This window comes from Chiloscyllium plagiosum, unplaced genomic scaffold (assembly GCF_037043375.1).
Source record: "Chiloscyllium plagiosum isolate Xiang-an unplaced genomic scaffold, Cpla_swu_hap1 HiC_scaffold_2, whole genome shotgun sequence".
NCBI lineage: Eukaryota > Metazoa > Chordata > Chondrichthyes > Orectolobiformes > Hemiscylliidae > Chiloscyllium > Chiloscyllium plagiosum.
In genome coordinates, this window is record NW_028270140.1 from 95,952,171 (window position 1) to 96,240,528 (window position 288,358).

The following is a 288,358-nucleotide window of genomic DNA, read 5'->3' on the forward strand; positions in this document are numbered from 1 at the left end:
GATAGTATATAGTGTTTCCTTTTTTGACTTCTATACGGTGAAATTTTGTTTATTTTAAACCAAAGAATATTGTAGCATCATTCTTGAAGTAAATAACAGATTTCTTCTAATAAAATTAATGGTCCCAATTGGGATCATAACATTGCAAGAAAACATATCTGGGTAATCCAAGATGGAGGATGGGAAAAATTTCTGGCTGTACCAGCTGCTCCTTTTCTTTGAGGTATTTTAGGTGTTGGAGGTGATTTCCTTAAATTCCAGGAGCAGCAATTACTGTGTTATATGCTGTTTCATTGTATTGGAAGTTTGGAAAAAAAAAGTCAAAACAACAGCAGTTTAAAAGGGAGAAGAACAGACAAAGGAAGCACATGGTGAGGACAGTGCAGGAGAGAGAGAGAGAGAAAACCTGCACAGTTACCGCCTTGCTGTTTGAATTCGTGTATCGCTGGACATCGGAGTGCATCTGGGAAAATTAACAAACAGTGAAATTCACAACGAACCTTGGAAGAACAGTTGGGCGAAGTTCACAGCACAGAATCAGATAAGTTAATTGTTGTTTTAAATCTGTCCAATAGAAAGGCTGCAGTAGCGGGTACAGTGGATTCTATGTTTTTGGAGATTAATCTCTTGATTAAACTTAAAATATAAGCCATAGCTATTAATTTAACCTGGGGCAGTGTTTGTAGAGGAATAAGACGGTGGTATTTTCTGGGTCTGTAGATTGTGAAGGAGCAAAAGTGGTCTTTGCAGTGATATGTACTTCTTGTCAGATGTGGGAGTTTAAAGAGAGTTTAAGGGTTACTGCGAATTATATCTGCCATAAATGCTGTTGGATGCAAATCTTATCAGATCGAGTGGATCGGTTGGAGAGACAGATAGAAGCGATGAGGAATGTGCAACAGCTACAGTATGTAATGAATGGCAGTTATAGAAAGGGGGGAAAGTCTCAGATACAGATGCATAGACAGGTTAACTCCAGGAAGGATAAAAGAGGTAGGCAGCTAGAGCAGGAGTCTTTTGTGGATATACCCATTTCAAACAGCTATGCTGTTTTGAAAAATGTAGGGGATTCGCAGGGGAACGTAGCACGAACAGCCAAGTTTCTGGTATTGAGACTGGCTATAATACAATGAGGGGTACTTCGGCTTCCAAGAGATCAATTGCATTAGGGGATTCTGTAGTCCGAGGTACAGACAGACGTTTCTGTGGCCAGCAGAGAAAAAGCAGAATGGTGTGTTGTTTCCCTGGTGCCAGGATCAAGGATGTCTCAGAGAGGGTGCAGAATGTTCTCACATGGGAGAGGGGCCAGCAGGAGGTCATTGTCCACATTGGAACCAACGACATTGGAAGGGAAAAAGTTGAGACTCTGAAGGGAGATTACAGAGAGTTAGGTAGAATTTTAAAAAGGAAGCCCTCAAGGGTAGTAATATCTGGATTACTCCCAGTGCTAGAGCTAGTGAGGGCAGGAATAGAAGGATAGAGCAGATGAATGCTTGGCTGAGGAGCTGGTGTATGGGAGAAGGAATCACATTTTTGGATCATTGGAATCTTTTTTGGGGTAGAAGTCACCTGTACAAGAAGGATGGATTGCACCTAAATTGGAAGGTGATTAATATACTGGCAGGGAAATTTGCTAGAACAGCTTGGGAGGATTTAAACTAATAAGGGGGGGCAGGGGGGCGGGGGGGGCGGACCCAGTGTACAACTGAGAACAGAAGTGAGTCAAACAGTCAGGGCAGGCAGGGACAAAGTAGGACTAATAAATTAAACTGCATTTATTTCAATGCAAGGGGCCTAACAGGGAAGGCAGATGAACTCAGGGCATGGTTAGGAACATGGGACTGGGATATCATAGCAATTACGGAAACATGGCTCAGGGATGGGCAGGACTGGCAGCTGAATGTTCCAGGATACAAATGCTACAGGAAGGATAGAAAGGGAGGCAAAAGAGGAGGGGGTGTGGCATTTTTGATAAGGGATAGCATTACAACTGTGCTGAGGGAGGATATTCCCGGAAATACATCCAGGGAAGTTATTTGGGTGGAACTGAGAAATAAGAAAGGGATGATCACCTTATTGGAATTGTATTATAGACCCCCTAATAGTCAGAGGGAAATTGAGAAACAAACTTGTAAGGAGATCTCAGCTATCTGTAAGAATAATAGGGTGGTTATGGTAGGGGATTTTAACTTTCCAAACATCAACTGGGACTGCCATAGTGTTAAAGGTTTAGATGGAGAGGAATTTCTTAAGTGTGTACAAGACAATTTTCTGATTCAGTATGTGGATGTACCTACTAGAGAAGGTGCAAACCTTGACCTACTCTTGGGAAATAAGTCAGGGCAGGTGACTGAGGTACCAGTGGGGGAGCACTTTGGGGCCAGTGACCATAATTCTATTTGTTTTAAAATAGTGATAGAAAAGGATAGACCAGATCTAAAAGTTGAAGTTCTAAATTGGAGAAAGGACAATTTTGACGGTATTAGGCAAGAACTTTCAAAACTGATTGGAGGCAGATGTTCGCAGGTAAAGGGACGGCTGGAAAATGGGAAGCCTTCAGAAATAAGATGACAAGAATCCAGAGAAAGTATATTCCTGTCAGGGTGAAAGGGAAGGCTGGTAACTATAGGGAATGCTGGATGACTAAAGAAATTGAGGATTTGGTTAAGCAAAAGAAGGAGGCATATGTCAGGTATAGACAGGATAGATCGAGTGAATCCTTAGAAGAGTATAAAGGAAGTAGGAGTATATTTAAGAGAGAAATCAGGAGGGCAAAAAGGGGACATGAGATAGTTTTGGCAAATAGAATTAAGAAGAATCCAAAGGGTTTTTACAAATATATTAAGGACTAAAGGGTAACTAGGGAGAGAATAGGGCCCCTCAAAGATCAGCAAGGTGGCCTTTGTGTGGAGCCACAGAAAATGGGCGAGATACTAAATGAATATTTTGCATCAGTATTTACTGCGGAAAAGGATATGGAAGATAAAGACTGTCGGGAAATAGATGGTGACATCTTGCAAAATGTCCAGATTACAGAGGAGGAAGTGCTGGATGTCTTGAAACGGTTAAAGGTGGATAAATCCCCAGGACCTGATCAGGTGTACCCGAGAACTCTGTGGGAAGCTAGAGAAATGATTGCTGGGCCTCTTGCTGAGATATTTGTATCATCGATAGTCACAGGTGAGGTGCCGGAAGACTGGAGGTTGGCAAAGGTGGTCCACTGTTTAAGAAAGGTGGTAAAGACAAGTCAGGGAACTATAGACCAGTGAGCCTGACCTCGGTGGTAGGCATGTTGTTGGAGGGAATCCTGAGGGACAGGATTTACATGTATTTGGAAAGGCAAGGACTGATTCGGGTTAGTCAACATGGCTTTGTGTGTGGGAAATCATGTCTCACAAACTTGATTGAGTTTTTTGATGAAGTAACAAAGAAGATTGATGAGGGCAGACCAGTAGATGTGATCTATATGGACTTCATAAGGCGTTCGACAAGGCTCCCCATGGGAGACTGAATAGATCTCATGGAATACAGGGAGAACTAGCCATTTGGATACAGAACTAGCTCAAAGGTAGATGACAGAGGGTGGTGGTGAAGGGTTGTTTTTCAGACTGGAGGCCTGTGACCAGTGGAGTGCCACAAGGATCGGTGCTGGGCTCTCTACGTTTTGTCATTTACACAAATGATTTGGATGTGAGCATAAGAGGTACAGCTAGTAAGTTTGCAGATGACACCAAAATTGGAGGTGTAGTGGACAGCGAAGAGGTCTACCTCAGATTACAACAGGATCTTGACCAGACGGGCCAATGGGCTGAGGAGTGGCAGATGGAGTTTAATTCAGATAAATGCGAGGTACTGCATTTTGGAAAAGCAAATCTTAGCAGGACTTATACACTTAATGGTAAGGAACTAGGGAGTGTTGCTGAACAAAGAGACCTTGGAGTGCAGGTTCATAGCTCCTTGAAAGTAGAGTCGCAGGTAGATAGGATAGTGAAGAAGGCGTTTGGTATGCTTTCCTTTATTGGTCAGAGTATTGAGTACAGGAGTTGGGAGGTCATGTTGCGGCTGTGCAGGACATTGGTTAGGCCACTGTTGGAATATTGCATGCAATTCTGGTCTCCTTCCTATCGGAAAGACGTTGTGAAACTTGAAAGGGTTCAGAAAAGATTTACAAGGATGTTGTCAGGGTTGGAGGATCTGTGCTACAGGGAGAGGCTGAACAGGCTGGGGCTGATTTCCCTGGACCCTCGGAGGCTGAGGGGTGACCTTATAGAGGTTTACAAAATTATGAGGGGCATGGATAGGATAAATAGGCAAAGTCTTTTCCCTGGGGTTGGGGAGACCAGAACTAGAGGGCATAGGTTTAGGGTGAGAGGGGAAAGATATAAAAGATACCTAAGGAGCAACTTTTTCATGCAGAGGGTGGTACGTGTATGGAATGAGCTGCCAGAGGAAGTGGTGGAGGCTGGTACAATTGCAACATTTAAGAGGCATTTAGATGGGTATATGAATAGGAAGGGTTTGGAGGGATATGGGCCGGGTGCTGGCAGGTGGGACTAGATTGGATTGGGATATCTGGTCGGCATGGACGGGTTGGACCAAAGGGTCTGTTTCCATGCTGTACATCTCTATGACTCTATGACTGTATAAGTATTGTGACTTCAAGAGGATGTCAAAGGTTTAGTATTGCACAAGTGACTTACCTTCAACTTAAGAAAAAAACATTCAATTTAGGAAAACAATCATGATCTCAATGCCAATTGCCTTCCTGCCCCACATAGCCTTGATGTTCTTGGAGGTCAAAAATCTGTAAAACTCAGTCTTGACTATATTCATGAACCCACACTACACGTTCCTTGCTACAATTGTCCAGGAGTTTGATGAACCCACTCCTGGAGCATCTTATGCAGCTTTATTGTCCATATTTAAGAAAGAGTGTACTTGCCTTGGAGGCAGCAGAATGAAAGTTCACTTGATTTGTCTCTGGGAAAAGAGGGCTGTCCCATCATGAAACTTCAGGTAAGTTGAGTCTACACATTTTACAAAAACAAGTTATCATTTCAAATAATTAGCCATGACTGTATTGAAAAACTGGGAAGGCTCAACAGACAGTTTGGTTTACTCCTGACTACCATTCATTTTGATCATGGCTGATCATCCATCTCAATAGCTTGGTCCTGTTCATCCCCCATATCCTTTGATCTCTTCAACTCAAAGTGCTACACCCAACTTTTTCTTGAAATCATTCAATGTTTTGGCCTCGACTGCTTTCTATGAGCATGAATTCCACAGACTCATCACTCTCTGGGTGAAGAAATTTCTGTCATCTCAGTCCTAAATGGTCTACCCTGTATTTTTAGACGTGTGTCTGGATTCTCCTACATCTACCCTGTCTAGTCCTGTTAAAATTCTATAGGCTTTGATGAGATTCCCTCCTCATTCTTCTAAACTCCAGTGATTGTAATCTTAACTAATTCAACCTCCCCTCATCTATCAGTCCTGCAATCCTAGGAATCAGTCTGGTAAACCTCACTGCATTCCATCTATAGCAAGAACTTCCTTCCTCAGATAAGGAGACCAAAACTGCATACAGTACTCCAGGAATGGTCTCACCAAGGCTATATGTTATTGCAACAAGACATCTCTGCTGTTGTACTCAAATCCTTTCACTTATGAAGTTCAATATATCATTTGTCTTCTTGACTGCCTGCTACTATCTCATTCATCTCCCTGAAACAATGTCCTATAGGTTCCTCTATCAGTTATGCTATTCAGTAATTTTTATAATGGATTTCTTCATTGCCTCCAATTTAAGTGTATCCTTCTTCAAATAGAGGGCTAAACTCTATGCAGTACACTGGATGAAGTCTCAACAAGGCCCTGTACAGTTTTAGCAAAACTTCCCTACTTTTATACTCTATCCTCCTTGCAATGAGATGTGTAAATATATGAACATATGAATTAGGAGAAGTCAGTCTTTCAGTCCTTCAGACCTTCTCCATCATTCAATAAGCTCACATGATCTCTTTGTGTTTTGAACTTCACATTCTTAACTATCCTGTTAACCACTGATTCCTTTGCCTAACAAAGATCTATCTACCTCTACCTTAAATATATTCACTCACCTTCCCTTCTGAGCTCTCTGAAGAAAATGAATCCTCCTCAACTCTGTCGCAAAAGGATGACACTTAGTTTCAAAACAATCTCCTGGTTCTGAACTCATCGACAAGAATATGCATCCTATCCATGTCCACCTTGTCAGGGCCAGTCAGGATCTTATTAACTTCAATCAAATCATCTCTCACTTTTCTAAACACCAATAAAAACAAGCCCAGCTGTCCAAACTTTCCTCATAAGATAATCCGCTCATTCAAAGATATCAATCTGATAAATCTTCCCTGAACCACCTCCAATGCATTTGCATCTTTACTTAAGTAAAGAGGTAATTAATTGCGGTATAGAGCCAGGGGTCATAGTTAAATGATACGGGGTAGCTTTTTAGAACTGAGATTAGGAGGAATTTCTCACCCAGAGAGTAGTGAGCCTGTGAAATTTACTGCCAACCTAAAGCAGTTGAGGTCAAAACACAAAATATTTTTGAGGAGGAGATAGATATAGTTCTTACGACTAAAGGATGAAAGGGTATGGGGTGAAAGTGGAAGCAGGATACCAGGTAAATCATTTTGAACGTAGGGGCAAGGTCAAAGAGTCAAATGGCCTCCTCCTGTACCTATTTCTATTAGTCTATGTTTCCACCATCAGTGGATTCCTCTGCATCTTGGAATTCTACAGTCGTTCTCAATTTATTCTTCCTACCAAAGTGAACAACTTCACATTTTTCCATATTCTACTCCATCTGCCAAATTTTTGCCCATACACTTAATCCATCTGTACCCATTTATTCATTAAATCATCTTCACAACATATCTTCCTACTATCTTTGTGTCAACTGCAAATTTAGGCACCATACGGACGGCACGGTGGCACAGTGGTTAGCACTGCTGCCTCACAGCGCCAGAGATCCGGGTTCAATTCCCAACTCAGGCGACTGACTGTGTGGAGTTTGCACGTTCTCCCCGTGTCTGTGTGGGTTTCCTCCGGGTGCTCCGGTTTCTTCCCACAGTCCAAAGATGTGCAGGTCAGGTGAATTGGCCATGCTAAATTGCCCGTAGTGTTAGGTAAGGGGTAAATGTAGGGGTATTGGCGGGTCGGTGTGGACTTGTTGGACCGAAGGGCCTGTTTCCACACTGTCAGTAATCTAATCATACCTTCGACCCTCTCTTCTAAGGCATTGATATGAATTGTTTACTTTTTCCTACGTTGCGTTACTGTTTGAGGGTCTGTAAATTACTCCCACAAGTGATTTATTTCTCCTGCTATTCCTCATCTCCATCTAAGCCAATTCCACATCCTCATCTCCTGAATCAAAGTCATGTCTAACTATTGCACAACACAACCTTTGCTTAACAATGCTAATCTTTACCAAGCTTCTTGAATCTTATACACCTTTCAATATTCAGATCCAAGCCTTATTATCTTGCAGTCACATTTCTACAATGGCTATCAGATCAAATGTATTCACTTCAATGTACACTATTCATTCATTTATTTTATGAATGCTATGTATATTCAGAAACAGAGCCTTTAGTTTTGTGTTTATCTGTTATATTTGTCGAAACTAGTTTTGACTGTTGGTATATTCTTTCTGTTTGGCCCTTGCTGCCTTACTTCGTTGTTCATTTTCCTCATAATTAGTTTGTTCTCCTGCCTCAGCTCCATCTCTTGATTTGTTAGTTACCCAAGTTTGCCTCCTCACCACTCTTGCTAAGATTAAAGCTCTCTTTACTTCTCCAAATATATAGTTTGCAAGAACACCAGTCCCAGCAAAGTTCAGGTGAACACCATCTCAATGATATAAATCTAACTTTCCCTAGTCCCAGTACTAGTGCCTAAAGAATCATAATCCACTATTCCCACAGCCGTCCTTAAGCCACACATTCATTTCTGTAATCATATTAATCCTTTTCCAATTTGCACGTGGCTCAGGCAGTATCAAAGGCCAAGATTCCCAGTCACCTTTCTAATTACTTGCTGTAACTGTAGGCTCTCTTCTCTCTGAATCACAGGCAAGAATACACAGATAACTTCAAGTCTGCAGCACTTTACAGTCTGGTCATTTAAATAACATTGTTTTCTGTTCTTCCGACCAAAGTGGGTAACTTCACATTTACCCACATTCATCTATATCTGCCAAATTTCTGCCCTAATCACTTATTCGATCTTTAACCTACTTATGTCTTTTTTCAGATGCTTTGGGAGTGTTTTTCCCATTGGAGGCAGGAATTAAGTTGCTGATTCAATTCCAGATCACAAATCCACCTCGGTGTCCAGCGTATATAGAGTGGGCGGGGATGTTCCTGTTGACCCAAAATACAGGTTTGTTACTTTAGTGACCATGTTTCACATTGTATTGGTAGCTGTGGTTGCTATCCATACATGGTCTTAAAAAAACTGAAAGGACCTTCATATTCAAAGTGGCCATGGCAAATGCAGAGTTGAGACCTATTCTTAGAGTTGGGGAACGGTTCATTCATAAAATTTTATTACCTCTCTGTAATTTTGTTTTAGTTCAAAACTTCAAAATGTTTGCATTACAACAAACTGTTTCAGTGCTGCCATCCCTGTACCACAAAGCTGCAAGTGTCCAGGTTCAGGGTATACCTAACAGTTGTCCTGCTGAATGAACATTTTAAGAGGTCAGAAGGCAAGCTCTGAACAAACTCTGAAGTGACATCAATCCACCAATGAATTAGGTGAATGATTTTGCATTTGTGCATCCTATCCCATTCAGTCCCACCCCACTCCCCCCATTCCACATCCTCAAGAAAGACGTAAGAGTTGGAACTGACCCAAATGCGACCAGCTGTGCTGCCTCCATTCCAAAAATAAAAGCAATTTATTGCAGATGTTGAAAATCTGAGATAAAAAAGAGCAAACGCTGGAGAAACCCAGCAGGTCTGACAGCATCTTGGAAAGAAAAACAGAGTGAATGTTTTGAGGCTGCCAGGACTCTTCTTCGTACTGACTGAAGCTGGAAAATGGTGGTTTTATGCCTTCAATTGTCAGAAGCAGATAATGAGGCTGACCAAAGAAAAAAATAAAGGGAGTGCTAATGGTGATGTAAAAGCAATAGAGATGTAAGTATTAGTTCTGAGAGGAGAAAATAGATCAGCTTTATGAAGAATAAGGCCAACAAGGCACAGCTCACGAGGTGGAGTTGGAAGGTGGGGGGGGTGTGTGTGGAGGTTGGATGTAATCAAAAAGAACAACAGAGGTCATACTCTGAAGTTGTTAAACTCATTGTTGAAAGTTGAAGCTGTAAGGTGCCTCAGTGGAAAGTGAGGTGTTGTTCCTCTACCTAGCACTGAACCTCACTGGAGCACTACAGTCATAGAGTTATAGAGATGTACAGCATGGAAACAGACCTTTCGTTCCAACTCTTCCATGCCAACCAGATATCCCAATCTAATCTAATCCCATTTGCCAGTACTTGGCCCATAACTGTCTAAACCCTTCCTATTCATATATACATCCAGATGCAATTGTACCAGCCTCCACCACTTCCTCTAGCAGCTCATTCCATACACGCACCACCCTCTGTGTGAAAACGTTGCCCCTTAAATCCCTTTTAGATCTTTCCCTTCTCACCAGAAACCAATGCCCTCTTGTTCTGAACTTCCCCACCCCAAGGAAAGACTTTGTCTATTTACCCGCTCCATAACCCTCATGATTTTATAAACTTCTATGAAGTCACCCCTCAGCCTCAGATGCTCCAAGGAAAAGCCCCAGCCTATTCAGCCTCTCCCAATAGCTCAAATCCTCCAACCCTGACAACATCCTTGTAAATCTTTTCTGAACCTTTTCAAGTTTCACAACATCCTTCTGATAGGAAGGAGACCAGATTGCATACAACATTCCAAAATTGGCATAACTACCATCCTGTACAACTGCAACATGACCTCCAAACTCTGTTATTCAATACTTTGGCCAATAAACGAAAGCATACCAAACGCCTTCTTCACTATCCTATCTACCTGCAACTCCACTTTCAAGGAGCTATGAACCTGCACTCCAAGGTCTCCTTGTTTAGTAACACTCCTTAGGACCTTACCATTAAGTGTATAAGTCCTGCTAAGACTTAATTTCCAAAAATGCAGCACCTCACATTTATGTAAATTAAACTCCATCTGCCACTCCTCAGCTCAATGGCCCATCTGACCAAGATCCCATTGTACCTATGTTAGGACCAGGATGGAACTGTCAGAGTGGGAGGAAAATGGTGTGTTAAAATAGCGGGCAACTGGAAGGCCAACGTGGTTCTTACAGAAACAGCAGACAATACATTCCTGATTGAGATGGGAAAATTTAGCACTTTGTGTCTGGTCTAACTTTGTATTATCAACATAATTAGATACAATGCACTCTGTCCCTTCATCCAAGGCACTGATATAATATAAATAGCTGAGGTTCCATTTTTGAATGTGGTAGGGCACCATTAACTATAGTTTACCAACATGAAAATGATCCATTTATGCTAAATGTCCATTTCCTGTTTGTTTGCAAGCCAATTTGGGAGGCACCTCCTCATGGTATTATCACTGGAACAACTAATTCAGAGACCCAGCTGTTGGAGACCTAGGTCATAGAGATCCACAGCATGGAAACAGACCCGTCGGTCCAACCCCTCCATGCCGACCAGATATCCCAACCCAATCTAGTATCACCTGCCAGCACCCGGCCCATATCCCTCCAAACCCTTCCTATTCATATACCCATCCAAATGCCTCTTAAATGTTGCAATTGTACCAGGCTCCACCACATCCTCTGGCAGCTCATTCCATACACGTACCACCCTCTGCGTGAAATGGTTGCCCCTTAGGTCTCTTTTATATTTTTCCCCTCTCACCCTAAACCAATGCCCTCTAGTTCTGGATTCCCCCACCCCAGGGAAAAGACTTTGCCTATTTATCTTATCCATGCCCCTCATAATTTTGTAAACCTCTATGAGGTCACCCCTCAGCCTCTGAAGCTCCAGGGAAAACAGACCCAGCCTGTTCAGCCTCTCCCTATAGCTCAAATTCTCCAACCCTGGCAACATCCTTGTAAATCTTTTCCGAACCCTTTCAAGTTTCACAACATCTTTCTGATAGGAATGAGACCACAATTGCACGCAATTTTCCAACAGTGGCCTAACCATTGTCCTGTACAATCGCAACATGACGTCCCAACTCCTGTACTCAATACTCTGACCAATAAAGGAAAGCATGTCAAACGCCTTCTTCACTATCCTATCGACCTGCGACTCCACTTTCAAGGAGCTATGAACCTGCACTCCAAGGTCTCTTTGTTCAGCAACACTCCCTTGGACCTTACCATTAAGATTCTGAAGGGAGATTACAGAGAGTTAGGCAGAAATTTAAAAAGAAGGTCCTCAAGGTTAGTAATATCTGGATTACTCCCAGTGCTATGAGCTAGTGAGGGCAGGAATAGGAGGATTGAGCAGGTGAATGCATGGCTGAGGAGCTGGTGTATGGGAGAAGGATACACATTTTTGGATTATTGGAATCTCTTTTGGGGTAGAAGTGACCTGTACAAGAAGGACGGATTGCACCTAAATTGGAAGGGTACTAATATAATGGCAGGGAAATTTGCTAGAACTGCTTGGGAGGATTTAAATGAGAAAGTTGGGGGTGGGACCCAGGGAGAGGTGAGGAAAGACTGGTACAGTTGAGAACAGAAGTGAGTCAAACAGTCAGGGTGGGTAGGGACAAGGTAGGACTAATAAATTAAACTGCATTTATTTCAATGCAAGGGGCCTAACAGGGAAGGCAGATGAACTCAGGGCATGGTTAGGAACATGGGACTGGGATATCATAGCAATTACAGAAACATGGCTCAGGGATGGGCAGGACTGGCAGCTTAATGATCCAGAATACAAATGCAACAGGAAGGATAGAAAGGGAGGCAAGAGAGGAGGGGGAGAGGCATTTTTGATAAGGGACAGCATTACAGCTGTGCTGAGAGAGGATATTCCCGGAAATACATCCAGGGAAGTTATTTGGGTGGAACTGAGAAATAAGAAAGGGATTATCACCTTACTGGGATTATATTATAGACCTCCTAATAGTCAGAGGGAAATTGAGAAACAAACTTGTAAGGAGATCTCAGCTATCTGTATGAATAGTAGGGGATTTTAACTTTCCAAACATCGACTGACACTGCCATAGTGTTAAGGGTTTAGATGGAGAGGAATTTGTTAAGTGCATACAAGACAATTTTCTGATTCAGTATGTGGATGTATCTACTAGAGAAGGTGCAAAACTTGACCTACTCTTGGGAAATAAGGCGGGTCAGGTGACTGAGCTGTCAGTGGGGGAGCACTTTGGGACCAGCGACCATAATTCTATTTGTTTTCGAATAATGATGGAAAAGAATAAACCAGATCTAAAAGTTGAAGTTCTAAATTGGAGAAAGGACAATTTTGACGGTATTAGGCAAGAACTTTCGAAAGCTGATTGGAGGCAGAAGTTCGCAGGTAAAGGGACAGCTGGAAAATGGGAAGCCTTCAGAAATGAGAAAACAAGAATCCAGAGAAAGTATATTCCTGTCAGGGTGAAAGGGAAGGCTGGTAACTACAGGGAATGCTGGATGACTAAAGAAATTGAGGGTTTGGTTAAGAAAAAGAAGGAAGCATATGTCAGGTATAGACAGGATAGATCGAGTGAATCCTTAGAAGAGTATAAAGGAAGTAGGAGTATATTTAAGAGAGAAATCAGGAGGGCAAAAAGGGGACATGAGATAGTTTTGGCAAATAGAATTAAGGAGAATCCAAAGGGTTTTTACAAATATATTAAGGACAAAAGGGTAACTAGGGAGAGAATAGGGCCCCTCAAAGATCAGCAAGGCGGCCTTTGTGTGGAGCCACAGAAAATGGGCAAGATACTAAATGAATATTTTGCATCAGTATTTACTGCGGAAAAGAATATGGAAGATAAAGACTGTTGGGAAATGGTGACATCTTGCAAAATGTCCAAATTACAGAGGAGGAAATGCTTGATGTTTTGAAATGGTTAAAGGTAGATAAATCCCCAGGACCTGATCAGTGTACCCGGGAACTCTGTGGGAAGCTAGAGAAGTGATTGCTGGGTCTCTTGCTGAGATATTTGTATCATTGATAGTTACAGGTGAGGTGCCGGAAGACTGGAGGTTGGCTAATGTGGTGCCACTGTTTAAGAAGGGCAGTATGGTCAAGTCAGGGAACTATAGACTAGAGAGCCTGATGTTGGTGGCGGGCATGTTGTTGGAGGGAATCCTGAGGGACAGGATGTACATGTATTTGGAAAGGCAAGGACTGATTCAGGATAGTCAACATGGCTTTGTGCATGGGAAATCATGTCTCACAAACTTGATTGAGCTTTTTGATGAAGTAACAAAGAGGATTGATGAGGGCAGAGCAGTAGATGTGATCTATATGGACTTCAGTAAGGCATTTGACAAGGTTCCCTATGGGAGACTGATTAGCAAGGTTACATCTCATGGTATATAGGGAGAACTAGTCATTTGGATACAGAACTGGCACAAAGGTAGAAGATAGAGGTTGGTGGTGGAGGGTTGTTTTTCAGACTGGTGGCCTGTGACCAGTGGAGTGCCACAAGGATCGGTGCTGGGTCCGCTACTTTTTGTCATTTATATAAATGATTTGGATGCGAGCATAAGAGGTACAGTTAGTAAGTTTGCAGATGACACCAAAATTGGAGGTGTAGTGGACAGCGAAGAGGGTTACCTCAGATTACAACAGGATCTGGACCAGATAGGCCAATGGGCTGAGAAGTGGCAGATGGAGTTTAATTCAGAAAAATGTGAGGTGCTGCATTTTGGGAAAGCAAATCTTAGCATGACTTAAAGTCCTACCATGACAGATGGTGGAATTTGAATTCAATTTAAAACTGGAAATAAGATTCCAGAGATGACCATGAAACTGTTATTGACTGTCAAAAAAAACCCATCTGGTTCACTCATACCCTTTTTGAAAGAAGCTCTGTCCACCTTACCTAGTCTGGCCTATATGTGACTCCAGACCCACAACACTGTTGTTGGCTATTAATGTGATAAGTAATAAATTCTAGCCAAGCCAGCAGCACCCACCTCTCATAAATGACACAATGTAGATCTTTTAACCCTCTTGCTTTATCACCCTTCTCATTTCTTATCTTGTGTATATTAGATGAAATCCAAATAAACTACAGCTACTGATTCCCCTTTAGCCACCTAGATTGCTACATCCTAAAAGAACTCTAATAAATTTCTCAAAAACTTTTACTGTCAAAAGCCTACCTATTATCTACAGGGCACAAGATAGGAGTGATGGAATATTCATTCTTTGTATCTGTGCCTGACTTCTGATTAAAATAAACGAACTTAATATTGACCCCCAACTGTGTATTATGCAGGTCATGTTAATAAAAGCACAAAAAACCCTACAGGCCTGAACAAATGTACAGATAGAAAGCCAACAGTTAGGCTTCAAAGGTGCGGATTTTATTTGTAGAACCTACTGAGATAGAAATTTTGCTGTGATCTCATTTAAACTACAATGTTTAATGAATCAAGTAAAAACATTTGACTCAAGAGACCACCATGTCAAGCTTTAGAAGAATTCACTTTTGCTTCTTGCTTTGTTCAATGAATGATGAGATCTGCTTAAGGTATGGAAGTGACAGCCTTTTGTATTTATCTGAGCAGCTTTTTAGGACAGACGACAGAGTTTGAAGAACATGTCATTTCACTGGCATTTCCTGTTGCTTGGAGACAAGGGGGATGGGCAGGAGCAGGGTGGGGTTGGGGGGTTGGGGTGGGAATCAATAGTGCTCTCTGCTGTCACTCCTGGCTCATATAATCATGCCTTTGTTGTACACTGAACCATTGTAATAAATATATGTGAAAGTTGTGTTCCACTGCATTATTATGTCTCCGCAGGACTGTCGGGGTTACAGATATTGCTCACCACACACACACACACACACACACACACACACATACCTCTCCATACTTTATGTAGATGGTTGTTTCTGCAGACAAAAAAACTTGCTCTCAACCTGGAACTGAAATCATATTAGGCTCTCTTTGAGTAGTTTTATTTTAAAGGTTAAACTCAGTGACTGAGCCTCCAACTATGGCTATATTGAAGAATTCTGCTTTTACTCCTTTCAAGGAATGAAAAGCAAGGTTGCTAGCACAGCTGAGTCTGCTAGCTGCAGAAAATAACATACTTACTCTTCTTCACCGTAATGTGTATTGGACCATTAACTTGCAGGCTAATGAGTGAATGTAACCTATTCTATCTGACACTAATGGGGACCAACTTTCTTAGGAATGATGTCCTCTATTTGAATGTGTAGCTGAATTGATGCAATTTCTATTGCTATGGTAGTAGTGATAAAAGGAGAAGAGAGATTGATTCACTACAAATTAATTTTGGACAAAAAGAGTCAGTTCATGATGAGGTACACCTGTAGTAGCATGAAAAATCTGCTAATTTAACTGAGAGAAATACATATCTTAACCAAGGAAATATACAGAGTGATATGTGATTTAAAAAAAAGGAAAATGGGTGAGGGGACAGCAGCAGGCCATGATTTTCAACCGACACTAATCCAGTTTTGTCTTTGAAACAGCCGCAGAACATTTGTTCACAGAAATGGATTACAATGCTTCAGTATACAACAAGGGCATGATTATGAGAGCATGGGTGACATCACCCTTGTCTCCAGGCAACATTTCATGAGATGGATGTCAGTAACTAAATCACACTTATTCTCATCCTTAGTTGCTTTTGGGATTGTGATGGTGAGCCACCTTCCTGAGCTGCCACAGTCCATTCAGTGTAGCCACATCTACAGTACTGTTAATAAAGTGGTTCCAGGATTTTGACCCAGTGACAATGCAAAATTGGTGATATTTTTCCAAGTGAGGATGGTGAATTGTTAGGAATGGAACAAGTCCCAATACAATTGTTGGCCTTGTCTTCATTTAGGTGTTAGAGGTCATGAGCTTGGAAGATGCTGTCAAATGAGTCTTCCTAAAATACTACTGTGCATGTTATAGATGAAAAACATTTCTGCCATTGTGTAACAGTGGTGAAGGGAGTGAAAGTTGAAGATGGTGGATGGAATGCGAATCAAGTAGACTAATTTATCCTGGATATAACATTGTTACTTTTCTAATATATTCACCTTTGCACATTCGTGACTTCTACCTTAAGGCAACTTCCAATTCCTTTCAGGAATTGCAGACACATTGCTGCGTTATTAAGATATTTGCAAGTCTAACAGTACTTAAGCTCAGAGTAGTGACGCTCTTGTTAGATTTAACATTTTATCCCAAAGGTCAAGAACATCAACAATGCAAAGTTAGGCAACTTCAAAGGAAAACATTATAGATTTAGAAATAAGAGCTGTAGCTGGACTAAGTAAGATGGAAAATGAGTAAATTTAAAAATCATTTTTTAAAAAAATGTAAGCATGCATATCCTTATCAGAAAATGAAATAGAAAAATTAAGATTACAGCGGTTAAGGAAGGAGGTCAAATGCAACCTAAAGAATAAACAACATTGATTGAAGATATATCAGAAACCAAAAGACACTGGTGGTTGGAATCATACAGGACTTAGTTCAGAGAAAATATCAGAAAAAAGCAACTGGGAAACTCCACAGGGATGTAACAAAGATGGAGACAACTCTTGAATTTTTTTTTAAAGAAGGAACCAGATGTCAGAAAGGAAATAAAAATTTTAACCCTCAAACAACTGTAAATTCCAATGGATTAGAAACTACTCAAGCTTAAAATTATTCACTTTTCAATAATAAACTTTCATTTATTGCAGTTGGGCCAGCAGTCGAGAATTTTAAGAGTTTTAAATATTTCCTGCTGATTTCACCTGCCCAGGTCTTGTCTGCTGGTTCTCCAATTTTACTCAGTGTAGGTTCTGAAGGTTCTTTGGACTTGAAATATTAACACTATTTTTCTCCCCCCCAGATGCTGCCAGACCTGCTGAGTTTTTCCTGCACTTTCAGTCTCTATTTTGTACTTGGTTTGATGTAATATTCCACAATGATATTCTCATTTTTAGGTGACATTTTAATTTCAAAAAACCATTTTTATTGATATTCTTGAATTTGTTTATTCTCACTATCCACTGTGAATAAGGCTGACAGCTTCAAAATTGCATATGTTTCTTTGAAAATCAGTCTTGAAGTTCATTTGCAAACAGTTAAAAGTTAGAACTTTGGTACAGGTGTCTTTTGATTCCTATGTATCTTATAGAGTTATAGAAATGTACAGCATGGAAACAGACCCTTCGGTCCAATCCCTCCATGCCGACCAGATATCCCAACCCAATCTAGTCACACCTGCCAGCACCTGGCCCATATCCCTCCAAACCCTTCCTATTCATATACCCATCCAAGTGCCTCTTAAATGTTGCAATTGTACCAGCCTCCACAACTTCCTCTGGCAGCTCATTCCATACACGTACCACACTTGGCGTGAAAAAGTTGCCCCTTTGGTCTCTTTTATATCCTTCCCCTCTCACCCTAAACCAATGCCCTCTAGTTCTGGACCCCCCACCCCAGGGAAAAGGCTTTGTCTATTTATCCTATCCATGCCCCTCATAATTTTGTAAGACTCTAAAAGGTCACCCCTCAGTCTCCAACACTCCAGGGAAAATAGCCCCAGCCTGTTCAGCCTCTCCCTATAGCTCAAATCCTCCAACCCTGGCAACATCCTTGCAAATCTTTTCTGAACCCTTACAAGTTTCACAACATCTTTCTGATAGGAAGGAGACCAGAATTGCACACAATATTCCAACGGTGGCCTAACCAATGTCCTGTATAGCCACAACATGACCTCCCAACTCCTGTACTCAATATCTTAGATCAATGTTGTTCACTGTTTAGGTTGTACTTAACCTCCTTGCTTAACCACTATAATCTTAATTTTTATGTTTCATTTTCTGACAAGGATATACACTTCTCTCCACTTTCAAAAAAAATGCTTCATTCAAAATCTTTGGAATAACTGCTTCACAGGCAACGGATATATTCGGTTTTTCAAAGAGTGTGAACGGGACTGAACAGACCTGAGTTTGAGTCCTTGGAATGTAAACTTTGCTTTTAAGTCCCTTCAGGTCCATTCGGAGCTTTCAAAAATTCCTACAGCTTTTAGAAATGTTTGTTTTTGGGATGTGAAGAAGAAGGATACCTAACCTATGCTCTTCTGAGAACTACATTGTCGCTCAAAACAGCTTTTCACTTTCCTCAGAGAGTTTTATCTTGAAATGCCAGTTATTTTACTGTCGTCCTCCACAGATAGATTAGAATTATTTAAGTTGCACTGCAACCCAATTTAGATCTTACCTTTGCTACTTCATGTTGGACCACAGCCTTATAAACTCTGAAGGCTCTTTGTTGCTTCATTGGAATAATTCTTTGTGTATGAACAAAGACAGTGCTACTCGACCATTTAAACACTGAAAGACTACATAGGGTGATTAGTCAGATTTTTGCTTTAGAATTGTTGTTGGATGAAGTTGACTGCCTCCTCCCTTTGTTTCACCACCTCCTTTCCCTCCTCTTCTTCTCCTCTTCCCTCCTCTTCTTCACCTCCATTCATCTCCCTTTCCTTCCTGTTGATTTGATCACCATTCAGTGGCTGAATGGAATGCCAATCGACAGGACAACTTTGTTGCCAACCTAGAGGGCAACACCTTCACCCTCTGTCTGCATGTGTCTCCTCCAGGTACTCCGGTTTCCTCCCACAATCCAAAGATAGACACGTTAACCAGATTGGTAATGCTAAATTGCCCTGTAGTGGAAGTGTAGGGTAGATGGATTAGCCATAATACATGTGGAGTTTCAGGAATGTGGTAAATCTGGGTGGGATGCCCTTTGGAGCCTTGGTGCAGACTCAATGGGCTGAATCGTCTCCTTCTGCACTATACAGTTATCTGTCCTGGGTAGTACTGGGCTTTTTCAGCACATCTGATTTGTATTCATGCAGGCAAGTAGAGAGTAGTCCATCACAATCAAATAAAAAGATTCACAAAAAAATGATTTTGAGTTAATGTAACCATCATATAAAATGCTTGGATAGTCTATATTGAATTATTATTTTAATATTCTGGTTAATGCAACCCCTGACACCATAGAATAGTTCAAACTTGAATTCCTGAACCAATTGAATACAGCACAGTGTGAGTCACTGTTTAGGAGGAAAGGGAAGGAAAGAAGTTTTTGGAAACATTATTTTGATGCAGGAACTTAAAAAAATAGTTTTTTCACAGTATTTTTTATGCTTTTCCCCAAACGGTGGAGTGTTCAATTGTTATTGTGCTGTCTGCAACTTTTTTACTGTTAAGACATTGAAGAGGCGTTTCCTTACAGGAAGCAGGGTGAAAATCAGAAAGCAAAGTTCCACACTTACTCATCACCACCTGTAGTGTGACACTAAAAGGGGTCAGGTAGCAAACTGTCTGCCTGCCCTCTCAGCTGGGGAATGAGGAACAGCAAAAGGAGATCAAAAGAAAGGGAAGGGCCCATAACTCAGAAAACAAACCCATAATTTATTAAATGGGTTTGTAGTATTTATCCAGCTGTGGTCAGCAGCCCAATTGTTCCCTAAGAGCGATCTGCTGAAGACCTGAAGAGATTTCAAATCTCCAACAATCTATTCGGGGATCATAAGAAAAATGTTTTAATAATTTCATTTAAAACTTGTTCCAGCCTAGCTTGAAATTCACCATTAGATTTTGCTTTGTTTTATTTTTCATAGAAACATAGAAATTAGAAGCAGGACTAGGCCAATCAGCCCTTCAAGACTATTCTTCCACTCATTATGATCATGTCCAGTCATCCAACTCACCAGCCTATCATTGTTTTTCCCCCATATCCTTTGACACCTTTAGTTCTAAAAGTTCCATCCAACAACGTTTTGATATCACACAATGCTTTGACCGTGACTTATTTCTACGGTGGCAAGTTCCACAGGCGACCCACTCGCTAATGAAGAAATTTTCCCTCATCTCAGACCTACATGATTTATCCCAAATCCTTACATTGTGACCCATGGTTCTGGACTTACTCACCTTTTGGAACATTCTTCCAGCCTATCGCAATTCCAACGCCCCTTCCCCAAGTCCCTCCTCCCTACCGTTTATCTTAGCCTGCTGGACACACTTACCTCATTCCTGAAGAAGGGCTTATGCCCGAAACGTCGATTCTCCTGTTCCTTGGATGCTGCCTGACCTGCTGCGCTTTTCCAGCAACACATTTTCAGCTCTGATCTCCAGCATCTGCAGTCCTCACTTTCTCCTCGAACATTCTTCCAGCACCTACCCTGTTTGGTCCTGTTGGAATTCTAGAGGTTTCTATGAAATGCCCCCCCCCACCCCCATTTTTCTGAACTCCAGTCAAAATAACCCTATTCGATTCAACCTCTCATCATACGTCAGTCCCACCATCGCGGGAAAACTCTGATAAACCTTTGCTGCACTCATTTCATATCAAGACCATATTCTTCAGATAAAGAGACCAAATCTGCACACTCCAGGTGAGGTTTCATCCAGGCCTCGCTCAATTGCAAAAAATAAACTGGGATTAAAAGTCTAATGATGACCATGAAACTGTTGCCAATTGTCGGAAAAACCCATCTGACTGACTAATATCCTTTAGGGAAGAAAATTTGCCAAAATTTATCTGGTCTGATCTGCATGTGATTCCAGGCCCACAATGCGTTTGACTCTCAACTGCCCTGTAAGCAATTAGGAATGGGCAATAAATACTGGCCTAGCCAGTGACACCGGCATCCCATGAATGAAAAAAAATCAAGACATAGCCATAGAGTCATTCACATGGAGACAGACCCTTGGGTCCAACTCATCCACGCCAACCAGACATCTAAATCTGACTTAGTCCCATCTGCCAGCATTTGGCCCACATCCCTTTAAACCCTTCCTATTCATGTACCCATCCAGATGCCTTTTAAATGCTGTCATTGTACCAGCCCACACCACCTCCTCTAGCAGGTCATTCTATATACGCACCACCCTTTGCGTGAAAAAGTTACCCCGCAGGTTATATTTACATCTTTCCCCTCTCATCTTAAACCTATGCCCTCTGGTTTTGGACTACCTTGGGAAACAAAAAGGTTGGGTATTCAATCTTTCCGTGCCCCTCATGATTTTATAAACCTCTATAAGGTCACCCCTCAGCATCCAACATCCTTGCTCCTGTTCTTCTTGACTGCCTGCTGCACCCGCATGTATACCCTCAGCGTCTCGTAAAAGAGGGCACCGAGATCTCGTTGCACATTCCCCCCTCTCTTGATTTATAGTCTTTCAGATAATAATATGCCTTCATTTTTTTTTCTACCAACATGGATAACCTCACATATATCTGCAATACACTGCATCTGCCATGCATTTGCCAACCCATTCAGTTTTTCCAAACCACACTGAAGAACTTTTGCATCCTCCTCACAGCTCAACCTTCCACCCAGCTTTGTGTCATCAACAAATAGTTCCCTCATCCAAATCACTAATATACTGTGTATTGTGAATAGCTGGGATCCCAATACTAATCCTTGCAGTGCCAGATGAGTCACTGCTTGCCATTCCGAAAAATATCTGTGGATTCCCACTTTATGCTTCCTGTCTGCCATCTAAGTTTCGAGGCTGAGAATTGATTACCAAACCCATCATAACCTATGTTAAATTTTAGTTTCATTGAAATCAATGCAATGGATTTTGCTGGTGGGTTGGTGACCAGTTGCTATGTAGTACCAGGATTGTTGAGAGAAAGTAGATGCTGGAGAGTCAGAGTTAAAAAGTGTGGCACTGAAAAGCACAGCTGGTCAGGCAGCATCTGAGGAACTTGAGAATCGATATCTCGGGCATAAGCCCTTAATCCGGAATGTGGGGCGGGGACAAAGGAGCCTGAGATATAAGTAGGAGGGTGGGGCTAGGGATGGGGACAAGGTAGCTGGGAAAGTTATAGGTTGATGCAGGTGGGAGTGATAGTGTTAGATCAGAGGGGAGGGGGAGCAGATAGGTGGGAAGGAAGATGGACAGGTAGGACAGTTCAAGAGGGCAGTGCTGAGCTGAAGGGTTGGACCTGGGATGAGGGAGGGAAGGGCAGATTTGGAAGGTGGTGAATTTGATGTTGATGTTGTGTGGCGAAAATTCTCAAGACGGAAGATGAGGTATTCTTTTTCCAGTTGTCATGTGGCTTGGATTTGGCAGCGGAGGAGGCCCAGGACTTGCATGTCCTTGGCAGTGTGGAAGGAGGAGTTGAAGTGATCAGCCACAGGGCGGTGGGGTTGTTTGGTGCGTTTGTCCCAGAGATGTTTCCTGAAATGTTCAGCAAGTTTCAAACCACCCAATGACTGGAGGAAGAACACCTCACTTTCTGCCTTGGGATCCTCCAATCACACGGCATCAGTATCGACTTCACAAAATTATGTTTCTGTTTTCTCTTTGTTTTTGCTGTAACATTCTGATGAACTGGTGTTGGTGATTTAGGAATAGTCAATGGCATGAAAAAATTATCCAAAGTTAGCCTAGTGTATTGTAGCAACCCCTCCCCCCAACCCCGCTTCTAACTAAAGCTCGTTGTATTCTGAGCACTGGTAAGGTTTTCCTATGTGTACATGTGTTCTAGCATCTTCCTTGAGGCATTTTCAAAGTGACAGTTTCTGTTAAGAACAAATGACAGTTCATGTCATGGAACACAAGGTATTAGTAAAGCATCATCCATGCTTTCTATAATCATAGTTGACTTATTTAAATTAAGGTGAATTTCAAATTGCTTGGATTTAGTTGTGGCAATAACACTGAAATTGTTAGCTATCATCAACATTACTCCACGGAAGCTACCAGCAACTTCACAAGTCCACACATATTCAAAATGAGAAAACCAGAAATCAAGAAGCTGGTTAAATAAAAGTACTGTGGAAGCTGGCGATCTGAAATAAAGAAGAGTCATGAAGAAGAGTCATGTTGGATTTGAAGTATGAGGCAGGGACCCGGGTTCAATTCCCGCCTCGGGCAACTGTCTGCGTGGAGTTTGCACATTCTCCACATTCTGCATGGGTTTCCTCCGGGTGCTCCGGTTTCACCCCATGGTCCAAACATTTGCAGGTTAGGTGAACTGGCCATGTTAAATTGCCCATAGTGTTAGGTGCATTAGTCAGGGGTAAATGTAGGGGAATGGGTCTGGGTGGGTTACTCTTCAGAGCGTTAGTGTGGACTTGTTGGGCCGAAGGGCCTGTTTCCACACTGTAGGGAATCTAATCTAATCTAATCTAATCTATTATCGCTGTTTCACTGTCCACAAATGCTGCCGGACTTGCTGTGTTTCTTCAGCACTTTCTGTTTTTAACTTGTCTCAAGAAGTTGCAATTATTGATTTTGATTGTCCTGCATGGATGATATTGTTTGTGTCTCCTTGTGAAAAGAATCCACTTATTTTTACAATAGTGTTTTTTTCTATGCATTTATTATTATTTTAGTCTTTATATTAATACAACAATTATAATTTATTTCTCTATTTAAAAAGTTGTATTAAAAGTTTAGGGACTTGGCTTTAATTTCTCGGTGTAATGCAAGCAAGAATACCTCAAAATGACTCACTGCTTGATGGTATCAGAGCAGCTTTGCCAAGTGAACCCTGTGACTCAGCCCTAGGTTTTAAATGCCATTGGTAAAGGAGAATTCCCCACCATGGAGATCACTAGAACTTTGTGGGCAGTCTAATTGCAGGTCAGTTGTGAGCTTAGTTTTGTCACTGCTGACCACAAAATTAAGTCGGTTATTTTAAAAAGAATTGTCCATGTTCATGATATATAACTTACTATGACAGAGGATCAGTCAACCTTTGAGAAATCACGATTCTCTTATAGAACTGAAATAATATTCTATTATTCCATTTTGATCTCCTTTAAGTCCCATTTTACTTGCTACAGGGTATTTTGATTGTATTCAGGCAGAAACCAAAAAAAAATGAACTCACATTATTTGTTTTATCCAGTTATAAGCGAAAACAAAGGAAGGCTGTTTAACAGACCAAACAATGCTATAAAAGAGGTTGCATTTGTCAACAGAATTATTCTGACAACTTGCCACAGTAAAGAACTGAAGTATTCCCATGTGAAATTTATGAGGCAAGACAAAAGTCATGAGCTGGTCTCTCCAACTCAGTGTTTACTGAGAAATAAGTGCCAATAACTACTCACTTGTTTTCTATAATGAGGGTTGCATTGCATCGTGACAGGATAAGACAAATTTTGATTGATTAAATTTTAATAGAATAATACAAAAATTTACTTTTGTTTTGGGGAATCCATTTCTTGATTCTGTTTACAATTTGAGCCATTTTTATAAATTTAATTATTGATTTTCTTACAAAGGATTTTCTACAATGTCCTAATGAAACTCTTTTGACTTAAGACCATGAAGAGTGGAGGGAGGACAATATTTTAGGTGAAGGTGGGGGTGAAATCCTGGAAAACGTCTAAGTCTAACCGGCTGACTTCCACATTTGATTGCAATGTGTTAAGCTGCATCTACAAGACTCCTCTTTAAAATTACACTTTAAACCTATTCAGCTAATCAGAGATTTGCCAACATAGGTTTTGCAATCTAACTCTGGATCCATTGGTTTCCCAGGGATTTTATTAACAATTGCAGAGGGTAAAGACAAGGCTGGGAAATATGTCAAAAAGTAATCAGTATTCACAAGTAATCAGCTTGTATGAAAGGGATTGTTCACAATTCTTGGTGCTGAGAGGTTACTTTACACACTTTTGAGGTGTTATTTACACTTTGAATTTTTGGAACTCTGATATAAATTTGGAGCTCAGTCTGATCAGAAATAGTGCTATTTATACTGCTTCATATTAGACTTCAAATGACTCTCAATCTGACTATCAGCATCGGCAGGAACAGCAGGAGCATCCAAACATGGAATCACCTGGAGGTTTCTTTTCATGGGAAACTGAGGGGTGACCTTATAGAGATTTATAAAATCATGAAGGGGATTGATAAGGTGAATAACAATTGTCTTTTCCCCAGGATAGGGAAGTCCAAAATAAGTGGGCATAAGTTTAAGGTGAGAGGGGAACTGAGGAGCATCATTTTCACAAAGAGGGTGTTGTATGTATGGAACGAGGTGCCAGAGGAAATGGTAGAAGCAGGTAGAGTTACAATATTTAAAAGGCATTTGGACAGGTTTAGGTAAGGGTTAGAGGTATATGGACCAAACACAGGAAATTGGGATTAGTTCAGTTTAGGAAACCTGGTTAACATGGATGTGTTGGTCTGAAGGGCCTGTTTCCATTCTGTATGGCTCTATGACTCTATGACCTATAAATCTGCTGTAAAGATGAGTTCAATAAAGAGGTGAATTTCACATCAACCTTACCTGGCACACATGATTTGTTGACTGAGGATGAGCTTCTTTAACATACTTGAATATCGGTAATTCAGGACGCTGGAGGTGGTGACAGACTGTTGTAGACTGCTGGAACATGATGTTCCACATGCTAGGCCTGAGAACCAGGATTAATCAATGGCTGTCGAAGTCATTGATGCTTCAACATTTCTGCCTCTCAATTCTTCCAGACTACATTCAGAAGCATTTGCAAGATCTCTGATTTGGAAGTACACAAATGGCTAATGATTTGGCTAAAACAGAGTGCTAATAGCTAGTTTGCCAGGACAGACAATCATATACAGAGGAACCTTGATTATCCAGTATTCGACTATCCAAGTATAGGATTATCCGGCAAGATCGCAAGGTCCCGATGCTCGGCTAAACTATGTTATCCAGCATTTGATTATCCTGAATTTGATTAACCAAATGAAATACTGCCAGCCCATGTCCTTCAGATAATCGAGGTTCCTCTGTAAGCTTTTCCTGACCTTAAGAATGCCAGATAGAATGAGTTGGTGTTCACTTGATGGCCCCACAGTTATTGGGTGTTATTGATCGCATACGTGTGGCAGTAAAGATACCCAGAAATCACCCAGGGGTGATTGTCAATTGTAAAGGCTCCAATTCTATCAATGTTCAGCTGGCATGCAACACCGAAAGAATGTTTATGAGTATGCACAGGTATGCACAGGATTCCCAAGCAGCTTCAATGCAGTTTTTGCTTTGTAGTAGACCACCCATCCTGGGTTCCTGGGAGCTCTGGGACCAGTTATTGGCTGGCTACTTGGAGACATTAAAACCCAGCTAATATCACCTCTCAGGAACTCAAGGAATGACTTCCAAGAGGGTTACCATCATTGCCTACCACCACTAAATGTGTCATCAAACATGCAGTCGGACTCTTAAAGGGGAGCTTCAGGTGCTTAGACAAATGTAGAGTCACCCTTCAATATGCATCAGGCAAGGCATCGAGAATGTAATGTGATGAGAACCAAATATTCTATCATGCTAGATGTTGAAAAGGGGTTCTAGAATATGTTTAACACTTCTCATACCTTGGCAGCCACCTCTCTCATTGATGACAAAATCTAATGCTGGATCAACAATACTAATTTTGGTGTTTGACAACAAAACATCTGCAAGTCGACACAAAGCAGTAGTCATCAAGTCACTCTTAAAAAGTAGTAAGACCTACATAGACAAAGAGGCATGGATGTACCTCAAAATAATTTTGTGATTTTTCAAATATTTTATGCTGTATTCATGAGATGTGGCAGTCAAAACCATGGCCAATATTTATTACCCATCACTGATTGCTGTTAAGATGGTGATATTGAATGCCCTTCTTAAACTCATGAAGTCCTTATCACCTTCATACATCCATTGTGCTGTGGGTCAGGGAGTCCCAGGATTTTGACTCAATGACAGTGAAGGAATAGCAATACATTTCCAAGGCAGAATGTATATTAGCTGAAGGGGAGTTTGCAGATAGTGGGGCACCCATGAGTCCAAGGTTCCATTCATTCTTCAGTGAAAAACAAAAACAAAAATGGACTTAACTATCATATATTGACGAACTGTTTTTTTCACCATTATGTTTCAGTTTTAACTCTGCATGTGATTAAATCAAAACTATTGGCACCATTATTGAGCACCTTGCTGCACAATAATTTTCTTTGCTTCAATCAGAACTATTTTGAGGATGAAACACCAATTTTCCTACAAATGGTTTTTACAGTCTCCTACTTTTTGTATATATGAAAAACACATTTGCCAAACTTTCAGTTTAGATGATGTGAGCATTTTTATTGACTCAGTAATTCACAAACAAAATGTAAGCTTGCTTCAGGTCCTCTTCCTTCCTTTAATCTCTTTTGTCACATTGGAGCTTTCTGACATGTGATAAATGTTCCTGGAAAGCTGGTTGATGAAGTACAGTTGCACCAAGCAGAACACTAAACTGAAAAAGAAAATTATCATTTAAAGTACAAATGCTCCTTTCATTAAATGCACATCACACTCATTGCATTCCAATGAAGTTCGATACTGATGAGACGTGTTTTACTCTGTTTGTAAAATGCTTTTTTTACACTGCTAATGTAAACTATTTTCTTCTCAACATAAACATTGTCAAATCAAAGAGTCAAATGTAAGTCTGTTGAACTCACACTTCTCAGTGCAGATGGGGGATTAGTAAAACATCATTAACATTCCAGACACTTGTTTATTTGACTACAGAATGGCGATTAAGTTCAAGTACAAGAGCTGGTCATTATCTGTAATGGCTGGACGTGTAAATGGTGTATCTAATTTCATCGTGGGAATTTGATACCAGCAAATCAAATCACTAGTTCTAAGGAAAACAGAAGACTGCTAAAGCAGCATTACAAAACAGCTAAAACAAAGAGCAAGGAATGTTCTTGACGTGAATGCAGAAACCCTTTTGGGAAAGAGGGAGTTTTATTCTACTTTTGTTTTGTTTTACACATACATGCTATTCATGCAAATTTCTATTAAATCTTTCATCTCTCAGTGCTATCGCCAGACTTCCTCAGAAACCTGAGTCACCTTTAAGTGCTCAACCATTTACCATAACATCTTCTCTCAATGCATGAACTCTAGGGTAATGGAATTTCCTCAGGATTTTCATCAGCATAGCTACACCTCTTGACCTTTATCAAGTCTGCTTTGTTCCTCAGTAGAAAGTACAAATCACTTGCAGTGTGAAAGTTGCGCCTTGTTAAAATTCAATTTGATCTAAATCCATTTAATGTACTTAGTATGTTTCACTGTATAATTTCTGATACATTTCCAGTACACTTAGAGCCCAGAGATTAAGTTACGAGAATGTGTGGAGAGTTATTTCAAACAGAATTTAATTTAAATGTATATTTTTCCAATTAAATGGACAAAATTGTATAATTATTACAGATGCTGTAGTGAGAGAAAACTCCTAGGATGTTACAACTGGTGCAAACCATCTCTTGGGACTTGTATGTCAAGGGAAAACTAAAGTCTGGCTCATTTTGTGGAACACATAATAAAAATAAATCAAGCTTATACGTGCAGACATCTGCTTTCAGTTCTACACTTTGAAAGCATACTTATGACCTGATGACATCACAAATCTCACCCATAGTGGAGGTACTCATTGGGGCAAGTGGGCTATAATAAATTAATAAAGAACAAAACAGATTTGTTTGCATTCGCAAGGAAGCAGAGAATCAAAGGAGTATCATTTTGTTAGAATGTGCTAACACCCATGTTCAGCACTGATTTTAGAATCTCTACGCCTCCAAAAATGAATGAACAGATATAATTGGAAATGTTAAAAACAGTGCCAATCTTTATAATGATGGACAACATTCCTTCATGCAGGTGAATGGTTCAGCACATTCAGCAATGAGATGGGATAAACTACTGAGTACTGATGGGTAAGTAGGAAAAATAATGAAAGGCTGAAACAAGGCTTTTGATAGGAGAGAGAAACCTGTGAGGTAGAGTAGAGATTGTGGGCTGACCTTCACATGAGATCAGGGTTACCAGAGCCTCCCTGAAGACAGGTTAAACAGCCCATAGCAATAACATGCTCAGTAAAGCCTTAACAAAGTGAGGATCAAATTTCAGTCACCAAATGGAAGCACGTGCAATGCTGAGGGCTGCTGAGCTCTCATATTGGCTGGTGGCTCTAGGAGTTCCAACAGCAGCAGAAATTGAACAGCAAGAAGGCATGCAAAGATCAAGGCTGGACCCTCAATTCAATTAAATCTGGGGCTTTTTGGACAGGGAAGTATTGGGTAGCTCAGGGAGAAGGGTGAGACAAGGTTGGCGCATCAGATTTTCGTAGCCAGACAAACATCCTGAGTGATACTCCAATATTCCAACCCGCCTGCTCCTACCAACTGTAATATGGCACAGGCAGTGTAATGTTTGCATCAGTTGGCTTGTTAACAAACTCAGTTGCTGCTTACTTATGTGCTAAAGGTGCCAGTTTTGGCATTCTCCTGCCTAATGTACCCCTAATGTATGTTATGGAGACCTAGCCGGAATGGCTAGAAAAGCAGTCAGCTAGCCACCTGACATAATTTATGTATTGCTCTGCCTGGCTAGGGACCATAGAATCTAGCCGACAGTTACAACTGTTAGGACATAATGGCTGAAGGATCAGCCACCGATGGTAAAATAGAGTGAGTGAGGAATAGGCAGTAAACAGGTGCTGGTGAGGAGAAGGATATATGCAGGTAATTCAACAAGATGCTCTGACAGTAAGAGGTAAAGTGACAAAAGCATTTGTAAACAATTGAACGTGAATTGCTGTGGGATAGAGTCATTGGGAGCTTGACAAGGGCAGATTATTGAAAATATACCATCTGCTTTACATAAGAGCACTAGTATCATAGCATGGAACTATTTAGACGTTATGGAGGCATTGGAGAGCAGCTGAGGAAGGAGATGCCCTCAATTTAAAAGCTCATCTGAAAAATGGCAGTTCAGATTGCTAATGTACTGAAAGGTCTGCTTAGACGATGTCTAACACTGTGGAGTGGAACTTGGATACATGACTTTCTTGAGTGGATGAAAAGGTGGATTTGAAAACAAGTGCAGGGAACCAGTAGTGATCTTCAGGTCTGGAGAGTGTGACATGATCACATGATTCTCTGACTCAGAGGAAAGAAGTTACCAGCTGTGCACAGAGGACAGTTAGGGATAGTTTGATTTTGAACCAGACACTGAAGAAAAACACCATCTGATCGACTGAGCAAAGAGCAATTGGTGGAAACGAAAATAAAAGTATTTGAGAGTCATAAGGTTTATAACTATTCAGCTGGAGTAAATTGTGGGCAGTTAGATCCATAGCATATAATACTGGAATAAGGACCTTGTGGTAGTGTTCCTACAGGAGACTTGGGTGCAAGTCTCACCTACTCCAAAGGTGTAATAACATTTCTGAGCCAGTTGATTAGAAGTATCTTTACAGTAATACTGGTTCTGCTCTGAAGGCAATGTTAGTGTTAAAGTTGTGTGAAGTTAATCTCATCAGCAAACATCTTAAGACAGGTCATGTTAGTAGGAATGGTTTCACTGAAGAATAACATATACAGAAAAAAAAGGTGGCTGGATCATGAGATTTATGACAAATTACAGAAGACATGATAAGAGAGTTGAAGTGACTGTTTCAGAAAGGTTGGAATGGAAAGATGAGAAAGGGAGCATTACAATGCTCCCTGCAGAAGAACAACGAAGCAGAATTGAATTGTCAATGTTCCTGAAAGTGTGAGAAAATCCAAAAAGAGTGAACAAGGTTAAAGATCCAACAACACTATGTTATAATCCAACAGGCTGTTGCACTATAACCTGGTGTTGTGTAATTTTTAACCTTGTCTATCCTAGTCCAACACCATTACCTCCAAGTCAGTAAGAATGAGATGAACTGTGGTAGCATTCTTTTAATAAGAGTAATTCTCATTCTATTGGAATGTCTGAGACCAGTTTGAAAGAGAGAAGTAATGAGATATAGGCACAGAGTTCATAGTAGGAGTTTGGCAAATTGGAACAGGTCAGAGACTGTGTTTTCTGTTGAGGAACTCACCTCTTGACCCTCCTTCAAAATCTCTAGACCACCTACAAGGCACAAGGCAGGAATATGCTGGCATTCTCTCCACTTGCTTAGATAGATGCAGCTACAAACATTGAAACAGGTAAACACTAGCCAGCATTGACCAGCCACTACTTCCACCAGCAGACACTTCCTCCACCAGTGGGACAATGGTTTAGCTAGTGAGGTCACATAATATATGAGTGGTGATTAGCCCACAGCGTTCATGTGGTGAATTTTGCAGGACTAAGAAGCTGGAAGGAGATAGAGCAACCATCCAGGAGCCAAATATCTACCACACATCAGTTGAGAAATTTTATATTTTGAACTCAATCCCATCATCTCTCTCATTAATAAATATTGTAAGTAGTTGAGTCCTCAGTACAGATCCCTTCAGGATGTCACCAGTCACAGCTTACCTGTCCATTTTCCCTATTTCTAGCTTCTCAGGCAATCTATGATACATAAAATCAGTGAATTATTATTGTCATTGTCATGGTCAGAGAGATCTACAGCACAGAAAAAAAGCCTTTTGGCCCATCGACTCTGAGCCAATAAAAAATAACCACTTAAATATTCTAATCCCATTTTCCAGCACCTCGCCCATAGCTTTGTATGTTTTCGCATTTGAAGTGTACATCAAATACTTGTTAAACATTATGAGGGTTTCCACCTCTACCATCCTTACTGACAGCGAGTTCCAGATTCCCACCAGTCTCTGGGTGAAAACAAATTCCTCATATCCCTTGAAGGTAATCCTATCTGACCCATACACAACATGTCCCACACTCCAGATCATTTCTCTTCGGTCTGCAATGTCTTTTTCTCTTCTGGGGATTACCAATTCCTCATTTAGAAGTCAAGATTGAATTCTGCCTCCAGCACCCTCTCAGGCAGAGAGTGTGTAAAAATGTTTTTTCTTTATTTTATCTCAGATTTTTAAAACAATTTTCCTTAAATTAATGTCCTTTTGTTCCGTCAGCAGGAATAGTTTTTTTTTCTAGTTACCCTCTCTTCTCTATCTATTCTATCCAAATGTCTCATAATTTTAAACTCCTCAATAAGTCTCCTCACAACCTTCTCTTCTCTAAAGAGATCAAAGGCAAGTTCTTAAATCTCTACATAATTTATGTTGCTCATACTTGATTCATAATTGCAAATATTTTCTGCACTCTCTGTAAAGATGTCACATTTTCCCAAGTGACCATTAATTTTGTCTCTCATTATCACTTCATAGTTTGTCAACTATCAAAATTAAACTGACCTGGTCTGATATTGGTGGGTTTAGTCTAACTCCTTTTGCTGAACTAAGGTGCACAAGGGAGGCAATATGTCAATCTGGATTCACATCTGCAACCTCAACAATATCTATCTGTTCTCTTATCAAATCCCATGTCACTACTGATTTCCCAAAGATTATTCAGCCCTGTCTAGTTGAAATACTTGTCTTTGGCTGTGTTCACCAAATTAACTATCATACTCAGCAGTAATTAAGATTGAATAGCAGCTGGACAGCACGAGACATGTAGGAAATTTCTGCACTACTTGTCTGGTTTTCGATGATTGACTTGCAGTCACCCATTTCTATTTGCTTGCTCACCTTTAATTGAACTAATCATTTGTCCTCAACTCCACGAGGTTCAATTTTAGATACATTTTAGTTTTGTAGAGTCATAGCATCATACAGCATGGAAACAAACCCTTCAGTCTAACTCATCCATGCCAACTAAACTGGTCCAACTTACCTGTGGTAAAAACAATGACTGCAGATGCTGGAAACCAGAGTCTAGCTTAGAATGGTGCTGGAAAAGCACTGCAGTTCAGGCAGCATCCGAGGAGCAGTAAAATCAATGTTTCGGGCAAAAGCCCTTCATCAGGAATACAGACAGAGAGCCTGAAGAGTGGAGAGATTTTACTGATCCTTGGATGCTGCCTGAACTGCTGTGCTTTTCCAGCACCATTCTAATCTAGATTATGGTTTCCAGCATCTGCAGTCATTGTTTTTACCGAGTTGATTTTAACCCTACTGCGAATCCTCTTGCAAGGATGCCTGCCTTGAAGAAGTTTTTCTCCTCTCTCTACAAGAATCTCAGGGAGTCCCTCTCCCACTACAACTCCTAACTTACCTGTGCCTGGCCCAAATCATTCTAAACCTTTCCTATTCATGTACCTGCTTAAATGTCTTTTAAATGTTGCAACTGTACCTGTATCTATCACTTCGTCTGGCAGTTCATCCCACACACAAACTCCCTCCTGTGTGAAAAAGTTGCCCCTCAGGTCCCTTCTGAATCTTTCCTCTCTTCCCTGTAAAAATATAATCCCTTATTTTGAACTCCACCACACTAGGGGGAAAAAAACTTTGCTTTTCACCTTATCCATGGCCCTCATGACTTTATAAACTTCTATAAGGTCACCCCTCAACTTCCTATGCTCCAGTTAAAAAAAAGGCCCAGCTTATCCAACTTCTCCTTATAATTCAAACCCTCCATTCCCAGGAATATCCTGGTAACCACTTTCTATACTCTCTCCAATTTAATAATATTCTTCCTATAGCAGGGCAACCAGAACTGTACACAGTACTCCAAAAGAAGCTTCACCAATGCCCTGTACAACCGCAACATGACATCTCAACTTCTATACTTAATTGTCTGAACAACGAAGGCAAGTATGTTAAATGCCTTCTCAACCACCTGCAATGCAACTTTCAAAGAACTATGTATCTGAACTCTTAAGTTTTTTCATGAAGGCTTTCATCAAATATCCTGGAAAACATCCATAAAAATACTGTTATCAAAATAAAATTGAATAATTTAAAGAGCGCGATATGACCATTTAAGTAATCTGCTTAATGATAAACCCATGTGACCTTTTTTATGGGGACAGCTGCTCAAATCTACACTTATTAAAAGTTAGATGCAAATTCTAAAGCCTCAACTCAAAGGGAGAGCAACTGCTTTGGCTGCACACACAATCTCAGAAGAAACCTCACAACAGATCTTGCCATTCTAAGGAGAAGAAAAGGACCTTTTTTGGATTTATCATCAAGCAAAATACTAATGAAAACAGATCCTCCATTCAAAGAAGTAATGTTTATACAAAGCTAAAGACTAGGATTTGCCAGAGGCTCTCATATTCCTGGAAATCTGTAAGATTATGCTCAGAAGATTGAATGAGGGGACCAGATTTCAAAGTGCATTTGATGCTTGACCCTGGTGCGGCAGGAAGTAGAGATCCTAGTAAATCCAGAAGGAACTTAGGATTTTATACACAGGCTATATTTCTATTGAGAGTGATGTGTAATGAGACATGGCATGAGATTTCAATTGGGTTAAAAGATAATGGGGAATAGCATTTTTGGTGTTTAATGTGTTAGTTTGCGACTGAATAATGTTCATTCCCATATTGACTGTAGCTTGTTTGTAAAAGTAAAAGTTTTAAAATGTGGAATTACATGATTTGGTTCTTGATGTCACTACGAAATTCAAACTTTTTTGTCTAAGTTATCACATTCCATGGTGACTGGAACAATACCCTTATCCACTATGTTAAAAATATCACAACACCAGGTTATAGTCCCAACAGGTTTATTTGGAAGCACTAGCTTTCGGTACGCTGTTCCACCTGATGAAGGAGCAGCACTCCGAAAGCTAGTGCTTCCAAATAAACCTGTTGGACTATAATCTGGCATTGTGTGATTTTTAATTTTAACCATCCCAGTCCAACGCTGGCATCTACAAGTCATGGCGACCACTTTATCCACTATGTTAGCCACCAACATTCAATCACGTCTCTCAGCAATGACCTACCCTTTAAAAATATTTACTGGATCTCTCTGACCAGCTACAAATTTTCAAGGGGGGTATTCAGTTATTCTATTCTTTGTTGCAAACTCTAGTAATTTTATGACAATAGATGTTAAGGTTAACTGGTTCATGATTTCCTAGATTCACATTTCATCTTAAACAACAATTTTCCAATCTACACAACAGTTCCCGAATTGAGAGAACTTTGAATGATCATGATTAGGACGTTTTCAATTTTCTTAATTTAAAACACTAGGATAGAAGCCATTCAGTGAGTACCATCTATAAGATGCAGTGTAGCAATTCACCAAGGCTTTCAAACCTGTGCCCTCTGCCATGTTGAAGGACAAGAGATGCAGATGCACGGGAAAGATTTCTCCTCCAAATCACATCTTTGCCTGACATGGAACAATAAGCCATTCTTTTAGTGTCACTGGGGCATACTCCAGAACAGCTCTCCTAACTCAGCTAAGGGTGTCCCTGTACCCAAGGACTGCAGCTGCTGAAGGAGCTGGCCTTCTTAAAGGAAATAAGAGATGGGTAATTAATGCTGGCTGAGCCAGTGACACCCACATCCTGTGAATGAATAAAATAAGAATGCTGCTCGGTAGAGATTTGACACTCACAACTACCATTATTTCATTTGTTTCTGTTAATTTGCTTTCACAAATTATGAGTTCATTCCTGAGTCAATATTAATTTCCTTGCAATGTTCTTGATGTAAATTTCAATGCAGTGTAATTATTTCACATTTCCTTATCCTTAATTATATCATCATAGTCAGTTTTTAAGGAGCTGTTAATCAGCTCTGTTTTATCCAAAAGTGTTTCTGCTAATTTTCACATCTCCTTTTACAGCTCTTATTGTCACATTTTGCTGTTTCATGTATCTCTCCCATTGACTAGAATCTAACTTTTTTGCAGACTTGAGATAAGATTGACTGCCCTTACCACCAAGGCAATGTTTGACTGAGTGTAGGGAGCAGATGGGAATGTGAAATTTGAAACATAAACATCAGATAAAGTTGAGAAACTTTTCAGCCATGACTGGATGACAGAGCAGACTTGATGGACTGAATGGCCTAATTTCTGCTCCTGTGATTTATGGTCTTGTGATCTTGTAAAATTTTATTGAAAGGCAGAGCAGGCTTCAAGGGTTGAATGGTCTACTTCTACTCCTATTTCACGTGTTCGTACGGCATCAATGGGCTTTAGCAAAGGTAAAGTCAATGGGAATCAGACAGAAATCTCTCCCACTGGTTACAATCATATTAGAAAATGGTGTTGTTGCTGGAGGTCAGTCATCCCAGCTCAAGAAAGTTACTTCAGCCGTTCCAGTGTTACACTGGAAGTTCATTGATCAAAGATCCTTCCTCCATCATAAGGTAAGAGGTGGAAATGTTCACTGATGATTGCAGAATATTTGGCTCTATTCATGATTCCTCAGGTACTGAAACAGTCCAAGTCCAAATACAGCAAGATCTGGACAACATTTGTGCTAAGCACATGGCAAGTAATGTTTGCACCATATAAGTGGCAAGCAATGCCCATTTCAAATGAGTGACAACCTAGCCATCACTCCTTGACTTTCAATGGTATTAACATCACTGAATCCACCACTGTCAACATCCTGGGGATTACCGTCAGAACTGAACTGGACCAGCAACTGCAGAATTATGAAATGTAGGGGGATCCAGATGTTCTAATACATGCATCACAAATGTTAATATGCAAGTGATTAAAATTGCTAATGCAATACATTTCATTGCTTGTGTAACAAGAGGAAATGAATGTAAAAGTAAGATATACTTCAGTAAGATATACTTCATATATACTTCAGTACTGGGCTAATGGTCGGATACTTGGTAGTGTGGATGAGCAGAGGGATCTTGGTGTCCATGTACACAGATCTTTGAAAGTTGCCATCCAGGTAAATAGTGCGGTGAAGAAGGCATATGGCGTACTGGCTTTTATTGGTAGAGGAATTGAGTTCCGGAGTACTGAGGTCATGTTGCAGTTGTATAAGACTCTGGTGCGGCCGCATCTGGCGTATTGTGTGCAGTTTTGGTCGCCATACTATAGGAAGGATGTGGAGGCACTGGAACGGGAGAAGAGGAGGTTTACCAGGATGTTGCCTGGTATGGTAGAAGATCGTATGAGGAAAGGCTGAGGCACTTGGGGTTGTTTTCATTGGAGAAAAGAAGGTTTAGGGGTGACTTGATAGAGGTGTACAAGATGATTAGGGGTTTAGATAGGGTCGACAGTGAGAATCTTTTTCCATGTATGGAGTCAGCTATTACAAGGGGGCATAGCTTTAAATTAAGGGGGGGTAGGTATAGGACAGATGTTAAGGGTAGGTTCTTTACTCAGCGAGTCGTGAGTTCATGGAATGCCCTGCCAGTAGCAGTGGTGGACTCTCCCTCATTATGGGCATTTAAGCGGGCATTGGATAGGCATATGGAGGATAGTGGGCTAGTGTAGGTTAGGTGGGCTTCGATCGGCGCAACATCGAGGGCCGAAGGGCCTGTACTGCGCTGTATTCTTCTATGTTCTATGTTCTATGAAACATAGATGAGACCACATTTTGAATACTGTGCGTAGTTCTGGGCTCCTCAGTTCAGTTTGGGTGTGAATTTGTTGGAGGCGATTCAGAGCATATTTACTAGATTGATATTTGGAATGAGCAAGTTGTCTTATGAGGAAGATTGGACAGGCTGGGTTTGACTTCACTGAAGTTTGAAAGAGTCATTAAGTTGAGTGTTTGAAGTTTATCAAATTTTGAATGGTTTTGACAAGGGGGCATAGAAAGAAAGTTTCCTCTTGTGGGTGAGTCCAAAATTAGGATACATCTGTTTTAAAATTAGGACAGATATGAGGAGGGGCTTTTTTTCTGAGAGGGTTATATGAATTTGGAACTCCGTCTCAAAATGTGGTGGAGGTAGGGGCATTAAATATTTTAAGACAGAACTAAATACATTCTTGTTAGACAAGGGATCAAAGGTTAACAGGACTAGATGGGAATGTGGAATTCAGAAGACAAACAGATTAACCCTGATCTTATCAAATGATGGAGCAGGCTTGAAGGGCAAAATGGCCAACTTCTGCTTTTAGTTCAGATGCTCATATGTCACTTAGCTCTTTATTCTTCCCTGACTGCTCCTTAAGGTGAGTATAGCTTTGTCCCTTGCCTCTAAGGCATATAAACTGATTCAGTATTCTGCTAATTTTTTTTTTCACATTTTCTACTGATTGTCTGTAACTTGACCCATTAACAGATATACCCAGTTTACTGTTTCTGTCAGATCATTTTGAAGTCACCCTTAATTAAATGTACAATCTGGGATCTTAGCAACGTTATTGCAATTCTCTCTTTCAAACGCATCATTGAACTCAGTCACATTATGGTTGTAATTTGATAAATGTTGAAGCACTATTCAGTTACTAATTAATTTTGTCTTATTGCTGATTATCTAATCTAATATGGCAAAACCCTCTTGTTTCTAGGACAGATTGCTGCAAGAAACTATCTTGAAAACACTCAACAAATATACCTTTTCTGATGCAAGCTTGTCTGTTTATCTCATTCTATATAGAATTTAAAATGCCCCATTAAATCATTTTACCTTCACTACATGCTTGGCTAACGTTTTCACATTCAACCATTTCACAGCTACCAGAGCCTAATATGTAACTCCCACTGGAGTCTTAAATTCTTCCCTATTTCTTAATTCTACCCATAAACTGTCCACTGCCTACTTTCCTCTTATAGCCTGTCTCATCTCTGAAGTGATTTCATCTTCAATCACGTATGCTAATGCACCTCCTCCACCAGAATCCCTATATTTCTTGAAGACATTATAACTGGCACATTCAGTTCCCCTACCTGACTATTTTACAGCCATTCTGGATTAATCAACTATTGCTTCCTAGCTTGGCTGCAATATTTGTTACACACTACCCTCATAACTCTTTGTTTATTTGCAGTATCATTGCAGTGTGCTGTAATTGCTAATTCATCCATGCCACTAAGCACTCCTTGCATATACAACAACCATGACTGACTTGCTCATTTAAATCTGTTGCTTTACAGTGATAGTTATATCTTCTCTGAACTTTAGTAGCCAACTTATTCCTGACTTTCAATCACATTTTCTGAGCAGTTACCATTAGCTTTGTTTTTGCGTTGACAGATCACCAGTCTTGCTTCCTCCCTAATATAATTCAAAAGTTGAATGCAATGTGTAATGCAAAGGTTATCAGTACACATTTGGTCTATTCACCAAAATGTTTTTTTTTAATGTCATTAATCCATTTCCCAAAAATACTGCACACTTCACTGTGATAGTAACAAACTTTTCTAAACAGTTAGATCAGTCATGCAGCTCATTAGTTGCTTTAGAAGCATTAAAGGATCATTAATACAGGTACAAGTATAAAAGAATCATTGTTCATTTCTCAATGTAGCTAATAAAGTCACATTTTCAGGAAGTGCATGTTTGGAAAGTACGGTTTCCCACTATTTTATTATCAGGTCATAAATTAAGTTAAAAAATAAGCATTTGTTTTTTTTTAAAAGAGAAAGGAAATCGAGCCCTATTGTTTCTCAAAATAGACATTAGTGTTAATGATCTCTGTTATGCTGGCCTCAGTTAAAGACCTTGGCTGTGATTATAAACGAATATCAACTTAGCCCAATTAGAGGTTCTATTTAGTTTACAACATGAGTTTTGAACTTTTACCCATCAGTCACACGGACAGCAAATAAATATGTGCATTTCTTACATATTACGCTATGTTTCATTGTTATTGTAACAGGACTGCTTAAAAGAAACTTTAAATCATGCTGTGAATCAGAGTTGAATACTATGCATAGAATCTGATCGTGGTACTGTTATATCTTCTGGTTCCCACAAGTCTGAAACAAACGCACGCAACAAAAAAAAAGTAAGATTCAACCCTAAGTCTGAGTTCCATTGAGTCTTTTGTTGGTTTGCTGCCAGGAGTTTTCTCAAGTTCTCTCACCCTATCTTAGCAAACTCACCCCAGCATCTCTCACAACCGACTCAACCCCATCTTAGCACATGCTGCTCCCACAAAAACTCACCACTCAGAGGATATCTCAGAATTCACTGGCATCCCTTATGCCCTGGTCATCTTTAAAAGTTGATTGTGGAAAGGACAATTCACTGTCAGTCTGCAGCTAGTCGGCACAGTTACAAAAATCGACCCCAGAGGTGGCAGACCGGGGGCATGATTGGTGCTCTCCTGTCTGGAGTGGTACTTGGGGGTCCTGCAGGATGGAGAGGTGCAGAGGTGGGACTTCCTCTTCCCCCAGGACCAGAAGTGGAAGCCACAACAATGGGCCAAACCAGTCTGCTCTGAGATTGCCATCAGGTTAAAGCAGTCTCAGCCTTCTAGAGGAATGCCCAACACTGTGAGAAGAAGGTCAATGGCCTGCTCCATTCTGCCAGAGTATGGTCCACTATCTTCTCTCCTTTTTCTCACATTTAGTCTATCTCTGCTTCTGTAGCCACCTTCCAACAAGGCTCATGCTCTAACACCCTCGCTGTTATCTGCAAGGTCTTCCCATCACAACCTCACTTACCCCAGCCTCTAATCACAATCTACCATGCCCTCTATGATATCTACTCACTCACTTGGAAACCTCCCCAGATACACCAATAACAATAGCCCTGCACCCACTTTCAGCTCCCATAAAACCTGCCACTCAGAGGAAACCTCAGAGGAAAACAGCCCACAACAAGAAAGAACTGGCCATTATTCAGCTCTTTACCCCTTACAAGGTGAGGATCCTATCTCTGGCCACCCTGAGCACAGCATGGACTGATGACTGGGCCTGTCATTGACTTAGTATGCCAGGATATCCCTGATCGATGGCTATCCCTTTTGATCTACTGCTGAAAACAATGATAAGACTCCAGGCTTTGTCATGGGAGTATTAATGTTAATAATTTTAGTTAAAAATCACACAACACCAGGTTATAGTGCAACAGATTTATTTGGAAGCACTAGCTTTCAGAGTGCTGCTCCTTGTGCCCACAACCACATGATGAAGGAGCAGCACTCGGAAAGCTAGTGCTTCCAAATAAATCTGTTGCACTATAACCTGGTGTTCTGTGATTTTTAACTTTGTACACCCCAGTCCAACACCGGTGTCTCCACATCACTGATTATGGTGTGAGCTGGGCTATTAGCAATGTGTTTAACAAGCAATAATGACCATCAATTGGCACCTGGCCACTGCCTAACAAGAATCTCATCACACGACATATGAAAAGCATAAAAGATGGAACAAGGTGATCTCCACATCAAGATGGGCCTCGCCACACCAGTTGCCCTATTCTGCAAAACATCTCACCAGATCCCATGTTACTCAGATCCCTTATCAGATTCCCCCCACAGACTCAAAAATGCTAAAGCTACACTGAAAACTTTTACACAGTACACAAATCCAGAACAACTGAGACACCAGATATACATCATGACATCAATAAGTTACATTTTTTTACAAGTAATAATTACAATATAATAAGTATTCATATGAGTTGAGATTTATTGTAAATCCATAAGATATAAGAGCAAAATTAGGCCATCCAGTCCAACAAATCTGTTTTGCCATTCAATCATGGCTGAAATATTCCTCTATCCCATCTCCTACCTTCTCCCTGTCTGTCTCTCTCTCTGTCTTAAATGCACTCAGTGATTTGACCTCCACAGCTTTCTATGGCAATATGTTTCACAGATTCACCACCCTCTGGCTGAAGAAATTCTTCTTTATCACAGTTCTAAAGGACTATCCCTTCTCTCTGAGGCTGTGCCTTCGGGTCCTAGTCTCTCCTACTAGTGCCATCTTTCTCAAGTCCACACTATCCAGGCCTCTCAGTATTCTTTAAGTTTCAGTGAGATCCCTCATATCCTTATGGCATATATGCAGACCTCTATTTGCATCACTGTCTCCAATTAGCCTACTGCTTAAGTTACTCATGTAAGACTTACAGATAGCAGCTCTTAGGAAATTGCAAATGTGCAGTTAATAACTTCACACCAATTTTCTGACATAAATGTCTCTGTGAGCCCAGCTTCCTGCTGGGAGCTGGGAATAGTAAAAACACGTCAATAATTTCATTGTAAGGAATTTCAAGAAGAAGCTCATCAATCACTTTTCACATAAGGATAGTGAGGATACGTCTGACCATGTTGTGTAGTTTAGGAATTTAAAGAATATATTTACTTAAAAGTGAAACTTAAGCCTGAATACTTTCTGCCCTCATATTACATTCTAAAATTCTGTGTGCTATTTCTAGTTAGTGCATTTGTTTAAAATTAGGAAACAAAAGAATGGATAGTGAACACAGAAGTTATGGGCTTTTAATCTTCATGAACCAGAAATTACACCCTAGAAAATAGTTTTCTATACACCACACATTGACATAATGACAAAGCTGAAGTGTCTATGACAGCAAAGCTCTGGAAATAATGCTGTTGCAAACTAATGAACATTGATTCATTGTTTACACCAGACAATGGTGTAATAAAGTGATTTTTCTGATGTTTCAGCAAGGGATTGGATAGTTACCTCTTCCTTCGCTTTGTACAATTGGGTATCATGACATGAAGTCAAAAAAAATTAAAGTCACAGTGTCTCAGTGGTTAGCACTGCTGCCTCACAGCACCAGGGATCCAAGTTTGATTCCCACCTTGGGTGACTGTCTGTGTGGAGTTTGCACATTCTACCCACGTCTGCATGGGTTTCCTCCCACAATTCAAAGATGTGCAGGTTAGGTGAATTGGCCATGCTAAATTACCCATCGTGTTCAGGGATATGTAGGCTAGGTGTATTAGTCAGGAGTAAATATAGGGTAGGGGAATGGTTCTGGGTGGGTTACTCTTCAGAGGATCGGTGTGGACTTTTTGGGTTGAAGGACCTGTTTTCACACTGTAGGGCTTCTATGATTCTGTAAATTGGAAGCCAACCTGCCTTCCAAAAATGAGCAATTTGCTAATCATGACATTTAAAGATAACATTGAACAGAATTTTAGAGGGCCCATGCAATTTTATGGGATGCATTTGGATCAAATAGAAGGAGTCAGGTATTGTGAGTCTTGGTGGGTAAATATGGATGGCACATGCGTGTAATATCCAAGATGAAGAGGGAGGCACTCACTCAGAGATGATAGATGCAGCAGCTGCCTGGTGCTTGAGGGGAAGATGCTTTAAATTTTCAAAATAAAAACTGAAAGAACTGCAGATGCTGTAAATCAGAAACAAAAGCAGAGGTTGCTGTAAAAGCTCAGCAGGTCTGGCAGCATCTGTGAAGTGAGATCAGAGTTAATGTTTTGGATCTGGTGACCTTTGTTCAGAACTGATGGTAGCTCAGAAAATAGTTTATTTGCAGAAAATAGAGAGGGGGAGAGGGGGTAAGGAATAAATAGTAGGTGGGGATAAAGCACAAAGACAGAAAAGACAGTTGGAAAGACAAAGGAGTGGGTAACAATCTGGCTAGGAGAGTGAATACTTGGTAATCTTGCTTTTGCATAGTCTGCCATTACACATGACCTAGTGTTAGTCACTAACAGTCTTCATTAACATCTATTCACCCTCCTAGCCAGATTATTATCCACTCCTCTGTCTTTCTAACTCTCTGGACCTGAAATGTTAACTCTGATTTCTCTTTACAGATACTTTCCAGCAATTTTAGTTTTGTATTGAATTTTCAAGTTTGGGGAAACTTTCTAAGGTGACACATTGCAAAGAAACCTCTACTGTATACAGGAATTATAGCTCAGGAGGCCTATAGCCACTGAGAATTTTTAAAAGAGAAGGATAAAATAAGGAAGTCGGAATTTATTGTTTATATCATAAAAGTTATCTAGTTGGGTTTGGAGGGATATGGGCTGGGTGCCGGCAGGTAGGACTAGATTGAGTTGGGATATCTGGTCGGCATGGATGGGTTGGACCGAAGAGTCTGTTTCCATGCTGTACATCTCTATGACTCTATGACTCTATATATCAGTGGCATTTAGTGGAGATAGCAGCGCAATCAGACTAGTAATTCAGAGGCCTGGGTTAATTCTCCTGATGAAGGGCTTTTGCCCAAAACGATTTTCCTGCGCCTCAGATGCTGCCTGACCTCCTGTGCTTTTCCAGCACCACTCTAATCTAGACGCTAATCTCCAGTCCTCACTTTCGCTTGGGATAACTCTGTGTGGCACTAGAAAAGCACAGGCAGTTTCCAAGGAGCAGGAGAGTTGACATTTCGAGCATAAGCTCTTCCTCAGGAATGTTGTGGGGGGTGGTTCCCAAGGGGGCTGGGCGATAAATGGGAGGGGGCTGGGGCTGAAGGGAAGGTATCACCATGGATATCACCATCACCATCACCACCCACTTTCAGCTACCTATCGCATTCCTAGCTACCTTCCCCCTAGCCCCAGCCCTCTCCCACTTATCTCTCAGTCCCCTTGGCAACCTGACTTCCCCCACTTCCCCCACATTCCTGATGAAGAGCTTATGCTCGAAATGTCGACTCTCCTGCTCCTTGGATGCTGCCTGACCTGCTGTGCCTTTCCAGTGCCACACTTTTTAACTCTGATCTCCAGCATCTGCAATCCTCACTTTCTCCTAATTCTCTAATGATATGAGTTCAAATTACAGCTGGTGGAACTTAAATTCAGTTAAAAACTATGGAATTGAAAGCTAGTCATCAAATATCATTTAAAAAAATTCTGATTCACCCAAGTCCTTTAGGGAAGGAAATCTGACCTGGTCCTTACCTGGTCTGGCCTACATTTGACTCCTGATTCACAGCATTGTGGGTCATCTCTTAAATGCGAGAAAGTGAGGGCTGCAGATGCTGGAGATCAGAGCTGAAAATGTGTTGCTGGAAAAGCGCAGCAGGTCAGGCAGCATCCAAGGAACAGGAGAGTCGACGTTTCGGGCATAAGCCCTTCTTCATTCCTGAAGAAGGGCTTATGCCCGAAACGTCGATTCTCCTGTTCCTTGGATGCTGCCTGACCTGCTGCGCTTTTCCATCTCTTAAATGCCATCAGTTCAAGGGCAGTTCAAGACAAGCAACAGATATTGATCTTTCCATTGAAGCCCATATTCCAAAGAAGAATACATTTTTAAAATTGTGTATTTTTTTTAAAAAAGTATAGTGTTGTTGAAAGGCACAAAGTTGCAGACACCAATATCTAAAACTCAATCCTGCAGGAAGAGTGCACAAGCAGAGGAAACTTTCAGCATCTGTGCTGGACCCAACTCTCTCAGGAGACAGATCTGTGCAAGATGATAGCAGGGGTGTTATGTGAAAATTGTGACTGCCACCTATCCCAGTTGCTCTGTAGATGACAAAGCCGAGAACATTTATGACTTGGTATATACCGGAAGCAGCAGGAGATCTGTGCAGCAGCTCACAGGTGCAGGCACATTGCTGCATCAAGTTGGTAATTACTTTTGAACAGAGTGGGTGACTCCATTACCTTCATTACAGTGAACTTGAGAGATGTAGAGGGTTTTGAGCTATAATATATAGTGTTATAGGCTTCAGACACATGGCTAACAAGGCTCAAATGGACCAGCCAGGTATAAATATTGGGCAAGAGGTTTTACTTTCTGAATGTACAACTTGCATTTGAGCACCACCAAATGATGTACTCAAAAGGAAATTACGAAGTCTTAGTAGTACAGTATGAACGTAAAGTTACCATAGTCCCACTCTCCCATTCGACAGAAATGACTGGTGGTGACTTAACCTGAGGGTCACCTTGCCTCAGGAAAGGGGCAAATTTGAGAAGGCAGGATTGTCATGACAAACCCAGCTGGTACAGGAATTGAACCCACACTTGTTAGGGTTACCTCTGTAACTAAATCAGCTGTCCAGCCAGCTGAGCTAACCGACCCCGGTACCGTGTATGTCTGGCGCAGTACTCCCTGATTATTGTAGTCTGCTGCACCCTTCATTAAAAACCCTGGCAGAAGAGGATTTAATTGAATAATCTGCATCTTCAGATGATGAATGTTGACTTGTGGGTCAGTGGGGAAAGGGTGCCAGGGAAACAGGGCTCTTTCACGCTGAGACATTGCTCTTGAAGCTATGTAGGCCTGTCAACACCAAGATCAGCGCTTCCAACCCATATTCAGATGCTGGAGAAGACGGAGTCGATGAAGTGTGGCGCTGGAAAAAGCACAGCAGGTCAGGCAGCATCTGAGGACCAAGAGAGTTGATGTTTCAGACATAACCCTTCATCAGGACTTTTTTCAGTGCCACTCTTTATCGACTCTCATCTCAGAGGGGCTGGAGGTCAGTGTGGGTCGGTGACCTGGAGGAGCTGATTTTATTCCTACCTTTCATATTCCAGGTCTAGCAGAGATTGCAGCTGCCACAAGATGTTCTCTCAAGATATTCAGGCTCTCTCTCTTCATGTTCCTTTTCTCAGAGCTGACAGGTGCCCGATGCTGCCCCTCAGAGTATCAGCAGTATTACTGGCTGCCTTCTTAATTTCATGTCAGAGCCTCCTTATGGTTCAATGCCCTGACCCCACCATTGCAAGATATCTTACTTTGGCCACTGATTTGCCAGCAATCCCAATGGTCAACTGCTCATTGCTAGCTAGCACTTAGCTCACAGAAACAGGCAGAAATGATTATTCTGCTCCCTTTCACTTCCAGCCATGTGATACTGTTACAATTTGGAAAATAAAACTCCTTTCCTTCAATAAACTGCTACTATGTCATTTGTCGCCTTTAGCTTATGCATGAAGTGGTAGAGTGAATACAATAGTGATATGCAAGAACAAAAACATTTTGGCCGTTTGAGTACTGGGATTCTATATGTAAAATTGAATGTGATAAATTTGGGAATTTGGCAAATTAATTTGAATTATCAACTCAAGCTACTTTATTTCCAGTGCTCAGGGCAATTTTTTTTTATTAGTTCACAACTATCAGATGTGAAAATATCCACGATCATTTTATTCAGATCCACAAACAGCTTACAATGAAAGAAAATTCCATCACATTGTTCAAGTTTGTCCTGACACATGTCCCAGAAGCAAAGGATCAGAATAGACAGATAGAGAAACTGTGTTTTCAAACACAACACACGACTTTGTTTCCACATGACTTTATACTTTGCTTTCAGTATAAAGGACATGGTCAATGAGTTTGCAGGTATTATGTAGGAATGATTTACAGAAAGCCAGTTAAGTAGTCTGGTGAGAGCTGGGTATTTAAAACCTTGATTACAGCATAAATCCAGTTGGACCATTCACTGTGAAGCCATTCATATATGACTCAAATTGAGCAATTTCATATCTTCCAGTTGACATTTTGTTATGCTTTTGAATTGTTGGTAAGCTTTCTTTTAATTCCACATCTGTCAGTTGAAACTTGAGAGCTTTAGACATATCCTCTGAATGTTGGTATTTCTTCAGTTATACATACAAATTTACAAAATACAAACTGCAGTAGGCACTGCCTTCACCTCCATCCAAGGCACCAAAGGATCATTCCACATCCAACAGAAATTTACCTATACCTCTACCAATTGTCATCTACTGTATCCGTTGCACCCGGTGTGGTCTCCTCTACATCGGGGAGTCAGGACGCCTTCTTACAGATCACTTCAGAGAACATCTCTGGGACACTCGCACCGAACAACCCCACCACCCCATGGCTAAAAGTTTCAACTCCTCCTCCCACTTTGTCAAGGACATGCAGGTCATGGGCCTCCTCCATCACCAAACCCTGTCCACCCAATACCTAGAGGAAGAACGCTTCGTATTCCACTTTGGGACCCTGCAACCAGATGGGATCAATGTGGATTTCAACAGTTTCCTCATTTCCCCTCACCCACATTATCCCAGTCCCAAGCCTCCAACTTGATACCGCCCACCTGAACTGTCCATCAACTTTCCCATCTATCCGCTCCACCCTCCTCTCCCACCTATCACCTTCTCCCTCACCTTCATCCACCTATCACATTCTCAGCTACCTTCTCCACACAACCCCACCTCCCTCCCATTTATCTCCCAGCCCCCTGGCCCACAAGTCTCATTCCTGATGAAGGGCTTATGCCTGAAATGTCAATTCTCCTGCTCCTCGGATGCTGCCTGACCTCTGTGCTTTTCCAGCACAACACTCTCGACTCTGATCTCCAGCATCTGCAGTCCTCACTTTCTACTACTCGACCCAGTGACGTTTGCTCCACTTTTCAATAAGTTCTCTGTTGATCTGATTACCCAGCATTCCCACCTGTTCGAAACAAGCTTTCACCCCCTCATTTATCAAAAATCTATCCAAAGATTTTGCTTCCACCACCTCTTAAGGGAGAAAATTCCAAAGACTCATGGACCTCTGAGAAAATAATTCTCCTTGGTTCATGGTTAGCACTGCTGCCTCACAGTGACAGGGACCCGGGTTTGACTCCAGCTTCCAGTGACTGTGTGGAGTTTGTACAAGCTTTCTGTATCAGTGTGGGTTTCTTCCAGGTGCTTCAGTTTTCTTCCACAGTCCAAAGATGTGCGAGTTAGGTAGATTGGCCATGGTAAGTTTCCCACAGTATCCAGAGATGTGCAGGCTAGGTGGAGTAGCCATGGGAAATGCAAGGCTACAGGGATTGGGTAGGAGGGTACTCTTGAGTGAGATGCTGTTTGCAGGGTTGGGGTGGACTCAAGGGCCAAATGGCCTGCTACCCACTGTAGGGATTCTATGATTCTCTGTCTTAAATTGGCAACCCCTTGTTTTCAACAGTGAGCTCTAATTCTAGATTCTCCCACAAGGATAAAAATCCTTTCCGCATGCATTCTGTCAAAATGCTTCAGGATTTTATCTATTTCAATCGAGTCACCTCTTACTCTTCTAAACTTCAGTGGTTAAAAACCTAACATGTCCAACCTTTCCTTATAAGTCAAAAGCCTATTCCAGGTATTATTCTAATAAACCTCTGGACTACTTCCAATGCATTACATTCTTCCTTAAATATGGAGGCTAATATTGCACATATTCCTCCAGATTCATTCTCAATGATGCCTTGTAGAACTGAGGCATAATCTCCATATTATAATATGTTCTATTTCCCTACCATAAACAATAATTTTCTATTTATTTGTTATAACTGCCTAATAACATTTTATGATTTATGTACTGGATTCCTCTGCATCTCAGATCACTTCAAACTCTCAACATTTAGATAATCTGCTTCTATTTTATTCTTCTGTCAAAATGGACTATTTCATATATTCCCATATTCAACCCATTTTGCCAGACCTTGCCCATTCATTCAACTTACATTATGTCCAATTGTGGTCTCCTTATTGCCTGTTCAGAACCGACTTTGCTATTTGTCATTATTATTATTAGAAAATTTAGCGGCCATACCTTTGGTTCCTTCATTTAAGTCATTTATATAAATTGTAAAATGCTGAGGCTGCAGCACTGATCCCTGTGGCACAGTACTCATTACATCCTGCCAACTAGAAAATGAACCATTTAAGCCTGCACTCAGTTTCCTGTTGGCTTACCAATCTTCTGACAGTACCAATGTGTTTGCCCCCACAACATAAGCTTTTATTCTGCAATAACCTTTGATGTGGGATCTTATCAGATGGCTTTCTAGAAATCTAACAAAACATATTCGCTCGTTCCCTTTATCCACAGCATATGTTACTTCCTCAAGGAACTTTAATTAATTGGTTAAACATGATTTCCCCTTTACAAACTCATGTTGACTCTCCCTGATTACCTTGAACTTTTTAGTGCCCTTCCATAATGAATTTAATACTGGCTTCGAACATCTTTCCCATGACAGATGTTAAGCCACTTGCCTTGTATTTTTCTGCTTTCTGCCCCCCCCCCCCACTCTATTTTTGAAGAAGGGACTTACATTTGCTAATTTCCAATCTAAAAGAACCTTTCCCAAATATAGAGACTTTCAGAAAATTAAAACCAACACATCAACTATCTCATTGGTAACTTCTTTTAAGGTCCATGTAATGTCATGTAATTAATCCTTTCAGTTACAGATAGTTCTTCCATAATGCAATGGTTCTATTCTTGTGCAATCACACATTATAGGAAAATCACGCTTTAGAAACAGCGCTTAAAGTGTTTGCGATGTAATCGCATTACAGCCAACACACGTTTTAAAAGTTTGTGCTTTAGAAACAATATTTCCAAATCATCAATCATGTTACAGCGAATTTGTGTTAACGAAACATGCATTATAGCAGAATGATCTGTAGAAACTATCTTGACCTCTGCAACCAATGGAGTATCACCATTTGCAAGTTATCCTCTAAGACACCCACCATCCTGAGTTGGAAATATATTGTAATTCTTTTACTTTCACTGGGTTAGAAACTCGAATCACAAAAACACTGTGGGTGTACCTGGAGCATATCAACTGCTGTGGATCAGGAAGGCAGCTCGCCAGCACCTTCCCTGAGGCGCAATGACTGCTGGCCTAACCAGCGGTGCTCACTGCCTATGAATGAATATAAATAAATCAATGTATCTCAGTGCATTTTGACTGAAGAGAGATGCTGGTTGATCTTATATATTATTCGAGGTAATGTAGAACCAGTCTCCACATTTGCTATCACTCTTGCTTTCTGGCCTGATTCAGCAAACAATTCCACTAAAAAATGTACTCAATTAAAATTCATGACCAAGCTCCATTTTGCATGCTGTAATCACATTTTCTCAGGTTTTGTTTTTCTATCACTATGTGTTTTTTTTTTAATGCAGCATTTGCTTGAAATAGGAATGCATTTGTGAGTAAAATATTTCAATTTATAACCCTTTTAAAATTAGTTGAAGTGGAGAGATTCTTTACTCCCCCTCAGCATGAACACTGAGCAGCTGTTGATGTCAAAATTCTGGTTACAAATTTCTTAAAATGATTTGGTTGCTTTGTTAACATTCTCAAGTGCTATTAGGAGACATTTCTTTCTTTTTGATGTTCAATGGCCTGCAGCAGGAGATAGTACAAATGTAGTATCTGCTCCTTTGTGTTCTGTCCTTCTGGTCAGCCCATGTTCATTTATCTTGTCATAGCTCTGAACAGTAAGTGAGGGAACTAGAGACTGAAAGAGAACTGCCTTCTGAAGTGATCCAGGTCATTTTTCAGTGCGAGGGTGGGCAGGAGGGAGATGGGCTCTATTTGTGCTGACTGAACTCCAGATGGTTTCTATTCTTCTAATGTGCAAGCATTATTTCTAACACATTTTCACCAAACACCTCATTGAAAGTCAGCATGAAATGTTGTTGATAATACCGTCTCATATTCAGTTAATTGAATGATACTTCATCTCAAGGGAAGTAATATTCAAAAGGGAGGAAGTTAAATGCCAGTTGCACAGCACCTTGGTCAGACTCCATCTGGAGTACGCTTCCAGTAGCCAGCACAATATCTTAGCAAGGAGATAGTGACCTTGTTGGGAGCACAGAATGATACCAACAATTGGCAGGTTAAACTTTGAAGACCAGTTGCATAGATATATCTAGTAACTTGTAAGTAAGAAGGTTTAGAGGTGAGGTAATCAACGTATTAAAAATGATGAAACGATTTTGAAATAATGCCTCAGAGGCCGGTATCCCAACACCAAATCACCCTTTATTTATACGTGGAGAAGCCTTGACACTGATATAGCTCCCACAGAGCCAGCTCTCAGATGAACAGAACCTCTGACACTCCTGTTTATTCCTGTCAGCCAGGGTTCCCTGATTGGACCAGATTGACAGCCCCAATCAGGGAACGCCTGTTCTATGAGGTCCATCTGACTGACCTCATCACAATCACTACAGATTTCAAAGCATAGATGTAAGGAAATCATTTCTTCTGGTGGAGGAATGATGAATGATAAGTCAGATGGAAGGAGTAAGGGTGAACTTGAATGTCCAGCAAGAAACACTGTTGCTCCTCCTGAACAACACAATCTCCTGTAAAGGATTACCTGAGCAAGCCATCCTCATTTCTCCCTTGTTAAATCTGAAGCACACAACCTCCAGATAATACTCATTTATTTTTATTATTCTTGCACAGCATGTGTGAGATTGTTAGACCATTTCATACAGCAGTTAAGAAACACCCCCAGTGCTGTGGATCTGGAGCTACATGTAGGCCAGACCAGGTAAGGATGGTGGATTTCCTTTCCCTAAAGGACATTAGTGAACCTGATGGGGTTAGATGACAATCAAAGTTAATTACCTGGTTACCATTTGGATAGCTTTTTCATTACAGAACCTTTTCTATATCGAATTCAAATTTTGCAATATAGTGAATTTGAATTCATATCCCCAGAATGTTAGCCTGGGGTTCCCAGCAATTAGTCCAGTGACCAATATACCAAGTAACTTTCTGGAATATTTATCAACTATAACCTGACTAACAGGGCTGTGGCCAGGGTTACATCCGTGCCCAATGACACCGGCCTGAGACTCAACTGTGCTTGAGTAACGAGCCAGGCAGTTGTACCTGGGTCAGGGACATTGTCCAGGAGCCAGTCAGGAGCAAAAATGAGACACACTATTTCGATTCTTGTCCCTGTTGACTAGCCTCCATTAAAACAGGAAATGAACAGCTTGAATAAAGATGAACATAGTTACATTTTACTCAACACCAGCCCCTCTGTTTCATGTGTTAAAACTAGCCACACACGAAAAGTATGAAATTGTGCATAACTATCCATTGGACACAATGCACAAGTTACCAAATATTTTTGGAGTTAATTACACATGAGCTAATTTGATCTAAGCATGCAGTGTACCACATTTACCACATTTCATAGCTCATATTTCATATTTCGCCTTTACCACATTTCATAGTTCATTAACTGTTGGTTAAGTATTTCAGGAAAGAGGCAAACATTCCAAGTACCCAGATATCCATGTTTTTCTGTTTGGACTTCCACAGTCAGCTAACTTCAGGTCATCACAAGGATATGGTGATCTTGAGGAATATCTTGAAGTATCATCACAGGATCAAGAACATTTTCATCAGTTTGAAGCAATGAACAAAGAAAAGCCAACAGGTTTGCCCCATTGAAGTCAGACCAACAATGCAGCACTGGCCATCAAGAAAGAATAAAACAGGGTCTCAAAACTTCAAAGGAAACACTAAATTCAAAACATTCCAAGTGAACACCATTACACATGACCCTATCTTAACTTGCCATTTTTAATTCATTAGTCAAATTTTTGTCATCTTAAAGCTTAATTTTGTTTTTCATATTGTACCATGTTTCCTTCCCAAAAAACTGTATATCACCAAGACCTTTGTATCTAAATTCTATAGTCTACAAAGCATCATACAACACTTGCTTCTGTCTGCCACTTTAATCTGTTAGCTTTATGATCCTAAAACTTTCAACTCAAATCAAAGTCCTACAGCCATACCACATCCAGGCCTGAATGGTGGTAAATAGTTGCACATCTAATCAGAGAGGAAGACCCTCAAAAATGGAGGAGCTCAAACATAAATGTAAAAGACAAGACTGAAGCATTTGCAACCACCTTCAGCTAGAAATGCTGAGTAGGTGATGCAACACAGATTCCTCCTGATGACCCTAACATCAGACACCATTCTCCAGCCAACTTGATTCACTTCATGTTATATTAAGAAATAGCTAAGTGTACTGGATCATGGAAAAGCTTTGGGCCATGACAATATCCTGGCAATAGTACTGAAGATGAATGCTACAGAAGTAGTATCATCCAGCGCAGTTACAACTCTGATATCGCTCCAATAGCATGCAAGTGTGCCCCAAGGTGTCCTGCCCACAAAAAGCAGAGCAAATTCAACCCAGCCAAATGCAACCAGATCAAATATTGGTAGGTAGAAGATATTGCCAACAGAGCTCCAAAACAGCACTTAGTCAGCAACATCCACTCTCCAATGTTCGGTTTGGGTTCTGCTAGGATAACCCAGCACCTGAACTCTTAATAGCCTGAATCATACCATATGTAGAATCCCCACAGTTTAGAAACAGGCCATTTGGCCCAAAAACAAGCCCACACTAACCCTCTAAAGAGTATCCCATCCAGACCCATCCCCATACTCTGTTCTTGTAACCCTGCATTTCCCCTGCCTAACTCACCTAACCTGACACATCCCAGAACACTATGGGTAACTTAGCATGACCAATCCACCTACCTTGCACATCTTTGGACTGTGAGAGGAAACCTATGCAGAAACTCATACAGGCATAGGGAGGATGTGTAAACTTCACCCAGACAGTCACCCAGGTCCCTGGCACTGTCAGACAGTGGTGCTAACCAGTGAGCCACTTTGCCATCAATATGCAAAGTTAAAAATCACACAACACCAGGTTATAGTCCAACAGGTTTATTTGGAAGAACTATAAACCTGTTGGACCATAACCTGGTCTTTCATGATTTTTAACTTTGTTCACCCTAGTCCAACACCAGTACCTCCAAATCATGACCCATATACAAAGAGCTGGAGTCCAGAGTTGAAGAGAGAGTGGCATGAAGGCAACATTTGACCTCCAGAATTCTCTTTTTGCCTCCTAATCCTTTTGCCTTTCTCTTTTCATTCAATTGATTCCTTAGAGTTTGACATATTGGCCATACATAATGTCATCTCCCACAATTTTCGCTATTCTCAATGCTTGTTGTCTTCTGTTCAGTCCTTGTAACGCAGCTTGAAAAATTATTAAACACTACAACAAAATGTTATATAGCATCTCATTTACATCAGACTGTTGGAAAAAGTACAGATATCAACGTCATATAGGGTTTTAACATTCATTTTTGGAAATGAACAGGAACTGGCAGCTTCATTGATGCTACTTACTACAAATTGCTGATTTGCTGCTCCATAATGCTTCCTGAATATCTCACTGTCATGAGTTGGTGATGAGTTGGTGATGAGATGTTTCCACATTAATGGGTGATGTTATGAGCTGTACAAATTTCACATGCAAGCAGATTTTCTATGAAATCATTTTTGGGAAACAAAGCGTGTCAACAAATTCTGCAAACTGAAAACTTTTTTTTCATTCTAGAGACCTTTGTTAATTGAGAAATGTTGGGTTTTAGCTGATTTTACTTCATTTCTATGATTTATACTTAGAATAAACACTGAAGAAAACAAAATAAAAAAGCATTTAGTAGCATGGGCTCATATAGCTCAGGGTGCTTGGCTTTCTGGTCTGATGTCAAAAGGAGAGTTATTTTTTCTGTGAATCACTCATCTTTTCAAGATTGTTTAGTTTGTATCATTCCATTTTGATGAGGAATATAAAATGGCCTAATCTTATTGTAATGCTCAGGAAACTAAATATGATCCTTCAAAAGCAACATTGATACCAGGCCTCATTACTGTAACATATTCTATGGGTATGCAAAGGAAACAGATAGAAAATGGACTACAAAGAGAGGAATTAAATATAGCAGTAGATATAAAAAGAATTAATAAAGAAAAACAACTGAATTAAAAAGGAGCATATCTAAAGTGGATGTGACAACAAGAGAACACTGATAAGAAAAAGAATGAAACCAAAAATACATGAAGAATGAATTAAGATTTATCTTTTGAAATGTAAATTAGTAAGGGTAGGTGGTAAGTCTGCAAGGTTGCGTAGATAAAACTGAAACATGTCTGGAAGACTGAAATGAGAAGTTTGAAGAATATTTGGATTGGATCAAGGAATTTCAACGAGGCCTGGAAACAGAGACACAGAGAATCAGATTAGGAAATAGAAGTTGAATTAATACAGACCTGGACAAGATGAGTGATGAAACTACTTGACTTGGTTAATCACACTTGTAACTGTAATTACGTCTTGTACGATATGCAGCACCTTATTTCCCTGTTGGATCTGACTCTGTGCTCCTGACTAATATTGACATTTTTGCATAAACAAAGCAAAGGAAGAAATAAAGTGCAGCAGATTAAAGCCCAGAAGGTAATCAAGGAAAGAAGTATCTTGTTCCTAACCAGACTCTACAAATAACTGATCTTGGACCCCAAGTTCATAAACTTAAAGAAAAATTAATGATTTATTAATAAGAATGAAACTTTAGCAGAACAAAGATAAACCACAAGGCAATCTAATTAATACCTATAATCTAAGCCCAATCTTCTTTGATCATAAACCCCTACAAGCACACTGGACGCCAGGAGATAAATTAAAGGAAAGGAATCGTAATTTGTCAGTTCAATAACTGTTTCAATGATGAATACTAGGCATTCATGAAATCCTTGAATGACGTATTGCATTGCAGACATGGAGGTCTGTACATCTTGCTTGAATTCTAAAGTCACTGGTCAATGCAGCCTCTATAGACCTCTGGAAATTTCTTACAGATTAGGGTTGTTTTCTCAGAACATTCAACAAATTGATAACTCCAGAAACATTAGATCGAGCAAAACCAAGAAGAAAATAGTCCTGAAGCTTCCTTGATGAAAATTGTTTCCTGCACAAAACCCAGTCCGAGCCAGTTCACTCTTTGATTTTTAAATTTCATTTTTTTTCAACACTGTCTGTGGTTGGCTGGCCAGCACTTGTCCTTCCTTAATAGACCAATTTAACAACCAGCATTTGCAAATCCTTAAGAATAGCACCATCTTAATGCTGAAATATCTACAGTGTCCTTTGAGCAGTAATGAACCTATATTATCTTTCCATGCCAGGTCTCAACAACAAACATCCATCTTTTGTTCTCTCCTTTCTTAAAAAGGAAGTTAAAAAATTGTGAAACAGAAACCACTGAACTGCCTAATCAGCTTATTCTTCCATCCATGATAGTCTTTTGTTTTATATCTATCTGTATGTGTGTATATCGGGTGTGTTTATAAGGGATCAGAGTTTTAATTAGTGGAGTTACATGCTAACAGTTCATAATTGTTGACTGTATCTGGAGCCTATTGATCTACAATCAATTGTAATTCTTGTTAACAACAGAAATGTAGCCTAGGTTTTCTGTTAATCTGTATCTGAATTGGTGAACTCTGTACTTTTAAGTCAACAGGAATCAGGAGAAAAACTCTGTTGGTTTGTGGCATACCTAGCACCAAGGAGATGATTGTTGTTGTTGTTGGAGATCAATAGTCATAGCCCAAGATATTGCTGCAGGGGATCATCAAACTAGTGTCCCAGGCATGCATCTTCAGCTGCTTCATCAATACCTTCCCTCCAATACATAATGAGAAGGTGGGATTTTTGTTGATTAATATTCAGTTTTCAGTACCATTTGCAATAAGTCAGATACTGAAACAATCTATACACATACACAGTAAGACTTGATCAATAAATAGATTTGAACTGATAAGTAGAAAATCAAATTTACATCAGTCTAGTACCTAACAGTGAACATTAAAAGAAGATTGCTAGATTCTCCATTTTTTGGGATGATCAATGTCATAACCATTGCTGAATTTCCCATCCTCAGCATTCTATGGTGTTATCATTGTTCAGACAATTACCTACAACAGCTATGTGAATATTATGGCTACAGGAGTAGTAAGTGGCTGTGAATTCTGCAGTGACTAACTCACCACTTGACTCCCTGAAATCTGTTCACTTTCTATTAGAGAAAGTCAAGAGTATGGTGGAATAATTCTCATTTTTGATGCTCTTGGCTTGATTTTTCCAATGTACTCCTTCTATACACTCCACTATTTAGAACTCTTTATCTCCTAAAATACATAAATTCCCCATAGATATTGACCTACATTGTTTGCTCAAACTATCAATGCCTCGACTTTAAAGTTCTAATTTGTTTCAAATACCTTCACTGGATTGTTCCTCTCTAATGATTTAAATTTTTCCAATTCTACAATCTCTGAGATATCTGTGCTGTTTAAATTCTGGTCTTTTGAGCATACTTAATTTTATTTACTCCACTGTTGTGGATAAATCTGCTGCAGCAAACACTCTCAGCAATTCCCTCCCATATCCTCCATTCTTTTCCTTTTAGAAACACGCAAAGCCTATTTAATCTCATGCCACTACAAATAGCTCATCACCATTTCTTTGATGACTAATGATTCTGAAAAGTGTGTTGGGATGTTTTACTAGCTTAAAGGCACCATGTAATTGTGATTATTATTGTTTGTGTTCACCTCTGTTAAAATGGTTGAAGAAAATTCAGATGAATAAAAAGAGCTTCACAAATCATGTCCCAAGCATAACATTCGTTATCATTATATTAAACGCACTAATGTTTGTTGCACAGGAACACAGACACTCTATTCAGAATGTTTATATCCTATCATTTATCTTGTAAACACATAGCGTTTACACTCATATTCTAAATGTTCTTCCAAAGCTAATTTTAATCATTAATGATTGTCAATAGAATCAATAAGTAACTTCTGTTGAGAGTCATACAACAAAGAGACAGAATGAAAACAAAGCTCTTCTTAAAACTATTTCACAAATTGATCTCATGAATTTTGTATGTGCTACCTCAATTCAGCTAATGGATGACTAATGGTCTTGACAACAATTTACTCACCGCCTGCAATATAACAAAAGGACACAAGGATCTTAACAAGATCATTATCAAACAAACGGATCAGAGAATACCAACAAACATATGAATAAGAATTGTAGACCCATAATGCCAGAAGGGAGGGACTCAATTTAAAGTCACAGCTTACAGCAATTGGAAAGGAGAAATAAACTGGCAGAGCAAACCAGCAAACCAATCGTTTCTGCCAAAACATTCACTGGTCTGCCGCTACCCAGCTGTTCAGCTGCCAGGGAGCCAATTACATTTTCTGCCTGACAAGACAACCTTTGTCATGAATAACCGGTCACTAATCCACAGACTCCAATCAGCTACTTGTTGCTAGCCAAACCTCCAGTCCTTGGTTCCTCCAGGCTGGTTTTCCACTATTGCCTGAACAAACAGCTATCTGGACAGTACGTACAATAAGTGTGAGGTTACTTGTCTTTAAAAAGTGTAGTAATTCTTCAATAATCATTACTGTTAAAACTGTTCTTTTCCCTTTTCAGTCCAAAATTAAAAATAACACCACTCTAATCTTACAAGATCTTACAAGTTTAAAAAGGCAGAGTGTCTTGTAGTAAAAGGAAGATCGCGAATATACAGTTTAGAAGACCTTTGAGTACTTGAGGTGCTAGGTTTAGCTTGAGACCACAGTTGACAATACGCATCCTTGCAGTAGCAAAATTTGTAGATTAATTTGAGTTCTCAGTGAATGAATGCTTCTCCAACTTGTTTCACATCTTGTATTGTCTACTGAGAGAAAAAAAACTGGGAGAGAGTCTTCCAGTTGTACTATTGCCAATCTATTTTTTTTCTTGCTCTCTCTGCTTAAGAAGAGCTGCCAAAATATAGTTTATTTGTGTATTCCAATGTCTGGCCTCTTTTTTTTCTAAACTATATAATCTATAGACAGCACTTGCATTCCTATATATGACTCTCAGAAAGATGTAAATCAAATAAAAATACAAATTTGTGTGTCTTTTTTTGTCATTTTGGTGACATGTAAATTGTAGTTATGGTTGAGTTTTTCAATTTTTTTCACAGAGATCACCTCAAATTGATCCAGTGATCACCATATGTTTTTCATTTTCATGGAAACACTATTCCTGTTTTGCTACTGAAGCATAAAGTATCAAGTACTCTGTTTACTTCAATGGGATTTCCATAGCAATTTCAGCAAAGATAAAGTAATGATATGACAGCAGCTCTAAGGATAATTTCTTTGTATTAGGCTACAGATAATTGTAACAATTCAGATTAGCTGATTTTAACACATGGGATCCATCACACACCCTAGCTAGGATACTTAAGGCATGACAGTATTTCAACCAGGTCAGGCAGCATCTGAGGAGCAGGAAAATCGATGTTTTGGGCAAAAGCCTGATGAAGGACTTTTGCCCGAAACGTCGATTTACCTGCTCCTCGGATGCTGCATGATCTGCTGTGCTTTTCCAGCACCACTCTGATCTAAACTCTGGTTTCCAGCATCTGCAGTCCTCACTTTTGCCTAGTATTTCAACCAAGCAGCTGATTAGAATGAGAGTGGTGAGCTGTCGGTTCCTGTCATGAAACCAGTGACACTTTGCTGTTGTTCCGGATCCAGTCTGGGTCACTTGCCCTACCAGAAGAGAAACCCTTGGAATTAGGGAGGAGAATGGAAGGATAGGTAGTAGTATTGCGTTGTGCACCTCATTTTCATTGGTGACTACTTGTATCGCAGCAAGCAATGGATCACTGAAAGATTCCATTATTACAAAAGACTGAATATGAAAATGGACACCTGATAGTGCACTAATGATGTTAAACATGAAACAGTATGAAATATATTTTATCTCAGATCATTTGAATTTGTTCATCTAACTTCATTAGTGAAGAAGTATTTACAGGAATAAGAAAATTAAGTGTTATTGGAACATTTGATCTCCTAACCAAATTTAAATGTAATGCAAATAATTTCAAGGTTAGTGGATGTTGTAAAATTATTGAAGATTTTAAACTCATTTAAAACAACATTTATGTTCATCCATTGTATGTTATAGTGGTCCGGATATATTTCATTTTCTTAATTGTTAAAACTGTTAAATTTATCTACAGTAGCTGCTGGATGTGTTAAACCATGATTCACAACAATACAGTTTGATAATTGCAAATTTATACATATTTATATATGACTATCTTCTTAAAAATACGATTGATCATTCTTAGAGATTGCATTGTATGAAAAGAATCAAGATTCTTTTTCAAAGTACTGCTGTCATTTCCGTTGTCATATTTTCTATCTCAATAGTCACAAAACATTGTCATTAAGATCCTTTAACCTCTTAATTTTATTGGCAGTTTGTTCTTTTGAATACTTTTCTTTTAAAGAAGCTTGTGAAGATAGTACAGCTTAAAGCATTGGGCCTTGATATTATACTTTTATGGCGCTTTGTTGGGAAGATTCTTCAGCCCATTATAACCACAGATACAACTAAAAGAGCAGACTTGAAATTAAGGGATTCCAAATTAACCACCTATACTGCCACAGACAATTTTGTAGTGCCCATATTTTCACGCTACAGATTCTTCTCCCAAAGTACATTCACATTCTACATGCTTCTAAGGAAAGGCCTTATTTAACAAAATATAAAATTGCTTTAGAAACAGTTCAGAGAAGGTTAACTCAACTTATTACTGGGTTGAGGGACTAAGTAGACTGCAGTTGAATAAGGTATATAAAAATTCTGAGGGGAGGTAAATAGAAATAAATTTTTCTCCTTAGTAAAAGGAATTAGAATCAGCAGGCGTAGATTTAAGGTAAGGCACATGATTATTAAACTTCTTGTGACACAATATTGTTTCTGTCAGTCTCCAATCTATTAGAATTAGAGTCATACAGCACAGAAATAGACCCTTTGGTCCAAACATCCATGCCAACCAGATATTCAAACTAGTCCCATTTGCCACTATTTGGCCCACATCCCTCTAAACTCTTCCTCTGTAATGGTAACATCCTTCAACACTTTCTCTGGCAGATCATTCCATACAGGCATCACCCTCAGGTCCCTTTTAAGTCTTTCTCTCACCTTAAACCTGTACCCTCTAGTTTTGGACTTCCTTACCCTGGGGAAAAGACCTTGACCATTCACCCAACCCATGCCCATAAGGTCACCCCTCAGCCTCCTTTGCTCCAGAGAAAATAGCCCCAGCCTATTCAGCCTCTTCCTATAGCTCAAACCTTTCAACCCTGGCAACTTCCTTGTAAATCTTTTCTGCACACTTTCAAATTCAACAACATCTTTCCTAGAATAGCAAGAGCAGAATTGAACGCAGCATTCTAAAAGTGGCCTCACCATGTCCTGTATAGCCACAACATGACCTCCCAACTCCTCTACTCGATGTACTGACCAATAAAGGCAAGCATACCTAACATGTTCTTCACCACCCTGTCTACCTGCGATTCCACTTTCAAGGATCTATGAATGTGCATCCCAAGGTCTCTTTGGTTGACAACACTCCCAGGACCTTACCATTAAGTACTAAGTCCTGCCCTGATTTGTCTTGCCAAAATGCAACGCCTCACATTTATCTAAATTTTGTATCTAAGTGGTCAGCTCTCCCTGAATTCCATGAGATCTCACCTTGCTAACCAGTCTACCATGTGGAACCTTTTTGAATGGTTTGCTAAAATCCATTTAGACAACGTTCACTGCTCTGCCTTCTTCAATCTTCTTTTTCGCTTCTTCAAAAAACAGAATCAAGTTTGTGAGGCATGACTTCCCAAGTACAAAGTCATGTTGTCAATCATAATTAGTCCTTGCTTTTCCAAATACATGTAAATTCTGTCCCTCAGACTTCCTTCCAACAACTTAACCACGACTGATACCAGGCTCACTCGTCTATAGTTCCCTGGCCTTTCCTTACCACCTTTCTTAAATAATAGCATCACATTAGCCACCCTCCAGTCTTCCAGCACCTCACCTGTGGCTACTAATGATACAAATATATCAGCAAGGGGCCCAGCAATCACTTCCTTAGTTTCCCACAAAGTTCTGGGATATACCTGATTAAGTCCTGAGGATTTATCCATCTTTATACATTTTAAGGCGTCCAGCACCTCCTCCTCTGTAATTTGGACACTTTTCAAAATATCACTATTTATTTCTCCAAGTTCTCTAGTTTTCATCTTTTTCTCCACAGTAAATACTGATGTGAAATACTTATTTGATATTTCCCCCATCTCCTGCAGTTCCACACACACACACACAATGCCTTGTTGATCTTTAAAAGGTCTTATTCTCTCCCTACTTACTCTTTGTCAGCAAGGTATTTGCAGAATCTCTTTGGATTTTTCTTACCCCTATTTGCCAAAGCTATCTCATGTTCCATTTTTGCCCTCCTGATTTCACTCTTGAATATAATTGTACTGCCTTTATACTCCTTTAGGAATTCACTCAGTCTCAGCTGTCTATACCTGCCATATGCCTCCTTTTTCCTGACCACAGCCTGAATCTCTCTAGTTATTCAGCATTTCCTACAACTACCAGCCTTGCCCTTCATACGAACAGGAATATTTTGTCTCTGGATTCTTGTTATCTAATTTTTGAAGATTTCCCACTTTCTAACCATCCTCTTACCCATGAATTGTTTTTTGCATTCAACTTTTAAAAGCTCTTGTCTAATATCGTCAAAATTAGCCTTACTCCAATTTAAAACTTTAACTTTTAGATCTAGTCTATCCTTTTCCACAATTATTTTAAATCAAGTGAAATTATGATCACTAGCCCCAAAGTACTCCCCCACTGACACCTCAGTTATTTGCCCTGCCTTATTTCCCAAAAGAAGGTCAAGTTTTTATCCCTCTCTGGCAAGTACATCTACATACTGAATAAGAAAATTTCCTTGTACACATTTAACAGATTCCTCTCTATCAAAGCCCTTAACACTCATGGCAGTCCCAGTTTCAATTTGGAAAGTTAAAATTCCCTACCATTACAGATAACTAAGATCTCCTTATAAATGTACTTCTCAACACCCACTAACTCATGGGGGGCCTATAGCACACTCCCAATAAGGTTTTAGACGGGATACCCCAAATTGTCAAGCTGCCAGGTAAGGAGGTATGAATTGGCACTCACACTTTATATAGTCACCCCAGCAATCCAAATCTTTTGATAATGGTCACAGTTCAGCTTTTCAGGGTTTGCAATGTAATCAAAATATAGAGCTGAAGAAACTATCAGGTGCCCAACGACTTCAACATAAAAAGGGAAAGAGATAGTCTGACAGCCATACAATCACTTTGGAGGTTTTTCTTTCTACTTAAGCACCCCTAGGTTAGTGTAACCAAAAACCAAGTCCAGAAGGTGTTGTTAGGCAACTATCAGCACAGGGACCCCCATAGTTTCTTCCAACACTAGGATTTCACCAATTAAGATCAATAAACACCACCTCTTAGCTTCCTGGAAGTTTTCCATAACTATCTTCCAAAATCATATCACTTTCTAAAAGAAGCAGGTGGATCACAGTTCACATTAAATTATTGATCACATTTTCAAGAAACCACATGGGTTTCCTTAAATCCTTAGTAAAAACACTTTTTAAAATCCTCAATGTGTCCAAATAGTTCAATATCTTAGACTTCTCAACAAAGCCCTTAAATATTGATATATATTCCCAATGATAGAGGACTCTCACAACCTTCCACACCAAAGTCTGCCATGCTGGGATGACAAAGCTTGCTGTGTTGTGTAATTCCCACCTTTTCAGGTGAAACTGACTTCTAATATGACTTCCAGTATTGGTTCCAGCCAAAATAACCTTACCTGTTAAGACACATAATGAGCTTGAAATCACAATGTTGCATTCTTTATTAAGATATACAGCCAATCGGTGGAACACATAGTGCTGATTATATGCTGTAATCATTTAAATGACTGAGAAACATGAGGCTTGTATGCTGCTTACATCAGAAGCAATGGGCATAGGTCAATCGTGAATTGTGATCCCTACACACATTTTCTGACACGACTGAATTTTGTTTTCATTGTCTACAGACGTTCATTCAGTTTCCTGGTGGAAGGTAGAACAGATGTGACGGAACTTGAGAAACTAGGAGAATGGAACAGAATCCTTGCAATAAGCAGGGCATGAGGAAGTGTAGTCAGGTAACTGTGGGAGTTAATGGGCTTGTAATAGATATTGATAGACAAACCATCATCAAAAATGGAAACAGAGAGGTCAACGAAGAGAAGAAAAAAGTCAGCAATGGACCTGGATAAGGTGAAAGAAGGATGGAAGTTGAAGCGAAACTTATCAGTTTTTCCAATTCTGGTGAGCAGGGAGCAACACTGATAATATCATGAATGTATCAGATAATGAGTTGCTGGTCGGGCCCTGAATAGCTGGAACATGAAATGATCCACATACCCCAGTAAAAGACAAGCAGAACTGGGACTCATGTGGGTACTCATAGTCACACCTTTTAAAGGTGGAGAAAGTGAAATGATTTAAAAGAGAATTTCTTCAAAGTAATAATGAACTCAAACAAGTGAAGGAAGGTGATGGTGGATGGGGAGTGTTCAAACCTTGTTTCAGGGAAATAGCAGAGAGCATTCAGTCCACTCTGATGAGGGAGTGGATGCACAAAGGGATTGCATGTCTGTGGTGAAGAATAGTTGGTTTGGGCTAGGAAACAGGAACCGACCTAAAGAATCAGAAGAAACACAAATATCGGTGGGAAGAGACTGGACAAGGGAAGAAAACCTTGTCAGATATAAAGAAAAATGTTGAGCAGGGCAGGAATAAGCTAAAACAATGGGTTTCCCACAACAGTCCTGATTGTGCATTTTGGGAAGAGAAAAGAAATGTGCTGTGCAGATTTGAGGGAGTATAGGTGGGAGGTTGTAAAGACTATGTTTTCTCTAATTTTACTGCAGCAAGGATCTCCAGGGTCTGTGTATAACTGCTGCTTTTGGAACTTGTCACCAGTGTGTCTGCACACTAATCAGTACTTATGGACACATTGAAACGCTGTGTGGTCATGAAACCTAGAGGGAACACGATGTGGAGGGCATTAGTTCAATAAGAGTCCTGGAAACCACTTTATGGTGTTCAGTGGTGGGGTCTTGATCCAGTGGGATATAGAAATACGTCTCGAAAAGTTAATACAATGATCTGGTCCAAGGATAGTCATTCTGCTTCATTTTCAGCAGGCTCTCCCTAAAGTCAGAGGGGTCTTACATAAAACAACGAGTGAGACTCTCTGGAGACATTAGGTTCACATTGTCTCAGCTTCAATCTGCATGGAGTAAATTCAATGTGGTGTCAAAGCTGGTTTGCAATATGCTCAATGCTTTGATTCAAATATTTAGAGAGTAAGGGCCATCTCTTCTCCCTGTTCTCTGAACACTTAAGAATTTTACTTCAGAGAGAGAGTACTGCACACGATTAAATACATCTGTACATTGCTCTCCCTTAAGTAAACCAGTTGGACAGGAGTCAAGTAAACACTAGTATATTGGCTGAAACCTGAACTGTAGCTGTTACTCTTAGACTGGCCGTAGAGGTATATATCCAACGAACATGTGGGTATACAGTCAGACAAACTTTATCTGCATATTTTTTTAAACATGAATAAGGATATTCCAGGTATCTAATTTCCTTGTGAGGTGCACTCATTATGTTTATGCAAAATTACTTCACCTGCCACTGTAATGCAGATGTTAATCTGTTTAGTTCAAACCAGTTAATAGCTATACTAAAATTGAGGATAAAAGAGCTTTGGAGGAATGAACTACATGTGTTGCTAGAGTAAATGCAAGATTGATGAGCAACAAAGGCTTGCACAAGGTATTACTCCCATGTTTATTTCTGACTGTTTTTCAAAAGTTGTTGGGTTACTTTACACTGTGAGGAGCAGGACTTGTAAAACAGCCTGTAAAGGACAACAGGAATTCAACAGAGAATAGAAAAATATTAAAGCCATAGCAGCAGCAGCAGATGGTATTTTGTACTTGACATGATTTGGTTCAAAACATTTCCTTTTCAAATTTTACTTTGATTTTTCATCATTTTTTTCAAATACCTTAATAAAATTCTACAAAACTTCAACAGCAACAGTTGTGAGTAATTAAAATTTGAATATTTATTTTGCAATAAAATGTGGCATGATCATCATAGAATAGTATCAGTGAATTGCTGATCAACGTTGCTGTAAAATATTGTCCTGTTCTGATGAAAGTATTCATTTTACTAATGCATATTTAAAAGAGGATTTATTATATTTTCCAAACATTATGAAATGGCATTTAAATTGATGTTTTGGGCAAATACTGTTGCAAAAAATTTTCTGCTTGACAGGTTACCACTACATTAATGACTATAGCTATTCTTCAGTTACATTAGTGATGAATTCCACAGAGTTATAACTGCATCATCAATATTCATGGCTGCAGTGTTTAAGTATGCAAACTATTTGAATATTAACATTATTAATATCAGGTCGTAATCCATAATATAAGGACAATCCTTAAGATTGAATGAGAAAAAGATCAAGATTTTATACCCAAATTATTACTGTTATCATTAGTCACTCATTTTAAAAGCCAAAGAGAGGCAATGAATTTTTATTACCTTCAATATCCTTTGTTTACTTTTGCCTTTTTGATTCATTTATTTGAACACATTTATTAAAACAGCTGATGTAATTTCATGTTTTTAGAAGTTAAATATTTTTAATCCACTAAATTGCTGCTGGAGGCCTAATGAGGTCATTGTGCACTTTAACTGATGGCAATTTGCCTTCGACTTTATACATTGGTGAAAACAGAATTCCGTGGTTTTGTCTCCATAAAGTTATTGCAAAGGCAAGTTTCCCAACTGGTCAACATTGTTTTGTAGCACTTTACTTAGTATAAGCATTTGTTGCCAGCATGATGCACGTCATGGTTTTCTACATGTTCGCCCTCATAACAAGCCATAAAATGTCAAGTTCATGTTGAGTTAGCTATCTGGAAGTTATGAATAGTGAATTATGTACACTAATATCATTTCTCAGAATTGCATAGAAAACTTGTGTTTTATGTTGATTTAGATTACTACTATATCACACACATAGTTCACTAGCTGATTGGCTAACTGGTAACAGATTTACTACCAAATAATGGAACATACAGAAAGTGCGATGGAGATGTTTTATGATAAGACATCACATGTCATGACTCCCAACAAACGAGATAGTGAGAAACTCAATAAGGAAACCAGAATGTGTAACTAGCAGATTCAGCTTGCCCAAATGATTTCCCAGTTGGAAACCATGCATGAACATCTCAGGGCACGCATGACAGCCTCTGGCCACATGCACACTGACACTCATGGATAGTGGCAACTGAAGTGTGGCAACTACTAAGAACACTCGTGATAGACCCCCAAACCACTTACAGGACATGTCTGAACTGCAATGCCACATCACAGACTGCACCAGCAATGGTCATTGCATATTGCTCCAAGGATACTTTGCACTCAGGAACATGCACCTAGCTCATGGATTGGACCAGGCTAAATTTTCAGGTTCTTCACTTGCTGTAATAGTGTGCACTTAGCCTGAACCTACCAGGATGCTCAGCATCCAGTCCTTGTATTGTGTTGCATCATCCTTTTGTGTTTGGCCTCTCAGCCAGTGATACCAGGCTCTTAGTGTTTCTGGCTTGCTGTGCTGTTTAGCACAGCCACAAAGTCAGAAAGCTATTCATAGATGTCACTAAGCCTCAGTCAATACTAGGGTCTGCCTTTATCAGGAGACCTGGCACAGGAAGACAAGGGCAGCATCTGATAACTATCCATGGTCTGCTTAGATGATCATAATAAGGGAAGAGGAGCCAAATGATGGTGAGTACTCACCTGTCTTGACTCATTACGCCCCATTGAGAGTTGTTTTCCTACTGAAATGAGAGAGACATAGGTATTATGGGGCAAGAAAGCCTGCTTTGCCATTCAATAGGATTATGGCTGATCTGACTTTCCTCACATCCATCTTCCTGCCCTTTCCACATAACCCTTGGTCCCCTTACTGTTTGAGAAGTTGCTTTTGGTGTGGGTGGGGAGGTGACCCAACTGAGTCAGTAGGCAGAGCAGAGGCCATGCAATGTTGGCGGTGTTGGGTTTTGGGATGACTGAGAACATGTGGATAGGATTCTGCAGGCAGTAGTGAGAGTGGTGGAGTATGATCCTTGGTAGATGATAGGTATAGCAGCCGAGATGAGTGTAAGATACCAGACAAAGAATGGTGGCACAGAATCATGGTGGTGCGGAGAAAGGCAGGCATGGTCTGATATTGTGGCCTCTTCTCCTGGGGATCCTGGGAGAGGAGGAAGTCTTTCATTGGCACCAGCCCATCCAGCAAACCTCTGGGATCAAATTGGGGTGCACTGCTTTCTCCCATCTGCCATATCTGGCACATATGTCAGAAACTATGCAAGACAAATCCAGACTGACAGTGCTTGTCCAGGGCCACAACACGCTTTTAAAGGTGACGCAGCAGAGGTAATGCCAGTATTTCACCAGGTACCTGGTGAATGGTGAGTCGATCAGGAAGAACTTGTGGTAAGATGGCTGGAAAGTGGACATGAGAGGCAGCAATAGAAGCATGGTGGGTAATTAACAAAGCAAATTTGGTTAGATTTAGATAGGGTTAAATTTGGTTAGAAAACATAGTAGGTCTCAGGGCAAAAAGCCTCCAAGAAACTCAATGCAACTCAGACTTAATAAAAAAAATGAAAAATTTAGCCCTAAGTTCTTCACTAATTTGCATTCATACTGTTTTCCTTTCCTTATCAGTTTCTCAGTCCTCTTTTATTATATCCTAAATTGTTCCTAATCCTCTAGGCCTCACAATATTTCTGGCATTCTTATAAACCATTTATTTTGATCTAATGCAACATTGAACTTATTTTATTAACCATGGTTGAATCACATTTCCCTGTGGGTGTTTGTGGTTCAGAAGAATATGTGTCTGTGATAGATCTTGCAGTATTTCTTTAAATACTTGTCATTGCCTGTCTATCATCAAACTTTTTGTACATTTTTCCAGCCCTCCATGGTCAATTTGCCTCTCACACATTCAAAATTTCTTTTGTTTAGGTTTAAGTGCCTGGTTTCAAAATGAATATGTTACATTCAGGCTTAATGTGAAATTCAATCATCTTATGGTCACTATTTTCCCAAAGGCTCCTTTACAGCAAATGTATTAATTAGCCATTCTCATTGCATAAGACTCAATCCAGAATAACTACTTCCTTAAGTTAGGTCCTCAACATACATACATCAGGAATTTATCAAGTGCTGACTTGGTTAAACTAGTCTATGTGTAAATTGAAGCTACCCATTATTTCTGTATCACTGATGTTACATCCACCTCTAGTTTCCTGATTTATAACATGCCCTACAATTCTGTGATTTATAAACAACTCTCACCAATGTTTGCTTCCCCCTGCTCTTTCTTACCCTACTTAAACAGGCAATGCCCAATTCATTGATCTAAGAATTTCTCTTAATAATATATCAATCTTATCCCTTATTAGAAGTCCAAAACCATCTCCTTTTCCTTTTTGCCTTACCATCCGAAATATGGAATATTCTTGGATATTGAGTTTCCAATCTGGGTCACCCTGTAGCAACCTTCATAATAGCAATCAAATCATACCATTTACCTTGATTTTCCATTCATACCGTCAACATTTTAATAAATGCTGTTCACATACAGATAATGTGTCTTTAATTCAGCCCTTTTAACACTATTCTGCATGTTGACCCTATTTGATGATTGCCAATAAATTGTCTGTCTCCTAATTTTGCTTGCTAATCTTCTACTTCCATTTATTAGATTTGCTACCTTGAATTGAGATTCCTTCTTACATTCGCATCCCACTGCGAAACCAGTTTAATTATTCCCCAACAGCACTAGCAAATCTTCCTATGAGGATGTCAGTCCAAGTCCTGCAGAGATGCAGCTTATCCATCTTGTACAGGTCCCACCTGCCCCACAAATGGTCTCAGTGCCTCAGATATAAGATGCCCACCCTTCTTTATCAGCTTTCCAGCGTGCATTCAATCACTCAATTCTCCTATTTCTATGCTCACTGAAACATGCAATTGACTGGGAGTAACTCAAAAGACTGCTGCTTTAGCAGTCTTGCTTTTCAAACCCCTTCCTTGCTCCCTGAGATCTGCTTTCAGGGCCTCATCCCTCTTCCTATCTTGGATATTGGTCACATGGACCACAATCTCTGATTGTTCTGATTTAAATGGAAACTTGCCCAGTTGAATTTTCTGGGCAATTCTTTCAGAGAGTGCTGGGATTGGAATTTCAAATGTTTCCCATGCAGAACTCTTATCTATCTAGCATAACAATTGTCTGACCAAGTGACAAGTCGCCATTATTTCTTTAAATAACCAAATTTCAAACAAAATGTTACTGGAATGTCAATCACAACCAGGTGCACTGTTTTGCACTCTTTTAAACTGCAAATAAAAAAAGGTGTTGCAATGTAATATTTCTATTATCTTTGCCTTTGCTGGCTTATGTCTTTTGGTTATTTGTTTTCTGGCCTTATTGCTTCAGAGGTTACTGTTTCAAGACTTGTTGCTTTTGTCTGTAGGTTGCACGAATGTCTGCAAACAATGTGTAGCTGATTTTGGGAAGATAATATCAGCTGACGTCTGAACACAGGTAAGGTGCTTATAATGTCAAGAACAATTTCTCCTTGTGTTTTTCTTTTTTTTTGCATTTCAGTTTGGAATGTTGAAGTTGTCTTTTCACCAAACATTACAAGTCCAGGTTTTGAAATCAAATCAGTTGTGGTCTGCCACTTTTTCTTTAAACAGCTCTATCCTCCAGTCTTGGTTGTTAAAGTGTAACTCAACTCTGAATTCAGATAGGCGATAAATAACTACTGTGTGGAAATAAAGATTTCTTGCAACTGCCACTTTGGTACCAACTTGCAGTCAGCAACTTCGACTCTCCACTAGTGACCATCACTGTCGCCAAGATGTGACCAATTGATGCCAGATTTTTAGGTTTCTCCATGTTAGCCCATACAACATATACCACAAAGAGTGAGGTTTATATCAAGCCAGATATCTGGAAATTTATGAACAATAAACTATGTATATTAATAAGGTATCTCAGACTTATATGTACAATCTGGATTGTGACAGACCTGCAAGGCATGTGGTACTTCAGGGAACTATCACTGTGCCACAAGACCCCTAATATAATCTGGGGGCTTTGAAGCTTACTTAGGTTTCTATTATTTTACACACACTGCTGACTGGTTAACTAACCTACTAGCCAGCTCGCTGCTTGTTAAGAGACTAACATAATGTACAGAGAGTAAGAGGAATATTCTCACATAAGGTTGTCATGTATCATGATATTATCTTGTTGTGTTAAAGCCAAGCCTTTCAGAGATTGGACAATAATATAACTGATGGAACTTCTTTTTAGCATATATTAAAATCAAGTGCAATGGATTCCTAAATAATCGATTAAATCATATATAGAAAATTTAATTCAAAGTTTGAGTTTTGAAATCAAAACCTGAAATCTAAAATTAATTCAAGATGCCTTTCCTTGGCAAACCAATAACAACCAAAATGGCCTCTGGCCAGGTCTTGCAGTTCAATGAATAAGGATTTGAGAATAGCTTGATGTTCAGGCCTACCCCTACCACTTTAATTCTGTGAAGCATTATTAGAGTGTTTGAGGGAAGAACTCTGTGAGGCTGAGGTATTTATTGGCAGAAATGTGATATCTAAAAGCATAAAATTAATGATATTGTTGATATAATTTTGCTGCAAGCCCCATTTCAATGTTAACTGGTCCAAATTAGTATTGGCAGTAATCTTGGAAAAATCTACATAGCCCCTCAAATTTCTTAATATTGGCAATGGAAATGAACAGGCTGGTCCTACTCAGTCTGAAGTCATGTGGGAAAACAGAAGTTAAGAAAATTTCAACATAAAGACATAAACAAGAAAATTTGGGCTGATGCTGTTCTTGAAATCTTTAACTTCTTGCTATAATTCTTTGGCCAATTTTAACATTGCTAATTTTGTGATGTTCAGCATTTATGGCAAATACTTGGAGAGTTATTTTGACCACCACTTGGCCTGTAATCCAGTGGATCAGGTTGTCTTCCTTCTTGCCGAACTCAGCTGACTTTCATTCTACTGATTTCAACACCAGGTCTGAGGTTCACTTGACCACACTGCCAAATTAAGAATAATTCCATCATCAGTTCCACAGGAATCAAGGTATTCACTCTGCTAGGTGACTACCAGGTGAAGTGGTTAATGATGATCCTTCGTGTTATCAAGTGGAATAAAAAATAACAAAATCTTAACAACTTGAAAGGATATGTATTGTATTTACTTTTACACATTGACGTTACCAAACAAAATACCAGAACATAATAATGGGAAAGAGTGCAGATTTTGCAGCCAACTTTTTTGACGTCAGGTTTCATGTCAGATATGTGTGAAAATTATTTCCTTTGAATAAGCAAACGATAAACAAGTGCTGGTGCCTCTGGGAAAGTGGAATGTGGAAACTTCCTTCGAGTGTAGCCAGCTGCAGCTTGTGCCAGTTGCTTCCTTTGTCGACAACAGGGCAGCCTGGTTATTTTCATACACGGCGTCATGAGCTTTTATTTCAAAAGTTAAAGCACATCTGAGCATTACAACTAAGCTATATACAACTGGAGGGGTTGTTTTACCCAAATGTGCACTTCCGCCAAGAGCAGTAAAATTGTTGCAAAGCCAAAACCCACCACTAACTTGTGTACACAGACAGAATATCAGGCATGTGCTTATCTTCTCCAAATATGTAGCAAACCGTTAGCTAATTCGATTGGAAATTTTGACTAGTTCTGCGATCTAAATATAATTTAATCTAAAAAGTCTCCGTTGTAGTATAATTGGTTTGTATTTTCCCACACTACTACAAAAGCTACTACAGACCTTGCTAATGCCACACTGGCAGAATATTTTAACTCTCTGAATACTTGCTGTAATATGCAGTGCAAAAAAACTTCAAATTGAAATAACTCCTGATGTTAAGTAGATAAATGGCTCATAAGGCATAATACAAAGTAAAAAAATCCAGGAAGGTTTAAGTTTGATTCTAGTTCAGAAATGAATTTCCTGATCTTGGGAAAACAGCTGTGGGAACAGAGGATTTGTTCATCAATCTGTTCAGATATGCTGTGACACTCCTCTGGAACAGATGGGACTCAAACCCTGGCCTCCTAGCTCAGAGGTGTTGGGTAATACTATTGTGCTGCAAGAGCCCTACGCTGCAGCTAGAGGGAAGGCGATGGTTAAGTGGTATTATTGCTGGACTGCTAATCCCAAGACCCAGGTAGCATTCTGGGAAATCAGGTTTGAATCCTGCCATGGCAGATGGGGGAGTTTGAATTCAATTAAGAATCTTAATTTAAGAGTATGATGAGCTGATTGTCAGAAAAACTCATCTGGTTCACTAACATCCTTTAGGGTCTGACCTCCATGTGACTCCAAACCCACAGCATTTGCCCTTTGGGCAATTTAACAGATTGGCAATAAATGCTGGCCTAGCCAGCCATACCTTCATCCCATGAATGAATTTTCTTTAAAGTTAGCAGCTTTAGGTCCACTCCAATATCAGCTTTAAATCAAAATAGTCAGCAGCTCTGGATTAAGAATAAGTACTCTGCCTGCCTCGAGATAATGGTACAGATGCCCAGTCCTCCAGTCTAGCAGCAGTTGCATATTAATATTAGGAAATAGCAGGCACATGTATTTGCCTTCGCATAAAATTTAAAAGATCAGTCAACATTTTGAAAATCTTGAGGAAATTCAGTAAATTTATGGATATTAGACCTGATTTCAAGTTCATTAAAACTACCCGTCAACTGGCTTCCTTCACAACTAATCTAAAAGTGGTTTCTCCTAGGAGATTCTCATACACTTTGGTATTAATGTAATCTGGAATTAGTTCGTGATTTCACTCTGGAAGTATAACATTTTTTGTTCATTCTTGTGATGTGGATCTCACGAGCTGAGCCAACAATTTTTGTCTCTCCCTAACTGCGCTTGAGAAGGTGATGCTGAGTAATGTTCATGATTTGTTGAAGTCCCTGTGGTTTTATATACTTACAGTCCCTCAAGGAAGGAAGTTCCAGGATTTGGTTTCAGCAGTGATTCAGGAACACAACCATTTTCAAGCTCCCCTCCAAGTTACTCACCATCCTGATTTCGAAATATATTGCTGGTTCTTCACTGTCACAGCGTCAAAATCTGGTAATTCCCTCCTGAATGGCATTGTGGGTCAACCCACAAGCAAGTGGACTGCAGCTGTTCACCACCATCTTCTCAAGGGCAACAAGGGATGGGCAATAAATATCGGCTGCCAGTGACGCCAACATCCAATAAATTATATATTTTTTAAAACTAGTAGGGGAGACTAGGACACAGGGCACAGCATCAGAGTGAAGAGATAATCCTTTAGAATTGGTTGAGAAGGAATTTCCTCAGCCAGAAGCTGGTTAATTTATGGAACTCATTGCCACAGAGATGTATGGAGGCCAAGTCACTGAGTGCATATAAGACAGATGTAAATAGGTTCTTGATTGGTAAAGCAATTAAGGATTATGGAAAGAAGGCAGGAGAATTAGTTGGAGAAACTTATCGGCCATGATTGAATAGCAGAGCAGACTCAATGGGTCAAATGGCCTAATTCTGCTCACCATCTAATGGTTTTATGGTCTTATGGAAGGATGAGAGGTGATCTTACGAAAACATTTAAGATTCTGAGGGGGCTTGATAGAGTAGACGATGAGGGGATATTTCATGCAGAAATCTACAGACTAGAGAACACAATTCAAACATAGGGTTCACATCTTCAAAACAGTGATTTGGAAAACAATCCTCTCTCAAATGGTTATGACTGTTTGCAAATCTCTTTTCCAGAGAGCTGTAGAAGATGGGTCATTGAATATATTCATGACTGGGTTAAACAGATTTTTGATTAGCAAGAGACAAAAGAGATTATGGGAGCAAGTAAAACAGTGGATTTAAGGTCACAAACAGATCATCCCTGATTTTATTAAATGGCCGAGCAGATGCAAAGGGCTTAATCTTGTTCCTTTTCTTATATTCTTATGTTATGTATGACTCCAATCTATGGACAGTTTTCTCCACCTTCCCACTGACTTCAATTCTGCTGGAGCACCTTAATGCTACACCTAGACAAAGGCTGCCTTGATATCAAGTTGAATCTCTCTCTCAGCTCACATCTGGAATTTAGTTCTTTTGTTTCTGTTTAGACAAAGGCTGTAATAAGGACAGGAGTTGAGTTATATTGGCTAACCCAAACTGAGCATCAGTGGACAGGTTGTTGCTGAGTAAGTGCTGTTTTATAGCATTGGGATGACACCTACTATAACTTTGACTGGTGATTGAGAGTCAACAGGACAGTACTCAGCAGGTCTGATAAAATCTCTGAATTAGAATTAGGATTCGGAGTTATTGTCATGTGTACTCAAGTACAGAAATACAGCAGAAGAGTGAAAAGTGTACAAAGCTACAGGCCCTTGGAACTCGCTCCTGCTGCCACTGCAGACCCTTGGGATTCGCTCTTCAAGTCCGTTGCTGCCATTCTGCTCTGTCTCTTGAAAATGCCCCACTGAAGATGCCACAAAAAGAAAAGAAAAAGAGCAAAAGTGAAAGAAAAATAAAAGAGCAGAAAGGAAAAGTAGACAGAAGCAGACGATCCCCATGGTCAGGAACTACTTTTGAGAAAGAGGATGTCTTTGGAACATCCCCTTTCAGGTAGCTATGTAACCGTCCAATACAATTTGCAAGTAGATATGTATAAAACCTTTATTACTTCCATTGTGGTTTACATTCTCGGCAGAGTGTAAGGAGCGAGCTGGCTCAAAGGTTACTTTTAAACTCGGCTTTGGGAAATGTGTGAGACTGACATTGCCTCCAATTTTTCATTCATGTCAGGCAATTATTCAATACAGAATCAGCATTTGGAGGATTTTTCTTATTTGCAACCCCCATGATATCCAAATACCAGAATAAAGGACATATAGAAGTAGATGCAAAAGGTGTCAGAAAAGAAGGGATCATAAAATCACCAGAGGAGAAGTAGGTCATGGAATCTGATCCACCATTCAATGGATGATCTGATATTGCTCAACTCTATCTCCTGCCTTATTCCCACAATCCTTAATTGCCTTACTGATTCAAAACCTGTCTATCTCAGTCATGAGTATACTTAATGACCCAAACTTGACAGCCAGGGAGAATAGAAAAATGTGGTCCATTATTATTATACAATATTACGTTAAAGAGAGGTCAGCGATCTTGTAATGAAGGTTTGAGTAAATAAACTGCACTACCTCCGGAATAATAACCTGAGAATTACTTCTGATGCCAATGTTCAGTGCCATACATAAAAAATGAAGGTGAAACAGATTTGATGTATCAAGACATGATTTCAGGGATGGTGTAGAAGGAAACCTCTAGAGTGGTAAGAGGTGATTTCAACTCTTAATTGTAGAGAAACAAGTGATTAAAATTTAAAATGGAGTCACTTATTAATAAAAACAAATCTGAGTTTCCCACAGAATCCTGATGAAAATTTGTTCAAGATTACAATGGGTGGGCTACAGATGGGGAAATAAATGGAAAACATGTCTGAGCATATTTGTTTAATCCTTGATTATTGGTAGAATAATGTATGCATGCATGGATAAGGCAATTTTTAAAAGATGGATGTGACAATAGTGGAAGATTGTGATAAGCGCATTGACGAGGGCAATGATATTGGAGAGCAACTTTAACCTGGAATAATGCAGAAATTTATTTGTGGTGGGGAGATAAATCCAGTGGAATTGTGACCACATCAGGAAACAAATCTCAACCCACTGGCTTCCCCATTAGCTAGAGTGAATACGGCTGTCTGTGTGAAAGTCCTCAGGAGAGGGAATTTGCTGATTAACATGTGGTTTCATTTAATTGAAGTGATTTTGCAACACAGTTCATGACCTTTCTAAAACTCACCAGTAAAACAATTGGGGATATCAAATGCATGGAAATATTGCAATAAATACACAGCTGTCACAGCTGCTTCCTGACCAAAGAGTTGCAGAGGGTTTTTTTTCCACAGTATTTCATTTAATAATTTACTTTCTCCATTTTTAGAAGCACATCGGGATGGGTGGCACCATTGACATCTTGGATTGGACCTCAGAGAAGGAGCAATATAGCCAGCACTTGCAAATTGCAGGAGCACCTGTTGCAAAACCTGTAGTAGGACAACAGAGAGTGGAGAACGATAATCACAATGCTTTTCCCTTTGGATCCTTCCAGGGTTCTACAAATGACATCATCAACCCAAAAATGTAAAAGACAAGCTCACTGTTTGCCAGGGCTTGAAATTGTGCCACCTTCACCTATGATGTTGCCAGTCAGAACAAGTGAGTCTTCTAGTTGATATTTCTGGCTGATTTCCCACCAAACGGCAATCTGTGCACTGCCAGATCAATCAGGAATATGCATGAATAATAAAGGTTTCCATTTCATCAATGTGCAATTATTGGACAATCACAGAAAGTTATTCCCACCAATGTAGCCAATGTTCCTGAAGGACTACTTCTGAATTATCATCAAATCAACAATTGCATCCTGCAACAAGCCTCTGTGGTCTTGCAGGCAGATTTAGGGATGGCAGTTAGAAGGTAAGGGATATTCACTTCAAATATGGTTATAGCATGACAGTGAATGCCAAATTGCCTATCAGATGTGTCACTGATGAAGTCATAGGCATGTCAAAGATGTATTTCAGGAGCCTGGATAAACATGAAACATAGTTCAGTACATCAACCTGATCCTTCAAAATGATGATGGTATTCAACTCTCTGTAGAACATTGCATAGCAATGAGATTAGCTAAAACACAATAAGGAACTCAATGATGATTGGCTGTAAATGATTCCAAATAGGATGACAAAAGACAATGAGCAGGATGAAAGTGATAGGTAAATGCAATGACAGCTCTCACAATGTTGCTAAAAAGACCTTGGCAAGGCTAAATGCTGAGATGCAGCTTATCCAAAATTGGCTTAGCCATCACCATCTGCTTTTGTTCAAGTGAAGGATGAGTCACTATGTGAAAACCCAATGGTTCCAATGAACTATGTGTATCTGAGCTGATGCATGGTAACTGCGAGTTCAGTGATAGTAAACATTCAGAACTCGTCAACTCCTTGAAGGATTTGTGATCCATGAGATCCAGGTAGTGAAGACGAAATGCATGAAGAAAAGGGATAGATGCTGAGGAAAGAGGGTGTGGAATAATTTGATGGAATTTAACAACGTCAGGGGAGGCTGGTGCACAGGGCAGGATGTAGATGACTAAACAGTTGTATTCACTGTTCTGATTTGATGAGGTCATTAAAGGTATTCTGACACTGAATTCAGGACCATGTTCAGATACTGCTGCTGCTGACCTTCTGGACTACTTCCAGTTTTTTCCTCAATACATGAAATTGTCTCATCTCCTAATAGCTGAAAACTCATTCAGCAACAGGAAGGCTTGTTCTATATCAGTACTATTTAAAGCCATCCATTATTTCTGCCCTCCACTTTGCACTCTAGAAGAGATTTCTGTGGCTTTTGAGCTCTGATCAAATGACGAAAATATAGACATTTTCTGAGATTAATTAATTTTTTCAGGTTCTTTTTGCTCTTTCAGTATCAAGTACTTCTTCAGCTATCTTCTGTTTTGTTTATGACGTTTTGAACATATGTTTTAACATCCACATTTCAAAAGCTTCTCTTATCTTCTGCCAAAAAATATAGAGTCATAGAGCTGTATGGCACGGAAACAGACCCTTTGGTCCAACTCGTCCATGCCGACCAGATATCCCAACCTAATCTAGTCCCACCTGCCAGCACCCGATCCATATCCCTCTAAATCCTTCCTATTCATATACCCATCCAAATGCCTTTTAAATGTTGCAATTGTACCAGCCTCCACCACTTCCTCTGGCAGTTCATTCCACGCACGCACCAACCTCTGCATGAAAAAGTTGTCCCTTAGGTCACTTTTATATCTTTCCCCTCGCACCCTAAATCTATGCCCTCCAGCTCTGGATTCCCCCAACCCCGGGGAAAAGACCTTGTCTATTTACCCTATCCATGCCCCACATGATTTTATAAGCCTCCAAGGAAAACAGCCCTAGCCTATTCAACCTCTCCCTATAGCTCAAATCCTCCAACCCTGGCAACATCCTTGTAGGTCTTTTCTGAACCTTTTCAAGTTTCATAACATCCTTCTGATAGGAAGGAGACCAGAATTGCACTCAATATTCCAACAGTGGCCTCACCAATGTCCTGTACAGCTGCAACATGACCTCCCAATTCCTGTACTCAACCCTGACCAATAAAGGAAAACATACCAAATGCCCTCTTCACTGTCCTATCTACCTGCGACTCTACTTTCAAGGAGCTATGATCCTACACTCCAAGGTCTCTTTGTTCAGCAACACTCCCGAGTACCTTACCATTAAATGTATAAGCCCTGCTCTGATTTGCCTTTCCAAAATGCAGCACCTCGCATTTATCTAAATTAAATTCCATCTGCCACTCCTCAGCTCATTGGCTCATCTGATCAAGATCCCATAGTAATCTGAGGTAACCTTCTTCACTGTCCACTACACCTCAAATTTTTGTGTCATCTGCGAACTTACTAACTGTGCCTCTGATACTGATATCCAAATCATTTATAGAAATGACGAAAAGTAGTGGACCCAGCACTGATCCTTGTGGCACTCCACTGGTCACAGGCCTCCAATCTGAAAAACAACCCTCCACCACCACCCTCTGTCTTCTACCTTTGAGCCAGTTCTGTATCCAAATGGCTAGTTCTCACTGTAATCCATGAGATCTAACCTTGCTAACCAGTCTCCCATGGGGAACTTGTCGAACACCTTACTGAAGTCCACATAGATCACATCTACCACTCTGCCCTCATCAATCCTCTTCTTCAAAATACTCAATCAAGTTTGTGAGACATGATTTCCCACGCATAAAGCCATGTTGACTATCCCTAATCAGTCCTTGCCTTTCCAAATTCATGTACATCCTGTCCCTCAGGATTCCCTCCAACAACTTGCCCACCACTGATGTCAGGCTCACCAGTCTATAGTTCCCTGGCTTGTCTTTACCACCCTTCTTAAACAGTGGCACCACATAAGCCAACCTCCAGTCTTCCGGCACCTCACCTGTGACTATCAATGATGCAAATATCTCAGCAAGAGGCCCAGCAATCACTTCTCTATCTTCCCACAGAGTTCTAGGGTACACCTGATCAGGTCCTGGGGATTTATCCATATTTATGTGTTTCAAGACATCCAGCACTTCCTCCTCCTCCTCATTTTGCAAGATGTCACCATCTATTTCCCTACATTCTATATCTTCCATATCCTTTTCCACAGTAAATACTGATGCAAAATACTCATTTAGTATCTCCCCCATCTCCTGTGGCTCAACACAAAGGCCGCCTTGCTGATCTTGGAGGGGCCCTGTTCTCTCCCTAGTTATCCTTTTGTCCTTAATGTATTTGTAAAAATCCTTTGAATTCTCCTTAACTGTATTTGCCAAAGCTATCTCATGTCCCCTTTTTGCCCTCCTGACTCCCTCTTTAGTATACTCCTATTGCCTTTATACTCTTCTAAGGATTCACTCGATCTACCCTGTCTATATCTAACGTATGCTTCCTTCTTTTTCTTAACCAAAACCTCAATTTCTTTAGTCATCCAGCATTCCCTATATCTACAAGCCTTTCCTTTCACCCTGACAGGAATATACTTTCTCTGGACTCTCCTTATCTCATTTCTGAAGGCTTCCCATTTTCCACCCATCTCTTAACCTGAGAACATCTGCCCCCAATCAGCTTTTGAAAAGGCCTAATACTGTCAAAATTGGCCTTTCTCCAATTTAGAACTTCAACTTTTAGATCTGGTCTATCTTTTTCCATCACTATTTTAAATCTAATAGAATTATAGTCACTGGCCCCAAAGTGCTCCCCCACTGACACCTCAATCACCTGCCCTGCTAATATATACCACATTCCTGAGCATACAGAATAACAAGTAGAATTAGCAACTTACGACATTTTCCTTGTTAGAAAATTTATTTCTCTTGTGATTCACACATCCTTCACCTTCACAAAAATATTTCTGGCTATCTCTATTCACCTTTTAACTTTGGCATCACAGCTGCCATCTCCTGTATTCTTTTGCCTTCCAAAAGCAGATTTATTTACTTATTCCACTGTAACACTACAAACTTCGATTTTCACCCTAATTTCTTCCAATGTATTCTAGCTCCCATTTTTTTGTCTTTTTGATCATCCATCTGAATTATTAATTCCGTTTCTTGGTCCAAACTTTGTGTGTGCATTTCCCATATCCACTGTCATCTTTGATGGTTTCAGCCCCACCATAGCCTCAGAATTGACCATGGCAGTCATGGCCACCATTATATTTTCAATGGGGTAGGGAGTAGGACATTCAGGCACACTTGCCCCTTCAGTTTAGCTCCTCTGCCTCCAGTTGTCCACTGCAAGAGGGATGGAAATAGGCATAGTCTATATGGATAGCAGTAAGTGAAATCTTATAGTGATTGCTTATTTTCAAGAGTGAGGGTCATTCCCAGCCCCATTCTGCATGGGTCTGCATCCAATCAGCAATAACCTGCTCACTCACACCCTGTTTGGTTCTCACTCAGATCCTTACCTCATTATAGTTTTAGTTCAAACCTGGACAAAAAAGCTGAATTCCAGAGATAAGGTGAGAATGACTGCCTTTGATATCTGGGCAGCATTTGACTGAATGTGGCATAATGGAGCCCTTGCAATCTGGAGCCAATGGAAATCAGGAGGAAAGCTCTCCACTAGTTGGGGTCATACCTGGCCCCAAAAAAGATGGTTGTGTTGTTGGAGGTCAGCTCTAAGACCTCACTGCAGGAGTTCCTCAGGGCAGTGTCCTAAGCCTAACCATCTTCAGCTACCTCATCAATGACCACCCTCTTTTATAACATCCGAAGTGGGGATTTTTGGTGATGATTGCACAATATTCAGCACCATTTGCAACTCCTCAATTTCTGAAGCAGTTCATGTTCAAATGCAGCAAGACCTGGACAATATCCACTTTTGACTTGACAAGTGGCAAGTAGCAAGTAACATTCATGCCTTATTAATGTCAGGCACTAACCATTTCCAATATGAAAGAATCTAACTATCACCTATGGACATTCAATGCCATTAATATTGTTGAACCCACTATCAAAAACCTGGGAGTTTCCATTCACCAGACTAGTCATCTAAAGACTGGGCTGGATTGAGGGGATGCGAAATAGAGGGATTTGGAGAGTTCCAAAATATGAAAAGGAGATGTAGAATGATTTGGAATGATACAGAGAGAATCATGGTGATTGTTAGTGAGGTAGTGCAATGTGTAGTGAGTGAGAGTTGGAGTGAACTGGCATGTGTTGGAGTGAGGTAGAATGAGTTAGAGTGAGTTGAAGAAAGAGTGATAAAAAGTGAATTGAAGTATGATGGATTGTCAATAGGTCAGGAGCAGGTCAATGTCTAAGAGTGGGTACCTCACCCAGGCACCCCACAACCTGTTTACCATCTTTAAGGCAAAAGTCAGGGGTGTTAGGGAATACTCCCTTCTTGCCTAAATGAATGGAAGCAAGAAGCTCCATCATCATCACTAGTAGCTGCAGTGTCTACTATCTACAAGTTGCACTGCAGGAATTCACCAAAGATTCTGAGGAGGCACCTTTGAAACACACACTACCATCTAGAAGGACATGGGCAACAAATACATGGGAACACCATCATGTGAAAGTTCCCCTCCAAGCCATTCACCACCTTGACTTGAAAATATATTGTCACTCTTTCAGTGTCACTGGGTCAAAATCCTGGAACTCCCTCCCTCATTGCATTGTGAGTCTACCTACATCAAATGTTAGGTGAAGGGGTAAATGTAGGGGAATGGGTCTGGGTGGATTGCGCTTTGGCAGGTCGGTGTGGACTTGTTGGGCCAAAGGGCCTGTTTCCACACTGTAAGTAACCTAAAAAAAAGGATAGCAGCCGTTCAAGACGGCAGCTCACAACCATCATCTCAATGGAAACTGGGAATGGGCAAGAAATGTTGATCCACCCAGCGATGCCCACATTCATAGAATGAATGATAATAATAATTAAATGAGCTAGACCCCAGCTCTGTTGATAGAAGCTATTAAATTTAGCTCCCAATGTCTCTTTTGCTTCCGATATTTATCCTCCTCCAAATTCTACTTTTAGATTGGTACCTGTACTACAAAACTGGAGTGATGATTGTATCATGTGGGTCTTTATCATACATCTCAATGTGCCTCCAAGATAATATCAGGGACAACAGCTATGAGAATAAATTTATGGAATGTATTAGTGATTATTTCCAGTTCTTTAAGCCAACAAGAAGACAGGCAATATTCAATGTAATTATGAGTAATGAACCAGAAATAGTTAGCGATCTTGTATAATGTAGCATTTTGGGAATATTGCGAATTATGTGCTTGAATTCATTAGCAGGCTTGAAAGCAGGAAATATGATCACAAAACTATGTTCTACAATTCAAACCTGGCTAACTTTCAATGAACTAAGAAAAGAAAGAAATGCATACTGTATAATGAAATGAATGTATGTTGTTAACTCTATGGGATATATTCAAGAAAATAATTAGTTGACTTGCACATTTATGCTCCTCAAAAGGCAGAAAAAGTACTCTACACAGATGCAATTATGAAAAAGTAAAGAAAATTTTGAATGATAAAACTCCACTCCCATTTAACAGGAGTTCATTCATTTTGCAGGGTATTAAACCAAAAGCAGATATTTCACATCCTAGCTTAACTGGGATAAGAATGACCATTTTCACGGCCAGTATTGTAATAAGGCAGGGCTGGGGTAAGGGCTCCCAATTTTCAGAATTGCACTACCCCTAGCTCACAAACAAATGCAGTCCAGGAGCAAAACCTGGCTTGATAAGACTAGGTTATCACGTCGCCAAATGGGAAGGCTCCACTTGAAGCCACAAATTAGGATCAGGGCCTGCAAACTACTAAGAGAAATAATTAGCAGGTCGAACAGAGTTCTGAAGAAGATTCATGCCAGACACAAAACATTATGCTTTTCTCTCCACAGATACTGCCAGGCCTGCTGAGGTTTTCCAGCATTCTCTGCGTTTATTTCAGATTTCCAGCACTGTAGTGTTTTGCTGTGTATTACGTGCTAGTCAGAGAAGAAATTAAAAAATAGGCAGAATGAATATGTGGCTTAAGAGATGGTGCAGGAGGGAGGGGTTCAGATTTTTGGGACATTGGGACTAGTTCTGGGGAAAGTGGGACTATTACAAATTGGACGGTCTAAACCTGGGCCGGACTGGAACCAATGTCCTCAGGGGTACGTTTGCTAACACTGTTGGGGAGGGTTTAAACTAATGTGGCAGAGGGGTGGAAACAAATGAGGAGGTTTGTGGACAGTAAGGAGGGAGTAACTAAAGCCTGTAAGAAACTATATCATGAAGTCAGTGTGACTAAGGGGAAGAGGAGGCAGGGAGCAGATGATGAATGCAAAGGGACAGGTGGTCTGAGGTTCATTTGTTTTAATGCGAAAAGTGTAGTAGGTAAGGCAGATAAACTTAGGGCTTGGATTAGTACCTGGGAGTATGATGTTATTGCTATTACTGAGACTTGGTTGAGGGAAGGGCATGATTAGTAACTAAATATCCCAGAATATAGATGCTTCAAATGGGATAGAGAGAGAGGTAAAAAGGATGGAGGAGTTGCATTACTGGTCAGAGAGGATTTCACCACTGTGCTGAAGGAGGACACTGTGGAGGACTCAGGCAGTGAGGCAACATGGACAGAGCTCAGAAATAGGAAGGGTGTGGTAACAATGTTGGGGCTGTAGTACAATCCTCCCAACAACAAGCATAAAATAAAGGTACAAATATGGAAACAGATTATGGAAAGATGTAGGAGCAACAGAGTGGTGGTGATTGGCAAGGTCTAGGTGACTGAAAACAGACAAAGCTTTGGAAGAATATCGGAAGCGTAGGATCAGTCTGAACCGAGGAATTTAGAGGGCTAAAAGGGGTCATGAAAATCTTTAGCAAACAGAGTTAAGGAAAATCCCAAAGCCTTTAATTCTTATATAAGGAGCAAGAGGTTAACTAGAGAAAGGGTTTGCCCACTCAAGGGCAAAGGAGGAAAGTTATGTGTGGAGTCAGCGAAAATGGGTAAGATTCTTAATGAGTACTTTACATCAGTATTCATCGAGGCGAGGGACATGGATGTTGAGATTAGGGATAGATGTTTGAGTTATCTAGGTCAAGTCAGCATAAGGAGGAAGTGTTGGATATTCTAAAAGGCATTAAGGTGGACAAGTCATCAGGTCTGGATGGGATCTATCCCAGCTTACTGAGGAGCAATAGCTGGGGTCTTCACAGATATCTTTGCAGCATCCTTGAAAATGGGTGAGGTCCCAGATGACTGGAAAATTGCTAATGTTGTCCACTTGTTTGAGAAGGGTAACAGGGATGATCCAGGAAATTATAGACCGGTGAGCCTGACTTCAGTAGTAGGGAAGCTACTGGAGAAGATACTGAGAGATAGGATCTATTCCCATTTGAAAGATAATGGGATTATCAGTGTTTGGCAACATGGTTTTGTGCAGGGAAGGTCATATCTTACCAACATAAAAAATTCCTTTGAGGAAATGACAAAGTTGACTGATGAGGAAAGGGCTATAGATGTCATATACATGGACTTCAGTAAGGCATTTGATAAGGGTCCCCATGGTAGGCTGATGGAGAAGGTGAAGTCAGTTGGGGTCCTGGGTGTACCAGCTAGATGGATAGAGAACTGGCTGGACAGCAGGAGACAGAGAGTAGTAGTGAAAGGGAGTTTCTCAAAATGGAGAACTGTGACCAGTGGTGTTCCACAGGGATGCGTGTTGGGACCACTATTGTTTGTGATATACACAAATGATCTGGAGGAAGGTATAATGGTCTGATGAGCAACTTTGCAGATGACACTAAGATTGGTGGAGTAGCAGTTAGTGAAAGGGATTGCCAAAGAATGCAGCAGAACATAGATAGATTGGAGAGATGGGCAGAGAAATGGCAGATGGGGTTCAATCTGGGTAAATGCGAGGTGATGCATTTTGGAAGATCCAATTCAAGAGCAAACTATGTGGTAAATGGAAAGGCCCTGTGGAAAACTGATGTACAGAGAGACCTGGGTGTTCAGGTCCATTGTGCCCTGAAGGTGGCAAAGCAGGTCAATAGAGTTGTCAAAAAGGCACACGGCATGCTTTCCTTCATTGGACGGGGTATTGAGTTCAAGAGTTGGCCGGTCATGTTACAGTTAGTTGTAAGGGACTTTGTACAGTTGTAAGGCCACATTTGGAATACTGTGTCTAGTTCTGGTTGCCACATTACCAAAAAGATGTGGATGCTTTAAAGAGATTGCAGAGAAGGTTCACCAGGATGTTTCTTGGTGCTGGTATGGAGGGCACTAGATGTCCTACATTAATCTAGTCCCAGTTGCCAGCACTTGATCCATATCCCTCTAAACCCTTCCTATTCAGGTACCAATCAGGATGCCTTTTAAATATTGTAATTGTACTAGCCTCCACCACTTCCTCTGGCAGTTCATTCCATACACGCAACACCCTTTGCGTGAAAAAGTTGCCCCTTAGGTCTCTTTTACATGTTTTTCCCCTCTCACCCTAAACCTATGCCCTCTAGTTCTGGACTCCCCCACCCGAGGGAAAAGACTTTGTCTATTTACTCTATCCATGCCCCTCATGATTTTATAAACGTCTATAAGCTCCTAGAGGGTGAGTAGATTAGGATCATTTTCATTAGAAAGACAGGGTTTGAGGGGAACCTGATTGAGGTCTACAAAATTATGACAGGTAAAGACAGGGTGGATAGCAAGCTTTTTCCTAGAGTGGGGGACTCAATTTCTATGGGTCATGAGTTCAAGGTGAGAGGGGAAAAGTTTAAGGGAGATAGGCACACTTGGAATATTGTATCCAGTTCTGGTCGCCTTACTATAGGAAAGATACAGAGGCTTTGAAGAGGGTGCAAAGGAGGCTTATCAGGATGCTGTCTGGATTGGAAGGCTTGTCTTATGAAGAGAGGCTCACTAAGGTCAGACTTTTCTCTCTGGAGAGAAGGAGGAAGAGAGGTGACCTGATCGAGGTATACAAGGTAATGAGAGGCATGGACAGAGTCAATAGCCAAAGACTTTTCCCCAGGGCAGGACTGACTGGCACGAGGGGCCATAGTTTTCAGATATTAGGAGGAAGATATACAGGAGACGTCAGAGGTAGGTTCTCTACACAGAGATTCTGGATCAGTGGTGCTGGAAGAGCACAGCAATTCAGACAGCATCCGACGAGCAGCAAAATCGACGTTTCGGGCAAAAGCCCTTCATTGTGAATGCATGGAATGCATTGCCAGCGGTGATGGTGGAAGCAGAGTCATTAGGGACATTTAAGTGACTGCCAGACATGCACATGGACAGCAGTGAAACAAGGGTGCGTAGGCTAGGTTATTTTATTTTACATTAGGATTAATCCTCAGCACAACATCGTGGTGTACTTGTGCTGTACTTTTCTATGTTCTATGTTCTTTGTGTGGAAAGTTCTTTATGCAGAGGGTGGTGGGTGCCTGGAACACATTGCCAGCAGACGTGGTAGAGGCAGGCATGATAACGTAATTTAAGATGTATCTAGACAGATACATGAATGGGCAGGGAGCATAGGGATACAGATCCTTAGAAAATAGGTGACAGGTTTAGATAGAGGATCTGGATTGGCGCAGACTTGGAGGGCTGAAGGGCCTGTTCCTGTGCTGTAATTTTCTTTGTTCATTTTTCTTAAGATGAAAAATTAGGTTGTCAACTTTTAAATGAAGGATAAAAGAGCACCATGTATGATGAGATGGGGAATTGGCTTCCAATAATGGAGTTCTAGCATTTGCATTTTTTATTTCATTTTCTAAAGAATTCTCATTTTTGCACAAATCTTCCAATTAATGTATAAAATTTTATTTTTAAAAATGACAGAAAAGTTTTGATTTTAAAATACATATTGAGCCTGAAGAACAACAGAACTGCATGAACATAACAAATTAAGGTTAGGCAGAAATTATATGAGCCTATTTTACAAGCTTAAATATGTGCAGTGAGTTCCAGTTTTGAGGAACAACTTCATTTGCGCTAAAAATGTCTGAGTCGCATAATTTTACAATCAGTCCTGACAGCCCCCTTAAGGTTTCAAGACCCTTTAGAAAATGACATTTTTTTTAACATAAGGTCTTGCTTTCAGAGTCTATTTTAAACATTTATATACGTTTTTTAAAATTGTACTAATTTTTTAGCCCATACCTATCATTCACATCTAATCCTCTGAAAGTTAAAAAAGGACATTTCACCTAAATTATAATCAAGCTTTAATTTAACAGCAGACCCATTACCCTTGCTTTTAGCATGCAGTCTGTACATTCTACATTTTACCTTTCTTCGTAATCAAATTAAAGCCCTGCATTTATACAATGGTTTTCATGGCTCTTGGGTGATTCTGTCAGTTACAATAGCAAGAAGATACTGCTGGTAAGAACCATAACAGAAGAAGTGGAATGCTATGTAAGTTATAAACAGAAGATAAAGGAAGACAGACAGAAGAAAAGAGAGAGAATGAAATGGAAGAAACAAAGAAAAATATTTATATTTATGTAGCTCCTTTCATAACACCAAGGATCCAAATTAGAGTCATAGAGCTGTAAGCATGGAAACAGACCCTTCAGTCCAACCCGTCCATGCCAACCAGATATTCTAAATTAATTTAATCCCATTTGCCAGCACTTTGCCCATGTCCCTCTAAACCCTTCCTACTCAGGTACCCATCTACATGCCTTTTAAATGTTGTAATTGTACCAGCCTCTACCACTTCCTCTGGCAGCTCATTCCATACACGCACCACCCTCTGCGTGAAATCGTTGCCCCTTAGGTCTCTTTTAAATGTTTCCCCTCTCACCCTATGTCCTCTAGATCTGGACTCTCCCACCCCAGGGAAAAAAACTTTGTCTATTTACCCTATCAATGTCCTTAATGATTTTACAAACTTCTAGAAGATCACCCCTCAGCCTCCGACGCTCCAGGGAAAACAGCCCCAGCCTATTCAGCCCAATTCTTTGCAATTTTAGTACTTTTGAAGTGTACTGGTTGTGGTAATGTAAGAAATGTAGCAAATAATTTGCAGACAGCAAATCTTACAAGCAGCAAGAACATAAATAACCAGACAATCACTTTTGGTGATGTGTTGAGACAAATGTATTGACCACTTCGCCAGGTGAACTCTTCTACAGGTAATACTGTGGGATCCTTGACACATAGCTCAGGGCAGACATGGCTGTGTTTCAAATACCCACCTATCTGCTCCACCCTCCCCTCTGACCTATCCCCTTCACCCCCACCTCCATCCACCTATTGCACTCTCAGCTACCTTCTCCCCAGCTCTAACCACCTCCCATTTATCTCTCCACCCCCGAGGCTGCCAGCCTCATTCCTGATGAAGGGCTTTTGCCTGAAATGTTGATTTTTCCTGCTCCTCGGGTGCCGCCTGACCTGCTGTGCTTTTCCAGCACCACTCTAATCTTGACATCCGATGGTTGGAGTCATACCTAACACATAGGAAGGTAGTTGTGGTTGTTGGAGTTATCTCAGCTCTGGGATACTTCTGCGGGAGTTCCTCATGTTAATGTCCCAGGCAGAACCATCTTCATCAATGACCTTTCCTCCATCATAAGGTCAGAAGTGGAGGTGTTTGTTGATGATTGCATAATATTCAGCACCATTCACATCTTCATTAAAGCCAAAGTAGTCCATGTCCAAATGCAGAAAGACCTGGACAATAGCTAGGCATAGGCTGGCAAGTGACATGTAGCATGTGCACCACATAAGTGCCAAGCAATAACCATCTCCAACAAGAGAGTATCTAAGCATCTCCACTTTATACCTAAATGACATTACCATCGCTGAATCTTATGTGACCAAATCCTTTGGGTTGTCATTAATCAGAAAGTGAACTGGATGAGAAAATAGGAAGCATTGTTAGTAAGTTTGGGGATAACATCAAAATTGGTGGTATAATGGACAGTGAAGATTTAGAGCACAAAGAGACCTTGATCAATTGGGTCAAAGAGTTGAAGAGTGCCAGATGGAGTTTAATTTGGATAAATGTATTGCATTTTGGTAAAAGAAACAAGGACATGACTTATACAATTAACTATAGGGCTCGAGGTAGCGTTGTAGAACAGAGAGATCTAGCAATTCTGGAACATATTCTTTGAAATTTGCATAACAGGTAGACAGAGTGGTTTAGCACATTTGCCATCATTGCTCAGACCTTTGAGTATAGGAGTTGGGACATCATATTGAGGTTATATAGAACATTAGTGAGGCCTCTTCAGAAATGTGTCCAGTTCTGGTTTCCCTGCTATAGGAAGGATATTATTAAATTGGAGAGGGTTCAGGAGTGGCACGGCGGCTAAGTTGTTAGCACTGCTGCCTCACAGTGCCAGGAACCCGGTTCGATTCCCATCTCAGGTGTCTGTGTGGAGTTTGCACATTTTCCCCGTGTCTGCATAGGTTTCCTCTGGTTGCTTCAGTTTTCTTCCACATTCCAAAAGGAGTGCAGGCCAGGTCAACTGGCCATGCTAAATTGCCTATAGTGTTAGGTGCATTAGTCAGGGATAAATGTAGGGAAATCAGTCTGGGTGGGTTACTCTTCAGAGGGTTGGTGTGGACTTGTTGGGCCGAAGGGCCTGTTTCCACACTGTAGGGAATCTAATTTAATAATTAAAAAAACCAGGATGTTGTTAGAATTGCTAGAGTTGTAAGAATAAACTTGGAATCTTTAGGAGGTTGAGGGGTGACATGATTGAAGTTTAAAAAATCTTGAGGACATACATAAGGTGAATGGCAAGGGTCTTTTTCCATAGTGCCGGGAAGTACAAAATTAGGGGCATATTCTGAAGGTGAGAGGACACAGATTTAAAAAGGACTTGAGGGGCAATGTTTTTATACAGAGAATGGTTTGTGTGTGGAATGAAGTACCAGAGGAAGTGGTGGATGCAGGTACAGTTATAACATTTTTAGATTACATTACATTACAGTGTGGAAACAGGCCCTTCGGCCCAACAAGTCCACACCGACCCGCCGAAGCGAAACCCACCCATACCCCTACATTTACCCCTTACCTAACACTACGGGCAATTTAGCATGGCCAATTCACCTGACCCTGCACATCTTTTGGACTGTGGGAGGAAACCGGAGCACCCGGAGGAAACCCACGCAGACACGGGGAGAACGTGCAAACTCCACACAGTCAGTCGCCTGAGGCGGGAATTGAACCCGGGTCTCAGGCGCTGCAAGGCAGCAGTGCTAACCACTGTGCCACCGTGCCGCCCACCAAGGTGTTTGGATAAGTAAATGAAATAGGAAAGGTTTAGAGGGATATGGGCCAAATGCAGGCAAGTGGGACTAGTTTAGCTTGGGAACATGGTCAGTGTGGACTAATTGGAGTGAAGGGTCTGTTTCCATAAGTATGACTCTTTGACTCTATGACATAAATACTATAGTTACTAGACCAGGTCAGTGACTAGGAATTCTATGGTGAGTAGCGTACTTCCTGTCTCTTCAATTCCTATCCACCACCTAAAGGTTCAAGTCAGGAATATGATGCCTGTTTGAGTATAGCTTCAACAGCACTCAAGAAGATTGACATCAAATATGCAACCTATTTGATTAACAAATACACCATATTCAATATTCACTCTGTGCACCACTGACACTCAGTAGCAGTGGTGTGTACATCTAAATGATGCACTGCAGCAACTCACTAAGACTTTTTCAACAACACCTTTCAAGTTGTGACCTTTACTTCTAGAAAGGCAAAGGCAGCAAATGTTTCGGAATAGCAACACTCGTAAGTGCCCTTCTCGAATTGGATCATGATGGTACATACACTCTAAGGACCTCAGTGTTTAAAAAGACAATTCCCCCCTATCTTCTCCAGGGCTATATAGTGGGCAGTAAGTGCTGGCCTAGCCAGCAATGCACATATACCATGAATGAATATAAAATGAAGGTCTCACACCAGGCAGCCATATCTACCAAGAATGTTCAGGAGCAATTCTCTGATCTGAATATGTTTACTGAGGATGCCTTGATTGAAATGATATCCACATTCAGCCTTAGAGCATGGTCATGCCTGCAGGTATAAAAGTGATCCTAGTACTGAACATCCTTCCAGGCTGGAGCAGGCAACATTTGTGACATTCCTCATTTTGCCATTGATTAGGACATAATGGGCCTCAATGAGACTCTGTATTGCAAGATAACAGAATACATGCCATTCTGTTACTAAAGACCATTGGACAGGCAAGCATCTCTTGGTGCAGGGTGCCTCTGAAATTACTTCATAGGCTCTACGTGTCAACACTGAGATGTTGTCCAACCAGAAGGGATTTCATTACCAAAATATCCAGCTGATTTGAGACCACATTTAACATAATTATTCAAATCTGTTGTAAAGGGTAAAATTTATAAACATTTAGATATCATTTATTGCCAAATTTGGATTTTAAACTAGGGACAAGTGTGTGTTTTGTCTGTGTGTATGAATGGGTTTTATAATTAGCATATAAGTCTTTCTGGAGCCAGGACTTCAAACTAATATATGTCACCAGCTGACTAGTATGATATTGGAAATTTGTTTGCATTTGTATTGTGCAAGTTTTATGAACTTACAAAGCAAACATTGAAAGGTATTAGTTTGCTTCGGGTTGAGAAGAATCAGGAATTGATTTTTTGCTCGGGAAAAACCCATATGCTAGAAAGTTTCTGAGTGAGGTTTACAGATGTTACACAGCAATGGGTTTGCATGCTAGAAATCAAACTGTCTCTTCCTGGAGCCATCACAAAACAGGGGTTCACAGTTTAAGAATGTGGGGGGAGGAGAAATTTCTTTACCCAGACAGTTGTGTGCTTGTGGAATTCTCTGCCACAGAAAGCAATTGAGGCCCAAACTTTAAATGCTTTCACAAATGAGTTAGATATAGTTCCTAGGGCGAAAGGGACTAAATGGTATGGGGAGAAAGTAGGAACAGAGTACCGAGTTGGATGATCCGTTATAATTATATTGGTGGAGCAAATCATAGCAAAACAGGCTTGATGGGCCAAAGGACCCACAGCAACTCATATTCTCTATGTTTCTATGCTACAAGTTAAAGATTTTTAAAAGTATGCAGAATTCCCCAATTTACCAGTCTTTAAACATGGGCAGGATTTCTGTACTTAAGAAGAATGACTATTTATTACAAAGAAATAGACTCTAGCTACAGATGACCAATTTTGAACAATTGGCCCAAAACTTCACCAATCAAAACTCTAACCTCCTTATAAATACCCCTCCATACACACATGGACACAGAAAGGGATAAAAGAAAAATTGGGTATCATGAGCAGAGAAAAATATTCTAAAGACCGTTCTGTGGTTTCTGTTTGCAGGGATTGCTGATATGATCATTTTCCGGATCAGAATCTGCTGATTGGTCTCCCTCCTCCAGATATTTTCACTTGTCTTGTTAGGAGGCACAGGGTGACTGGGTCAAATGTATAAAGGTCTTTAATTAATCAATTAAAAGTCACAACTTACAGCAACTGGAAAAAGAAAAGAAACTGGCTATCTTTAAGCCTGAGACTTTTTTTAACTATGTGGCAAAACTGCTCTTCTCCTCCAGTGGTCCAATAATTTTTGCCAAAACATTTACAGCCTCAGGTTGTTTAGCTACCTGGGAGCCAATCATAAAGCTGTTGGCAGGCAGAAAGATTTTGTCATCAATAACTGGTTATTAATAGACCGATTAGCTGTTTGTTACTAGCCAAAGTTCCATTCATGCACATTCCTTAACTCCAGCTTGTTTGCAAACTAAGCTTCTACTATTGCGTGAACAAGCAGCTGTGTAAACAGAATTCACAATGAGTCTCAAGTTGCTTGCTTTAAAAAAATGCAACAACGCTTTGACAACCTTTGTTTCTTTAAAGTAGAAAGACCAATGGGTACAGTCTTTACAGAAAAAGCTTGGCTGGAACCAGATATAAAGTCAGTTTCTCCCGGGAAAGAAGTTAATTCAGAATTTGTAGCAAATAAGTTATATCAGTATAAAAGTTTTAGTTTGAAAATTCCAGAGTAGAAGTGTTTGGATAGCATCCTGGATTGGCTGTTTGAAAGTCAGTTGTATTAATGATCAATGAAGGGGCAACCCACAATGTCAAAACCAAGAATGGAAACATACAATTAGGTCAAATCTGTAGATATGATAGAAAAAGGGAACTCTCTGGCATTTAAGCATTGTAAAGAGATGTTGAGAACTGATGAGATAGCATTTTGCTGGGTGTTTTGAATTCTTTCAAATTGTGTTATATGTGATTGATTGGCTTGTTCTATTTTATTATCATTTATTTTGTGTAATAAACCTCTGTTTTATTGTTAAAGGTAACTCTGCAGACTTGCTTATTTGTAGTTCAGTGAAAGACCATCTCACTAAATAAAAACAAATCCATCAGGCAAGGTTTCAGTCTAGTATCTGACTTGTCCAGTGGTAACATCAGCTGGGATCATAACACAGGTTAATGCCCAAAGCTTGGACATAATCATTATACCACAATTCCTCAGCAGCACCACAGTCCCATCTGCATTTGAGACAGAATGACAAACCAAAGGTTGGCATCTTGATAACCTGGGTCCTTTCTGCATGATACACAACACTGGTGCAAAATCAATGCATATAATGAAATCAAGCTGCCATACAATATCAGTGGTCTAGCTAAAGGCATTCATTGAGAGGTTGCAGATAGAGAGAAGGATAATTTTAACTGGCAGAATCTTGGCAGAATTGCCCAGCAAGAATCAGTAAAATGGTCTCAACTATTCAGGCGATTCAGGAACAACTTATACGATAGGATAAAAAACTATAAATCCGAGTTTATCATAATACAAAGATAGATTAGATTAGATTAGATTACATTACAGTGTGGAAACAGGCCCTTCGGCCCAACAAGTCCACACCGACCCACCGAAGCGAAACCCACCCATACCCCTACATTTACCCCTTACCTAACACTACGGGCAATTTAGCATGGCCAATTCACCTGACCCTGCACATCTTTTGGACTGTGGGAGGAAACCGGAGCACCCAGAGGAAACCCACGCAGACACGGGGAGAACGTGCAAACTCCACACAGTCAGTCGTCTGAGGCGGGAATTGAACCCGGGTCTCAGGCGCTGTGAGGCAGCAGTGCTAACCACTGTGCCACCGTGCCGCCCACAAAGGGGGCATTGTAGACCATGTAAATGAGGCATAACATTATAAACAAACTTGAACAGATTCAGTGAATGAGAAAATTGTGATAAAATGGATTCCAATGTAAGAAAATGTGAAGCTTTTCAATGTTAGACTAAAATGGATAGATTGGTCACTTACTAAATGTTGGCCACTGGATCCAAAAAACTTTATATACATGAGTCATTAAAACGTTACAATCAACATAAAAATAATTAAGAAAAGCTCATGAAGCACTTGGACGGATGTGAGGGGGGGAGGTATGGGGTGCAGGCTTTGCAATTTCTGCGGTGGCAGGGTAAGGTGCCAGGAGGGGAGGGTGAGTTTTGAGAGTGATACCTTATTTCCCAGGATTAAATTAGGAGCATTGATTACACAAACTAGGTTGTATCCTCAGTAATTTAGAATGTTAAAGGCTAATTTGATACAGGTTTCCAGGATATTAAGAGAATGTAGAGGCAGGGAAAAATAACAAGGGACTGGCCATGCTCCTGCCCCAAGCTCTTAATCCCCAATCCAAGCACTGTAGCCACACTCCTGAACTAAGCACTGCTGATATGCTTTCCTTCATCCCTCCAGCCCTAGCTCCCGACGTGTGCATAGCAACTCCTGCCCTCCCCAAGCACAGTGTACCCATGGAGCGCTGGGCCTAGGTTACACAGCCTTGATGTATCCCCTGTTCTTGACCCCCTGAGGAAAACAGATCTGATAGGGAAAGAGAAACTATTCTGGTAGGTGGAGAATGGAGGATCAGGGAGCTCAGTCTCATATTAAAGTCATAGACTCATAGAGATGTACAGCATAGAAACAGACCCTTCGGTCCAACTCGTCCATGCCAATCAGACATCCCAATCTGACCTAGACCTATTTGCCAGCATTTGGCATATATCCCTCCAAAACTTTCCTATTCAGATACCTTTTAAATGTTCTAACTGTACCCACCTCCACCACTTCCTCTGGCAGCTCATACCATATATGCACCACCTTCTGCATGAAAAAGTTATCCCTTGGGTACTTTTCAAATCTTTCCCCGTCCCCATAAACCTATGTTATCTAGTTTTGGATTCTTCTACCCACACAAAAAGACCCTGGCTATTCACCCTGTCCATGTCTCTCATGATTTTATAAATCTCTATTAGGTCACCCCTCAGCCTCTAATTTGTTTAATTGTGCACCACCATTCAGACACATTCCTGATGAAGGGCTTATGCCCGAAGCGTCAACTCTCCTGCTCCACGGATGCTGCCTGACCTCCTCCACCACCATTAATGACTGGGTGTAGTAGGACTGCTGTTTTGTTGATTGTGGAATCATTTAGCCCTACCTATCACTTGCTGCTTATACTGTTTTGCACAAAAGTAGCTTCATCAGGCTGACCCCTTATTTTTAAGTATCTCTGGTGTTGCCACTGGCATGCACACCTGCAGCATTCTCATCGAACTAGGGTTGAACGAGGCTGGCTTGATGGTAATGGTAGCGTGGGAAATAGACCAGGCCATGCACATTGTATTGAAGTACAATTCTGCTGCTGCCTTTCCCTGTCTTGAGTTTGCTAGATCTATTTCGAGTCAGCACAACGCAAGGTGTGCCATCTCGATACGAAGATGGGATGTAGTCTTCACAACACTGTGCAATGGTCACTCCTACTGATACTTTCATAGACTGATGAATCAGTGGTAGGCAGATTGGTTAGGATAAGGTCAAGAATGTTTTTCCACTTGTTGACGCATTTGTCACCTGCCACTGATCCAGTCTAATAGGTACATCCTTTAGATCTTGACCAAGTATCAGTACTGGTGCTGCCAAGCCACCCTTCACAGACAATTAATTCCTGCACACAGAGTATATTCTGCATCCTTAACACCCTCAGTGCTTCCTCGATAGGCTCTCAATATGGAATACTGATTTATCAGCTGAGGGAGAGATGTGTTACATTGAAGGAATTAATTTCTACCAGCACTATTACTGCCTGTAATTTGTTAAGAATGTTAACCTCGCACAGATATAGTGCCTTCAGCTTTGACGTTTCCTCATTTCCCATGCCATCACTTTCGTCCATTATCTTTGTTGCTCTTGTTGTGGCAAAATATATCACAGAAATGTAACAACGATAGAGGACAACATTGCAAAACAAAAGCAGATATCAAAGATTAGATTCCCTACAGTGTGGAAACAGGCCCTTCGGCCCAACCAGTCCACCCCGACCCTCTGAAGAGTAACCCACCCAGACCCAATTCCCTCTGACTAATGCATCTAACACTATGGGCAATTTACCATGGCCAATTGACCTGACCTGCACATCTTTGGATTGTGGGAGGAAATTGGAGCACTCGGAAGAAACCCACGCCGACACGGGGAGAATGTGCAAACTCCACACAGACAGTTGCCTGAGGCTGGAATCAAACATGGGACCCTGGTGCTGTGAGACAGCAGTGCTAACCAATGAGCCACCGTGCCGCCCAAGAGAATATCAAAAAAGTTTTACTGCATTGTTAAGTCTCAAAAAGGAAAGGGACATGGAGAGACCAAAAAGAATAAGGAAATTCAATGGGGTGAATAGAATAAGGACATCAAAAGACTTATAGAATGGAGGACATGTGGATGCGAGTTTAGGACTGGAGACAGTTATAGGACTACCACACGCTACAATGATAGAGAGGAATGAGAGCATGAAAGGTGAACATTTTAACTTGGAAGCGTTGGCAGCCAATGCGATTTAGGAGGGTAGGATTTACAAAGGATGAACAATGGGAGACTGCCTTTGAGAGTTTTGGAAAATTGCGTCTAAAGATGACAAAGGCATAGATAAGAATCTCATGTTAGATGACTTAAGCTAAGTAATTATGAAATATTCGTTGGAGAAGAAAATACTCAGATTTTAAATATACCTATTTTCGAATTACTTCTAAATATGGCACCAACATCCATTCTGTGGCATAGTATCGTAGAAACCCCACAAGCTGATCTCCCAGGTTTGAGCCATTTAACCAAACCTTTCAGGAATTAGAAAAGAGTGTTGAAATTTGGAATTCTCTTCCACAACTAGCAATTCATGCTACATTAGTTATTCATTTTAAGTCTGAAATTGAAAGAGTTTTGTTTACCAAAACTGTTGAGAGATGTGGGGCAAAGGTGGGAAACGTGGAACTCTGTCATAGAGCAACAATAGTTTATTGAATGAGTTAATAGTTTTAAGAGGCCAGAAAGCCCACTCCTGTATTTCTCTGATCTGATGTCAGATTTCTATAAACACCAGTAGTGCCACAGAAGCAAAGTAAATAAAATGGACAAAGTAGACTAAAAGAAATGGAGGACATATAAATGGAGATCAGTAAGCTACTTTGGTAGAGTGATAGATCTGTGTCGAAAATTAAAAAAGGTTCTGGATAGGAGAAGTACCTCAAACCATATTAAAGTTCACAAGTGTGATTTTAGGGAAAAGTGCACAAGTGCTATAAATAATCTAAACATAGAAGGTGCCCAAGGATTAGAAAGGACACAATGATCAGAAGTCATCCAATATTCATGCAACATAAATGGAACCAGAGGCTGTAACCAATTGAAAACAATGAGTAATTGGTAAGCCATTAGTGCCACACAGTTAACCTAACAAGAAAACAGAAGAAGTTTTTGCTTTTATTCTGCAGTGCTAATATCACAACATTGCATCAAGGTTATTTGTGAAAGAGGATACATTAAACAGCTGATCATTTCACAGCCATAAATGTAGCTTATTATGAGTTCAGAGTACATTTTATGCTGATGAAATTAGAAATGGGCAATTTAACTGAAATTTGGCTAAGCTAAATGAAACGAGCTTATTGTACATTATCATGAAGTCAAGGGTAACTGTAGCTGCATTCATTTGAATATCCGACTGTCATTGATTCGCAATTGATCATTGCTTGTTGGCATATCTGAAGCTTTAGACACATATTGCTCACTCCAGTGAATTCACAACTACATTCAATCAATTCAGCCCCTTTGTGAATTGAGAACTTGGCCAAAAACCTGCTAACCTGATTGATTTAAAATATTACTCTGAGCTGATTTTTCTATTTCTTGACATTGAAAAATGTACATATGAGTGCCCTCAAACCAACCACCCTGATGCACTTCAAGTATACATCTTAACAGAGGAAGAAGCAGAACTGTAATAAAGCAGCTGTCATCTTTTATTCTCAAATTTACTTAGTAGCTTTCATGTTTCATTAAACAAACTCTTCAATACCATTACATACTAAATTTTAATGGAGTCTTTGTAAGACTAAATTAAAGCCATTAAAGATATATGAATATTCCTTCCAATGTACTATAATTTCCAATTAATCCAGTTTTGTTCTATCAGAGAATTATTAACTCATTTAGTTTTCTTAAATATTGAACTTGTTGAATACTACAAAGGACAAAGTTATTTGCTTATTTACTTACTATCTTTTAGTTAATTCAATTGCTAGTCGAAGACATAGAACAGTGTCGAGACAATTGTCCGGATAATGTGCGTTAGTGAGTGTGTGCATTTTACCCATAAAGGTTTCATAATTTAAGTCATTAAGCTAAATATTATATATTTGTCAAAAATGTGGTTTAATTAAGATTTGAGCAATAAATATTGTGCAGTTCTTGGGCTGAATATTTGCTGTTGCCTGAAAAAAATGTTTTCCAAAGTGGTCAGAAACTGAACTGAACACTGCAAATGCCAAAATTTCACATTTGACCGAATGCAGCTGGAACTGACACTGCATTTTCAAGGCTAACAGTCTTGGCTAATGGTCGGGTTAGTAATGGGAATTCCAAACTGGAATTTATACACTATGGAAATAGGAATGATCAGCTATTTTGTCAGACAAAAAGTGAAGGAGATCATAGAGTCATAATGCTGTACAGCATGGAAACACGTTATTTGGTCCAACTCATCCATGCTGACCAGATATCCAAATTAATCTAGTTGCATTTTCCAGCACTTGGCCCATATCTCTCTAAACCCTTCCTATTAATATACTCATCCAGATACCTGTTAAATGTTGTAATTGTACTAGCCTCCATCACTTCCTCTGGCAGCTCAGACCACACATGCATCACCCTCTGCGCAAATATATTATCCCATAGGTCCCTTTTAAATGCTTCCCTTCTCACCTTAAACCTACAGCTTCGAGTTTTGGACTTCTCCCCCCTGAGGAAAAGACTTTGGCTATTCATCCTATCCATGCCCTTCATGATTTTATAAACTTCTGTAAGGTTACCCCTAAATCTGTGATACTCTCAGGGAAAATAGCCCCAGCCCAATCAGCTACCCTATATCTCAAACCCTCCAACCCTGGCAACATCCTTGTAAATCTTTTCTGAAGCTTTTCAATTTCCACAGCATCCTTCCTATAGCAGGGAGACAGAACTGTGGTGAGATTTTAAAACTGACCAACTAAAACTCATCAGGTGTTAGTGGGGACTTGAGTCAGAATCACAGTCTGGATCTGCAAAACATCCCTAGGAGTTTCACAGTACCAACAAATAAAATGCGTCATTGAGTTACACAAGGGGATACAGAGACAGAAGAAGAGGTCATTAAAGCATTTGAAAAGAAGGATGAGAAATTCAAATATCGCTGTAATAGGAATGCAGGCAGGTTATTGGGTGCAAGAGCAATAGGTGAACAGAAGAAGTTAGGACGCAGGCGCTGGAGTTTTGGAGTGAGCTCAGATTATTGGATGAGAGATGAGAAGCTGATCAGGAGAACATTGAGTACTGGCATCCCCTGGTTACAAACAGATTCTTTGAGGAGAAAGTGAGGTCTGCAGATGCTGGAGATCAGAGCTGAAAATGTGTTGCTGGAACAGCGCAGCAGGTCAGGCAGCATCCAGGGAACAGGAGAATCGACGTTTCGGGCATAAGCCCTTCTTCAGGAATGAGGAAAGTATGTCCAGCAGGCTAAGATAAAAGGTAGGGAGGAGGGACTTGGGAGAGGGGCGTTGGAAATGCGATAGGTGGAAAGAGGTCAAGGTGAGGGTGATAGGTCAGACTGGGGTGGGGGCGGAGAGGTCAGGAAGAAGATTGCAGGTTAGGAAGGCGGTGCTGAGTTCGATGGATTTGACTGAGACAAGGTGGGGGGAGGGGAAATGAGGAAACTGGTGAAATCCGAGTTCATCCCTTGTGGTTGGTGGGTTCCTAGGCAGAAGATGAGGCGCTCTTCCTCCAACTGTCGTGTTGTTGTGGTCTGGCGATGGAGGAGTCCAAAGACCTGCATATCCTTGGTGGAGTGGGAGGGGGAGTTGAAGTGTTGAGCCACAGGGTGGTTGGGTTGGTTGGTCCGGGTGTCCCAGAGGTGTTCTCTGAAACGCTCCGCAAGTAGGCGGCCTGTCTCCCCAATATAGAGGAGGCCACATCGGGTGCAGAGTCCCTTGTGGTTGGAGGGTTCCTAGGCAGAAGATGAGGCGCTCTTCCTCCAACCGTCGTGTTGTTGTGGTCTGGCGATGGAGGAGTCCAAAGACCTGCATATTCTCCTCCGCCCTTGAGCCCCGCCACCGCATCTCTTCCACTTCCCGCTCCTCCGCCCTTGAGCCCCGCCACCGCATCTCTTCCACTTCCCGCACCTCCGCCCTTGAGCCCCACCCCTCCAACCGCCACCAGGACAGAACCCCACTGGTCCTCACCTACCACCCCACCAATCTCCATGTACAGCGTATCATCCGCCGTCATTTCCGCCACCTCCAAACGGACCCCACCACCAAGGATATATTTCCCTCCCCTCCCCTATCAGCATTCCGTAAAGACCACTCCCTCCGTGACTCCCTCATCAGATCCACACCCCCCACCAACCCAACCTCCACTCCCGGCACCTTCCCCTCCAACCGCAGGAGGTGCACACACCTCCCCCTCACCTCCCTCCAAGGCCCCAAAGGAAACTTCCATATCCGCCACCGATTCACCTGCACCTCCACACACATTATCTATTGCATCCTCTGCACCCGATGTGGCCTCCTCTATATTGGGGAGACAGGCCGCCTACTTGCGGAGCATTTCAGAGAACACCTCTGGGACACCCGGACCAACCAACCCAACCACCCTGTGGCTTAACACTTCAACTCCCCCTCCCACTCCACCAAGGATATGCAGGTCTTTGGACTCCTCCATCGCCAGACCACAACAACACGACAGTTGAAGGAAGAGCGCCTCATCTTCCGCCTAGGAACCCTCCAACCACAAGGGATGAACTCGGATTTCACCAGTTTCCTCATTTCCCCTCCCCTCACCTTGTCTCAGTCAAATCCATCGAACTCAGCACCGCCTTCCTGACCTGCAATCTTCTTCCTGACCTCTCCGCCCCCACCCAGTCTGACCTATCACCCTCACCTTGACCTCTTTCCACCTATTGCATTTCCAACGCCCCTCCCCCAAGTCCCTCCTCTCTACCTTTTATCTTAGCCTGCTGGACACACTTTCCTCATTCCTGAAGAAGGGCTTATGCCCGAAACGTCGATTCTCTTGTTCCCTGGATGTTGCCTGACCTGCTGCGCTGTTCCAGCAACACATTTTCAGCTACAAACAGATTCTGTTCAAGAACCTGCGCACAAGTCGATTTGTACGCAACTCGGAACATAATGCAGGACAATAGAAAGCAGCTGTTTGTCAGTACAGGAAGTGTTTGTATGTTGGGTTTTAAAATCACAGCCCTGTATAGGAGTGCATTTGTAAGTATAGTTATTTGTAAGTTGGACATTTGCAAATCGGGGACCCCCTGTAGCTGAAACTAGATGTAACAAGATAAACAAATCAGCTGAAGCAGACACAGGGGTACTTTGGCTAAGGATAGAGAGACAGCAGTCAGACCCCAACTAATACGTGTTATTTGGTAGACTATCCTGGAATGTTGATGGATAGATGTCATGTAAAGAGAGAATCATCTTTAGATATAATGCCCTCCAATAATTGCCTAATGTACTCACGTGAAAAGTAGTCATTACAGTTTGATATCAACTTGCAATGCTGATGGGACTGCAAAATTGAGGACATTGAAGAAATAAATAAAAAGGAGGAAATTAGACACAAACTAAATAAGTGAGTTACTGTCTATCGTGCAAATATTATAATAGCCATTTCTTAATTATAACTAATCGCACTGCACGCTTTGGGTCTTTTCTAACATTAATTTAGATGCTTAACTCCAATTGCTGAGAATAATGGTTCCCATTGCATGGCAGTCTCAAATGAGACAAACAATTCCATAGCACACTCATTTTCTTCAGGACAACTGATTGCTCATAAACATCATATTTACTTAGGTTTACTATGGTAAACGTTGTTACTAAAGATGTTTGAAACACAATGTATACAAGCTAAAAAAGGATCAAATGCATTAATATTTAAAAACCACCAGAGAAAATACACAGAGGTTTACGAATTGTAAATTTGGCTGGATAAAATATGGTTTAAGATGAAACATGGTTTGTTTTCCTCTGATTTTCATCCCCTTTGTACATAATTTCACAACACACTTGGACATTTCTGATGCCACCATGTTTGAAAGTCATTGGCTTAGAATACTCTCTTCAGTGAATTTCAATTATCTATGCGTTCAATTGTACCATCAATACATTAATATCGAAGTAAGCATTCATTATTATCTCCTGAACAAACAAATAGAATTAACTTATCCCTCCATAGGTCCTTGTGGCTTCTTCGATAAATAACTGGATCGTCACAAAACTGGATTTGGTTTAAGGTTAAACAGTTAAACCAAATAAAAAGTAAGAACAAATAAGAAAACAATAAAATGTTGAAATACTCAGCAACGCATTTTGTATTATTTTTATTGAGCTCTCAATGTTATCTTCTTGTATGTCTGACTGCTGTGAAACCAATTCTAAGCTGGATCATGCTTTTAGAAATTACAAATTCCAACATTTGAAGAGTTGCCACTGCTTAATCACCTTCAAAATGTTATAGGAACTTTGCAGATTTGTTGGACTTGACCATATTAAACAATATGTTGAATATTGTTTCATAAAGAGCTGAACATGTCATTCTTCATTGTTATGTAAAGAACTGAACATGTCATACCAATTTTTGTTATTTTGAACACAGCTTGGCCTCTCCCTCTCATTGCATATGCAAAAATAATCTTTCCACATTTGTACAAAGTTAAATTTGTGACAAGATTCCATCAGCTGCTATTTTTTAAAGAAAGTTAATAATCATATTAGAGGAATTACCCCAAAGGTAAAATGAGATGTAACTGATTCATTCCTGTCACACACACATAATTGTGCTATTAGTTCTCTATTCATATAACCTACGTTAGCAACTGTGATACCAGAATGGTTGGGATATGCTTGTAGAACTTGACAGCATGTATCAATTTTTTTGTGTTGAATTATTCATTAAAGCTGGATATAATGATCCAAATGCAGCATTAAATGTACAGCTATGCAATAAACTTGTGAAAAAAACATGGAAACTAGGAGCTTGTAATATAATATTTGGTCTTTCAAGCTTGCTTCCATTTAATATGAGCATGGCTGATCTTTTATCTCAATACCATATTTTTGCTTTCTTCCTTTACCTATTGATGCCTTTAAAATCTAGAAATTTACCTATATCTTTCCTTTTAGTATGTTCGGTGACTTGATATCCACAGCCTCTTTGGCAGAGAACTTCACAGATTTACTACTCCTCGAGTGAAGAAATGTTTCCTCATCTCACCCTAACTTATTTAATCATTGTTAAAAATCACACAACACCAGGTTATAGTCCAACAGGTTTAATTGGAAGCACAATCATCAGGAGTGTCGCTCCGAAAGCTAGTGTGCTTCCAATTAAACCTGTTGGACTATAACCTGGTGTTGTGTGATTTTTAACTTTGTACACCCCAGTCCAAAATCGGCATCTCCGAATCATAATTTAATCATGAAACATGGGTGTCAATGACTAGGGCCTGTCTCTAATTGTCCTTCTAATGGTCAACCCTATATCCTAAGACTGTGTCCAAACAGGGAAAACATTTTTCCTACATCTAGGATGTCCAGCCTTGATAAAATTGTATAAGTTTAAATCACATCAACCCTCATTCTTCTAAACTCAAGTGAATACTAAGCCCAGTCAAATCAATCTCTCGTTTATGTCTGTTGTGCTATTCCTGGTATCATCCTTGTGAATCTCCATTGCACTCCCTCTATGGTAAGCATAGAGGATAGGGAGCCATGGCAGATGGGGCAAATTGGCACACCCGCTTTGCTGTCATGTTCCAGAAGCTTCTGTTGGATGGGCTGGTGCATGCATAGTTCTTCTTCTTCGCCCAGGACCAGCAGTGGGGAACATGGCACTAGATCATGCCAACCTGGCATAAGGTTTCCACCTGGATTAAAGCAAATTCAGTCATCTGAAGGAATGTACAACACCATAAAAAGATGGTCAATGCTCTTCTCCAATCTGCCAGTGTAAATGCCTCCATCTTCTCTCCAATCCTCAGACTTACACAATATCTATTATTGCGCCTACCTTCCATCAATGCCCGTGTTGTACCATTCTCATGAGTGCTTGCAATATCTTCCTATTCACCCCACCCATTCCAACCCCTGACACCACATATCGTGCATGCCCTTAATGCTTCCTGCTCCCTCTCCTGGAGCACCTCTTTTCCTGCACCAAACGGTAGCTGTGCCACCCACATTTATCTCCCATAATAACCGCTTTCTTCATTCCAACCGAAAAGCAACCCACAATCTGGAAGGAAGAATCAAGATGGTCGGTGTGCTACCCATTACTTGGCTCATCATCCCACGAGGACAGGATCCAGAATCTAACTGCTCTAAGCAAAGCCTGGACTGGTGCCAAAGGCTGACCTTGACTTATTCTGCTGGGGTCCCCTGACTAAGACCTGCTGACACTATGGCAAGGGTCTTGTCTTTGGGACTGCAGTAAATGGCATGGCAAGACATTACTTATATGAGCCTTGTATACCTTGCTAAGGGGGACAAAGCATAAAATGATAATGCAAGACAGGGATGCTGTGAGCATTCAGGTAATCTCAGAGTGAGTGAGCACTGTAACAGTGCGTGAAGAGCCTGCAGATGTAGTCTGGTCAAGTCCATGAGCTGGGTATGTGTCCCTGAGTGAACAGTGTCCTTACTGCAATAATACAATGATCGTTTCTAGTGCAGCATCGAAGAAGGAGTTGTAAGTGGATGTGCTATGAGGTTTCATAGAGCGAGCACATATCGATGCCAGTGTCAGTGAAGGTGGGATATGAATGGCCGTTGCCCATGGTGTACGCCTAGAATGTTGGTGTCCAGGTGCAGAATAAAGATTGTTTGTAGCATGCAGCAAGCTCAACTCACCAAAGGCTGTTCTGGTTTCCATGTTGGGTTTTCCCTATGTCTAGTTGGTTGCGTGAGTTTGATATGGTTGCAATCAGAATACTAATGGTGTTGGGGGGAGGTGGGGGGAGGGGGGGGGGCGGTGTGGTGGAGGCGGTTGCATCATCAACAACAATCTCAGTAAACATTAATCAGCCTATCTGCACAAACAGAGTGCCATGGTTTAATCCAGTCACAATCTTCCATCTCCAGGCTTGCCACTTTAGACCAAAACAAGACCCACAAGACCCTATTTAACTCTCTCAAAAAAGGGGTGGTTGCTAATTAGTCAGTAGACAACTGAGAAGTATTATTTGAGCAACAGTGGACAGACAACAGGTATCTCAGAAACAGTGCAGTGAGCAGCAAAACAGACATGAATGGACCATATCCATTGCACGGGCTAATTACAAATGAGTGATGAGAGCAAACACTAATTGAGAAATTGGGTTTTGCAAAGCCTGTGTTCATCCACCAGAACAACTTATGACTTAATCCTTTATGATTATCAATTCTCCCAAATAGGTTAATTCCTAAATTCCCAGTTCTTCGTGTCTTCTTCACGTCTATTTCAGAAACAAGATATCACTAAAACTAAACAATTTGTGACATTCTACACTGTGCTAATTCCCACATGGCCATCAATCCTACAATAGCAATAGCAATGCAAATGGAAGCCAGCATGGATAAGAGTGAGAATGTCCACTTCTTTATGAGACACAAATTTGCAGAATATTTCTTAAACAATGAAGGATAGGCAAGTGTTAATGGCCATAGGGACCTCAATGCCCTGGGCTGGAGGTGATAGCTTGGGACAATGCTGTTTTCTCCCTCGTCTGCCTGATTATATCCAGAATGGGAATGATCATGGAAAGCCTTCCCACCTGGATGCTAACTGAAACCCTTATGGAGGTAGATTATGCTGTTTACAGGCCTCATGCCATCACCAGTAGCTTTCAACCAACCACAGGCATTGGCAATAATGGGAACCAGATCAAAACACATAGCTCCCGCAACAAGACATTGAAATGATCAATATCTGTTTAAATATTGCTTGAAATGAACATCAATCTTCACTTTGGAAAGGAAGTTAATAGCCTATGTTCGGAGTAACTGACCAGGGCTTTGCTGAACAACTGATTGTATAATGCCTTCGAGTATGTATTAAAAAAACTGCAAAGCATTTTGGCAGCTAATGCTTTAATCAACGCCCTCAACTAATACCACCTTGTAGTTAGGAAGTAATCACAGCACTTATGTTGATTACAAGTGGTACTCAAAAGGATACTCATCATTTCATCATTGTGCTGAAGCTTTGAAGTAGATCTCTGAAACTGAGACTGCCTGTGACATTTTGTCAGGAGTTCATCAACACTCAAGCAACATTCATTCTGAAGCTCTGTGAGGACTTTACACAACAGTCAAGCACCCTGTTGCTCCATCTCATTGAACACTCTACAGAAGTCAACTGGAGAAAGCAAGGATCTTAGTTTTGGGTATCCTACAAAGAGGTGACTTTGGTCTAAACATAAAGTGGGAGGAGGCCATCAGACGAGGCAGAGCAGTACCAGATGTAGGGAAGAGACATGAGAGTGAGAAGGCTGAGGAGGTATTCTTCACTCTTATTGGTACAGGATCTACACTGCCATATCCACAAATCTGTGTGCCTCCGTACCTCATTCCTATACACTCAATGGAATGTTATGTCGAAAAAAGCCTGTTGAACATGTTTGTCTTGCACTCATCTGGATAATTTGTAAGAAATACCAAAATAGAGTGAAAACAGCATTTATCCTATGTGAGAGGTATGTGCTGATTGTTTGGCAAAAAAGACTCTGATTGGTCAAAACATTGACATTGAAAATGCACCAGATAATGATGCCAAATGTTGTTTAAATTTTATACTATGTAGGTTAATTCCAATTGGTCAAGGCATTGTTCAGAAAAATAAACCTGAGAACGAGTGTCACTTAATTTGTTGCACTGAATTTGTTGTGTTCCTGTTCTTTCTATGTGCAGAAAATAGGGCCTTGTGTATTAATATCTTTCTTCCAGTACATACAAGTGTATAATATTGCAAACCCAACTGACAATTGATTGTCAGCATAATTCTCCATATAGAGTCATAGAGATGTACAGCACGGAAACAGACCCATCTCATAGTCCAACTCATCCATACCCACCAGATATCCTAAATTAATCTAGTCCTCTTTGCCAGTACTTGGCCAATATCCCTTTAAACCCTTCCTATTCATGTACCCTTCCAGATGCCTTTTAAATGTTGCAATTGTACCAGCCTCCACCACTTCCTCTGGAAGCTCATTCCATACACATACCACCCTCTGTGCAAAAAAGTTGCCCCTTAGGTCTCTTTTAAATCTTAACCCCTCTCACCCTAAACCAATGCCTTCTAGTTCTGGACTCTCCCACCCAGGGAAAAGACCTTATCTGTTTACCCTATCCATGGCCCTCATGATTTCATAAACCTCTATAAAGTCACCCCTCAGCCTCCGACGCTCCAGGGAAAACAGCCCCAGCCTATTCAGCCTCTCCCAATAGCTCAAACTTAGGATTTTGCAGAAAATGTTGTCTAATCGTAGAATCATATCTAATGTTGCACTTTTTGTTGTGTGTTTTGCATCACAAACTGTCAGTACCTTGCTTAATGTGAATAACTGGAGAGATATGCTGCCAGTTATGCTGAATATATAAGCCACATAAAACTAAACCAGCTAAAAACTAGCAGAATGTATCAAACAGTATATCCCTTCTGCCTGCCTGGATCCTGTTACAGCAGCACCTTGTCAGTATGGAGTATCATTCCCTTCAGTTCTACATTTGACTAACCAAAAACCCAAAAGTAGCACCCTTCTCTTTTGACCACCTCAAACCAACAGACTAAAACTGGCCCTGACCTTTGTAATGTCTTGGACCCTTGGTCTGGACAACCTATCAAGACACACCAAGAGATTCCTGCCCCTCTTGCTAGGCAAAATGAAAAGTACCCACCAGTAGTGGAACACCCTAAATGTAACAACATTTCACTTGCTGCTGGCTCACATAGCACAAATTGATACAAAAGAATAATAGATGTTATCACACGGTTTACCACTGCTAAAGGTTTGCGGGGTCAGGGTTCCTTTTCATTCTCTTTCTGTCCTATGATCAAACTCTTCATGTTGTGAATGAAAAGTTTCTATTAGCATTCCCATTATTAGAAATTTCTTTAAATAGCATTATTGAGAAGGAGAACCCCAGCTTCCATTTCCTCTGCATCTTTTGCTTCCTGTGAAAGAAAAGGAAGACTGCTGATCTGCAGCAGTAGTAACTGATATCAGGAGCCCTGCAGGTAGTTCAGGTATTTGAGAGAAAATCACTGTAGAATTGTTGTCTCCAGCTAGAATATGATGTTTTACAGGGGAAGTTGGACTTACAAACAGTCTGACTGTATCTGCATTGTATCTATATAGTACTGCTAGAACTTATATTTATTTACATTTCCCATTCAAATATATTGGAATTGATATTTCTTGAGAATATCTACAGAAGTTCAGTTAAACTTCCTGTTAATTTTGAATGTTTGCCTATTTTTGGACCTGATTTTGTTCCTCCTGTAGACTTTAAGCAGTTCTTGGCTGTATAAAGTTAGGGGAAATTTATTCAATTTATATACATGATTTCAACTTAGGGATGCTGATTGCAGCATGTTTCAGAAGCCCAGTAGTAATAGGAAGTGTGAATTGAGTAAAAAAGTGTAGATTTACTTTTCCTCCATGAAAGTTATCGCCTGAAGTTTATTGCTTTACATATAAAACCAATTCAATCCTGGAGATTTTAAAAGCTCTGCAAGGTTCAAAATTCAAAGGTAATTTGATTATGGACTTACTGTTATATAAAAGGCTTCATTTTATAATCACATACAATGCAAATGCAAATATTCACAAAACCAAGTTACATTGTCCAATAGAAATCATATTTATTTGCAGTTAAATGTTAATATAGTTGACTATTTCTCACTCTGTTATTTATAGTCTATTTTATCCATTATCATTAATTTTAGTCATCATACTTTAAATCATTGTCCAATATTTTTTCCTTAACTTACCCTGTGTCAAAGGGTCATTTGGAGTTGGTCACCCTTTGGTTTATCCTTCAAGAAAATATTTTTTGCATCAATTTGACTGTGATTGGAAATATAGGAAATCACAGGAAACCCCAGAACCTTTCAGTTAGTAGTGTATTTCTTATTACATGAATGAGTTCAAGTACTTTTATCTTACTTATGTTATTTCTGAATGAGGCAGATTAAGCAATTGCATCTTCATGTCTTTGATCATATTATCACATTCCAGCTTGAAGCACCAGCTCACATGCTCAAAGATATACATTCCAATCTACGTACATTGTAGAAGTAAGGGTTTAAGCAGTAGGCTTTCCTTCTGAACTTACTATGCTCTCAATACTTTCCATTGTCATCAGATGTTGGGTATCATTGCCTCCATTAGAACACATTCTGCAGGTTTATTATTTGGAAATGAGAACTGATTATGCAAACAATGACATTTGCACTTTGGAAATAAAATTTAAACATGATTTTTACCTGTGGATAAAAATTGAACAATTGGAAGTTTTGTTCAAAAAAATAAAATATGTCCTCACAACATATTCTGGTTGGGTCAAACCTCCTCCAAAACCCACCAGAACAGATGGGTTTTATCGGTGATCCACAGTAAATTCCCAATGGGAATTCCACTGCCATTCTTGGGTATAAAATCCCAGGAGCAGCACAACAAGAAGGGAGGAAAATGCATTAAGAACCTGGAATCTGAACCAACTAACATTTACATGCTGCAGGCAGAAGAGAGAATCTCTGTTGGGGAGGGAAAAAAGTGGTTAAAATGATAGAGTGGTGACATTTCTGTCTACATTATCATTCATTTTCTTTATCAAATGGCCAAAGTTATGGAACAGGTAAACAGATTAAGTACGAACACTATACCTCAGATACTTTTAACATATTAATTTGTCTGCTCTTCCATCTCTCCTTCCCTAAGTTTGCTTACTCCAACTCAAAGCTATTTCTTCCATTAAGAACTGGTCATGTAATTCTATACAACAGCATGCTCTTTGACTACTTATTAATTGGATGTCTGTCAAAATCAATTAGTTGTTAAAATGTTATGTACCTCCACTGAATTTAGTGAAAGATAATCCAATAAAAGTTTTTGCCTCACAGAAAGCACGTCCATTACATTCTATCAATCTTAACACAGGTTACTAGCAAAAATAATGTAGAAAATACTTGACCATTGCATTTAGTACATTAAGAAACAGATGCATGCCAATTAAATACACATTTGTACAGTGCACATCCCATTAGTCAGGCAGCAGCTGGGTCCTGCAAGATTAGAACATGTGTTGATTGCTGAAAGACTAATCAACTGCAGCCAAATCTGATCATTTAAAGGTATAATTAATTATCAAATTAGTACTGCCTTTCATTTGTTAAGATTCTACATAAATGCATGGTTTTAATTATGGACTATTTGTTGATAAATAGAAGGCGAGGTTTCCTTCCTTCCTGAGTTTTCAGACCTTAAGGCCTCAACACCATGACCTCCAACATGGGAAGGACAAAGAGTCAACTCTCAAATCCACCCCAGCTGGACTCCCATGCTTTTGGCACTAATTTGAAGCGCAATGCCCTTTCAGCTATATGAACTGGCTGGCTCCTCCTTGCTATGGCAACATGCACATTCACATGAATGTTGTGTTCTGCTCAAGACTCCAATTTCATTCCATCACATGCTGACCAGAACTCTCTTCTGCACTTACCACCTGGCACTATGTATGTTGGAAAGATTTTGCAAGTTGATACTGAACCTGTTTGGCCTTATTATGAATTCACCTTCTTTGGCCATCACGTTCTGAAGTGGGACTTGAACGTAGAACTTCTGATTTAGAAGCGGGGATGATACCTTTGCACCAGAAGCTCTCGATAGAGTGAAATTATGGAAATCAATTGTCATTGGACTGAATTTATAAGGAATCTCCCATAAATTTTTCTGCAGTTTCTTTATCAGGTTCATGGCAATCCAGTGGGAGATTAGGAGTACTTCTGCAGAAATTCACCTGAACATGTAAATTGAGGACAAAACATAATCTTAACATCTTCTTTGGCTGTATCAGTTAAATCTAGTTTCATGAAGGGTATCTGTCTCCAGGGCATACTGGGCTTTCTTGTCAAGTTTACCTCATTAACTACCTATTCTTGGCATAATGGTGCCCCACTTGCCCAATTTTAGCTCTATTCAACAATACCCCAAACAATTCACCAATGCCAGAAATCTTGGAACAGTACCCCTGGGACTGATGCTGTCTTTAAAACACTGTTCTGCACCTGATAAAGCTACTAAAACTATTTCAAAAGGTCCAAAGATATCCTGATAGCATCTAACATAAATCATTCTGCTTTGGAAATCGATACTTAATTCATTGCAGAGCCTAACCTGTCAATAAAAAGTCTGATATTTGCATCATAAATGCTCTTGCAACTTATGATTGTTATAAGTATTTATTATAATTGAAGTCACAGTGTGGTAATTTTCACTTTGTCATTTGATGATGGTTTTACTTGTCATAGGAATAATAACAGTACCACTTGGCATTGATGTAAGAACTTCAACATAAGGTATTTATAGGAAAATTGCCAGACAAAATTTGACGTAATGAAGTATTCATGCAGCACAAGGGCCACTTGGTGTCAGGATCTGTGAATGTAAAATTCAGATGGTGGAGAACATCAATGAAAGTACATCAAAGCTAATGGAAGTACCTCCAGATAAATTAGAATTAGCCAATGTTCAGAGGCCAGAGCCAGACTTCTTAGGGGAATTTGGCTATATTACAGGGATAAGCATCTACAGACAGCAGTTAAACTCTTCAAGTTGGTCCATTTAAAGCTATTTGTTAAATTACTTCACATTTTAACTACAGTTTGGTTTTGCGATTGCATATGCTGTAATTTCAAAACTTCAACATATTTTACACCTATGTGTTAATATTCTTTATGAAAAGTCCAGTCAACTCATACAAGACATTTCATTTCCAAGATGGCGGCAGCATGGTTGAAAGTCTTCGGGCTCTGTGATCATACACGCCTTCTCAGCTGGCCAGCCACATTCTTCTTTGTTCTTTATTCTTGTTTTGTTTGTTCATTTTCCTCATTTCTTCTTTTTCCCTTTGTACCAAAGTTTTCTTCTTTACTGTGGTTGCGGTGGAGGAAGGCGGTTGCGCGGGCCTGCTGTGGTGGTGGCAGCGTAATGGATCCACGTTTCCATTCCTCGTGGCCATGGTGGCCGCGGCTTTATTCAAGGCTTTATTGTCAGTGGATCTGACCTATTTCTGCTGGGTGCTTTCAGCGATGGCTATGGCTGTGGCAGCATCGTGGCTCCGTTTCATTCCTTGTGGCTATGGCAACAATGTGGCAGCTTTGGGTGGTGAATGACGTGCCGATGGCTTGAGTTATGGGTCAAACCTGTTGGTCTGGTCTGTTCCTCTTTGCTGCGGTGGCGATGCAATGGCTTCGGTGTCAGTTTTGGTGGTGGCAATATGGTCGGTCCGGTCCAGAAATCCTTGCTTTGGGAGCTTCAGCTTGCGGTGGCATCCCATAACCACTTCAAAAACCCAGATTGCTTTGGCAGGAACAAAGATGGATTTTGTCCTAACTTAGCCTCAATTATTTCTTTTTATAATTTCTGTAATTAAAATTTCTGAATTGCGTGGCTTTACACATTTCACTGTACTGTATTTTCATAAACAAAAGTGTTAACAAATTGCTAGTCTTGCTATTCTAATTGCTATTCTACATTATTTGTCTCACTTTTTTTCATTCTCTTACTTAATGTTTTGATTCTTGCTGAGGTCTGGATCTCTAAAGGTGGCAGTTCAGGATTTGAACCTGGTTACATTAGATCTGAAGTACATTAATCACCCTTTTGAATCTATATTTTAAAATCTTGTATCTATATGCATCTCCTGTCAATTGTCTGTACAATAAATTCTTATATCCAGAATGGTACCAGGAATGGAGAACTTCAATTAAGTTGGAGATGAGAAAAGCTGAGTTACTCTTCCTAGAATTGATAAAGTTATAGGTATGCTCGGTAGAAGTATTCTAAATCATGAAGGAAGAATTGTGTCTGGTACAGAAAGCTGAGTAACCGCACAAAACAGATTTAAAGCAATTAACACAAGAATCAAAGGTTAGTAGATTTGTAGACCCAGCAAAAGCATGATCTGCAATTTTAGTAGTGGGCAGAAATTTAATATTCAAAGCATAAATACAGCCATTTGCAATGCATGCCAAGATATGCAGTAGTAAATGTCTCCACAAGTAAACTCGTTTTAATATTTTGAGATAGGAATCTCACAGTAGTTGTTTGTGCATATCTAAAAATCAGAGTTAAAAGTAATATTTTACATTCCTCACAGAGGTGAAACTAAATTTTAGATTTTTGGAAGATAGCTGATGAATTTATAAGTAAACTAAGGTCACAATTTTGTTGTTTGATATAATTAAAGTGTAGAAGGTGTTCCTAAAACAGGTACAGAACAAATTTCAGATGGACATAATAGCATGAAATGTGTCAGTGCAGGCTTGGAGGGCTGAAGGGCCTGTTACTGTGCTGTATTGTTCTTTGATAACCTTGTGGCACACTTTTAAAAAGGTGCTATTAAATCTAGGAATGAGGGGTATAGAGAAGATACAGATAACTATGCTCCCCGCAAGATCTGGTAACTATCTCTGAGATGCCTTTTGGTGTCTCCACAATTTCTTTCTCTTTTCTGTATAGATTTTCCATTAGTGGATTTCGAAACACCACATTTTAGATCTCAGTAAACCAGCCAAGCCAGAATACTGTGGATACTATAAAACAAAACCAAAAAATGCTGGAAGTACTGAAGATGTCTGACACTTTTGTGAAGACAGATAAAGAGTGATTTTGATGCCTTTGTAATGATTTAAAGAGGGTGACAAATTGCATTGTTTACTTAAGCATCAGGGCATAGAAAGGATCATAGGTTTGTTTTTTATTACTGCAAATAGTACATCACTTTCACAATACAGTTATCAAAATAAAAGTTAGCAATTAAATATGGGAAATGCATGATCCGAAAGACCTCTTTTCTTGTCAATTTTAATATAATTGTGTTTCCTCAGCATTTATGACTATCCCACCCTGTTATAATTTCCATGTCTAGTCTGAATGTCTGTCTACATCTGGCCTAGACAGAGAAAGGAATGAGGAGTTTTTGAAAAAATCATAGGAATAATAATCACATTGAGATACTAATTATCAAGCTGAAATTTTTTAGTAATAGTCTGCAATTAATTAGAGTCATACAGCATGGAAACAGATTCTTCTGTCCCAATCGTCTATGCCAACAAGACATTCTAGTGTGACCTAATCCTATTTACCAGCATTTGGCCCATATCCCTCTAACCCTTCCTATTCATATACCCATCCAGATGCCTTTTAAAGATTGTAATTGTACTCACATCCACCAATTCCTCTGGCAACTCATTCCATACACACACACCACCCTCTGCCTGAAAGTGTTGCCTTTCAGGTCCTTTTTATATCTTTCCCCTCTCACCTTAAACCTATGCCGTCTAGTTTCCCTGAGGAAAAAGGCATTGGCTATTGCTCCTTATGGTTTTATAAACCTTGGTAAGGTCACCCCTCCGTCTCTGATGCTCCAGGGAAAAAAGTCCCAGCCTATTTAGCCTTTCCCTGGAACTCAAATCCTCTATTCATGGCAACATCCTTGTAAATCTTTTCTGCAACTTCTCTGATATAAGAACATCCTTCCTATAGAAGGTCAACCAGAATTGTATGCAGTATTCTAAAAGTGGCCTCACCAATGTCTTGTACAGCTGCAACACAATGCCCAAACTCCCATACTCAACATTCTAACCAATGAAGGCAAGTGTACCATTGCCTTCTTCAGCATCCTGTCTATCTACAACTCCAGTTTCAAGGAACTATGTACTTACACTCTTAGGTTCGTCAACTCTCCCCAGGGCTCCTCCATTAAGTGTATAAATCCTGCCTTGGTTTGCCTTACCAAAATGCTACACTTCACATTTATTAGTTACCAGCAGTATCATTTTTTTATATATTAGGAAATACAACAAATCTCAATTCCAAGCTTGTATACCCTCATCCACTAATCACCTCCCTCTCCAGAATCATTCCCAGTTGCTTATGGAACACACATGTCCTATTTGCTTCAATAGAATTTCCCATAATGTATTCCATATGCCTATTATCCTTTGGGTGAAATAGTTTTTTCTTAACTCTGCATTTATCATAATTTCCTAATTTTTGAATTAAATTTCTGAGCTTTCAAATCTCCTAATACAGAAAGTTTTGGATTGTAAACAGATGACAGTATTAAATCTCCAAAATGCAAGGTTTTCCTTTTGAGTCACAAGGAAAATTTATCAAATTCTTTCATAGCACAATAGATCACATTGTCAAACTAGCAAGCATTAACAGGTTTCGACTGGTACCCAAAGTCTCCTCTGCCTAAAGATTTCCCTTCACTTTCGCCATGATAAGATTTCCATTGCCGATTGATATTATAATACAAATCCACCACTGTTGTTCCATCAGACACCCGCTCAGTGAAGCAGAATTGCACTCCCTCACAGAGGCTGTGGTCCAGAACCCGCTGAACTCTCAACCCTATGATTTGCTATAATAGGGGATGTACTCCCCTGCTTCTTCTAGGAGATTGAGCCAAAGAGGAAGGGAGCTGGAAAGGTGTTTTAACCCAGGAGGATCGCGAGGTTATAATTCACGTAAACATGTAATTCCACTCTGACTGAGAGCAACAAAGGGAAGATATTGAATATGGGACCTGCATGATCAGAAAGACTTCTTTTCTTGTCAGTTTTCTGATTAATATGATGAATGGAACAGTCATCTTCTTCCAGATTTATTTTCTCATTGGCCTATTTTTCTATCTGTTTTTATCAGCTCCATGGTTCTCTGGTTCCCTCTGAGGCAGTTTCATGGTAAACAGAGAGTAGCTGTATCATGATGGATCAGTCATCACAGTTTTATGGATGGATGCATACTTTTTTTTCCATACTTTAAAACGTCAAACAGAAAAAGGATACGTGAACATGTGGATTTTCACTGAGAAAGAGTATTTAGTTATAATTATTTTATGGCCAAGTGCTTTATTCAGCCTATTAAGTCTGTTTTGCCATATCAGATAATTACTAAACTGTATCATAATTTTTTCTATTCACCACATTTCTGTAACCATTGCAAACATATGACAACCTCAGTTTCGTAGTTTTTTTTTACTTAACCTAGTTTCAATCAGAGGAAAGCATTCAGGTTTCCACCAACCCTTTTGTAAAGTGTATCCTGAAATCACCAATATATCACTATTTTAAGATTGTGCCTTCTAGTTGTATGTTTGAGAGATATTGTTGATACATGAAGGACAATCATTTATATGAAGCGCCTGAGAATGGTTATCAACCAGAAAAAATGTTTCTTTGTTTAAATTTTTGCCTTTTGGAAAGGATAGGGAAAGGGAGGGAATCAGAGTTCAATTTTCTTGACGTTTGACTGGTTGTAGCTTTGGGGCCAAGTGTGAGGAAATTCCACAATCAAAGGAACAACCACCATCCCAACGTGCTCTACCATTCCTGCCTTGCAACTTCACCATCACCCAACATTCAGCAATGCATTAAGATAAGGTAGCCATTGCCCAAGATAAACATAGGGCTACTTTCCCATCAGGTACAAACAATTGGTGGTAGTTCAACCTGAGAGTCACCACTCCACTCAGCTGGAGGGGAAGAGATTGAGAAAGTGGGACCTTCATGGCAACTTCAGCCAATGTAAGAGTTAAACCTGTGTTATTAGCATCACTCTGTATCACAAAGCAGCCAGCCAGCCAACTGAGCTCACTAACCCAGCAAAGCATCACTGCCAAAAAGAAGCCAATTCACTCCAGGACTCAAGTATTTTCAGCAAGACTTTAAAGCAGACTGATTTCTGTAATTTAAAAACTTTCCATCCAATCTGACAAAGGTCGATCCTTAGATTTGCAACTTAAAAAGCATTTCATTTTCTGTCATAGCCCATATAAGACAGATATTCTAGTGTAAATGCAACAGGAAGGGCTAATTAATGTTTTGCTATTTCTGTGAAAAGCTTTGTCCATGTCATTTTGTTGCTAAGCTTTTTCAAGGTGATACAAAGCAGATGATGAAATATTGAAACAATTAACAATTCCTCATAAGCAACCAATGATTGCTTTGAGCCTGAATAAATTGTTTTTAGTTATTTCCTTTACTGCTAGAGTTCCCTGCTAACTTCCTTTTTCCTTGGCATTTATGAAGTAATCCTAAAGGCATAATTGTGTCATACGAAAGCATGATTGGAGTGGTTACAGAATTATGTGCATGTATTATAATATGCACAGTGAATATAGACACAATAAAATTGTGGGAAAGTGAGTAATTGTTTCCTTACTGCGAAAAAAATAAGGAAAAGGGCTATTTTCAAAAAATCTGACTGAGCGTGAGAGTGAAGCTTTTCATCTCACCTAAATGGTTTAATTCATGAGTTGCAAATTCCCCAGAAGCCCAGATGTTGTAAAAGGAACAGTCAATGTAAAATGCCATCTGATTATAAAATATACAAAATTTGAGAACATTAGAGTCCTTCACTGAAGGTTAGTATCATTGTGTAATGTCAGCATGTAGCACTGATCATATGTCTTAGTAAGTACCAATTAGAGTGAAACCACGGAAGAAAGCATCATCATTGTCCAACCCTGCAGAAGTGATGAAGTGGAAGGAATTCAAAATGTCTTTGGGTCACATTAATTTGTGGTTTCCAATGTTAAGACACTTACTAAACATTAGAGAAGTGAGTGCTGAAAATTGTACAAATTAATAACCAGACTGAACTTGTAAAAAGGTTGCAATATTAACAGGGTTCTTGGACACTACTAATTGTTGCTTATATAGTATATCCAGGCTTGTCACACAATATTGGCTACATGTGAATTCACTTCAATTCTTCCCAATAAAAGATTTCTAAGCATGGATTGTGATTCTGAGGACTCCTCTGACGATTCCATCAAGAAATTGATTGAGTGTTAGAAAATGGCCTCTGCAAGGAAATTGCCTTTTATTGATTGACTTTTAATTGGAATGATCTCATACATTATTTGACAAGAGTGACAAGGGAAGAAATAAAATCTGAATGCATTTGTTTCATTTATCAGCAGTAATTGATTGTGTGGGAGGCAATCTTACATACTGGATTAATGGATAATCCCTTACTGCTGTTCAGTGCTCAGTGCTTTCCTGAACATCAAAAGAACTGAGATCTTTAGCTGTTTTTGCGATGGTTACCATTTAAACTGTTATGGTACATACTAGGATTTCTGGATTCTTCATCATGGAAAGTATGAATGTTTTTAATTTTTTCATGAATGTGGACAGGATTTAGTGGGTCAAAATTATATTGCCAAAGTCTAATTGCACTTGAGATGACTGTAGTGAACTGGCAGGGGCACACACTGTGCTGTTACAAAAGAGGTTGCATAATTTTGATACGGCAGTAATAAAAAAGACAGTGATAGAGTTCCAAGTCAAGATTATTTGTAATTTGTAGAGGCACCTTAAGGTGTTTATGTTTCCATGCTTCTGCTGCTGTTGTCCTTCTAAATGGTAAAGGTTGCAAGTTTAAGGTGCTATCAAAAAAAGTTTGCTGAGTTGCTGCAATTCATGCTATGACACACATTGCTGTCACTGGATGCCAGTGGTGGAGGGGAATAAGTGTTAAAAGTGGTGGATTGGGTGCAATCAAGCGGCTGAATGGTGTCAAGTTTCTTGTGTTGAGTGTTATCCAAGTCAATGGAGAGTATTATGTCATTTGTCTGACTTGAACCTTGTAGATAGTGAATAGACTTCACAGGTGATGAGTTACTCACGCAAATGGACAAGAAAGTAATCATAACAATGCATTTTCCTTCATATCAAAACAAAAATGCTGTAACACAAAATTGGAAAGAATCAGCCACTTAACGTTGTTTTCAAGTTCATGGCAATGCTCCACTGCTCTAGTCTCTGGTCTTCTGAGAAACACACACACAAACACACACACACACAAACGCACACACACAGACACCCTGCCTCCAGTTATCAATGTTATATATTAAATTTATTCTGCAATTCCCTATGATAGGGGCCAGCTAAGATCAATATGTTAGAAATGTACAGTCTTTCCACAATTCATTGGGATGAAATGTAATGCCTTAATCATCAATGCCACCCAATCTGTGTTGTTAAATTGCATTCCAGTTCAAAACATTGTCCTTTTTTAAAAAAAATCCTCCTTATTTGAAGAGTTGGAAGTATATACTGATTTAATTCTGATCATTTTATCTATTTCATCCGACTGATATATAGATAATTATTTAATCACACTTCTTGTTGGTTGAGTGGAAGCAGTGTTTCTAACATATAAAGTAAAATTGCAAGTTTGAGTGACCATGATGAAAAACAGAGAAAATTAATCCTTAGTATGATGTTACTAAGCAGACTCAATTATAAGTTTTTACATGCCAATAGGTTAATATTTTATTTGTAGAGTGCACCTGCTAAGGAGTTGCTGAGAAGTAAAAATTAAATTGAGTACCATTTTCAATCTGCCGTGTATAGGTTTAACTACATATATAAATCAGACTAAGCACTCAACCTTCAGTAATCACAGAAATAAATGGATGAATACAAAATCCTTTTCATATCTCAGTCAACCATGTGCAATGATTAATTGGAACACTATTATTTTTACAAACGGTTATACTTGACAAATGTATTGAAGAGTTTGACAGTGTTTATATAAGAATTGTATAATCAATTCTTAAAAATTTTTAGCTGAAGAAAATACTATTGACTAATTGTTCTGTCATTGACTATTTTAATAGCTGTGCTGAGCATTTGTTCTACAGATAGCTGCTAATATCTCATTAACCTTTACAACCATTGATCTATAGATTTGTTATATAGTTTACTGACTAATCAATGTACTGTGATCTTTCTGATATACAGTCCTGATGTAGTGTACAATTAAGAAACCTAGGCTGAAGAAATAAATTAAGACAAATTAAGTTCAAAAATCAGGCTGTGCCACAAGACATGTTTGAAACTATTTGAATATATGGTGAGTGGCAATTCTCCATCTTCTGAAGGAATCATGGAACTACTGAATTTATCGAAAAGTAGTTTTTTGAATAATTATTTAATGCTATTACACTTTTGGGGTCAAAGGTAATTACATATTGACTACCAACAGAGACTTAATCATGTAATTATAAAGGCAGAAGAAATAGTATTGACATGAGCATCATCACAACACAGAGAAAGTAAAATCCCTTGTGCATACTCATTGTCAATGGACACTGTATGCCATAACGGCTTCAGGTCTCAGCATTATTGGAGACTGAGTATACAACCCAAGGTGTGTGTTGGGATGGTGTCAAAATCCTAATTGCTAGAGTTGCCCGCAAGTGTTGAACCTATCACAGGCAATTCTTTTGCTCCCCAGGACCCTCCACAAAAACTACCAATTCTAACTTAGAGTCAGAGACATTGGACATTACCAACATACTTACCTGTATAGATAAGGTTAGACAGAAATCCTAGTTTAACTCTGGGTAACTATTGTTATAACTAGGTGCAGGGGGAATTGAGTTCCCTTTTTTAAAACTCCTCTCAGTCAGTTGCAGGAATATTTCATTTTTAGCAGGTAGTGACATTGTTTGTTAAAAAATGAAGGAACTAATTGCCAAGGTTTTCTTGAGTTGAGAAAAGAGGAACATTATACCTATTAACCCTGAGAGAAAATTATATAATTTGACAGGGAAGAATTTGAAAAGAAATTTGTAAGCAGAGAGAATATGCATTGTATAGCCCCTAGAATCCTTAAGGTATTAAATTCTTAACTTGAGATCATGATTGATTAATGATTAACTTGTGTTCTTCAGCCGCAAATGCCAAGTGGATGATCATTCTTGGCCTCCTCCAAATCACTCAGCAGCATAGATGTCAATCTTTAGTCAATTCAATTCACTCCATGTGATATCAAGAAACAGTTGGAGGAACCGAATACTGCAAAGCTACGGGCCCTGATATCATTCTGGCAATAGTACGAAAGACATGTACTTCAGAACTAGCTGTACCCCAGGCAAAGCTGTTCCAGTACAACTGGCACTGACATACAATGTAGAAAATTGCCCAGGTATGTCCTCTGCACAAAAAGCAGGACAAATCAAATTTGGCCAATTACCGTCCCATCAGTCTACTCTCAATTAGTTTGATGATTTGACAACTCTTTTAGATTTTGTACCTTGTCAGTATGTGAATTGTTCTTCTGGTATTCCATCACATTGTCGTCATCTGATGTGTTCTTACACTTCATTGCACAACTGACATATTGCATACTTCTCTTAGTTGTCTTCTGTCTTCCTCAGCTTGCTCTGTTTGGATTGAGGCTTCAAAGGATAACTGCACACTTTGAAGGTCTCTGAGAGCAACCAGATTCCTATTGTGGCATTTATGAAATGGAGCTTTTGTCCTACAGATAGAGCAGATGGTTCTCAACCTACATGCTCGTCAAACATCATCTTCATCTTTCATTTTTTATGAGAATACATACTGCCTCTGAAAAAGATTGAATAAGTGGTAGCTTGGCAAGTTCATTCCACTTGCCTTCAGAGCATTAAAACTGCTGGTGAAGGTAATCCCATATTATGAGGAGTGACGCTGAGGTTTAACATGACAACACAAAATCTTGTTCCCATTGTCCTGCACTTATGGATAAATGATGTAATAGTGTCCTACACTTACAGATAAATGAATTAATAACATAAACAATTCACTTCATGAGACCATTTAATCTGAGGTAATATAGTGAGAATATCTCATGGTTCACAACTCATTTGACACACATATCCTAGCCTGTGGTCCATTGTCAGGAATGACTTCTTCAGATGTAGCAAACACACTCATATTGGCACCCTGCCATGTGTCTGCCATGAAGGGACCTTGAAATATTCTTTGCCTTTCTGATGATTATTGATTTGAAGAAATAATCAGTGACTAAGATGAAGTTATCTTCATTCACAGTAAGCAACTGAATGGTGAGTTGAGATCAAAGGTCTGAGTGAACTTAACAGATGTCGTGATTCTCTATTTTGCTGTGGCTGTGGTTCTGACATACTTTGTACATCCTTAAAAACTTTTTGATGACACTTTAAATTCCTGTCCATTACACCATGTACCAGTTGTCTTTTCAGTTCTATACTCATATGTACCGTTTCAAAAATATGTTCTGGTGGAGAGCTTTAGATCCAAGCACAATTCTTTTCTTTGAGGATAATGCCTGTCAAGATTCAGGGCTCCTCCTGTAAGGCAAAAAGGATCTGAGAATCTCTGACATTTCTCTTAACTTGGCAGGTCATCCTTCGATGATAACATTCCATAATGCATTCAGTTGTGGATCATTTGTTGTTTATGATTGAAACTGGTCACATTTATGCTGACTAAACTGCAACAGATCAGCTTTGAGTACATCTCCACCCTCAGTATCACTGCTTTCTACTTGTAGATTTAGGGGAATGTCTGTTCATGTTTGGCGATCTGCTCAGCCTATTCTGAGGTGAGCATTTTGGCTCCAGACTGTTACAGACATCAGAGTCATACGCCCTTTTTACACATTTTCTGATAATCTTGTACAGAGATCGAAAGTCATTGTAGTCTCGGTCGTACATTTGTCAATAGCTCACAGCAAATCATTTCCAATAGTTTTTGGTTGGTTTCTATTCTGAATTGCTTATTACACAGTTACTTATGGAATCTTATGATACCAAACACTAAAGCAAGTGTTCACGCTCTATATTGGAATGATTAGATTTCAATTGTAAAAGGCTCAAATAATCAGAGAATTATTATGGTGTGGAATGAGGCCAATCATGTCTGCATCATTTCTATTTCACTCGTTACCTGGGCTCTATTATCTAATGCAAATCTGCTATCATTTACCCTGCACACAATTACTGTTCAAAAAGAAATTCCAATACCCTCTTACATGCTTCAGTTGAACCTGCCTCCACTACATTTGCATTGACTGTATTCTGTATCCTAACAATTTGCTGTGTAAAGAAGTTTTTACACACATCTGTGCACTTATAAACCGAGGTCCCTCAGCTCCAACACATCATTTAGAATTGTATTTCTTATTTTATATTGTCTTTCAATCTTCTTCTGACCAAAGTGCATCACCTCATACTTCTCTGCTTTGAACGTCACCTTCCACCTATCTGCCCACTCGTCCAACTTGTCAATGGTCTTTTGAACTTCCACACTGTCCTTCTCACACTTTACAATTCTTCCAAAGTAAAATGAAGATTGCCCTTTTCAAAGCAAATTCAAAGAACTCTATGTGAATTGTTTGCCCTGCTAATTTGCAAAATGAAACAACATAGTACTGGATAAAAGTATTGGGGTGAGATTCCTCTAGCAACAGGCTGCTGGTTGGTTTGTGCAATTGTGACGAGTTGCAGATGGCAGAGGTTATCAGCCTGATGATACTCCCTAATTGGCTCCTAGCCAGCTGAACAACTTATCTGCGAACAAGGCAGAGGCAAAAGTTTTCTAAACTGGAGAAAGCAATGTCTGTCTCTATTTCTGCAGCAAAGTAACTCAAGCCTGGAGACTTGTCAGTTATTCTCTCCCTTCATTAACTGTACACACTTGCCCCTTCATGGTGACTGTGAAACTGAAGTTAATTTTCTAATCAACCTGTTCAGTGGTGTTATCACACACCTCTGGAGCAGCGGGACTGAACCCAGGCCCTCCAGCCAAAGAGTAGGGAGACAATCATTGCCCCATAAGAGGGCTGCTCACTGTGGGAAACTGAACAATTTAGTAAAGAACGAGAAGAAGCTGGAAGAATAGGAAGCAGAAAACACAAAAAGAAATGAACACAATTGTGTTAATAAGTTGTAAGGAAGGATCACTCAACCCAAAACATTAACTCTGATTTCCCTTCACAGATGCTGCCAGATTTGCTGAGCTTTTTCAGCAACATCTCTTTTTGAACACAGTTGGTGCTCTTGACTTATGATTCCCCAGCATTTTTTCCTCTGTCCTAATTTTTTAATGTCAGGCCTGTCTGTGCATGTGTGCATGGATTTTATACGAGAGTTAGAATTTTAACTAATAGGGTCAATAGTTCATAGTTGTTTACCTGTGATTAGAATTTAATTATTTGTAATCAATGGTAGTTATTGTTCAGTACAGAAACTTGGTTTTCTGTAAACTTGATTACATCAGACAGGTTAATTGGGGATGTTACATACTTTGATTAAATCACTAGTTGTTGTGGCAGCCTCAGGATATTAAGGCTTGAGAATCTTTCCTAAGTGGGCCTTAATATAGTAGACCCTCATCTCCAAATGCAACTGATTTACCAACTTATACAATGTGCACTTTTAGCCCTTTCTGCAAAGCCTCAATGTGTTAGATTGTCCTCTCCCTTGGGCAGTATGACTAAAGAGGACAGTTTTCTGTTAATAATGCTTACTTGGGAAATTCAAACATACAACAGTCCTCCTGTCATGCAACTGTTGTATCTTTCTTTAGGAGCTTTCTCAATGATTGTTGTTGTACGTGCTGCCAAGTAGACAAAGAATTAGAGACATTCTTGTAAGTCTTTGTCTTGTAAGGGGTAGATATTGGTCTCACATCCCCAATTTTAACTTGATCAGGATAGACTTGCAACCTGAATGTATCACACCAAGATTGAGCTGATTTACATTCCCCTCATTCTTCTTGCTGTTAGATTAGATTAGATTACTTACAGTGTGGAAACAGGCCCTTTGTTCCAACAAGTCCACACCAACCTGCCGAAGCGCACCCACCCAGACCCATTCCCCTACACCTAATGCTACGGGCAAGTTAGCATGGCCAATTCACCTGACCTGCACGTTTTTGGACTGTGGGAGGAAACCGGAGAACCCGGGGTTAACCCACGCAGACACGGGGAGAACGTGCAAACTCCACACAGACAGTCGCCTGAGGCAGGAATTGAACCCGGATCTCTGGGGCTGTGAGGCAGCAGTGCTAACCACTGTGCCACCGTGCCACCCATAAATGAGTTCTTCATGGTGGTCTGCTACCATCAGTGAGTAAAGGATTGTCTATACATTGGCAATACATACAACTCCAAGTGCATATTTTGTAATTCTATCCACATGTTACTGGAACAAATCTTGACTGATAGATAAAAATAGGAACATGGAAAACGGGAGCAGGAGAAGCCCATTCAGCTCTTTGAGCCTACTCTGCCATGCTTAATCATGGATAACCATGCAACTCAACAGCTTGTTCCCATTTTACCCCATATCCTTTACCTGTTGTCCATTTCCTTGAGCAATAAGTTGCCATAGCCAACTCCTTCTTGAAATCGTACGATGTTTTGGCCTCGACTGCTTTCTGTGGTAACAACTGAAGTAGCACAGTGGCTCAAGAGTTAGCACAGCTGCCTCACAGTGCCAGGGACCTGAATTTAATTCCACCCTCACGTGATTGTTTGTGTGGAGTTAGTACATTCTCCCTGTGTGTCTGCATGGTTTTCCTCTGGGTGCACTGGTTTCCTCCCACAGTCCAAAGATTTGCAAGTCAGTGGGATTGGCTGTGCCAAATTATCCCATAGGTTAGGTGTGTTAACCATGGGAAATGCTGTGTTACAGGGTAGGGGGATGGGCATGGGTGGATGCTCTTCAATGACTCAGTGTGGACTTGTTGGTTTGTTTCCACACTGTAGATATTCTATTTTTTAAAGCATCTGCAGGCGACCACTTTTTGGATTAAAGATTTTCTCTTCATCTCAGTTCGAAACTATTTACTCCCTATCCTACCTAAAGTAAAAGGTACTTTCTAGAAGTAGAGACTTCCTTAGTTTTCAAGGTTAAGTCTACCGCCCATATCCATGTTTGCCTTCCAGTTTGGAGAAAGACTTAGCTCCATTAAACTTGGGATTCAATCCTTTTAGTGTTGTAATCCTGTGTCATGTCTCTTTCGGGAGAAGCTTAAATATCGTAGATCAAGCCATATCCTGATTGTACCATGCATTTTTAACATGTTTGTGATCAAATTACATCAGTCTGTGTGGTGATCCACATGGCAAATGATGCAATTGCATTCCATGCCATCCAAGTCAAACTTAAGCTTTGCTTGTCTGTGAATCCTACACTTTCAAGGAGTATCACTTGATGAAATTGCATCTTCTCTGAGCTGCACTACAGCATTGTCTTGGAAACATCCTATCATGTCAAACGTGTTCTGACACTGATTAATGTTTTGCCTCCAAAAGGGTATTTGTACTTGATGTTGCAATGTTTAACTTATCTCTTGTTACATAAGAATTATATGTAGGCATTACCTCGTATTGAAAATTCCAGCAGAATGTTTATTATAGCTAATATATGCAAATATTACATTCATAGACACTTCAGGTCCATGACTAGTATTTAAGTATTCAGTTACAAGTTTATCAGCTTGTCATACTTCAAGTGGCCTGAGATCAGAGGGTGAGACCTGTATACCCTCAGGTCACAGGCTATGATACAGCTATGATATCATGAACATGTTTGTTATATGTATACTGACAGACATAACACAACAGAAACATCATTGTAAATCCTGGACTGAGTTAAAGCTTCTCTGTAAATAGGGTAACACTATGCAGTCTTCTTAACAATGGTGCACTTCTCTCTAGAACATTATGAACTCTCAGCTCCTATTGGTGATGGTAATTGGACCTATAAGAACAGCTTTGTTTCACACAGCATGGCTGATTCTGTACATTCAACCATTAAGAAGAAAATGATACAGTGATGGAATTCCTAAATGTGGTGTCTGACTTCACAGAAACCTAGTTCTCCTCTTCTTTTTCCATCATCTATCTGTCACTGGATACCCTCATATTAACTTACTTCTAACTGATACTGTTTTCAGGTCAGGTTCCAGTATTTCTTATTATCCAAATATTATAATTACAGAAAGTCATAAATATTAATCTAAGTCTTTCGCTTATACTCATCAGGATATTTCACAAGAAATACCAAAGCCAAAGGGAAACAACATTTATACCATATGATAGGATAGTGCTGATTAGCATGGACTTTGGTTGGTAGTAGTACTGCCATGGGTAATGCACTAATTAATGATGACTGACAGTTAACTACCAAGCCTTCTCTAAATTTAAACAGGAAATGTTGCGTCTTCTTGGTCAAACATTGTCCTAAGCAATGAAACAAAGAATGGCTATTGCCTATTTTGTTCTGTACCCTGAATTTTAATACCATCATCCTCAACGACAATCCTCACATTCAATTCTGACCACTTCTTACCAGGCACCATTCCCAGAACAACTCACTGCATAGCCTCCAGCTCAATGTTTCAATGCACCCCCAAATATCCAAATCCTCTGTTGGTTTCCCCTCTGGGGTTAACCAAAGAGTTTGCATCTCCCCAGTCCCACCTGAACCTGTCTACATTAAACTGAACCTGCCCACCTTTCTCACCCAGACATTAGCATGTGAGGTGCCATGCCAGAGGTATTTACTCACTGCCCACAACTCCCCTTACCCCTATCCTTGAGGATTGGGATCTCCTGAACATGTAGAAACATCACCAGCTCCTCTTCCCGTGCATGCTTCACCATTGTACAAACATTCTGTGATTTCAGGAATAAGTTAATTTGGCACTTGGGGCTAAAGTGTTCAAGGGAACAGTGAGAAAGCAGGAACAGGTTATTGAGTTGGATGATTAGCCATGATCATAATGAATAATGGAGCAGGCTTGAAGGGTGGATAGCCTTTTCATACTCCTTTTCTCTGTGTGTCCATGTATTCAAATGTAGCAAATAATGTTCACTTTCCAATTGTCATACCATATCCCTCTGCCCACTGCCAGTTGCCAGTCCTGAAGAAATATTCACCAAATATCCTACCAAATAGCAATGCCCCTACCCCACTTCTTCTCCCAAACTCCTTTAGTTCTGCAGGTCACACTTACAAACTGACCATGGCTCATCCCAATGAGCGAACTAACAGAACAACACAGACCAGAACAGCCAAGACCCTTGACTAGTGGCTGCATAGTCTGTTCTTCTACAACGCCATAGTTGGGTTCTCAGGTGACCTTGCATCATAGAAAGTTGCGCAAGAGAAATAACGGGGCCTATGGGAAAAACAGGGTGAGGGGTGGACTACCAAAAATTAAAAGTTGAAACAAATCTAGCAGTTAGACTAACACAAATGATAACACAGTCTAAGTAAATGTTAAAATAGTATATTTCAATGAAATAATACAATAAACTTAACACTTTACCCTGAAAAACTGAAAGGTAATTTGAAGGACTTTCTGACTTTGCTGAGTTACAGTACTGTATTAAGACAAGGGTTGAGAGTCATCATCACTTTTAGGTGCAGTTCTGGGTGCACCTGAAAATATTTAGTCCAGAATTGGATGGCTGTGGTTCATTGTTCTCAGACTGTTTCTTGTGGGTTGACTTAAAAAGGCATTTAGTTTTTGCTGCTTTGCCATCTTTCCTCTTTCATGAAGAAGCTGTTCATAGGGTGCCCAGATAAGACTTTAGGCCATGAACTGCTGTCCTGCTGTTTTCTGCATTGTAGTCATTGTCTTCTAAGAGCTGCAACTGCTTTTCAACTTCCCACAGGATACAAGACAAAAGAAAAATGGGAGGCTCTTGTGGTGTTGCATTCTGTATTTCATCGTCAAACATCTCCAGCTTCAATTTCCCCCACAGCAACAAGTTGTAGTAGATCAGCTATGGTGTGGTCTTCACAATGGGACTGAAGCAGCTCCTTGACATCCTCAGTCTCCACTTCTTCAAATCTAACTTGCTTTGCAAGAGTGACATAATGTTCTTTACTTGCTGACAGTTCGCCTTTAAAGTCATGAAGAACATCTGGGAGCAGCTTCTGCCAAACTGCATGCAAGCAAGCCTTACTGGCATCACCCCAGGCCTCCACAATAGCATTCTAAATGTTAAAGCTCTTCCAAAATTGAAGAATACTGCCCTCATTATCCCCCCTCAGTAGTTGCAATCAGCTTCCTGAATGTGCTTAAATAATAAGCTTTTTAAAAGCTGCTATTTCACCCTGGTCCATGGGTTGAATGAGAGAGGTTGCGTTCAGAGATTGAAATAGCATTTTGATGTTTTCAGAAAACTCACCAATGGTGGGAGGATGGCTTGGTGCCTCATCCAGAATGAGGAGAATCTTGAAATCGAAGTGTTTTCTCCTACAATAATTTATAAAAACATCCTCAAAAACATAAACAATAAGGTCAGAAAAATTTTGCCCGTCATCCAATCTCTTTTCCTTGACCTGAAGTAAACACCGAGTGTGGGCCTAAGGTAACCTTTCAAGGCTCGAGGTTAGCAGAGTGATATACCACCACAGGATTAAGGTATAAGTCTCCACGAGCATTGGCACCCAACAACAGTCATACAACCCCTTTGAGATCTTCAAACCTGGAGCGTGTGCTTCGTTCTTACAAATGCAGGTTCTGGGTGGCATCTGCCTCCAGTATAAACCTGATTCATGCAAACTGAGGATTTGATCTAAGACGTAGCCTTCTCCCTCAATCAACTTTTTTCATCATGGGAGGAAATGACAGCTCACGTTCCTTGTCTGCACTGGCAGCTTTGCCACATAACTTTACATTATGAGAAGCACCGTGGTTCTTAAATCGAACAAAGCAGTCACTACTAGCACTGAAGGCAGGCTCATCTGCAGGATTTTCAGCTTTTTTCCTTAGGTCCTCATAAATTGTTAAGGCTTACTGTTTCATAGTGAGAAAGGTGGTCCCAGATCACGCTTTTGATTGATCTTCTATCCACACACTTAGAAGCCATTCCATCTCCTCAAGTTCTTTTGCTCGTGACCTCACACACTTGCTAGCACTCAGACTTGTTCCAGCAATGCAGCTTGCTTTAACTCTTTCAGCATTGTCTCTAATGGTGCTTAGTGTAGACTCCTTTATTCCTGTATCACATGTTCTTTCATTACTGAAAGAGCTTTATAACATTTAGCTTCTGTTCAAGTGTTATAGCCTTTCTATTACAGTCACCACCCATGATTTTTTTTCACCTGGATGCTTCCTGTCAACATTCTTCTAATTTTGTCCTTCCATATTCATGGAAAGCACAGCGAGACTTGCAAAAAACAGGACCGAAAATTACTGAGTGCAGCACTTCACCACAAAGTGCACATGCCGACTGACCATGTGACATTGATGCAGGTCCAGATCTTAGCGCACTGCAACACCTACTGTCGGGGATGCAATCACGTCAGAGCCAATGGGCGTTTGCATTTCAAAAAGGCAATTCCCAATTCAACAATTGCATTACAACCAAATCGTATTGAAGAAACACGCGTTTTCGGAGAATGACCTGTCCATCTCCCCAACTGTGACAGCTCCCATGCTCCACTCCCTGGACTGCAGAGGCATGAAACCCCTCACTGAGATAATCCAACCCAGATGCTGGACCAGGAACCAATCCTCTGGACTGATAGGAGACGCTGCCTTTGACATTCTGTGATGAGACGTCCCCTGATTGACAGGTGCCTCCATGAACTTTGGTGAGGACTACTCCTCAAAGACATTGCGATATGGCTGCTTGCTTGCTTCCTGGACATGCAGTGTGTTTCCCATATAAGCTGTGGACAGGTGGTGCAGCTAGGGAGATTAATGTTACACACTGCCATACAGCAAGATGTCCATCTCCTTGTCTGAGGACTGAGGAACAGCTTACCAGAGTAAATGAGCAGCCCTGAGACACAGCCTACTCCACCCATGCGCTGGGTCCCTGTCCCTGTGCATAAAATGCCCCGATGCAGTCTATCAATCCTAGTTGCCGTGATGGCCTGCAATGCCAAACTGTTCTTCCAGAGCCGCCCTGCCAATATGTTATAGAGGTTTCATGATGGTTGTAAGAGTTGTGTTTGCACTAACTATAAAACATCCCTTACCAGTTAATGATTTTACCAGACAATTTATTTTCTGATCATTTTAATTGTTGTTCTATAGGTCTACACACATCACAAAATATTCTACACAATGATATCAGGCAAGTGACATTATTTAAACTTTTCTATCACTCCTTCTCAGTAACTGGCTGCTAGAATGCAGGTAAAATGACTCCAGACTTACTTGGGCCTTGGGTCTTGTATTCATTACCCACAAGACGAATTGCCTGTGCTTAGCTTGTTCCACAGACATTTCTACAGCTTGTCAACTAAGTGATCATATGCAGAAAGCCATGCTTTGGCATTGTGCAGCCTCATCACTGTACTTTGCCATTAAGTAACTACTGTGGATCCATGAAATCCATGTATTAATAGTTTAGTATCCATAGTATATCTTGGTGACTATCACAACATTTAGTGACACTATAATGAGACGGCACTAGGAACCTGATTCAAGTGCAACCTCAGGTGATTGTCCATACAGAATTTGCACGTGTGTGTGTGTTTCCTCCGATGCTCCAGTTTCCTCCCACAGTCCAAAGAAGTGCATGTTAGATGGATCGACCGTACCAAATTACTCAGAGTGTCCACAGGTGGTGTAGGCCAGGTGGGTTAGCCATGGGAAATGCAGGGTTACAAGGATTGGGTGGGATGCTCTTCACAGGGTTGATGTGAACTTGATGAGCCAAATGGCCTGCTTCCACACTGTGGGGGTTTTACGGTTCTATATTGAAGAAGTAAATATCTGAACTGTTTTCTCTTCTGTCCTCTTATCACACATTTAGCTCACATCCATAATATTTGCAAGAAATCTACAGCTAGTCTCCCTAGATTTGAAATGTGTCACCTTTATAACACAGAAACTTTTGATCAGACATCAGCTGTCAACTGCATTCAGTTTGCTCACAGGCATCGTTCTGTTTGTAGGTCAAGCTTAAGAACAAAAAAAAGTTCACTTATACAGCAACATTTTACCAAGAGTCAAGGCTGCATAATATTGATTATTGCCATCCTCAGAATATCAACAGTATGTTTTTATGTGACAGGATTCTTTAACTTTTTATGCAGCATGTGTCCATACAATAGTTTAGATGCCTCTCCAATAGCTTTTAACATCCAACAAGAATTGATGGGGTGAAAGGATTCTGCTAATAATCCTTTATTATAGAATAAAAACACCATGCATTTTTAAAGCAAGTTCAACATAGGAAACATCCCAAGGCATGTCATTGAGGCACTGATACAATGTGATTAATAATAGTAGTTGAAGTAGGGGAGGTAACTGGAGGGATAAAGAAAAAGAATTGAAGATGGGAGAGCTGTAGGAATGTGGGAAGATTAGGGAGATCATTCAGGTATGAGTGAAGCTGACAGCTAAAGAATGTGTGTGAATTTGAAAAGAAAGAAAATAATCTGAAAACTCAGAACAATGAAAGACGTGCACTGACAATAGGTAGAGAAGGAGAATCCTTGGACAGCTGTGTCAATGAGAATGAAGATTTTAAAATCATTGTCTTGGAGAATAGGAAGCCATTGAAACCTTTTTGAGGACAAGACAATGGAGAGATGAGTTTGATGTCGATTAGCACTGAGGAGTGATGCTTTGGGTTAGATACAGTTTATGAGAAAATAATCAGAGAAGCTAAACTTGGAATTGACAAAAAACACAAAAGTTTTGTATGCAGTTGATTGAGGTAAGAGCAGAAACTGAGTTATGTTTTGGAGATTGAAAATAACACTGGCAATGAAAGTGATGTGGAATTTGAAGCTCAGGGTATAACATGACATTTTCTTTTGGTTTTACGTTATGTGGGCAGCACGGTGGCACAGTGGTTAGCACTGCTGCCTCACAGCGCCAGAGACCCGGGTTTAATTCCCGCCTCAGGCGACTCTCTGTGTGGAGTTTACACGTTCTCCCCGTGTCTGCGCGGGTTTCCTCCGGGTGCTCCGGTTTCCTCCCACAGTCCAAAGATGTGCAGGTTAGGTGAATTGGCCATGCTAAACTGCCCGTAGTGTTAGGTGAAGGGGTAAATGTAGGGGAATGGGTCTGGGTGGGTTGTGCTTCGGCGGGTCGGTATGGACTTGTTGGGCCGAAGGGCCTGTTTCCACGCTGTAAGTAATCTAATCTTATGTTCCCTAGAACTTGAATTCTGTGTCCTTGAGGCAAACAGTTCTGGATCCATTGTACAAAGTCTCAAAGATCTCCATGAAGCATTGTGTGTAATGTCACTGAACTAGTAATCATGAACAACAGGCTAATGTTCATGACATGGATTTGAATCCCAATTCAGCAGATGCAGAAATTCCATTTCAATAAAAATCTGGAATAGAAAAGAATAGCACGATGTGTTTACTGTCATCTGATTCATTAATGAAGGGAGGGATGAGGGCAGAAGTACAGGAAATGGATCAGACACAGCTGAGGGCCCTATCAACCACAGTGGCAGGGAACCCTCAGCTGAGAAAGAAGGTGGACATTCCTGAGCATCCCCGATGGAAGGTGGCACTATCAGAACAGATGTGACAGAGATGGAGAATGGGTGAATGGGATGGAGTCCTTACAGGAAGCAGGGTGTGAAGATGTATAGTCCAGATAACTGTGGGAGATGGTGCATTTGTAATGGATAGCAGGGGCCATCTATCCCCAAAAATGGAAACAGAGATGTTGAGGAAGGGTGGAGTCAGAGATGGACCAAGTAAAGGTGAGAGCTGGGTGGAAATTGGGTGAAGTGAAACTGATAAATTTTTCTAATTCCTGACAAGAGAGGGAAGCAGCAAACATGTCACCAGTATACCAGAGAAGGGGTTGTGGGTGGGAGCCAGAGTAGGACTGGAACAAGGAATGTTCTATGCACCCAACAAAGAGACAGGTATAACTGGGGCACATGCAGGCACCCGTGGCCACACCTTTGACGTGAAAAACGTGACAGGAGTTAAAGGAGAATTTTTTTCAGGGTGAGGACGAGCACAGCCAGGCAGAATCACTGATTTGCTCCTTGCAGCTAAGGGCTACTTACTGAAGACATGACTAAAAATATCTATTAGCACCCAAGCAATGAAACTCAGGGGATACACAGACATATACCTGATGCTGAGAACTGTCTTCAACCAAGTAATTGAAACCTGAAGATGTGGTTTAGGCATCCTATCTCTCAGCAGAAAGTAATCACACAATCAACAAAGCATTTCTGCCACAGATACCCATTGCTCTAATTTAACTCTTTTCTCGCTATACATCACAATTGAGATGGTCACTTTCTAGGCAGTAAGAAAAAATCTACAAGAAAATGGTGAAAAACACCTTTATTAAAGGTGTATTAAATTGAACTTAACTTTAAGAACACAGCACATGCCCTCAAATAGCTGCTATTTTTTATAACAACGACACAAAAATAAATATGCAGATATTGGTAATCTGAAATAAAGTAGGAAATGTTTGGCCAGCGCAGGAGAACAGCAGTTCAAGATGAAACTCAGGGTTTCATCAAAGCAACTAAAGATAGATAATAAATACAGACTTGCCAACATTGTCCATATTCCCAGAACAAATGAAAATTAAGGTAAATATAGCCATTGTTCAATGTGAATATGAGACTTGTTCATCAAAAGAAATGAAAAGTTTGGAAGATCATATGAGCTTTGGGTCTAGTCAGAAGTACTGAGCTCCAAGCAGTTGGTTTTGGGTATGATATCTGTAATGTGATGGAAGAACATTTTGCTGGATATAGATGTCTTGATCATCACAGGGAGGCAGCTTGAGTGCTTGTTGCGATGGTGGAAAAATCAAGAAATGCCAAGAATTTAGCAGCAGGACATCAATTTTTTTAAAAATCTGTTTCAATCTGTCCAACTGGCTGCTGCTACTGAAAAACTGGCTGGCAGCCAGGCAAGTAAAGCAATCATACAATAACATGATTTAAGTCCAGGATCATGGCGTTCATTATCTTATTCACATTTATGAACCAGATTTTGCTCTTGTCAAAATTAATGAATTTTACTGATCACTGGTGACAGTAGAATGGTATTTGGACAATAGTACCCTTTTAAAAGGACACAAATCAATTGGCAGCCAACACAAAGTGAGGCAACTTGGAGGCAGCAGAAATGACAGCAAAACGTGTTAATTCAATGACAAAATTATTCAGTCACCTAAGTGGAACTTAATTCCAGATGCAAGCTTTAATGATGCAGCCTGCGACTGTCTGATCATTCAAGCAACTGATAAATTTGTCTTAACTGAAGATTTGTAAAGGTCATATTTACTCATAGAAATGTGTATATTCAATTATATTTGTGAAACCAACTGACTGTCTACATTTGTATTGTAGAAACTGTTATATGTGCCCTTAGCAAAAGCTCTAATTTATCAATGACATATGTTTCCCTTTCATAATGACTGAAATTGGTGAGATACTTCTCAGAATTAATTTCATTTGAAATTGAAATGAATTCCAAATCTTGCTTTGATGAAGTTCATTGATATTTTTATGACAACATTTGATATTATTAAAAACTTTCATAGAAGGAGGACTTAATTTGAATCCTGTAGAATCATGTAAGAAAATTTGATTTCAAGGTCAGCAGAACTTAATTGGTACTGAAGGTTTTCAGAAAATAACTCTAAAAGTATAGTTCAGATGTTTTCTAGGATATGAAGGTTGGTTAAAATTGTAAACTTCTACTTGGCCCTTTGTTAAAAAGAGAATTCTGTAGATTTTAAAAAAGTGTTGATTGATACAGAAAACAAAGTTTTAATTGCAAATGAATGAGGTTGGAGTGGTTGGTGCCAGGCTGTTAAAACACATACTGGCACATTGGAAACGACTTAATCTTGCTCACCTCTTATTTTTATCAGGGTGTATTTCAAGGTGTGCAAATAAAAAATACCCACTGAGATGCTGTGTCTCTAATTTTAATACGGAAGGAAATAATTGATTCAAGTATTCTGAATTTAACAACCAGCAGCTGGAGTTTCAAACCAGATAGAATTTGTCAGGATTAATGAGGCAAAGAACAGTGGGGAATCATTGATCAATGAAACTAACAGGCTAGGTGCCCTTTAAAGAGTAAAATTGCATCATTGCTTCCCTGCTTTAGTGAAACAATTGTGCTCATAGAATGTTGGAAAGACCCTTTGTGCCAGTTTAAAAGTTTTCCAACAAAGTCCTAAACATTGAGATAAGATCTTGGATATTGAATGACAAGAGGCCTATTAACAGAGATGATCACTCAATACTTTTTAAAAAGTCTTAGCTTTAATCACAATCACAGAGACAAATACACACAATCGCAAACCATTGCCGATTGTCAGCAAAACCCACTAATGTTGTTCGGGAAGAAAATCTGCCAACCTCACCCGGTCTGGCCTATGTGTGACTCCAGACTCACAACAATGTGGTTGACTCTCAATTGCCCTCTGAAATGGCTGAACAAGCCATTCAGTTCAAGGGTAATTATGAATAGGCAATAAATGTGGGCCAGGCACTGTCGCCCAAGCACCCACAAGTGATTTAACATAAAATTGAAAAACACTGATTGATTACTGAATATAAATTTCTTTGAATCTATTGCACATGGATACTTTGATGAGAATTATATCAAATGTTTAGAAATAGGACAGGATAAAACTATAAAAATATAAATTGCACAACCCAACAAAACATATAAGAACACAAAACATTAACACTCTTCCTTTCAGTCAACACCAATATGGTGGAACGAATAAAAAGTAGGATTTTTATGTTCAAATCTCTGCATAAGTTTCCCATTCTAGAATTAGATAACCATGGATTTCCAGTCTCTAACAGTAAGTGCAGTTGTGGGCCTAGTGTGAACTGTGGTATTGATTGTGTTATATCACTCAATATTACAATTAAATCTCTACTCTGATTCCCAAGAACAATAAAACAAGGTTTCTGCCAATGAGAGGTGAGTTTGCAAAATTCTGGATTTTTGGTGAATTTGCTTGTTGAATCAGTCATAATATACAGATGACTTCATAACAGAATGCATGAATATTTTACATTGATGAGGCAAATATAAGCTGATAAAAACTGTTTTTATTTTGATTATTGAGTTAGAAAACATTAAATGCTTCAGTATTACAAAACTGGTGGAATGAATTGAGTGGATAGGCTATTCTGTTAAATAAAAATCATTTAGCATTTTTTTAAAACATGGTCAGAGAGTTCTTCCAACAATTTCACAAACAATGCCATTGAAACAGAATATGTGTTCATTTATTTAGTTAGCATTTTCATTCCATTTATATTCTTCTTCTGGTATATGTATACTACCAATCCTTACAAAGTGTGAGAGTTTCTACTTTAATCTTGGATTTTGTTAAATCTGAAGATTTCATTAAAATGTTTGCAGGATCTTTACTTGTATAATAAAACTCCACTGATTCAGTGATAGGTTTATTATATCAGTTGAACAAGCCAGAAGATTTAAAGTATGCTTTGAAAAATAAATGAATGATTCTGCATCTGCTCAAAACAGATGAAAAGGAAGGCTGACCAAGCACTGTGGTATCTGGAACAGATTTAACACGAGGAATTAAATTATTTAAGCAACCTTTTAAGGATTAAGTGCAGAACTAACTCATAGTTGAACCAGAAGAATATTCCAGTACACCTGTTGAACCATGCATATCATGGTACCAATCTACCAAATGCTCTGTCTTATTTTCTCAGTGATCTTCCGCGAACTTTGAACGTCCTGGATATTCTTTGCACTACCAGAGACTGTTTTGCTTGAACTGTTATTCTTTTCTCTTTTGTACCATGTTGTAAAAAGGAATGGATCTGTAATCTCTTACTTAAAGCTTTAGTGACACATGACAGATGCCTGCTGAGGCATTTTAACCACTTTAATCCATGAGCTAGATTTCAAATCCTATAATGCAACTATGAAATATAACAAAGGATTTTAGCATTAGGTCTGTTATTCATATAGGTTCTGGATCAGTGGTGCTGGAAGAGCACAGCAATTCAGGCAGCATCCGAGGACAGGCAAAATCGACGTTTCGGGCAAAAGCCCTTCATCAGGAATAAAGGCAGAGAGCCTGAAGCGTGGAGAGATAAGCTAGAGGAGGGTGGGGGTGGGGATAGGGTAGCATAGAGTACAATAGGTCAGTGGGGAAGGAGATGAAGGTGATAGGTCAGGGAGGAGAGGGTGGAGTGGATAGGTGGAAAAGGAGCTGGGCAGGTCGGACAAGTCCGGACAGGTCAGGGGATCGAGTTTCTGGAGGTTAGAAGCTAGGATGAGGTGGGGGAAGGGGAAATGAGGAAACTGTTGAAATCCACATTGATGCCCTGGGGTTGAAGTGTTCCGAGGCGGAAGATGAGGCGTTCTTCCTCCAGGCGTCTGGTGGTGAGGGAGCGGCGGTGGAGGAGGCCCAGCACCTCCATATCCTCGGCAGAGTGGGAGGGGGAGTTGAAATGTTGAGCCACTGGGCGATGTGGTTGATTGGTGCGGGTGTCTCGGAGATGTTCCCTAAAGCGCTCTGCTAGGAGGCGTCCAGTCTCCCCAATGTAGAGGAGACCGCATCGGGAGCAACGGATACAATAGATGATATTAGTGGATGTGCAGGTAAAACTTTGATGGATGTGGAAAGCTCCTTTGGGGCCTTGGATGGAGGTGAGGGAGGAGGTGTGGGCGCAGGTTTTACAGTTCCTGCGGTGGCAGGGGAAAGTGCCAGGATGGGAGGGTGGGTCGTAGGGGGGCGTGGACCTGACCAGGTAGTCACGGAGGGAACGGTCTTTGCGGAAGGCGGAGAGGGGTGGGGAGGGAAATATATCCCTGGTGGTGGGGTCTGTTTGGAGGTGGCGGAAATGTCGGCGGATGATTTGGTTTATGCAAAGGTTGGTAGGGTGGAAGGTGAGCACCAGGGGCGTTCTGTCCTTGTTGCGGTTGGAGGGGTTGGGTCTGAGGGCGGAGGTGCGGGATGTGGATGAGATGCGTTGGAGGGCATCTTTAACCACGTGGGAAGGGAAATTGTGGTCTCTAAAGAAGGAGGCCATCTGGTGTGTTCTATGGTGGGACTGGTCCTCCTGGGAGCAGATACGGCGGAGGCGGAGGAATTGGGAATACGGGATGGCATTTTTGCAAGAGGTAGGGTGGGAAGAGGTGTAATCCAGGTAGCTGTGGGAGTCGGTGGGTTTGTAGAAGATGTCAGTGTCAAGTCGGTCGTCACTGATGGAGATGGAGAGGTCCAGGAAGGGGAGGGAGGTGTCAGAGATGGTCCAGGTAAATTTAAGGTCAGGGTGGAATGTGTTGGTGAAGTTGATGAATTGCTCAACCTCCTCGCGGGAGCATGAGGTGGCGCCAATGCAGTCATCAATGTAGCGGAGGAAGAGGTGGGGAGTGGTGCCGGTGTAATTACGGAAGATCAACTGCTCTGCGTAGCCAACAAAGAGACAGGCATAGCTGGGGCCCATACGTGTGCCCATGGCTACCCCTTTCGTCTGGAGGAAGTGGGAGGATTCAAAGGAGAAATTGTTAAGGGTGAGGACCAGTTCGGCCAAACGAATGAGAGTGTCGGTGGAGGGGTACTGTTGGGAACGTCTGGAGAGGAAAAAACGGAGGGCTTGGAGGCCCTGGTCATGGCGGATGGAGGTGTAGAGGGATTGGATATCCATGGTGAAGATGAGGTGTTGGGGGCCGGGGAAACGGAAGTCTTGGAGGAGGTGGAGGGCGTGGGTGGTGTCTCGAACGTATGTTGGGAGTTCCTGGACTAGGGGGGATAGGACAGTGTCGAAGTAGGTAGAGATGAGTTCAGTGGGGCAGGAGCATGCTGAGACAATGGGTCGGCCAGGGTGGTCAGGCTTGTGGATCTTGGGAAGGAGGTAGAACCGGGCAGTGCGGGGTTCCCGGACTATGAGGTTGGAAGCTGTGGGTGGGAGATCTCCTGAGGTGATGAGGTTCTGTATGGTCTGGGAGATGATGGTTTGGTGATGGGGCGTGGGGTCATGGTCAAGGGGGCGGTAGGAAGAGGTGTCCTCGAGTTGGCGTTTGGCTTCAGCGATGTAGAGGTCAGTGCGCCAGACTACCACTGCGCCCCCTTTGTCCGCTGGCTTGATGGTGAGGTCAGGATTGGAGCAGAGGGATTGGAGGGCTGCGCGTTGTGAGGGTGAGAGGTTGGAGTGGGGGAGGGGGGTCGACATCTTGAGCCAAATATATATTTTATAAATTCATGAAATGTCAATTTAGCCACTATATAACTGCTTTAGGAAAAGACAATGGACTGAATTGAATGATTTTTTTGGTTAAGATTTTTGTCAGGTTTGAGGGAGCGATTCTCACTGCAGGACCAAATGAGTTTTCTTGCTGTACCTTCCCAAAGCCATTGCAATAATTGGCATTTTAGCCATTATAGTGAGTATCACTTCTACTTACCACTCCATCTTACCACGTGCCATTCCTGCAGCAACTCAGCACTGATCGGAGATCCTGGAATTGACTAGCATCTCTGGAATGCCCACTCACTTCCTGGCCTCATTTTTAAGTGCCAATTGAGTACCTGGACAAGCACTGTCACTCTCACTGTCAGTTCACCAATGTATTTTAGGCTTGGAAATCTGCCAACCTCACCTGATCTGATCTAGATGTGGTTCCAGATCCAAAGCAATGTGGCTGACTCTTAACCAGCCTCTGAAATGGTCCAGCAAGCCTTTCAGTGCAAGGTCAATTAAGGATGCACAATAAAGGCTGCTTTACTGGTAATGCTCAGATCCCACGAGTAAATAAAAACAAAATTCCTGGCTTTGTGTCTTTTAGAAATGACATAGCAAGGCAGTAGCAAAATGAGCCTGGCAAAAACATCCTGCAACTGGATCAAAGATGTGCCATAAGGGTTCATAGATGCTGGCATATGTTGGATTCCAATTCTGTATAGTGTGAGGAGGATGTGGCCAATGCCAGTGGATCATGCCCAAGATATTGATGCTCGGTGTCAAGCAAGGAGGTGTTTTGGAGGGGCAGTGGGTTGAACCCACTCTAGTTTCCATGTCAAGTTTTCCTCATGCCAACTTATTCTGAAGATTTGGTAAGATCACAGTAAGTTAAAAAGGCATTTAACAAGGAAATATGAGCATCAATTGGTAACCTGTGGCTGCCTACTGAGAATCTTGTCCTGTTGTATGACTGAATAGTGTATAAAATATGATCTCAATGTTGAGATGGATCTTGTTGAACATCTTGGCCGATTCTGCCATGATGCCCAGACTCTGATACGATTTTACTCAAGGGGTTGAAATGTGTTGGACTAGGGTATCTCACAGTCTCGACTCATAGAGATGTACAGCATGGAAACAGATCCTTCATTCCAATTCATTCATGCCGACCAAATAGCCCAACCTAATCTAGTCCCTTTTGCTAGCACTTGATCCATATCCTTCTAAACTCTTCCTATTCATATACCCATCCAGATGCCTTTTAAATGTTGCAATTGTACCAGCCTTCATCAATTCCTCTGGCAACTCATTCCATACACGCTCCACGCTCTGCATGAAAAGATTGCCCCTTAGGTCCCTTTTTCCCCTCTCACCCCAAACCTATGCCCTCTAGTTCTGGACTCCCCCATCCCAGGGCAAAGAGCTTGTCTATTTATCCTATCCATGCCCTTTATAACATTATAAATCTCTATAAGGTCACCCCTCAGTCTCTGATGCTCCAGGGAAAACAGCCCCAATCTATTCAGCCTCTCCCTATAGCTCAAATCCTCCAACTCTGGCAACATCCTTGTAAATCGTTTCTGAACCCTTTCACGTTTCACAACATCCTTCCAATTGGTGGGAGACCAGATTGCATGCAATACTCCAAAAGTGGTCTAATCAACGCCCTGTATAGCTGCAATATGACCTCCCAACTCCTGTACTCAATACCCTGACCAATAAAGGAAAGCATACCAAATGCCTTCTTCACTATCCTATTTACCTGCGACTTTTCTTTCAAGGAGCTATGAACCTGTACTCCAAGGTCTCTTTGTTCATCAACACTACCTAGGACCTTACAATTAAGTGTATAAGTCCTATTATGGTTTGATTTTCCAAAATGCAGCACCTCACATTTATCTAAATGAAACTCCATCTGCCACTCCTCAGCCCAATGGCCTAACTGATCAAGAGATCCCATTGAACCCTGAGGTAACCTTCTTCGCTGTCCACTACACAGTGTGCCTTCTTCATTAAATTTTTTCTTCATCTGTCAAGTTGCCCTGCAAGTTGCTGAATGTGCAAACTAAAAATGTTGTGGTGAGGTCATTGGACAATTTGGAAACTAACTGAATAGTGGAACCAACCATCTAGCTCCTTAACCAATGAGCTGTAAAAATTGGTAAATAAACAAGTGAAATACTGACAAGGGAATAAGTTTGAGTGGATGGTGGAATATCAATGCTGGTAAAGACAGAGTAATAAAGAGCGGAAAAGAAAAAAAAGATTAAAGATAAAGAAAAAATGACAAGAGGCTGCAAGGAAAATAAAAAATATAATGTAAAATAGGTACTTCGAACTCTCCAACACTTCACTAGCTGAAGGAATGTGGTTCCATAATTCATATTCACCTTCTGGACCAGAGAAGTTTCTTGCCAGTAATGAGTAATCACATCATTAGAAGTGTCCTCACATGATAAATTAATTTCTGTTGCACTTCTAATGGAAAATTATTGTACAAATGCAGTAACTTCACGAATCTCATAGGACGAGTAAGAGGAAGATGGTTTTTCAAGAAGATAACCAATGGCACAAATCAGCTTGTAATTCATGGTGAACTGAAATTCAGGTATTTCTTCCTCACCATAAACTGCTGGCTGAATTATACATTCATGGTGTCATCCAATTGTTTTGACAAATTTGTTCAATAACAACCTTGATTCTCACATCATGGGGAGGTAATGGCCTTGTGGTATTATCACCTAACTGTTAATCCAGAGCCCCCGGGTAATGCTCTGGGGACTGCAGTTCGAAGCCTGCCATGGTGGAATTTGAGTTCAATAAAGATCCTGGCAGTAATGGTATAATGATGACCATGAATCCATTGTCAATTGTTGAAGAAAAATTCACCTGAACTATTCTGAAGAAGATTCACTGGACCCAAAATGTTAACTCTCTTTTCTCTTCCCAGATGCTGCCAGACCTGCTGAGTTTTTCCTGCAATTTCTCTTTTGGCTCAGCACTTTCTAGGTGAAGAAATTTCTCCTCATCTCAGTCTTAAATGGTTTACGCCATATCCTTAAACAGTGATCCCTGGTTCTGGACTCACCCACCATCACCCACCTTCTTGAACATCTACCTTGTCTAGTTCTGTTCGAATTTTATGTTTCTATGAGATTCCCCTCATTCTTCATAACTCTCGCAAATATAGAATATAAAACATATAGCAGTACAACACGGGCACAGCTCTTTGCCCACCATGCCAAAACTGATGTCATGTTAAACTAATGCCATTTGCCTGCACATGATCTATATTTCTCTATTCCACGCCTATTCATATAAGTGTCCAAATGCTTCCTAAACATTGCTATCTTATCTGCTTCTATCAGCTCCAACCCCCCCACCCCCAGCAGCGTGTTCCAGTTATCCACCACCCTCTGCATAACAAACTTACGTCTCACATCTCCTTTTAAATTTTCCCCCATTTTACCTTAAACCTCTGCCCCCAATTTAACTTCTCTTCATATATCAGTTCTGAAATTAGTCTGATAAACCTTTGCTGCACTCTCCCTACAACAAGAACATATTTCCTCAGATAAGGAGACCAAAACTGCACACAATCATCCAGGTGTGCTCTCACCAAAGCCCTGTTTAATTGCAGCAAGACATCCCTGCTCCTGTACTCAAATCCTCTCACTATGGAGGCCAACATACAACTTGCCTTCTTTACCAGCATGCTTACCTTCAGTGACTGGTGTACAGGGACACCCAGGTCTCATTGCACAGTCCCCTCTTGCAATTCTGGTCTCTCTTTCAAATACTAATCTGCCTTCCTGTTTTGGCTTCAAAGTAGGAAACCTCTCGTTTATCTATATTATGTTCATCTTCCATGCATTTGCCTGCAGGACTAGATCGTTGTTTTGTTTTAATTCATTCACAGAACCTGGATATCGCTGACTGGACGAGTATTAATTGCACAAGGAACAATTAAAAGTCAACCACATTGATGTGGGTCTGGAGTCACATGTAGGCCAGACCAGATAGCGATGCAGATTTCCCTCTCTAAAGGACATTAGTGAATCAGATGAGTTTTTATACCAACTGAAGTGGTTACATGGTCCCCTTTATGTTCTAGACTTTACTGAATTCAAATGTCACCATCTACCATGGAGAGATTCAAATCTGTCTCCAGAAGATTAGCTAGTCCAATGTTTCCAAGTCAGAATGAAGAGTGGTTTGGAGGAAAGCTTGCAAGTGCTGGAATTTCCATGTATCTGCTTCCCTTGTCTATCTACATGGTAGTGATTGGAAGGTACTGTCTAAGGAGGTTTGATGAATTTCTGCAGTGCATTTTTTGGACAGTACACACTGCTGGTGATGGAAGGAGTGGATGTTATGTTTTGTTCTGGTTGATGCCAAGCTTCCTGAGTGTTGTTGGAGCTGTATTCATCCAGACAAGCGGGAGTATTCCATCGCATTCCTAATTTGTGTCTTGCAGTTGGTGGATTGGCTTTAGGAAGTCAGTAATTGAGATACTCGCTGCAACATTGCCAAACTCTTGTAGCACAGTATTAATATGTCTATTCCAGATCTTGCTGCATTTGAACATGGACAGTATTTGCAGTATCCAGTGTCTCCAACCATTTTTTGACATCAAATCACATTGGCTGAAGAGTGTGATGCTGGGAACCTCTGGCTCATTTACTCGGCACTTCACATTATTGTGAAGGTTTCAGCCTTATCTTTTGCACTGACATGCTGAGCGCTTCCAACATTGAGGGTAGGGTTATTTGTAGAACCTCTTCCTCCAGTGAGCTGCTTAATTGTTCAACGACAGGATGTGTCAGAACTACAGAGTTTAAATCAATCTGTTGATTGTGGAATTGATTAGCTCTGTTTATCATTTGCTGCTTATGCTGTTTGGCACAAAGTAGTCCTGTTTTGTAGCTTCATCAAGTTGACACTTCATTTTTAGGTATGCCTGCTGTTGCTTTTGGCATACCGTCCTGCTCTCTTCATTGAACCAGGGTTGATTCACTGGTTGGAACATTTACAGCATGATTCCAATTGTATGGATATGTCAAGGTATTGCTTGAACAGACTGTGAGACAGCTCTCCCAATTTTGACAGTAGCCCTCCAGCTCCGGTAAGGAAGACTTTGTAGGATCAACAGAGGCCTGTTGTTTCTAGTGTCTCAGTGGATGCCAGTTGGTCTGTCCAGTTTCAGTCATTTTAGCAGTTTCAATGAGTCACTTGCTTAGCCATTTTGGAGGGCAACTAAGACTCAACCTCTTTTCTGTGGGTCTGGATTCACAAGTCAGCAATTTCTTTCCCTAGATGGGTTTTTACAATAATTGATAATGGTTTCACAGTCACCGTTTGAGTTCTCATTCTAGATTTTTATTGAACTCAAATTGCACATCCTGCTGCCTCGGGATTTGAATTTGTCTCCCTAGAACATTACCCCTGGTTCTCTGAATTACTAGTGACAACACCACTATGCCATTACCTTCCCTTTTGGGTTTGGGTAAAAGACGATGAGGGCTGTGGGAATAGAGCAGGAATGGAACTAATGTCCCACAATGAACCAGCATAGACTTGATGGGCCAAATGACTCCTTCTGTTCTGGAAATAACCCTAAGGGCTGAAAGTTAACTCGCAGGACAAGTGCACAGAGTTGGAAAATTTCTAGACTCTCCAAACCCGAGCCAAGAGAAATTTTCTCAAACAGCAGGATTTTATTCTAGAAGGTGGGTACTTGCTGGACTCAGGCCCACCTCACACTGAAGCAGTGCAGATGCTGCTAAGTATTTAAGCAGGCTGTGTTAAATGTCTTGTCTCAGTGCTCCTGTTATAATATAATTAGTTAAAGTCTCTCTGGTTCTCACCCCTCACACCCCCAATCCCCCACACACTTGCACATCAGTTGCCCTTTCATATCAGCTGACACTCTCCCCCCCCCACCTTATTGCTCACCATCCATGCCAATTTCTTCCTCTCTCGACCCACCTTTATAGCCCCTTTGCCAACTCTGCCAATTCACGCTAACCCATTCCCCCTTCAAATCATCTCTACTGTCTCTCATTGTCCCATCTCATCTCACCCAGCATCCACTTCAGAGCCAACTGAGATAAAATGAAATAAAATTTGTAGTACCTATTACAAACTTCATAATTTAAAAAAATCTCTTTTCACAAGCTTAATCTCTTTACAAGAACAAACAATTGTATTCCTGTTCACATGTGAGTGGCATGGTGGCTCAGTGGTTAGCACTGCTGCCTCACAGCGCCAGAGACCCGGGTTCAATTCCTGCCTCAGGCAACTGTCTGTGTGGAGTTTGCACATTCGCCCTGTGTCTGCATGTATTTCTTCCGGGTGCTCTGGTTTCCTCCCACAGACCAACAATGTGCAGGTTAGGTGAATTGGCTGTGCTAAATTGCCTGTGGTGTTAGGTGTAGGGGAATGGATCTGGGTGGGTTGCTCTTCGGAGGGTTGGTGTGGACTTGTTGGGCCAAAGGGCCTGTTTCTACACTGTAGGTAATCTAATTGAGAAAAATCAGAAGTAACTACTCTGTTTGTTACCTCTTGAGACTTGTAAACAAACTATGAATTTACAGACTCCCTTTTATGATAGTCATTGATTATAAAGACAGTCAGTAGTACTAATGCCGCAACCTTATATCCACAAACAGCTATTGAAGTTGCAGGAGTCGTTTTTTTCAACGGTGACAGACAATTGTGTTTTAATTTAAAATGCAGGGGATTTAAATCACAACAGCCTGACTGTTCCACAGGTTTTATGAAACCTTTGCAGACGTTAATGCCTATTTTAAAAATCTCATCAGGATATTTGACCTTTTTAAAAAATTGACCGCTTCAAACAAGGCTGCTATGTTGAGACCTTTTCCTCAAACTTGTAAATCTTTTTTAGATTAGATTAGATTACATTACATTACAGTGTGGAAACAGGCCCTTCGGCCCAACTAGTCCACACCGACCCGCCGAAGCGCAACCCACCCATACCCCTACATTTACCCCTTACCTAACACTACGGGCAATTTAGCATGGCCAATTCACCTGACCTGCACATCTTTGGACTGTGGGAGGAAACCCACGCAGACACGGGGAGAATGTGCAAACTCCACACAGTCAGTCGCCTGAGGCGGGAATTGAACCCGGGTCTCAGGCGCTGTGAGGCAGCAGTGCTAACCACTGTGCCACCGTGCCGCCCACAAATCTTGTAAATCTTACAAGATGTTTTTCACTAACCTCAGGAACAAAGATTCTTCTGAGTGAAAGCAACTTCATTTCTCAACATACTGCTGCTTCCGTGAACTGTGAATGTGCAAACTACATCCCACCCCACAAAAGTGGTGGACACTGATGTGGGGCAGGGCTTATCAATTCAGGGCATGGGTCAAGGTGCAGAGCCCAACTGATTCCGCAAACATTTGGGTGTATGATTACTTTAAAATGCACTTTTGATTGAAAACTTTCTACGTTTTAGTGGAGACCTTGTCCTGAGTCATTGGGTACATCTTTGTAGTGCCACAGCTCTCAGTATGACACTACCAGCCCAGACAAAATAGTTCAAACTCATTACATGAAAATTGGTCTGCAATTACACTGCCACTTTACCATCAATATGAAAACAACTTTAAGTTATTGAAGATTTTCAGAATAACTCTTGTCAATCTATAGCAGTTTACTACAATATTCTAGTATAATTGCATCAACCTGCTAGAAATTCTCTCCTTTTTCATCATTGATACCTGTCAATTAATATTTATTATTAAATTTATAAAGATTTTGATGAGCTGATAAGTATGTAACATGATGACTGAGTTACAGAAGGAAATAACATCAATGTATATTTGTACATGTCTATTCCAGTCCTCAGTCCCAGATTAAATGTCATTGTTTATTTTCAGTCTGCAGATTCTCTCATGAACCAAAGCTGCAATTAAGTGAAAATTCCCCACTAATACCTGACACTGCTGCTTTTGTTTTAACTGTGGACTGTTTTTAATCTAATATGTCAAAAGTATGGATAATTATAAACTAGCGTGAAAATCTAAGTCTGAGAAATATAACTGATAGTTAACCTTTATCGATATTGCAATATTATTCCTACATGTCCTGGAATTTAATATAGATCTCTCACCAGTAAAGACACTTTATATAATTCTCACACTAAAGCTGGAATTTTGTTATACAGTAGACAGAAAACATCCTTCAGTGCTGCCAAAAGTGCTGCAGAACTAATAGGTATATTATAAAACTCAATGTACATATTAAAGGGACCTACTGCCTGATATAGGAATATAGTTCAGCAGTCCAATCATAACATCATTTGCAAATGTGGTTGGCCAGACCGTCATTCATGTTTCTGTTAATTCCAGAGTCAACTCTCTTCATGCTATCCTTGCCAGCCTCCTACCCAAAACCCTCTGTAAAGTTGAGTTCATCCAAAACTCTGCTGGTCATATTCTAACTCACAGAAGTTCTGTTCATGAATCACTTCAATTCTTAATGATCTATAATGAATTTCCAGTGCCTTGTTCTTCCAGCGATTTGGTATCTTCACCTCTGCTATCCTCTCAGAACTATGAATCTGGGCTATTTTGTACTTCCAATCTCCATTTTTCCACCATAAGTGATTGTGGCTTCAGCCATGTTGGCCCAGAATTCTTAGGTTCTCTCCCAAATTTACCTAGCTCTCCATTTTGTTTACAGTATCTCCTTTAAAACAATCTCTTTGATCATGTTTTTGGATATCTGTTCTGAAAATCAAAATTTGCGATTATAGACATGATGAAACTGTTATTATTCACTGGTATTTTTATGTGAAAATGAAAGCAGAAATCTGGAAGTTGCTATCAGTGATATCCTGCTCAAAAGCAGGTTGCCCTGTTGCAATTGTCATTACTACTGAGGAGGCAGTAGCTTAATAATAATAATGTCACTGGCCTAGTAAACTAGAATACCAGTTCCTGTCCTATAAAGTGTGAAGAATTATTTCCTGGAATTTTCAAATAACTAAGAGCTTCAACTTTCTCAGTCTTTTAATAATCTTAGGGTTCCAAACAGTCTGGATCTGCAAGTTTCACAATCCTACTCCTCTGAGACAGCTTATTTCCTCACTACTCTGCATAACCTCCTTTTTCTTGTACAGACCATACTGGCATCTAACCACAGGTCTCCTTTGAACTACCCAAAAACTTTTTAATATCTGGGTTTTTCTAAGTTAAAATCAATTTTGATTATTCTAAATGCAAAAGCAAGTTTTTTAATTGTTTTCTCACTCCAGTTGTAATCTACTACATCAACAAAGTTTCAATAATACTCCATGTGGCCCTACAGTCCCACTTTCTGACATGTACAAGTTTAAAATCAAAATTCTGGAAAGACTGACCTAGTTATTTATTAAACCCCTTCACAAAAATTGATTGACATACAACTATTTTTAAATCCAACTTTTAAAACAAATATGAATATAGATAAGTCACAAACCTTTCACCACAACACAAATGCAAGTTTTTGTTGTATCAATAGGTCAGTATCAAACCAAGTTTGTCATACTGACACCTTATTCATACCAATTTCTTTGTACAGCCGTTTGAAATCAGCATTTAGAATTATGTGAAAGTTATTACTGGACTTGAAACATTAACTCAGTTATTCTCTCTACAGATGCTGCCACACCTGCTGTGTTTCTCCAGCACTTTCTGTTTTTGTTTCGGATTTTCAGCATCCACAGCTTTTTATTTTTATTTTAAAGTTATCAGTCTTTCTTGATCCATTTGCGCATTTGAATGGAAACATATATTGGAATTCCATTTCAAACAACTGAACCTTATTTCTGTAGTACAACATTATATTCATGCTGTGTAGATTTCATACAGAATGAATACATGAATAACTGCTTTCAGAAATCAACAGATAGGTAGTAAAGAACAATTACCTACCATGAACTACATGACACAGGATGCACCTGGTAAGATGTATAAAGTGCAAGGCCAAAGCATGACAAAACTGGGGAAAAATGAAAAAAAAATTAACTGTCTACTTGAACAACACATTGCTATCAGTCAAAGCCCAACATTTTACTGGGATACAATTTTCAAAATTCTTTTAGGCTTGGGGTGAGACAATCAGCACTTTCCCATGTTTGTTATTAGATAATAATTTCAAAAGGAGTTGTCTGAGATTCAGTACCATATGTAATTCAGCTGCAGCATTATAATATTCAGATTGACAATACATTACAGCAATATCCTGGAAATACTTTGCTATTTAAAATTCAAATCATTTGTACAATTGCACTAGGTGACATTCCAATCCCACCAAGCTAACAAGAGAAGTGTCAACCAAAGACTTGCCCAGTGCTCACCAGATTTATCCAATTCAATGAGAGTCATAAAATTAACTTGATTCACATGGCTGAGAGTAAGACCATCAATCAAACTAAAGACCAAGTCAGGCTCTGCTTTGCGGCCCTCATAGTTGAAAATATTGTCAACACTCAATGATAAGGCTTCCATGTTAACAGTGAATTGCAAATCATTAAACTGTATTCCCAGTAGATCCAAAGAAGAGGAGGGAGGGGTGGAATTGATAGAAACCTTTATCATAAATATTGATAAACTCTGTAGTTGGCTGATATGATATCTTTAGAATCCCAGTTGTCATCCTCTGTAATGAATGGTTGATGATTTGCAGTTCAGGTATGTTCTTTGCAGGACTTGATGCAATATAATATCACATCATCTAGGCTGGACACAGCAGCCTAGTGTTGTGTTATCTTTCCAGGAGCCAATGTGCTGTTGTGAAAATCTTTAACTGTTGCGCTCTACTGATTCATGTTAGGATAACTGCAAGCTCACTGATAATGTCCTTGCACCACTTTCTCCCAACTTTCCAAAAATAGCCATGCACATTTAATTTGAGTAGCGAGACCATGGGAGGAGAGAACTGTGTGAACTTATCCATCAAACATGAGAGCTGCAGGCTCTGTTGCCAAGAAAGACTAACACATAGATTTAACATACTTATGAAAGTCACTTTGCATTTAATAATCACAGATTTTATGGTATGAACTGTGCATTCTGCAAGACCATTCAATTGAGGGCAGTGATGAAAAGAGATAATATATTGGCACCCCATTTCCTTCCCATGTTTTGAAAGGTTGCATTAATGTACTGTGGACTATTGCCAAGCACAATTTGACGGAGTACAGCAACCATCCCGAATGAAGCATTCAGTCTGTCAATAACTGTTGCATGAGTGGAATCATTGATTTATCCTCTAAAAAGGAACTTGGTGAAATAGTCAGACACCAGAATATAATTAAATCCTTGGACATGGAAAATGTCAGCGATGATCTTGCAGAACAGCTCAAAAGGAATCTTGTGTGGAAGGGTAGATTTTCTTGATTGCTGAATTGGGTGGAATTGACATTTTTTTGACACCACTTGAGTAGTTGATCAATGCCCTATTAATGCCAGATCAAAAACGGAATCCACATACTCATCATTTGTTTTATTTTCTCTCTATGCCTTTGTGACCTAATGGAAATGGTCTAACATATCTTGGCATAGAGCTTTCTTTTGGGTTTGTCCAGAATTGCATTCCTGAAGAATGTGATGGGTGTAGAAGGAAAGACCAGCTCCATAAGCCTTTTAGCCAATTAGGTCTAGTGATCACATTCAGTGCCTTCATTCGATGTTTACTTTTGAACTGGATTCGCCTGGCTGTGGTCAGTGTGGGGAAAGTGGAGAACGTGGCTGAAAAGCTTCAATGTGACATGTGTGACAGTGTGGTCAGCGTGACATGAACTCATGTTTATGTATGATGAAATTGACTGGAACTTTTAAGTTATCTTCTGAAATCTGACAAATATTTGTCAAGATCTTTGCAATCATCTTCAAAGGTCCTGGATAATTTTATTCTTCTTAAATCTTTTTTATTTTCACAATATTTTAAAAAATAAAAATGGCAGAATCAATTAATACTTGGACGTAGGTAAGGTCTCTTTATTAAAAGATATGTTTTTCTACAATTTTATTTGTACTTTTATCAAGGTGCATTTTCTTAGATTGGAGCTGTGCTTTTGGCACATTTTTAAGCATACGCATTTTACGTCAGATTAGTAGCAAGTTCTTGTATGTGCTTCTTTTTAAGTTACAAAGTGAACTAAAGTACTCACTGCGCTTCAGTACAAGCTTGTAGTCTTTAGCTTTGGTTGTGGTACTTCAGCCTTGGTTATAGTTGTAACTACAGCTCTGAACTCAGACTAGTTGATAAATGACTGTTACAAAATGATTTATCACAATTGCATGTAATTGGACACCTACAACTTGTTCTGATTTATGTTAAATTATTTTTGAAAACTTCCCACTGATTTTCTCTAATTTACCCTTTCAAAGACTTGCCATTTAAATAAGGAGTCATAGGGAAAGCAGGCAACTCAAGTCTGGGAGTGAGGCTTAATTGCTCTGGGTTGATGAGGGAATAGTGACAGTGATGAAGGTATTTCTGGGTAGAAGGATGGGACCATGTAAGAACAAGAGGAGACAGGGAGCTCTCAGACTGTGGGGAGAGTGTTGGTTGGAGAGTGGAAATGAGCAGGTACTTACAGATCACAATGATGCTGGCCTCTACATGGGCAGGATGTAGGACCATCAAGATAAAGGGCACCTCCAGTCATTTTCTCTGGTGGTAAAATGGGCATGTAACACAAAGGGGTTCAACAGAAATGAAGAAGGTTAAAAGGTCATAGGACCACTAAGGACAGCAATTTCAAAAGAAATGTGAAGTTTGGAAACATTCTGATAAAACAGGCAGAGTCTGCAACAGACTCACAAGGTCATGGTGCTGGAACTTTGCTCTTTTAGCTCATAAATCAATTGTACAATAACTGTATAAAATGACTGTCTCTGCATCTAAAGTGGGTGAAGTAAGTTAAAGATTTTTTTGTGGGTGCTGAGTAAAATTCTTGGTCCTGATAGTGACAATTTCTGAAATGCCGCTTGTACTGATTCAATATTGCCACCTATGTGGCTTCAATATGCACTCCATCAGCAGGACGTTCACTGTCCAAAAATGCACTTTCCAAATCTTGACCTCAAGCAAACAGGAGCATCACGTTGTGTGCATTTGCTCACTTTCTTGTCAAGTCAGTGAAGCAACTGACATCCTCCAGGCATTTCAAAGTCAAGTGTAAAGTTCCCACTTCCCAAACACATCGCATAACCAGCATTGGAAGACCACACACCACAGCTGCCACATTCTCATACTGACATGCAAGTGTGCAAGGACATGGCTTGTGATATGAAAAGGACTTATGTTTGGGAAGTAGGGATGGAGGTTGGTTTAATCATGGCTTACTGACAAAACTCTACTTCACAATGTAGCTTTACAACTTTGGTTGCTCAAAGTATAATTGAATAATGTCACCAACCTCAGAGCTTGTTATGGAGGCCTGACAATGCCCTCCTTGGAAAGCAACCATGCCATCCTGGGTACAACATGAGGCTAGGTTGTGAAGGATGTGAAGGCTAAGGAGTTTCTTCAATGAATTTGCTTTTATCTAAGCTCAGATCTCACATAGAGAATGGCATGGCTGGAGTCATGAAGATCACAGTTCATGAATCCCTGAATCTGAGGCAATCTGCAGTCCAAGAATCTGTTGCTCATGAAAGATGAGCAATGATTGGCTCATGCAACTCCTTTCTTGGGATCTCAGAGACTGCTGAACTCCTGAATGGGTGTGACTTAGCCAGGTTTGTCAATGAAAATCATACGTGGCACACATTTTAACACAGTGCAAAAGAATATATATATATCTACAAAAATGAAAGGTTTGTCTATAGTATATCACCTATCACACCTATTTGCCCTTGGTATATTTTTGTCTTCCTCTGTCTCCCACTATATCCAGGTGCAGTGCTAATTTCCATAGCTGTATTGGAGTCAGCCAGTTCTGTACTTAGCTGTTAGCCTGAAAGAGTTGGACAAACATCCTCCAGTGCCTTTGGGCCAGCTGTAAATGTTCTGCCCAAATGTAGGCTCACCCTCAGTGGTTAGAACATTTGTAGCCTTTGGGATCACAAGGCGGGTGGTACCAGGTCCCTCTGGAGTGTCTAGAGAGGAAGCTTTTAGGGGTCTTCTGTGGCTCCTCCATTCTAAGGGTACATGCTGACATCTCTGTTTCTCCCTAAGAGGAAGGGACACCAAGAGTGAGGTTGAGGACCCTCATTCTCCTCTCACTGAACCACTGATGTCTAGCACATTACAGTGACAGTGATGACCACAGGTTCCTGTGCATGCTCAGTGGACACGGACTATACTGAATTGAATTTCCAAGGTGGTCTCCAGCCTGTCCACGGAGGGAGCCAGCTAAACATATGCTCGAGTCAACATGGTACGAATAGCATAGTGGACTCCTTCATCCTTAGGTACAGCTTCTCAAATGACTCTTACAAATCTTCCTGCTGCTCCTGTGCTTATCTGTGCATTTTGGTAAAGTTCTTTAATACGCCAGACCAAAGGACATCTCCTGCTTGGGGTTGATCAGGTGCCTGTTCTCTGACAGTCCTCTAAGTGCTAAAGACTTGTAGCATTTCTTCCTTGACCAGTTGCAAATATATGTCAGTGCTCTGCTCACCAGATTGAGCTCCGGAATCTAATCTAGAAAGAATCAGTGAAAGTCTCTGAGCCAGTGCATGAGGATTGAGTGGCCTCCTTCTCAGAGGTGGAGGTGGAGCAGAGAGTCTCTGGTTTGGTCTATACCTTGCAAAGTTTTGCTAGATGCCATTAGGACCTCCATGGGAGAAGAGAGATTTAGTTTGGCCTACAGAGATAAAAAGCATGTGTGGATTAAGAACACGTTAGTACTGGTAGTAGTGGGAGAGCAGTGCAGCACAGCACAATTGGCATAGTGGGTCTATCTACAGCACATGGACAGCAGCAGTTCAAGGATGCAGTTTAGGTAAAAAGCCTGAAACGTCGATTTTACTGCTCCTCAGATGCTGCCTGAACTGCTGTCCTCTTCCAGCACCACTAATCCAGGACAAGGATGCAGTTTGCCAACACTTCCTCAAGGACAACTAGGGAGGGGCAATAAATTCTGGCCGAGCAAGCAACACCTGTATCCCAAGAGTAAATTTGAAAAAAGCTTCTGTCTCGACACAGTCTTGGCTCTCTCGTCCAGTTTATGGGCCATTTCCTGCAATGAGACATTGATGGAAGAGGTTGGATCAGCATTTTATGGTGAATCAGGAGCAGGAGAAGTGTTGAGGTGTCTCCAGTGAGTGAGTAGCAAGCATGGAGGACAGGAAGGATAAGTAGTATGTGAGAATGAGGATGGTACGAACCCTTGAAAGGATATGATATGTGTAAAACTGAGATTTGTGGTCCATGAACCTTGGAGGTGCACTGGCAGCACTGGAGTGAATGGTGGCCCTACAAATGAAGTAGCAGAGAGAAAATGGTGGCACTCACCCTGGGCAGAACTTAATTGATCAATGATCTTTTTACTGCACTGCTGGGCATTCCGCTTCCCCCAGGACACAGCTCTGACCCACACTGCTAACTGGGTCCAGGGTGGCTATGTCTGGTGGTGTGGAAGTGAAATGGAAAAAAAGGACAGCCTGCCTCTCCACAACCCATCCACCAACACCTTCAGGTCCATTGGGTGAGGGGTAAGCTTTTCTGTGTGTGCCATAATCCAACACCACTGTGTGAGGGGCAATTTCTGGCTTACAACCTGAAATGGTGTGCAGCCGGGTTTTAAACATGGTGCCAATGGTGTGAATGACAAAAGATCCCAGCAATGGCAAGCACCACCACTCCTCCAGCTACATGGCTCCATGAGAAGGATTGCAAAAAGCCACACTTCCATAAGTGATGAGATGAAGAACAAAAGATTGTATGAGAATAGTCACTTTAAAATGTGATTGACCAGCCTCCATAAATCTCAACTCAACAATACACAGATTCCACCAATGGTGTGGCTTCTGTGCTTCCTAGTGTAACTGTCAATGACATGCAGACTGACTGAAGACAGTGCACTAATTCCATGACACACAGAGAGTGACTGAAGGTGAGGCAGGTAGCTTTTGTACTAGGCCATAACATTTCATGATGTCATGCATCAATCTTAAATGTAGATTAGATCAGATTACTTACAGTGTGGAAACAGGCCCTTCGGCCCAACAAATCCACACCGCCCCGCCGAAGCGCAACCCACCCATACCCCTACATTTACCCCTTACCTAACACTACGGGCAATTTAGCATGGCCAATTCACCTGACCTGCACATCTTTGGACTGTGGGAGGAAACCGGAGCACCCGGAGGAAACCCACGCAGACACGGGGAGAATGTGCAAACTCCACACAGTCAGTCGCCTGAGGCAGGAATTGAACCCGGGTCTCTGGCACTGTGAGGGAGCAGTGCTAACAGTGTGCCACCGTGCCGCCCACAAATGTACAGGCCTGGAATCTCTGCCATAAGACAACATATGTGTTGACTGTAAAAGGAAATAAAATTAAGACAATCTCGGAGAAGGACGTCTCTCATGTGGATGGAACGACACCCATGGTTATCTGCAATTTGATTCTGTCTAACAGAGTTAGCAGTGATATCAATAGATAGTTATGATTCCACATATAAAAACTTAGTGGGGCAAACTCTCATTGCTGTCACATAGGCTTTCCATACAGACAGCCTGATCCCTCAGATTCCTTCCTCTCATGCACACATAGTGATGAGACTTCAATGTTTCTTCCTTCCCCCTCCAACTCTCACAGGTATTATGGAGCCCTTTGTTCTAACATTGATGTCTAGAACCTGCCCATATCCCCCATTTTATTTATGCACCCCTTGAACCCGTCACATTTTGGGACTGTGGGGGAAAGGAAAGCAGCTTGATATTTTAAGTGTTAGTTTTTCCTGAGATTTCAATTTGATCAAGAAAATTTATGTTTTTGCTGTTGACCTGTTTTTCACTACACAGGATGGCAATATTTAATACATCTTCCAGCGCTGAGTACTCCTTTTTGACTCAGCACTAAATGTTTTGTATTTTTTACTTGTCTTCAATATCCCCCAGTTCTTGGCTCCGAGTTTCAGCTATTTAGACACTTTTTTTTCTTTATAAGCCTTTCACTCGTTTATTAATAGAATCTTTAATATGATTGAACGTTATCATTTAAACAGGTTGCAAATCATTCAACCCTTTTTCCTTTTTATAATTGTAATTACTCTTTTTTTTTCCCCCTCCATTCTCTATTTTGGTTTACATTCTATAAAATATATTTTCTTCCCATTGTAGCTGGCTGATCCAGTCTATATTTTAAACATTTTCTGTTTTTGCATTCTCATTTTCACTTTGCCCCATCAGCCTTACAGACAAGATTTCATTCTTTCTCTGTTCCCACATTTACAGGTCAGTATTCTCTGACTGTCTTCCTCCATATTAACAAAGCTGGCTTGCAGTTCCTCCTCCCATTCACACTGACAGGCTGAACCTTCTTCTTCTCATTTTGTAAAAGCTCAGTCCCAACACCTCCTTTCCTCTTACTCAACCTGTACTCCAATTAATATATCACACTTTTTATGCAAACTTCTTTATAATAGATAAGTATAGTGCCTTGAGATGATGACTTCTATTATTCAGAAAATATATTTACACAAATGAATATTTGTGTGTTTCTGATTCTCACCTTCAGGGAAAAAGCTTGCTTCAAATCCCATTCCAAACATCATATTCTCAAGATTATTGACCGCCTGAGTGAAAAGCAAGTCAAGGAAGAAAGCAAACAAGTGTAAAAATGAAGATCTTGTGCATCTACCTCATCTCTGTGACAAATCATACAAGGGAACTAAACCGGAGCAATGATCTGACACATCAATAACCTGGTACTGGAAAAATACATTTGTTTTTGCTCTGACGTATTTCAAATTTTAAATTGTGTACAGACAGAGTTTTTCTGAAGTTAATCTTTCAATTTTCTCTTCATTATAAATTTTTGGAGAGGCCACAGACATAGCCATTGATTTTGCCATCAACTGACAGCACAAGGTGAGGCAGAAATTCATCATTCAGGTTGATTTTTGGGTGGGTGGAAGAACAGGATGGGAGAAAATGTTGCGTGTGTTGCAGATACTGTATAAACCTCTCATGCTTCTATCTATGTTAATAACAGACCAACTTCTGCACTTTAAAATGTGAACGCACACCAAGCTGGACCAAGGAGACAAGTTCAATAACCTAAACCTGAAAATCCAGGAACTGGCATCCATTTAGATGAGGCATTAGGAAACCAGGCAGGACCAATTTCTTTCTAACCTGGGATTTGTTTTTGGGAAGTATCTTTTGGGTGAATCTGCATTTCCTCTACTTCCATGACACCAGTATATGACTGTTTTAGACATTTCACTAACTTTGAATTGGTTTTAGTTCATAAGTGACAAATTAGTTGCTTGAGACAAGTGAATAAGGGCTTATGCCCGAAACGTCAATTCTCCTTCTCCTTTGATGCTGACTGACCTGCTGCGCTTTTCCAGCAACACATTTTTAAGCTCTGATCTCCAGCATCTGCAGTCCTCACTTTCTCACAGGTGAATCACCTTCTATCAATCATACTACATTTATATGTCTTGTAGGAAAATAACAGCCATTACATTACCTAAGAGAATTGCACGTATTAGACTGTAAAGGAGGAAGACATCCTTTTGTTGGCATTTTCAATTAATGAAAGCATTTTTTGAAAATCTCAATCCTGTAACTTCAACATGGTGAATGAAAGGAAGGGGTTAGAAGTAAGCAAACTCTTGGAACCTTTTAAACACTGAGAAGAAAGATTAAATTAAGCAATCTAGAAGTAGAAAAGAGATGGACGAGATCGAAACAAGTCAAAATTGCAAAATGAAGAATAAAGCAATATGAAAATAAAGAATCAAGGAAAAGTGTCACCAGATAAAACCATAAATATTATTGATAATTTTCTAATAGTCCATTAGCTGTTTAAGTGAGCTTCTCTGAACTTGGTTGCAGACGATTTACTATGGTTCACTTGTAGCATAAATGAAATACAGTGATATTTCATGTGGAAAATAGTTACTTAATTGGGTTCACTCCTTAATAATTGACTTAATTGCTGCTTTGGCCATTGAGTACTAAAACATTACTGATACATTTAATCTCACATAGAAAATGGCAGTAATTATGTTAATTGTTGCGCTACATGCAAAAAATCCACAATGTTACCACAACCTTTCCAATTGCCTTTTGTTTCATCTAGTTAAGTTTACCAAACTTGAATAATTTGATGAAGTGATAAAATTAAAAAGATATTTAACCAAATTATCTTTATGTCACTGCAGGGACATTGCGTTCTATATTAGTACCTGTTTTTGTTGGAGCCAATCCTGAGCCTGTAGTCCAGGGCTTATCACTATGACAACGCTAACCACTTATAGAGTCATAGAGTACAGCACGGAACCAGACCCTTTGGTCCAACCCGTCCATGCCAACCAGATATCCCAACCCAATCTAGTCCCACCTGCCAGCACCCAGCCCATAGCCCTCCAAACCTTTCCTATTTATATACCCATCCAAGTGCCTTTTAAATGGTTCAATTGTACCAGCCTCCACTACTTCCTCTGGCAGCTCATACCACACACGCACCACCCTCTGCATGAAAAAGTTGTCCTTTAGGTCTCTTTTATATCTTTCCCCTCACACCATAAACCTATGCCCTCCAGTTCTGGACTTGCCCCACTCCAGGGAAAAGACCTTGTCTATTTACCCTATCCATGCGTCTCCAACCCTCCAGGGAAAACAACCCAAGCCTATTCAACCTCTCCCTATAGCTCAAATCCTCCAACCCTGGTAACATCCTTATCAATTTTTTCTGAATCCTTTCAAGTTTCACAACATCCTTCCGATAGGAAGGAGACCAGAATTGCACACAATATTCCAAAAGTGGCCTAACCAATGTCCTGCACAGCCGCAACATAACCCCCCAACTCCTGTACTCAATACTCTGACCAATAAAGGAAAGCATACCAAATGCCTTCTTCACTATCCTATCTACCTGCAACTCTACTTTCAAGGAACTATGAACCTGCACTCCAAGGTCTCTTTGTTCAGCAACACTCCCTGAGACCATATCATTAAGTGTATAAATCCTGCCAAGATTTGCTTTCCCAAAATGTAGCACCTCGCATTTATCTAAATGAAACTCCATCTGCCATTCCTCAGCACATTGACCCATTTGATCAAGATCCTGTTGTAATCTGAGGTAACCTTCTTCACTGTCCACTACACCTCCAATTTTGGTGTCATTTGCAAACTTATTAACTTACTAACTTAGCAATAAACACATTTAATATTTGGATTTGACTTTAGTCTGTGCCAAGTCATACACTTTCTTTTTAGTCCAGAAGTTATCTAATTATGTATAATTGCTACAAAAATAAATATTTTAATCAAGTCATCACTGACAGCTTATTGCATTTTATGATTAATAGATATTTAGACTGATGACTACTCTCTATTAAATTGGAAGATTTTCTGCTAATATGAGTCATGGCATTGATGACAATTTACCATGTTATAAAAGTTAGGGCCAAAATTTCATTTCACTTGACAACTGGAACATTTCTGAGTTCTGAAATCCCTAGATTCACCAGTGATACAACACTATCTTCAAAGCGAGGGCCATTAATTCTCCTCGAGATAGGTTCACTACCCAATTTGGGACATGGGACCTGGATGTTTGTCAATCTGGAAAGTAATTTATTGTTCTGGACAGTCAGTGTTGGTGAAGCATGATAAAGAAATGGCAAAATAACCTTTGCAAGAAAGAAAAGCTTGAGCTGCTGTGGAATGGTAGAAAGGGTACATACAGCCGGTTTCTGCTATAATATATGTTTCTTCAATGTGAATTGGCTTTAATGCAATTGAAGAAGTTAGACCATTATTTGTAGAACATGAATTTTTCTTACCTATATTGGCTGTAACATGATTCTGATTCCATTATTTTAAGTGAGGTGCATATTATGCGATATTCTTGTAATGCAAGATTGCAAGACAACAGAGCTATCGCGTCATTTCAGAACCAACTGTATTTAAAAACAGGAGGGCAATGTCTGGTGGGAATGAGTCAAATCCAGGAGATTGTTTCCTGTAGATATTTCATGTTGATGCTTTATCAATGACTGATCATTAGCTTGGCCCATGACAAAGCAAAGACCAAGGAGGATTGTTGGCAGCAAACTATCTCAAATACTCCTACCCCGTGCCATACATTGCTTGAAATGGGAATATCACAAGGCGTCAGGAGTGGTCATCTAGAAAAATGTATACTAAGCACAATTGGACCAAGACAAAGCATTCTGTGGATTAGTGATATTAATGAAAGAAAATGTCAGTCCAAAGCCTCCAATTGTTAGTGAACTTTTCATATTCCATAGGAAAAAATAAGATACATCTCTCAATCAGTTCTTAGTTGAAGTGAGGAAGCTGCCAACAAAATGCCAATTCAGCATTTGTTTTGAAAGAAATCCTTAGACAGAGACTTGTGTAATGGCACAATTTAAGTGAAGGTCAGAAAAAACTTTTCAGCAGAAGCTGGTTAACATTGAACATTGAAGGCTGTTGATTGACATGTGAGTGTGCAATTACAATGAGCTGCCATAAATAAGATGGGAACAAAACTCCAATGGATCATGCTTGTCCTGTGAGAAAGAAAATGCAGATCACCAACCAAATTTTTGGAAATACATTGTCAATCACCAATGGGGCCAAACTCAGGTGTGGACCTGGAAAATTGCACATTCGGAAGTGTCCACTTGTTCTGACACCTCGATGATACATTTACATTTTCAAAGAGAGGGTAAAGAGATGATTGCCCAAACCTTTGCTAGCTGGCTGCTTTTCCTGATCCTCTATTTGCAAAGACAACAGCAAGCCAGTTATGGCAGCTATTTAGCTCTTTAATTATCTCTTGACGCCATCCCCTGTCTTCTGACCATTGTTCCATGCCACAAATTGAGCAATGAACCAACCTCCAAGACAATTAATCATTGTCGCTGAAAATTATAAGGCAGGAGTTAGGACCTGGAAATGTTCTAAGGGATGAGGTAAGAAATATAAACAGAATATCTTCCACTGTAATAGAGAATCCAAAAATCTATTCATCATAAAGTACAAAAGAAAGATGGTTTAAATCGAAATGCAACTCTTGCAATAATTATAAACAATGAGATAGTTAATGAAATAGAAAGAAAGCATGTGACATGGCACAGACTGAAGCCATATCAATGTAGTAAATATGTTCGCCTACTAAGTGAATATGTTGCTACGGTGATCTGTCTTGAAAAATTCTTTGTCATATTGGCACAGACAAAATGGGAAGAGTATCAGCGCACTGACTGATTGAGTCTGACCCTGCAAATATATTTTCAGCTAAGACTTAATAAAACAAGATTCATTTCTGAAAACTATACTCAAAAAGTTCAGTGTAAGAGATTCTGCACCGTCTAATTCATCTTCTAAGAAAAGGTTCTGTAAAAATGTATGCCTGTCATCTCGCTCAAGTGATAAATTGAGCAAAACCCCTATTTAACTTGACATCTAACTTGAATTATCCTGCCATCAGGAACCATCATGTTCTATATCAGATTTGATCATTTCTCTTTGTACGTAATCCACAATTTAGGACGCAGAGTTTTTCAACCATTGATTTAAATAGAAGAAAAGCATACTCACTGAGAAAGAAGCAGATTTTCTCAGTGAGTGATATTTTCTGCTGAGAGGTAGTAAATTACTAAATTAATCTACAGTGGAATACTTGCCTCATTTGCCAACGCATATGCCTCTTCGTCATGATGAGGAGTCTCCATTTCTAGATTTGAATAGGTTTTTTATTCAATGAAAAGGCATCTGGATAGGTATATGAATAGGAAGGATTTAGAGGGATATGAGCCAAGTGCTGGAAAATTAGACTAGATTAGGTTAGGATGTCTGGTTGTCATGGACGAGTTCGACTTAAGGGTTTGTTTCCATACTGTACATTGCTATGACTCTATGACAGGATGTGGACATCACTGGACAAGCCTGTATTTATTGCCCATCCATATTGCCCAGAGAGGAGTTAAGTGTGAACCACATTGCTGTGGGTCAGGAGTCACTTTATATGATTCTCATCAGGTTCGCTTTACTTCCTAAGAATTAATTCCCAGTACTTTTTCATTATATTAATTACTGTTTTATCAAATCATTTAGTCACTTTATGCCATAGACCAGGCAAGAATGGCAGTTTCCTTCCCTAAAGGACATTGGTAAACGAGATGAGACTTTCCAACAATCGGCAATGGTATCATTAGATTGAACAGTTTGACTTATAATTGCAGATACTGATTGAATTCAAATTCCACCATTTTCAGATGAATTAAAAAAGCATATGGGACTGCTCAAACAAGAACAGTTTTTGTCACTCTGATATCTTGAGTAATATTTCTCTGTCAATCAATATCATCTAAAACAAATTAATGGCTCATTCTTTTCATCTGTTATTTTTGATATCTTGCTGCATGCAATCTGTCTGCTTCACTTGTTTCAATATAACATTTCAGAAAGTAATTTATTACATGTGGAACGACTTGGGACCTTGATGATGCAATATAATTGTAAGCTTTTGTTTCAATTTGAAGCTTGATATTCACTTGACCTAAATTTTAACGTATTAATGCATCATTTACTTACGTTTGGCTATCAAAATATTATGCACCTTGTCAAATGATCTGCAGTTTGCTCCATATTTAGTATGAGCAATATAGTTGCAAATTACATCCATAGATGAACAGGCTTTGCCATGAGGTCATAAAACTAGGCTTTGTTCCCAAAATGGTCAGCATACTGTGTTACAACACAGATGGCATCATGCCAAACTAAATCTGTCTCTATCTCTGGATTCATAACACAATGGAATTAAAGCATTAGCCCGCAAAAGTGCCCAATTTCTCTTAACCAGAGTTTATAACTAAAAGGTATTGGACACCAAGTTTATAACTTAAATATAAAATTACAACTAATGTGTGTTTAATGTGAACTTAGCAGAACAGAGATAATCAACAACGGTAACATAACTATTACGTACAATTTAAAACCCGATCTTCTTTGACCATAACCCGCACTCAAACACAGACAGTCTAACAGGCATACACAATTATGGGATAAATTGAAAAGAAAAATAATTGCCTTGTAATTTGCCAGTTAAATTAAACTGTTTTAAAGGATAAATACCAAGCCATCACAAAATCCTTGGAAAATGGCTACATAGCATTTTCTTGCTATATATTTTGCTCGAATTCTAAAGTCACTGACAAATGTAAATAGTTTCAGCAAACTTCCAGAAATATTTAGTTATTTCTTGTAGACTGGGATCCTTTTCTCAGAACATTCAACAATTCAATAACTGGAGAGAAAACCAGAAAGAGCAAAACAGAGCAGCCAGTCCGGCAGCTTTGAAAGTCACTGTGCTGACGTGTAGAAACTGGTTTAATCCCACCTTGGTTGACCAATTCTACATCCAAATTGCTGCCAGCCCTGAACATACCAATAATTTGTTGCCCATTCATCTACAGTGTCCTTAGAACATTAATTGAGTTGCATTATCTTCCAGGCCAATTCCTAACAGATAAAATCTGCTTTTGTCCTCTTTTAAAACTGGCAGCTGTTAAAAATTCAACTCTTATTCTCAACTCACAGCTCCAAACCAAACCAAAATAGAAAAGTAAAAGAAAAATAGTGATGCTTTCGACAACTGAGTTACACTCAAGTAGCTCCTACGACAAGAAAGAAACTTGTAAATCACTGGGGTGATTATCTCTGCCTATCTTCATATATCTTTTCAAATTCCTGGCCTGAGACCTTTTCCAGCATTTTGTGTTCTAATTTTGTGCATCACTTCATAAATGCTTACAGATATCTGCAACTAGACTTTGTCCTGGCTAAAGAATAATGTGTGGCATGCAAAATAATTACGGGAAACTGAAAACAAATATGAAAGAGGAGTTGAGTCAAACAAAGCTGGGACAAAAAACCTGTTCAATATAACCATTGAATTAGTCTCCATATTTCTGTCTTCCCCTTCTCCCTAAAGTGACTAAATGATTTGATAAAACAATAATTAATATCATTAAAATGCACTGGGAATTAAAGTCTTAGGAAGTGAAGGGAACCTGATGAGAATCATATAATGTAAGTAATGAAATTAAAATGGCATGGAGGAATATAACACATACAAGTTGTCTATAGTTTATTAAATTACATGAATATTTAAAGTGCATATAATTAGAATAATAGATTGCTTACAGTACATCAACACCAAGAGATAGAATCTAAAGCACTACTTAAAAAGTAATGCTCAAATAGCAGAACACCATATTCAGTGAAATAAAATATAGCATTTTATGCTGTACATAAACAGGTTAAAGTACTGCTATTAACACATCTTTATATCTATCTGTTCCTCAATGACCTTTATTCCATAGGCAGCCTGGTGCTCACTGCTGTTTCATCGAGCAATTTAACTAAAGCATTCTGTTTTTTCTTTCATGTAATTTGCACTGGAATCCCAAACAATTCCTGAAATCTAACTTCAAATCTCTCTGCTTCACCTTCTTACCATTCCCATTCACCAGTTCCAATATCTTCACTGTTCAAAAATTTTCCTCTTTATGGTCCAAAATGTCTATCCTTAGCATAAGGCCCAGTTTCATCCACTTCAGCATGATGTGAAGAAGAATATATATGATGGGGCAGGAGTAGATTGTTTTTCCCCTTGAGTCTGCTGCAGTATACAATATGGTTATTCACATGGCTGATCTGACTACTCCAAATGCTCATCTGGCCCCACTGATCATCACGACAAGCCAGGCTTCAACCTTCCCAACCTTTTCTTTATCATGGTGGTGTGGAGATTCCCACCAAACCACACCATGCACTTCCCAACATCCAAATCCACATACCTATCTAAGTCCTCCTGGTCCTTTCCTCCGTCACCAGCCTTTATTATTCCATCATGCTTCTTCTTCAGGCCACCTTTTTTTTCTAAATCTTTTCATTCAGAAATACTGGCTGACATAGTCTGAGTCTTCATTTGCAATGGGGAGGGATATATCTGAAAATTCTCCCACCTACTCCTTTTATGTATCTGTCTGCCTCTTACGTTTTAGTTCTTCTAAAAGGGTTCACAGCTGAAAAGGTAACAGACGGAATATTGCTCGGCTCTGAACGAGGAGGCCTCTGGTCAGAAATCCAGGACCACTCCCAAACATCGGGAACAAGTCACATTTCCCAAAAGAGTTCTGGGATCAGGGGAGCAGCAGGATTCCAATTAACAGGGATTATTGCTCATTATCACCCTCATTAACATTTATTCTCCCCTTATTAACATGCAACTTCTGATTCTACCATGTCTCCGATGGAATCTAGCTGGCAATAATTCCCAACATGAAAGGCTAAGCATCTGACACATGGCAGGCAAAAGTGAGGACTGCAGATGCTGGAAACTAGATTCTAGATCAGAGTGGTGCTGGAAAAGCACAGCAGGTCAAGCAGCATCCGAGGAGCAGGAAAATTGACGTTTCGGGCAAAAGCCCTTCATCAGGAATAGAGGCAGGAAGCCTCCAGGGTGGAGAGATAAATGGGGGTTGGGGCTGGGAAAAAGGTTGCAAAGAGTACAATAGGTGAATGGGGGTAGGGATGAAGGCGATAGGTCAGAGAGGAGGGTGGAGCAGATAGGTGGGAAGGGAGATTGTCAGGTAGGGCAAGTCATGAGGATAGTGCTGAGCTGGAAGGTTGGAACTGGGGTAAGGTGGGGGGAGGGGAAATGAGGAAACTGGTGAAGTCCACATTGATGCCCTGGGTTGAAGTGTTCCAAGGCAGAAGATGAGGTGTTCTTCCTCCAGGCATCTGGTGGTGAGGGAGCAGCGGTGAAGGAGGCCCAGGACCTCCATGTCCTCGGCAGAGTGGGAGGGGGAGTTGAAATGTTGGGCCACAGGGCGGTGGGGTTGATTGGTGTGGGTGTCCCGGAGATGTTCCTTAAAGTGCTCTGCGAGGAGGCGTCCAGTCTCCCCAATGTAGAGGAAACTATATCGGGAGCAGCAGATACAATAAATGACATTGGTGGATGTGCAGGTGAAACTTTGATGGATGTGGAAGGCTCCTTTGGGGCCTTGGATAATGGTGAGGGAGGAGGTGTGGGCGCAGGTTTTGCAATTCCTGCGGTGGCAAAGGAAGATGCCAGGATGGAAGGGTGGTTTGTTGGGGGGTGTGGACCTGACCAGGTAGTCATGGAGGGAACAGTCTTTGCGGAAGGCAGAAAGGGGTGGGGAGGGAATTATATCTCTGGTGATGGGGTCTGTTTGGAGGTGGCAGAAATGTTGGCGGATGATGTGGTTAATACAAAGGTTGGTAGAGTGGAAAGTGAGGACCGGGGGGTTTGAGGGCAGAGGGGGGGATGTTGATGAGATGCATTGGAGGGTATCTTCAACCACATGAAAAGGGAAATTGCAATCTCTAAAGAAGGAGGCCATCTGGTGTGTTCTGTGGTGGAACTGGTCTTCCTGGGAGCAGATAAGGTGGAGGCGGAGGAATTGGGAATACGGGAAGGCATTTTTGCAGGAGGTAAGGTGGGAAGAGATGTAGTCCAGGTAGCTGTGGGAGTCGGTGGGTTTGTAAAAAATGTCAGTGTCAAGTCGATCGTCATTAATGGAGATGGAGAGGTCCAGGAAGGGGAGGGTGTGTCAGAGATGGTCCAGGTGAATTTAAGGTTGGGGTGGAATGTGTTGGTGAAGTTGATGAACTGCTCAACCTCCTCGCGGGAGCACGAGTTGGCACCGATGCAGTCATCAATGTAGCGGAGGAAGAGGTGGGGAGTGGTGCCGGTGTAATTACGGAAAATGGACTGTTCTACATAGCCAACAAAGAGACAGGCATAGCTGGGGCCCATACATGTGCCCATGGCTACCCCTTTGTTCTGGAGGAAGTGGGACGATTCGAAGGAGAAATTGTTAAGGGTGAGGACCAGTTCGACCAAACGAATGAGAGTGTCGGTGGAAGGGTACTGTTGGAGACGTCGGGAGAGGAAGAAATGGAGGGCTTGGAGGCCCTCATAATGGTGGATGGAGGTGTAGAGGGATTGGATATCCATGGTGAAGATGAGGGGTTGGGGGCCGGGGAAACACAAGTCTTGGAGGAGGTGGAGGGCGTGGTTGGTGTCTCAAACGTTTGTGGGGCGTTCCTGGACTGGGGGGATAGGACAGTATCGAGGTAGGTAGAGATGAGTTCGCTGGGGCAGGAGCAGGCCGAGACAATGGCTCAGTCGGGGTGGTCAGGCTTGTGGAAATTGGGAAGGAGGTAGAATCGGACAGTGCGGGGTTCCCAGACTATGAGGTTGGAAGCTGTGGGTGGGAGATCTCCTGAGGTGATGAGGTTCTGTATGGTCTTGGAGATGATGGTTTGGTGATGGGGGTTGAAGTCATGGTCGAGGTGGTGTAGGGAGGAGGTGTCTTCGAGTTGGCGTCTGGCTTCTAGTGTAGAGGTCAGTGTGCCAAACTACCACTGCACCCCCTTTATCTGCTGGCTTGATGGTGAGGTCAGGATTGGAGCAGAGGGAATGGAGGGCTGTGCGTTGTGAGGGTGAGAGGTTGGAGTGGGGGAGGGGGGTGGACAGTTTGAGGCGGTTAATGTCTCAGTGGCAGTTGGAAATGAAGAGGTCGAGGGCGGGTAATAGGCCAGCATGGGGTATCCAGGTGGATGGAGTGTGTTGGAGGTGAGTGAAGGGGTCCTTGGAAGGTGGCCGGGAGTCCTGATTGTAAAAGTAAGCTCGGAGGTGGAGGCGGCGGAAGAAGTGTTCAACGTCACAATGTGTATTAAATTCATTGATGCGTGGACAGAAGGGGATAAAGGTAAGGCCTTTGCTGAGGACTGATCGTTCATCCTCAGTGACGGGGAGGTCCTGGGGGGATGGTGAAAATTCAGCAGGGCTGAGAACTAGGATCTGGCGTGGGTGTGGAGCTGTGAGTGGGGGCAGAGCCTGTAACTGGAGTGGGTGTAGTGGTAGAGGAAATAGGGGTGTAGTCATGAGCAGGGGTGATGTTCCCCTCAGGGATCTGGGGGGTGGGGATGGTGACAGTGGGATCTGTGGCGGGGGGTCAGCAGAATGCAGGTGAGTGACGTTGGTTGGGGAGGAAGTGGTGGTGAACATTTGTGACGTCAGCGATGATGTGGGGGGGGCGGAAGTGATGTCACGTGTGGTGCATGAGGAATCGTGAGGGGCGGAAATGGCTGCAGATGTGCCCATGATGGGGGCGGAAGTGATGTCAGGGATCACCGTGGGGATGGTAGCTGTACCAGCCACATGGCTAATGGCATCCGAGCAGTTCCAGAGACCAGGGGAATCTTCTGGAATGTTTGAGGAGTGCTGGTTATTAAGGTGGTGTATAAAAGTTTGTTGTACTTACAGTTTTTGATGTTTGAGATGATGTTGAAATACCTTTTGTTGAGAGTATGAATTCTTCTTAGAATAAAGTACAGAAGGGTCCTTTGCAGTTATAAGAGAGTGTGGCCCTCAGCTAAGGCAGGGCTGACTGTAGAGAGGTTAGGTGCCAGCACATGGTTGCGAGTATGGAGCGGAAGATCTGGAAGATGAACTGTTTCTGGTGGTTTTGAATCTGTAGTCAGTACTGTTTGTCCTGTTCGGTTCCGAACTGTGCTGGGTTGAATGTAGTCCGGAGTCCATGTGGGATCAGTTGGTTACGGAGGCAGGCATTGAGAAAGCAGATGTGGCTGTGGTAGCGGGTCTGTTTCAGTACATGGTTGAAGAGCTTCAGGGCAGAGGACATGACCTGGGAGTTGCAGTGAGAGAGAGACTCACTGAGGTTCTTGTGGAGAGAGGAGGAGAACTTCTTCAAGGTAGGCATCCTTGCGAGAGGATTCGCAGTAAGGTTAAAAATCAACTAGGCGGAAGTGACTACCGCAGATGCTGGAAACCAGAGTTTAGATCAGAGTGGTGCTGAAAAAGCACAGCAGGCCAGGCAGCAGGGCTATCTGATGAAGGGCTTTTGCCCGAAATGTCGATTTTCCTGCTCCTCAGATGCTGCCTGACCTGCTGTGCTTTTCCAGCATCTGACACATCGCAGCCTTTTGACACTTTTATTGCATATCTCCAACTGACAGTATGCATCTGCCCTATCATGCTGCAATGTGGAGTACACCAGCACTTTTCACTGTAATGTCGCTGCAAGGACAGTTTGTGTATGCAGGGCCGCAGCCAGCTCACAGATTGGACCAGGTTATCTCTCAAGTTTACACAATCCTTGGCCTCACACCTTGCACCAACCTGGATGTCTTCAGCATCTCCATCTAGCCCTGCCTTGCCTTTCAGCACAAGCACAGAGCCAAGCTGATTCCCATGTCGTCAGCAGTCACCAGTCCAGGGAGTCGATATGTTGCTGCATGTTACCATGCTGCCCCAGTGCTGTACATGAACCTGGTGCCAGCAGCGCTCACGGCCGTCAAACCTCCAAATGGTCCTGAATGTGCTTCCAATAAATGACCCTGTCTCAAAGTTGATGGAGTTACATCAAAGGAGACACCCTTCAGTAAGGATGTGTTGGCATTCTAAGCCAAGGACAGCCTCCAATATCAATCCAGAGGCTTATGCACACTCAGGAGGTGCTTGAAGTGGACAAGGTCAGAACACTTTCCTCATAGAGGATGAAGGACCGAATGTCAGGCACCCCACCACCAGGTTCACTCTTTCTGCCCCATTAGGGGTTAGTTTCTCTTGGACTGAGAGAAAGGGGGAGTTTGAATGAGGTGAAGGTGGGTGGCACAGCTGTTGGTGTTGGTGCAGGGAGGGGAAAGTTGGTGAGGTTCCCAAGTGAGAGAGTAGACAGTGTAGAGGGCATGCATGATTGGTAGTCTGGGGGTGTTTGGGGTGGTAGAGTGAGTGGTGTTGCATTCAATTGTGAGTTCACTTCATCTGCCATAACCTCTCAGACCCTCTCCATGACATGGTGTGCCTATATTATGCAAATCTGGAGCAGGGCCAGCACTTGTCCAGATGCACAGCAATCTTTAAAAGGTGGCACCAAGGATGCTGATCTATTCCATAATAACCCAGCAGTGGTAGAAACAGGCTAATCAGACAAGAGGGATACCTGGGGGCATTGTGGGAAGTTATTGGAACGAGTTTGTAAAGATCACGTGAGAAAAACTGTTTGGCCATGCAGAAAGAAACCTTCCATGAAATTCAACAAAAATATGGGTAAGATTCATCCCAATATGTCTGGAGTTCCCACAGATGCTAACCTACTCAGTGTTTCCAGCATATTATGATTTTTGTTTCACGTTTACACAAGATTCTGGCCATCAGTGAAAGGCGCTTACATTTTATGTTGATGTATCACTTCTGATTTATATTCATAGTTGGCTCAAAATGTCATTGCTCTATTTATTGGCAAGAGTCCAAGTTCTTTCTTCTGCTCCCACATCGTTTGGTCCTGTTTGTGATTTTCTGCTGTGTTTCACATCTGAATGCTGATAAACTCATCACAGTACAATGTATGACAGGTAGGTTTCCGTAAGGACTTACCTTGGTGACTATTGAACTGTGCGTTAGTGTTCTACTGTCGCACCTCTAGCCCTGAATTTGGCAAAAGACTCTTTTTTAAATCTGTTTTATCCATGACAAGTTCCTTTCATGTAATGGCTGAGATTCTGACAAGCTGACAGAGGCCTGTCCACTCATCAGAGAACAGCAGGGAAGCTCATTCAGTTCCATGGGGAAGGCCTGATGATATGAAGTGCATTTCAGGCACTGAAATGGTCACTACCCCCCAGAGCTGGATCCCTTATTCAGACACAGGGTGACTGATTACACAATGTCCCCATCACCCCACTACACTGCAGTAGGATCAGGGATAATGAATGTAACTTGGGTCATTAACTTGGGGTGGCACAGTGGTTAGCACTGCTGCCTCACAGTGCCAGAGACCCAGGTTCAATTCCCACCTCAGGCAATCCACATTTTTGTGGAGTTTGCACATTCTCCCCGTGTCTGCGTGGGTTTCCTCCGGGTGCTCCGGTTTCCTTTCACAGTCCAAAAATGTGCAGGTCAGGTGAATTAGCCATGCTAAATTGCCCATAGTGTTAGGTGAAGGGGTAAATGTAGGGGAATGGGTATAGGTGGGTTGCGCTTCAGCAAGGCAGCATGGACTTGTTGGGTCAAAAGGCCTGTTTCCACACTGTAAGTAATCTAAAAAAAAATTAATGAACCTAATTGTTATCCTGCCACTGGAGATCTTGTATCAGCCCCTCCCATCCTCAAGAGAATTTTGTTACTGCAGGAGACTGGTACAATGCTTCTTCCCACACTGTGGTGAGCAGAGCCTCTGTGTTACCCATCACCCCACTAGATTGCAGTAGGGCTACAATGGGCTATATTAAATCCAATCAAATGGGTGTTTTCTGGGTGATGGAGTGAAGGGATGAGATTCTTTTCATGTAGCCAACGCAGCCATTGTTTGCACTCCGCACATAGTCAATAAATGACCAAACTGTCACTGCTTTAATTTATGCACAATCAGCAAGAAAAAAGAAATCATTTTGATTTTAGATGCATTTAATTACAAGTTTACATTTCTTTATGGTGCTTCAGCTCAGATACAATATTCCTCATATTTGTCACTGTAGAAAATGGATGACAGAAGTCTGGAAAACTTGTACTAAGTAATTATTTTTAAATTATGATTTAATAAGTTCATCTTCAAGTGAACAATTCTATTTCAAACACATACCTTGTTTAGCCAGATTTATGCAAATACCACGCTAGCTTTCAATAATATATGCTGGAAGTTTGCATCAAACTGGATCTATGATATAAATTTTTAAGAATACACTGATTATAAAGCAAGGTTGGCAATGAGCTGTCTGCAGTCTTGACAGAGCAATGGTACACCAGTTCGGTGGAGCTAATTTTGCAATGTTTGGTCGATGTGAGGAATAAACATAACAAAATAAATCCTCTGATGGAGCAGTTTTTCTCAATAATACGGAAATGTAATGATCAAAACAAAGATTATACAGGTTGCACTTTGCTTATTATCGCAGGCTGTCTTCAGGAAATTGATGTGATAATATTTCATCTTTCATTAACGGAAGCGGTGACCTTTTCGAGATTTATAAAGTCATGTGGCCAAAGATAAGGTGAATAGTCAAGGTCTTTTACCCAGGGGAAACTAGAGAGCATAGATTTAGGGTGAGAGGGGAAAAATTTAAAAAGGATCCAAGGGGGTACCACTTTTCCACAGAGGATGGCATATTATGGAATAAGCCACAGAGGAAGTAGGGTAGGGGACAAGTACAATTACAACATTTAAAAGACATTTGGACGTACATTGATCAGAAAGGTTTAGAGGAATGTGGACCAAACACAGGCAAATGGAACTACCTCAGTTTAAGAAACCTGGTTGGCATAGACAAGTTGAGTTGAAGGACCTGTTTCTGTGCTGTATGACTCTATGATTCTATGACTCTATAAGTGCTTTAAATGAGAAGTTATACTCCTCTAATTTTTAGTGCATTTGTAGGAACATGACTCTACTCATCAACCATACACTTCTTTGAAGTGGATAGTTTTGGTTCCTGGATAGTAGGAGACAGCAGCAACAACAACATGGATTTGTTTGAATTAACGCACAAATCAGATTTAAGGCAGTTTTCTAAACAGTTGTCAGAGAAGATATGGAATGCTTATTCAATATACATAGATTTCTACAATCCTTACACAGAAACAAACGTGGTAAGTTAAAGTCTCAGTTGATTTGTGGATTGCTCATGGAGACAGATCATTCATCATTGTAACCATCCAGCAGGAAACCAAAATATAGAACCAGATGTTAGACAATGTGATGAAAGTTATACCTCCTCATTATAGTAGTAAATATATTTAATAAGAGGTGAAATTAAAAATATCATGAATTTCAACACTACAGGTAGCTATGATCACAGTTTTCGACCGCTGGTACAAATGAAGTTCTAATGATTTTTGGACTCACTTGTGGTTGTAGCACAGATGGTTCAATTTTTCAATGTAAGTCCTCCTTCCTAAGTTATTATGTTAGTCATTGGAATAGCTTAGCCTTTACCACAATTGGTGAGAAAACATAAGAATGGAAGAAACATGGACAACATTAGGACATACTGCACATTAAACTCCTCCATCATTCAAAACAATCATGAATGATCACTATTGTGTTCTGTGCTATGTCTCACTGTCAGTATGCTAGTACATCTTAAAGACACATGCTCATGATACCATCACTGCATCACAGCATGTAAATTGAGGGTAGAAAGATCTCACACTCCATCTTGTTGTGGATCACTTGAAGCACGAAATTCTATTAGAAGCAGACTCCTCTGTTTTAACATAATAGCTTAATATTGGCTCAGACAATTTTGTACCAGTGGGATATAATGTTTGTAGGTAATAGTTGTTATAAATGTCTGCTGGCTTCATCAGTAAAACAAAACCAACACCTAGGTTCTTATGTTACGAGAGATAACATAAGCATTGCTGCATCAGGTAAAATTCACTGTTGCAGACAAACTTTAATCAAACACCAGCATCAACTCCAGGTTCCTCCTTATCGCTTATCTCTTGATTCCTTCAGCCCCAAAGTTTATCTTTATCAGCCTTGAATATGCTCATTAGCTCAGCTTCCTTATCTCTTGCAATAGGGAGCTCAAAGGATTTAAACCCTTTTGAGTGAAGACATTTCTTTTTTCCTCAGTCACAAATGGCTGATCCCTTGTCTTGAGACAAGGTACTTGGCTCTCCATCCATGGGAAACAGCCTCTCAACATTATAGTGAGCCGCCAAAGAATCTTCAATGTTCCAATAAGATCAACACTGATTCTTCGAGACTTATAAAAATGAAGGTCCATCCGAATCATTTTCTCCAAATAGAGCTCACTCATCCCAGATTCAAACTAATGTAAAGAACAACATTTAAAAGGTTGCAGTTTGTCACCAAAGAGAAATTTGAGGTAAAGACTAAAAATCATAGTAATGATTTAAATTGTATGTTGGAGATATTGAGCAAGTGTTTGCCCTGCTGTTGGAGGCTTGCCAACTTGTAAAGGTAAGTCAACTTGTCTAGAACCAGATAGGTGTGCAAGCTACCAACAAGACAAAGCTGTCATCGAGTTCTTTGACACTTGACTTGTACTTAACTCCATCTTTGTTTATCTGAATTGTTTCTACAAATCTGAGAATAAAATTAATTAATCTGTATCACCTCAAGGATTTGTGTCTCAGTTAGTAAAGAGTTATGGTAAGTTTTGCTTTAAGACTTAATCATAAGACTGACATGGTGACTTAGAAAATTTAATCTATTTTAATTGAGAAATCCAAGTGAAAGGGTGAAGCACGACCCCGCAAAGGCAAGAAAGCATAAAAGAACAAGTAAATCAGGGGAATAATGATTCAATAACACAAAACATGGACTGGAAAGATCTCCATTCAGCATCTTCAGTAGTGGTGGAGTCCAACATAATAATGCAAAAGACAAGACTGAGGTGTTTATAAGCACCTTCAGTCACAAATGCTAAGTAAATGATTCATCTCAGCTTTGTCCTGAATGACTACTATATCCAAAAGACCACCAATCTTTCAGCATTTATACTTTTAGCCACTCCTTTTTTTTAGTAGAGTTGCAGTGCTGGCACCTACCTGTCAAGAATCAATCAGGATCCAGAGGGCTGGATTTTACAGTGCACTGTGGTACCTACAGCACCAGCTAAAGAGTGAAGATGAAGCTCACACACTGTTTCCGCCTGCTCCACTGCAATATAATGCTGACAGTAGCATTAATTAGCAAAGTTTGAGGCTTCTGCTACTATCCTGGGCTAATACTCTCCCTTCAGATTGCTGCAACCTAATCTGATGCTCAACAGCTCAGTATTGCCAGCTGTGCCAGGCTTTAAAATGTGGTTATGGCTGAGACTACAGGCAATCCTGAGGAAGAGAAGGCCTTGGAGCCAGGACTCCGAAATAAGTCCAGAGTGTTAGCAGGACAAGGCTGGCTGGTCCTGATCAAAAGGCAGCTGAGGATCATGAAGGGTCAGATTGGAGATGCCAGGTAGCAAGGCAAGGAGGAAAGGATAACCTTGGGAAAATGCATCCCTAAATTTGCCAAGGGATTCCATCAAGATTGCCAGCACCAGTGTGAGCAGCTAAAGCAGTCAGCTACCCACTTGGTACAGATTCTCCTCCCCCTCCTACCGCAGGCCCTTTGCTAAAGAGGGACTGTAATTTTGAACTTTTAAGTTATTTCTATATTTTTCTATTTTGTACCGAAGATTTTGTACCTAGGTACCTTTGTACCTAAGATGGTACCAGGAATGGCAACTTTATATATTTTTCACTGTACTTCTGTACTTGATTACATGTGGCAATAAAACCTAATTCTAGTTCTAATCCCCTCACCGGTATGGGTAAAATAGTCATGGGAGTGTGATGAGGTCCATCGGTGGATATGAATTGTGGCCAGCTGCTCAATATATGCACCACTATGCCATCAGATTTGAAACAGATCATTCTGGGTGGGTAGATGGAAGGCAGGCATTTTATGAAGCCCTGCCTTCAAATCTATTAGCAGTGTAACGCGCAGCCCTATGATTCCTGACCACACACTAATCCCATTAGGTGAAACCTACTGAGATTGCTTTCTAAGGCCAAATGCAAACAGTACTCAAAGTGGCACTCAGTCACAGGCGTGGTCCCAGAGGACTGAAGAATAGCCAACATTATTATTTTGTTTAAAAAAGAAAACAGAAATAATCCAGAAATTACAGGCTGGTGAGCCTTATGTCAGTGGTAAGGAAATTATTGCAGAAGACTCTGAGGCATAGGATTTAATCACATTTGGAAAAATATGGGCTTATTAGGGTTATAAGCAGCTTTGCTTTTTGTGGGAAGGCTGTGTCTCATGTCAGGCTGGTAAAAGGTAAAGTCACATGACATCATAGTGAGCTGGTAACAGAACTGGGCGAAAATGAGGACTGCAGATGCTGCAGATCAGAGTCAAGATTAGACTGGTGCTAGAAAAGCACAGCAGGTCAGAAATGAAGGGCTTTTGCCCAAAATGTCAATTTTCTTGCTCCTTGGATGCTGCCTGACCTACTGGTAACAGAACTGGCTTAGTCTGAGAAGGTAGAGAGTAGAGAGTAGCAGTGGAATGGTGTTTTTCTGACTGGTGATCTGTGACCAGCAGCATTTCGCATGGATCAGTGCTGGGATCCCTGTTGTTTGCAAAAGTATAAACACTATGCAGGAGATTGTGGGTTTCCTAATTAGTAAGTTTGCTAATGACACAAAGATTGAGGGAGCTACATATAGTGAGGAGGATAACAGCTGGATATAGATAGGCTGGAGATTTGGGCAAAGAAATAGTAGATGGTGTTTAATCTGGACAAATGCAAGCTGATGTATTTTGGAAGATCAAATGTAGGAGGGAAGTATACAGTAAATGCCAGAACCTTAATAACATCAATATACAGATGGATCTAGTTGTACAAGTCCATTGTTTCCTGAAAGTGACAATACAAATGGCTTGCCTCTATCGGTTGGGGCATAAAGTATAAAAATTAGCAAGTCATGTTGCAGCTGTATAGTAACTTTAGTTAGGCCACATCTGGAATATGGTAGAAACCTGCATATTATTAAACTGAGATTTGTAGTTATTGAGGATGGTAACAAGCACTGATCGCTGTTAAGAAGCCTCTCACCACTCCATGGCAAGAATCTCACCTTGACATCCAGAACTCTATTGGAAAATGCAACAGGTTGCTTCCAAACAAACAAATAATGCTAGAGAACCTCAGCAGGTCTGGCAGCATTTGCAGAGAGAGAAACAGAGTTAATGCTTTGATTCAGGTATGACTGTCCTTTAGAACCTCTTCAGAATTTCAGATTTCCAGTGGTATTTTGTCTCTATTCAAGTTGCTCACAATGTTATGAAAAATGTCTTTGGACACCTCATGTGATTTGTCCAGATTTCACCTAACAGTCCACGTCATTTAAAACTGTATAAAATTTCAGTCTTTGCATTGAGATGCAGATAAGCAATCATAATATAACAAGGTCTCACTGCGAAAACCAGCTAAGGCTCACAATAAAAAGACACAGGCATGCTGCCTGTCCTGTCCCATCCACCTGAATTTGGCTCCTGATTAAAGTCAAAACTCTTATTAATTTTTTCTTGTGTGATTAAATATTTCCTCTTTTGTTGAGTTTATATCTACTCAATATTTCTAATTTATTGTTCCACCTCAGAACACTTCAACCCCAGGGCATCAATGTGGACTTCAACAGTTTCCTCATTTCCCTTTCCCCCACCTCACCCCAGTTCCAAACTTCCAGCTCAGCACTGTCCCCATGACTTGTACTACCTGCCTATCTTCTTTTCCACCTATCCACTCCACCCTCCTCCATGACCTATCACCTTCATCCCCTCCCCCATTCACCTATTGTACTCTATGCTACTTTGTCCCCGCCCCCACCCTCCTCTCATTTATCTCTCCACCCTGCAGGCACTCTGCCTTTATTCCTGATGAAGGGCTTTTGCCCGAAACGTCGATTTTACTGCTCTTCGGATGCTGCCTGAACTGCTGTGCTTTTCCAGCACCACTAATCCAGAATATATTTCCATAGGCACCATCTATTGTCCTGTTGTCCACATGTAAGTCCATTCCTCAGGAAAGACCTTGAAAATGAATGATAGCAGGTACATTTGGTTGCATCACAGTTGAGACTGCCCTAACTATTGTGTATTGCACTGTGTAATTACTCATCGTGAAAACTCACAGCTATTACTGAATTAACTTTGTTTGTACCTCCCTGGCAGACAGGTCAATTTCAAACAGTCCGCAGGTACCTTGGATGAGTACGCTACCACTGTCACAGACTTCATCACACGTATGGGAGGATTGCATACTGAGGAAACCCTGGATGAATCAGGACATACAGAACCTGATAAAAACCAGGTGTGAGGCCTTCAGATCAGGAGATCCACTCAAATATAAGGAATCCAAGTATGACCTTAGCAGAGCCATTAAGACAGCCAAGGACCAATATCGATCCAAACTAAACAGCCAGACAGACACCCAGCAACTGAATGACATCACAGGTTCTAAAATCAGACAGTGCAATATAGCATACAATGACACATCTCTCCCAGATCGTCTCAATGCCTTCTATGCTCACTTTGAGCAGAATTTCGGTGGAAAAGTAACACCGATTCTGATAAGTCCTGACGAACCTATCCCAACAGTCACTGCATCAGAGGTCAGATCAATTTTCCTTCAGGTGAATCCAAGGAAAGTGATGGGAGCAGACCGAGTACCAGGTTGTGTACTCAAAGCACGCGGAGACCAACTTGCAGGGGTCTTCTTGGGCATCTTCATCCTCTCCTTGCAGCAGGCCACTGTCCCTGCCTGTTTCAAATGGGCCAACATCATCCCTGTGACTAGATTAGATTAGATTAGATTGCTTACAGTGTGGTAACAGGCCCTTTGGCCCAACAAGTCCACACCGACCCGCTGAAGCGCAACCCACCCAGACCCATTCCCCTACATTTACCCCTGCACCTAACACTATGGGCAATTTAGCATGGCCAATTCACCTAACCTGCACATTTTTGGATTGTGGGAGGAAACCCACGCAGACACGGGGAGAATGCGCAAACTCCACACAGTCAGTCGCCTGAGGCGGGAATTGAACCCGGGTCTCTGGCGCTGTGAGACAGCAGCGCTAACCACTGTGCCACCGTGCCGCCCCTTTTACAGTGCAGAAGCTGGCCATTCTGCCCATCATGACCACACTGACTATCCAAATAGCATCCCATCCATGCTATGCCAGTAACTCTGCATTCCTCATGGCTAATCTACCTAGCTTGACATCCCTGGACACTGTGGGGCAATTTAGCATGGCCAATCCACTCAATATGCACTTCTTTGGACTGTGAGAGGAAACCAGAGCATCTACAGGAAACCCTCGCAGACTTGGGGAGAATGTGCAAACTCCATACAGACAGTAGCGTAAGGCTGGATTGAACTTGGATCCCTGGTGCTGTAAGGCAGCAGTGCTAACCACTGAGCCACTGTGACTAAGAAGGCTCATGCAGCATGTCTCAATGACTACCACCCAGTGACCCTAACTTTGGTGGTCATGAAGTGCTTTGAAAGGCTGCTCATGGCATTAATCAACTCCAGGCTCCCCACTACTCTTGAACCACTCCAATTTGCCTATCGGACCAACAGATCCACATCAGATGCCATAACACTTGCCCTTCACTCCTCCCTAGAACATCTTGACACAAGAAGAGTTATGTAAGAATCCTACTCATTGACTGCAGTTCAGCCTTCAACACTATTATTCCCTTGAGACTGATTATTAAACTTAGTCATCTTAGATTGAGCCCCACTCTCTGCAACTGGATCCTCAGTTTCCTGACCCACAGGTCACAGTCAGTGAAGATTGGGGACAATATTTCATCCTCACTAATACTCAATACTGGAGCCCCCCCCCCAGGGGTGCATCTTCAGCCGCCTACTGTACTCGCTGTATACCCATGACTGTGTCGCCAAATACCAGACAAGTTCACTGATGACATCACCATAGTCAGTTGAATCTCAGATGGCAATGAAACAGACTACAGACGGGAGGTGGAAGACCTGGAAAAATGGTGCACTGAGAACAACCTAGCTCTCAATGCCGCCGAAACCAAGGAACTCATTATTGATTTCAGTGGGATGTTATTCATGCCCCTCTCCCATTAACAGCACAGAGGTGGAACAAGTAGAGAGTGTCAAGCTCCTGGAAGTGGTCATCAACAACAAGCTTTCTTGGACTCTTCATGTGGATGCACTGGTTACAAAGATCCAACAACATCTCTTCTTCCTCAGACAGCTGAGGAAAAATGGCATGACAGCGAATACCCTTGCCAACTTTTATAGGTGCACCATCGAGAGCATTCTGTTTGGATGTATCACTACCTGGCATGATAAGTGTACCATTCAAGACTGTTACAGAGAGTGGTGAACTCGGCCTGGACAAGCACAAAGGCCAACCTCCCATCTATAGAATCCATCTACCAGGCCCACTGTCAAGGAAAGGCTGCCAGCATTCTCAAAGATCCATCCCACCCTGGCAATGTTTTTCTACAACCTCTACCATCAGGGAGAAGGTACAGAAGCCTGAACACATGCACCAGCCGGTTTTGAAACAGTTTCTACCCTCCTTTTGTTAGAATACCGAATAGTCTCACAAACTCTTGGCATTTGCCTGTACCTGCATTTTTGTTTTGTCACTATTTACCTATTATTTACTTACCTATACTACTTAACTCTGTGATCTGCTTTCATTGCTCGCAAAATAAAGTTTTTCACTGTGCCTCAGTACACATGACAATAAATTCAATTCAATTCAATAATATAATAAAATATTCCAAAGCTCCACATAGAATCAATAAAAAGCGAAATTTAACACTTGACAAGATAATAGGGCAGATGATCAAAGTGTGGTCAAAGAGATATGTTTAAATGTCTGGAGGCTACAGAAGAAAGTTTGCAATGTTACATCTTTGCTGGTTTACTGAGAAATGAATGAGCTGAGAAATGACTGTTCTCAACTTTAACGTACAAACTTGATACATTTGCGTAAGGTCCACCTGTCCTATATTTTAGGAGAATCAGTAACTCACTTAAGATCAAACAATTACCATATGGGGATTACCAAATGGATTGGAGCATTCATGAAGGCAGCTCAACACCACCTTCTCAAGGGCAACTAGGGATGAGCAATAAATGCCCACTCAGTGACTCCCACATCCCATCCAAGAATAAAAAAAAGTCTTAAAATAGCAGCTAGAAGAACGTCATACAAACATATTCAGCTCAATCTATTGATTGCATCAGCTAGACTTTTGTGCGTTTGGGTGAAAAAAGCTATTTTAAAATTGACTGATTTTTTTAAACAAGCTCTATTAATTATATAATTTCTCTAAATTATTAGTATTTTGAACTAGTCTAACCAATAAAAAAGGATACAGTCAGTGAAAAAATAAACAAATATGATGTCACAAAGCCAGAGCAGAGAATCATTCCTTTGTCATTTACCAGGTTTTCTTTGTATATTCCCAGAGCCGAGTAAATGAGAATTGAGAGCAAGGAGGACAGGACAAATGAGACTGCAGTTCGTTTACCTGTGAGTAATCACAAAAACATAAAATTAAACAGAAATAGGTCACAAAAATTAATTTGAAGTACAAAATTATGACCATAAAGTAAATCACAGGTTTTATCATTGTGATAAAGCAAATATTAGTAGAATTACAATTAGAATTAGCTTTATTTCACATGTACCCAAATGAGTACAGCGAAATCTTTACAAGTTGCCACTCACGCACCATCTCAAGTAGAAAGGTACATAGGAACAGATTCGTAAGAACAAATTCTTAGGAAAACAAAATCAGAAAAATAAAGAAATAAAAAGCCCAGTATTACAGATTATAGGAATAAATTAGAAAAGTTATTAAATAGTTCAAAATGACTGTCTTTCCAATCCAGTCCATGCCACCACCTAGTCTTTAGTCTGCACTGGGCCTTGACTCCAGACCATGCTGGGCTTCCCCTCAAGGCTCTCGAGGCTGGGAGACCATTCTGGAATCATCTCGAGGGAGAAAATCCACGCTGAGACCTAACGACCACCACATTGGGCTGCCAAGGGACTGCCAGGCCAAGCCACCAAGAGACTATTACGCTGTGCCAGGAAATCGCCACACCAGGTTGGGAGACAGGACACTGTGCCAAGAGACCACCATGCCAGGCAATGAGACAGCCACACCAGGCCAGGAGACAGCCATGCCAGGCTGGAAGATAGCCACAATGGGGCGGGAGACAGCCACGGCAGGCTGACAGGCCACTATGCTGAGCAGATTGATTGCCACACTGGACTGAGAGATCACCACACTGGGTCTGCATTGAGACCAAGAGTCCAACTCTGTGCTGAGGCCAAGAGTTCAGGGCCTCGCCAGAAGAAAGAAGGAAATAAAATACAAAAAGAAAAAAGAGAGGGAAAGAGAAAAGCATCTGGAGCAAATGAACTCCAGCTGAGGAGCCCTACTATGCCACCCTCCTGGAAGAAAGAATAGTGGCAACAGCATCCATCTTCTGTTACAGTATTGACTCAGAATATTAATATCCAAATATTACATTCCCCTGCTAATAATCTACATTCAAACATTGGAGTTTTGATGCTTTTTAACTTATCTTATTGATATTGTGATAAGGCAAAGTGGGAACAATATACAATGCTCCAAGCTGTTTGGAATTAGGAATCCTGAGTTCACTCTGTCTGACATGTTCTAATGCACATTTAAAAATGGCTCATTTCTATCTAAAGTCAGTCATAACATAAACCAGATATAAACATTGTAACCAGCTTACTGAAGAAATGAACAGTTCTATTATTCAAGCTATTTTGAAAGGGTTTGAAATCCCCACAGTACAATAAAGTAGGCTTCCAGATTTCTTTTCAATCTTACCACTGGCAAGCTGTAGGGAATATATGTGTTCTTAAGTTGTGCCACTTCCCATATGTTCCAGCTTTGTTCAGAGCGAATAGGGCAACCTGCATATTTCCGTATGCCTAAGCTACATCTGCACTGCCGTAAAGAGGTGATTAATCAGTTCAGGTACAAGGGAGATAATGAGCCTCTTGAGTCGAACACAGCAATCAGTGCACTGGGTCCAAAGGTATCATTTATTTGATGATGTGAATCACAGAAATGAACACAGACCAGCATATTTACCTTTCACCATGTCAACAGTAAAATAAAACAAAGGGTGGTATTACCCCTTTTCTAAAGTATAGGGGAGAGTGTATTAATCAGTGACTAACTCACCATACCCACTGCTGAGAAAACTTATTATATTGCTTGCCAATCAGCTCAATATGCGCTGAAAGTCAAGCTTCACTGAGTTTCTCCATGAATTGTGGGCTTGGACACTGGCCAGCAGCTCCCAGCCTATCAGAAGCTTGCAGTTTCTGGATCCTAATGTCTTCTAGTCGAGGCCTATTCCACAGTGGTGAGAAAGTAATTACCTTTTATATTCTTCTCAAATGATGGTAGTCGTGGGTAGTGTCTGCTCAGGGGTCAGAAACAAAGGTAGAGGTGAGGCTTTTTGAGACCAACCCTTTGCCCCCTCAACTACATGTCTACAATTGCCCAGCTTGGCATAATTGGAGGTCTTTCCTCTAATCAGCAGGTAGGTTGCCTTGGTTTCCCTCCACAGTCAGGTGATTGGGGAGATGGCTGGCTGAGGCCCCAAAGTGGCCAGTAATTGACCACTTAAGTGTCTAAATTGGAATTGAGCAGGTCTTATGGGTCCTACTTGTCCATAACTTAATTGGTGAGGTGATGTGAAGTGGGTGAGGTCCTCTCCAAGATCAACCAGCCCAATTATTATCTTATCGCAATTCCTCTCTCACCACCTCCAGGGAGAGGGAAAAGGCACTCACGGTTCCCTTTTCATCAACAGAAAGGAGCAGAAGGGAGAATATAATATTCAAACTTATAGCTTAACTAAAAACAGAAATGCTGGAACCCCACAATTAATGACAGTTACAGAACAGAACACCTTTCTGTCTATTGTGTCTGCATAAATCCTCTGAATTAACATTTCAGTTTGTGCCACTTTCCTGTCTTCTCCCCATAATCCTGCACATTGTTCCTTTTCTAATAATAATCTAATTCACTTTAGAGAGCTTCAATTGAACCTGCCTCTACCATACAGTCAAGCAGTAATTCCAGACTGTAACCACTTGCTGCATGGAAATGTTTTTCCTCACATCTTGATTGCTTCTTTGCCAATTACTTTGAATCTATGCCCTGTTCGTCTGATATAATTTCTCCATCAGATTCATTCTCAGTCTTCTCTCTTCGAAGAAAAACAGTCCCAACTTCCCTAATCCATTTTAGTAACTGAAGTTCCTCCTCTCAGAAATCATTTGCATAAATATTTTCAACACTCCCTCTATTGCCTTCATATCGTTCCTACGTATAGCCCTCAGAACTGCACACAACAGCTGAGGCCAAATTTACACAAGATTAACATGATCACCTTGCTTTTATATTCCATGCTGCTATTAATAAAGGGGAGTATGGTATATATTTTATGAACCCACTCTCTCAACCAGTCCTGTCACCTGAAATGAACTTATGCAAATATATAGGAGAAAGTGAGGACTGCAGATGCTGGAGATCAGGGCTGAAAAATGTGTTGCTGGAAAAGCGCAGCAGGTCAGGCAGCATCCAAGGAGCAGGAGAATCGACGTTTCGGACATAAGCCCGTCTTCAGGAATTTTATGCAAATATATACCCAGCTCCCTCTGCTCCTAAAGACCTTTTAGAACTGTACTGTTTTTCATATTGTATCCATATACAATATAGATTGTATATGGATATACAATTAAATTTCATCTGCCACCTGTCTACACACTCCATCAATTTGCCTATATCCTTTTCAAATACTACACTACCCACCTCACAGTTCACATGCTTTCAAGTTATGTATCAACTGCAAGGTTTGAAATTGTACCTTGTCCACCAAGACCTAGGTGTCTTTTTTCTTCACATGAATCAGATGAATATCGTTTTGTGTTAACTTGCCATCCTGTTCATTTTTCACAGATGGCTGGTAAATGACCTTTCCAGTTATTCAATTATGAGAGGCTGTTACGACACGGCAGTGAACCCTTCTGTAAATTAAACCTAACACCCAGACAAGCTCACCTCGCCTTGTAATCTGATAAACTATGAGTGACAGAGAATTCCCAAATTCCACTATTTAAAGGAAATAATATCAATTTATTCCTTAACTATAAAAGTGAATATTAAACAAAAACTATTCACAGTTCTAAGCCCCTTTCTCTTAACTGCTTGTTACCTGTCTCCAACTATATAATAATGTACTGTTCCACTAAAAACATGTAGTAAGATTACATCAACTTAATTTCAAAACCATACAGCTGCTGTCACCTCTGGTGTCTTTATTGTTTCAGCTGAAAATCTCCCTGGGTCATCTTCTGTCTTTTAGTCATAGAGTCAGAGAGTCAGAGTCAAACAGATCCTTCAGTCCAACTTATCCATGCTAACCAGATATCCCAACCCAATCTAGTCCCACCTATCATCACCCGGCCCTCCAAACTCTTCCTATTCATATACCCATCCAGATGGCATTTAAACATACAATTGTACCAGCCTCCACCACTTCCTCTGGTAGCTCATTCCATACACATACCACCCTCTGCATGAAAATGTTGCCCCTTACGTCTCTTTTATATCTTTCCCCTCTCACCCTAAACCCATGCCCTCTAGTTCAGGACTCCCCCACCCCAGGGAAAAGACTTTGTCTATTTATCCTATCCACGCCCCTCATGATTTTATAAACCTCTATAAGGTCACCCTTCAGTTTCCGACACTCCAGGGAAAACAGCCCCAGCCTATTCAATCTCTCCCTTTAGCTCAAATCCTCCAATCCTGGCAACATCCTTGTAAATCTTTTCTGAACCCTTTCAAGTTTCACAATATCTTTCTGATAGGAAGGAGACCAGAATTGTATGCAATATTCCAAAAGTGGCCTAACCAATGTCCTGTACAGCCACAACATAACCTCCTATACTCAAAACTCTTGCCAATACAAGAAAGCATACCAAGTGCCTTCTTCACTATCATATTTACCTCCAAATCCACTTTCAAGGAGCTATGAACCTGTATTCCAATGCCTCTTTGTTCAGTAACACTCCCCAGGACCCTACCATTAAGTATATAAGTCCTGCTAAGATTTGCTTTCTCAAAATGCAGCACTCACATTTATTTAAATTAAACTCCAACTGCCATTTCTCAGCCCATTGGCCCATCTGATCAATATCCCGTTGTCATATGAAATAATCTTCTTCACTGTCCACTACACATCCAATTTTGGTGTCACCTACAAACTTATTAGTTATACCTCTTATGCTCACATCCAAATAATTTATATAAATGATGAAAAGTAGAGGACCCAGCACCAATCGTTGTGACACTCCACTGGTCACAGGCCTCCAGTCTGAAAAACAACCCTCCATCACCACCCTTTGCTTTCTATCTTTGAGCCAGTTCTGTATCCAAATGGCTAGTTCTGGCTGTATTCCATGAGATCTAACCTTACTAACCAGTCTCCCATGTGGAACCTTGTCGAATGCCTTACTGAAATCCATAAGATCTCATCTACCGCTCTGCCCTCATCAATCATCTTTGTTACTTCTTCAAAAAACTCAATCAAGTTTGTGAGACATGATTTTCCATGCACAAAGCCACGTTGACTATCCCTAATCAGTCTTTGCCTTTCCAAATACATGTATATCCTGTCCCTCAGGATTCCTTCCAACAACTTGCTCACCACCGACGTCAGGCTCACTGGTCTATAGTTCCCTGGCTTGTCCTTACCACCCTTCTTAAACAGTGGCACCACATTAGCTAACCTCCAGTCTTCCAGTACCTTACCTGTGACTATCGATGATACAAATATCACAGCAAAGTTCCCTAGCTTCCCACAGAGTCCTGGGGTACACTTGATCAGGTCCTGGGGATTTATCCACCTTTATGTATTTCACGACATCCAGCACTTCCTCCTCTGTAACATGGACATTTTTCAAGATGTCACCATCTATTTTCCTACATTCTGTATCTTCCATGTCCTTTTCCACAGTAAACCCTGATGCAAAATATTTTCCCCCATCTCCTGCGACTCCACACCAAAGGCTGCCTTGCTGATCTTTGAGGGGCCCTATTCTCTCCCTAGTTACCATTTTGTCCTTAATGTATTTGTAAAATCCCTTTGGATTCTCCTTAACTCTATTTGCCAAAGTTATCTCATGTCCCCTTTTTGCCCTCCTGATTTCCCTCTGAAATCCTACTGCCTTTACACTCTTCTAAGGATTCATTCTGCAAAGGTGTTTCATATGAGAAAGGTACCTTTGATAGAAAGTGTTTTGAATGGCTGTCTTTCTCAATAGCAGTTACTCTGTCTGACTTACAAAATGCCTGCTTTTTTATACCCCAAACATCAGATCGTCTCATTAGTTTGAGGTTGGTAAAAACAATAAATTCAAATTCAATTGGGTTTTAGTATCCTGGGATATAATTTAAACTGATTGATTAAATTTGAATTGTTGTCAAAACAGCAACCAACTCAGATATCTATTTCTCAGCAAAATGTTCCTTTTTTTCAATTTTCCAGTATACACTGAGATTACTAGCTTGTCATATGACACGTGCTTGTAAGCATTCAGTCTCTCTTAAAAGTACAGTACACGCCTTCAACATCATAACAAGGGTGTGAAAAAGAAGTGGCTTTGGCGTAGGATGGTCAAATGGGTGAACTAATGAAAACTGACTGAATCTTGTAATAATCACAGCATCCTGGATGTCTTGGACAGCAATCTATATGATCCAACACCCTCTTTACTTTTCTTCTGCCTCCTCCTCATTTTTTTCCTTCTCTTCCTCAGAATTTTCGAAAGTGGCTCTGTGTTTTGCACTTTATTAACATGCAGGACCAGTGAACAATTTGAACAACAAACAATTTATTACAAAGTGATTTTAGTTAAGAATTGATCTACTGCTGTTGCATAGGGCCCTGATGGGACCACACCTGGAGTAGAGTGTACAGTTTTGGCTTTTTTACAAAGGGATATACTTGTCTAGGAGGTGGTGCAATGAATATTCACTATACTAATTTCTGAGTTGAGGTGATTGCCCTATGACGATGGATTGAGTAGACTAGACTTGCATTTCTTAGAGACTACAAGAATGAACAGCAATCACAATAAAACATATAATATCCTTCAGAAACTTGACAGGGTAGAGAGACTGAAAGAATGGTATTCCAACCTTTAAAGTCTCGAACTAAGATTCAAATCTCTGAATAGAGATTGATCAGTTTGGACTGAAATGAGAAATCTCTACCATCAGAAGATCTGAATCTTTGGAGTTCTCGATACTGTAGGGTTCTGGATGCTCAAGTGTTCAGTATATTCATGACAGAGGTTGACACAGGTTTTTGGCTACTAAAGGAATGAAAGGTTATGAGGAATTTACAGAATGGTATCGCTGAAGTAAAAGATTAGACACAATCTTGTTGAGTGGCAAGCAAGCCTCCATCTGCTCCAATTATTAATATTCTTCTGTATTTCTCACAGACTCACACAGATTAGTTTTGCTTGATACTGTCATAAGATAATGTACATCTCACACAACTCAATTTAAAAAGCTTATCTTCTAGTGATCCAAGATTAGAGATGATATTTACTCTAAAGAGGGTCTGCTGTATTTCTATGGTTCACTTGTGCTATGGCAGTAAACCAGAATCATTCTAAAGCTATGTAGCACAGAACCGTTGGTTTATAACAGCAGAAAGGAGCATGAGAAAGGACTATGAAATTACTTTGTGTATTTCGCTTGTTGTATATTCCAACCTAATAACAGATGTATTTCTTTGAAATGCAACAAATACTTAGTGCTGAATTAAAGGTACAATGAATTTGTCTGCCAAAAGTTTTTTTCCCTTTGAAAACAAGAGTATTGTGTCACTCGAACACAATGGGCCAGAATTTACTACAGCTGGTTTCCTCCCATTGTCCTTCATCCTAACTTTTTAGTTAAAAATCTTTTTGCATCACAAATGGCTGGAAGATACAAGGCAATAGAATCTTGAGGAATAATCGACCCTACAGTCTATCTCTTCAATCACCAAGACGTAAGTACTGAGAGAAAGAGCAATGGTACAACAGCCTTGAACAAAATCATACACAACATTCTCCATGATTGTCACAATGATGCAATATCCTTCCTCTTTCATCTTTCTGCAGCCTTTGATATAATTGACCACAAATCATTCTCTAATACTGTATGGCCCAGCTCTGTGTAACTGTCTTCTCCTTATTACCACTTATAGCTACTGGATCTTAGAAAGGACACGTGAATTCATCTTAGAATCTACACTTATTTCTTTTGTCACCTAAAATTCTGTACTCTTCTGTTTGTAATATTCAACCACAATTATAAAGATAGCTTTCTCATGCAAACAAACAACACTCAACTCTACCTGTTCACATACTCCCTGAATCCCTAGACCACTTACATATATCAACTGTTTTCTAGGCATCCAGTTTGGGTGGAATGTAGCTTCCTTAGTTTAACTTTGATAAGACTGGTAAATTACCATCTTTGGCTCAGCCAAAACCTCCAGAGCCTTACCATCAATTTCTTCCAATATCTCAGTCTGAGTGAAGCTGTTCATAATCTCAAAATCCTGTTCAGTTCTAAACTTAGGATCTAACTAAAATCCTCACTGTCACAAAGCACACCTATCTCCCTTTCAACAATATCAATAACTCCATTCCTATCACAGCCCATAGCCTGCTAATAAACACCTCCATCCCTGTATTCCTTTTATCCCTTGTACATCAAACTATTCTAAGGCTCTCATGACCGTTCTCCCATCCGCCAAAATCTGTAATTGTCAGTTGTGTAATAAACTTTGGTATGTATATCCAATTCAAAGGAGGGTGATCACTCAGTTGGCTAGACAGCTAGTGGTATAGATTAGGTTAATGCCAACAGCACAGAGTTTGATCCCCATGCTGACTGAGGGAGACTTATCTTCCTCCTTGCCTACACATCATAAAAAAAACTGCACTTCACCATAGTTCAGTGAACAATTGCCAAGGACCTGTCTTTGGTCAGAAAACCAAAGATGTGGGGATCTACCTTCTCACCTACCAATATATCCTTCTGCAGTGACATTAGCACCTTGCTTCCAATTGCCCCAGTTAAAAATTCTCTTCCTTTTATTTCAATGGGAAAAAGCACCCAGCCAGTTCACCAAGGTGCTGTAAATTTCCAGCGGAGGAAAATTGCTTTTGCAATTCTATGATATATTTGAAACACTAATACACTGGAATTTTCAATATGATGTGAATGGCAAGTTATCTTTTTTATGACAAGCTTGCTACTACAGTTTTCAATTTTTCAGTCTCTAATTATGAGTCTGTTGACTCTTTTCTGTGTGTGCTATTAGCCAAGCCTCAGTGTAATTACACAGAGAAATAGAAATCAAACTGAGACGAAGCAAGCAATTTTGATAAAGACACTTGTAAATAGAGCTCCTGCATACATAGAGCCATGCATATCTCTGAAGTATCTCTTAAATAAAAGAAACAATATAAAACAATTAACAATGAGATAGAGATTAGAGTAAATTTGTTGGATCCAGGACCTCTCTTTTCTTTGCTGAAAGTTCCACCCATGCTGTGGGATTCATAGAGTTCGATCTTTAACACCTATTTATTCACTAGTGGATGGACAGTACAGATGTAGCTTCTGGAGTAATGGTGCTGAAAGAGCACAGCAGTTCAGGCAGCATCCGAGGAGCAGTAAAATCGACGTTTTGGGCAAAAGCCCTTCATCAGGAATAAAGGCAGAGAGCCTGAAGCGTGGAGAGATAAGCTAGAAGAGGGTGAGGGTGGGGAGAAAGTAGCATAGAGTACAATAGGTGAATGGGGGAGGAGATGAAGGTGATAGTTTGGGGGCGGGGGGAGGGTGGAGTGGATAGGTGGAAAAGAAGATAGGCAGGTAGGACAAGTCATGGGAACAGTGCTGAGCTGGAAGTTTGGAACTAGGGTGAGGTGGGGGAAGGGGAAATGAGGAAATTGTTGAAGTCCACATTGATGCCCTGGGGTTGAAGTGTTCCGAGGCGGAAGAGTGTTCCAGGCGTCTGGTGGTGAGGGAGCGGCGGTGAAGGAGGCCCAGGACCTCCATGTCCTCGGCAGAGTGGGAGGGGGAGTTGAAATGTTGGGCCACAGGGCGGTGTGGTTGATTGGTGCGGGTATCCCGGAGATGTTCCCTCAAGCGCTCTGCTTGGAGGCGTCCAGGCTCCCCAATGTAGAGGAGACCGCATCGGGAGCAACGGATACAATAAATGATATTAGTGGATGTGCAGGTAAAACTTTTGATGGATGTGGAAGGCTCCTTTAGGGCCTTGGATGGAGGTGAGGGAGGAAGTGTGGGCACAGGTTTTGCAGTTCCTGTAGTGGCAGGGGAAGGTGCCAGGATGGGAGGGTGGGTTGTAGGGGGGGGGCATGGACCTGACCAGGTAGTCACGGAGGGAACGGTCTTTGCGGAAGGTGGAAAGGGGTGGGGAGGGAAATATATCCCTGGTGGTGGGGTCTTTTTGGAGGTGGTGGAAATGTCGGTGGATGATTTGGTTTATGCGAAGGTTGGTAAGGTGGAAGATGAGCACCAGGGGCGTTCTGTCCTTGTTACGGTTGGAGGGGTGGGGTGTGGACGAGATGCGTTGGAGGGCAACTTTAACCACATGGGAAGGGAAATTGCGGTCTCTAAAGAACTGGCACCTTCCCCTGCCACCGCAGGAACTGCAAAACCTGCGCCCACACCTCCATCCAAGGCCCTAAAGGATGCTTCCACATCCATCAAAGTTTTACTTGCACATCTACTAATATCATTTATTGTATCCGTTGCTCCCGTTGCAGTCTCCTCTACATTGGGGAGACTGGACACCTCCTAGCAGAGCGCTATAGGGAACATCTCCGGGACACCCGCACCAATCAACCACACCGCCCTGTGGCCCAACATTTCAACTCCCCCTCCCACTCTGCCGAGGACATGGAGGTCCTGGGCCTCCTTCACCGCTGGTCCCTCACCACCAGACGCCTGGAGGAAGAATGCCTCATCTTCCGCCTCGGAACACTTCAACCCCAGGGCATCAATGTGGACTTCAACAATTTCCTCATTTCCCCTTCCCCCACCTCACCCTAGTTCCAAACTTCCAGCTCAGCACTGTTCCCATGACTTGTCTTACCTGCCTATCTTCTTTTCAACCTATCCACTCCACCTCCCCCCCGACCTATCACCTTCATCCCCTCTCCCACTCACCTATTGTACTCTATGCTACTTTCTCCCCATCCCTACCCTCCTCTAGCTTATCTCTCCACGCTTCAGGCTCTCTGCCTTTATTCCTGATGAAGGGTTTTTGCCCGGAACGTTGATTTTACTGCTCCTCGGATGCTGCCTGAACTGCTGTGCTCTTCCAGCACCATTAATCCAGAATCTGGTTTCCAGCATCTGCAGTCATTGTTTTTACCCCGTACAGATATAGCAACAACCCAGAAGATGATTGTACTTGCACATTATCTTGATATTGTAAGTCAACAAATTTTCACACAGCTCATTGAAGACAAATCTATGTTTGATACAGCAGTAACTATTATTGAAAAATATTTTGGGCCAAAAAAGGCTTGATGATTGAAAAATATAAATTCAATCAGAAATACCAGACCATTCATCATAGTCAGATATACTTAAGAATGTACTCAAATTCAAGGTACCCGTCAATTCACAATGTTGAAGAAAAATAGTTTAACTTATGTTTGAAGTGGAATCATTCCAAAAAGATATGCAGTTCATCAATGAGCTTAATCAGTCTGCATTGTGAAGGAGTCTCTTTCTATGTGAGTGGCTTCTATATTATTTGCAAGATATACAACTTATACATTTGTATACTAACACAGATGATAAACCCCCACAAAACTATTTTAGAGAATGCTCAGTCGGGATTGTAGGCATTTCAGTATCATTTCTCATTGATGTTTGGCATGAAAGTATCTATATTGAGCAAAAAATTCTCCAAACGTCATTTTTTTTTTGCAAATGCCTGCATCAGACACTATTTAAGCCAATGATGAATTGATTACTCCAGGTTTGGAGGATTGCATTTCCTATGTGCTCCAAAAATATCACCTTACACTTGTTCACGTTCTACAGAGCTAATAGCTGAGCATTATTTTCTTCTTTATGGGATTGGATGCTCCTAGCTAAGTCAGCATTTATTTCCTGCCCCTAATTACCCAGAGGGCAACCAAGACTCATTCACAATGCCCTGAGTTGGGAGTAACATGTGGGCCACACCAGGTAAAGACAGCAGATTTCCTTCCCTAAACAACCTTATTAGGGTAACATTTAAGGTAGGTCTGTCATCAAACTTGAAGACCACTTGAAGGAGCACATCTTTATGTGATTAATGGCACAAACTAGACACAGCAGTATCCTTCATTAATTACCGTTCCTAGAGAAGTTAAGATGTACTGTCATGTTTCTTATGATGACAAATGATCTGCCATTTTTGCAGAAGTTGAGATGGTTACCATTTGTAATCCATGCCAGCATATCACTGGAACTGAAATGAACCCAGTCATTGCATGATGTAAAAATGGTCAATTTAGACTGTGCATTGACCTAACAAAACAATCATTCCAGAAAGGTTATTTGGTTCCTATAATCTAAGAACTATCGGTATCATTTCATCAATTCACACTCTTCACAAATATCAACATGTAATGATGACCGTTTCAGATACCACTATCAGAGCAATATTTTGCAGGTTTTATTACATACAAATGCTCTAGGAGAAAGTGAGGACTGCAGATGCTGGAGATCAGAGCTGAAAATGTGTTGCTGGAAAAGCACAGCAGGTCAGGCAGCATCCAAGGAGCAGGAGAATCGACATTTCGGGCATGAGCCCTTCTTCAGGATTCCTGAAGAAGGGCTCATGCCCGAAACGTCGATTCTCCTGCTCCTTGGATGCTGCCTGACCTGCTGCGCTTTTCCAGCAACACATTTTGAGCTACATACAAATGCTGCAAGGATTGACAAAGTAGAGAGATGATCTAGAATGAAAGGTCATAGTTTTAGGTCAAGAATTCAAACAAGGATGAGGAGGAATTACTTCTTTCAAAGTGTAATAAATCTGTGGAATTCACTAACACGGAATGTGATGGATGTCAGAGCATTGAATAAATTTAAGGAGGAGATGAACAGATTTTTAATTTGTAATGAGAGTCAGCAGGAAAGTGAAGTTGACGCTAAAATCAGATAAGCCACGATTGCATTAAATGGTGGGGCAGACTCAAGGAGAGGACTTGTCTTCTCATATTTCTTTTCCTTATGGTCTTATGTTTCAGTATTACAGCACGTCACACATTGAAGAAGATTGTTTCTTTAGCGTTGTAAATGTTACTACAACTATTTGATGACATTGTTGTCTATGGAAGGAACAAAACAACAGTTTGACATGCATAGCATAATTTGATGCGCAACAAAATATCAAACACAGCATCTTACATTGACTTTATAGTGTATACCGTATTTAGTGAAGATCTAGTTCTTGTTAGAACTATACAACTTTTCTGGTGACTGTTGGATGCTGCAGAATCTCACCATATGTAAGACACATCATTTGCCACTACAACTGATGAAGAGGAAGTGAAGGAGGAATGAATGGAGGAAGAGAAGGAGCAAAAGAAGGAGCAAAGGAAACCAAGACAGTACATCATCTTGTCAGGTGGTCTCTTTCTCATCGACTCATCTGACAGTGGTACTATCCTCTATTACTGACAAGTACAACTTACCCTTGGCAAGAATGAAAAAATAATGTTTACTGCAACAAATATTTCAATCTAAATTTAGGAATGAAACAATCTAATATTCCTTTAAAAAAACAATCTTATCAACCTGTGACTCCCACAAATGTTAACTGCCTCGAAGTCATATGAAAGCCAAACACCATTGTGCTAATAGTGCAGGTTGCAGTCAGCTATGTGGTCTTAAAGACAGTCTGTCTCTCTTAAAGGGGAACTGCATTGAATGATTGCTGGTTACTGCTAAATTCCATTGTCACAACTTTAAACAAGAAAAAAAGATAAAGGATGGCCTGCACTCTCTGGGCAGAATCGATCAGCTACATGTAGGCAGATTTTGAGGCAGGAGGGCACAGAATGTTTGAAATGTATGCATCAGATCTTTGACTCAATGTGGTCCAGCCTCTAACCAATCTTATCAGAGTCAAGTGATTCTGACATCAGCTGCATGCCCATTGGTGGTAGTAACTATTATAGGCAATCAAGTCCCCACTTGGGAACAAATTGACGTCAGCAGCAAGATTTTGCCATTAGTATATAGCCCAGAACTAAGGTCAAAAGCCATTCCACTGATGGCCTGGTAGCTGTAGCAGCAGTTAATTTAATCTTTGAAGTGATCAAAAGCTATTTCCATCTTGAGATATCCCCATGATCTTGTCTTACATTAGCAGCAACCACCTCTTGCGATGAGGCTTCAGCTAGCCTGGTGCTTGGGAGACCAAATTAACCTTCCTGTTTACACAGTCCACTGAACATACTAAATTACTGTCGACCAGCTGCCTCTGGGAATATCAAACCTCAGAAACTATCATGGGCAGGAATCAGAAATGTTCAGCTATTAAAAAAAAATACAATATCTCTACAACTATAGGTCACTTAGAGTCATAGAGTCATAGAGATGTACAGCATGGAAACAGACCCTTCGGTCCAACCTGTTCACGCCGACCAGATAACCCAACCCAATCTAGTCCCACCTGCCAGCACCCGTCCCATATCCCTCCAAACCCTTCCTATTCATATACCCATCCAAATGCCTCTTAAATGTTGCAATTGTACCAGCCTCTGCCACATCCTCTGGCAGCTCATTCCATACACGTACCACCCTCTGCGTGAAAATGTTGCCCCTTAGGTCTCTTTTATATCTTTCCCCTCTCACCCTAAACCTATGCCCTCTAGTTCTGGACTCCCCAATCCCAGGGAAAAGACTTTGTCTATTATTCCTATCCATACCCCTCATAATTTTGTAAACCTCTAATAAGGTCACCCTTCAGCCTTCGACGCTCCAGGGAAAACAGCCCCAGCCTGTTCAGCCTCTCCTTATAGCTCAAATCCTCCAACCCTGGCAACATCCTTGGAAACCTTTTCTGAACCCTTTCAAGTTTCACAACATCCTTCCGATAGGAAGGAGACCAGAACTGCACGCAATATTTCAACAGTGACCTAACCAATGTCCTGTACAGCCACAACATGACCTCCCAACTCCTGTACTTAATACTCTGACCAATAAAGGAAAGCATACCAAACGCCTTCTTCATTATCCTATCTACCTGCGACTCCACTTTCAAGGAGCTATGAACCTGAACTCCAAGGTCTCTTTGTTCAGCAACACTCCCTAGGACCTTACCATTAAGTGTATATGTCCTGCTAAGATTTGCTTTCCCAAAATGCAGCACCTCGCATTTATCTGAATTAAACTCTTCGAGAAGATGTGCAGAAAGAGGGCACAGTTAGCGCAGCAAAAAGTCAAACAGCTACTTAAAGAACTATTTTAATGCAATAGAGCCACCAGCATTAGAAAAAATAGCAACTGCATTTTTGGGGAAAATTGTTGATTCAACCAATTCAGGATTGACTGAATTGGCTTATGTCAGTGCACATCTTATTAATATTAAACCTGATATAGAGGCAAGTGTCAATGTCATATCAGATGATTTATCCTAGTTAAGAATCAAAAGTTACAGCCTACAGAGATGAAACCGCACAGTCTAGGTGGAACTGGTTGAGGTATGTTACAGGCAACATAGCAACAAAAATAGTGTCAGACGACAGAGAATTTACATGTAATTTATAATCAGAAAACATCACATGATAAAGCATGTTTTGCCTTCCAACTTCTTCACAAGGTCAAAGAAGCTGAATAGCACAGGAGTAAAAATTCTTATAAAAAAGATAACTCTAAACTGATCTCAGGATTAGAAAATTTCGATGATGTTTACAGCATCACTATATAAAAAAAAAGGTCTCCCTGTTATAGGAAGGATTTTATTAAGCTAGAGAGGGTTTAGAAGAGATTTAACAGGACGTTGCCAAGAAGGGAGGGTTTGAATTATAAGGAGAGGATGGATACTGGGACATTTTTCACTGGAATGTATGAAGTTGAGTGGTGACCTTATAGAGGTTTATAAAATAATGAGGGGTATTAATAAGGTGAATGCCAGGTGTCTTTTCTCTAGGGTGGGTGATTTCATGACCAGGAGCGTTTTTTTATGGTGAGAGGAGAAAAGACATGAGGGGAAATTTTTTTTTACACAATGTGGTTCACATATGGGATGAACTTCCAGAGGAAGTGGTGGACATACAGTTACAACATTTAAAAGACATTTAGTTAAGTACACGAATAAGAACTGTTTGGAGGGATATGGGCCAAGTTCAGGCAGGCAGGACTAGTTTAGTTTGGAATTGTGGTCAGCATGGATCAGTTGGACCGAAGGGTCTGTTTCCATGCTGTATGACTCTGAGTCTCATTCATTATGTCTCCATATACCTGGGAAAATTCTAATCCATAATGAAACAATTCCTGAAGCATTTTGAAGAAGTGGAGTGGCCAAAATGGCCATAATTTTAAGGGTGGCAAAACCAACTGTGTGGAGTTCAGGCATAGATACTGTACCCAAACTCAATATGGCTGTCATAATTTATGTTGAATGAGCACAACTCAACAAATCAGTGATGAGGGAAGTTCACCATCTGTCTACAGTAAACAAGAGTTTAGCCAAAATGTCTAAAAGTAGAGTTTCCATTAGACTTATTGCCAACAGAGACTTCTGGCAAGTACCTTTCGATAAGCAATCTAGATGCTCACTCCAGTGATAAAATGTCATTGGAGAGATTCTACTTCAACAGACTGCCTTTTGGAATTGCTTAATCCCAGAGATTTCTGAACAGACTATGTGCAGTATTTTACAAGCCTTAGATTGTAACATATGCCAAATAAATGACATATTGATAGATGGGGAGACAGACAGAAAACATGACTAGCGAGTCCATGGAGTTTTAGAAGGGTTTGCCCTCAACAGCAAGTGTGAATTGTCTAAGGAATCTATTCACATTTTGAGTGAACTTGGAAACAATCACAGAATCGTGGAATTGCTATGACCCACCATATTTGCAGCAGTAGTCTGAGCAATTTAACTTATTGCCAATTTCCTCCCATTTTTACACAGCTGACGTGTTGTTTCTATTTAAGTAATCATCCAGTGCTCTTTGAATGCCTCAATTGAAACTGCCTCCACCACACTTCGAGGCAGTGCATTCCAAATGCATTCCATTCATTCGATGAAAAGGTTTTATTCCTTACCTTGCATTTGCTTCTTTTGCAAAACACTTTAGAACCGTGCCCACTCCTTCTCAATCCATTTTAGAATAGAAACAGTTTCTCTGCATCTACTGTACCCAGACCCCTTATAATTCTGAATACAAATAGTAAACTTCTATCCAATCTCCCCTTGTCCTTTCCTTCTCAAGAAAAACAGTCCCAACTTCTCCAATCTTTCATAGAACATAGAACAGTACAGCACAGGAACAGGCCTTTCAGCCCATAGTGTTGTGCCGAATCTGACGCCAAATTAAACTAATCTTTTCTGTCTGTCCTTGGTCTACATCCCTCCATACATTGCATATTCATGTGCTTATCTAAAATCCCTTAAATGCCTCTATCATATATGCCTCCACCATTACCTCTGGCAGTGTGTTCCAGACTCCTACCAAGCTCTGTGTAAAAACCTTGCCCCTCACATCTGCTTTGAACTTTCCTGCTCTGACTTTAAATGCATGCTCCCCAGTAGTAGACATTTCATCTCTGGGAAAAAGATTCTGATCGTCAACCCTAGCTACGCATCTCATAATTGTATAGACTTCTACCAAGTCTCCCCTGAGCCTCTACCACTCCAGAGAAAACAACCTGAGATTTTCTGACCTCTCCTTATAGCTCAGACCCTCTAATCCAGGCAGCATCCTGGCAAAACCTTCCTGCACCCTCTCCAAAGCCTCCACAACCTTCCTGTAATGTGGCGACTAGAATTGAACACAATTAATTGTGGCCTAATCAAAGCCTTATAAAGCTGCCACATGGCATCCTGACTCTTGTACTCAATTCCTGGACCAATAAAGACAAGCATTCCACATGCCTTCTTCATCATTCTATTCACTTGCGTGGCCACTTTCAGGGAGCTATGGACTTGAACCCCAAGATCCCTCTGTACATTAATGCTGTTCAACGTCCTGCTATTAACTGTCTACTTTTCTTAAACATTTAACCTCCCAAAGTGCAGCACTTCACATTTACCTGGATTAAACTCTACCTGCCATTTCTCTGTCCATATCAGCAGCTGATCTATATCCTGCTGTATCCTTTGTCAACCATGTACATTATTCACAACTCCACCAAGCTATGTATTGTCTGCAAACTTACTAACCCACCCATCTATATTTTCATCCAAGTTATTTATGTATATCACAAACAGTAGAGGTCCCAGTATGGATCTCTGCAGAACACCAGTAGTCATGGACCTTCAGTCAGAAAAATACCCTTCCAACACTACCCTTTGTCTCCCATGGGCAAGCCAATTCCAAATCCACGTGGCCAAATCACTATGAATCCCATGCATCTTAATCTTCTGGGTGAGCCTACTATGAAGGACCTTGTCAAAAGACTTACTAAAGTCCATGTAAACAACATCCACTGCTCTACCTTGTCCACCCACTAAATGGCCACGAAGAATATAAGGAACCATGTCTGCATAAGCCACAACAGAAACTACAGAGTGCCTCAGCCTTGACCAAACAGGCTATCTAAGACACTAGACAGCAAACAGGAGATGACTCAAGCCATGTTCAGACTGGGGAATACATTTCCTGAGACAGCCTGACAATAGACTTCCTAGTCCTCAGTAAGCACAATTTCTCCCAAAAGGGTGCTCAGACTGACAGGTACCAAGTTAACTCACCTGCGACTAAGCCACCTTGGAAACCCACTGATGCCAGGATGAGAGACACTCACACCTACCCTCACACAGGATCAAAATCTCCTGTTTCAATTATGGACTGGGTGTTACTCTTGGATGGCTGACTGTTCTCCCATTGATTCCATTCTTCTCTTGATCGATCTGTAATTCACACCATTGTACTGTATCCCTCTAAAAACTGCCCGCACTCACTGCTTGTGGAAGAGAGCCCTTGATCTACCTATAGATTGTCAGTTCTGTGTCAGGGTATTCAATTTCTCTTCTAATGATATTGTTTATAATAAACAGCTTGTCAATTTCATCCGATCCATGCTCTGTTCAACTGGATAATTTCTCTGACAATCACCATTGTCATCTCCTCAAAAAATTCAATCAAGTTAGTAAGACATGAGCTGTCCCACACAAAGCCATGCTGACGGTCGCTAATTAGGCTGTGCTTTTCCAATTGCATGTATATCCTATCCATATGAATTCTCTCTAAAAGCTTCCCTGCCATCGATGTGAGACTCACCAGTTTGTAGGTTCCTGGATTATTCTTATTCCCCTTCTTGAACAGAGGAACAACATTAGCTATTCACCAGTCTGCCGTGACCTCTCCACTGGTTAGTGAGGATACAAAGATCTTGGTCAAGGCCCCAGCAATCTCTTCTCTTGCTTCTCTAAATAAGCTGGGGTAGATACCATTGGGCCCTGGGGACTTATCCACCTTAATACTCTTCAAGAGACCCAACACTCACTTTTTTCTCGATCTCAAAATGCCAGAGCACATTAACATTATACAGCATTCCTCATAACTGAAGGTTTTTAATCCATTCTTATAAACCTCTTCTGAACTCTCTCCAATGCATTAACATTTTCCTAAAGTCTGGTACCCAGAATTGTACATAATAATTCAACTAAGATCTAATCACTGTCTTATATAAATTAACTACCTCACCTCTGCACTCTATGTTCATATTAATGAAACCTGTAATACTGTCTGCCTTTTTTAACAGTTCACTCCACCTGTCCTGCCAACTTTAAAGACTTACACATTTTAATCCAGGTCTCTACGCTACTGCATAGCTTTTACATAGTACAATTTGTAATGTTATTCCATGTCCTCTGTCCCAATGTATATCAACTCACACTTCTCTGCAATGAACATCATCTGCTGCTTATCTGCCTACTTCACCAACTTGGATAAAGTGAGGATTGCAGATGCTGGAGATCAGAGTCGAGAGTGTGGTACTGGAAAAGCACAGCAGGTTAGGCAGCATCCGAGAAGAAGGAGAATCAATGTTTCAGGCAGCAGCCCTTCGTCAGGAATGATTCTTGTAGTGTGACCACCTTCATCAGGAATGATTCTTGCAGTGTGACCACCTTCATCAGGAATGCAAGAATCACTGCAAGAATCATTCCTGATGAAGGTGGTCACACTGCAAGAATCATTCCTGACGAAGGGCTTACGCCCGAAATGTCAATTCTCCTGCTCCTTGGATGCTGCCTAACCTATGTGCTTTTCCAGTACCCTACTTCACCAACTTGTCAGTGTCCTCTTGAAGTTCTACTCTGTCCTTAGTTTGAGTTTATAAATGTTTGAAATTTTGCGTCATCCACATACCTTGACAGAACCACTTACACATGAAGATCTAGAACTCAAGATTGACCATTGTCATTCTCTACCATCATCATCCTTATGACAGAATGATCACTATCTCCCAAATGTTCCCCCATTGTCATTTGATTTACTTGTTCCTATTAGTGCCTGCTTGCTTGCTGAAGTGAATGCATACTGCTACAGGAAAGCCTTCTGAGTACAATCTAGCAACACCTACTCTCATTGTCCCTTACACTACCACTATGCCATAATTATACTTACTCTATGATGTTTCCACCCCCTGTAATTTCCTTGCAGGTTTGTTCGTTTACATGGAGTTGGACAATGCTTCTGAGACTTCAAGAATGCAATTAATTTGGCGAGAGCTAAGGATTGAGTAGCATGCAATTACATTTTTTGGTGTAATCTATAGACTGCCAACTATAGGGACTTGTTTAGTTCATTCCTTTCTCCTTTGCACTGACTCCACCTATTTACTTGTTATTCTCCAGTCTAATGATATCTGCCTCTCCTAGCATTTTGTGCACCCTGGCATTATTTTCGAATATTCTCTCCAAGTCTTACACCTGCTGAGTTATTTTAAACTCTCTGCAATAGCACCAGTAGATGACCTGGAAAGAACTCAATCCCAACTCTGTTCAAATGCAACCTGTTTGGTTAATACAGGTGCCATCTTCTGCTGAGCCAGTGGAAGGATCCCAACAACCTACTCGCCTCCCTCTGACAGCATCTTTACAGCCACTCATCAATCTGACTTTTCTTGCTATTTCTGTCCTCAATTACATGTGACATTGAGAGTAATCAGGGCATTTACTACTTTGGACATTCGACTTGCCAAGTTTCTATCCACCCGCCTACTAATTACAGTTTCAGAACTTGAGCAATACTTAGAATTACTGTGGTGCATCTGTGAGATAAAAGATCTTATGGATAGCACATTCAGAGAGGTGGTCACACTGCAAGTTAGGGAACAGCAGGCAGATAGGGAATAGGTGGCTGCCACATATTCCAACAGAACCACGTAGATAGTACACTAATCCATGGAGGTTTTCCATTTTTGATTCTGGTGGGGTGATGGACCTTTTGAAATATGTCACATCCCGCTTTCCCCTTCCTACAGATGTTTTTGGTATCAATCTGGACCATGACCTTGGGTTATGTGTCCTCCCCTAGAAGAATGTCCCGCAGCCATTCTGTGACATCCTTGCTCCAAACAACAGACAGCAACATCATTCTGGAGTCACACTAATAGCCGCAGAAACTCCTATCTAGTCCCATCACGAAAGATTCCTCTGTCAGTACTGTCCTCCCTCCTGTACATCACCAAAGATCCACCTGCTCTTTTAGGTGCTGGTGACTGTCTCCAGGTCCTCCTCTCTCCCATTCTTTTCCACAAGAATGAAACATCCTAAACCACAGAGGGCTGTTAAGGTGTTCTCCACTCCAGAATTGGTTAATGATCTCCAATTTTTTTTGGCATTACAAACCAAAATTGGTTAATGATCTCCAATTTTTTTTTGGCATTACAAGCCACTTGACAAAGTTATTGCTTCCCTTTTGCAGTGGGTTGGCCATGTGACCTATTTCGAAAGCATTGACAGCATTTTCTAATAATGGAAGGTTTACTTGAGTTTGATGAAAGGCTGGTGGTTCCAGTTTGGATTCAGGAAGATATCCTAGTCTGGATACACAGGAGATTACCAAGTGCTGAGCCAAGGCTTGATCATCACTGCAGTGGCCTTGGATCTCAAAGGAGATCAAGGATCAATAGATAGTGTCATAGAGTCATACAGATGTACAGCACGGAAACAGATCCTTCGGTCCAACTCATCCATGCCAATCAAATATCCTAACCTAATCTAGTGCCGTTTGCCAGCACTTGGCCAATTTCTGTCCAAACCCTTCCTATTCATATATTCATCCAGATGTCTTTCAAATGTTGCAATTGTACCAGCCTCCACCACTTTCTCCGGCAGCTCATTCCATACATGCACCGTCCTTTGCGTGAAAAAGCTGCCCCTTAGGTCCCTTTTAAAACTTACCCCTTTCACCCAAAACTTATGCCCTCTAGTTTTCAACTCACCATCCTGGGAAAAGACCTTGTCTCTTTACCTTATCCATGCCCTTCATCATCTTATAAACCTCTATAAGGTCACCCCTCTGCCTCCGACATTCCAGGGAAATGACATTGAAACTTCTGCCATTCACAGTCCTGAGCAGCGAGAGTCACTCGTAGCCCATTACATTTTCCACCAGACTGAGGGAACATGTGAGAACAGATGCATTTATGTTTGACAGACAATCTAAGCTTATCACTGTCACGTCATTTTCATGAGAGATAGAGGTGAAAAATTTGTACACTATCACCACAGATGGCCCTATCATGTTCTTGCATGAAAAAGTTACTGTGTGTGGCATCCCTGAGGTGGTTGTGTTAGACAATGGCCCACAGCTTGTTAACAGGTTTGCCAGCAAATTTACAACCAGTTCTGGAATTGGACATACAACAAGTTCACCATTCAATTGGTAGGCAAAACATGCGGTCCAGCCAGTCAAGTCCCTTTTAAAGAGAAATGCTGACTTTGTTAAGACAGCTTTATTAAGTTATCTGTCCATCCCACTACAGTACGGCTGATCTATATCAGAATTGCTGGTCAGAAATTGAAGACTCAATTCCCTGTCATATCAATGAAGTTGACTCCACAGTTAAATCCATTGGACTCTACCTGGATTTTCCAATGGCCAGATAATCATTTTGAAGCATAGTTGGGAATGGTGCATCAGGACCCTGATCAATCACATTGTAGCAGAATCTGAAAGAATTGACTAGGCAAGAAACTATTTCACTGGGTGTTCCTTTTTGCCAGACATTTGGCATGCAAGCCCTCAAATTCAGGCCAGTACATGAATCTTAAGCATACTTCCTTCTACCAACACATAGGAACTAGGGATGCAGTCAATTTTTAACACTTTGTTTGGACTTCCTGAAAGGGCAAACAGAAAAAACATGTCTATAAGACATGACTTGGTCAAAAAGCACTGAATTTAGGAGATAGTGAGGACTGCAGATGCTGGAGAAGTCAGAGTTGATAAAGTGAAAAGCCCTGAAGAAGAGTCATGCCCAAAACATCGACTCTCTTGCTCCTCAGATGCTGCCTGACCTGCTGTGCCTTTTCCAGTGACACACTTCATCAGCACTAAATTTACATCTGCAGTCTTTTTTGTCTGTAGCAGTCCTCTTTAAAACAAGCCACATTTCGGAATTTGAAATGTCCACATTACTTTGGAGTTCTGATCTGTCTTCATGATACGGTGCACGATAATTGATGCACTTCAACCAAAGGCAATAGATATATATATAATACTTTAACAAGAACGAGACAGTTATTCTAAAGGGAGTAAGCCAGTTGTGATTATCTCCTGTCTGTGTGGCTGACGAAATTTTATAAAAGAATGCCTGGAACCTTTTGTCTTATGGAACAATCATTGAACCAAGTGAGGAGCACCACGACAGCAACATTTTATAGATATCAGCGGGTGAAAACAAATCAATGTCAACAGTTCTCAAGCCAAAGACCTACCAACCTTCCAAATCTGAAAAGAACAAATTCTGGAAAAACTGTGAAATCTCCAAACTGTCTGAATTTGTGAAGTCAGAGACTTTAAGGGAGATAAGGTAGTGGTAAATATAACCATATAAATGAATGTATATATTTTAACTGTGAGAAAAATAGCTTGGGATGGCAATTGTACAAGTTAATGGTTTTGAAAAGGTTAATGTGAAGACAAAGGTAAGGTCTACCTAATCTGATCATGTCATAAGGACTTGGGTTAAGGAAAGGCAAAATATCTTAGGATCTTGTAGATGAAGATGTTTACCCAAATGTCTCATCAGAGTATTTGTGGCCATGTTTAGCATTCTCATATAACTTGTACTGATCACTATCACACAATAAAGTATATAGTGTTTAACGCAAGATCCTCCTCTCATTGAGACTCACTAATGGTTGTCCTCTATGACTGTAAACAAGTAGACATTTGGAAACCAGTGATGGAAAGGATATGGTGGAAACCCAACCAAAATCTGATAATGGTTGGTTCTGCAGCATATACAATAAATAAAATCATTTCTGTGAACCTTTGTAATCATTGGAATGATTTTACTTATACAATGGATAATTATGAATGGGCAATAGTTGTGGCCTTTCCAATTTTCCAACACAGAAAATGTGTGACCCAGGTGAATACAGCACCTAATAAATCACAGTATTTCCTTCCACCTTTTAGGCTCAAATTAGAAAATTAAACATTAAATTCAATTTAATTTGGCACCAATAGAGAATTGAACTAACATGAGCAGTGATGGTGTTCCAACTCCCCTCCCTTCTGATCCCAATTATTTATATTCTCCATTCGATTTACAGTCTATAATTGGAGAAGAAATATTTGCCTCAGATGGATTCTCTCATATCCTGTCCTCCAAGAGGCAGCTTTTTAAAATTCAACCTCTAAATAAATGATTCCTGGGAGAAACTTTGTTCAGCTCCTATTTTGTGGATTTTTGGCATGTCCCTAACCCTGACAACTTTACAATGTGTTTCACTTTTTATACATTCACAGGCAGTTTAAATATTAGCACATGTTACAGACAGCTGATACAGTGGACTAAATGCCAAGCCTTGGCACTTCTCCACATATTGAAATGACCCCTTGCTGCATGCTGGATGCTAATAACTTCAAAATGTGAATAACCTGAAAATCTATAGCCTGACTGAGGAGATTAGATGACATTCTAAACCTTTGGAGTGCATCTTGGACAGTTTTTGAATTACAGCAGAATCTCTCAGGTTAGTTGTCAGCTGAAGTCTCCATTCCTTCCCCCACTTCTCAACCTCAGTTGACTCAAGGGCATAGCTTCAGAGGTTCCACTCAGAGGGAAAGAGCAGAGCCACAGGGAGAGGGAGGCCAGTGTCAGCCCACTGTGACTCCTGATCGGAAAGCTGATAACATAATAAAAAACTGTTCCAAAGTAAAAACACTCCTGCCAACATTATCTCACATAGCTTATAAACGCACCATACACACAGGAATTACATTAACTAGTGTGTCAGTGCCAGTGTAAGACTGTTAAAATGTGTCATTACAGAACTTCTGGGATACAAAACACAGATTTAAATTTGCAAGCTGTTGTTTTCCTGATAATTTTATTCAAATTAACCGCAGTGCAACAAACAAGGAGGGCAGCAAATGCTGGCCAAACTAGCAACGCCTACATCCCACAACAGAACCAAAAGAGATCCTAATGAAGCAAGGGATATAATAATTCCAAAGCCAAAAATATATGCATTATAGGACACGATGGTTACCAAAAATTAATGTGTGATAACCTGTTTGCTGAAGGCATCCTGTTTATGGGATGTAGCCTTTCTTTTCGATTTCTAACTATGGTGGTTTATGGTAGTAACTGTGCATCATTTTCATACACACTGTTATAAACATATAGTTTTCAACCGGAGTGGATTATGGCATTTCAGCCCGTTGCTTGGCAAACCCATTGTAAGCCTTCAAATATGTTTATATTGCATGGAACAGTATCAATGGTTTGCTTTAAAATTACTGAATAAAACTTATCCTCTTCTCCCAGCAATTATAGTGGATAATATTGCTTTTACTTGAATACAGTTGAAACTTTATTGCTGGAACAGCACAGCAGGTCAGGCAGCATCCAGGGAACAGGAGATTCGACGTTTCGGGCACAGGCCCTTCTTCAGGAATTGAAGAAGGGCCTGTGCCCGAAACGTCGAATCTCCTGTTCCCTGGATGCTGCCTGACCTGCTGTGCTGTTCCAGCAATAAAGTTTCAACTTTGATCTCCAGCATCTGCAGACCTCACTTTCTCCTTTACTTGAATACATCCAAGTAAATCATATTTTAGGACACTTGGGGGTAAAACTTTCTGTAGCCTATTTTTAGGATTGCTGATTGTGTGAAAATATTTGCCCAAGTTGGATATCAGCTTTATTTCAATAATATGGATGATATGCCAAGAAGTGCTAACCATCAGCAGCATTCCAATTTTAAATCACCCACCACATCATCAGTGACCCTCAGCTAAATCCCAGAATAGCTCAGAGGACAGCTTCTATTTTTCCTGCCTCACAGGAACATTTTTAACTTTATTCCTATTTTGCAATTGGTCTCATTTTCATTTCTCCCGTGGGAAAGGGAATTGGGCAGAGTGGACAACTCTGTCTGTAAAACACTCTCTGTTCTCGGGCTTCACTCAAGACAAATTTAGCTTCCACTTTTATCGAGCTAGTACCTTGCAGTCCAGGCATTTCAAACTTCTTCACAATAACAACTACTTTGGCATATAGTAAACATTATAATATCAACAAATAAGTTATAAACATAAAGGCTTCTCAAACAGCAGTGAGATAAATTAGCAAATATCCCACTTTAGAGGAATGCATTTTGATTAACACATAGGGAGAACTACTGAAGAATTCCAAAAGATCTTTTATGTCTACTTGAGAGGTTAGTTAGAGATTCAGGTCAACATTTCATCCAAATTATGTCAATTCCGACAATACAAAAGTTCACACTTTAGTTATTACACCAGATCAACTTTCCAAGGTAATCTTGTGCAAGTATCCACAATTACAAAGTAATTATTTTATCTAAGAAATACATACATGACATCTGTGAACAGCACATGGGCAAACCAGTGTTGTCTTAATAAATTTTGTTTAAAGGACACCTCGCTATCTTAGATTATGAAGTAGAAATATTTTTAAATTCTGACAAATATGCAATTGCTGATACTAAAACTTATTTGTACAGTATGTACTATGTGTGGTGTGTTCTGATTATTGTTTACAACATTATCTATTTTAAGAATAACATGCTGGTAGATAATACCAAAGGTTTTCAATGTGCATCTTCATTATTCATGTGCTAGAGTCACAGCTTTTAAAAGACTGCAGGCTACTATAACTTCAAAATGGGAATAACCTGAAATTCTATAACCTGACTGAGGAGCTGAGACTCGTGACAAAGCTGTTCCTTAAACAAGGTTACGCTGTCCTTGGCTTTTTTTTTCCAGAGAGGTTGGAAATGACACAGATTCTGAGAAGCCTGGAGGTGAGGGGTTTTAGGGCTGAGTTGATAATAGCTAACAGAGACTACCTCAGACAGAAGGCTTTCAAGTTTTAGAAAAACAACACTTGTACAATGAAAGGGGAGTGGCCAGTTATCCCAGTTCAGCTTTTTGCTGGTTTGGTTTTTTTTCTTAAGCAGTGTGGTGTAAAATTCCAAGCAGTGGAATGTGGTGAAACGGTTAAAAATTATGTCCCAATACATGTGTGAATCTAACCGGAATGGAGGTGTTGCTTAGTCCCGTGTGAATCTTATTACACACCTCCCCGTGTGAATCTTCTTATCTGTATGTAACCAGAATGGAATGTGTTTTTTAGCCTTGCTCTGCTGTTCACATGAATGTTTATATCTGGAAAAGAGTATATCAGCTGGAAAAGTCTCCAGTTCGGTGAGTCTGCTCCGGGGTTACGTTTAACCGCCGAGCGTGGGTTGTTGGCAACCGCTCTACGAGAACTGACGGCTCCCAGTTCCGGTAACATGTAGAGTGAGTATAAGCCAGACCCGTTGGTTGTGGTGACGCTGCGGGGAATAAAATGCCCATATTCTAGCAGACTCGCCTCTTGGTCGTTTGTTCTGTGTCAGACTACTCTCCTACGAACCTGACCTTGAGAATTTTTTTTAAAACAAGCAGTAGTATGGTAAAGCGGCTGGGAGCAGAAGCAGGTCCAGGCTGGTACTCTCTCTTTCTGACTTCTCTCCTGTAAGAACCTATGTTTGATTTTACCTTTTGTGCCAAGGGGTATTTATGGGGATTGTTGCAAGTATTTGGAACAGCATCATTAAGTTGGGTTGATCTATTGGGTTTTCAGAGAGGTTAAGTTATTCGGTATTCTGTTTTCTGTTGTTTGTGTTTTATTCAGTAAACTTGCAAATAAATTCTGTTTTCTTTAAAACTAAATTGTTTAACCAGCTGATTCTCTCCTGGAATACTCACTTTACACCTGCTTAAAACAACTAGCAAATTTAGGGTCTGGGCTACTTTCTTGAAATGTTTTGAAGGGATCTGGCCTGGTCCATAACACATTATAAACCCTTGGAGTGCATCTTGGATAGTTTTTGAATTATAGCAGAATCCCCCAGGTTAGTTGTCAGCTGAAGTCTCCATTCCTTCCCCATTTCTCAAATGTGAGGTGGAATTTAATACCTTCCCCTGAGGTGAGTTTGATGGCATGGGAACATTTAATTGAACAGGAGCATGCTGGGTGGAATCCCCACCACTTTCACATTTTTGTCCAAATTTAATCTGGGGTAGGAAAACTCACAAACAGCTTTCATTCTCCTGAAATTTCATGTTGTATTGTTATGATGTTCAAAAAGAGTTTGGAACTTTATTTTTATCTATATGAAAACATGAGGAATCAAAATGCCATACCACTCACTACCACACCAGTCTGAATACCCAACGAACTGTGCATTATTCCACAACACTGTAAGATGTGAAAAATCTGGTGTCAGGTCTCTGCATTTGTGTCTACAAATGTGACTGCTGGGAACCACTAGATGTAGCAAGTGCAATTTAATCCAGACCACAGGAATCTCACCTGTTGGATGGACAATAGGCAAGAGTTCTTCCTGTTGGGAGAACCAACCAATTAAGAATTTAGAACAACAATTAATGCTTATTTAATGCCTTATAACTCTATCACTGATATTCAACCAGGGATGGCAGGACAGCAAGATAGGATATCAGGTACATACTGGCTCTTGGCTCCTAATATCAGATCATGAAACTTTTAGTGGTACTGCATCCAGGTCCTCAGGATAAGGCTCCTGATATTGACCAGAATGGCTACCTATTCATTGTATATATTACAAAATCTACAGCACTGTGAGCATGGCATATGCAGTGACTTGTCAACTTGAACCATCGGAGATGCTTTGGGGAGATTTACTGCTACCAATCCTTCTTTCTAATATTAATCCAAGTTGTTAGATGAAGGAAGGGCTGTTGATGTCATATACATGGACTTTAGTAAGGTGTTTGATAAGGTTCCCCATTGTAGACTAATGGAGAAAGTGAAGTCACATGGTGTGCAGGGTGTTCTAGCTAGATGGATCAAGAACTGGTTGAGCAACAGGAGACAGAGAGTAGTAGTTGAAGGGTGTTTCTCAAAATGGAGAAAGATGACCAGTGGAGTCAGTATTGAGGCCACTGTTATTTATAATATACATAAATAATCTAGAAGAGTGCACTGTTGGTATGATCAGCAAGTTTACAGATAACACAAAGATTGGTGGAGTAGCAGAAAGCATAAAGGACTACCAGAGTATACAGGAGGATATAGATAGACTGTAGAGTTGGGCGGAAAAGTGGCAGATGGCTTTCAATCCAGACAAATGTGAAGTGATGCATTTAGGCAAGTCTAATTCTCGAGCGAATTATACAATGAATAGAAGAGCCTTGGGAAAAATTGATGAGCAGAGAGATCTGGGAGTGCAGGTCCATTCTACCCTGAAGGTTGCTGCACAGGTGGTTAGAGTGGTCAAGAAGGCATATAGTATGCTTGCCTTCATTGGACGGGGTATTGAGTATAAGAGCTGGCAAGTCATGTTAAAATTGTACAAGACGTTGGTTCGGCCACATTTAGAATACTGTGTACAATTCTGGTCACCACTTTACCAAAAGGATGTGGACGCTTTGGAGAGGGCACAGAAAAGGTTTACGAGGATGTTGCCTGGTATGGAAGGACTAGCTATGAAGAAAGGTTGAGTAGGTTAGGTTTATTTTCAGTAGAAAAAAGGAAATTGAGGAGGGACCTGATTGAGGTTTACAAAATCATGAAGGGTATAGACAGGGTGGATAGAGACAAGCTTTTTCCCAGGGAGAAGGATTCAATAACGAGAGGTCGTGCTTTCAAGGTGAGAGGTGGAAAGTTTAAGGGGGATACACACGGCAAGTACTTCACACAGAGGGTGGTGGGCGTTTAGAACACATTGCCAGCAGAGGTGGTAGAGGCAGGCCCGGTAGATTCATTTAAGATGTATCTGAATAGATGCATGAGTAGGTGGGGAGCAGAGGGATACAGATGCTTAGGAATTGACCGACAGGTTTAGGCAGTACATTTGGATCGGCTCAGGCTTGAAGGGTCGAAGGGCCTGTTCCTGGGCTGTAAATTTTCTTTGTTCTTTGTTTTTTGTAGTCTACATTACTGAAACCATGTGGGGTAACATGAAAAGTCTTTGACAGAAGTAAGACTTGGGTCCTTAGAAAAAGGTTAGATTTATTACTTGGTACTTAATAGCTCATTACATCTGAATTGCAAGAGAGTCCATGGTAAGACCTCAGTCTGCATTTAAGTGTAAGTGTACACTTCTGTGCCTGAACTGATAACACAAATGGTTAGCTCCACCTAAGTACAGTCTTTAGTATCCTATTGGGCAGGACTTACTACATGAGGTCAATTAAACATTCCAGGTACTGGCTGCTTTATACAACATCACTCTCCAAGCTTTTGTCTGGCTGTTAAATTCCTTATGCTAATCTATAAAGTTGCTTTCTGCCACGTCATACCATTATTCAACGTTCTCGGTGTCAAAATCTAGCATAGTCAGCTAACTTTAATTCATGCAAACTTCCCAGCTTTGTTAACAGGTGTGCTGACACTCAACAGCAAAGTTCAAACTGGCTGCCAGCTGCAATCTTTCACATTAGTGGGGAACATGATTTTGGGTGCAACCTGTATGGATAGCAACAGCGGTGTGGGCTCTGCTCACATCATGGGCAGGATTCCATGTTTCACTAGGCGGGTTCAGAGGTAGAGGTTGTAATTTAATCATGGGAAGAATGGAGGAAGGGTGGGTGTGAGATAGTGATCATTACATCTTCCCCACTCCCCCTAATCATGAGCTGTGTTGAGGACAGCCTCCTCACCCAGTAGCCAATTGAACCCCTTAGCTGGCAACTTAAGAACCTCTTTTTTTTTTCATCTTTGATATTCTACCAGTGGTGTGGAGCAGTCACTATCCATGAAGACTGATCAGCAAATCAAGCTACTAGAGTAGGGGAAGGGTACCCATCATAACCAGACAGTCTGTGCCCAACCGAGGGACCTGGTAGTAGAACAAAAAGATCCCATGAAAGGGACATATCTCCCCATGCTGTCAATACCCCTCAACGGCAAACCCAAACCCCTACCATCCCCTATCCCTGACACAGCAATTAATCCCTCCTGTTCCCAACACATCAGACTGGAGTTCTGAGATATTAGCTCAGAGGTGTTACCACCATTTCCCACAAAGTAGGTGGCATTCATGCAAATGATTAACTCAGGTGCCATTATCACAACAGACATCTGGGGAATCTGTAATGACTGAAATCAAAAGGGTATGAAAATTATCAGCTGAACAATTTATGACCAATTGATCACATGGCCACAAGAAAAATCTGAGGCCATTGGTAAATTTTCACCACTCAGCTCTAGTTAAATGCTATGAGTTCACTTCCAAACAGAGCGAGCATTGGAATTCCCAAAATTCAGCTTCCAGGTAAGTGGGTTTCAGCAGGAGGAAAGATGGGTTGGAAGCTGGAACAAAGGAAACAACAATTTTCTTGCTAGGTCTGAGAGAAACCTTGCTACCTCCATATTGGAAACTTTCTCATTGTCATTGTGAGACTTCCCATTTTTCCTTACAGCCGTTGACCTTTGATTATCTGATGACCCAAATTAAAGTGGAGCTAATGACAGAGTAGGATCGTGGTTTGCATAAATTCATGAGATCCCCAAACTGATTTTGGCTGGTGTTCCATCTGCCTGCAGAACCCTCAGGGTCCACTGTTGAGAAACAGAGGAGCTCTGAGCACATATCTATTCAGTTTCATCGGCATTTCTCCCCGCCCCACCCTTGCAGTTTCCATCTGTGCTGACGTAGGTAAAAACAAATCCCTACTAGACTACACTAAAGAGTCAGGAGCTCAGTAAAGAGCTGCCATACAGCAAGGAGAAAGGAAAACTAATCAAACGACTAAATAAGCAAGTTCTGTAAAACTTTTCAGTTGCCATCTTAATTGAAAGAAATGATACTGAATTGAGGCTTGGAACATAATGAACCTATACACATTAAAACATTCAGAAGTAAATCATTTGCAGAGCCACATGTAAGCAGAGTAGTAATAGAATATTAAAGCTGGCCTTTAATTCAATATTATTTTTCTCTGATGATCTGGACCACTTTTGCCAATCTGGATGTGAATTTCTGAAACTTTCCAAAGTTATTAACTATGATGAATGGAGGTGTTCAACTGAGTAGCAGATTAAAGTGCTCAGTCTGTGCAAGCATTCTGCAAACAAAGCTCTCAGAATTCTACTCAACATTGTCTCTGCCTTTAACTGACTAAAAGCAAGTCAAACTATTGCAGGAGCATTCACCTGCAGTCTCCTCCTTCAAATCAGATAATAAAGAGGAGAAAGAACTAAATCCTAAGACAGGCAGCTAGCTAGATTTGTGTATTAGTACAGAATAAAGATAGATTTCTGTATTCCACTTTGTGAGCACCAGTGTGAGATGGGCAATACCCAAGGAACTATTTACACAAGAAATGTAATGGGTCAGTTCACTTGAATATCATTTGAAGGGGCTGTTGGTGTCCCATTCTGGTGATTAAAGTGAAAATGCACGGGGTTTCTTGGAAGTAGAGTGCAGCCTTTAGAATTAGAATTCTAGCTGATGGCTGAAATAGCGTTGTGAAGAAAAAATAGATAAGTAGCCAAATACTGAGCTTACTAATTTCACTCCTAAGTACCTCAACTCTACCATTTCTAAATGTTTTTCCACAGTTTACAGGAACATCTACATCTGCCTGAGGCAAACAAGGAAAGAACTGAGATCAAGGTGGAAAATTATGTAAAATTTCAATCAGTAAAGCCTCCTGGATGAAATAGAGCAGAGGAGATGCAGGTGGCTAGTGAGTACCTGGAGGAGTTGGCCTTTGCACTGTGCAGAGGGAGGTGACGCTGATCCTGGCAACAAACCAGTGTCACCAATCATTCAATACCCTGACCAGGCCAGACAGGGCAACAACCTTTCTAACCTAAGTATGCTCCATAGTCTATAACTAAGAGTCATAGAGTTATAGAGATGTACAGCATGAAAACAGACCCTTTGGTCCAACCTGTCCATGCCAACCAGATATCCCAATCCAGTCTAGTCCCGCCTGCAAGCACCTGGCCTATATCCCTCCAAACCCTTCCTATTCATATACTCATCTAGATGCCTTCTAAATGTTGCAATATTACCAGCCTCCACCACTTTCTCTGGCAGCCCATTCCACACACGCACCAATCTCTGCTTGAAAACGTTGCCCCTTAGGTCTCTTTTATATTTTTCCCCTCTCACCCTAAACCTATACCCTCTAGTTCTGGACTCCCCACCTCAGGGAAAAGACTTTGTCTATTTACCCCATCCATGCCCCTCATGATTTTATAAAACTCTACAAGGTCACCCCTCAGCCTTCGACACTCCAGGGAAAACAGCCCTAACCTATTCAACCTCTCCCTATAGCTCAAATCCTTCAACCCTGGCAACATCCTTGGAAATCTTTTCTGAACACTTTCAAGTTTCATAACATCCTTCCGATAGGAAGGAGACAGAATTGCATGCAATATTCCAACAGTGGCCTAACCAATGTCCTGTACAGTTGCAACATGGCCTCCCAACTCCTGTACTCAATACTCTGACCAATAAAGGGAAGCATACCAAATGCCTTCTTCACTATCCTATTCTATCTGCAACTCCACTTTCAAGGAGCTATGAACCTGCACTCCAAGGTCTCTTTGTTCAGCAACACTCCCTAGGACCTTACCATCAAGTGTATAAGTCCTGCTAAGGTTTGCTTTCCCAAAATACAGCACCTTGCATTTACCTAAATTAAATTCCATCTGCCCATTCTCAGCCCATTGGCCCATTTGATCAAGATCCTGTTGTTATCTGAGGTAACCTTCTTCGTTGTCCACTACACCTCCAATTTTGGTGTCATCTGCAAACTTACTAACTATACCTCTTATGCTCACATCAAATCGTTTATATAAATGACAAAAAGTAGAGTTACATAACTATTCATACTGCACACAGGTTAAGGATAAACATATCAATATCATTAAAAAAATTGCTTCCATACTCGTAATTAAAACTTTGACCACTACATTAACAGAGTGCTACATGGAGTTGATTAACACAATATTTTGAGTCCATACCTAAGGCTGACCTCCAGAGAGGACATCTCCAAGAGGGGTCCCTTCAAGAAACAGGGCACAGAGTTGATCCTATAGCATTGTGTGCTTTTGCTATAGGAGATAGAAACACCAAATCCAGTGCTAAGTTAATGACTCTACATCTATACTGTCAGTAAAGCAACACATTGAACCACAACACAGCCGCTAGCATTGGTTTGCTTCTCTTGTCTCCTTATCTCAAGGGAAAATAGGGGAGATGTGATGGCATTTCTGGGCTGGGTCAGGATGAAACCAAAAGAGTTAAAAGTAAATTAATTAAAACATAAACTCTGGTACAAAATGAACTGAATTTGCTGAACCACCCAACTGCAATCACTTTTGGTTTTCTGCACAATGTTAGTACTGAAATGATAAGTTGGTGGTTCCATGCTTAGTAATGTCTGTTAATGTTGAGGCCACCAACAAAATTGTTTTTTTAATGTATTTATCGCTAAGCCGAATCTGAAAAATTTGGTTACATCACCTATTTATTGTTTTATTTGGAATTGTTATTGAAATATACTCTAAGGGAACAAATTAAAAACACGCATGCTTTTAATATGAGAATAATTCTATTTGGATACAGTTTCATTTCTCAGGCAATTAGATTACCGTAAACTGGGATCAAATATCAAATGAAGGATGCTATGGTGCAGTTTGTTTTACATACACAATTTAATCGATTCATTCATGGTATCATCCATGTGAAAATGGTCAGTTTATCCACATCCCATTACACTAACTTGACATTGTAGTTGACTTACAATTGAAAAACAAAATTACGACCAGTCCTGCACAAAATTACTGAGCTCTGCTTGTTTCCACTAGAGGACAGTGTGCACAGAGTAAAAATCAAAGAATTCTCAGGATAAAGAGTCAGACATTCCCCTTTTGCTTTTTTTAAACAGTGTCTGATGGTGCCTGACAAATTTCTGGGATGACTTCACAGATTCAGAGTATATATACGAATAGCTAATGAAATTCCACATCACTGTCAAAATCAAGTGAATAAATGCAATGATATGTCAAATCATGTTAATTAAAATAATCAAAGGATTACTTTAGAATGTTGCGGAGTTCAATTTGTATTTTATTGAGTATAAAAAAGATAAAGCCTTTGAACAGACTGTAAAATTGTTTACTGCTGCTATTTTAGAATTGTATCTCGAACTTCAACAATGAATAATTCCCCAGCACCACCTTAAAAGCAGCAAGACCTGATTTATTGTAGCTGGATGCCCTCTAGTGGTGTAGTTAATGTAATTCCGATGTACACAGTGTAAGAGCACATTTGTAACATAACTGTTGTCTTGAAAAAATAGCATAAGGAAAGTCGTCATTAAAGTTCCTCCTGCTGAAACAAAAATGAGTGGCAATTCAAGTTGTAATTGGATGTGAAAAATAAATTATCTGAAGAAAAGAAAGCAGTAGGTGTTGTGGGGGGCAGGCAGCAGCGGAGGAGGCAGTGAGGGGTGGAGAAGTAGAAGGTCCCGGATTATGGGTCTGTGGTAAGTTATTGACCTGAGGGCTACGTTAACCTAACACGCTCTGTGGTAACCAAATAAACAAATGGCAAGTTGAAAAAAAGTATTTCCCTCATTATTATTTATTGGTTATCTACTAAAATAACATGGGGAACAGTGTTCCATTGGTTTCAAAGGAAATAAAAATTGGGAAGATGTAAAAAGATTTGGCAAAGTTTGTTCACATGCAGAATTCATTACTATAATGATTTTCATAAGGTATGGAGAAGGGTATAATACCTCTCTGCTCCATTTTTCCAATATGCCGATGTCAATGTCAAGCATAAAGCTGCTAAAAAGCAGAGACCATTAAATAGAAACTGTTCATAAATCTCAATAAACATAAATTAAGTTATTTTTGGTGGAAAATTATTACTACCCATGAATTATTTGGATACATCAGCCATGATAGATTGCAAATGTTTCGTCATGTTTCCCCATTAAATACTTGCTATTTAATCAAAAATGACTTTTATGGGGAGGCATTATAAATGTTTGAAGTTTTGTCTTGACTTTCAAATAAGTACCAAATGGACAGCTGTATTAAAGTTGTGTATTAGCTATAATTTAGTTCACTGACCACCATGTAAGAAACATTGTCTGTTTCCTTTTCCTTAATCTATGGGTTTAATACTTAGATTTTCTCGAACAGAATTGATTTTGGACAATTGTTACATTGTCATGTCAGAATCAGAAGTACCAAGTTTAACTGAATCCAACTTCCATGCAACACGTGCCCTTGTCCTTCTAGGTAGTGAAGGTCAGAGGTTTGGAAAGTGCTGTTGGTTGAGGCTTGGTGAGTGGCCGTAGTGCATCTTGTGTATCATACACACACTGCTGCCACTGTGCGTCATTAGTGAAGAGAGTGAGAACATGGATAAGGTGCCAATAAAGATGGTTGCTTTCACCTGGATGGTGTTAGGTTTCTTGTGCGTTGTTGGAGCTGCACTCATCCAGGCAAGGGGACATATTTCATCACACTTTATGCATAGTTGACAAGCATTGTGGAGTCAGGAGGTGAGTTACTCAACATAGAATTCACAGCCTTTGGCCTGTTCTTGCAATCACAACATTTGTACAGCTGGCCCAGTTCTGGTCAATCATAACCCCCAGGATGTTGACAGCATGATATTCATCGAAGGTCATTAAATATCAAGGGGTGATGGTTAGATTTTCTTTTGTTTGGGATGGTCATTGCCTGAAACTTGAGTGACACAAATGTTAGTTGTTATTTAGGATCCTAGCTTGCATGTCTTTGTTGCATATGAACATAAAATACTTTTGTGTTCAGGAAGTCACAATGATGCTGAACATTGTGCAATCATCAGCAAATATCCCCATTTCTGACCTGATGATGGAAAGAAGGTCATTGGTGAAGCAGCTGAAGAGGATCTGACACAGAACACTACCTTCAGAAACTCCTGTAGAGATATCCTGGACTCAGATGACCAATCTCTAACAACCACAACCACTTCCTTTCCTAGGTGTGACTCAATCCAATGGAGAATTTACCCCTAATTCCCATGGATTCCAGTTTTGTTAGCACTCTTAATTACTTCGCCTCTGGAATTCACCTCTTTTGTCCACATTTCAACCAAGACTATAAAGAGGTCAGAACCTGACTGGTAGTTGTTGTCTGAGCAAGTTATAACTGAGAAAGTGCTGCTTGATAATACAGTCAATGACCCCTTCCATCACTTTGCTGATGATTGCGAGTAGACTGACAAGATAGTAAATGATTAAGCTGGATTTGTCCTGCTTTTTGAGGACAGGACATACTTGGGCAATTTTCAACATTGCTAGATAGAGCCAGTGTTGCAGCTGTACTGGAACAGCTTGACGAGGGGCATAGTTAATTCTGGAGCATAAGAGCTTTGGTTGTATTGCCAAAATGTTGTCTGTGCCCAGAGCCTCTGCAGTATCGAGTGCTTTCAGCTGTTTCTTATCACTTCAAGTGAATCAAATTGGCAAAACAGATAATCTTTAAATAGGTTAAAGGAAGCAAATAAACTGGTCCATGAAGGAACTTTGTATTATGATATGTTAGAATGCTTATTCATAATTAAGTAAGGAATGTACCTGAAAAGATGGTATTATGTTCTTGTGAATCAAATTTTTATATGGCCTGAACAAATACAAGCCAGAAATTTGAAAATGAAACATTAAAAAAATATATTTTAAGACTTTTGACATTTTCCATCAGTTGAATACCTGTAAATGACAGGAATGTACAGTTTTGAAACATAAGAACCATGAAACTTATAGAGTGACAGGAAAGGTGTGAAAAGGAGTGGCAATCCAGGGAACTACAGCAAGATCATGGGGTGCAGGCTAATGCCTCGGACCTTATTATGATTATCTCCATGGTTCCCGTCCAGAAATCAGCCAATGAACTGGATGGCAGCCAGCTAAGGAAACCATCGGGTAGTTGCTGGCAATACTTGGATATAATCCTAGGTGATCATAATTGTGGTTGGGATCAGTAAAGCCAAGAGGGAGAGAGGTAAGGATGGTCACTTGGAGTACAAGCTGACTCCTAGTGAAAGAAATGAAGGGAGGATGTCATAGAGTCATAGGGATATACAGCACAGAAACAACTTGTCCGTGCTGACCAGATATCCTAAATTTATCCAGTCCCATTTGGCATCATTTGGCAGCATATTCCTCTAAACCTGGTACTATTCATACACTCATCCACACACCTTTTAAATGTTGTAATTGTACCACATCCTCTGTCTGTTCATTCAATACGCACACCACGCTCTGCATGAAACGGTTGCCCCTTTGGTCCCTTTTAAATCTTACCCTTCTCACCTTAAAACTATGCCCTCTAGTTTTGGATTTCCAAAGCCTGGGGAAAAGACTTTAATTATTCACCCTATCCATGCCCCTCATGATTTTATAAACTTACCTAAGGTTACCCCTCAGCCTTGAAAACTCCAGGGAAAATAGGCACAGCCTATTCAGCCTCTCCCTCCAGCTCAAATCCTCCAAGCCTGGCAACACCCTTGTTGATCTTTTCTGGACCAGGCTGCGATCTTGATGTAGGCTGACTGGCTCTGGTGACGTGGCTTCCTTTGTTGGTCAGCCGGTCAAGGCACTGCCCTCCTTTACTCACTCCCTATTCCAGCAGCATCTCCAGATCCTGGAGGCAAACAAGGGTGCCAGCTTCCCTTTCTGCTTCATGCCATACAGACATACAACATGGAAACAGACCCTTTGGTCCATCCAGTCCATGCTGAACATAATCCCAAACTAAACTAGTCCCACCTGCCTGCTCCTGGGTCATATCCCTCCAAGCTTTTCCTAGTCATGTATTTATTCAAGTTCATTTTAATTCTACCTGCAATCCATCACTTTCTCAGGATATTCCTCATGAACCACCCTCTGCGTAAAAAGATTGCCCCTCATGTTTTTTTTTTAAATCCCTCTCCATTCACCTTAAAAATATGCCCCCTGGTCTAGAAATCTCCCATCCTAGGGAAAATGTAACTACCATTAATCCTATCTATAACCCACATGATTTTATATACTAAACTTCGTAAACTTAAGGTTATCTCTCAATCTCCTACTCTCCAGTGAAAAAGGTCACAGCCTATGCATCCTTTCTTTATCATATGACCTTCCATACATGGCAACATCCCGATAAATCTCTCCTGTATCCTCTTCAGCTTAATAAATCCTTCCTATAGCTGGGCAAACTGAACTGTACATATATTCCAGATGAGGCCTCACCAATATCCTGTACAATCTCAACTTGGCTTTTCAATTCCTATACACAAAGGTCTGAACAATGAAGGCAAGTATGCTAAACACTTTTTTATCCACTGTCTATATGTGATTCTAACTTCAAAGAATTATGTACTTGAACTCTTAGGTCCCTCTGTTCTACAACACTACCCAAGTCCCTGTCCTCAGCTATAGCAGTGTAGTAGCAATGTGAAGTGCAGTTTCTGGATTGCAGCATTGAAGTGGGTGCAGCTGGGGCTTTAAATACAGTGTGACTGCATGGACATTGGGATGTCCCAGCAGCGGTGAACAGTTCTGTCTATTTTGCCACGTGAAACGTATAACAAGAAGAGCACTATCGATCTCCAATACACCATTAATGAGGTGACAAGCAGAAGATCACATGAGAAAAGTTGCTCTGAGCCATGGCAGACCAGGTATTGTAGAATCTCACTCAAACAAACACTAACTCAAAATGGGCAACATTCAACCACAATGTTTTATAGAATCCCTCCAGTGTGGAAACAGGCCCTTCAGCCCAACAAGTCCACACCAACCCTGCAATGAGTAACCCATCCAGAACTATTCCCCTATTTTTACCCCTGACTAATACACCTAACCTACACATCTCTGAAAACCATGGACAATTTAGCTAACCAATTCACCAAATCTACACATCTTTGGATTGTGGGAGGAAACTAGACTACCTGGAGGAAACCCATGCAGACACGGGGAGAATGAGCAAACTCTACACAGACAGTCACCCGAGGCTGGAATGGAACCTGGTGCTGTGCGGCAGCACTGTTAACCACTGAGCCACTTTACCAGGATATGAAGGGTCACTTCAGTGCTATGGAAGAATTCTAACTTTGATTGGAGAGAGTCAAATATCAAAGTTGCAGGAAAGATAGACAGGAATTTGTGATTAAACAATATACTGAGGACTTTCGTGAGGCAAGGGAAGCTGAGGATGGGAATGATATCTTGAAAGGATTAGTGTCACTGTTTATTTTGCACTAGCCACACAGGGATCAGGCTGCTATGCTGTGTGTTCACAGTTTGTCCTCATTCACTATAATGAACAGAAAAATCATGGGGGAGGGCACAGAGGGAAGCCAAGACGATATATATTACTTCCAAAAATCATCAGCAATCCTTCTTAGTCAGACTATTGGACCATGGTGTCTTCATTCACGGCAACTGTAAAGCAATGATTGATTCTTCAGTTTCACTCTCACTTAGATAGACGAGGTTACGGAAAACAAGAAAAGGGTCGTGTGTCCAACTGCAACTGACCATGTCATTAGTGACAGTTTAGTATATAGGCAATAGACCATTAGCAGTGCACCTAGAGGGAAGACAGGCCAAGGACAAGTTATCTTGAAAGGATAGTTCAGCAAACAGCACTTCTAGGAATGATAACTTTGTGATGCGAAAAGGGGCAATCTCAGCCTTTATTTCCGAGAAAAAGATTTTATAAGATCTTTCAGAATCTCTCCTATATAAAGCAACTTTATGTTGCAAATTACTGTTGATACTTAATATATTTGTACAACTTTCTCCTGTCTAATATTTCAATGGATGCTTAAGATATCAGCCTGCTTAAAATATCAACAACAATATTTTCTAAACAGGGTATAATTACAGCCATGCATTAAAATACTAATTCTTTAATTTTAGTGTCACTGCTGTTTAATTTGTTCATTCTTCATAGTTAATATTGAATTTGATTATTTGTCAGGGTAGTTGGATCTTCACTGAAGACATCTTCTTTACCATGTCACCATTTCAACACTACTCCCCTTTCCTTGGACCCTTCCCATTCAATCAAAGGAGGCATGATAGGAACCTTTTTATCTCCTCTCTCCATTACCTGATGCTCCAAATATTACTTCCCAATGAAGTATCAATTTGCTTACATTATTTCAATTCAATATGTTACATTTGCTGGTCAGCAAGTGCTTTCCTTTTTGCAGAGTTCAAAGGCAGATTGTGTCTGTTTTAAAGAACACAGCCACTCAGTCCATAACATGACACTGAGCTCAAAGTTGCTTGTCATTTTAATTCATGACTTCACTACCATTCCGACATTTTGGCCCTTAGCCTCTTCTGGTGTTCTAATGAATCATAATGAAAACGCAAAGAGGTTAACCTCATCTTCTGATTAGACGACTCCTTGGACAGTGCAGGAGTCCATGTTTAAATGCAGCAAGATCTGGACTATATCCAGGCTTGGATTGACAAGTCGTAGGTAACATTCACGCTGCGTAAGTTCCCTCTCTAATTTCATTGTGGGTGCACCTATGGTGCTTCAAGAAGAAAGCTCACCATCACCCTCTCATGGACAAATAGTCACAGGCAATAAATGCTGGCCAGCCAGCAATGCCCACATTCCACAACTGAATTTTTAAAAAGCAGTTGTTAATGCTTGAAATGTCTGTTTCCCTGATTCATTTTCCATTAGAGCTGTGTTACAAATTACTGGAACTCTGCTCTTGACCATTTTGTTAAATCCAATGTGCCTCAAGAATCTTCATCTCCTTTGATAGTATTTTTCAATTGAATTTCTGCTTTCAAGCTCCCAAAGTTCTGTAACTATCTGACATCTTCTTAGTTTGTTTTGTCTGTGCTATGGTTTCTTCATCCACTAGCTCCTTTCCTATTCAAAGGATCCATAGAACGCTAGTGCCCTGCTATGTGTTATCATCATGTCAATGAACTCATAATCGTAATTATCATGTGTTCTGGAGAAGAGTCATAAGAGTTAAAATATTACCTCTGTTTCTCTTTCCACAGATGCTGCCAAATTTGCTGAATTTCTCGAGAACTTTCTATTTGTATTTCAGATCACCAGTATCTGCAAATTCTTGTTTATATTTACCTCCTCATCAAAACTGTCCACTTCTGTTTTTGCCAATCACTCCTCTTACCTTCTTTTCTTACTTCAGATCACACACTCAACTTACAATTTCCACTTTTCATCAGTATTATTCTTTAACTTCTATAACTTGAAGATCGTCATGACTTTAAATTCGGCAATATCTTATTCATTTCCATGCATGTAAATGATGCTGTCAGTGCTCCTGGACACAATCTTTGCTTATTTATATTGAATTATAAGAATGTTGATATGCAGTTTTTCTTTCACTCATATCTTCATTGTTTTCAAATCAAGACTTTTTTTAAAGTTCTTGCAATATGTTCTTGGTCTCGCAATTTTAAAAAAACTCTCATTTACTTGATTCTTTGAGCAAAGAAGGTGTTTCTGATATAACTTTTACATTTGCATTATATAATCTCCACTTTGCCATTAATCCCATTTTTACAGCTTACCTGAAGTAGGAAACTGGCTTTACTTTATCAATATTGATTAATAGTTTATATATTTCAGGCACATCACCCTAAACCATCCAAGGATTAATATCCTCACAACAAAATTGCCTTCTCAGCAACTATACATTTCAAAATATTAGGTAGTAGCAATTTCGATGATGGGCTGGTACTCAAAGAGAAATGGTAATAGGATCATAAAATCATTACAGCATACAACAATGCATTTTGGCATATTGTGTCCATGCCTTGCCATTAGAATAAATCAGCTTGTCCCACATCCCCGGCATGTAACCCAGGCCTCCATTCTGCTGGGGGTATTTTGTTGAAAGCTAATTTTCAAGTGATTCTTTTCAGACTGCAATATTGGTCTAACCATTGCTCATAGATCATTCCATTTACACTTAGAGCCAATTTTATTGGTCTTCTCGGTACCCTTTCCAACTTGTATATTTTTTGTGGAATGGTGACCTTAGCTGAACATGGAACAGTTTCACCCCAATAGGATACTATGTTTGCAATAAATACATGAATACACTTTGTTTTATTATACTTCCATGATGGTTGTGCCTTGAGGAGTTTTTTTTGATGTAAAGTTGGTTGACAAATCAAAATGTTATTGTTGTGTAAAATACCAGTCTACTTTTAAAATTATGTCAGGAACCCAACTCAAATAAAATATGACTTAGCATGATTCCAACCCATAGGAGTGATTTGACCAGTGTGTTGGGAAACTCTGGAATAATGGAACTGGTCATTTGTAATAGTTAATGGCCTGCCATGGGACAAAAATTCTCCAGCTAATTTCAAACTGTCAGAGTTACAGCAGTACAAAGTATATTGCTTCCAGATAGAAAAGATATGACTTGAATTGTGGACATCTGATATACATCCAAGACCATTGACATTTTGTTTAGCTGATCAAATTGTTATTTATCAGTTGTTATCATCAGGCAATCTAACAGTGAAACTCATTAGATATAGAATTATATTCCATAATCATCTGTGAACATTTCAAAAAACAAAATAGCCCTTTCCATGAACTTTATACTCCCAATAAAAATTGTATTTAAATGCATTCTACTGCTTCCAGTGAAATGTTCTTATTTACTTTCAAAGTGCAACTCAGGTTAAATCACTGTAATCTTAAAATCACTGTTTGCTATCTGAAAGGGATTTAACAGAAGAAAAACTAAAGAACAGATACTTACTCATTGTGAAAAGCAGACCTTTGGTGGAGAATGACCTGAGACAAATAATGTTCAAATTCAAACAGTCACAAAATGGATCAACTAGTTTCTGTTTTTCTAAAAATAACTGTACAGGTGTCATTTTCTCACTGAATATAGGATCACAAATGCCGATTGTGAAGGTCATCTCAAAAGCAAAAGAACAGCTATGTTTCTGCATAAGGTTCTGCAGCAGGAACATCGCATTCATGGCATCTATTCACATTTTTATCACACAATTCACTAAAAGAGTTTAATTTCATCCATTTTATTCAAAAGTCACCTCAATAATCTGCACCATATTTATTGTTAATTCAATTTTAATAGATGAGAACCTGACAACAATGTGACTTTGTATTGAAACTTTATTCCCAAGAGATATATTTTTGTTTTCTCAGCGAAGCCTTCAAAATGATACAATTTACAACAAAGACATTTTAAAATATATATTTATTTCTCCTGACAGTGACTTTAGTTGTTCACATGTTTTGAATCCATCACCTATTCGGAAGCAGGTTTGAGCCTTTCTATTTGACAAATTACACTGCATTCCTGCCCCTCAGGCAAATCCCCAACCATCATGGATATATCAATGACAACATTGCCGTGCCAACATAATAATAACATAATTTATTATTTTAATTTCTTCCACAATTCATCAAAAATATTGTTCTCATTTATTCCCATGATCAAATTTGGAAAGTTGTGGTAAGCCAGATTGGAGTCAAAACAAAAGAGAAAGGTATTAATAAGCAAATGATAAAAACAAATGTGACTGGAAGGGAAAATGAAGACAAATCTCAGAGTAAACCAAAAATAAGATTAAAGGTTATAAAAGTAAAGAATTGAAGACTCTGCATCAGCATTCAAAACAAAGTAGTGCAAATTAAAATAAATAAGGACAGTGCAATATACTGTAAGTACAATTGCATAGCCATTATCGAAAAATGGCTGCAGGACGACATAGATAAGAAACCTAGATAGTCAAAGCTAAATTACATTTGGAAAGGACCGAAAAGGTGGAACATTGCTCTGTTAACTAATGATAGCATTAGCACAACAGAGAGGGATGACCAAAGTGACCTAAGACATAGGAAACCAGGATATACAAGCGATTTGGATAAAGATTAGAAATAATAAAGGCAAGATGTCACTTGTAAGAGTGATGTAAGCAACACACACACACAGACACACACACAGACACACACACATGGTAATTGCACAATAGGAGTATAAATGGAAAAACGATGGGAGCCAGAAGGATTTGGCCATATGCATGGGAGATTTTAATTTATATAGAAACTAGAAAAATCAGATAAACAGAAGTAGGTTAAATGAAGATATTTTTCACATGGTTTCTTAGAACAGGATATTCTGAAGCCAACTGAGAGCAGACTAAAAACTGACTGGTATTATGCAATGAGGCAGGAACAATTAATGACCTCATGATGAAGATGCCTTCAGATAGCAACAACCATAATATGCCTAAATTTTACATTAAGTTTGACAAAGACAAAAGTGGCTCAAAGACTAGTATTTGAAATTTAAATAAGGTGAGTGATGGCGGTGCAGAAGCACAATTAGCTGAAGTGAATTGGCATTTAAGTTATGAACAAGTCAACAGAAATGCAGATAATTAAAATGGTATTTTAGAATACACGAAATAGATAAATCCCAACGAGGAAGAATTTTTCCAAGGACCAGACCATCGTTCATAGTTAACTAAAAAAACATTAAAGACAATACCAAATTTTTAAAAAAATAATGAAATTGTATAAAGATAGATACCAGGTCAAAATAATGGACAGAATGCATAAGACAACCAAGAATGACTCTATCCTGGCCACCACTACAGTCACCTGAGTGGAAAGTACAATGGGGTTTGTGTACTGCTCTACGTCCACATGGGTACCTGCTAGCACCACCTGTCTCTTTGTAAAAAGGGAGCACCACACCATTGTTTCCATAGCTTCGGTCCTGAGAACCAATGGTGGAATGAGGGACTGCAGGTATCATAGAATCCCTAGAGTGTGAAAGCAGGCCATTCAGCCCATCAAGTCTACACTAACTTGCTGAACAGATTCCCACACAGACACACCCCCATCCTATCACTGTAACCCTGCATTCCCCATGGCTAATTCACCCAACCTACACATACCAGGATCCTTTTCGACTCTGGACACTATGAGCAAAATAGCACGGACAATCCACCTAACCTGCACATCTTTGGAATGTGGGAGGAAACTGGAGCACCCAGAAGAAACTTATGGAGATACAGAGAGAATGGGCAAACTCCACACAGTCAGTTTCCTGAGGCTGGATTTGAACCCGGGTCCTGGTGCTGTGAGGCAGCAGTGCAAACCACTCAACCACCATGCCACCCCAGGTCATAGAGATGTACAGCACATAAACAGACCCTTTGGTCCAACTTGTCCATGCCGATCAGATATCTCAACCTAATCTAATCCCACCTACTAGCACCCGGCCTATATGCCTCCAAACCCTTCCTATTCATATACCAATCCAGATGCCTTTTAAATGTTGCAATTGTACTAGCCTCCACCACTTCCTCTGTCAACTCATTCCATACATGTACCACCCTCTGCGTGAAAAAGTTGCCCCTTTCACTCTAAATCTATGCCCTCTAGTTCAGGACTCCTCCACCCCAGGGAAAAGATTTTGTCTACTGATCCTATCCATGCCCCTCATGATTTTATAAACCTATATAAGGTCACCCCTCAGCCTTCGACGCTCCAGGGAAAACAGCCCTAGCCTGTTCAACCTCTCCCTATAGCTCAGATCCTCCAACCCTGGCAACATCCTTGTAAATCTTTTCTGAACACTTTCAGGTTTCACAACATCTTTCCAATAGGAAGGAGACCAGAACTGCATGCAATGTTCCAACAGTGGCCTAACCAATGTCCTGTACAGCCGCAACATGATCTCCCAAACCCCTGTACTCTATGCTCTGACCAATAAAAGAAAGTATACCAAACACCTTCTTCACTATCCTATCTACCTGCGACTCCACTTTCAAGGAGCTATGGATCTGCACTTCAAGATCTCTTTGTTCAGCAACACTCCCCAGGACCTTACCATTAAGTGTATAAGTCCTGCTAAGATTTGCTTTCCAAAAATGCAGCACCTCACATTTATCTGAATTAAACTCCATCTGTCACTTCTCAGCCCATTGGTCCATTTGATCAAGATTCCGTTGTAATCTGAGGTAACCTTCTTCACTGTCCTTTACACCTCCAATTTTGGTGTCATCTGCAAACTTACTAACTATACCTCTTATGCTGACATCCAAAGCATTTATATAAATGATGAAAAATAGTGGACCCAGCACTAATCCTTGTGGCACTCCAATGGTCACAGACCTCCAGTCTGAAAAACAACCCTCCACCACCACCCTCTGTCTTCTGTTAGGGGTTAGACCTAACTCTCCATGGCAGCCACCAACCTCTTCATACAGGCAGCCGGACAGTCTTATGACTTGCTGTAGCTTTTGAGCAATAAGTGTCATTGCATCCCATATGCCTGTCTGCCATTATTGCTATACCCTGTCCATTTGGACGCCAACACCAAGGCTCCTCTATCGCCTGGGGCTGAGCAGATGCCTGGTCTCTGCAGTTCTGTGACTAGCAATGGCCTGTGACATTTTTTCCTTGGCCAGCTGTGGAGCTGCTGCAGTGAGGTACTCAACAGCTTGTATATGCACACTCTCAAGGTTCCCACTGACACGTCAATATCTGGACTTGCTGGTGAATACCTGCTGAGTAGCAAGTTGTTGTGGCAGTGCCATGTGATAAGATGGGGCTAGAATCATGCCTGAGAGACACCATATGGCGGTAGTAAGTAATTAATGAGGCGGGTTTGATAAGATACAGTGAGAAATCTCATCAGGTCCATGGTGAAAAACACTTCAAATAAACTCGTACGTAGCCCAAAACAAAATGCAAGATTCATCCTTTGGTCTTCTCTTTCAAAAAAATTCAAGATTTCATGATTCGGTCTATCAATCCTTTCCTTGTATTTACACCCAGGCATTTCTGGTATCATTATATAAATCCTCTTTGTAGACTCTCTGATGCACCTATATCCTTCCTGCAGCATGCCAGCAAATAATGTATGGTGCAATTTAAGTGTGATCTCATAAGGTTCGATACAGGTTTAGCGTAACTTCCTGACTTTTAATTATGATCCATCTAATGTGAATACTGGATAAGTCAGATCCCAGGAAGAAACCTGATTGATAGACCATAGGTTTTCATTTTAGAACATAGAAGAATACAGCGCAGTACAGGCCCTTTGGCCCTCGATGTTGCGCCGATCCAAGCCCACCTAACCTATACTAACCCACTATCCTCCATATACCTATCCAATGCCCGCTTAAATGCCCATAAAGAGGGAGAGTCCACCACTGCTACTGGCAGGGCATTCCATGAACTTACGACTCGCTGAGTGAAGAACCTACCCCTAACTTCAGTCCTATATCTACCCCCCCTTAATTTAAAGCTATGCCCCCTTGTAATACCCGACTCCATACGCGGGAAAAGGTTCACACTGTCAACCCTATCTAACCCCCTAATCATCTTGTAACACTGTCAACCCTATCTAACCCCCTAATCATCTTGTTTTTACAGTGGCAATCAGTCACTAAACATATACATGACAATGACTGACAATGTACTCTTCGCAGACAAACTTCTTTTATTTCATAAAAGGACATCATAGGCTATATTAGACTATGCAAGAACTATTGGAATGATCTCAATTACAAATAATATAAAAAATGATTCAACTGCAGTAAAAATCTTACACTCAAACATCAGTGAAAAGTTACCCCTAACTCAGTCGTAAAGCTTTTTGCTCAGCTGGCATTGGCTGTGATGGGTTTCCTTTTGATAATTTAGTACATAATTGCTTGATGCTGATTTCGTCAGTTAATGTCTTTACCTGAGACCCTTAAAACAAAGTTCTAAGTTAATTACTTGTTTCTGACCATGAGTTCCCTAAGTTCTTGTCTTAAACAACCTCATAAGATGTCTTTCTCTCTAATTTCTCCACTGCCTTCTGATTTTGGAGCTTTCCTCACACTGATTTTTAAATCTCAATATTTTTCTATAGCTCTGACTGTTTCGAAATGCTAATAACAGCACCTCTACTGTTAAGGACCCCTTCTCCATGAGAGAGTCAACTTCTGCCCTCTTTCTTTGTCTCTCTCTGGGTCATAAAACGCAAGTTAGCGAATACCTTAGCAATTATCTTCCAGTTGGCTTGCTGGTCATTTAGCTCACTTCTTATAAATGCTATTTGAATATATTTTTCAAAATGACTTTCTGACCTTCAAATCTTTTCAGAACTGGAGTAATAAAATATCTTTTTCTTCCACTTTAAAACCAAAGTTCTGAAATAGCGATTATGTATTATGGGTCTTCATCACACCTCCCTGCAAAAACATGCATTTTTAAGAGTCATTTTCGACTATATTTTCTAATCAGTACCTCTTCTTTATTTATACAGAGTTTACTTTGACAGGAACAATATATTTACATCAAATACATAAAAACTTCCCATAGTACTTATATTGTACACATGTCCATTTTAATCATGACATTCAGTTGCCTCCATGTTTTTCTTTTCATAAAGCATCTATTGTGAGATTGTCTCTTCCTGCTAAATGAACAATGTTTACATTGTGTGGTTGTTGCATTAAACTCCATTGAAAGAGTTTCAGATTCTTAGTGCAAAACTTCGCTAAGAAATTTATGATCTAAATAAATAACAGCAGCCATGGAGTATTTGGATGCGTATACAGACACAACCAAATTTAAAGCCTCTGTTTCCAATTGAACATTAGTACCAACAAATATTGAATTTTCATGAGAAATATCCGACTAGTTGTTCAATCCTCTTCTCATCTTCTTTTAATAAAACTGCACCAGCGTTGATGACACCAGCATCAAAAATGAGTTTAAATGGCTGAGCATAATTCAGTGTTGCTAAAACTATTACACTAGTCAACACAGCTTTCAAGCTGTCAAAGGCACACAGACAATCCACTGTACGCTCAAACTTGATCAAATTTGTCCTTAACAAAATTATCAAAGGATCCAAAATCCGGAACAAACCTCTGATATAATCCCTTATTGCGTATATACCACAAAATCTCTTGTTTTGACACTGGAAAATCCAAAATAGATTTTTGTTTCGATTCTTAAGATGCTACCTCACCTTATCTCACAGTACGACTGAAATAAGTTACAAGTTCTCATTTGCCAGGTTTATGATTAAATTGGCTCTTTGTCACTGCTCAAACAATTTACAAGTGTTGTAAATGTTCTTAGAAAAGAAAAATACTGTGGAAGCTGGAAATCTGAAACACACTGGTGAAAGCTTCTTCAGCATTTTATTTTCATGAATAATCTTCCCAATTCTAGATGAACATAAACAAATCATCAGTATGTACAAAAAAATGTTGCACAAACATTCAATGGCCTTGTTGGTTAATCATTAAAAGTTGCTGGTGCATTTTTCATTCTGAATGCCATAACATTACATTGATCTAGTCCACCTAGAGTTACAAAGGTTGATATTTCTTCGGCTGTATTGTTCAATGGCACTTGCCAACATCCTTTCAACGAATCAATTTTTGTCACCAACCATGCTTGTCCAATCTTTCCAATACAGTCTTCAAATCATGGTGTCGGATATAAATCCCCTTATTGCAATATTGACTGTGTGAGAATCTATGTAAAATCATTGCAATGCATCTAGTTTGGCACCATCATAATGGGCGAGCTTAAGTACTGTGATTTGGTGCAATTATGTCATTTCCCTTCTTGAACTTGATCTCTTCCCTCACATGGGCTAACTTCTCTGGGTTGAATTTGTGAGAATCACATACATTAACATCATGTATGATCAAAGGTGTTTTCCCTGCTCTATTTACACACATTAATTTATGAATAGCTGCACTGAACATTTTAAGCACTTCCATCCTGTCCATTTGATTACTGGGGGGTTAACTTTAAAATGTTCAATTTCTGATTGATTATTAAATGCTCTGATTTCTTCATTTTGCTCCTTACTTCTCTCACCACTGTGAACTCACTCCTCTCATGATTATCCTGCCTCTCATAGTAGAACTTCCACACATGTGCAAAACACACTCACAGATTCTTCCGGCTGTCTGGAGTATTCACTCCATTTCACATCATTGAATTTCTTTTTGATTTGATATGATCCAGTCAATCTCTTTTTAATGGTTCCCAGAAACAGGCAACAACATCAAAGCATTGAATGGAATTTTCTTCTCTGACAATAACCGTCAAGGCGGGTCCTAAAAGCAGAAAGGACTTCTGCTTAAATTCTGCTCAGTTCTTAAAAGCTGATTATATATTTTACTGCTATATTTAGTTACACTTAAAAGACACCCAGACAACTTCACTGTCTATCTCTAGGATCATCAAATAAGTTCCCATCCAAACCTGGAAACAATAGAGAAGAGCCAAAAGGCAGTCCGACATTTAGTCACTGCTTCCTTCAATTGCTCCTACAGGGTGTGCATGAACGTAGGAGCATCCTGTTCTCCAGGGATGGAAACAAGAGTCCATCCTGCCTGAAAATTCTAGGGTGGGTTGCAGATTGTTCAGGCAGTCAGCAGACAGTCACACCAGACACATGGCATGTTGCAGTTCCATAAAAGGATGAATGAGCTTTGTACTCTGTCAGAGAAAGTACTGCAGTCTACTCATATCATATTAAGCTTGCCACCACACAAACTATTACAGACACCCTTAGATGACAGACAGCTCAATCACGAGCCTCATGTATTTCACATTTAATTCTAGCCACATTATACTAACAGTAATGTAGTGATACCATATCTCACAAATCTGCCAAGATTGTAGATTCATAAGGTCACACAACATGGAAACAGACTGTTTGGTCCAAAGAGTCCATGCCAAACATAATCCCAAATTAAACTAGCCCCAACTACCTGGTCCTGGCCCATGGCCCTCCAAACCTTTCCTATTCATGGATTGATCCAAAAGTATTTTAAACGTTGTGATTGTGCCTGCATCCACCACTTCCTAATGAAGTTCATTCCACACGTGAACCAGCCTCTGTGCAAAAAATTTGCTCTTATGTCTTTTTTTAAACATCTTTCTTTTCATGTTAAATATGACTGCTCTCATCTTAAAATCTCCATCCTAAGGAAAGGACACCTACTATTAACCCTAACTATGTCCCTCATGATTTTATAAACTTTTATAAGGTCACCTCTCAACCTCGGTACACTCCAGTGAAAAAAGTCCCAGTCTATCCAGTCTTTCTTTATAACTCAAACCTTCCATACCTGGCAACATCCTAGCAGTCTCTTCTCAACCCTGTCTAGCTTAATAACCCTATCTGTCCAATAACTTGGCAATCACAACTGGACACAGTATTCCAGAACACGCATCACCAATGTCCCTTACAAACTTAACATGACTTCCCAACTCCTATATTCAAAGGACTGAGCAATGAAGGGAAGCATGCTAAATACTTACAGTTCAAACTGAAAGGGACCTTTAGACTAAGCAGCTCATTCACCTTTCATTATAACTAGGATAACCTATTCATCAAATAATTTTACCAAAGTCTTGAACAGCACAAGGAGGCCACCACAAAACCTCATTTGACAATCAAGACCTCATATGAAAATCATGCACAGATACCTTATGAAGTTTATTTAAATTCCATAATTCCAGATCTTTCACCACACAAAGCCACTTTTCATTCACACCTCATTCAAACACAACGTTCTTCAAGCATTTTCTTCTTACTCAGAACATATCCAGACAATTGCACCTCTGCAATTTCACAACTGTACCTGTACTTGTCAATACAGGCAAGTTGTCCATGTTGCCATGTTCATTTCTGAATGCCTCTACCATTCTACAGGACAGGATTTTGCATAACCAGAGAAACAATGCAAAGAGGAGGGCTAGAATGCCCAAGTAATGACTTTCTGACCTTAAAAAGAGCTAAAGCCTTCCACAATTGAAAAACGAAAATTAAGTTTTTCTCCACTTTTGAATCCAAGTTCTTTCATAACAGATACTAAGTCGCTCGTGCAAAGTGCATGATTTCCTTTTATTCATGCATGAGATATGGGTACCATTGCCAGGCCAGCATTCTCATGCCCACCTGTATTTGCCCTTGAGAAGATGGTAGTGAGCTGCATTCTTGAAAGTTGCAGTCAATTTGGTGTAGGTAGACCCACTACTACATCTCATATTTTTCAATGAGAGTTCAAGTCCAGTGATAGGTGTCAGGTAATCTTTATTCTAATTTACAGCTTCATTTCTCATAGCACCAAGGCACACACAAATCTTCAAATTGTCTTAACTTATACAGTTTAAACTTAGAGTGCATATGCCTCCCTTTGATTAATATTGGTCAGTGGCACTGAGTTATCCCTTTGTAGTAGGGTCTTTGGTACAGCATCTTACACAGTTCTAGCTTGTGTCAGCAATTTCAGTGTATTTCCTATTAAGCTAATCAAAACACTGAACAACAAAGGGATGGACAGGCTTGTAGTCCATCCCTGTCTTTCCCAGGTTTTCTTATCTTCTCAAAGCTTTTCACAATGGATACTGTATTCAAGTAACAGCTGCCAGCTGCCCCGTGTTAACTGCCAATTAATTGGATACTTGCCTATCACTTCAGAAACCTTTAAGTTCCTCATTACAGGAAATACAAAAGAATATTGATATTTGATCAGTTACAACAAAGTCTTGTGATTGTTAGAATCCTCTGGCTAACAAGTTGTGTCCTAATGTATCATACAATCTAAATTCCAATGTCTGCTAATCTATGTATTCATTCCTCCCTGTAACGATAAGGGAGTTGCTTTTACTGTCTGAAACTGGTTTGAATCTTTTCCTGAAAAATGTGTTGCTGGAAAAGCGCAGCAGGTCAGGCAGCATCCAAGGAGCAGGATAATCAAAGTTTCGGGCATAAGCCCTTCTGACCTGCTGCGCTTTTCCAGCAACACATTTTTCAGCTCTGATCTCCAGCATCTGCAGTCCTCACTTTCTCCTAGTTGAATCTTTTCCTCTAATGCTTTTAGTGATTTTTTTGTATGTAAGTGGATATGTAACTACTTCAGAATCTATATCTCTACTTACCTGAAAAATCTTAACTAAAACCTACTCTTAATATTGTAATAATTGATTAAACAATTCAAGGGAAACAACTAATTAATGTTATTAATGTAAAATCTTTCTTATCTATGTAAGCAACTGCAATTGCACATTCTATAAACTTGATTATACAGAGCTACTATTGCTCTACTTGTGAAGATTACATTAAGCAAATATTTTCCAAGCGTTCTAACCACTCTCAGCCATGTTCACTTGCATTAGCCATGGACAGCCACTGACCATTTTGTGCTGCTCAGTTATGGGCACCCCTAACTCTCAAAATGTCATTAGAGAGGGAGTTCAGGAATTTGACCCAGCAACACTCAAGAATTGCTGATATATTTCCAAGTCAGAATGGTGAGTAAATCAGAAGGGAACTTGCAGGTGGTGGTGTTCCCTGTATTTGCTGCTCTTGTCTTTCTGCATGCAGTTGTCATGGGCTTGGAAGGTGCGTCTAAGGAGTTTTGGGGAATTACTGCAGTGCATCTTGTAGATGGGACACACTGCTGCTGCTGAGTATCAGTGATGGAGTGAATGAATTCTTGTCAATGTGCTATTCAAGTGAGCTGCTTTGTCTTAGATGATGTCAAGCTTCTTGAGTGTTGTTGGAGCTGCACTCATCCAGGCAAATGGGAAGTATTTCAACACATTCCTGATTTTGTGCCTTGCTAATGATGGACAGGCTTTGGGGAGCCAAGGGGGTAAGTTACTCGCTGAAGGATTTCTAGTTTTTGGCCTATACTTGTAGCCAGTGTATTTATTTGGATTGTCCAGGTCAATTTCTGGTCAATAGTAACCACCAGGATGTTGATTGTAGGGCGTTCAGTGATGGTGACACCACTGAACATCAAGGGACGAGGGTTGAATTTTCCCTTGTTGGAGATGGTCATTATCTAGAATAATTTTTATTCACTTGTGGGACATAAGCATCACTGGCTGGGCCAGTATCTGTTACCCATTCCTAGAAGGTGGTGGTGAGCTGCCTTCTTGAACTGCTGCAGTCCATGTATTTTAGATAGACCCACAAAGCCCTCAGGGAGGAAATTTAAGTGACGTGAATGTTATTTTCTACTTGTCGGTCCAAGCCTGGATATTGTCCAGGCCTTGGTGCATTTTGACACAGACTGCTTCAGTTTCTGAGGAGTCGTGAATGGCACTATACATTGTGTAATCATCAGTGAACATACCCACCTCTGGCCTTAGAATAGAGGAAGGTCATTCATGAGGTGAAAGTAAAGACTGCAGATGCTGGAGATTAGAGTCAAGATTAGAGTGGTGTTGGAAATGCACAGGAGGTCAGGCAGCATCCGAGGAGCAGGAAAATCGACGTTTCGGGCAGAAGCCTGATTCCTGATGAACGGCTCCTGCCCAAAGCGTCAATTTTCCTGCTCCTCGGATGCTGCCTGACCTCCTGTGCATTTCCAGCACCACTCTAATCTTGATCCGAAGGTCATTCATGAAGCAAATGAAGATTGCTTGGCCTAGGACACTACCCTAAGGAACTCTTGTAGATATATCTGGAGCTAACATTACTGACCACAACCATTTCCCTTTAAGTCAGATATGGCTGCAATCAGTGGACAGTTTTCACCTGGTTCTCATTGATTCCGGGTTTTCTATGACTCGTTAATGCCACACTTGTGGAATGCAGCCCTGATGTCAAAGGCTGCCACTCTCATCTCACCTCACCTCAGCTCTTTTGTCCATGTTTGAACCAAGACTTTAATGAGGTCAGGAGCTGAGTGGCCCTGGCAGAACCCAAACTGGCCGTCACTGAGCAGGTGCTGCTTTATAGCATTGTTGATGGCACCTTCTATTATTTTCACAATGATCGACAGTAGACTGATGGGGTAGTAATTTGTTCTTGATTTGTCCTGCTTTTTATGTACAGGACATACCTAGGCAATTTTCCATATTAAAAGATAAATGCCAGTGTACTTTTTAATGAACTTGCTAACTACTTGCACAACAGTTAGCGAATGATGTAGTTAAACTCTGAGATCCCATGACTGCTCTACCCAACCTAGATTTTTGCCTTTTGAAATAAAAACTGACCTCACGATTCTCCTTCCAAAACATTCAACCTTATGGTTACACCTAAAAGGATCAATGACATACTTATCCTTTCTAAGAAAACATCCACTTAAACTGCTGCATCTTTTTAGTTTTCACAATTATAACTAATTTTCCTTCATTCTAACAAAAGTTATTACATTCTTTTCGCAGCATTTTCCTTGCATGCTCTCCACACCGCCAAACCCATACTAGTTACAATGCAGTCAGCCATTACAAATTGGTAAAGAATGCAGGCTTTAACTGTGCATCTGGCTGGTGATATTGGCATTTTAGTCATTCCAAGTGAGAACTCAGATTTTCAGTGAGCAGTTAATTAGACATGGAGTCATTAAAGTGCTACATTGATTCTTTTTACAATAGTATCACAAGAGGAAAGAAACAAAAGAAAGTGAAAGATGTAATAAACAACATCTGATTTGTCCCCATTCTTACTAACACCTCCCTGGCCTCAGCCTAACAAACTCTACAGATCACAACCTCAACCTTCAGTCCAGACTTTCTCAAACCAGAAGAAAGGTTTCACAATAATATGTGCTGAGTAAGCTGCTATTAGCAGAGACTATAAAATGAACATGCTTCCTTGTTCCATTAATTTCCATGATAATTGATTCTTCAGCAGACTATTATCTGTCCATCAATGACTCCAGTCATTAACATCTCTGCACTGCCTGAGTAGGGACTGTAGTTCCACACCAAGCCCTGATGAGCTAAAAACCCAGTGAAAGGGATGACGTAATTCTCAGCTGTTAGCAGCTTCATTCTGCTGCCATCACCATTCTACTCATAGCCTTGTGATTTAATTCAACATTGGACTCCATTTCCACTGAATCACAAATCACTTCAGTAGCACACAAAACCACTTCTCAGTGATACAGGGTCTACTACTGGTTTGACAGCAGAAGACAGTCTGGAACAATACTACCTTTGATAATATTCCTGTTATTTACTCCCTATGAGAATGAAAGCAGGAAAATGAAAAAAAATGGACATCCCAAGGGAACAAATGAATACAGCCTAGCAAGAATGCCTATTTAATGGGATAACTCACAGTGCTATTTTTCACAGGTCCAGTGGTGTTCAATGAGAGTTGTGGCAGGTAAATAATTTAACAGCGTTCTGGCAAAACATATTTCAATCTCAGCGGTGGATCCACATCCTCAATAAGAACAGGACTCGTTGAGGAAAATCAATTGTATTCTTAGGTGTACAAGCAGGTTTCCTTTCAGTCATATTGTATGCTATCCCTCCACCGAACTTGTCTTTTTGATCAAGTGTTGGTGCCATTAAACATATGCTATTAGTAGCAAGGACCATCTCCACTCAGTGACAACACATGGGAGCAAAGCAAAAAGGGGGTAAACAAAATGGGTTTCTGCCACTTTTTCTTCACATTTGCAACTAAGGAAATGGCTGAACGTATTGACCTCCTTCTTCTGATCAGTGGGGGCACAGAAGGTGCCATCAGCTGTTGCTCAGTTGGCAGCATTCTTACCTGTGGGTCATGAGTCCAACTCCAAGATTTCTAAACAAAATAGTAGGCTGACGCTCCAGGTAAGTAATGAGACAGTGTTGTGCTGTCAGAAGTGGTGCCTTTCAACGTGAATGACATATGCAAATAGCACACAGAGCCCCCGTTCAACACTGACTTCATCTACTTGGATGTCACAGGAAGACTGGTCTGTGGAAGGCGAATCTGCTGTCGCTTCTGCCTCTTGAAAAATCTTGTGGCTAATGGGAAGATATCTGGCTCCCCTTCTGCCATTTTCTGGCCTCTGGAAGACTGGCTTTTGCTCTCTTCTAACCTGTCCAGTATTTCTACCAAAGATCTTTAGCAAATAAGCTTTTTATGCAGATGCCCAGCAACTGGTGCTTGTCATTCCAGTCACCTTTTCAAATGGTGGGATAAATTTCACCTACTCCCTGTAACGATAACAAAAAAATGGGGAATCAAGACAGAAAGCAAGGGAGTAAAATATTAGGTGTCACAAAAATAATTGAAGTGAGAAAGAACTTCTAACAGCACAGATTTGTTTGGACAGGTCGATGATCACTGGAAAATCACCAAGAATGGAAAAGAAGTGGTACAGCATAGACCAGATTGTGAATAGCGTGGTGCTGGAAAAGCATAGCAGTCAGGCAGCATCTGAGGAGCAGGAAAATCAAAGTTGTGAGCGAAAGCCCTTGCTTGATTCTCCTGCTCCTCAGGTGCTGCCTGACCTACTGTGCTTTACCAGCACCACACTAATCTTGACTCCGATCTCTAGCATCTGAAGTCCTCACTTTCGCATAGACCAGATTGTCTCAAGTGTTTTTTATTTAAATGGTTCAAGGGATGTGGACTTGCTAGGCCAGCAATCATTATCCATCCCTAAATGCCTTGAAGAAGATGGTGATGCGCTGCATTATTTATCCATTACAGTCCATGGAGTTATAGGTGCTGTTGGGAAGGAAGTTCCACCAAGGGGTCTGAGGCAGCATCTTCCAAACTCATGGCCACTCCCATCTAGACGGACAAGGGCAGCAAATACATGGGAACACATGTGCAGTCTGGTCCCCATGCTATAGGAAAGATGTAGAGGCTTTGGAGGTTGCTATAGAGTTTACAGGGTGTTGCCTGGATTGGAGTGTATTAGCTGCAAGGAGAGGTTAGATAAACATGGATTGTTTTCACTAACCCATCAGAGGCTGAGGGATAACCTGACAGAATGACATAAAATTATGGAAGGCATGAATAGAGTGGATATTCGGAATTTCCTCCCAGGGTGGAAATGTCAAATACTCAGGGGCATAGGTTTAAGCTGAGAGGGGGAAAGTTTAAGGGAAAGGTGTGAGGCAAGTTTTTTTGTACAGAGGGTGATAAGTGTCTGGAACATGCTACCAGGGGAAGTGGTAAAAACAGATATGATAGCAATGTTTGAGACAGACATTCGAGCAGGCAAGGATTAGAGAGACAAAGACCTGGTGCAGAGAGTTGGGATTAGTTTTGAATGGCTTCAGACATGGTGGGCCAAAGGGTCTGTTGCTGTTCTGTATTGTGTTATTGACTTCATTCCTTCAGTGTTACTGGGTCAAAATCCTAGAACTCCCTCGCTAAAAGCATTTTGAATCTCCCTACAAGAAATGGACTGCAGCAGTTCAATAAGGCAACTCCTCAATGGTAGAAAGGAAAGGTCAATAAATGCTAGCCCAGCCTACATCTATGAATGAACTTAAAAAAAGTTTGGGCTTAATTTTGGAGCTTCAGTATTCAGTGCTATTACGAAAATATTATCAGGGCTGATAGACTTCTTAGTACTTTTATATCTCACTGTGTTAGCGGCTGTGAGTCAAGCCCTACAGAATTCCCCAATTCGCCACCATCATACCTAGATTGACAGAAAGTACGCCCGCCTGGTCCTCTCTATTCAGATAAGATTGTCTTCAGACTCTGCATTACAGATGAGATGCGATGGCAGCAATTGCAATGAGGAAGTACTAAAACAAGTTCTGCAAGAACTACAACTCCCGTAATGCAACGAACGAGGTCATGCGCTTACATTTTAAATTTCTAATTTTCTCTTATTTCTCAGTTTAATACAAAAGAAGGTTCTAATTTTAAAAAGACTCAAGAGTATTATCTTGAAAATATGTTTGGATGTGCTCTGATCTGTCAGCTGTAACCTCGGGAAGCTCTTGTGAGGTTTCACATTGACATATTGACGGTTCCCCGCAGCCTGATATTTCGTGCTCGGTTTTTACTGTAAGTTTGCAGAAGCGCCTAGTGTCATTTTATGTTATATTCGCCCGGCGCCCGCTGTCCTTAAGGGGAAATAATGACTCGCCATAAATTTTAGTTAACCATTAATTTATTGTTGAAAAGGTAATCTCAAACTGGAGCAGATTTAACCTCTGCCTCGGTTATTAGTCCAGGAAGTTCATCCAATTTCATGGCAGCAATGAACTGCAGGAAGAGTGAAGTTTTGGGGAGTTGTAGCTGGAGCTGGGCTGACCTGACCTGGAAAGTGCTAACTCGGTTTTGCTCTCAGCATTGAGCTAGATAGAGAGAGTAATCTTCAAGTTACTGATTGAATCGATTGGTAAAATTCAGGAAATAGCCAACGTGGGCTTTGCAAGTTACGCATATTATCTAAATGCAGGGACAGATTTATATATAAACGTGAAACAAGGCGTTTCCTTCCATGATCGAGTGGCGAATCGATTACTTTGTTTTTCATCCCACCTCATTACACGCATTGGTTCCCAGCACCCAGCTTTTACTGTCCGTATGTTTCTGCTGAGAGACCTGCTCTCTATCTGTCTGGAGTAAACAGAGCGGACTGCAAGACTAGGAAAAGGCCAACTGCGGGAATCCGCACTGAAGGCAGCACTGAGCATGGGGGGGTAGGGACATCAGTGGGATTAGCAAGCATTTCGGGTGTGAAAGTCAACATTTACATCTTAAATGCTTATAAAGAGGATCGAGCCAGGGAAATGGAGGAGAGGCAAGTGAGCACATACAATAAATTGTAACATGATTATAAGAACAGGACAGTTTAATGACACAAATAAATAAATTACAGAAATAAAATATGTATTAGTCAGACAGAGCGGGCAAGCAACTTCGGAAATCCATTGGGTTCAATGGTCTGGAGCTGAGGGGAAAACATAAAGGTCGATGCCAAATGTACCAACTATCCTACAAGCTGTGTAGGAAAAATCATCCCCATTCCATACCCTCCATACACCAATCCTGCAATACCAGACTTCTTTTGAAGAATAAAAAGGAAGCTGTGGTTAAAGTGCTAAACTGTTCATATTAAGGCCAATGAGCTACGAAAAAAGAATTAGATGCTGTCCATCAAGTTTCATTCCATTAGTATAGAAATGCAAGGATGGAGTTCAATGTCACAGATAATAAAAATGCAAAGTGGAACAGACTTGCTCTGCAGTCAACCATATTGTTTGTCTCTCCAATGTGGATGGGTCCACACTATTGATTAGTGAATGCAGATATTAATTTGGCAAATGTATGAGTTAATCGCTGTCTCACCCAGAAGAATACTTGAAGTAATTGGTTATTAATGGAATGAATGATAGGTGATAAACTAGTAAGAAAATAGCTTAAACTAAGAAAATGGCTGAAGCCTATCACACCAGGGTCGCTAGAGTTGTAAAAATCCCAAATTTACATTCTTTTTGCATATACAACACAATTTTTAAATCACATAATTCATTGTAGATATAAAGATGATTTAATTTTAAATTAGTTCTTATATACTTTGATATTTTGATCTTTAATAGATGATATATATATTTTAGAAAAAAATTGGTAAATTAAGAAAAGTAAGCTATAAAATAGTCATTGGTAGCAATCAGTTTTAAAATAGAAAAAGGACAGAATTTGTGTGTTGACACCATTCTGTGTACAAAACATCCATCGAGGAATCTTACTGAAATAAAAAATACGAAATGGTGGAAATACACAGCAGGTCAGCCTGCTGTATTTGGAAGAGAAAGGGCAAGTTAAATCGCTGTATGTGAACTGTCCTTAGAACTAGAGATTATTGTTTTGAGCACACATCTCACCTGAAATGTCCTATCTTGCAGTTCCGATATTTTCAGCATTTAAATTATATTTCTTGTATTTTTTCTTTTATTTATTTATAAAGGATTGTTTCTGTTCATCAACAAAAAATGTGATATTTGTATATTTTTTGAGAACTTGTAAATACTTTACACCTCACATTAGTTCCTCATGTGCAACAGACTATGTTACTTGCATTGAGTGTAGTTTACTCATTATATTTACTTTGCCAGTTTAGGTGAAATACAGATGGCGGAGGTTGAAAACAATCCTGAGAAAGAAATGATTACACAGTTCCACAAGAATGCGGCTACAGGAAATGCAGCAAAATTATCAACTATGTTAAATTATTCAACCTCTCTCATTAACAAAATGGATGAAAAAGGCTGGACTGCCTTGATGTATGCTAGCAGGAATGGACATTTTGAGGTTACTCAGCTGCTTCTTGAAAAAGGGTAAAGTAGCAGTCTTTAATGAATAGTTTGGGTAATTGCTCAGTGATAGCTGTGGACATTATGCTGTAGCTAGACTTGCTAGTTCACTTTTGATAAAAGGACTGCTAGTTTAAAGTAGCTTCTTTGCAATTGAATATTACAGTGATGACCAAATCAAGATTGAGGAATTCTGAAACAGCATCTAAGCATCTTTTACTGCCAATAACATTCAATCACATGAATTAACGAAGAGAAAATTTGAGAACTAGGTATGTGCCATTTTTTGGTGGCACTGCAGAAAGCAGGGCTCTACATAAAGAGTACACAAGTTGGAATTTTACAAAGGAGCAATTGATTAAAGTTCTTGTGGAATTTTTGTACAAAGCCTGAAATCTGCAGAAGAGTGGTAAACTGAACTGTGAACTGAAACAAGTTAATTAATTATATTTAGATTTATTTGAAATATAAAAACAAGTTCTTGAAACAAATCCCTGTTCTAAATAGTACTGATTTATATTACCCAAGTTTGCCGTTTATAACCAACTTGCAATTCAAGATAGGAACATGATTATAAACTACTTCCTAGAATCTTCACCTTACATCATGGTTTCAACACACAGAGCTTTTTTTTAACTGAAGTTTTCTGTAATCTTTTGAAAGCTTTGACATCTCAATAAACATGTTTCAAGCAATGGCACATAAGATATAGTAACTTGTACAGCTTATAGTTAGTTACAAGTGAAGCTTGACAGTGAGTCACATTTGATCTTAAGGACATGCTGCATTGGCTTCTGCGAGTTCCATTATAGCAAGTTTCTGTGTTAAAGAGACTGGAATGTGAGAAACCTGAGTGATTTGCAGATTTGATATAGTTCTAATACACTTGCAGACAGCGCTGAAAGATGGGAGCATCCATCTTTGTAAGACTGTGCTATTCATCAGATAAATTTGCTGAGTCACTGAAGACCTTACAACTTAATTCATAACAATTTACTACTTATTGTTTATACTGATTGTTCTGTAGAGTGTTCTAGCTGTTTTGGCCACATTGCTAAAACAAAGTCTAGTTAAAACATTTCAGTAGTGACCAGCAAAGTTCCACGAGTCTCCGAAGTACCAAATAATTGGCTGATAGTGCTATTTTTAACTCTTTACCATTTTTGTTTTCCTCTAGGTGTGATACATCTATTTCAAATAATTCGGGACAAACGGCAGTGGATATTGCAGAATTCTGGGGACACAAGCACATTGCTGATTTGTTGGCAAATCCTAAATCTGATGTTAGATCAAAGATGTGGTGTGATGGCCCAGAAGAAAATGAGAATTACTTTGGCAGAACTTTGCTCAATAGATTAAGTGTAAAAAGGACCAATTCCAATTGGATAAAAAACAAGCAGATACAACCAACCACTGTCTACATTGTATTTTCCAATCTAAATCCATTAGTTATTTCTGCAAAATGTGAAGACTCTGGAAAAACTGGCATCCATCTCTGCAGGTTGCAGTATGAGGATGTAGAGCAGCTCTTGGTCAAACCAAAAGTCACTTCTGTTTTCCTTGGAGCAGAGCTCCAGAGTGAATCTTATGCTAAATTTGCATTAGGCAGTGCCTTAGCAGAAGATGATGGGCTTATTGCTTGGTTTGCAGTAAATGCAGAATTTATTGCTCCAGAAAATTTTAGGGTTAAATACCCAGATTGTTGTTTTCTCCAGCCACTCATTCCACATCTATTGAACTTCAGTAAGGAGGAAGCTGGTGAGTACCTGTAGTTTGTGGAAGTGAATAGGAAAATTAAACAGTCTGTGTTTTAACTTAAGTTGTGCTTGAGCTGTAAAATTACAATGAAATACTCAGTTAAGAATATTAAAAGCATAGAATAAAAAAGGGTATTAGCGCAATCCTTTTCAATGTCCTGAAAATAGGTTCTGCAACATTTCTTCCTGACCCTCCCCAGAGTTAATTTGGAACTTGAATTCTGTATAATGTATTAACTAGTTGTCTTCCATGATGTAACATTTCAATGAGTTCAAAATGCAGAGCCCACAATTTTCCATAACCCAGTTACTTATATTTTCTATTTTATCCTTACATACATCAGTTCCTAAACAGACCATTCTTGAATATCTTTATCAGTACAGCTTTAACTATTGTATCTCAGAGTATAATCTACCTCTCAGAATTAGAAAATCATTATAGCCCAGAAGGAGATCATTTGACTTCTGGTGTCCATGCCGACTCTTTACACAAGCAATCCAGGATCCACGTCCACACCCACACCTTTTCCCTGAATCCCCACAAATCTTTTCTCGTCAGATAATGATCAATTCCTTTCTGAAAGATACCAATTGAATTTGTTTCATCGCAGTCTCAAGCAGCACATTCCAAATCCTAACCATTATTGAACATAAAAAGTAACCTCATGTTGTCTTTGGTTCTTTCTTCAATCACTTTAAATCATTGTCCGACGGTTCGCAACCTTTCTGACAGTGAGAATAGTTTCTCCTTATGTCTAGACCACACATCATTTTGAACACTTTTCACATATGCAAAACTCAGAAGGGGGCCCTCCTCATCTGGAATTTTTTAAAGATATGTTCTCTTTATTCTCATGTCCTCCAGTTCTATATTCAGTCCAAATGCCAAGATTTTTGATTCTGTGTTATCCCCTTTAGCATTTGTAAAACCTGGTCCATATTTCCTCTTTTCACTAATGAAAACCAGTTCAGTTCCACTACACATGATTGTTATGGGATAAATATGGCTTCAGTGAGAGGGATCATGAACACTCATGGAAACATTTTACATTTATAGTTTGAAGTTGCCCATTAAGTTAGCGCTTTTATAGCCATATTCAATTCACTGTCCTTGTAAATTATTAATGATATTATACTTAGAACACGTAAATGTTGAAGGCCCTCTTTTGAAGATTAGTTTTATGGCTTAAGTTCAATCTTATCCATCTCTTGATTCATAACAGCCTACTCTACTAGGAATCTGCTGGGTATTCAGTACTTCAGTCAATTTCACGTTTTTAAATACATTTACTTAAATTTCGGTGCCCATTGCTTTTTGCATGTTTGAAGCATATTGTGATTGTCACGAGTAGAATCAATAATGCTTTAACATTTTTTAAACAACAACAGTATTGTTATCACAGAGTCCACTGCATGCTCTTGCCATTTCCCAAGAATCTTCTAGTACAGTGACAAATATAATTAGCTCATCATTATGATGACAGTGGAAATGAATATCAGGCATGGTCCAAAATGGGCAACCAAATTAACATGCATCATTTCACATTACTGGTACGGTTCACCATCAGTGTTCCATTTAAGGCATGAACATTGTGCATTAGGTATTTATAGTATAAAAACTGAGATTCGTTCGTTTTTGGTCTAACTAACATGACCATATATAAAACAAAATAATTTTGCAAGCACTCAACAGGTCAAGCAACATCTGTGCAGAGAGAAAAATAGAGTTAAAGTTTCGGGTTGATGATCTTTGAAAGAAAAAGAAGATTTATCAAAAGAAAAGTTACAAGTTTTTAGTGAGGTACATAGCCAAGGTTGCAGGAAAGCAAAGGTCTGTGATTAGATGAGGATAAAAAATGAGATAACTCATGTTGGTGCATGGTAACAAGAGATAATAATGAAAGAAAAAAACTTGCATTTAAATCGCACTTATTACAGTAACATTCCAAAATGCTTTGTGGCCAATTAAGAAATGTAGTCATGATTGTAGTGAAATGTGGCAGTCTATTTGAACAAAGCAGTCTCTGAGAAACAGTAGTTAATTTGGTTCTACTGATATTTGTTGAGGCATAACTGCAGGTAAAAGTAATGTAAAGAGGGGTAACTCCTCTGATATTCTTCAAAATAATGTTATCGATCTTTTACACCATCTGAAAGAACAGAGTGTCTCGTTGAAAAATCTGACCCTCCACCATTACAGTCATTCATCAGTACTGCCCCAGAATATCAGATTCCATTTTTGTGGTCAGGTCCTCAAGCAGAACTACACCCCATAACCCTTTGACTCAAAGTCGAGTGTTCTGGCACTGAGCCACAGATGTCACTTCGACAAGGGGAGACATTGCAGAAATAAAATGTAGGTCCAGAGGATGTGTGAATAGTTACAGCAGAATAACAATGAGAAATGCATGCATGGAAAAGTCTGCCAAAGTGGAGAAGACCCCCATGGCCCAATGTTAGGCCTGGAGAAATGTGATTATTAATCATTTACTCATTTCTGTCAGTTATTTACTTTTCCTTTAGCTAGTCAAAGACCTTTGCTTTTCTTGCACTATTCCCTGTCTCTGTAGCCAGATTTTCCTGACTGAGCTGGAAATATCAATCCTCTAACTCTCTTCATCCAAATACTACCTCAGCTGGTGAGTGTTTCCAATACTTTGTGTTTACTTCTGATTTCCATTTCTGATATTTAGTATGATATGTTTAGGGTGTAGGTTTGCTCGCTGAGCTGTAGGTTTGATATCCAGATGTTTCATTACTTGGCTAGGTAACATCATCAGTGGTGACCTCCAAGTGAAGCGAAGCTGTTGTCTCCTGCTTTCTATTTATATGTTTGTTCTGGATGGGGTTCCTGGGGTTTGTGGTGATGTCATTTCCTGTTCGTTTTCTGAGGTGGTTGGGGTGTGTGTGATGGTTTCTTCTAAAAGTGTGGTAAGTGTTTCCTTTGCCAGGTCGATGTTGATGGAGGTGAACTACTAAGACCCCTCAGAATCCTAGTAGTACATAAACCCACCAACACTCTCAAACAAAAACTAACAAACTTAAAAGACCCAGTACAACCCATGGACAAAACCAACGTCATCTACAAATTTCCATGCGAGGACTGCCACAAACACTACGTAGGACAAACAGGAAGAAAGTTCGCCACTAGGATACATGAACACCAGCTAGCCACAAAAAGACACGACCCTCTCTCCCTCATAGCCCGACACACGGATGAAAAAAACCCATCATTTCAACTGGGACAACACATCTAACCTGGGATAGGCTAAGCAAAGACATGCCAGAGAATTCCTAGAGGCCTGGCACTCCAACCACAATGCCATAAACAAACACATAGATCTAGATACCATCTATCAACCCCTCAGAAAACGAACAGGAAATGACATCACCACAAACCCCAGGAACCCCATCCAGAACAAACATATAAATAGAAAGCAGGAGACAACAGCGTCGCTTCACTTGGAGGTCACCACTCATGATGTTACCTAGACATGTAATGGATATCAAACTTACAGCTCAGCGAGCAAATCTACACCCTAACCCTCAACCTGAGCTACAAACCTTCACAAACCTTGCAGTATGATATGTCAATTTTGTATGTGTTTTGAACTGTCCATTTGTTGATAATAATTTATTTTTTATTCAGGTGTGGTGGCACAGGCCAGATCTGTCCTTGCCTGGCATAGTCGGTACAAGTTCTGTCCTACCTGTGGAGGTAGCACAGAAGTTCAAGATAGTGGTTATAAGAAAATATGTTTGCAGAAAAACTGCCCAAGCCTCCAAGGAATCCATAATACTTGCTATCCACGTGTAGGTACGATAAATGATGCACAAAGCAAGGGAATTTCTCAATATTTGTTTAAAGATTACTGCTATTGTACAATTTCATTTCAATTTTTTATTAGTTTATAACTTAATTCTGCATTTTAATATTGTTCATTTTCAGAGCAATGCTTATAACAGGGGTCAGGTAGAAAATACAGGTTCAGAGGGGAGGGAAAGAAATGTATTAGGGAAGAAAACAGCAATTATGAGAAAAGAGTGGCACCCAACATAAAAGGGAATCCCATAGCCTTCTATAGGCATTTACAGCAAACTTTTTTTTAACCGACATCTTATGAACCAGCACTTGATAAAACAATAAAAATTATATTCATGAAATATCAGAAATTTACTGTATTATCGTGATCTCCACGATGGACCGAGTAATAGACAGTTGAGAGTGCGAGTGAGAAGCATCTTTGCTGGTATGTTTTATTTAGGGCAAAGTTGCATTATTATTTAAGTGATTTATGCTCTAAATAAATAATAACAGTGATGCGTATACAACCTACATTATGTTTTTACTACGCAGTGTGTGTTTTTACATTGATTATGCGAACCTCTTGATCAATCAGAACATTTGATCAGCACTGTCCAGGTCCCATTGATACTGGTTAATAAAAAATTTGCTGTAAATAGGAAAAGAATAGTAAAATAAGGAAGAAGGCCAATCAGAGATCAACAAGAAAATTTACACATGGAAGCAGGGTGCATTAAATGAATATTTTACATGTCTTTATGGAAGAGGCAGATGATACCCAAGCTCTGATAAGAGCAGAGGAAAGTCTGACCCTAGAGAGTTTAAAGTTGATAAGGACGACATAGAGTTGTACACATGGAAACAGACCATTCGGTCTAACTCATCCATGCTGACCAGATATCCTAAATTAATCATGTCCCATTTCCCAGGGTTTGGCCCATATCCCTCTAAACCCTTCTTTTTCATGTACCCAATCAGATGTCTTTTAAATGTTATAACTGTACCAGCATCCACCACTTCCAATTGCAGCTCGTTCCTTACGTGCTCCACTCTCACATGAAAAGTTGCCCCTTTTTCCCTTTTAAATCTTGCCCTCTCACCCTAAACTTAAGCCCTCTAGTTCTGGCCTCCCCTGCTATCTACTGGAAAAGACTTTGACAATTCATCCTTTCCATGCCACTCACGACTTCATACATCTCGGCAAGACATCCCTCAACTTCTGACACTCCAGGGAATATAGCCCCAGCCTATTCAGATATTTGGTAATTAAAATTAATAAGGCACTAGCACCAGATGTAATGCACCCAAAGATGTTGAAGAAAGTAATAATGAAAATTGCAGGAGCATTGGCCAAATTCTTTGAGTCTTCTTTTGACTCAGAGGCAGTGCCAGAAGACTGAAGAATTACAAACATCACATTCTTGTTTAAAGTAGGATGTATGGATAAGTCCAGCAATTGCTGGTTCATCCATTTAACTTTAGTGATGGCATAGCTTGCAGAAAGTTATCAGGGATAGAATTAGTACTCATGTGGAGGAAGAGCCAGCATGGAATTCTAAAGAGGAAATCATGTTTAACTAACTTACTGGGGTTTTTCAAAGAAGTAACAGAGAGAGTCGATGATAGAGTGCCAGACAACAGACTTCTGAGAAAAGTTTTACTTCATGGAATAAAACAGACAGTAACAATATGGTCACAAAATTGGCTGAATGACAGGGAACAGAAAGTAACGTCAGTGGAAATGTTTAAGGCTGGGGGAAGGTTTGTAGTGGAATTCTTCAGGGGTTGATATTGGGACCCTTGTTTTTCCAGATATATATTATATAAGTAATCTAGATTTTGGGTGAGCGGGGACAATTTTAAAGTTTGTTTTAAACTTGGAACTTTCATAAACTGTAAGGCGAACAGTGTGGAAATCCAGAAGGACATAGACAAATTAATGAAGTTGATAGATAGGTGGCCAGTGGAATTCTAAATGCAGAGAAGTGTGAGGTGATGCACGGAGGAAGAACATGGACACACAATATAAAAAAAGCGTACAATTCTAAAGGGAGGTGCAGGAGCTGAGCGAACCTGGTATATACGTGCACATTGTCAAAGGTGTCAGGACAGGTGGAGAGAGCAGTTAATAAAATATATGGTATTGCAAGCTTTATCAGTAAGGTCAAGAGAAGAAGGTGAAGCTAACTTTGTATCATACACTTGTTTGACCTCAGCTAGGGTAATGTGTAGAGCTCTGAGTGTCACGATATAGTAAGCTTTGGAGGGAGAGCAGAATAGATTTATGAGTATGGTAGCAGGGCTGAGAAACTTCAGTTATGAGGACAGATTAGAAAGATTGGGTCTGTTCTCCTCAGAGAGAAGATTGAAAGTACATCTGACTGACTGTTTCAAATTCATGAGGGGGCTGGACAGTAGATAGGGAGAAGAAGTTCCACTTTAAAAGTATCAGGAATTAAGAGGGCACAGATTTGAAAAAGAAGCAAATGTGGCATGAGAAAAATCTTTTTCAGAGAGCGAGTGGTTCGAGTCTGGAATGCACAGCCTGGAAATATGGTAGACACCAGTTCAACTGAAGCATTTAAAATGGGATTAGATGATTATTTAAATACAAACAATGGCCAGGTTTCAGGGAAAAAGCAGGAAATTTGCACTAAATCAATACACTCATTTGGAAAGCCAGCGTAGGCACGATGGGCCAAACAGCCTTCTACTACATCAAACCACTTCTGTGATTGTGTATAATACTTTAGCAAAACAAAACCCTGCAAATGCTGGAAATCTAAAATAAAACAGAGGGTATGGAAAATAGCAGCATGCTTGCACATTGAGAAACAAACTTGGCAAATTAGTTGGCAGGCCGGGGGGATAAAAGTTTCTTCTCCTTGCTCAATTGCCAATCTCAGCAAGGCTGAAGGAGGTTCTAAAGCAAAATCATGTGGTCTTCACTGGCACACATCCTGCTCCTGGATCAGACCAACATTGACAGAAATCTAACAGCGGAATAGACAGAGTTACTGCAAAATCCAAAAATATCAGGATTCAGCTAGGTAGTGAGCAAAGTGAATACATACCATCAAAATTATGGAGTAGTGCCAATTTTTATTCTCAATAATCATGAATTAAGGGAAAGGAGCATGATAGATAACGTTTTGTGATGTTTTCAAATTGGCAGCATGTTAGAGGAAATGCAGCTTTAGTTGACCATGTTCAAGTTATAACTTTTTGTCCAAGAGGTCATTATTATCATAGAGCATCACTATCTTGTGGATGGGATGAAGCCCAATTGATTATCAGAGTTCTGTGGGATCCAGTTGTTACTGATACAGTTACTCCTTCTTGAATTAATCTCTCAAGTTATCATCCCACAATTGATTCAGTGGCTTCACACAACAAATTTTAATGCAGTATTTCCAATACAGTCAGTACAATATGCAGCAAGATCCCAACAACAAAAGTGAGGTGAGTGGTATTTTATGGGTAAATATTGTGAGGACTCAAAAGTAAATCAATATGCCAAAATTAATCAATGGTTGAGAAAGTGGGCATCAGAGAATTAAGGTCACTATGTTGTTGACTAACCTCTGACCCATGCTATTTCTGGATAGGGGTCAATAGTAGAAAAATGGGATTTCTGAATGTATCTCTTGGAGAATTCTCTTATAAAAGTGATCAACAGATTCTAGCTGCCACATGAGCAGTCTGAGGTTGTTTGTCCTCTATTTCATTATTTTGTTCCGAAAGCCATAACCTTTTTATCCTACATTGGTTAATCAATCTAGAATATGTACACAAATCTTGGAATACAGCTCAAGTCCCTACCTTCTCACTCCAAGACAAGGGCTCTACCAAGAAGTGTAAGATTCATCCATCTTAAACTCCTGTTAATTCCTTCTGTCATATTTTCAGTTACATCCATTCTTGGAACAAAGGATGGATTGTACAATTGACTGTGTAAAGTATTCTGGTATCATCCTGGATGTACAAGTTTGAATATGTATCTTTGAAAAGCATTTATCAGGTTCAGGCGTGCATGCACTTTGTAAAACTATAATGATATTTTTATGTCGCGTAGATCCAGTTGTAATAATGCTGGTCATTCATCCTGATGGCAATAATTGTCTTCTTGGAAGACAGAAGCGTTTCCCTCCAGGAATGTTTTCGTGTCTGGCAGGATTTATTGAACCAGGTGAGAGAAGGTTTCATGTCATTAAAAAATCAATTTTGCTGTTTTACTTTGAAATGTCTGTATAAAAGCAATATGGTTTAACAAGCTTGGAGAAAGTCATAAATTTGACTGCTTGGACTTATAATTGTGTAGCTCTGCTGCTTTATGACAGATTTCTCAGAAATAGCCAGATCAAGGAAAATAGTAGAAAATTGGTCCCTTAACAGAGACCGTTATAATTCATGCCATCAATGGTCTAGGTTTTGCAATCAATGTTACTATAACATTGGAAGTAATCTATTTCTGTTATGCAGGTATTAAAATACTATCAGGCAGAAAATATATGCAAATCACCCGTGTTGCAATATGCAGGTTAATAAGGCTGTAAAATTGCGAATCAAACACAAAGTTAATTTCCACAGAAAGAAAAATAATATATAGAGCACTAATGTTAAACCTCAATAGAACCTTCCTTGAATTACTGTGAATGGATTTGAATTCCATGATATAAAAATGATAAAGAGGCATTGAAGAAATTGCAAAAAGGTGATTTACAAGGATAGTACCGGAGCTGGAAGGTTATATTTATCAGGAAAATTTGAACAGGCTGGGACTGTTTTCATTAAAGAGCATAAGTTTGAAAGGTTGCCTGATCAAGGTTTTTAAAATTATTAAAAGTTTGGACAGAGCAAACTCAGAGGAAATGTTTTCATTCATGGAGGATATGAAATTCAGGAGCTATAAATATTCACATAAACACAAATATATCTGATAAGGAATTCAGAATTTTTTTTAACCAAGACTGGACACCAGAGATGAGCAGTTTGTCTTATGAAGAGAGATTGAGCAGTTTAGGTCTGTACTCTAGTATTTCGAAAAATATAAGGAGAGCTAATTGAGGTATATAAGATGCTAAAGGGATTGACAAAGTGATGTAGAGAGGATATTTCTTCACATGGGGCAGTCAAAAATGAGAGCTCATAGTTTTAGGACAAGGGGCAGCAGATTGAAAACAGAGATGAGGAGAAATGACTTCCCTCAAAGGGTCATGAATCTGTGGAATTCTTACCTCAGAGAATGGCGGATTCTGAGACATTAAGTTTAAGGAGGAGTTAGACAGATTTTTAATTAGTAATGGGTTGAAGGGTTATTGAGAGCAGGCACTAAAATGGAGTTAAGGTCGAGATGAGATCAGCCTTGATCATATCAAATGGTAGAGTAGGCTCAAGGGACTGAACTGCCTCCTCCTGCTCCTGATTCTTAGTCGTGATGTTATTATGTCTCGTCAGAATGGAATTGAGTGTGTTTTTGCCACTTTAAGTGAAATAATTGAAAAAATTCCTCCACTTCTGGCACATGTCCAAAAGCTGATGCCAACAGGTCCGACTTTTGACGTTAATTTTCCATCATGATAAACAAATACAACAGCACGTTTGTTTTCCTTAATAAGAACCAGTGCATAATCCGAAGCATTTAACAGGCCTATGCTTTGATTTAAAAAATGTTAGAATAAATCTGGTGTTTCACATATAAGTGTAATTTTTTGAGAAGTAAATCTAAGGAAATATAAAAAAAACTGCAGTATTTTCAACAATGCTCAATTGACTGTGGAAAATAGATTATGAAATAATTCAATAGATGAAATCCAAAGGTGGACCCTGTGTAACTGAAGTACATATGAAAGACAGTAGATTGAACAGATCAATGTCATATGAAGCTGAGACAGAATAAGGAGAAGAAATCCACAGGTAAAATTTTATAAAGAGGAGAAGAATAGGCCAAAACCAGCAGGTCCGGCAACATTTGAGTCATAGTGATGTACAGCATGGAAACAGACCCTTCGGACCAACTTGTCCATGTCGACCAGATATCCTAAATTAATCTAGTCCCATTTACTAGCACTTAGCCCATATCCCTTTAAATCTTTCCTATTCATATACCGATCCACATGCCTTTTAAATGTTGTACCAGCTTCTACTGGCAGCTCATTACATATACACACCACCCTTTGCGTGAAAAAGTTACCTCTTTGGTCCCTTTTAAATCTTTCCCCTCTCAACCTAAACCTATGCCTTCTAGTTCTGCACTCTCCTACCCCAGGGAAAAGACCTTGTCTATTTATTCTATCCTTTCCCCTCATGATTTTATAAACCTCTATAAAGTTACCCCTCCGACGCTCCAGGGAAAACCGCCCCAGCCTATTCATCCTCTCCCGAGAGCTCAAACCCTCCAACCCTGGCAACATCCTTGTAATTATTTTCTGAACCCTTTCAACCCTTCCTATAGGTGGGAAACCAGAATTGCGCGCAATATTCCAAAAGTGCCCTAAACAATGTCCTGTACAGCTGCATGTGTGGGAAGAATGCAGAGTTAACATTTTGAGTCTGTGACTCTTCAGAACGGAGAAGTTTGTACATACCAGTGCACAAGTCTGTTAAAATATGAGGATAAGATGATATAACTGAAAAAGTATTGGTATTCCTTTATTGGATAAGTATGGGCATGGAACCCATAAACATAGGGGTAATGGTGGGGAAGCGATGGCCTAATGGTATTATTGCCAGACTGTTAATCCAGAGACCTACGTAATGTTCTGGGGACCTGGATTCAAATCCTGCCATGACAGGAGGTGGAATTTGAATTCAATAAAAATCTGGAATTCAGAAGCTGATGGTGGTCATTGTCAGCTGTCAGGAAAAAAAACTCTTCTGGTTCAGTAATGTTGTTTAGGGGAGGAAACTGCCATCCTTACCTGATCTGGATTACATATGACTCCAGACCCATACCATGTGGTTGACTATAAACTGCTCTCTGGGCAGTAAATGTTGGCCTCGACAGTGACATCCTCATCCCATAAATTAAAAAAAATACGAAATCTGTTGATGTCACTGGTAAGACACAAGTAGAATTGTATCTAGTTTTGAGTAGAGTATCTAGGAAGCATGTCCAAGTAGAGGGGCTACAGGGGAACTTTGGCCTTGAGACAACCAACATTCATTTAAGTACCTGTAGAAACTCTTGTTGTCCATTTTTACTTTCACAGCAGGATGGCCCTTGGCCACCAATTCAGTATCCCAGCAAACAGCTGGATGCCATCTCACAGAGCCATAACAGAGAGCCGTCAACATCTGAACCCAGTCGCTGCAGAAAAGATCTGTTGGAAAGTACCATCATCTGAAGAGGTCCACCACCACAAATATGATCCAATGACTGTGGCTATGCATGTATTTATAAATTTACCCAGTGCTGCAGAAAGTGCCATAGTTTTGAGGTAACCCTGTGGTTTTGTGTTCTCCTTAGCTGTATTATCGCTCCCCTTGATGCTATCGACAAAACACTGCTGTGATGTGAGCCCTCCCATTGGGCTTCCCGCTTTCCTGCTCATAACTGGGTGGAGTCCAAATAAGGTTTCCCACTGGCCATCTCTGGGAAGATCACAGTCAACTTCCCACTATAGTCACTGTCAATTTCTAACCTAGAACCAAGACCAGTATTGAGATCACGACCCGAACTGGAATGTTTAGCTACTAACTTTGGTTATCCTAATATTTAATTGGAGGAAATTTCTATTTGTCCAGATATACAGTCTGACAACTGAAAGGCATCAAAGAGTTCTAAAGAGCTGATGTTGAGGCAGAATTGTGGGCCATCTTCAACCTGTGGGCAGCGCAAAGATGAAATAGAGGAGGAAGCCAAGGATAGATCCTTGGGATCACCAAAGGTAGAAAGCAAGAGTGGGAAGAGAAACCATTGCAAGTGATTCTGTGATTACAAATAAATAGCTAGGAATGAAACAAGCTGAGTGCAGTTCCACTCAGCCACACAACAATGGAAGAATTTCAGAAGATGATATGGTGAACCATGTTGAAAGAGGAAGGAGGGATACCCTCCAAGAGAGAGATGCCATTTGTGACTTTGACGTGAATTGTTTAAATGCTATGGCAGAGATGAAAACCCAACTGGAGAGAGTTAAAAGGAGCATTACCAGTAGAATGGGCATAAGTTTGGATGGGGATATGTTCAAAGAAGTTGGAGGTTGATGATAAGACAAGATCGAAGGGGTCTGAGGCTGCATTTTCGAGCAAAGCTGTGATGACAGCGGATTTGAAGGAGAGAGGAAAGAGAAGTTGAGGAGCAGGAACTGTTATTATCATCAGCTAACATAGCAGTCAGGAAGGGAAATCCAGTTGCGTGACCAATAGTTTAGTGGGAATAGAGTTGTGAGAATAAAAAGTGGGTCTCACAGTCTTAAGATGAGTTTGGAGAGGCAGGAGAGGAAATTAATCTAAAAGTAGGGCTTAAGGGACCTTCAAAGAACGTTTGGGTCAGTGGACTGGGTAGGGAAGTGGGAGAGGCAACTGATTAGATGGTCTCACTCTCCGTGATAAAGAAACCTATGGTTTGTCTTGCAGGTGAGCTGGGGGAGCAGGAAAGGACGATAATAAGATGTATTTGAGAAAAGAAGCCAGGATTGTCTTTGTATTGAATGATGATCTTGGAATAGTAAGCAGTTTTTGTAGATTAGAGCAGTACCCAATTTAGCTTGTGATCCAGTCAGAACTGAAAATAAATGTCTGATCCAGTAAATCCATTTAAATCTGACTTAAGTGAGCAGATATAAAGGCCATACCAGGGGGAATTGAACAGAGGTGCTAATGATAATGAAGGCGTGGAGCTATGTTTGTGATTGTGCAGATGGGGAGTTGCAGTAACGTCAATGTTGACTAGAGGGCCAATGGCTAGACAATTAGGATTTTGAAAGTGAAAACTTAAGAAGAAAAATATGAGAAAAATGTAGTTCAGTGGGAGTAAATGGATTGATTTTTCACCAATGATACAATGGGTGTGGTGGTCATATCCAAAGAGATGGCTACCAGTAGGCTAACTGCCCTCATTAACCTATCCAACTTTTTTAAAAAATCATCCACGAGTTGTAGACATCACAGACTGGCCCAACATGTACTGCCTGTGTCTAATTGCTCTTGAATTGACTGGCTGTCTAGGCCATTTCAGAGGGCAGTTGAGAGTCAACTACATTGATGTGGGTCACATGACAAATATAGCAAGGCAAGGATGATAATCGACAGCCGATACTGTTCACCATTACACTAACTATCTTAATTCTAGATTTATCAGTGGAATTCTAAGTTTACCATCTAGGAGAAAGTGAGGACTGCAGATGCTGGAGATGAGAGTCAAGAATGTGTTGCTGGGAAAGCACAGCGGTCAGGCAGCATCCGAGGAGCAGGAGAATCGATATTTCAGGCATAAACCCTTCAACAGGAATGAGGCTTGTGGGCCAGGGGCTGAGAGATAAATGGGGGTGGGGGGAAGATAGCTGAGAAAACAATAGATAGATGAAGGTGAGGGAGAAGGTGATAAGTCAGAGGGGGGACTGCTGGACAGGTCCGGAGGGCGGTGCCGAGTTGGAGGCTTGGGACTGGGAAAATGTGGGACAAGAGGAAATGAGAAAGCTGTTGAAATCCACATTTATCCTGTGTGGTTGCAGGATTCTAAGGCAAAATATGAGGCATTCTTCCTCCAGGCGTTGGGTGGTAACAGTTTGGCGGTGGAGGAGGCCCAGGACCTGCATGTCCTTGATGGAGTGGGAGGGGGAGTTGAAGTGTTCAGCCACAGGGCAGTGGGGTTGGTGAGTGTGGGTATCCCAGAGATATTCTCTGAAATGATCCACAAGAAGGCTTCCTGTCTCCCCAGTGTGTAGCACACCGGGTGCAACGGATGAAGTAGATATCATTGGTAGAGGTACAGGTAAATTTCTGATGGATGTGGAAGGATTCCATGGGGCCTTGGATGGAGGTGTGGGAGCAGGTTTTGCACTTCCTGGCAGGAGTGAGGTGTGGGCTGGTGGGGGTGTGGACCTGATGAGGGAGTGGCAGAGGGAATGGTCTCTCTGGAATGCTGATAGAGGTGGGGAAGGAATATATCTTTGGTGGTGGCAGAAGTAGCAGAGGATAATGCGATGTATGCAGAGGTTGGCGGGGTAGAATGTGAGGAGCAGGGAGGTTCTGTTCTTATTGCTTTGGGAGGGGTGGGGTTCAAGGGCGGTGGTGCGTGAAGTGGAGGAGATACGCTGGAGGGCATCGTCAACCATGTGGGAAGGAAAGTTGCGATCTTAGAAGAAGGAGACCATCTGGGACTTCGAGGTGGAATTGGTCCTCCTGGGAACAGATGCGGCGGAGATGGAGGAATGGGAATAAGAGATGGTGCTTTTACAGGAGTTAGGTGGGAGGAGGGGTATTCTAGGTAGCTGTGGGAGTTGGTTGTGTTGTAGTAGATGTGCCTGGTTAGTCTGTCACCGGACACAGTGATGGAGAGGTGCAGGAAGGGGAGGGACGAGTCCATGATGGTCCAGGTGAATTTGAGGTCGGTGTTGGTAAAGTTGATGAACTGTTCAATCTCCTCATGGGAACATGAGGTGGCACCTTGACTCCATTTTGTCCTCATCTCTTCCTACCTCGACACCGTCATGTACCCCTTAGTCCAGGAACTCCCTACCTACGTTCACCACATCATTCACGCCCTCCGCCTCCTCCAAGATTTTCATTTCCCTGGCCCCCAAAGCCTCATCTTCACCATGGACATCCAGTCTATGTACACATGGATCTGTGACGAGGATCTGTTTCTTCCTCACTGTCCCAACCAGTAGCCTTTCACCAGCAGCCTCATCCGCTTGGCCGAACTGGTCCTTGCCCTCAACAACCTTTCATTCCAATCCTCCCACTTCCTTCAAACCAAAGGGGTAGCCAGCACACGCATGGGCCGCAGCTATGCCTGCCTGTTTGTCAGGTACGTGGAACAGTCCATCTTTCACAGTTATACCGGCACCAACCCCCACCTGTTCCTCCACTACATCGATGACTGTATCAGCACCACCTCGTGCTCCCACAAGGAAGTTGAACAGTTTATCAACTTTACCAACACCTTCCACCCCAACCTCAAATTCATCTGGACCATCTCGGACACCTCCCTCCCCTTCCTGGACCACTCCATCATCGTCTCCGGTGACCAACTAACCACAAACATCTACTACAAGTTCACTGACTCCCACAGCTACCTAAACTACACCTCCTTCCACCCCAACTCCTGTAAAAATTCGCCAGGTCCATGCCCCCCACCAGCCCACACCCCACTCCTGGCACCTTTCCCTGCCACCGCAGGAAGTGCAAAACCTGTGCCCACACCACTCCCCTCACCTCCATCCAAGGCCCCAAGGGATCCTTCCACATCCATCAGAAATTTACCTGTACCTCCACAAATGTCATCTACTGCATCCATTGCACCCGATGTGTCACCTCTACATCGGGGAGACATGACGCTTTCTTGCAGATCGCTTCAGAGAACATCTCTGGAATACCCGCACCAACCAACCCCACTGCCCTGTGGCTGAACACTTCAACTCCCCCTCCCCCTCCGACAAGGTCCTGGGCCTCTTCCACCACCAAACCGTTACCACCTGACACCTGGAGGAAGAACGCCTCATATTCCACCTTGGGACCCTGCAACCACACAGGATAAATGTGGAATTCAACAGCTTCCTCATTTCCCCACCCCCCACATTACCCCAGTCCCAAGCCTCCAACTCGGCACCGCCCTCCTGACCCATCCATCACTTCCCCCATGGACCTATCACATTCTCCCTCACTTTCATCTATCTATTGCTTTCTCAGCTTTTTTCCCCAACCCCACCTCCCTCCCATTTATCTGTCAGCCCTTGGGCCACAAGCCTCATTCCTGATGAAGGGCTTATGCCCGAACCGTCGATTCTCCTCTGATGCTGCCTGACCTGCTGTGCTTTTCCAGCAACACACTCTCGACAAAGTCCACCTTTTGTCATGATGAGATACAAACCCATGTCTTTCGAGTTTTGTAACTTTGAATTACTAGTCTTTTACACTTGACTATTCCAAAGCACTCCTACTTGATCTCCCATATTTTATTCTCTGTAAACTTGCAGTTATCAAAAGAAACCTGCAGCCCATGCCTTAAATCACAGCAGGTTCCATTTCCCTATTGCTCCTCTTGCTCACTAACTTACACTGACTCCTAGTCAAAAAAGTATGGTGTTTTCAAATCACTTTGTGACCTTGCCCTTTCCTACCTCCATACCCCCCTCTAATTTCACAATCTCCACGATATCTGCGTTTCTAGTCTCCTGAGCACACCCAATTTAATTACACCACCATTGATGACTGAACCTTTTGCACTGCCCCACGCCTTGGAATTCCCTGCCTAGATTTCTCTGCCTAGGTATCTATCTTTCCTCTTTTAAAACACAGCTTAAAACCTAACACTTTAAGCACTTAATTACTCCTTGCGTGGCTTTTGGTTTGTAATGCATTACACAAAACGTATTGTTATAATGGTTGCACATTTTATTAATTTTTTTTTGGATTGTGATACTTTACAGAACATTTGTACTTTGGATATATCAACATCCTGTTTATCCTCCAGGTTTTCATAAAAATATCAGTAGAATGGTTTTGATAAAAAGCAGGGAGTTATCCCCACTGTCTCAGTCAATATTTATCCTTCAATTGACCTCATTAAAACAGACTGACTGGCCATTGTTGTGCGTGGGAGTTTGCCATGCACAAGTTGGCAACTGCATTTCCAAATTATAACTGTGATTAAATACCAATAACATACTTCATTGGCAGTAAAGCACTTTGGGATCTCTGCCAATCACTTTATTAATGTAAGTTACTTTCATTTTCAGATAAATGTGCATATATTTCACACAGTTCTCCAAATTTCAGTAGCTTTATGCTTCAACAGGGCCACATTAGTTTTGGATTTGATTGTAAAGTTACAATTGAACAGTGGGTATGGTAAATTTATACTACTGTGAATGTCTTGTGGGCTACTTTCCCTCTCATTTCTGCAGCTGCTACATGACCTCACATTGCTTAAGGGCATTAGTATGCCTGACAGTGCTGTTCATTCGTTGTTTTCAGAGTGTTGGCTAAATTGAGTCTGTTCACAGAACCATAGCCAGGTGATTTTGCAGTGTTAAATGCAGTCTGTGTGTTATTTGCTTACATTGGATAGATTCTATCAGTAAATTGCAGGGATTATTTGGTAGTTATAGTTGGAAAATTCAGATATTGTGCTGAATGCTTGTGCTTTTACCATAGATTATGCCATCTGAGTTGATCATTGAAGTCTCGAATATTCTTTTAAGAACTGGGGTTGACTTGTATGCCAAATATAAAATGTGAACCACCAGTAAGGATGACCATGTTTATAAATGCAGATAAAAAAAAATAATGCCAGTAGTTTATAATGAAAGAGAGTGGAATGATTTAATGAATAAATTAATTCTGTAAAGATGCCCTTAACCACAATCAAAGCATTTCAAAACATGTCAAATCCATCATCTATTTGACTTGACTGAAATACATTGAAATCCAGTTGAGTCACATTAGTTAAGGCATCAGCGTAGGATCCCACACAGAATCAGATTTGATGCTTTTGGTTTCATAATCATCCCTCCACAACAATTTATCTCCCTCTCCATCAAATTGGATTGAATATTCTACATTTTGGATATTCTGCAAGAATTTGTTAACAGTTTGTGCACTAATACTATCCCATGATTTGATTGAATGAAAATACCAGAGATATCGAGGAGGCAGTAAGCATATCTTTACTCTTTGTGAAGGTTTTATCTGAGACAATATCTGCTTCTACCAATTCAGCAGGACCATCATCCTTAATTGGCTTGGTCCTAGAGACTGCCAAACATTTCACAATAGCCAGAGTATTCTGAAAGCATAACAACCAATGGGGGACAAAGAATGAGGAGGATGCATGAGTCCCAACATTGGAGGAGTGCCAAGTTCTGAGATGGTTTTGGGCTAGAGGAAGTTACAAGAGATGGAGAGGTTCAATGGAGGGATGTAGACGCATGGATGAGAGTTATGAAGTTGAGGTTTTGGTGGACTGGGAGCCAATGCAGATCAGCAAGCACAAAAATGATAGTTAAATGGTATTTAGTGATGGTCAGAAATTGAGCAGCAGCATTTTACAGATGCCAGTTTTGGAGAGCTAGATCACAGAAGATGGAGAATCACAATAATAGTTGCCGAAGTTATTGCAAAGAAATTGTACTAGCAGTTTCCTGTTACTGAAGAACTCTTCAGAAACAAATCTTTCTCGTATACATGCATTAATCAGCAATGGAAAACACATGATTGGACTGTAATTGTTTAATTTAGTTATCTGTATATTGAGGCCAACACTGTATGAAGCCATGAAAACACTTACAGTTTTACGTTCTTTAAATGAGGTAGAAATTTGTCAATGTCTTAGAAAATGGTGTGTGTGCATCCTTTTGCTTTTGATTAAAATTAAGTACTTCAAAATAGAAAAGCAAAAATCTTGGGAGTTTCTGCTGATTCTCAAAATCTGGTAGAACACCAATTTGTGTTTATTTCAGGATGTGACAAAGGGAAAGTCTTAAGTACAGAACAATCAAGACAGCTTTGTCAATGGTGTTCATTCTGGAATGCTCCAGGCATATACGACCAGTAAATAATGTACAATCTACTCACTTACCTCCAGCTCTAATATAAAATTCTCCAATTATAATCAAAACTGGGTAACTCATTTGAATTTATAAGCTTGAATATTACCAAGGGAATGAATTAGGTAGAGGGCAAACCTTGTGATAATTTTAATGAAGCATTTTATTTTCATTAACAGGGGAGACAATAGAAGATGCTGTACGAAGGGAGGTTGCAGAAGAAACTGCTGTCAAGGTTGGGAATGTTCAATATGTTTCCAGCCAACCCTGGCCAATGCCTTCATCTCTCATGATTGGTTGCCAAGCTATTGCTGTAACAACAGAAATTATTGTGGACAAAACAGAGATTGTAGATGCCCGTTGGTTCAGTCGGCAGCAGGTACATCAGACTTAAGATTCTTAAGAAACAAAAACAGTTTATTGGATGCTGTTATTTTATTCCTAACTGTGTGAAATAATAGTGCGACCTGAGAAAGGATAGTTAGTTCATCAAAACCAAGGAAGGAACAATTCATCTCATGCTGCTCCATCACCTTGGCCCTGTAGGCCTACACATTTTACCTTTTAGAGTAATTTAATTCCCTTTTGAATGCCTCAATTAAGCATCATCAGACGTCTGTAGACAAGGAGAGCAAGGTAAACAATTAAAATTATAGGACACTGGAGACCAAGGGTCATATCTTGTGGACTGAGAGTATTCTGTGAAGTGGTCACCCAATCTGTATTTATTTTCTCTGATGTAGAGCAGACTGCATTGTGAACAGCGAATACAGCATGATAAATTGAACTTGTTGTATTTCATTCTGTTAGGTGCAACTGTAACATTGTCATCAAGCCTGCTGACAGGAATGGCGCTGTTGCTATCTGGCAAAGTGACCTCTTAAATCACAAAAAGTCAAATGCCAACTTTCCAAAACTTCTCCTTTCTATCTCCTGGATTATGTCCCCACTACCATTGTATCAAAAATTGTCACTGACCTCACCTCTAAAGATCTTCCCTCTATGGTGTCCAATTCTTGGTCCCACAACTCTGAGCTACCTCCACTTCTAGCTCCTTCCCAAGAGGACAAACCTGACCATCCAGATAGACTGAGAGTGGAGTGCTAGAAAAGCACAGCAGCTCAGGCAGTATCCAAGGAGCAGGAGAATTGGCGTTTCGGGCAAGAGCCCTTCATCAGGAATGTGGCTTGTGAGCTGAGGGGGCTGAGAGATAAATGGGGGGGGGGGGGGCGGTGAGGTTGGGCTGGGAGGAAGGTTGCTGAGAGTGTGATAGGTGGACGAAGGTGAGGGTAATGGTGATAGGTCGGAGAGGAGGGTGGGAAGGAAGATGGACAGGTCATGAGGGCAGTGCCGAGTTGGAAGGCTCGAACTGGGATAAGATGGGGGGAGGGGAAACTAGTGAAATCCACATTGATGCCATATGGTTGGAGGGCCCCAAGGCGGAAGATGAGGCATTCTTCCTCCAAGCATCAGGTGGTGAGGGAGTGGCGATGGAGGAAGCCCAGGACCTGCATGTCCTCGGCAGAGTGAGAGGGGGAATTGAAATGTTCAGCCACGGGGCAGTAGCGTTGGGTGGTGCAGGTGTTTTATCCAGATAGACCTGCTATTTCAGCCTATTCCTGCTCATTGAACATATGTCTCGCTGTATCGACTCTATTTTCATTCCCCTAGACTGTCCCTTGCTACCTACATTGCTGACTTTTCTGATGCCTTCCTCACTCTAAACTATCTGATCTCAATTAACCACTTCACAATTTTCACTCAGAAGGTTGAGAATTCTCTCCCACAGAGGGCTGTGAAAGACTAGCCTTTGAGTATATATACGGGAGAGATTGATAGATTTCTAATTACCAATCCCATACAGGGTTAAGGAGATGGATGGGTAAAAAGCATTAAGGTGTTCATTCAGCCATTATCAAATGATGGAGCAGGCCCATCAGGCTGCATCATCTATCCCTGCTTTAATGTTCCTATCTTCCTACATCACAGAATGTTCTACACCATTATCTTGAATGGAGGTCTATCCAGTTTCCACCTCTGATCAGTGACCTCTACCTGGCTGAGCTTGGTCTTACATTGAACAACTTCCCTTTCAACTCTGTTCATATCCTCTCAGTTAAACTTATTGCTAGCCTGAAGTATTATTGGACGCTATTAGAGGCTGAATAGGCTGGGGCTATTTTCCCTGCAGTGTCAGAGGCTGAGAGGTGACCTTACCGATGTTTATAAAATTATGAGGGGCATGGTTAGAGTAAATAGTCAAGGTCTTTTCCCTGTGGTAGGGGAGACCAAACTAGAGGGCATAGGTTTAAGGTGAGAGGGAAAAAATTTAAAAGTGACCTTAGGAGCAATTTTTTCTCGTAGAGTGTGCTGTGTGTGTGGAATGAGTTGCCAGAGGAAGTGGCCAGAGGAAGTAGTGGAGGCTGGTACAATTACAGTATGTAAAAGGTATCTGAATAGATGTATGAAGAGGAAGGGTTTAGATTAGATTAGATTACTTACAGTGTGGAAACAGGCCCTTCAGCCCAACTAGTCCACACTGACCCGCCGGGATATTGGCCAAATGCTGGCCAATGGGACTTGATTTATTTAGGATAGGTGGTAAACATGGATGAGTCGGACCGAAGGCTCTTTCTGTGCTGTACATCTCTATGCTTCTCCTCGGAGTTACCTCCTTCACAGCCAGAAACATACTCTCTTCAGAAATGAAGAGAAAGATCTTGGTGCTGTGTCCTCAAAAAATTCATCAATTTTCTTCCAAATTCCACCATTCCCTAACCTTCACTTGGATCAGCTCCAACTTTTCCCTTCCCTGATTTCTCGGTCTCCATTTATGAAAATATTCGAGCAACATGCATTCACTGTAAGCCGATTCTCTCCCTTGGCAATTTGACTACATTTCATTACACTCTACTGCTGTGAAAACTTCATCTAATTATCCACCATTTAACTCAAAGGTTCTCCATTCCATTTTGAATCTGTTCTGAAGATGCAACCTTCCACACCAGCAAAATTTCTGATGTACTTTTTCCCTCAACCAAGGATTTCTCCCCCGCAGTATTCTTGATCACAATTGTACCATTTCCTGCATTTTTGGTCATCTCTTCCCCTCCCCCTCAAACTATGACAGGGTTCCCCTTATTTTCACCTTCTACCACTCCAGCCTCTGTATTCCACATAGCCACCACCAATCTCTTTCCTCCTCCCCATCTCTTTCAGCATTCTTCAGAGACTATTCCATGCACAGCACTGGATCCACTCATGAGTCACCTCCAATTTGTCATCCTTTTTCCATGGCACCTTTCCATTCAAGAAATGAATAGTTGTTTACCATCCAAGGCAATAATTTCTCCAATATTTCTCAGTGCACACATCTCCGAAATCCGTGCATGGCAATGATTTTCGAAAGCAGAAATCAATGCAGAGGCACCCTAGTGTGTGCAGGAACCCTTAAGCCACCATGCAGCCACATAGCTGCACACCTTAGAGGGACCACTGTCCTAAAACCCCATCCCAAAAATTCCTTCCAAGTGAAGCAACGATTTAGCCCACCATATTCACTGTTTACAATGTGGTCTGTGCTATTTGGGAGACTAAATGCAGATTGAATGTCCAGTATCCAGAGTACCTCCATTCAGTCTGCAAGAGTGATCCTTGATCTTCCAGTTCCCCGCTGTTCTAATTCTCCACCTTGTCCTTATGTTGATCGCTCTATCCTCAAACTCTTGCATTTTTCTAAAGAAGACAAGCAGGGAGCTAGAAGAACATAGCAAGCCAGGCAGCATCAAGAGGTAGAGAAGTCAACGTTTCGGGTGTAACCCTTCTTCAGGAATGGTGGTGGGTATAAGGGGAGCTGCAGATAAAGGGGGTGGCGGGGGCAGGGTGGTGAAGTGGGAATGTAGAGGGTACGACCTTGCTGGTCAATGGAAGGGAGTCGGGGGAATGGAAGGGAAAGGTTCTCCAATTTCAAAAAACCTTCCTCCCCAACCCCTCCCCCTCCCTTCCACTCCTCCCAGTCACCAACCAGGTTCATTCTTCCCATTGAACAACCAGGTCATCCCCTCTATCTGTCTTCACCTATCCCTATTTTCCCACTCTGTCCCCCCACCCGCTTTATCTGCAGCTCCCCTTAAACCCAGCCTAGTTCTGAAGAAGGGTTACACCAGAAACATTGACTTCTCTTAACTCCTGATGTTGCCTGGCTTGCTGTGTTCTTCCAGCCTCCTGCTTGTCTACCTTGGATTCCAGCATCTGCAGTTTTTTTTTATTCTAAAGAAGCTGTATGTCATCTGGGGAACTGCACTTCAACTTTTGTTTAGGCATTATACAGTTTTCCAGACTCAGCATTAAATTCAGCAATATCTGATTATAATCTACCCTCATTTGTTTTCTGTTTATTTGCATATTTCAGTTTTAGTCTCATTTTTTCCATGTTTATTTCGATGGCAGCTGTTTGTCATTTTGCCATTCCCTCCTCTGGCCACATCTTCTGATCCTTATCTATTCCAGTGCCACTCCCTTCAACCCACTCCAACATCATTTTTTTATTATTTAATCTTTCCCATTCTGTCATTGAACTTCCCTTCTCCACCTTTCCCCTTTCACTTTCTTAAAACAATTATGTTTCCAACTTGACCTTTTCAACCGCCCTCCATAGATGCTTTCTGACATGTTGAATGCTTCCTGCATCTTCTGTTTTTATTTCCGATGACCAGTGTCTGTAATTTTGCACTCTCAAGAGCTAATTATTTTTGTTTCTTTTGATTTAGTTGCAGAGCACAACTTCAGTTGTATTTCTGACGAAGCCTTACTAATTGACTACTTTTATCTGAAGTTTATAGAAATCCTCATCTCAAGCAAGCTAATTCTGTAGCTAAATTATATAGATAAAACTTGCACATTAGAAAATATTGTCCATGAAACCACAACTGGCACATAATAAAATTGCAAAGCAGCTTCAATTGTTAGTGGTTAAATTAAATGAATTTTGTTACAGCTATTAAATATTGAAGATGTTATCTGAAAATCAAGTTAATAACATTTCCTAGAGAAAATTGACTTCATTCAAAATCTAATGTGTTTTCTTTTGTTTGTTGACATCACAGATTACTGAAATCCTGACGCATGAGAATCATCCAATTAGCATTCCGCCACAGCAAACTATTGCACATACACTAATTAAAAAGTGGCTTGTAAAGAATGCACACCTCTGAGTATACTGCTGTGATTACATCATCCTATTGACCTGCAATTAAATCAGTTGATCTGTCAATCTTTGTGAGAAGACAGCAGTAATCTCACCAAAAAGAACATTAGTGAAGTAATTTTCCACTCATTACAATATTGTTAATTCCAATGAACATTTGTCAATTTGTAGATTGTAGTACAACAAACATTTTATTAACTGGCCTCTGTGGGACCAAGAGTGGTCCAGTTGATCAAATATTTTAGGTAATCAATAGGTATGCTGACCAAGTGAAGCTTTGAGGCATTAGCATCCCTCACCAAATCCAAATAAAAACATTGATACATCTCCTAAAGTGTAAAAACACACAGTAAGTAATATAAAGGTAGCACAGAGCTTATACACATCACTGTTCTACTTAGTGATATTTTAGATATCTATTTTTTCCCAATTTATTAAGAGTGCCTGTTGAAATGGTGCCGGTTAAAACAAAGTTTGCTGTATTTCATTTACGAATAAGCTAGTAACATTAATTTGAAGTGATTTTTGATTTGTTTATTGAACAAGGATATATTTTCAAAATAATTCACATTGATTTACTACTTATAACAAATGAGGGTGATTTCCCCTGTTCTCAAGTCAGAGCAACTTCTCAAGCCAGAAGTATTTGACACTTTTCCCTGATATCTGGATGTGTTCCTTTATGGTTGTCAGATCCTTACATTTATTCCACTTTCAGAATTGCTTTGCCTCAAATACTAGATTAATAAAAAACAATTTAAAGCTGTTTGTCTCTTGCAAGTTAGAAACATAGGCAACCAGGCTTCATCTTACCCCTGTGGAGAAAAGTACAATAAGCAATCTGTTTGCACCTATGAATCCCATCAGGAGTCATTTTCACATGTTGCTCCAGGCGAATAGAAGTTAATTAACATCATAGGGAAAGGTGTCAGGAGAAGTATCAAGAAAGACTGCCAAGTTGTTGTTCCTCAAGATTCACCTGACAGCTGTAACGAACATTACATCATATTTTATGGGGTATATGCTGATTCTTTGAAATAATCACAAAAACAAGTATTGTCTTCATAGTGCATGGCTAGAAATGCCACATGGTTGATACACCCCAATCTCGTCCTGAGATCTTGACCATCATAAATGCCAAACTTCAGCCAATTTAGTTTACTCCATGTTACATTAAGAAACAACTGAGGAATGAGATCGAGCAAAGGCTATGTGCCATAACAACATATTGACTTTAGTACGAAAGACCTGTCCTCCAGAATTAGCTTACCCTTAGCCAAGCTGTTCCAACGTAGCTACAATACTGGCATGTACCTGATAAAATGGAAAATTGACCAGGAGTTCCCTTCTGGAAACCGCATGACAAATCCAATCTAGTCAATTGCCACCTTCCCACTAATCACAGTAGTCACTGAGTTAATAGAGGGTGTCATTAGTGCTGCTCGATAACATTATTACTTTTCAAATAGCCTACTCCTCAATACTCAACAATGAAACTATTTTTTCAAAGAAGTTCTGTCACACCCCCATTCATATTTTTCATTGTTACTATGTTCATTATACAATTATTGACTATCCTAAAAAAAAGTCATTAATCTGTCTTTGATCAATGCCTCGGTGTTAATTAGCAATATATTTCTTAATAGCACATTCAAATTACAATTCTTTACGAGATTCTTTAATATTTTACAACTCTTATTCAATGACCTAAAATAACATTTAAAACTCTGATAAAACATGAAAGATATAAATTATAACTGGTCAAAATTGATTTCTACTTAGAATGTTATGTCCATTGTCATGGTCGAAAAGTGTGGCACCGGAAAAGCACACCAAGTCAGGTAGCATCCAAGGAGCAGGAGAGTCGACATTTCGGGCATATGCCTGACCTGCTGTGCTTTTCCAGTGCCACAGTTTTTGACTCTGATCTCTAGCATCTGCAGTCCTCACTGTCTCCCTGTGCATTGTCATGCTCATGCAGATGAATCTATGGTAAAATGAAAAATGAATACATGCAGAATCAGGTGATCTTGCTCCTTTCTCTGCAATGAAATGAAATTGCTTGGGATTCAAAGTAGCCAGATTGTCAGAACATGAAAAGATACTTTTGAAATATTCCTTTGAGAAGAGGTTAAAAAGTAGCAGGACTACATTTGTGGATCTAATAGCTATTATCCTATCAGTGTTTAGAGAAACTGTTGCAAATTTACCACTGGCTTAATAGCTGCAGAGTGGGTCTGAGGAGAAACGACAAGGCCAAAATTAACACCAAAATTAAAACTACACCTCCTCCCATCCTGCCCTGGACTACACCTCCTCCCATCCTGCCCTGGACTACACCTCCTCCCATCCTGCCCCCTGTAAAAACGCCATCCCATTCTCCCAATTCCTTCGACTCCGCCACATCTGCTCCCAGGAGGACCAGTTCCAAAAACGCACAACCCAGATGGCCTTCTTCTTCAAGGACCACAATTTCCCCCCCGACGTGGTCGACGATGCCCTCCACCGCATCTCTTCCACTTCCCGCTCCTCCGCCCTTGAACCCCGCCCCTCCAACCGCCACCAGGACAGAACCCCACTGGTCCTCACCTACCACCCCACCAATCTCCATGTACAGCGCATCATCCGCCGTCATTTCCGCTACCTCCAAACGGACACCACCACCAAGGATATATTTCCCTCCCCTCCCCTATCAGCATTCCATAAAGACCACTCCCTCCGTGACTCCCTCGTCAGATCCACACCCCCCACCAACCCAACCTCCACTCCCGGCACCTTCCCCTGCAACCGCAGGAGGTGCAAGACTTGCGCCCACACCTCCCCCCTCACCTCCCTCCAAGGCCCCAAAGGAAACTTCCATATCCGCCACAGATTCACCTGCACCTCCACACATATCATCTATTGCATCCTCTGCACCCGATGTGGCCTCCTCTATATTGGGGAGACAGGCCGGCTACTTGCGGAGCGTTTCCGAGAACACCTCTGGGACACCCGGACCAACCAACCCAACCACCCTGTAGCTCAACATTTCAATTCCCCCTCCCACTCCACCAAGGATATGCAGGTCTTTGGACTCCTCCATCGTCAGACCACAATAAAACGACGGTTGGAGGAAGAACGCCTCATCTTCCGGATAGGAACCCTCCAACCACAAGGGATGAACTCGGATTTCACCAGTTTCCTCATTTACCCTCCCCCCCACCCTATCTCAGTCAAATCCATCAAATTCAGCACCGCCTTCCTAACCTGAGATCTTCTTCCCGACCTCTCCGCCCCCACCCCAGTCTGACCGATCACCCTCACCTTGACCTCTTTCCACCTATCACATTTCCGACGCCCCTCACCCAAGTCCCTCCTCCCTACCTTTTATCTTAGCCTGCTGGACAAACTTTCCCCATTCCTGAAGAAGGGCTTATGCCTGAAACGTCGATTCTCCTGTTCCCTGGATGCTGCCTGACCTGCTGCGCTTTTCCAGCAACACATTTCCAGCCAAGGCCAAAATTAAGCCCTATCGTCAGCACTGATGTTGTCAGGCATCATCTGTGGGAACAATAAGAACACTAAATATTATGGTCACCTAATAGAAACCAGCTTGTAATGAGAAACATTTATTAACTCTTGAAAGCAGCTTTGGGTCAGTCAGTTTAGAAAATAAAGAAACTACAGAGGGTAGATATCCTTCAAAGCAAAGGCAGATTCCTACCTAGAAAGTACCAACAAGCAGAGTGATCTGGTCTTTAACTTGAAGATTTGGAGAACCAAACAATATCTTAAATATAGCAGCTCTTCTATAACTTTGGCGGGAGCAAAGCCAGAAAGATACTGTTGAACTTATCACCAGAAACTTCCAACCTCTGTTTTCTAGCTGATTTAAAAGAATATTAGACTACAATGTTTTCAGCTTCTTTCCCACAACGCCAGAGTATTAGGGATTTTCTGGACTTTTCTAAAAGCAAAAGTGTGTGCTACCTCCTTTGTATCTACCTCCTTTGTATCTACCATGACTTGCACACACAGGTGTGTGTAAGTAAAGGGAGTGCATTCTGGCAATCTTCGATATAAGTAAATGGATGTTATCACAATTACATTTGGGTGTTGAGAAATAAATATTCATCTTTTTGAACCTACACAACATTGTTTTCATTCTTAAGTATCACAATGCTCAATGGATTAAAATGCATCTTCTTGCAATTAGTCAAATGATGGAAAAAAGGGGAACCATCTTACCAACTCTGCTGGTCTGTAACACCTTACAAACCTATTGCCACACCTTCCCATATTATTCTCTAATCAAGAAGTTGAGACTTCTCAATTAACAGAATCTTTTCTGGACTTAAAAAAATGGAATTGCTGGTTAAACATCTGCTAACAACATTTGCAGTGGCCTAGACAAAGGGTCTTCAGTGTTCCTGTTAGAAACGCTCTCCGACTCCATTAAATTGAAGTTCCAAAGATAGGATCTCCTTCAAGACTTGTGATATCTATGGAATTATATAGTACTGTGTATTTAACTTTTTGAAAAGGGACAAAATTGCTTAGAACATTTAAAATTCTTTGAATGATCGATTCAGATTTCACTAGCTATTTATACATATGAACCTTTTTTTACAAGGCCATACTTCAAGCAGACCCTGATAGCTGAAATGTGCATTGTAATGTAACCTGTATTTGTAGAATGTGCAGTCTGGTTTTCATTGCTCCTTCAAGCCCTCAATTCCAGAAAAGTAATACCTTCAACTTCTGAAAGATAACTTCAAAGAACGTTTAAGTAACAAAAAAGGAACAGTTGGTCTTTAAATTCTGTTAGTTGTCCATCCTTTCAATACACCCTATCATTTCAGAATCATAGCCAAAGATTAAAGTGAACTCATTATAAACAGCTGTATGTGGCAATGTTCTTTTGTGAGGTATTACTGGTTTCTATTCTTTGAAATATCCACTTGATGTCAACTGTCAATTTTTGCACCATTTAGCAGTTGTACATTTTGCATTTAATTTTAGAAATTTAAACGATGGTGCTGAAATATCTGTGATCTGCGGATCCACATTCCGTGCCAAGCTTATTGATCTTAGCAGTGGAAACAATAGAACCCTTGCAACTAGAGTTTCTAAGTCCTATATCAAACAGAGAATATTGTGCATCTGTGTTTGATTTTCAGAAACATAGGCACTTGAGGGGATATTCGTAATGACTGAATTATATGTTGACTGTTCTTATCTACCTTTCAGTGCCACTCTGTAGAGTTATATGAGGCTTGGGAGAGGGATTTTCAAACGTGCCCTCTTTGTGGAAAAAATATAAACTGACAATAAGTACAGAAAGCTGACGAATAAAATTAAACAACTCAATTTATTATATTCAAGAATAGCAAACAAGTTGCAACAGGAATAAATTGAAAATTAGAATAAACATGCAATAGTTTAAACAATGGGCATTAATATTTCAGGCCTAAGGGGTTAGAATGGACAACAAGCAATGAGCCCTAAAATATTGCAGAATTCTACTTGTTGGTCAGAGAAAGTAAAATATGTTAAGAATACACATGGCTGCTGGTTGAGTGTTTCAACTCACTGGCAATACAAACTGAAATCCAGATGTATACTGCAATCAGAGTACGTGAAAAAGTTGTCTTGTACATTACGAAAACTACAGTACAAAATGATTAAAGTTTTACAATTGTTAATGTGGCACTTCAGTGTTACAAATGATCTGCCTAATTCGAGTGTGCACTACACCAATATTATGACCATTTTGTTAATATTATTGGGCTAATTTTGTACTATCAGCGAAAACGATTGTACTACCTGTGGTAATCCTCACCTCTAAGGCTGTAGAAAGGAAATTCAGGCATATGCTGTGATTTTCCAACCATTTATGTTGATGGTCAAAGAAAAAGTCATACATTACACCTTCGTAAATGTCTAGTATTTTCCCATTGTAAATAATCTGTAGATTCATTACATGAATGATGTGATATGGAATTGCACTACATAAAAGTTCTTTCTTGCTTGTTGTACAAAGTGTTGACAGAGCAATTAAAAAGGACTGTTAATATAAAGAGTTCAATGGAATTTCAAGTGACGTACAGTTATTGACCTGTTTTAAATTTAATTTTGTCCAGAATCTAATTGCAGTTGATGAATGCATGATTTCAGAAATGGATCCAATTGATTAACTTGTTCAGTCTTAATAGACTGTCATGGTGAAGTAGCTGTTTGGAGGAGAAAAAGAATGATTTATCGAAAGATTGAAATAGTTTTATGATCAACATGGTTGCATGACTTGAAACAGGAAATTCTGATCATAGCAATAAACGTTTCTGATTTTACATTGGTTGAATGGCTTTTTGCAGTGCCACCAATGACCCCAAAGATGTTGATGCACTTTACAGCCAATGAAATACTTACAAATTGTGATCACTGCTTAATATAGCACCAGATCATGTGCTAACATCATTTTATCAAGAATAACTAAACAGAATGTCCACACCTATCCCATTCTCCATTGCCCTTCTGCACCAGACACAGCATCCAAACTGTAACAGTTACAGCAAGCAGGATTTTATTATAATTTTATTATAATATTATCAATGAATAAGTAGATTTTGATTTCAAATTATCACAATCACTGATCAAGAACTCTCATTTCCTATTACTAAACTCCTGTCAAATACTGATTGCAGTGTCACAATGAAGAGGAAGAGGATCAGAATTTGGAAAATTAAACCTGTTTCTAGGGCTTCAGCATCATCTGCAGTTTCCACAGATATTTAGCATTCAAGGGGATTCAGTGTTTGCTCTACTTTCTCCTTGCCAGTCTTTCAAGTGCATGCTGGCACTCTATTCTTTGATGGAGACTTTGATGGCTGAGCCAGCATTTGTCACCTAGCTCTAATTGTCCTCAGCTATCTGGCATGTTAAACATTGCAGAGGGGAATTAAGAGTCAACTGCATTGCTGTGGAATTTGTTTCCTTTAGACTACACACATCTGAAATTTCCAAAGATTCCACCAGTGAGAAGACATAAAAAAATTGCTTCATCATTCAGTATGATCTTGACTGTTTCAACATTCCTCATGTCCAATTTCCTGCCTTTTCCCCATAACCCTTGATTCCCTTGTTGATCCAGAAACTATCTCAGCCTTAAATATACACAAGGACTCTGCCTCCACAGTTTTCTGTGGCAAGGTAATGCAACAACCATCAATCCTCAGAGAATATCTTCTTCATCATCTCAGTCTTGAATTTGTTCTCCTTTGTTCTGAGGCAATGCCTTCTGGTCCAAAACATCCCCTCAGCAATTCCTCTGTCAAGCCCCTTAAGAATCCTATATGTTTCAATGAGATCACATCAGTCTTCTAAACTCCAGTGAGTAGCATCCCAAACTGTTTAGCCTTTGCTCATAAAACAATCCCTCCATACCAGGGATCATTCAAGGGAGCCTCCTCTGAACTGCCTTCAATGAAATAATATCTTCCCTTAATTACGGAAATCAAAACTGCTCATACTACTCTGGTATAGTCTCGCCAGCACTTTTTACATTAGCAATAAAGCATACCAACTGCTTTATTTCAAACCCCTTGAAATAATGACCAACATTCCACTAGTCTTCCAGATTACCTGTGTTTCATATTCAAGTTCCTTTGTGTTGCAGCTTTCTGTAGTTGTTCTCTATTTATATAATACTGTTCTTTTGATCTCCCTTCCAACCACTTTTTTTCCCCCAATTGTACTCCAATTGCCAGCTTTTTGCCCACCTACTTAACCTATCCACATCCCTACGTATACGGTTTGTACCCCTCTCACAACCTGCCTTTCCATCTAGTTTTATGTCTTCTGCAAATTTGGTCAATTCACTTCCTTCCTTCAAGTCATTAATACACATTGTAAACAGTTGCAGTCCCAGTAACTTGTTCCTTTGGAACCCCATTGGTCACCAATCTGAAAAAGAAACCCTCATCCTTATTCATTGTTTCATACCCATAAGCCAATTTTCTATACTATCTCCAACATCATGGTTTCTTATCTTATGACTTAACATTTTTTGAGGTACTTCATCATACACTTCGAAGTTCAAATGTAATAGCTCACTGCTTGCTCCTCTCAGTCTCCATTTTGATAGTAGTCCCCAACATCTTAGGGCACACTCCATGGGCAACAACTGCCCATCCCCCTTATCCTTGGAGCTCATCAGCACTTTTCATTGGTAATACTGCTGCAGGAGTCATGTGTGCAGGGACATGCACCTAACTTAACTCATCAATGGGACCAGACCACATCTCATGGATCCCCTCACTTGCTCTCTTCATGCTCTCACACTTTGGACCTACTTCAATGCTCTGCCTTGTGCTTTGTGCTTTGCCTCTCAATTAGAGCTTAAAGATGCACACAGTGCTTTGTCTTGCATTACTGGTTATGCATATACAAAGCCAGGCAGATTGTCATGGTTGCCAGCCGTGAGCAGTCAAGGAAGTGGACATGTTGCTGTGTCTCAACACCATGGGCTGGCAGCTTATGTAGTAAACACACTGAACATGGTCATGGTGAATGGCTATGTTTCAAAGTCTAAGGGGAGTAGACATTATTTATTCAGTAAGTCAAAGGCACAACTGGGGACAGTTTAGCTGGGCTGTCAGTTATACTGGGCATTAGGTTAAGATTAGCACTCAAGCAGGTTTCTAAGATAAGATGACGTTATAACCAATCCGTATAGCTTGGTTCTGAAATAGCAATAGTTTTACAAATGTATACTTTTATTTGCAATGAAGTATCAGTCTTGCCACCTATGTGCACTGAGAAGTGATTATTTTGGTTCCCCTCCTAATGCATGGTGAAGGGCAATTCATGGTTAGTGCACAATTGAGCTTTAAAAACAGTACCAGCAACATAGCCTCTGGCGAGAGGCAAGAGAGTGTAAGTTGGGCACCATAGAGGAGGGGTGCATAGTTACTGAGGTGGGTTTCAGAGAATAGTTGCTTAGATTCAGTGAGAGAAACTCTCCATGAAATTTGCTAAAATTGACACTTGGCTGATTCCTGGCAAATTCCAGCCACTTATTTATATAAGTAACACCGATGGGAGTCATTGATCCTCAGAAAGAATATAAGAAAATCACAATATTACTTCAGTCCCGAATTATTAGGAAAGTAGTCAGTTAAATCAGACAGTAGAGCAAGATATTTTATGATTAAGAATTTATAACTTTACCTGGCAAAGTCAGGCATTTTTGATGCAATATGATGGAATTCTGAAAGGTTTATACGTTCATCACCATCCATATCAATATCCTCCATGATCTTAAAAGCAACAGTATGAGAGTGTTTCATTCATATAATCCATAGGTATGTTTGCATTTATTTACTGAAAAACATTCTATTTCAAAATTTGTTCTGATTTAGTTAGGATTCAATCACATCACATAATATATTTTAAACTAGGGCCATCTGTTGCAAATTACAGCTTGTGTCTTGTTGCAGATGTTTGAATTTCAATTTGCACATGAAGGGCCCTGTTCACATCAGTAATCTAAATTTGCTGTAGCATGAAAAAGGAATAAAAAGGCTTTATCATCTCTAATTAAGGCAAATGTACATTTAATTTCAATTCACTTCAAAAGGTGTTGGAAATGTGGGACATTTGATGTATGTTTTCCATGATTTGTTTGAACACAAACCTGAAAAACCTCGAACATTTATATATCAGAAACAAATCAATTAATTCCCCAACAAAGTAATACAACAAAACAAACCATGTCAATAATGATTCCCATCTCCGTCTCATTAAGTATCTTGTGAACCTCATTTCCAGTAATTAAAGTCAAGAATTTGATCAAATCCGAGCGATCTATTGTACCATTGTCATTGAAATCTGTTCCAAACAGAAAACAAATTAATATCCACTTTATCATTTTAATTGAAACATATGGATTCAATGGGATTGCTTTTAATACTTTGGAATACAGTACACTAGACAAAGCTACTCTGATCTTTGAATGTTTTATTAGGGATTGAAAATCTAGCTTATTTGGTAAAGTTCTACAATTATTAAATCAGACTGGCACATGACAGAAGGGTTTCAAACTCTACCAGGACCCTAAAAAGCTGAGTAGCAGCTTTCTTCAGCAGTTTCCATTGTCCTTTGTCTGGGGGCAAACCTTCACAAACATGAATACTACTTCCTTTCAGAGCTATGATTCCCCGTCCTGTTCTTGTTAGAAATGTGTTCTCTTCAGATCACCAAGTTTTGCCACTTATCGTTCCTCCTGTCACACTGGAAAACTATTGCTGGGATTTTATTGGCAATCGAGAGCAAGCTAGAAGGCAGGACAATGAAAATATGGGTGGGATGGCACACGCATCAACTTCCAAACACTGGTGGCATTTCACAAACAGCAAGGAACATGGCACATGGCCCTGCCACCCTTAGGCCCTTACGTTCCAATTAAGATAGTTTAGCAGCAGTGGGTGGGCAGTGAGAGAATGCCAAGTAAATCCCAATGCCCCTCCTGTGAGCTCTGTGGGTGCTCTCATGATTGGTTACCCACTGAGTCAATGCAAGCGCCAAGCCCTCAAAAGCAACCTCTCAGCCCTCATGATTAACTTTCTTCACCCCACACCACTCCCACCTTACTGAGGGTTGACCCTGGCAAGTTCGACCCATTGGATTGAGAGATCTGGGAGCTCCTCCATTGAAGATGCTTTCCATGCCCAGTTGCAGTACCAACAGTGTCCACTAATCCCAGTGGCACTGTGGGGACTTAAAAGCTGCAGGCCCTTCAATTGGCCAGCACGTCTTGAGAACAGGACCCCTTTCTATTAAAAAAAACTGAGAGCCCCTGACTTCAAAGAGCAACTTCTTTAGTTTGTAAAATGCAGTTAGGGCTCCCAAAACCAGGTGAGGTAGAGAGTTACCTCAACGCATGGATAGGACCACCACCATGGTCAGGGAAAATAAAATGCAGCCCCTTGTTTCATTTTCAGGAAAAGAAGTGTCAGTTCATTTTTGAAACCAATTATTTATCTCATGTCTGTTTAGCTGGCAAAACTAATCATTCATAGTTTACATCTTAGAGACACAAGAAGGGATAGGAAAACAGTGTAATGCGGTTTGTAATTTAGTTTATTGCAAATATAGAGCAATACATTGAATTCTGAAAGTAAGTAAAGCATTTTTGAGGCAAATATTTCAGTAAAAAAATCTGAGAGGAAAAGGAAAACCATGCCTCTGTCTTCCTGGTATCCACTTTGTGGTGAACTTGAGAGTGAATTAAAGAAGTAGTAATTGTGGAGAGTAACAGCAGAATCTGATGGGCAGAAATGCTGCATCTTGCCACAGCTGACAGCAAGTATAGAGTATGTGGCTCCTCCTGTCTACAGCAAACCACACTACACTATATAGTCATGATTCAAACGTCAAAGAAAAGGAAAATATAAGAGACAAGCTACAAAGTAAAGAATGAGGAAGGAATCAGGTAAACACATACAGAAACGAGAGATAATCAGAAGAGGAAATTTAGAGAAATATACAACAACTGGAAATCAGAAAGGGACCTTTCACTCTGTTCTAAAATTCCATACATTATTGTACATACTTACAAAGTTCCCACTATTGAAATGTTAAAAGGTAGAAAAAGAGATCCCCTTTTATAGCTTAAATCATCCAGGCAGATCACAGGAGTTTATCTAGTAATGCTTTAAAATTTGTTTGCATTCAATTACCTTCACAAACACAAATATTCTTATCAATAAATAACCTGGAGCCATTCCTACCCAAGATTCGGAATGCATATTCAGCTTTCACATCGGCTGGAGCTGCTTCACTAAAAGCAGAAAACATATCAAGGAAATCTTCAAAGGAAATGCTGCCATTATTCAATTTGGAAGTTGAGAATATTCGACAGATCCGTCTCTTAAATGGATTTGCCTGGAATTGGAAATGTTTTGTACGTGTCAAATATTTTAGATGCAAAACAAAAATAGAATAACCACAGAATCAAGCAGAAAAAAAATCAGGTGCTCAACAAGAAAGCATTAACAGAAAAAATATGTAAAGGTATAAAGGACAATAACCAGCCATTTTGATGTACAGGATATTGAGGAGTAAAGGTACAGAGGGACATTGTACCACTTACTCATGACACTGGGGAAGTATTCTCTGAGGATGGAAGTTATAAAATAATCAAGCTATTCTATACCATAAAAGGGAAGGGATACTGAGCAAATTGAAAAGCAGGCTAAAAACCTTTCTTATAACTAAGCTTGCTTAACATAAATAGAAACCATCACTACACCAATTGCAAGTCAAGCATGTGGCACGGTGGCTCAGGGGTTAGCACTGCTGCCTCACAGCACTAGAGTCCAGGTTTGATTCCAGCCTCAGGCAACTGTCTGTGTGGAGTTTGCACATTCTCCCTGTGTCTGGATGGGTTTTGTCTGGGTACTCTAGTTTCCTCCCACAGTCCAAAGATGTGTGGGTCAGGTGAATTGGCCATACTAAATTGCCCATAGTGTTAGGTGCAAGTGTCAGAGGGAAATGAGTCTGGGCGGGTTACTCTTCGGAGGGTTGGTGTGGGCTTGTTGGGCCGGAGGGCCTGTTCCACACTGTAGGGAATCTAATCTAAAAAATGAGACTGTGAAGTTAGCAGATCCCATCCCTGGCTGATAATCTGCAAAGCACGATGAAATCAGGTAACAAATTTCTAATTAATTAGAACATAGCTCTTTATCTTGTTGCAAAGCAGGATCCTTCAGATATAGTTGTTCCTTGTGGTTCCCAGAGTTTGAAATCCTCACACTTTTGAACTTAGTACTGGAGTTTCAATTAACATATTTCTAAGGTTACAAAATAGTACTGTACTAATGTAGTGTTGGTTTAATGTCCAGACTATTTTGTAGTAATGTGATGTGGTGGGATATTTATGTATAAAAGTGCATGCAAATACAGCTTCTTTATATCATTGAAATAATGTATAGCAATGTAACATTTTGTGAGCCTTATATCAAATTAGGAATGGCACAAGGGATCAGCTAGAAGAACAGTAACTGATTAGAGAACCAAATTTGGTTCAAAAAGATCAAAATGTATACATTTTGCTGAAATTCATTGAGGAGGTTATAGTTCTGGTGGATAGGAAGAGGCCGTTTTTTCACTTAGAATTAAATGTCTTTCTGAATTCTATCTCACATACCAATGAAAACTAAAAATGTAGGATTCTTTCCCAAGGTTCTTGGCATTATTTATCCTCCAAACTCATTTACTTGGACTCAGTCAGGCACAAACATTGACCACTGCATTCCAGCTTCAAAGATCACAAACAGAAGTTCTTATGTGATCTATTTTCAAGGAGTGTTTTAGCACTAGCATTGTAAATCCTGACTTTTCTGTTAACTTTGTATGCTCTAAAAAGAAAAATATGGCTGCCCAGGAAGCTTAAAGGAGAAGAACGGATTTTAAAATATTGACAACCATAATCACAGCTCCATCTACTTCATGAGATCAGTTAGTGAGGTGCAGGAGAGACCAGTTAGAAAGTATGGAGAGCATCTGAAGAACATCACATACAGTGAAACAGCAGAAGATTCAACTTAGTGGCTATAGACTCTGCTTGTGTACTCCTGTCACTACTGACTTTGAATCTCTGATGTGATAGGACTTTCCTACAAATGCAGGTTAGCAATGAATAGTGACAGCTTAGGCAGACATTTCACAATATATCAAGTGTCATGTCTCACTGGGATGATGCACTGGAAATCAAGACTTTCTTAGAGTCATCAAAGTTAAAGATTATATCGACGTAGGCAAACTTCCATAACCATTCTGTCTTTTTAGGCTCAAGTTAACAGCAAAGACAAAAGAAGTTTCTGTACTTAACAAGAATTACTATTTATTACAAGTAAACAGATTTTAGCCAAAGGTAAAGAAATATGAACTGTCAATAGAAAACTCTTCCCCTTAAAATTCTCTTCCCCTTATAAATCCCCACCTATACACATATGCAGACTGACAACACAACAACCCATTGGTGTTATGGGTGGAGGAAAACAGAGGCAGCATTTCAATAGTCCCTGTCCACAGGGTTTACTGAGATGCTTGTCATGATTTGCTGTTCCTCCATCTCTCTTTTCCAGGCACTTTCACTTGTATGTGACAAAGAGCAACTACTTCACAATTTATATAGTCTCTGACATATTGGTTAAAACACAGCCTACAGCATCTAATGATGGGAAGTAAACTGGTTTTCTTCAGGCCTTAGATATTTCTTACTATAGACAGACAACAATTCTCGTTCCAGAAATCCAAAGACTTCTGGGCTACCCGGTTGACATCTACAAGCTGTTCAGCTACCAGGAAGCCAATCACGCAGTTGTTGGCTGGCACAAGGCCTTAATCGTTGACAACTGGTTGTCGTGCCACAAACCAATCAGATACGTGTTGCCAGCCAAGTCTCCTTTCACGCACACCTGCTGACTCCAGCTCTGCTGCAGTAACTCTCTCCCACTCCTCCCCCAAACCCACCCCCACCACCACCCTTGACTCTTTGAACAAACAGCTATGTAAACAGCATGTACAGTGAGTATTAGTAAACTGCGTTCTAAAAGTGTAGCAATCCCTTTCACAGGCCTTGTTTTTCAGAAGTCTTTTATGAAAGTGGCCATGTCAGTGAAAATCATTCTTTTCCTCATATGCCAAGCAAACAGTACAATTTGCAGCATTTCTAAGTTCCGGAAGAGTACACATTTCAGAAGAAAACACCATTTTTTGACCTCCACTAAGCAGAAACATAGAGGGAACGTACACAAAACAGAGCAACTAATTTTGAACAAAAATTTAGATGACTGGAATGATCATTTACAAACTCGCACAGCTGGCAGACAGCCTCATCATCAAATATCCAGGCGTGAACTGCTCCAAATTCCAAAATGCAGAGATATGGCACTGACAATCAGGACATTCCCTCTTTGCATAACTTGTCTTAACTTTGAATACCAGGGAGTAGATTAAGATAACAGTAAACATATTGTTGCACTTATAGTTTTTTTCATAGGCATGAGAAAAGAACATAAAAAGTGTAAGAACTAGGAGCAGGAGTAGGCCATCTGACCCTTCGAGCCTACTCCACCATTCAATTAGATCATGGCTGATCTTTTCATGGCCTCACTCCACTTACCTGCGCTCTTACCAAAACCCTTAATTCCTTTACTGTTCAAAAAAATTATCTATCTTAGCTTTAAAAA

At 40.4% G+C, this 288,358-nt stretch overlaps 2 protein-coding genes and 1 pseudogene across 4 annotated transcripts; 1 reads left to right on the plus strand and 2 right to left on the minus strand.

Moving 5' to 3' along the window:
• Nucleotides 1-27,327: 27,327 nt before the first annotated feature.
• krtcap2 (keratinocyte associated protein 2) lies at nucleotides 27,328-229,414 on the minus strand. Its single transcript, XM_043710253.2, has 5 exons — nucleotides 229,360-229,414; nucleotides 184,870-185,024; nucleotides 160,403-160,466; nucleotides 152,643-152,709; nucleotides 27,328-27,502 (listed from the first exon to the last, which is right to left on the minus strand). The coding sequence occupies exons 1-5, from the start codon at nucleotides 229,361-229,363 to the stop codon at nucleotides 27,388-27,390; spliced, it is 405 nt and encodes a 134-aa protein (XP_043566188.1). The 5' UTR covers nucleotides 229,364-229,414; the 3' UTR covers nucleotides 27,328-27,387.
• LOC148151940 (uncharacterized) lies at nucleotides 130,945-132,683 on the minus strand (annotated as a pseudogene).
• Nucleotides 229,415-245,274: 15,860 nt separating the features above from the next.
• On the plus strand, nucleotides 245,275-279,428 carry nudt12 (nudix (nucleoside diphosphate linked moiety X)-type motif 12). Of its 3 annotated transcripts, none has more exons than XM_043710211.2 (7): nucleotides 245,275-245,388; nucleotides 247,451-247,667; nucleotides 248,821-249,401; nucleotides 253,050-253,217; nucleotides 257,281-257,394; nucleotides 268,099-268,298; nucleotides 273,025-279,428. In XM_043710211.2, the coding sequence occupies exons 2-7, from the start codon at nucleotides 247,462-247,464 to the stop codon at nucleotides 273,130-273,132; spliced, it is 1,377 nt and encodes a 458-aa protein (XP_043566146.2). In that variant the 5' UTR covers nucleotides 245,275-245,388; nucleotides 247,451-247,461; the 3' UTR covers nucleotides 273,133-279,428. The 3 variants fall into 3 exon arrangements, with proteins under 3 accessions (XP_043566146.2, XP_043566153.2, XP_087854848.1); XM_043710218.2 differs by having other exon boundaries at nucleotides 245,362-245,388; nucleotides 247,446-247,667; XM_087998722.1 differs by lacking the exons at nucleotides 268,099-268,298; nucleotides 273,025-279,428 and adding an exon at nucleotides 260,417-261,111 and having other exon boundaries at nucleotides 245,362-245,388; nucleotides 247,446-247,667.
• The last annotated feature ends 8,930 nt before the right edge of the window (nucleotides 279,429-288,358 follow it).

Excerpts from the sequence above, each read along its gene's own strand:
- krtcap2 (XM_043710253.2), bottom strand. Across the intron at positions 160,467-184,869 it reads TGTTTATTTTTTCACTGACT|GCGGTCAATAATCTTGAGAA; the intron begins GTATCCTTTTTT and ends CTTTTCACTCAG. Across the intron at positions 27,503-152,642 it reads CCTGTGTCATGTAGTTCATG|TTTAGTGTTCTGCTTGGTGC; the intron begins GTAGGTAATTGT and ends TTTCTTTTTCAG.
- nudt12 (XM_043710211.2), top strand. The coding sequence starts at position 247,462 with ATGGCGGAGGTTGAAAACAATCCTGAGAAAGAAATGATTACACAGTTC. Across the intron at positions 249,402-253,049 it reads CTTCAGTAAGGAGGAAGCTG|GTGTGGTGGCACAGGCCAGA; the intron begins GTGAGTACCTGT and ends TTTTTTATTCAG. Across the intron at positions 253,218-257,280 it reads TACTTGCTATCCACGTGTAG|ATCCAGTTGTAATAATGCTG; the intron begins GTACGATAAATG and ends TATGTCGCGTAG.